Consider the following 288358-nt stretch of genomic DNA (forward strand, 5'->3'; position numbering starts at 1 on the left):
TGGCCTGGCATGGATATTTGGAGGGAGGAAGACCGAACAAGGACATGGCTTGATTAATGTTTTCCTTCAGCATCTCTACTTTGTACATTCAATGGTTCTCATCGCGCTTCTTGTGAGTGCCGGGTGCTTTTATGAACATGGTTGTTCTGTCCAGTCTTGGTGGTGGTTCCAGAGACAGCATTAACAGGTGACAAGACACAGAGCCTCAGTAGCTCCCTTGAGATCACACCCCTAGGAGGCTGGTAGAGCATTTCTTAGCCATACCTGGCCCTAGGTAGGGCCTGAGTACTCTTGAGTGCCCCTCCCCTTCATATGGGAAAGAGAGGCCGTAAATTATCTTTGAGTCAGTTCACCCAGCCGGCTTAACTTGCAAGCATCCTAGTTCATGTGTGGAAGGGTGACCTAGTGTGGGTGAGGATGCTGCTGAGATTAACCCAGTCTTCGTTGGCACACCTCAGCAGAAGGACTGAGAAGGCCTTGAAAGACTATCATTGGAGGTGAGTATCCTGGGGCAAGGAAATGGCTTGAAACTTAGAGCGTGAGCTTACCTTTGAAATTCTCAGGGGCGTTGAGAACCACTTTAATGTTAGCAAGACTGACCCGGGAGTATCTTGAGAGGCCCCTTTTGGTGTAGCCTCATGCCTTTTTCCTTCTTGAGTTGGGGTTCTTTAGTGATAGTGATGGGCTGGGGGATGGGTGAAGAGGCTGTGGATTTCTTCAGCTGTGCAGGTGTAGCTACGGAGAGTGCATTGCTTAAGACAGGAGACCTTCCTCAAGTTTATCGGAGTTGGTTAATTCTGGCAAGGGTTTTTAAAAATTAAGAATGTCTTTCTGGGCAAGAGAGCTTCGGTGTCAGCTCCAGCTGCGGGTCTTGGAGCGGGAGGCATAGACGGACAAACTACTCTCTCTTGCTCAGGCAGAGGCATTTTTCATGCTTGTTCTAAGCTCGTACTCTCCCAAGGCGCAAAATAATAGCCTGAAAAAAAGTTACTTGACACCTAAAAACGTGGTTTAACAAAAGCTAGAAAAGAAACTCCATGTCAGGGGTTCTCAACATGGGCACTTGGGGACCTTCAGCAGGTACCAAGGGGCAGATGAGATGGCTCAGTGGGCAAAGGCACTTGCTGCCAAGCCTGGTGACCTCAGCTCAATGCCTGGAAGCCACAGAGTGGAAAGGAGAGAATCAGCTCCTGAAAGTTGTCTCAATTCCCATCCATGCACTGCGGCGCCTGCCCACTCACCCTCAGTCAATCAATCTATCAATGTTACACTGCTAGAGATGGCAGGCCGTAGTAAGACCAGGTGCACAGCTGCAGATGAGAGCCGTAGGCCTGCCCCGTGGAAGCAGCAAAGGGCCAGCGGATCACTGACTTCTGCTATGGTCTTACTCTGGCAGAGAGAATTGGGTGGAGTTCAGCAGTCAGCAGCAATCAGGCCTGGCCACACCGGGCCACAGTCAGGCACGCATGCTTTTTCTCTATTTGGAATGGAAGTGCTGACTAAGACCGTAAAAAGTGATGAGTGTTACAACTTAAGATGAACCATTTTGCTAAACATGAACCGTGGTGACTCCTTCGGTGACTCCCGATGCTTGATTCCTTCTGAGAAAAGGGGATAGGATAATGGTATCTAAAGTCTTGTAGTGATTTTTGTTTGTGTCTTAACAAATAAAGCTTGCCTGGAGATCAGCGTGCAGAGCTAAGACACAAGAGTCCAGGTAGTGGTCGCACACATCTTTAACTTCAGGACTTGGGGCACACACGTTATCTCTGTTAGTTCAAGGCCACCCTGGGCTACTTGAAATTGATCCAGTCTAAAAGAAAAACAGCTCACACAAAGGTGATCCCAGCACTTCGGAGTCACACACTTTGAATCTCAGCACTAGGAAGGTGGAGACAGGAAAGGATATGGCTAGGCAGAGAGAGGAATATAAGGTGGGAAGAGACAGGAGCTCATTGCATTCAGTCTGAGGGCAGAATCACCCCTTTGTTCTGAGCATTGGTAGAGGTAGGAACTCTCTAGTGCGTGGGCCGCTCTGCTTCTCTGATCCTTCAGCTTTCACCCCGATAGCTGACTCCAGGTTTTTATTATTAAAACCAATTAGCATTCATGCTACATCTTGCCTTATGCTGTGGACTTCACAGAGAAACCAGGTGACCAAGGGGTGAAGCTGGGCTGGTGAACTGCTCATCTCTCTCAGCTGATGGTTTTTTAATCCGCCTGTGCACACCAGCCAATTAAGGGTACACTCTGACTCTCTCCTTACCAGGAAACAGCCTACAACCTCCTTTAGAGCTGACAAACTTTGAGATCGGTGAGAATGCTTCAAGGATGCTAAGCAGCAATAAGCAGCCTTAGAAACACAGTCATCCGGTTGCGCCGGTTTTCCTGTGGAGCCTGGACAAATGCCTGCCTTTACTTCAGACAGGGCACCAACAACAGACCAGCAAAATGATTCCACCCGTGTCTAACCTGATGAGCCAGGGAGCTGAATTAGCCGGGCCATTTGCAGATAGCGACATCCCAAGGACAGTCACTGCCAACGCCCAGCAACTACTACTTGTTCATACATCCCCAGGCAGAGGAGCGTGCTCAGCTAGCCCTCCCCACCTTCAGGAGAGAATGCCAAAGGGCCCAGTTGTGTGCAGGTTCCACAAAAAACCTGCAAACACCGTTTGTCTATGTGGTAAACTGGTAAATGTTTTGATTGCCTCGGATTGCTGAGGCCCCAACAAAATAAGCAGTCATTAATGAATTGGTGCTGTTCCAAGTGGGCAGCTTAGTCGACCCCGGAAATGCCGGTTCTGACATCCTCCACGTTCCGTTCTCTCTCCTGCCTTGCCGCCTTTGCGACGACCAGCGGCTTTCACCGACGGGAGACTTCCGGTGGGGATTCAGTGGCAAAGGGAAAGGGTAGAGAGGAGGCCCGGCCAGTTTTTGTTAGTGAGCCAAAGGACATATCATATGAAACAAAGTTTTAATTTTTATTTTACATATTTATACATAAAACTCCCAAGGAACCACGTGGATCCAACAGAATGTTAATAGCACGTCTAAGAATGAACCTCCGGTAGTCCAACATTCACGAAATGTTGAAAGCTGATTAAAATATACGTAGTATGGAGAGCTACGACTTCACTACGAGGCAGGCATGTATTCTGACTTGTATAGCACCATCATTTACAGTTCCGCTTCAAAACTACAGTGGAGAATGAAAGGAGTCAATGGTAAAATACTGCTCCAACTTAAAGTCTCTAAACAATAAAATCAAGTTAAACCGCTCTCTCCTCATCCACGGTTGGTGGTGGTATAAGTACTGTGCATTTCTGGTAACAACAGTTTATTAAAAGGCCTGATATTAAGTGGCACGAGTAAAAAAATTAAAATAAATTAAGAAGCGAAGGCCAGTCACGGGACAGTAAGCTCGGACGTTACCAATGACTAACACTGATGTCTGTTTTCGAGCCGCCTTTAGCAACAGCGTTTTTTTGTTTTTTTTTTGTTTTTTGTTTTTTCACAACCACAGAAGCAAAATAAATTCTAGCTCGTCCTCTGGCGGATGACCCCCTTTCACTTCGCGGGCATTTTCTCTGCCAGGTGCTTCTGCTGACTCTCGGCGTGTCTGCAAAATCAAGAATACAATTACTCAGCACGAAGAAGATCTGGACTGCTTTTCAACCAACAGTCACAATATACTCGCGTGAAACACTCATAAGCTCTGGCAGAGCACTCCCTCCAAGCTCAGTGACCGACGTGAATCCTGTTTCACCTTTACTAAAGGTCAGAAAGTTTGAACTTATTCTGGCTCTTTCGAAGTTGTTGACAGCAGGTGTGGCTGGCTACAAACAAGATATCCTGACCTAGGGTGTGGTTACTTGGGGTTTTGGATGTTAAGAAGGCCCACAGAGGTGGATCTGCTCCACCTTGAACAAACCAGAGAATTCAAGCATTCCTGCTCCTTCATTTTAAAACAGGAGGTTTGACAGAGGGAGTGGGCACCTATAGGATACTTGGTCTAAGATGTATTCATTGCATATCCTGCCCCAAACAACAGAAAGCTTCACTCAGGAAATAGTGGCTCGATGTCTCAAGTATTGAAGCAAATGACTGTTCTGGTTGTCTTTTGTGTCATGGTAAAGCGGTCTTTTGCCTTCTTCCCCCCCTTTGTACTGGGTGTAGAGGACATATATGGAAGAAACGCAGACGGATTCAGTATTCACTGAGTTGCCCTCCCGGTTCTATCCTATGTCTCTGTATTTCTTTCATTTCTCAGTTCCTCTGATCTAACATTTCTAACCCACACGCCCTACCCTGAAATGTATGAACCCGTTGTGGCTGGACTAAACCCCAATGTGTGGTTTATGATAACTGCCCTAGTTTTTATATCAGGCGATTATGGTCCCTTGGATTTGGGATGCATGGAACTAAAGTGAGGCTGACAGATATTAATACAGCGAAGAGAAAAATCTCTGTGTTTAAAAGATGTCAAGAGGCGAGCATCTGGGATCCTTGCCTCCGTGAATACTGAATCTGTGTTTCCTACACGCCAGGTATTGCACCCGGGGCTGAAGAAGGCTGTGGGGTCTTTGGAGGAAAATATTCCAGTGAAGAGTCAGGAAGGGAACCCATGGCAAAGGAAGAAAGATAGAGAGGAACCGAGCATTAAAGGTGGGCCCGCAGCGCGATAGGAACAGTAGGCTACTCCAGCAGGTTACTCCAGAAAAGAAAAGGGTAAAACAAGTCAAAACCAGGTGCTGCAATTGAGTGGCTGGATGTTAGCTGAGCAAGCACATAGACTTGAGGCGTTAACTGAGGCTGACAGGAACCTGGAGCTAGCTATCTAACTTGCTCTTATGAAAGCTTACGTCAAAATGTGCTGTAAAGCTCTCTGTGGATGTATTTCCCATGTTAGCATAAATTCCCCATCCCCAGTTAATCCAAAGAGCACAGTTACGACAATAAAACAGGGCCAAAGAGGGTGCAATGTGAAACTTGGCCAATCCAGAAGGTGGGCCACGCGGACCCGAGGGGAGGAACGGCCAGGTTCTTGGCAACCCCTGAACAGGCACAACCCAAAGAACTGTAGGATCTGCAGGCTGCAAAAGTAAAACGTTTTGAAGAAGGATTTTAAGAAATGACAAATACTATGAGAGACGAAGGCTGTGGTTTCTAGCTGTCATCAAGGTTTGGGGACAACATGTGTGCTGTCTGGATGTGGGGAGCCGGTGACACCATGCCTAAAGCCCTGGTTTCACGCAGAATGCCTCCTATCTGTGGTGTGGAGAAGACAAACCACACGCAGTTTCAAAACCTGGGGCAGTGACAACAGCATCCTTGCCACGTGCAGAAACTCAGGAACGAGCTGCAAGGCGCGTTGAGCAATCAAGGAGCCCAGGGAAAGGCTGTGCTTGGCTTTCCCTCCCCCTAACAAAGAATGCCATGGCCCTGTTGCTGGGTACGAAGAGCTATGGATCGTTTTCATAGTGCAGTCTGTGTGCATCTCGGGCAAATTCAATTCGAGAAACATTCTGGTGTTCTGGGATGGAAGAGTCACTCCAGCTAATTGGATCACAGTTCTGGTTTTAATGCCTATCTACGCGCTTGCGTACACAGGTGCACACCTCAGGAGACTTTCTGAAAAGGGAAGAAAAAGGGGCAGCAAACGGCTTCAGAAAATAATACGTGCGTTATGCTCTTTTGGGACATATACAGGAAGGATTTCATTAAAATTTTAGGAGGGAAAGGGCTTCAATAAACCCCTTCATTAATCATTTTTACACTGAAGTCCTTTACAAGATGTGCATCATCCGAGCCTTGCAAAAACGTCTTTTTTATAGGCAACCATTACGGAGGACCTACTACTTGCATGGTAGGCCCAGTACTAGGCTCTGGAGACACAACAAAGAAATCAAATGGTATCATCTCCGCTTTCAGGGCGGAGAATTTATTCTCATCTGGGGGAGAAACGGCAGACCACTATGACAGCGTGACGATACTCACAGGGAGGGTGGACAGTGGCCAGGACACAGAGGAGGGACACAGCTGGTCTTGGCATCCTGGCAGTTGGTGCCCCTCTCTAACACCCATCATGGGCTCGTGTGTGGAAAATGTAGCAGCATGGGGCCTGTCTCCGGGGATGGTCTTTTAGAATCAAGCACTCCAAGGGCACAACAGTTGACCAGAGATAGGTGATAGTATAGGGTCCTGACAGTCAGCACAAGGGAAAATAACTACCAAGAAGCAAGCTCTTGTGAAGGGGGCAGAGAGAACTTAAAGAGATGTAAGCGATTTTCAAATCACCTGGAAACTTTTAAGCCCAATTCCTAGTCTAGGCCAAGAATAATTAAATCAGAGCCTCTGGGGATGGGACCCAGGCATCTGTGCCTTAGAAACACCCCCAGGTACTTCCGGTGAGAGGAGATGACGGCAGAACAGGTAGAGGAAACCGGGCACGCAAACTTCCCAAATGTCTCTCTGATACTAACAACCCTTGGGAATGGCTAAGCACCCTTTGGTTGTTCCCTGACCGCATGCGCGGTCCCCTCACCCCAAGCGGGAACTGTAGGATGGCCCTCTCCCTCTATGTGGAGGGTTTAAAGGGAGCACCACGTCCCTGCCTATTAAAGAACTGCTCCGACAGAAAAGCTTCCTCCGTCGCCTCCAAGCTAGCTACTCCTCACCTCCTGACCCCAAGATCTGTCTCCCAAATCACCCCATCTGTACACACAGGCCCACTGAGAAACTGAGATGAAGCTTAACACCTTGAGAAATGGGGGGGGGTTCCCTCAGTGTCCCCCTCAGCAAGGAATGGCGGCACCACCTATAGCTGGGAGCCTATGGAAGCCGCGGGTTTCTTTGTAAGCTACAGGGCCTGGCTGTGTATTTCACTGCTGATTTTCTGTGCTTTCAACTTTCCATGACTCTTGAAATCTCGGGCAAGAGAACGGGCATCCCTACATGCGACGGCCCAACATGTCTCCAGGTGGCAACAGTATTTGAGTTTTCAGATGAGGGATACAATGACTTAGAGCACACAGAACGGGGGCCTGGGGAGTGGCTAGAACACTTGCCATTCAAGCGTGAGGCCTGGAGTCTGGATCCCACAGGGCACGTGCATGCTGGGTAGGTGTAATTGTAGTCTGGGTGTAATTGTAGTCTGTCTCGGAAGGCAGAGATGGGGGACCCCCAGAGCAAGCTGGTTAGCCAGACTAGCCATGGCGGGAGAGCAGAGATCAAGCACAATTCCTGACATCACCTTGGGGCTTTCCCATGCAAGTGCTGACCGTGGGTCTTAAAACTGAGCCTCAACAGCAGGCAGCTTTTGTTTATTACAAATACTGCTTCAATGACACGGCACGATTGGAAACACATTTTACCACGCATTCCTCATGGAGGTGAAGTCCCGTGGCAGGGCTGAGGGCGCTGGCACTGCTTGTGTTTTTGAGCTTCTGGGGCACATGCTTAATGCCTTATGCCATTGTGACAAACGAAGTGTTTTCCTGGGAGCCTCTCTCTTCTCTCTCAACACATGTCTGGGCTTCCCAGCAACTGCGATCTCCCTGTTTAAGAATGTCACGTGGACTATCTTGGGAAAGGAGCCACGGTCCACTTGAAACCACTGGGATACTTGCAGTGTGTGTGTACCTCATCTATAACACACACGTATGATACATACTGTGTATGTATGGTGGGCTGTCCTTTGAGAAGAGATGCTAAGAAGTGAAATTCCCTGAACAGCACTAGCCTGATTCATTACCTCTAACCTGCAAGGCGGCTGGAGCCACGTCCATCTTGACACTCAGATCTCAGCATTCCCCATCTCTCCTCCCCTGGTGAGAACAATCTGGTGACACCAGCAAGAGCTCGGCCACATAACAGCTGGCGTCCCTTTGTGGCACCAACCACGTAGCTACTCCTGTGCTAGGGACAATAGAATGGAGCGGATGAGGGTCGACTGCCTTGGGGGGCACGGTTTTGCAGGATGAAGTCCTTCTAAGCTAGAATTGTTGCCCCGGTTTAGAGGAACATGCAACGTCATGGTGGAGTGACAGCTGTCACCATTCCTAGCCTTGGAGAGGGCTCAGCGAGTAGAGGGTTCATTTCGAAAGTGTCGGGACTAGAGTTTCAAACCATGGGCCTTGTTACCTTTCACTGTTGACCTAACACAGCCTGGAGTTATCTGAGAAGAAAGCTTTGATGGAGGAACTGCCAAGATCAGATGGGTGGGAGTTGTCCCCATTGCTAATCAATGCAGGAAGGCCCAGTCTACTGTGGGTGGCGCTATTCCCTAGGCAAGTGGTCCAGGACCATACGAAGAAGCGAGCCCAGCATGAACATGAGAGAGCGGGACAGTGAACGAGCCAGCAAACAGCATTCCTCCATGGTTTCTGCCTTAGAGTTCTGGCCCTGACTTCCTGCAGTGATGGACTATACCCTGTAAGATGATATAAACTCTCTCCTCCGCTAAGTTGCACTGGTCACAGCAATTGTTGCAGCAACAGAAACAATAGAAACTAGAGTATCACAGAAAGCTGGACATGGTAGCATGTTGTGCAGCCCCAGGACTGTTCCCATGAGATGGGCGCTGGAGATGGGCTTCTGACAGAGAACAAGAGATCCTGTCTCCAGGAGACAAGGGCAGACACTCAAGGTTGTCCTTTGGCTTCCACATGCATGGCGGAGCATAAGCATTCCATGCCCCAAACATAGAGATTAAAGATAATGCGTTTCCTAAAGGGGACTTTGGGCCTCTTCCTCTCTTCTAAACGGCAAACGTCAACAGCTGCTTGGTGAGTTAGGTACAAAAGGAAATGAGCCCCATTAAGCTAATTCTTGCCCTCTGTGACAGACGTTTCAGTTCAACCTCAGTTTGCCTGGGCTGACCTGGTTAAGTCTTCTATGTCCACCAGCATGGCATCCTGTTCTGTGTGCAGCTCATCTCGGATGAGGAGCAGCTGGACCAGCTCTTCATTCAAACCTGGGTCAAAAGAGGGAACGTTAAAAACCAGATCAACAAAGATCTCAACATAAAGCCAGCCACACTGAACCTCATAGAAGAGCACGTGGGAGGTACATTTGGATGCATTGGCACAGGAGACCGCTTCCTAAATATAACCCCAGTAGCACAGACACTGAGAGAAACAATTAGTAAATGGGACCTCCTAGAACTGAGATGCTTCTGTAAAGCAAAGGACACGGTCTACAAAACAAAAAGGCAGCCTACGGATTGGGAAAAGATTTTCACCAACTCCACATCAGACAGAGGTCTGATCTCCAAAATATATAAAGAACTCAAGAACAAATATCAAATAAAAGAACAAATAATCCAAAAAAAAACAAAACCGGGGCACAGACCTAAACAGAGAACTCTCAACAGAGGAATCTAAAAGGGCTGAAAGACACTTAAGGAATTCTCAACATCCTTAGCCATCAGAGAAATGCAAATCAAAACAACTCTGAGATTCCATCTTATACCTGTAAGAATGGCCAAGATCAAAAACACTGATGACAACTTTTGCTGGAGAGGTTGTGGGGTAAAGGGAACGCTCCTGCATTGTTGGTGGGAGTGCAAAATGGTACAACCCCTTTGGATAACGGTATGGCAATTTCTCAGAAAATTAGGAAACAACCTTCCTCAAGACCCAGCAATACCACTTTTGGGTATATTTCCAAAGGACGCTCAATCGTGCCACAAGGACATGTGCTCAGCTATGTTCATAGCAGCATTGTTAGTCACAGCCAGAACCTAGAAACAACCTAGATGCTCCTTGACTGAAAAATGGATAAGGAAAATGTGGTACATACACACGATGGAGTACTACACAGCAGAATAAAATAACATCTTGAAATGTGCAGGCAAATGGATGGATCTAGAAAGCATCATATTAAGTGAGGTAACCCAGACCCAGAAAGACAATTATCACATGTACTCACTCATAAGTGGTTCTTAAACATAAAGCAAAGAAAACCAGTTCACAATTCACAATCCCAGAGAACCTAGACAACAATGAGGATTCTAAGAAAGAAATACATGGATCTAATCTACATGGGAAGTAGAAAAAGACAAGATCTCCTGAGTAAATTGGGAGCATGGGGACCATGGGAGAGGGTTGAAGGGGAGGGGAGAGGCAGGGAGGGGAGCAGAGAAAAATGTATTATCTCAATAAAATCAATAAAAAAAACAGATCAAGCCACACCTAAATCAGAACCCGCAATTATGTATGGCCCATTATGCATGTTCACAGACACAAAAATATATATACATATACAGCAGAATTAAACATCATAGGAAAGAATCTTTTTCCACTTTTTATGTGTGTGTGTGTGCATGTGTGATTTGCATGTTCATACATGTATGATTTTGCATGTATAGGTGTACAGTCATCCATGTGAAGGCCCAAAATTTATGTAGGGAAAGATTATCGATTGCTCTTCCACCTTGAAAATAAACCCTTGTAATCAAATCCACGGCTCACTCACACAGTTAGTCCTGCTAGCCAGTTCACTCTGGGAATCTGCCGTCTCTACCTTCTGAGGTGGGATTATGGGTGGCGTAGTACCCACCCAGCATCTACACAGGTTTCTGGGAATCTGAATTCCAGTGGTCTCTTATATTAGCTTCTTATATGTGCAGATGAAATACCCATTGGAGCAACACAACCTGTCTGTACAATTAAAGAGGTGCCAAAGAGGAGGAACAAACCACCGGTTGATTATCTCCTACCCAAAATGGTCAGGGCCAGAAATGTCTCTGCTCTCTACGTTTTTTTGAGTCTTAGAATATTTATACAATTGTTTATATTTAGATGATTATATAATATAAAAGATTTGGTCAATTAAATGCCCCTAGACCAAAATATCAAACTCTTTGGATATTTCACAACATTTTAGATTTAGAAATACCCAACCTGTGTTTTCAGTTCCTTCACAATACAGTTAGGAAAGAAACTGCTAGCCACTAGAAGAATAGCTTGTTAAGAAAAGCGGGGCTTTAGAGGCTGGAGAGATGGCCCAGTGATTAGGAACACTTGTTGCTTTTGCAGAGGGCCTGGGTTCTGTTCCCAGCATCGACCTGGAAGCTCACAACCACATGCAAACCCAGTGCCAGGGGACCCTATGCCCTATTCTGTTCTCTACAGGGTCTGCACGTATGCAGTGTACATATATACATGTGGGCAAAACAGTCATACAGATGCGTTAAAAACAAAATTTAACAACTATGTGCTAAATAGATGTCTTTCAAACAAAAATCAGGGCTTTGAGGAAGTGTGGAGAACAGATTTTAGGTGATATTAATTTATTCACCCTTCATCTTTAGGAGCTTCCCACTCTCTAGCGGCACTACATGTGACACCTAGCTGGGATAGGCGGGCACATCCAGGATGCCCAGAGTCTTCACAAGGCTCTAGGGAAGGGTGCTGCTCTGAGAACAATTGTCTGAAATACTGGAAAGTTAGATTTCTGGTAAAGCAGGATGTGTAAGACGTGAAGAAAGACATCCGGAAAACAGTGTAGTGAGAATATTCCTGAGCCCTGGAATAATCACGGCCAGAAACTAAGCGTATGAATATGGAAACATTTCTAGCCCCCCACCTGACATTAGTAGACTGGGTCAACGTGGTGCAGGGAAAAGCAAAGAGCTCATGCTTAGAGAAGCTGAGAGTTATAGCTGCTAGGACCACACACAGGGAAAACACCCACTGAAGAGAACGGTGAGCAAAGAGACAAAGGGAGGGGGTGGGTTTGTTGCGACGGGCCCCTTGGACGTGCTTTCAGAGATTCTGCCTTCAAATGAGCCCTCTGTGCCTTCAGTTCAGAAGAGATCAAATCTTGATGGAAAAAAAAAAATCACACATAGAGCTCTAAAAACCCCACATGCTCCTAAAAAGCATTAGACAGCAGACTTTACTGAAAAGTCTAGAGTTAGCTGTTTGGGTGGTGAGATCCTGCAAGTCCTCTCAGCCCTTAGATGAGTGGTCAAACAAAATTAAAGTTAATTTTCATCCTGTGAATCTAGGGCTTCAAAATTAAAACCCTAAAAAGCCAGGTGGTGCTAGCACACATCTTTAATCCTGGCAGAGGCAGAGGCAGAGGCAGGCAGATCTCTGAGTTCAAGGCCAGCCTGGTCTACAGAGCGAGTTCTACGACAGCCAGGGCTACACAGAGAAACCCTGTTCTGTAAAACAAACAACAGAACACATCAACAATGTTAAAATCCTAAATCCTTTCTCTGGACTGTAAAACAGTATTACCTAGATAATTTCAGTTTTTATTTGGATCTAGCATAACAATATTACCTAGATAATCTCAGTTTTTATTTGGATCTAGTGGGGAAAAAAAATTTTTCTTTCTCAGCTGCTCCTGGGTGGCCTTCTCCACCACCACCCAACACAGTGCCTGCACATTCGAACCCTTAGTGCATGGGAGATTTGCTTTTGCACCCATCTCAGATCCATATTAAGCTTCAAACTTTCTATTATAGAAAATTTCAAACTAACAGCAGGGAAATCTGTTTAATGAATCCTCACAGGCTCCATCAGGCGTCAACAAAGACCAGTTTGAATCACCTCTCCCCTGAGTCTCCAACGACCATTTACAGCAATTACAGAAACACACGGTCTTGTTTGTAAATGTGCGTCTCTAAAAGAAAGAGCTTTTAAGACTCACAAGATTCCCATGCCTTTAGCAAAACTATAATAATAACAATAGCAATAATATGTCTGATTGAATGAATTTGATGGTTATTTCTCTTCTATCCTGGATTTCCTTTCAATTTTGTAAATCCGTAGGATTATACAGTCATATTCTAGGGGCTGGAGGGATGGGGACATCATCTGGCTGACCATGCTGCTTCGTGGGGCCAACCACTGCCTGCTCTCTCCAGTGAGTGTCACCCCCTCCAACTCCCCACCCTCTCTGGATGCTTCTATGGAGGACCTTTATACTGAGGGGGAAATCTTATACTTCCCAATTTTTCCATATATGTAAATATGCATGCACTCACCACCTAAAATAGAAGTGTCATCTGATACGAGCGAAGGCCATGATCCCTCAAACAAACGGGCACACGAGTAAAGTAGAGGGGTAACTGTGTAAAATTACAGCTGTAGAAGTTTATTCCAGAAACAGAGGCATGTTAAATACATGCCCTGTGCTAGGAGCTAGTCATTTAAAAAGGCCCCGTAGCCACGGTGAACCTTGGACAAGTCTGAAAGCGCCTGACATTTTATAGCTAGAAAGGAGACACAGAAAGAGTCCTGTGGCTGTCTCAATTGTGCGCACGCACAGCCAGCCCAGTGAAGACACCCCCCAGAAGGACTGAACCCCTCAATGTTTTCCGTACTGGGCACATCGCCCCACTTACTTTCAATCTGGGAGTGGAGGTCATTGACGATGACTTGGAGCTGTCCAATAGTCATGTCTCTTAGGTCCGTGGGCTTCAGACTTCTCTTCATCAGACATTCGCTTATGTGAGGCATGTGTGGTAGCTGAAGACACAAAAGGGGCAGCGGGGGTCTGAGCAGAGCCGCAAAGACCCCGGGAAAGACCCTGTCTGCTCTTAGGAGACCTACCCTCATCCACCCGCCTCTCTCCACGTTTGGAGCCTAAACGCTTTCCCAGCCTCTGAGCTTCCCAGGGGTGGACCCGTATCCCACATCCATTTCTTACTATGATGCCCTGTGCCTCCCAAATGATACACTGTTGCATCACAGGCTTTCTGGTTGGTCTCTGACACACTCAAGGTTCGGGGAAGGTAAGTAACAAGAATGGCATGGGTAAAGTGAACAGAACCGGCTGCTATTTAATACTCGGCACCCTGCCACCATCCCTGTATGATATACTCTGAACGCTTTTCTGACTGTGGTTTCAACAATCACACCATCACCTAGGCGCTGCTGCCCATGCCACACACGAGAAAACACACACACTAGTCACATGTCAGACCCCTGCAGCAGGTCAGAGGCAGAGCCTATTGAGACTCTGATTTATTACATCACATCGCCTCCCTCAAAAGGCAGGTGCGAGACTTGATCGCGAGAGTGAGCTGTGGTATTAACACAGGAACACGGGCGATCTGAACCGAGGGCAGAGTTTGCTTCTGTGAAATGCTGCCCCGTGTGTTTTTCGTGTGACATTAGAAGGGAAATAGAAACAGACTTCGTTCTTTCTCAATTGCCAGTGCTTCTGACAAACTGCCTCAGAGAAACCCAAGTTTGCATAACTCTGGGAAAGAACCCATCTTCGGCCCCGAACGCTCGCTTGGCATGCCAGCCTGCGCTGCTTACAAGGTCAGCGACGGGAGACTTTTTCCTGTTCTGTTTTTCCACTTCTACTTGCATTTTGGCCATGGGTTTGGCCATGGCAAGGGCCATTTTGGCTTCGGCTTGTAGCTTCTTTTGCCGCGTGAGGAAGTCCATGTCGTCCAGGGATTCAGAATCCTCCTCGGTGGTGTCTCTGTCGGAATAGGACGAACTCTGCTTGCTCTGTGAGGGGAGAAAGAGCAGCTTCAAATTTCACTCCAGTTGCCCAGCACTCCGAGAAGGAAACTAGCAACTGGGTCCTCTCTCAGCATGGCTGGTGTGTGTGTGTGTGTGTGTGTGTGTGTGTGTGTATGTGTGTATGTATGTCTGTCTGTCCTGGAAACAATTCCACTACCCACTTGACCTCACTGTGGCCAGTCAGTCACACGACACCTTAAAAAAAAGGGGCCCAATTCAGAATGGTTCTGTCATGAGCACAGGCAGAAAGGGCGGCAGAAGTTATCATGTTTAATTACGGAACCCAGAGCCAGGGTCAGAGACGGTCTTCAGGGAGCAGGCGTCTGACGGCATCTGCGCCATGCTCAGGGGCCAACACACACTTGCTGGCCATTGGTACAAAGGAACAACACAGAGGGGGGAAACATCCTAGCTGATAGCATTTGTGATTATTCGTAACTTCTAGAACGTGTGAGAAAGGGCTGGGCTCCTAGTTCTAAATCCAGCAGGGAAGGATTCTTTCATACGTATATTAATGAGAAACAGAGTTTTCTGTTGAGCTCCGGTCAGCTTTGAACTCACTATGCAGCCTCGGCTGACTTTGAATTTGTGATCCTCCTGCCACAGCCTCTTTGGGCACACACCACCATGCTCACCCTCCTTTGATACTCTCTAAAAGCGTTAGGCGATTTCCTTCATAGTCAGTAACTTTAATAAACCTTATTTACCCCTACTGTGTCATGACTTTGGTTTTGCAGTCAGCCATGGTCAAATTCTCGAAGCACGTGATCCCAAAGATGCTTCCATTCCCGGGAACGGCTGCTCCCGGGTCCCAACTGAGTACAAGCCCAAGAGCCAGGAAAGGGAAGACGATGGCTTGGCCGGGGGCCGTGTGGACTTACCATGGGAGACAAGGGGGTGTCCAGGCTGGTTTCAGTCTTGCTGTCATCGGCATCGCTGTCCTTGTCACTGCCGCTGTCGTTGACAAAGCATATCTGGAGGTTCATCCCGCTCTGCAGCCTGGGCAGAAACAGACAGGACACGTGACCTGGCCGCAGAGACTCAAGCTGAGTTTTACTAACAGAAAAGAGCCGCATGTGTTCTTCATGTGGAGAAACAAGTGGCTCAAATCATCCTACATTTCCTTTTTGGTTGTAATTGTTGAGACAGGATTTTGCTACTGTAGGCAAGGCTGGCAATCCTGCCTCAGCCTACTCTCTCCTACAAACGGAAATCTTATTAGAGGACCTTCCAGGATTCCATTCTTCTGCCCACATCCGTTTGGGGTTAAAAGGGTATATGTTATAGTATCCTGTGAATAGAAAACACGTAGCTGGCACACATACACACAAGGGTGCTTTGTGTTTACAATTCTGTCAATCAAGATGACCAGACTTCAGCTAATAACGTTGTGTGATGTTACTTAGGATTCTGTTTAAAAGGACAACCCAAAGAAGCTCTCTGGAGCCTGTATGCCAGGACTCCAGCTCTCTGCAGAAAGTCTCCTTTCCCCTCCAGCAAGACCAGATCACGTGATGGAAGCCTCTAAATCTGGTGTCAAAAGCCAACAGAGAAAGCACACTTATGTCACACTAGGAAACATAAGGAAACCCCGACATGTTCAGTCTTAAACACATGTGCTTCTGCACAGCGCCTCCGACACCCAGCTTAAGGACATTCACCGCTCGAGAGCTCATCACACCAGGATTCTGGAAACTCCAGTAAGGATGCTCTTGGCAGCGGAATCAGAAAGGACAAGCACTGGCGATGGAAGTGGCCAGACTGCGGGTTCGGTTCTAAGTCCTGACCAGTTTTCGAAGGTGGACCACATTTCTGCACTATTTGATGAGTCTCAGCATCTCTAATATGCCAGTCTTGTGGAGAAGCAAGTCTCATAGAGGGGGAGACTCCTGTGGCAGAAGGGACCCCAGCGAGCCAGTCTAAGCCAGCTTTGGGGCAGGGGACATCAAATTTGCTCTGGTGTCATTACTGCCAAAGGGAACTAATATCTGATGTTTATGTATGCTTTTCTTTATCCTAAGTAGATGGAGATACTTTGCACGCATTGCTCATATGACTGATTTTAAAAATGTTTGAAAACATGGAAATCCATGTAACTGCGCCCCCCCCCAACCCGCCTGCACTGCAATTAAGGTGGGTATGTACTGCCACCTACTGTTAAATTCTGTAATTACCAAGCTCAAACTTATCTTTCCCTTCAGGAAAAGGCAGCCGCTCCCCCCAGTAAGTCCGCTATTATCCTCTCCCAATCCTCCCAGCACGGCCAAGGATCCCAGGACCAGGGCTGAGGGAACCAGGCCACAGGTTTTGAGATGCTTGGTTTATAGTGGGTCCCTAATCCTGAGTTAGTTCAGAGCTTGGCAAGGGGCAAGTGCAAGGGCCGGGAGGCTCTTGGGGCTTAATATGGCCTTCTAAAGGACCCTCCCGAGGCCCTTCTGCTAACACTGCTCACCTGTTCACAGCGATGCCTGATGCTGTCAGCCCTCTGAGAGACTGCTCAAGAAGCCCGTAACTAGAAAGTAGCTGGCCCTCCAGTTGTGCCTGGACATGCTTCCCTCAAACTATCTCCATCCAGTATGATCGGGTTTCCCTTTGATCCAGACAAATTAACAAATTTGTGGTCACTGCAGTTTGTCTAAAAAATAGGAATCAACCAATTTCTAACAATAAAATCAAGATCTATGGTTTGGAAGGTGACAGCAAAGACACAGAGAAGGGACAGATTTTAAAAGCCAATCTCACCTGAACCTAGGATTACATAGCATTTCCTAGATATGCATAAGGCCGCTGGAGATAAAGATTGTAAAACTATAAAACAACAACCAACGGAATCACAAAACCAAGTTAAAGACGCCCGAGGACAAATATCTTCATTCTGAAGAAAATGTGATTGCACCTCTGCAGCTCAGCCTCAAACCAGTCACCCACCCACAGGAGCGTCCATATGCATTTTAAGAGCGGGAGAGGTACAAGGAAAGACTTAGATGCTGTGGGAAGTGGAGGAACACCTCAGGTACAAATTCAAAAAAACCCAGAAGCACAGTAGCCCTGTGAGAAACTGAAAAGCACTTGGGTGTGTCACGAGTGCCTGGTAATTCCTTACAGTGGTAATCACCAAAGATATCACTCGCAGAAATGATGTGACATCATAGCCCATTCAGAGAGGGTTTTAGGAAAGCCATCTTAAATGGGTTCCCGTTTCAAGAGGGATTTGTTTGCTGTTAGCCTTGAATCGCGTTTTAGGAGGAAGACAGCTCCGGGTCAACTCAACCACACCCCCTAAGCAGAGGCCTGGCTGTGGGGTGATGGGGGCCACTAGGTCTTCTGAAAGCCTCTGTGCCACAGCGATAATCCCCATCCCAGCCTGGCAGCCTGGCAGCGAGATGTGCAGCTGTCTGAAAGGCTGACTTCTGAAAACTGCACCTCCTGGGGTCTCCAGCCTCAGGCTCCCTCACTTGGAAGAATTGGACAGTTCATTCCGGATCATCGCTTCCTCTATCTCTCGAGCACAGTGCTAAGTGAAAACATTTCAGCGTATCCCATTCAGGGTCATCTGATGTTTTATAGGGATTTATTGGTGTGTTTGTGTCTACATGAGTGTACGCACACACGGGTATGAGGGCCCCTGGACAGCAGAAGAGGGTGTCAGATGCCATAGAGATGGAGTTGCAGGCATCTGAGAGCCACCAGAAATGGGTGCTTGGATCTAACTCTGGTCTGAGCTGTCTCTCTAAAGTCCCGGAATTGATATTCTGAGTGATATTTGGCAGAATATGGCATAAAACATCACTGGCAGTCTGTCTTGCTGGCTGACCACTGGAGTGGGAGGGATATTGCATGGGGGAGACTCAGCAGCTGCGGCTTCCAGCAAGAAGATCGGCTCTCAGATGGACGAGGGCTGCACTGACTTCAAGTGCAGTTAGGAGGAAAGTTATTCAAACATACACGGGACTGAGATATCAGACGGAAAGTTTTCTGCTGTCATAGGAGATCTCAAAAACACACTCAGTGGTAGACAATTGGGTAAACAATAACAAAACTCAAAAAAAACCCAAAACAGCTCTTCAGGCACAGTGATACACCCCTGTAATCCTACCAGGGCAGCGGAAGCGGGATGGCTGCGAGCTGAGGTCATCCAGGCCTGCATGAGGAGTTCTGTCTCCAAAAGCAAAGGAACTGGCATGGGGCTCAGTGGGAGAACACTTGCCTAGGACATGCAAGGCCCTAGGTCTGATCGTTAGTGCTACGGGTGGGATGGTCTTTTAAAAACACAGAGATAAGACTGCTGCTCTCCAGAGAAACAACCTCATGGTTCTACACTTTCCTGGTGACTTCCAGGGGGGCAGAAAAGACCTTAAAGCAGGTTCTTGTCCTGGGTCTTAGGCCGGGGTGATTAAGGACTTGTCTGAGGGTGGCTCTGAAGCTCAGGACTCCTCCTTGTTTTCTGGTTCTAGAAATGAGAATCTGGCTTAGGTAGCAATACACGAAAATATAAGATTCTGTGTGTAAGCGAGAGAGAGAGGGGAGAGAGAGAGAGAGAGAGAGAGAGAGAGAGAGAGAGAGAGAGAGAGAGCGAGCACGCATGTGTGGAGTCAGAGGAGGTTTTCCTCTATCTCTATCCACTTTATGCTTTTGAGCCAGGGTCTTTCACTGCACATGAAGTTTTGACTAGGCTGGTCACTGAACTTCTGGGATCCACCTGACTACACCGCCAATACTGGAGTTAGAGTCACTGTTGTCAAGCCCAGCTTTCGTGTGGGTGCCGGGGATTTGAACTCGGGTTCTTACGCTTGCACAGCAACCATTCTCACCGAGCCATTGCCTTGACCCATTTTTATGATCCTCTGAAGATTTTCCAGTCTGTTCTTGTGCCTCAACTCTGCCATCACTCTCTGAATGGACTCTCCGGCTGGTGGACATGTGAATTCAACTCAGAGCTCAGAACCAAAGCACCAGGCACACATAAGAACTTCGGAGAGAGCGGTAAAGGGACCTTAGCGGCCTCGAACTGAATGAAGACGCTTAAGTCCATCTCAGATGGGCAGAAGTGCCCAGCTACTGGTGGGCTCCCGTGCAGAACTACACGCTTACCTTGCGTGCTCCTGAGGGCAGAGCATTTCATAATGTATCATCATTCGGCAATGGTATCATCACTGTGGCAACGGCGTCACTACTGTGGCCACGGGTAGATGTCTCAAGGCTGCAGAGCCTGAGATCACCTGCTGGACTTCTGGCTTTTGAATCCAGTGGCATTTCTCCCCATGCTGCTCTTAATCATGGGTTTTAATTTACTAGATCCTGCCTGCGTCTGGAAGCATAATTTTACAGGGCCCAGGCCTCCTATCGTTGCTCACAATTTCAAGGGAATTGTATGGCTTCACTCGGGAAACAGCAAGCAAGAACTTCCATGTGCCTATGGGTTTCAAGCTTGCAATGCTCATTAACTGTCTACAGCCAATGTGGCTTATGAGTCATAGGCATGCTGGGCCATTCATAACTCAACCTCTCCAACTAGTTTGTGGCCAAGCTGTTAGAATACATTATTTCCATTTATTTGAATGGATCTTTGATGCATTATTCAAAGGTTTTATACATAATGAATAATCATCCGTATTTTTCATGCCATTTTTCTGTTTCATATTGATTTCAAAGGGGATGGAGCATAAAATATGGATTATAACTACCCAAGGGGATGCATAAATGCATTTCATTTTTCTGGGACTACGTCACAATGAAAGCGAGAACAGCAGAATTGTGGGTGATCTTTGGCTACACTCTATGTGGGATGGCGGCAGATCAAGAGGTGGCACCACTGCTTCGTAGGGAGCTGTAAAATGCTTCTCCGTCCCACAAAGTCTGCCTCTTTCTCTCCCCATTTGCTGTGTCTTGCAGACATTTCCCTTGAGAACTAAGAAATGCCTATTGATGTCTTAAAAAACAGTGGAAAAGGAACGTGGTTTCTACTTTTCCATATTTGTTAGGAAAATACAATGCTATGTCTTATTTTATTCTAGTAGGACTATGTAAACTTCCTCTTGCTATGAAGTATAGTTGAGAAACAGGAAACACTCTATTGAGCTTTTAAAAATCATCCTGTCTACCTACCAGCTACAAACGTTGCTGGTTCAACACATGGCGTCATCACACAAAAGCGTCATAAATGATTTTCTTAAGCATGTATGTAGAGAAAAAGATTGCTTGATTATCCATGCACCCACCCACCTATCCATCCATCCATCCATCCACCCATCCACTCACCTACCTACCCACCCATCTATTGATCCATTTACTCATCCATCCATCCACCTACCCATTCATTCATCCACCCATCTGCTTACCCACCCATCCACCTGTCTTGTCTGTCCGTCCAACCACCCATCCATCCATCCACCCATCCACCCACCTGCCCGCCTGCCCGCCCATCTGTCCGTCCATCCACCCACCCACCCATCCATCCACCTCCCTGCCTGTCCGTCCGTCCGTCCGTCCATCCGTCCGTCCGTCCGTCCATCCGTCCATCCATCCATCCATCCACTCATCCACTTACCCACCCACCCACCCATCCACCCATCTGTCCGTCCATTCATCCATCCATTCACACATGTGTGGATCAGACAAGAGCTCCAGAAGCTCCGTAGCATCAGCATCCTGGTGCTGAGCACTGCTGTCCCCCTTTAGACAGGGCACACACTTTCTAATTTGCTACAGTCCTACTACACTCCATTGGTTTTTAGTTGGCTTACTTCACTCATTCCAATTTCTCGTTGGGCCCTCCAGGCATGTGATGGTCTCAACTATCAGTGGAGGCATGGCAGTTAAGTAAGGAATAAAAAGCAGGTCTTCCAACAGGCAGCAAGTGCTCATCAATCAATCATCATCAATCAGACTTAGTCAATCAGTCAAGGTGTGTGGAAACACACACATTGAAAGGGATCGCAGAGACACTAGGTGGATGCTGCCTGTTCCATACATGTGAAAGCAAATACTTTTGCTAACTGGACACTAATAAAATAAGGTGTTAGCCAGGAATGTTAGAGCAGAGAGCTTCAGGTGAAAGGAAGTAAGGCTGGCAGAGAGAGGAACCCAGGAGAGAGCCCGGAGGACCAGAGAAGCTAATGGGCATCTCTAATTATGTGCCAAAGAATGGGTATGTGCCATTTTATGTCTTGTCCTGACCTGGTATCTTAAAAGAAAAGGAAATAACTCTAAAGGCAGTGGATGTGTGACCGACCCTCACAGGGTCTTATACCCCCCGTCACACTTCCTCCTTTTCTGCTCCTACCTCTCAGTCTGGTTCCCAAGCCTTCTGTTTGTATAGCTAAGAGGCTGCTAAGACCTCACGGTCACAGAATCTTCTCAGTGGCTTAAGCAGCTAGACTAGGGGCCTCCATCCACCAGCTTTCCTTTGGAGGAGCATCGGCCTGTTCCCTAACCTGGGCTCCGGAGAGCTGTAAATACTTGCCTTCCTCGGGCAGCTGCTGGTTCTCACTCCCCATCAGTGTCAATTTCCTCTGCTAATGACCACTTCCGTGTAATTGAATTTGGAATTACAGGATTTTAATGTCAGGGAAATGTATTTTCAAGAGAAAGACTTGCCAGTATGAATGGAAGGCCAGAATGGGGCCTCTTAGGATCCTAGGCATAAAATAGCCGTCTCTCCCAGACGTCAAATGCGCTCTATATTCATCTTAATTGAGTTCAGATGATTTCTGAGCAGCCTATTTATGAAATAAAAAGTTGCCATTTGCGAACATCTATTATATGCCAGGCACTTTACCTGCCCCACTCAGAGGGGAAGCGTGGGGTGGGGGGGCCTCGCTTTACATATGAAAAACAAAGTCCCAGACAGGCAAAACCCGCACAAGGTCACAATGGTACATGTCCTCCCTCTTGAGGGGTTAGGGCACTTTAAGAAGGGTAAATTCATAAATGATTTAAAAAGGAAGCAAAATAAAACCAAACATGGAACAAAACGCTGGAAACTGAAAAGGCTAAGAATACAAGATGAAATATGAGGTATTGTTCAGCTACCAAATACACATGTACACACACACACACGCACACACACACAGACAGAGAGAGGGAGAGAGACAGAGAGGGAGAGAGGGAGAGAGGGGGGGTGGAGAGAGGGGAGAGGGGAGAGAGAGAGAGAGAGAGAGAGAGAGAGAGAGAGAGAGAGAGAGAATGTAATAGTTGTGAAAGTGGCTGAAACATCCTGATATCGTCTTAAGTGGGGGGGGGGGAAAGGGCCATAAACAGTAGCTACAGTGTGATTTCAATTTTATAAATAAGAATGCATAGGTAAAGGCCAATGCAGTAGCTCTTTGGCAAAAGTCACCTCCTGCTGAGTATGATGAGTTCAGTCCCCAGGACTCACCGTAATGGAAGGAACCGACTCACACAAGCTGTCATCTCCACACAAGTGCCACGGCACACCTGTGCTCCTCACCCCACAAACACACACAGACACAAAGTAGTATTTCCTTAAGCATATGCAAAATGGGAGGCGATCTACTTAAGTTCTTTTTGACGGAAGACATTAAGTTGACATTAGCTTGTCTCTTTTGAATGCCTCTGAGTTGTCATGTGTGGGCCGTTAACAAGGATTAAAAAAGGAAAAGGAGCGACCAGGAGAGTTGGCGGCAGAGCCTCTGTGTTGGAGGAAAGGTGAGTGGGGGCCCAACGTTTGACAGCTGCAGTCTGACTCAGACCACACTGAAGCAGGGGCTATGACTCACACATGAGTCAGCCCCGGCTCTAATTTGGGCAGCTGCTGTGGAGAGTGGGAGATGCTACGTGGGCAGCCGGGAACCCGCTTCCTTGTAAGTGAACATCTCTGTGGACAGACTCTTCCACTCGCCCAAGCTGCCCCTCCCAACCTCCTCTCCCTGTGCCTGCAGGAAACCATAGCCCCTAGGTAACTGGCAGCAACGGAAAGGTGTTTCTCTAAGACATCCATTGCCTGCTAGAGCAGCACAGGGTCAAGACGCAAGCTTTCCTTTGTCGGGTGTCTAAGTAGCTCCTGCAAAATACGGCAGAGAAGGGTCAGTGTCTGGTGACTTTTGACATTGACTGGACTAGTCGGATTTTTTGTTTGTTTTGGTGATGGGCTGGACCCAGAGCCTCACACACACCAAGCTCCAGCTCCACTCTACCTTGTAGGTGAAGGCTTTACGTTATCTTAAACTCTTCGAAGTGGAAACAACAGCTTTCTCCTCGCTAAGGATCATACTGAGACACATTTAGAGGTTGTTGCTTAGGCTTGACTCTGTAGTAAGCTTTACCTTAAAAAACACCCCTTTTCAAGATTGGGGGCTGAGGAGAGGGCTCAGCGGTTAAGGGCCCCTTTTCTTGCAGAGGTCCTCCGTTTTGTTCTCAACATCCACCCGGCGAGGGTGTCACCGTGGAGGCAAGCAAGGCCCTGGCGCCACACATGATGTAGGTTCACGGAGAGTTCAACTCTGATATGACCTTCATCAGATGCTAATGTGTCTGTCTAGGATAGGACCGCTGTGCTCAGAAGCTCGCAGCCTTGTTGCTTACACATGACCTGGATATGATCACGCAGGTCAGCATTTTAGCACGGAGGAGAGAGGGGTGTGTGTGAGTCCCTACCCCCAACTGAGAAGCTGACAGGCGATGAAGCTCCTGAGGGAGGGACAGTTGGTTTTTGTTACAGGTGTGGCCCCTGGGAGGTTGACCATGCTTCAGTGGATGCCCCCGAGCATATATGAACAACACATGCTGGACTCTGTGGATTATTAAACAACAACAACAAACATGAACACGAAGATGGGATGGGGCAAGAAGTGAGGGGCAGTTCTGGAAGGAGTTGGGAGTAGAAGCAGGGGATGAATATGATCAAAATCACCTGTATGAAACTCTTAAAGCATTGATAACAGAGCATAAAAAAGTGTATGTCCAAACAAGCCTAAAACGAGTCAGCAATTAAAATCAAAATTCTAAGTGCTGGCAGGGCATTTTAATTGGCTGTAAGTTTTTTTTTTTTTTTTAAATTTTCATTTGCTATAATCAGCAGTGTGTGGAAGCAAATAAAAATGCAACAGAAATAAGAGCAGCAAACCCCAAGACAGCAGAAACTGGGCGCTCTCCTGGGTACTGCGCTCGCCTCACAAGAGCCTGAGGAAGAAGGCGCGGTTATCGCCCCATTTTACAGACATGGAGGCTGAGGCACCAGTGAAGTCATCAGCAAGTGCTATCAAGTGTCTGCCAGGGTTCCACGTCAGGTCCTCTAGCCCTTAAGACCCTGCCAGGCTACTTGCTTCCTAGTACGGATCCAGACAGTGCTGTGGGGCGGTGGTGGTTGCAGGGGACTGCTGTGAACTCAGTGAGGAGACAGACCATTTCTCTGTCCTCTGAATGTCTTATGGGAGATGATGAATCTGGGAACAGTTGATGAGAGGCACCAGAGCCTGGAGGAATGGAAAGTCGGAATCTTTTCTTTTAATGGCATTTTTACTGATACTTTCTATTTAACTGAGGATCTGTTATACATCTGGAAAGATGTAACAAATTATGGCCACCAGATAGCCCATCCCATAATCTGTTTAAATAGCATCATGCAAGGGCTTGTGTTCTCAGTAAAAACATCTTCCATGGGTTTCATGCGTGCGTTAATCTGCAAGAGAACAATCTGAAGGGCACGGGGAAGTTTTATAAGATTGAATTGAAGGATGGCGTTGCCTGGGGATGTAGCTCACTTGACAAAAAAGCCCGAGACTCTGAGCTCAGTCACCAGCAGTGAAAGAGAAGACAAGGTGCTCTTAGACCCCTAGAGGGCCAGCTCACTGCTGCCGGTGGGCTTTATCTGTACACCCAAGGCCCAACGCATGCGCATGATCACTGTCTAAAGGGAGTGCAAATTTCACTGATGGTATCAGGAGAACCTGTCAAAGATTATGCAAAACGAAAGCTAACTCCTAGAAGCTCTTTTAATTAAACATTCAGCTGTCCACTGAAGCCAACTTTTAATATAACATGTAACCCTATGGCCACCCCAGCCCTTTTTGCAACAGCTCAGGCAACTGAATTCTCATTGTTGATAAAAAAAATTCATAAGACAGGGTACAGCTGGTTATGCCTTTAGCAAGATGTCAAATTCAGCCTGCACAAAATTAATTGCACCTAATTAATCTGGGGTCACAGGCATTATTGTAGAGCAAGGCTATTTATTAGACAAAGAAAACTTCACAAATACCAATTTGCTTTTCTTTCAGATTTGTGAAAGAGAAGAATTGCTTACATAATTAAATTTGTTTTTTAATCTTATTACTTCTCAAAAGGTCCACTTTAAATCCTGGCTCCCCTTTGGAGTTGTATAATATTTGAGAATACCAGCGGTCTCCTTGAAGCAAGGTGTTCAGAAAAGACAGGTTTGTGGTAGAGTGCCAGGTGACTGGCCAAAAAGAAATAAAAGCAGATGCCGCGCCACAGTGCGCTGTGACGCTGGTGCCACCAACGTCAAGATTTAAAAAAACAAAAACAACAACAACAACAAAAAACACTCAGAAAAACAAATGAACAGCATGCGCATGAAATTAACATGAAGCCTAAACGATACACCACACATGACAAATAAGTCCCTTTAGTATGCAGTTCCTAACTCATGGAAGATGCCGCCGAGTGAATCTCACCGCGTTTAGACAGGTCAGCCTTTCTCTCAATCTGGGCTGACACAAACCACTCCGCTTACTTCTAGGAAATTATGCAAAAATTATTACTGTTAGATTATATACTGTTATACCGTGATTCATTTTCTTGGCAAATGATGCTGGCTCAGTGCTACACACGCACGCACGCATGCACGCGCGCACGCACTCTCAAAGCCCCTGTGAATCTCTTTTCTTTAAAACCTTCTGGGTTCACTCTTACAGGTTTAGCCGAACTGGCCTTGCTTCCCGCCCTCCGGCCCAAACGCCGGAGGAGGAACCAGGTGTTTGCTATTGGCCTTGCTTCTGCCATCCACCAATAAACATTCACCGAGGAAGAAATGAATTTTGATTTGGGGGATGTTGGGATGGTCGAGATAAGTAAACAGTAATCATTATTCAAACTAGCTGCTCAAAGACACTCTGGGGAGTCTGTTTTTATCATACAGCCTGGAGGGAGGGATACAGCTCGCCTAGGCTACTCGATCCCTCTGCAAGAGCAATGAAGAAGACGGTTATTTAGGATGTCTTTATACTGGGGTATGTTCAAGAAAACCCACCTTGAGTTAAGGTAAGAAGAGAGTGAAAACCCAGACTTCTCCGTGGCTACTGTGAGGAAAGGAGAAGGGGGAGAAGGGGGAAGCTTTCTTTGCGATGTCAGGTTGGGTTGTAATGTTTGAAAATGATAGCTTTCTTAGATGCCTATTGGTTCCACCTTACGCCTTTAAAGCAGCCAGGCCTGTTCCCATCCCCTGAACACTAAGCTATGCAAGCTCAAAATGTAGACATAGAATAGTAACTCATCATTAATATGGCCAGTGGAAAAAAGTTCTACAGGGAAGCACTGTACTAGTAGTATAAGAAAAGCTGGAAAGCAAGGCGTGTCTATACCCTCGGCATGTAGGGGATTGCGGTAGGAGGATGGAGAGGTGAAGGCCAGCCTTGGCCTTATAGCAAGGCCTTTCCCTGTCCCCCAAGAATATGATGAAGCCTGCTATTTCTTGGAAATCTTATTTCAAAAAAAAAAATAGGTAATCCACTTTTCTTATTTCCTATTAAGCAGTTAAGACCCTTTTCAAAACGATACAAGATCAGACAGTCTCAGTTTAAGAAGGTGATTATCACTGGATTAGCAAATTTTGAAGGAAAATGTGACACTCCGTGTAAGCCACACTCAGTGCTAGTCAGGTCTAATGAGCTGCGCTACGCAGCAATATCCAACGTTCTCTGGCTATAATATTAGGCATAAAATGTCTTTATGGGATTATTGTAAGCCTAGCTTACATTTAACCGCTTGGCACTTTTTAAAAAACTGCATTAAGTGAGCTGACACGTCTAGAAAAATCCAGCACTGCTGAAACCTAGCGGACCATTGCAAATTTGAACTCGAAAGCACAGGGCTCATGCCGAGGCTTGACACATACAGATTTGCACACCCCTTCAGAATCTCTTGCATACTGAATATGATGAAGTTTTTGCAGGTAAATTGATATCCACCCTTTAAAAGGCATGAGCAGAAAGCAGATCGGTTTTCCAGAGATCTCATTTGTGTCTCTAGACCCCATCTTAAAAGCAAGTTTACAACTTTGGAGTCCGATACTTGGGGTGCTTTGGAGAGGGTCTCACTTGGTGGCCCCAGTTTACCTGATGCTTACTGTATCGGCCTCAAACTCACTCTAATCTTTCTGCCCCCCATCTTCCCTGTGCTGGGCCTGTGCTCCCGTGCCTGGCTCTGCCAAGTAACCTTAAATCCGGCATTCCATTTCATGCTGAGGACTGAGCTCTTCAGGGCAGCAGATTCACGACAGGTCTCCCTGATTCTGGTTGTTTAACTAGCCTAACGCATATGTTTTGGCACATTTGAGTACTGTCCTGCGGAGCTGACACCCTCAAATACTTATGCAAGAGGCAAGGTGTTTGCAGCCCAGTAAAAAAGCTTTTGGAATGACTGGTAGTGATTGGGGTAGGGTTTGGTGGGGGTGGGAAGGGAATAGAGAAGGTGTTGGGAGATAGTAACCAGAATGCATTATAAACATGTATGAAATTAACAAGGAACAAAAGTAATCAATAAAAACACTTAGAAAAAAATACATCCCAATAGCCTAAATGATCACATTATATAATAGCAACTGAGCTTTCCTGGAGTCTGCCCCCGATCCCCACATTATGGCTGATGAAGGTGATGATGGTCAACCAGAGCAGATTTTCTATTGACAAGATACAGGGATGTTTCTTAGAAACATTTAGGATGCTTATTAAATATCATCTTGAGGGGAAACTAGAAAAGTCATCATGTTCTCACAGTGGATGAGCTCATCTGAGAACAGAGATGAGCCCATCTGAAGGAACAGGCTATAAATAATCTCCCCAAGGCACGCCAACAAGTGCAGCTTGTTTTGCGCTACTGCGAAGCACATTTGTGTTTGCAGTGCTGTCTCCAGGGGGAAGGGGAGCCAATGCTTTTCCAATTTGGCTCTCAAGTGGCTCTGGGAATTTTAGAGCGGGGAGGGAGAGAGGCACCAAAGGGTGGGGAGAAGGGAAGAGGAAGGAACGGAGGCAGCATTCTCTGGACATCAGTATTCCAGGCACCCCAATTCCTGACGTTCCGTACTCCTCGATCAGAGAAGGAACATTTTTTTTTAAACTTATGGGGTTTCTTCATAGAATTTTATTTGAGAAGATATTTTTGCTGAAGTCGGGTCCCAGCACTAAGAGGCTGGGACCAGGATGCTCTTTGTGAGTTCAAGGCCAGCCAAAGGGACATAGTGAGGTCCTTTCATAAAAACAAACAAACAAACAAACAAACCAAAACAAGACAAATATTAAAAACCTCCATGAGACCTAACCATAGCATAGGGAATACCACTAACTACCCGTTCTTCTGAAACCCTATTAAACCAGTATCTGTCAAGGGAAGAAAGACTCAAAGAAAAGGAAGCACAGGAGTATGGAAACTATAAAAATAAATGGAACACACATAGAGAGCAATCTAAGTGCTACTTCTGCTGCCTTTAGACTGGCTGGCAGGGGAGGGACCACAAGAATGGCATGCTATGAATCGATCCCACGGAAGCCTGCAGTATCGGGAGCAGGGAAGAGCTCTGCACAGACTCAGGACCCAGGCCATTTAAACCAGCTCTCTGCCTGGCTAATCTCCAGCCTGGAAAAACCAGGAAGTTTCTTGTCAAATGAGAAGTGCTCCTTAGATACATGCTAAACTTCCAAACATTGCCCTCTTGGATCATCAGACACTGCGGAACAGGCTAACAACCCCTCACCAGACAGTTGGAAGCTTCTTTTCTACTGCAATTCACAGGATGAGAAAAAAGACCAAGAGATGCTTTCACTTTCAATCTGGTGGCATTCTGGGACAAGAGTGCCCCAGTTTGGCCAGTTTCATAGTGAGGATCCCCATTCATTTATTCAACAGCACCCAGAGAGTCTGCATTACTTCATGTGGTTGTCTTGGTAACAAATACAACAAAGACTTGTTTATCAGTAATTTATATCTGAGTGATGGCAGTGATACAGAACAGATTTAAATATATTATATAATGTCTTAATACGAGTAACAAGGAGAAAACCAAATCAAGGAAAGTGGATAAAGAGGATGAGAGAGAAAATGGTAAGAACTTGTTTGTTTATTCTTAATAAGGTGGCCAGGGAAGGTCTCTCTGAGGAGATGGTATATGTTAAAAAAAAATCCAACCCACAATGTAAGACAGTGAATTAGCCTTTATTATCCTATACTTAATTATTATCAGATGGAAAGAAAAATAAAGAAACTTAAGAAAAAATCATGGGCAATATAATGTTCAGTAACAACCATTTATGACAGTCAAACCAAAACTTTAAAAGTTTCAGTGAAATAAACCATGCTAGCAACTCTGAAAGTATGGAAAACAGTGTGAAGAAATACCTAGAAAAATACATCTCATTAGAAGTGACTCAAGAGGGCTGGAGAGATGACTCCAAGGCTAAGAGTACTGGCTGCTCTGCTGAAGGACCCAGGTTCAATTCCCAGCAAGCACATGGCAGCTCACAACCATCTATAATGAGATCTTGTGCCCTCTTCTGGTGTGCAGGCATACATGCAGGCAGAACACTGTCTACATAAATAAACAAACCTTAAAAAAAATACCAAGTACTCAGCAGGGCAACAACAGGATGTCCAAGAAGAGTCCCAGTGAGTGCAGTATTGGTAGGGTAGCAGAGACCAGGGGCCTCGAACCAAGCCAATAATTCTTTGCAATAGGCACCTGCTTGCAAAGATGTGTGGATAAAGGGTTTACTGCGTGACTCTCTGTGCCACACTGCAGCTTCCATGAGATTCCCTTTCTTCCTCCCCCCCCCCCCGTTTTCCCCCATTTTTATCTTAAATTTTATTTTGTTTTATTGAAGTCAGGGAGGTGGCAGAGGCAGAGGGCGGATGCAAGGGGACAGGAGACCCATGGGATCAGGATACATGATATGAAAGACACAAGGAGTAAATAAGAAAGAAAGGAAAGGATAGTAAAGAAAAGGAAAGGAAAGGAAAGGAAAGAGGAAGGAAGGGAGGGAGGGAGGGAGGGAGGGAGGGAGGGAGGAAGGGAGTGAGTGAGGGAGGGAGGGAGGGAGGGAGGGAGGAAGGGAGGGAGGGAGGAAAGAGTGAAAAGTAGATACAATCAAGTGCCTCTTAAGGAATGGAAGCAGTTGTTGACCAGACACATAAACACCAGACCAATGCAGGTGAGCTCTACTGACTTCACAGAAGCAGACCATTACAATTTTATGTAGACATTTTTGGGGACAATAGGAAAGAAACGTAAGTCCCAGCCCATTTTTAAGCCAGCATAATTCTAAACTCAGACAAAGTATTTTAAGAAAAGAATATGAAAGACCATGTCGACCATGAACATAAATGTTATAATCTTAAGCAAGATATTAAAAATAAAGAATATGAAAAAAACTAATCAGCTTAGGTTCATACTGGATATGCAAGGATGGTTCAATGTTCTGAAAATCTATGGTGTACTTCACTGATTCATTAACAGATCAGAATAAAATGACAAAGCTATTTCAGCAATGAAGAAAAGTCATGTGATAATATTAAATTATTAATAATAAACATGACTAATTATATAAAGAGAATAATGAGATGTGACATTTAATTAACGTCACTCTGAACAGGGAAACTGTAGAAATAGCCGTTTCAATACGAGGAAGGAGCTAATGATTCTGACCACTGTGGTCTCTAATCCTCACTGTATTCAAATGCCTGTCAAGCACAAAAGAAAAAGAGGAAGAAAACAGAGGCCAGAGACTGGAGTGAAATCAACTGAGCCACTGTACTTTGTAAAAGATGTTATTGTTTAAAAATCTCCCAAGAATCTTAGACAACTCTTAGAGACCATAGAAGGAATACCAGCAGTAGAGTAAAGCGGTGTAAGACCTACTGATGACGGAGCACAGTGGGGGAGTACTGTCTAGCACCCACAGGACTGGATTTGACCCTCTCCCCCACAGGAGAGGGGTTGAAGGGGAGCTGGCTAGCTTAAGAAGTTAACTGTATTTCTTTCTCTTCAGCAGCAAGCAACAAGAAAGCTTCATTACAAAGAATTTAAGGAGTCAGGACAGGAAGTCTCTAAGCCTCTAGAAATGAGTCTAGCAAAACAGGTGCAGCGTCTCTAAAGGGAAAACCACAAATCCTTGATTTTTAAAATGGCTTAATAAATGGAAAGACAGACCCTGTTCATGGATAAGAATATCTCACACTGTGAAAATGTAATTCTTCCTAAATTGGTCTGTACGAGGATTCAATGAGAATCTTAAGAAAATAAAAATCTGTGAAATTATTTTGCTGTGCTTCATAATGTGACAAATTTATATACAGGAATAAAAAAACTAGATCTATTTTCTCATTTTAATAAAAACATTAATTTTCTTTTTATCTGATTGAAAAGATTTAGGGAGACTTGACTGTCCAAACACTGGAATGTTTTTTGAAGCTATAGTAATAGTTTTGGAGCAAGAATAGAAACATGAAATGAACAAGTAAAATAAATATTCCCATGATTGTAAAGCATAGGAAGGAGCGATCTGCAAGGTCAGGGAGTAAAGGAGGAAATTAATTAATTAGCTAATTAATTTTATTATGTTTAATGTTCAATGCAGTAGTTTATATAGCCACTTTTGTAATGATGAGCTTTGGGATGTTCTAGAATGCTTGCTATTATCACATTGCTGCTCATAAACCCTCTTGCCCATGTCTTCTGCACAGGCTGGAGAATGTCTCTTTAATTTAAAAGTAATAAAATGGTTGCTATAAGGGGAAATAAGAAAGCAGTCTTCTCTCACATACCTTACAAAGAAATCAACTGACTGATTACAGACATCTAAAAACCAATATTTTCAACTTTTTGTAGGACTAGCAAATATCTATTAGCCCATGGTAGAGAAAATTTTATCTGTTTTTTGAGACAGGGTTTAATGTAACACAGGTTTGCCTTAAACTTGCTACCTAATCAGGTGGGCCTTGAGCAGTTGACCCTTCTGCCTATTCAGGTAAGCATTATCAGGCCCAGTTGAGGAAGACTCTTACACAAAATTACAGGCAACACTGACCAGGAAAAAAAATACTTGTATTAAATTCAGGTATTATTGTCACAAAACACATAAGGAAGTGAAGAAAAAGCTGAGAAAAAAATATTTGCAATATTTATTTAGGATTCACAATTCATAATATGGAATAATATTATGATGAACTAACCTTGACAAGGAAAAGCATGAGGAAGAGAAGGAGGAAGAGGAAAGAAAAGCAGAAATATGAAATACGACACAGACATTTCACAGAAGAGGAAATGCAACCAGTTAATAAACACAAAGATAAGTTGCCATAGCTCTGTTTAACTAACAAATCGGTTTTTAACGGCATGATGAAACGCTGGAAGTTCTCAGAGCCACAGGGTCCCCGAAAGACTGCTGCTAGGGGAGTATCCTGTGACGATCATGGTGGAAGATGGCTGTCATTGTCTCATGAGTGTGAACACACGTGTATTAACCTCACAAGTCCACCCTCATGTGCACACCAAAGAGAAACTCTCCAACCAGGCAGAAGACATGGGCAAGGGTTTATGAGCAGCAATGGAACAAAGGCAAGCGTTCCAAGAACATCCCAATGTCCATCATTACAGAAGTGGCTATATGAGCTACTGCATTTGCTTAGTAGAGCATACGGTGGAATCCAGAACCACACAAGCATGGGCAGAGGGTACAAACGAGTCAGTTCCTATTCATGTCAAACAGCAACACGTCTCAAATAACTGAAACATGCTATATGGGTCAGGCGGAATAAAGTCTGATCTCAAGAACACCAATTAGATTGTTAACTGATCCTAAATCATGCTGTAACTACATAGGGAGAATGAAGGGAAGAATGTGGGCATATTTATGGGCAGAGTAAAGATACATCCCAGTTTTCTTCCTTCCTTCTTTTTCTCTTAGACAGGACTTCTCTGTGTAGCCCAAGCTGTCCTGGAACTCACTCTGCACACCAGGATGGCCTCAAACTCGTAGAATAGAGAGCCACCTGCCTCTGCCTCCTGACAGCTGGGACTAAAGGAGTGTGCCTCCACCACCTGGTCTGATAAATCCCAATATTTTATAGTTGAAACTACAGATGGTTATTTGAAATAAAACCCAAGAACATACAAGCATTTTATTTAGAGATATGTATGTAAACACCTGAAGTAGCAGCGACCAAGGAGCTAGAGCGGACTGCTTCCAGAGTGGAGCAAGATGCAGGCACGTGCAGTATACACATTACAATATATAGTTTCGTGCATTATAATAGAGCAGGATGTGGGTGGGGGGGGGTCAAGGAATGATGAATATGGTCTCTGCCGCGTCCATGAATATATGCAAACACGTATTTGATTAATGTGCAAATACATTATACCAAAACACATGACATGTATCACAAATATATTAAATATATCGGATAAGAATGCACAGGTACAAACTGACAAAGACAAGTCTCCCCATCTGTACCAGACGGGTGAGATACAGCTAAGTAGACAGATGGGCTTCTAGAAAAGGCATTCTGGCCCCCTGGGGGTATAGCAGAGCAGTATCAAAATCTGTAAGGCCACGCACAATGCCAAATCTCCTCATTTCAGACTCAGAAAAATAAGGACTAGTAAAACAAAATGAGCTATTATCCTCATAAAGCAAAGTAGATTAAGACAAACCTGCAGGTCTCCAGGCCAGGAGGCCTTCTGCCACAGCCACTAGGAAGTGAAAGGCCAGAGGGCAGACTAATTTTCTGGCTCCTGAGGGCAATCCTGCCACAGGAGGCTGGTACCCAGCTAAGGAAGAGATGCCTTAACATTCCATGGGCAAACTAGAGCGAGCCTCATGATGCACCCACCTACCCGTACTGCTCGGAAAATAAGCACTTGTGTGAGCATGTGTCTGCTCTCCTGTCTCCGCTGGTTTACATGACTCTCTAAGGACCAGACAAGGCTTATTAAAATCAGACAGGGCAGGATTAGGTGGCTATTGAATTGCCTAATTCTGGGCCTTGCATGATGCAGAGATACAGCAGTAGTCCTCGGATTGAATGAGTGCATGGCGTTATCATTTGCTGCCAGCACCGAGATTAACGTTGTCAATATATGCAGTATTTACATAGGGTATGTTTGCGTTAGGCTCTAAAAACAGGGAAACAGACATGGTGGCGGTGGAGGGGATCAAGACGTGTTGGTGGGTCTTGATGCAAACAATGTTCTATATGCTTTCATCAATCACTTGGAATGCAATACTTTTGAAAATGACCTAGACTTGCACTAATCAAAGTAGCCCACCAAATGGTGGCATGGTTATCAACTAGGCGTGGCACAGAAATGCAGGGTTTCAAGCTCAATCGAGAAACACGATTTTGAATTTGAACCTTCATCTTAGTTCCCGGCGACACATACACATGTTAAAGGTTCAGAAGCCTTTTCTGCTTTCCTGGCAAAATCGGAACCTTATCGTATTTTATCTGGAAAGGAAAGCTCTGCAAATTACCAATAACACTTTGAAAGAAGTAATGATAAGTGAGTTATGATATCCTAAAATAAAGATCAAGAAAAATCACCTGGGAGGCAAGATAAGAACAGCAATAAACACTGAATGATCAAAGTGAGAATTGTATTTCTTACGTAATAGTATTCATTGCAATCACACATATTGTGGTGGGGGGATGCTGGGTAACTTGGGGCTGCTTAAGGGGAAATCTAGTGGTCTGCCCCAGGCATTAGGTATCAGTTGCTTAGGCCTGTTACCTGATCACACATCCCCCAACACTGTGCTATCCGTGTTCTCTTCAAAGAAAAATGAAATATAAAAATGTGACCTCATGTAACTGGGCCATAGCAAAATGAACCAACACATAGGTGGGAAAGGGTCTGCCTAAAAGCCTGCACTAACCATGCAGGGACATGGGCTGCTGTTTATTGGACATGCAGGCACCACATGGCACACACCAGAAAATCAACTCCCAAGTGCACTCACCTCGAGGAAAGGCTTGGCTTCCCACTCTTGCTGCAGCTGGTATAGATTCCCGGGCCATCGTCGAAGAAGCTCCCGAGTGCCAACTTCTGTCTGATAGACTCTCTCTCATTTTTTTGCGCCTAAAATTTCGAGAGAGAGAAAAAAAAGTGTTGATCAGTAGGCAGACACATCACACGCAAAGGCTGTCCACCTTGCGAAATTTCTTGGACTGTAACATTAGACAAGAAATAAATGGGCTGCAGTCCAGAGAGGTTGCGATTCTTAAAAGCTGAAATGAAACCAGTCTCTTCTGGCTCCAAGTCCAGTTCTTTGGTGCCTTTTGTGATAGGTGATCATTGTGGTGCCAATCCATCTCCCCAGGCTAGCTGGAGTTGGTTTGTAACCACCACCGTAGTTACTTTCTAGTCAGGGCTGACCAACAATTTCTCCTAAATTCAATCACCCTGATCCCAAATGAGATGGTCCCCAGCTCGTTCCTTCTCTGTCCCTTGTATGCCCCTTTAGCCCACACCCTCGATATCAAGAATAATAACTCATTCAGCCACGCACACTGGGTTCTGTGAACTGGCTGATGTCACAGCTTGGTCCGGCACAGAGCCTACAAACATGACCGATGCCACATCTGCCTGGCTTGGGCTTCCGGTTTTGCTGGATATAACTGTTTCTGTCTAGGAGTTTGCCTCCTGTTGCCAGAATGTGTATGAGCACGGATGTAATGCCTGTGATATCTGGAGAGCTGTAATTGGCCTCATCGGTCTCATCCTTTTGATTCGAAGCATGCCTAGTAAAAAGACTTGAGCAATCGCTACCGTGATCATTTGGGTATGTTTACAATACTCGGCTTCCTATTAACAGCCCCATAAAAACTCGCCATGCTGAACTTTTAAGCCCTTTAAACAATGGGGGAGAAGATTAGAAATAATTTCCTTAGTTAAAAAACAAACAGGGGACCTGGGCTGAGAAGATTTGGGGGTTTCTGTTTCGCGGGATGAAAAGGTTGAGTGGGACCATGAGTCAGGTGCCAAACACTGCTCCCACCCCTGCTGGCTCCAGGACTTGGGGTGCCAGTGCTCTTCCTAGAGACGGTTCTAGGGTCCCATCTGTGCACCCCTGTGTCAGAGAGCTGAGCTGGACCTCCAGCTGGAAGGATGGGCTGATGAGTGACTCACTTCACTCCCACGTGAGAGGCAGAAGGCAGTTAGGGTTGCTCTGTCTCATGGCACACGCAGGTCACGTGTGGCTGTCTGCATTTCAATCTAACAATTGGTTAATTAAAATTTAAATTCAGCTCCTTAGTCAATCTGGCCTCATTTCAGGAGCTCAAAAGCCATCGGGATGAGTATTGGATATCATATTGCACAGCACAATAAAATGTGACAGGGTAGTATTCTGTAGCGGTCCCCACATTCTGGCTTCAACAAGCTATGTTAGAATGAACTAGGGCTTTTAAAAGACACACCCTGGGGTGCTGGATCCAGACATTTAATTTCAGAAAGTTTGAAAATTTGTAATCCAAAGAGAGCTCACCTCTCCTCTCCTGTTCTTTAGCACTTTAAGTCTTGAACCCCAAAAGCATTCCTCTAACCAACACTCAGCAATGCCATCTATCTATGCATCAGCCCCGCCCCCCCCATTTTGGCACATACCAAGGATACTATGTAATATCAGGAGCGTGTGTATGCGTGTGTGTGTGCGCGCGTATGTGCACGCATACACACAACACAGCCACAAAGTGTTTCCATACAGGTATTTCTTTACAAGGGAGATGCTGATTTCATTCTGCTTGTTGCCCTGCTCCAACACCGAGTGCTAAGAAAGTCACCATTAGACTGTCAAGGGAAGCAGGAATGCCTTTTATTTGACTAGCCACTCACAACTGTAGTGCTGGCGCCCCCATGAAGGCCTACCGCCCTCTCAAATACAGACCAGCCTGTGACACACACCTCTGACCATCTGCATTTAGCAAAATTTAGCTCAAGTCAGTGAGCCTGTGTCTCAACCACAAGTCCTCAGCAGACAGGAAACTATTAAGTAGAGCTGAATATCGAAACAAAAACCAAAAGGCATTGTAAGTGTTCATGGCTGATGGTCAACACTTTGCTGGTCCAAAATCAGTCTGAATCTGGAACAGGTGTTGAGAAAGGGCAACACCTACCACCACTGTACTGTGTGGACACACCCTTGCTTTCTTGTCTGTTCTTTCTGGAATACACAATGCTACAGATATTGCCATTGGAGGGGGAGGGGGCACAAAAACATATTCCTCCTGTTTCCCTTTCTGGATCCCACTGAACAAAATAAGGCAAACAGAGGGAATACAAATGTTAACGATAATGCTGTTACTTAGAGAGATTATTGCTAACAGTTGGTGGTATATTTCCTCCTCGTCTTTAAAAATTTTTGTGCGTATACTGAAGACTTCCCATATAGCACTTCACGCTCTTTGAAAACACACTTTCAAATGATTGCTCACCATCCCCCCCTCTATGGAGTTTCCCTCTACAGTTAGCCACTTGGGGTTGTGTCAAATTAAAAATAACATCTTTCCATAGATCCCTGCCCACATGTCTGATGATTTCCCAGGGATAAGTTCCTGGAAGTGGGACTGCCAGATCAGCTGTGTGTGAACATTTGTTGAAGCTCCTGACACATCTCGTCACATTGCTCCAAGGAAAAGCTGCTCCAGTTCACGAGCCCACCAGCAATGCGGAGTGGGCTTCTGTTGCGTGCGGGCTAGCATGGAGCACTTGCCGTTGCTTTTAGTTTGATAGGCACTGGCATTCTGTTTGCTTCAATTCCTTCCATTCATCAGTGAGAATAAATGTTTAAGTGTTTGTGTGACTGTATTTTCTTTCCTCTGAATTACTTACTCCTAGATTTGTTTATTTTTCTACAGTGATCTGAGCGTTTAAAATCTGCTGTATTACGGAAATTTGTCCTTTTGACTTTTAGCTGTGATTTGCGGTTAAGTCAATTGTTTGCTTCCTCTGTCACATTGCTGGTGGCTTTTGTGCATGGAAGGTTCTCATTCAGACTGGAAAATAACCTCCATGGATGATGAAGAGTTAACTGAGAGAGTTCCCAGCAGCTGGCTGGTGGCAAAGTGGCCCCCGATACATGGTAACGTAATGATTAATCCTCCAATAGCTTTTGTTTAGAAGATGAGAAACTGAGGGTAACAAACGGTTGCCCTATTTGTTAGGGAGAAGATCTAGGGTTTGAATATACGCTTCCTGGTTCTAGATCTTTCATCTCTTCTACACGGGAAGAAAAGTGTGTGGGCTAATGGTAGTAGTGGGCACTGTGGTGAAGACACACAGTGAGACTAGAGTTAAATAGATTAATTTCTTCTCTGACCTGGATGTGATGCCTTCCCAGAAATGCACAGAAGACTGCATTGCAGGGCATCTATTACCACAAACCAACTGTAAACAGAGATGTTTACAAACACCTTCCCAGCCACTCTCCTCACCACCACAGGTAGGCTCTTTCTGGAACATCTGATTCCAAGTGTTTCAAGTACTCCGATACCACTTACTAGCAAAGCCAGAATCTTCTACCCTCTGAGGAATTCTATCCATAGCCCAGTTGTATCTCACGACTCCCAGAGACCGGAGATGCCCCAGGTTGAAGCCATCAGAGAACGAGAGAAGCTAACACAAAATGACACTGTCTGGATGCACTATGGCCAGCAGGGCCATGTCTGCTACCAAAAAGCCTTGGGAAACACCCTCATAAAAAACAACATCTAAATGTCTAAGATGGATCTTGTTAGCAAGAAGCCAAAGAGCAGCTGAGGAACAGTGGCTCATGACCACAAGATAGAAAAGCTGTTCAAAACCAAGGTGGAAGTGAAACCACCCTTAAATGTTAACCCTTCATCAGCCTCAGGCAGTTTTGTCCCCGGCTGTGACTTCATTCCTTACTGCCACACGCTGTGTGTCGTGCAAGCTACAGGGGTCTCACAGGGCACTTAGACTCCTTTCTTGGTGTGAAATAGATCTACTGCAATTCCCTAAGCGTGGGGGAAGAGCACTTCCTAAAGGAAATAATAGAACATTCTGCTAGAGTAGATGTTATCTACCCGAAACCCAGCTGTCTCCAGATCTTTCCTACGCTGTTTTCAAGGCACAGCGTGAACCCATCCCTTATAGTAACACAACTGTATCACTCCTGCATTCTCTCCTAGGTTCTTCCTTATATGTATTCTTTGTTATATACACACAACCTCTGCCTAAAAAATCCCAGGACCTAGTGGGCAGAAGCCGCACAGAAATGCCGTGGAATGATGTTGCCGGCGCTAGAGAATGACTCAGCGCTGAGTGCCGACGGCCCGTGAGCCTTGACTGCCCTTTCTCCATCTCCTATGCTGCTACAAATGGAAAGAATCTCTTGCAAAAGCAATGCCGTAAATTCGGCGGCTTTCCCTATCAACTCCTTCCACCATGTCTGAGATTCCGCAATCAAGGGTTTGGAGGGGGACACCTGTCTGGACGACCTGTATTGCACGAAGTATGACAAATAAAGAATATGAGACTTTAGGCAAACTCTGCATTACTTTATATTAGAGATGTGAACTTGAGAGTTTGCTCTCTGTGTGTGAGTGTGGGGGTATTAGAAGCAATGCCCTATGGATATTTATGACAAGGTCAGCAAGGACAATGGTGTTCACAGAGGAAGAACTTCCTAAGCAATAACAAAGGCTGCATCATCTCAGGAGCCACTGGTCTCTCTTGCCCTGTGGGAGTCAGGGTTCCAGGAGCTGCTGAGACATCAGTATGCTGAGTGGAGACGCCGCATGTGCACACACACACACACACACACACACACACACACACAAGCGCGCTCTCTCTGTAGGTGACACATTTCTCTGAGTCCGTAGTTCCCTAACTTGAATGTGCGTGGCAGTCACCCAGAGGGCTTGTGAAAGCACAGGCTACAGTTCTGCTTCAAGCCTGGCCTGGAGCTGAGACGGTGCACGCCTAACAAGCTTCCAGATGCTGCTGTTCTAGGCGCCATGCTGATTCCCTTTCCCCCATGCCCACATCTGTTCCATGCAACATGTCCAGCCTCTGTAGCTAGGGCCATGTGATCTTCAGCAGGCTGACCTCCTACAAGGCCCTGTGAAGATGCCTGTTTGAAGCCATTAAGGATCTTCCTTGCCTGAGTGCCATCTATCACCTTGTGGTACCTGGTTCATCACCATTAGCAGCATCCACCAGGGAACCTAACTGGGATTCCTTTAGGAAATGGTGGTCACTTGTTTCTCTCCTCTGCCTGGAAGACAGCTGGGCTGTAAGAACTGGAGGCGGCTCTCCAGGGTGGGCGAGGCTGAGGCTTTGAAAGATCAGGGAGCAGAAGTACAAGGCGTATTTGTTCAGTGGCAAACTTCAGTGATTTTCTTTTAAGTTAAACAGAAAAGAGGCATCTTGGGTATATGATAATTCTTAATTATTTTCTGGCTGAGATAAACCATGGATTTGTAACAAGATCCAAATAGGAAAGCAGCATTCTATAAGAAAAGAAATACTTTTGAATGGCAAAGTGCATAAATGCTCATAGAGTGGAGGCTATTTCAAATTCTTGCACTTTATTGGATTCCCTGGGAAGTGCTTTTAAATTATGAGTGGATACAGTGGTTAAATGGTATTGGATCTTTCCACCGTGTGGTCGCATGGATATTAAGCCTGGACACTTTCTGTTTCATTTAGTATTCCCGACATTTTCCGTCTCCCTCACTTACACTAAACATTTTACAAAAGGTCAGCATGAAATGTCAGCTACAGGGTTCCTGGCTTGCTTTTGAAATTTTAGGACCACTACTTGGGAAAGCTGGTCTTGAATATCTATTATCCAAAAGGGGCATCATGGGGGCAAGTTCATCTGTTTTGCCCGAGAATGGCTGACATCAAAAGTGCTGGGCTATTGGTTTATAGGACCAGATGTTTACATTAGTGTAACTGTGCCAGCAGTTTTGAACAATGTTGCTGACTGTCTGCCTTCTCAAGCTATGGGGAAGCAAGCACTGCGATACAAGGGCCCTGACACTGGGACATTCTGATGGTTAAGGACCAGAGCAAGGGTATTTTAACAAAGACCTACCATTGTTGGTTCAGTAGCTACTTACGAATGGAAACTTCAGTGATGTGCAACCATCAAATCTGACTGCTAGGGGTGTTTAAGCGAAACCCTAATGGGGTGCCGTTTGCTCCCCACCCTCTGAGCAGCGTCTTCCAAACAGAAGCTGTTGGGAACAGCCTGCACTCGTTTCTAGTTCCTAAACAGTGGCTTGCAGAGATGACTTCTACACACGGGACAGTGTTATCTGGCAACTCTATTTTTAATAGGTGCCATTTTAGAAGCCTGTAAGCCTATCGCAATCTTTAAGATCAGCCTCAGGAACACAACAGTCCCAAACACTGCCTGGTTATGAAACAGCCCTGGTCAATTGCCAGGAAGCTGGTGTCTTCATCCCATGGGCAGGATGGGCTTGGGATCGGGGAGAGTGGGGACAGGTTGATGACCTGCAAGAGGGTGGGACAGGAACTATGCCAGAGGATCCAGAGTAGAAACTGACACTACTTCAGGTTACAGAAACTCCTTGAGGCTCAGCCTCTTTTTCATTTTTTAAGGAGATAATATCTACTTCTCAGGTTGTTTAAACCACTAAAAGAAATCTGGGAAGTGCTCGACATGTCTGATGCACAGAGAAAATGGTAGCCTACAGTTTATTACGGTACCTGATACTGACATATAAAGGAAGCGTGGGCAAGATGGGGAGCACAGAAAAGGACCAAAAATTAAAATGCTAGAAATATGTGCAACAAGTAAATTCATACAGACAGAAGTGGTTGGCAAAGGCTAACTGGACAAAGGATGTGGGCTGGCTGCTAATGGCTCCAGGTTTCTTTGGAGGGAAACAAAATGTCCTTGAACTTGATAGTAGTTTGAACCAGTTTGTAAGTATACTAAAAATAAAGAAGTGCTTTATTTTGAGACAATGTCTCAATATGTAACCTTGGCTGGCCTTAAACTTGCACTCACAGAGATCTGCCTGCCTCTGTCTCCTAAGTGCTGACATTAAAGGCATGTGCTACATGTTTGTTTGTTTGTCTGAGACAGAGTTTCTCTGTGTAACAGTCCTGGCTGGCCTGGAACTCGCTCTGTAGACCAGGTAGGTCTCAAATTCACGGAGACCCACCTGCTTCTGTCACCTGGGTGCTGGGATTAAAGGTGTGGACAAACATTGCCCAGGTTTATATTTCAGTTTTAATAAAAATACTCTGTTGATCCCCAAAAGAAAAAAGCTAGAGGCCTAAAGAAATTCCTGAGAAGAGAAGCAGAGGAGAAAGAAGGAGGCCATGTCAAGAAAGGGCTGTGTATGGTTTGCTGGACAAGAAGAAGTCTTATGTGCATGATGTTTCACTGAACATTCTAGAAACAGTCCACTTCCTGACCATGATGGCTGACTGAGGTGTGGCAATCAGCTGACCCCAATCATGAGCTGAGGGCTTCATATTAAGAACACTGGATCCCTCGCTCTGAAGAAAAGGAGATCCTGGCCCCCAAAATTGGAAGAAATTTTTCCCCAGGTGGCCAAGGGTAAGACAGGAGGGCCCAGGCTTGGTTGAGTAACACGGTTCTTCAAGCACATTCATGCCTCTGAGACAGGGAGCTGCGAGGGTTAATGGAGGTCGCAGCGGCTGCTTTTCCTCAGTAATTGTGTGGGGAGGGCAGAGCTCGTCAGGAATGGCAGCTGGCATTCCTGTTCCTGTTTATTGCAGTTTATCTGAGGCAGTCATTTCCATTCACCTTTGAAAAAAACATGAGGCACAGCTGTGGCTTCACTTTAAATATTTTCCCTTCCAGCCTTTTCATTTTTTTTTTCCACGGGGTCCCTCCCTAATCTTTCACTGTAATTAGATGTAAGACACGAGGGACAACATCTCCGTAGGACAAAGCTGAGCCTGCCAGGTCTTGGGACGGCGCTGGTTATTGTGTGTACAGTGGCCTGGGAACAGAAGGCAAAACCCAGCTTCTCTGAGCTTCGACTGAGCCGGAGCCTGTCTTAGGCAGTGCTGAACCGTTCTCATGACTTCCTCTCGCCTGTCTGTTAATGTTCGTAGAGATATTCCCCACCTCGGCACAGCCTCGGGGAAAAATTTTGGAGCTCCTCATTGGCTGTTTACATTCTTTTAGGCAACACCTATTCATGTAGCATGATTTTCTACGCCTGCCCACCTGGATCCTAAGCTCCTAGGGGAAAGACTCAGCTCCCTTCCAAGACCCCAGTGCACTGTATAAACAATGACCAAGAATGTTGACGGATGGTGGGGGGGGGGGGGTGAATGAGGTTGGTGACCATATGCTGAAGGTCTCCTGGTCCCGACACAAGCTGTGTGGTTCTTCCTCTTTTTAAGAGTTATTAATATTTTTATGAGTATGCGTGTTTGCCAGTTCGCATGTGTGCCTGGTATCTGAGGAGGCCAGAAGTGTCAGATCCCTGGGGACTGGCCTTACGGGTCCTTGTAAGCTGCCACACGGGTGCTGGGAGCCACACCTGGGTCCTGTGTGAGGTGTACGCTGCTGAGCTGCTGCTCTAGCTTCTGTGGGATTCTTGGGCGACTTGGAAGTGGCTGCAGCGCAGTAGGAAGTGGTGGGCTAGTGGGCTAAGCACACGCCCTCCGCAGGGCTAAGATCTGCTCTCTATTGGGTGTGGCTTGACTCTCGTTATTGAATAAACCAGGTTCTTAATGAAGCCTCTTTCCTACAAGCAGGGCCTTCCCCAAGGAGAAGGGACAGATGCATACGCTTTTCCGCCCTCTGCCTTGGTGAATCTAATTTTAGTCATCGGAAAAGTGACCTTTCCCCCTGAAGGATCTGTGTCTGCTTTAAAACAGCCCTGTGAAACAAGCCCGATACGGCGTGTGGTATTTATTAATGTGATGCATTCAGGGAATTGTATGGCACCTGGCAGCCAGCATTGATTGTCTGCCTGTTTTGAAGATGGACTTCAATGATGGAAGAGGTCACGGAAAAGGAAAGAAGGTCTCATTTATAAGCATTTTATCCTCTCAATTAGCTATCTGTGTATGTTTCAGACATTTATATTTACAATGGTAAATTAATGTAATTTTGGAATAAAATAAATGTATACTTTAGGCACAGGCTCTGATACATTTAACTGATGGATGCAAGGTCAAAATACATGTTAGAGTACCTTTTTTAATGGGTATTTTTTTTTTTCATTAGTCAACCAAAGACCAAGAATATTAGAGGAAAAATAAGGCTTTGAAAAGGAACATTCCAGGTAAAGTGATTTTTATAACTGTTTTTTTTTTTTCTCATCTTTGCACTTTGAAAAAAGGCCTATGCCACTCTACTTCACTAGAATCTCTTAGTGAAGTTATGCTTTTCCCCAAGTGTAATGAAGCCTTCACAGTGACCATGAGCATAAATAACACTGCACAAATGTGAAGGCATTTGCCTAAGGGAGGAACTAAGAAGCCAACGTGGCGAGGAGCCAACTCATGTTTAGGGTCCCGAACACGGTACCTACCTCGGAACACGCCACATGTCTACAAGTTTCACTTGATAGGTTGTTTGTTTTGAACTAGCCTGCTAGGTACTATTTCTCCTGAAATCACACATGGCTTTCCTTGCCTCTGCTTCATGTTGGGTGATACTATATTTCATTGAAGGTGGCACCCCAGAGCTCCTTGGGCCCTACATGTCTGCCACTTTGGCCAGCCCTGTCTCAGGTTGCTAGTGTAGCACTTATTCTGGGTATCTGGTTCCCTGGCTGTTTCTGGGTAGGACCCAAGGACAGTGCTCAGGATTTTATTGTTAGCGAATTAGCAACAGTATACCTTTCATTTTCCCTTGGTGTGAACTTGACTTTTTTTTTAATCTGAAAAAAAAAAAAAAGAATTGACAAAGAAAACTGTGACCCGTTCTTTGGCACTGAAAACAGGACACAAGAGACAGACACCCTTGCTCTGCAGGGCTGGGTAAGCGATCTGACGGGTGGCAGAGAGTCCCAAGTGTCTTTTGTAGCCCAGCTTCCGCCAAGTGGGGGAAGGGTGGACAGCTGGGGTTTCAGGACACCAGCTCAACACACTTGAGCACTCAGCCCCTTGGTGGGGATCAGAAGGGCTGAAAAATCCACGAGGTAACATGGCACGGACAGAGACCTCCTGCATATATAAGTTTTACCCACTGGAAAAAGAGTACAATTATGAAATAATAAGAAAGAAAGTAAATCCCTTAAAGAGCCGCCATTCTCACACACAGTCTTGGGTTTAAGATGGAGATATCACAGCTGACTGTACTGAAGAATGAACACACTAGAACCTTCTTCCTAATTCTCACTCTGGGGGAAAACACGAATGACATCTTTGATGGATTTTTTTTTTTAAGATCAGCAAATTTTACTGTCCTTCCAGACTGTAGTCATCAAAATTTACTTCTGAAGGAAAATAAAATCTTTGTTTCCAGGTCCACAATGGAGGTTCCTATTCTTCATGCTGTCCAGCTATGAACTACACTTGACTTTTGTCAAATAATAACAGAAGGGCAGTGTGTGTTTGGGTTTCTGTGGACAGACAAGTATATATTTGCAGCTTGATTTCATGACCTCACCCATATAACTAAAGCTATTTTTACTTGGGCCTGTTATTACTAGACAATCACCACATAAAACATTCCCAAAATATATTTACTGACTTTCAAAAGAAAAGGCGAGCAGAAAATTCACCTTATATCAACTGTTTTAAGATCCCAAACTTCTCTGTAAACTTTCTGTTTTTTTCATTGTTAAGAACAACAAACTTAGATTAGTTAGCCCTACCAAGTAATGAACCTACCTTGTACCAAACTGTTAAAATATCAATAATTAAAAAGGAATTCCTTTGCACAAAATGCTGCCTAGCAATGAAGTAATAGTAGAATTTCTCTCAACTTCAGAACAGTAACATGTATGGCTTAGCTGTTGTTATAGTAAAGACTATAGGCTGGGAAAATGGGGAACTCTCAGAGCTTACTGTGGTTAATTCTGTGCATTTAGTTTTTTCTTTACCGTGTGTGGAATTTGGCAACTTTCCTCCCACTTAGAAAAATGGTCCAATTGTTTATAAACAAAAGAGCTCCCCCCCTTACCTTTTTATAATTCCCCTCCAAATCCAATGGGGATTCTTGGCTGATGATGTCATCCATTCCATCACTGTCCAAATTCATCCTTGAACTCTTTAGAATTTCACTTAAGAAATAGCGTCCCATGAATTCTGACGGGCTGAAGTGCCAACTGCCCAGCACCTTGGTTACCACTCATGCTGGCATGGAGAGCCAGCTAAGCGGCTGGCCTGTGCCTGGTGGTAGTGTCCTTGCCCCCTTCTGCCACAGACGCTGCCCCGCCCGCCCGGCTTGCCTGGCTTCTTTCTCCAGGGCGCTGGGCAGCTGCCTGCTCTCAGGCTCTCTCGGTCCCTGACAATCGGCTTGTTGAGAGTCCAGCCTTCCCACCATCTGCTGTCACCTTCCCTGAATGATCTGGCCCAGATTCTTCTCCACAGCACCTTTCCTGCTCCCATAAAGGGACAAGAGAGACACCGAGCTCCAGCCAGCCAGCTGACCCTAGTCCAGTTCAGGGCCCGGTGGGAGCTGGAACCTGGGAAGGCAAGGAACCTACCCTGCAGCCAGTAGATCGTGGGATAAAAATAGATGCAAAAACTTGCAGCCCGAGAGATCCCACTGTGAGCCAAGTCGGCTGCTCCACGCAGAATAAAAACTGTCATTTAAAGTGACCTGTGAGACAGATGTTCACCATTTTTCTTTTTCCCATAGCCACCAGGAACCACTTCATTTCTTTCTTTCTTTTTCCCCCCCAAATCGTTTCTTAAAGGGAGAGTAAAAGTTTCATCATCTGGAATGAGCACTAGCCCAAGACTTAAGTTGATTGCTATCCAGAGAAAACCTTCTTTGCCCCAGGAGCACGGCTTTGTTCTAGTAATATAGGCAAGAGAAAGGGATCCATCAACTTTTCTTTAAGATTCAGCCAGTGGCGGGCTTTTCCACAGAAGCTCGCTTTCTTTTCTATGGCTCCCTTTACCCTTTTCCCATGGCTTCTGGTTTTGTTTATGGGTTTCGCATGCAGTCAGGGAAAGGACCACAGCTGGAGGATGTTTGGCTCAAAGGAGCAGACAAACAGAAGTTCACAGGAACACGCTTGAGCATAAACACACACATCAAATTAATACTTCTATAAACTAAAATATATATACCATTACTTCAAAACAACAGTTTGCAGGAAAAGCCAGCCACAGAGGAGGGCAAAGGCCAAGCCTCCACTTAGCAACAGGCCTTACCTTCTGACATGCTCACACAGGAAACTGCAAATGTAACAGTCAGTCAATTCTCCAGTACGCCTTCCCTAGCAACTGCAACAATGTTAAGAACAGTTCTGAAGCAAAATGCCATCCGATACGACCTTGCTTGGCATCTTAACCTCTTCTGACAGGTTCACCTTTAGTTGTTTACCTATTTCTCTCCACAAGTATTTTTAAATTCAATTTGTGTTGGACTTGGGCTATAAACATGTCTCTGTGTGCTTTATGGTAGTACTGCTTCTATCAAGCGAATATTTTCCTCTTGCAGCCCAGATCCAAATCTAAATCCTTTTATTCCATCCTCCTCCCAGCCAGCCCTCTCCCCTCCCAAGGGGATGAATAGCCCTTTTGTCAAGTACCAGGGAGACAAGTTTCATCTTGTGGGCCACACTTGCACGGGCTTCCTCCTTTCCTGAGGTCTCCCTGTCTTAGGCAGGTCCAAACCCAAGGACCCTCATTCCGGATGGGATCCCCTATTTGCAGGCTGGAAGTATCCTGGATTGTGCGACAATGGTGATCCCTGAGTGCTGGCTAGGGCTGGCGGTCACAATGCAGAGCAGTCACAGAGATCAAAGCTATGGGATTAAAGTGATGCTCTGCTTTGAATGGTCCTCTGTCTCCTACGTCTGGACAGAGGAGGCGGGGTTGAAACGAAGGAAGCAGGAAGCATACATCTTCTTACACGACATGTGACCACATGACAATAGCTGTCATTTACTGGGGCCAGGTACCTTACCTGTGCCTGCTACATCTTTAATCATTTCATTAACCCCATGGAGTATGGATTATTGTGAGCTCCATTTTATAGCTGGGGGAGGGCACACAGCCATGTTAAATAACTCACAAGGCGTGGTGGCTAGGCAGTAGTCAGGCAGGAATTTGAACCTAGGTCTTCTGCTTTGGTTGCCTTGGTGGCCCCCATTGTAAATGGGTGTGCTATAGCCCCCTACTGGCCACCCCAGTAAGCAATAAACAGGCATGATGAAAGGGTATTTTTTAAAAAATTAGGACGCACTGAAGAGAAATCCAGCGGCCCTCCCCAGTAACCATGTCAGATGCTGAGTTGTTTTTGAAATCATACATCTGGAACCCTCAGCACGCTCTGCCACACACCTCCTCCTGCTGCTGCCTCAGGAAATAAAAGGAAAGCTGTTGCCCTCACGACCCGGCACACAGTCTGGTAAATCTTCCTCTCTGCTTCACCATGGCACGCTCAGAGTCACAGTGGCCCCTTTCTGGCAGCTTTTACCATTTTAGGCTTTTTTCCTGCGGGCAGGGATTTGTGCTTGCTCTTCTGATTCCTCCTACAGTGTCTAGGACATGCTAAGTGGTCAGCGCAGAGCTGACACATAGGTGAGCAGTGAGAAGCAGTCAAAGCTAACATTAGGGTTTTTCAACACATGTCATCTGTGGGACCCGCCGGTGGAAGGCGGCCACTTGCCTGGAGGATGTTTATCCCAGCCATTACCTCAGCCTGCAGGGTAGCTCGGTCAGGAAGACTGTACACACCCTACAAGGTAGAGCGGAGCCCAGAACTGGCTTCTTTATAGCAGAGACAATGTTACCACAGCTGGACTCACTTCTAGATCCCCTCCCCCATTAAAGGTTCAATTTTAGTCTCTTATTCGGGTTCCCATCCTGTCACTAAGCAACCTACAACCAATAACAAGCATGGCAAAAGCGATAAACATTTAGAGCTGAGAGGACATTAAGACACACCAAGTTCTAACAATACCTTTTTACCTTCATTTCAACTGGGTACACAGGTGAAATAAGGAGAACTAAGCTTTTATCATTAATTATACACACAAATTCTACAAATAATACATTTGTATTATTGCACGTATATAATACACAATGTATTACTAACAATGCGTTAACTGTATACAGGCATACAAACATATAAACACATATGTCAATAATGTTTTCTCTTTTAGAAACAGGACCTTTGAATCCACCCTGGAAAGTACTCAGACTGTACAATGATGATAAGGATGAGCGTTGGGAACGCACAAAGAACCTTCCTGGTCCACCACTGCTTTCTCACCGCATGTAAGTGCTGTACTTCGACAAGGAGCCCCATGCCACCGCCTGAAGCAGGGACACGGAAGTTTGCAGGAGTCTCCAGAAGCAGGGCCACTAACTACTCTACAATTCCCTAGATGAGTTCTCAGCACACGGGCTCACTGCCCAAACCCCTTCCGGGTGACCCGACAGTTAGTGTCCTGTCATGTGTGACAAAAGTGATCTTGGACACGTTCTAGAGTTTTCTTACTCTAGGTCACTCTTGGAGCAGGGCATCGGCAAAGCATAGAGGCCTCTAGAACACAAACTCTCAGGTCCCGCTGCTTCCAGCCTCCCACATCAGAGGCTGCACGTCTGAAGAGAAAGCCCTGTGATTTCTAAAAGCATCTTCCATTTCTGAAGTACTGCTGGAGAGCGTAGGGAAAAGAAACCATCACTGGCTGTCTTTCTTCTGCTTCAGACTGCACTTCCAAACAGGCTGGCAAGACTCTGCTTTTTGTTGCCTGAGATCAACACTGTAATAAATTTCTTTTGCAAAAAGTGGTCCTAATGCACACACAAGTGGACAAAACAAAACCAGCCACCACCTTGGCAGACAGGAGCTGAACATACGTGGGGGGCTTTGAAGTCGCTACGTAAGCTAAGGCCAACACTGCATGTCCTTCTTGCAGAGAACAGCCTAAAGTGAATTACCTGGGAAGAAGCGAGGCCCAGATATGAATGCTCTCTCTTAGAAAAAACGTGCTCACGGCTTCTCAGAATCTCGCCCTACCCTGAAATCCAAGACCGCCAAGCCATGCTCTGAACAGCAAGGCATATTTCTCACGTGATCTAATGCTTTTAAATAATCATTATCAGCCATTGGTGGAAATTATTGACTCTGAGAACCCTGAGTACATTACTGGGAAATCACTTACGGACTGTCAAAAGCCTCTCCTGTTCAAAGGTGGAAACTCCAGCTAATCGTCTTTAACCCTTCAGCCTTCCAAACCCACCCTTTAACATCCCATTTTACCTTCAGCGTTATAATCTCCTTCCAGATTAAAAATTTTTAATGTAAAGCTCATTTGAATTTGGTTAGATTTTCAACAAAGATACTCTTATGGCTAGAAAATCCACAAAAAATTGGGGCACTTTAAAAATGTATGTTAAAAACATTAAAATAATGATATTGGGAGGCGGGGGGGGGGAGGAGAGGCAGTACTGGAAGCAGCCAGTGTCAAATGTGTTTCCACATCCAAAGAGCGAGGACCACGTTCATAAATCTTCCAGCCAGGCTAAAATCCCGTGTACCAGAAACACCTCTGCACTCATTCTGCCAGCCCCACAGCCCAGCTTCCAGGTAGGACCACTAACGCCCCTCATTACGAGTCTCTCTGTGTCCCGCCCCATAATGGCTCTCCTCCACTGATTGCCACTAGGCTTCCCCAGGGCTGCTTTCTGTTGAATGCCAGCAGTTTTGTCAAATTACTTTCTATTTCGGGAGCCTTAGTGGCTTCTGATGCTGCCATACAGTGTGCATCAAAAGTTTCAAATTTTCCCCGGTAGAGAGAATATAAATATATAATGGAAAATGCCTCAGTTGGTATATAGCTCTATTAATGCTTCTCTCCGTGAGACTGTGAGTGCTCATCCAAGATTATATTCTTATATGTGCATCCATATATATATGTGCATATCTATATATCTATATCTGTATCTCTCTATATATACACATATATCTATATGTGTATATATATGAATGAATGTGGGGTTTCTACTCTCCAAAAAGCTCTGGTGCGGTGATACGTACCACAGAGACGTTCCATTTCTTCCTCCCCCCGCCCATCACCACCATCCCTTCCAAGAGAAAATAACTGATCTTTGGAGTAGAATGAGCTTTAAAACTTTACTTCTTTAGATGGTGACGTCTGACTCATGAAGACGGAGCCCCGACAAGAATGCCCTGTGCTACCTGTCTGTGTCTGATGAAGTCCACAGTGGGAGCCCAGCTGACCCTTTGCCATCTCCCCAGCACCTGTCACTTGCCAGTAGTTTTGTGAGGGAGCCCAGAATTAGACTTTTTCAGACATCTTGGCTCAAAACAAACATAGAGGTATTTACTGTTACCACCTTCTTAGAAAGGAAACTGTATCTCAACAGGCAGAAAGCATCTCTTCTCTAGCCAGGCAAAACTACGAAGATAAATCATCTCAGCTCTGTCTACCATGGAAACAAAAACTTTCCAGCTAGGGCAAAATCTACAGACTCATCAAGAAAATGACTTCACTGAACTTGTATTTAAAACCCTGCATCAAAATCGAGCATTAAAAAGCCCAAAGTGTTGTTTTCTTCCCCTGTGCAGATGAACCCAGGCTTATCCTGGGACCCTAGGGTGAACTTCATCTTGATACCCTGTTCTCTCATTCTCAGGAAGGAAGACGGAAAGGAGCTGGTGCCAGCGGGGGATAGATGGATTTCTCTGCTTCTGTCAACCATCACACAATCCACCGGAATCTGAGCATTCACGACTGTTTACTGCTTTCTCTACTGAGACTCTGAGGGTATCTTGATGAACTACTTACACGGATAGCCTCCTTAGGTTTAGCATCTGAGACCAAGATAGGGTATCTTTTGTTTTGTGAGCCGGGCATGCCACTTCCACAACATTTTGCTCCAGAAAACTAAGTGCTCAGGAGGCAGTGAAATTACCCCTCTGTATCATAAAGGGATACAGTAAAATGCCCGGGGGGGAGAGCTAGCTGAAAGGGCTCAGCAGGGAAAAGTGTTTGCTGTCGACCTGAGTTCGCAAAGTGTTGGGGAGAACCAACACCCCCGCAAATCGTGCACCATGCCCTCCACCTATCTCCCACAAGAAAACAGATAAGTACAAAAACGTAAAACTTGAGAAAATTTCATGTATTAGCAGAAGCAGCAGCTGGGCTTGATAGGGCGAGCCTATCATTTCAGCGACCTGGGAGGTGAAGGCACCAGGATCACTGGGCTGCAGTGTTTCAAAGTCAAAACTAAAAAAAGACTGGGGATAGATGATACAGCTTGGCGGAAGAGCAGTTGCCTTATACTCAGGAGGCCCAGGGTTTGGTCCTGAGCAGAGGAGCAGGGAGGGAGAGGGACTGAGGAGAAGATGGGGGAGGGGAAAAGGGTGTTTCTGAGTAAGTGTGGAAGTGCCTGCAGAGAGGCCATGAGCTTTGCCTTGGCAAAATCCTTGATGTGGGCTAGGAAAGCTAAGGGAGGGATGGGGAGGACGAAGAGCACTAGGGCAGGCAGTGAGCAGGTGTTAGGAAAGGGAATACAGAACTCATTGTTTTTCTCATTCTAATACTTGTGGGTTTGTTTGTTCGTTTGTTTGACTGGGAGGTGGATAGGTGCATAAAATAAATAAAACATATTCAACACTGAAAGTGTAAAATTTTCATGTGACGCTTCACCGTTTCTGTTTTGAATGTCAATCCTAATTGAATAGAAGTTCATTAAGTTTGTGTAGACTTTGGGCCTGGTTAATTTTGGTGCATGATATTTTTATTCATTTGCATAGGTTTTTACATAATAATAAACCTTATAGAAAAAGTACAAAAGTGCCTGAGAGTAGAGCATGGATTTCACCCTGGCAAAATCCTGGGGTGAAATCAGCAGGCATGCAGGTGCTTCATGCATTATCCCTTGGTGGGCTTGGATGTGTGTGCATCTCCTTTACTCACTGGCTGCGCACTGCCCTGTGTCTTGTTCTGGCATATAGGATGTCTAAAGCTTTAGTGATGAAAACTCAGAGGCCTGGTAGCTGCTCTGTGTAGTGCTGGGGTCAGCTTTGCTATGCATAGCTCTCCATTCATGGGGCTCCGAACATACCAGCGGCAGCAAACGCAGTTCAGTCCAGCAGGCATTTAACAGACACATGCTCTCTGTGTAAGGCAGAGCCTTCTAGAAATTGATACAGGGGGCTTGTCTCTAGTCGGAGAGACAGATCCATGGTTAAGCATTGTACAGAGGTCCTAATAGAAGGAAGAGTTCTGGGGAGAGACATTTTCATGGGGAGGAGGAAGCTTTCTGCGGGAGGTGGTGGTGGCATTTGAGCCTTGAAAGTTGCTGGCACAAGCAAGGTGTGGGCAGGTGGTGTGTGGGTGGAAGGCATCCTGGCTGGAGGCAGCGCAGCAGGGAGAAAATGTAGGGAGAACATCAGATCTGGAGGGAGGGAATGAGGGAGGAGTACTTTGTCCAGGGTTTGGATCTCTTCCAGGCTTGGAATGCCAGGCAAAGGGTCTGCAAACTCTCTGAAGGGAACAGAGAAACGCTAAGGATTCCTGCTCATACTGGAAAGAGGGACTCTATGCTGGGGAGGACGCAGAAGAGGGCTAGTCACAGGCCATTTTATCTTTTCTCCATTCCCACAGTAGCTCGGAATTCAAGGGTGTGATCTGGATCAGAGCCCGTCATTTAAGCGACAGTAAGGGAGGGATGAAAGCCTGCCCTTGTTTTCACATTTTTGTGCACTTACCCCCAAAACAAAACTGCAGGAGAAGAGAAAAAAAATATTTGGGAATTTTTAAGCTTAGTGGACCCCCTTGACCTAAATGTGTGCTTACAAGTTAACAATATTTCTAAGCTGTCTATCAAAAAGCATTTAGAAGAATTTGGGCCTTTTGAAGGCTTCCAGGCCTGAAGCAGCGGGCAAGATTCTTTCATGAAGAGATTGGCTTCCTCCCAAGACTGGAAAAATGGAAGTCGACAGCTCTTTCTTCCAACAGGGTGAAGACCGAAAATGTCAACACATGTCTCTGGGAGGGGCACAACAAAAGCAGGGGGACCCGAAACTATCATGAGAAATTCTGCAGCAGGATTCCTCTGCCCGCTCGCCCTTGGTTTCAGTTGCTTGGTGCACAGAAGATACTTGCTTTGGCAGAGGCACACAAACTTCTGGGCAGCACAATCATCAATAGAGGAGAATTGATTCTATCAGCCTGAACCAGTTGAGACCGAAGTGACACATGGCTTGACGAGGTTCCAAAACTACAGAAACACAGTTGCACAGGAAAGGTGGCTCTGAATTAATGAGGGATGACTGGTTTGTGCAGATGGGTGGCCTCTGGAAGGAGACCAGACAACTCTCATGTGGTGTCAACAAGCAAAAACGCCATTTCAGAGATGAGAAAATTAACATACGGGTTAAGAGGGAAACCTGCTTTTGTCTCAGAATAACAGCCGAGTCCATGGAGGGAAGGGGATGAGTGTGTACAACGCCTTTTCCACTTGGTCAGACACATCTGCCTTTGGTACCTGAGGACTTAGAAAGGAACCCATCTTCACACAGCAACGGAAACAGACCACGGACAAACAGTTAAGTCAAATCTGCACCGATCAATGGTGATAAATGCTCAGTAGAAAAACAAATTTGGGAACTGCAATCAAAATGTTGGAATAGAACTAGGAAAACTTGATGCTTGTGGAGTGAAGTGTACAGATGCCACCCAAAGATGTGACACTCCAGAAAAGTCCAGAAGAAAGAGAGCAAGGTGTTAGGGAGGGTTGCCTGGTGCCCCCCATGACCGCTCGGAGCATTGTGAATTTCAGACAAAGGGTGAACAATGTTTTAGCACAAGTGTGTACCCAATGCCAAATAGGACAACCCTACAGAAGGCGGAAAGGCACGTGTGTGTGTGTGTGTGTGTGTGTGTGTATGTGTGCACTCACGCGTGTATGTGCGTGTGTGCCAGGTAGACCAGAGGGGCTGACAGAGAAGGAGTAAAGGCAAGTAGGACAGGAGGAAATGGAGGGGGGTGTGCAGGAGACACTGGTGTAAGTCCAGGCTCTGTGAACAACTGGGTTCCTCTTCTAAGTGGGATGATAAACTTTAAAAAAAAAAAATTGGAGACGTGGTACATGCTCAGACTTAGATTTAAATAACTTCATCTGGATACCGTGCTGAAAACAAGCTGTGGATGATGGAAGAGTAAGTACTGAAGGGAGTATTGAAAAGGACTTTGTTGCCATATGAGGGTGACAGCAAGGGTAGTAGTCCAAATCTAACTCTCTCTCTCTCTCTCTCTCTCTCTCTCTCTCTCTCTCTCTCTCTCTCTCTCTCTCTCTCTCTCTCTGTGTGTGTGTGTGAAGTAAAATTCAGGAGTGTATATGTATATGAAGCAAAACATGCACGTAAAATTCAGGAGAGTGGGGTCTGACCACTACACTACACTAGAATGTTCTCTAGAAACCTCAGTTTTAGAAAGGACCGATGGGAGAAAGTAATCAATCCTCCAATGAAATTCTGTTAACTCATTAAAAATGCTAGCCTGCTGGGAGCAGTTTGCACAGGGGTAGGATGATCTCTATGAGTTCAAAGTCAGCCTTGTATACATAGTGAGTTTCATATTAGCCAGCGCTACATAGTGAGCTTCTGTTTAAAAAAACAAAACAACCCCCCCAACCCAAAACCCACTAACATAAGCAATATGCCACAACCACTCTGCATTATCATTTCTAACAAATAAATAGGCCCTAATTTTTAAAAAGGGAGGGGGGACGGGGAAGTTTCTGGAAAAAAAATCAGTTTGTTGATATCACCAGTTACTTAAGACCACATCAAGCTAAGACTGTAGAGAAATCACTTTTTCTAAACCCAGTCATACGGGATGCCAGATGGGCTCTAAAACTCAGGTTTCTAAGCAGGATTGAGACTTGGCTCCAAGGCTAACGCTCCTGTTTTTGTTAGTTATCTCTGAAGGAAAGCATTTCAAGAGTCTACACACAGGCCTCTTCTCCCCACCTCCATTGTTGATACTCTGTCTATTAGCTACCGTTATCAACCTATCACAGGTCATTTTACTGTGGAAATAAGCAATAGAGACCTCAAGACTATTAAATACACGGTGGCACTGTTAAATATTGAGTTCCTATCAAATCGTAGCTATCTGTCTTCCTTTGGAAGAAACATTTGGCTAACACAGCCCCTCCCTCTCCAGATGAAATCGCTGATGCTGACCAATTTTCACCTCCCCCAAAACAATGTCTTCATGTTCGACCTAATGAGAAAATATAAGGGGTGATCCTCTAGTAATCTGCCCTTCTACATAAATTACAGAGCTTCTCTGAAGAGATGAAAAACTATTTTAATTATGACAATAATTTAATCTCCTGCAGCCATATGGAGCCACCCACACACTAGACTCTCCATGGATGCCTGGCGTTCCCCACCCTAAATATGTGGCTCTTTTCTCGGCTCTCTGTCTCTCTCTCTGAAAGAATTCCTGTGAAGAACAAATCTTGATACTTAAGGATCCACGCATGTAACTATATGCCCCATAAGATGAAAACACTATAAAACAGGTCCCTGATTATAAAATTCCAATTATTAAACACACACACACACACACACACACACACACACACACACACACACACACACAAAAAAAAAAGCATACAAACATCTCTTCCGGGCATGCATCTCTTGGCTAGCAACAGCCTGGAGTCCTGTGAAATCTGACCCTCAGAGAAACACCTGTTCAAGGTAACCTGTCTCAAGTAGCCCTACTGCTCATGAGGAAGAGGCATTGTTAGGATTGCTGGTCTCTGAGAAACTCCATCAGGTGAGTAAGACCCCAAGACCAACCACCCAAGATGAGAGCCAGTCATGCCTGCCACGGCCCAGAGCGATTTCTCTGAGAAGGGCTCTTGCTGTTTACAGTGTTGTCTCCACAGCACAAGCGGGAGGGAGGAGTTATGAAACATTCTAGAAGGGAGCTTTGGAAATTGTCTGAAGTGTTTCATTCCTAGCTCCAGATAGCCAATTGGCACATTAAGAGATGAACATGTGTTATTAATTTTTTTCTATATGAAGTTCTTAATCCACACAGGCACTGTCATGCTTACCCATTAACCATTTAAAAGAGCATGCTGGTAAAAACAGGTTCATTAAAGGCATACGAGTACAACTTGAAATGCCAAAATGCCTGATGAGTGGTTTATGAAAAATTCTAAGATTATCAATTAGGACCTTTGACATACGTAATTTTCTCATAGACAGTCTTAAAAACTGGATGCTAACTAATTCACCTCTTATGCAATGAGCAATGGTCCTGTTTTTCAGTGTTGTGTCTATGAACCCTTTAAATTCAATTACAGCTCAGAGCAGTTTCTCATTTGCACACACCTATAGTGTGCATGCCTTACCTCCGTGCGCTCCTCAAACGCTTTAAAGGCCAAAGAAACAGTGTTTCTGCCCCATTACTCCCCAGAAAGCCTCATTAGAATTCAGCTACTGTATGCAATGAAGGCCGGGAGTGAAGCCCAGGATGGCAAAATCCCCTGAAAATCCAGCAAGAGGCAACCTGCTGCCCTAGAAGAGGAAGGCCTCTCCCATAGGTCGAGGGCCTCAAAAATCAGGCTTTTCCAACCTTACCTGGTACGAGCAGTTCTCCTGATGTACCATCTCAGAGCATCCTAGGGCGCGGACCCTAAAACTGAACTGCTGGGCGAGGCTGCGCAGGGGAAGCGCCGAGCATCCACAGGCGCGGGAGGGAGAACGCCCTGGTTAGGCAGGGGCTCCCCGCAGATTAAAATGGATGCTGTTCCGCTGAGCAACCTGCGCAGTGGCACTGCCTGAGCTGGGAAGCGCGCAGCCACCGAGCTTGCTTGTTCGGCAGCGTCTGAGCTGCTCTGCTCCTCCGGAACCCGGAGGCAGGCTGCTGAGCTGAGCTGGGACCTGCCTGGGGGAGGGGGCGGGCGCATCACCCGCACAATCAGCCAATTATATTATAGGCACAAAGAAAAGGATCTGTCTGGGGCTGGTGTGACCTTCTGGGTGCTTTATGAAGGCAGTTAAACTGATGTGGAAACATTCTAGTACTCAGTAAGAGAGAAAAAGGCCAGCGAGAGAGAGAGAGGAGATAGGAGTATAGAGATAGAGAGATATATCGAGATCGAGAGAGAGATGACAGAGAGAGCAAATCAAGGAGATGCAGTATGGACAGACACAATCAATGCTGGCAGTTGACATCCTAAAACCTGAGGCAGCATCCTTCCCTGCCCACTAATGCTGCTTGGTTGTGCTTACGGAAAGCCAAGCCAAGCCTTAAATGATCCGTTCAGAACTTCTATCTACCAGTGCTAAACGTATACTAACCATGCAAAGGTTGGGTATTCATCTTCAGAGACAGAGTTTTTTTACAGTGTCTTGTCAACTTTCTAACTAAAAAACAGGCTTTCTTTAAAGTAAGTATTGTTTTGTAGTTTAAAAAATGATATCTCATTTATTTTTCTTAACTGTTTTAAGACAAACAGAAATATAATGCAACCATTATTTCTACAATTTTGGGGTAAACACATTAAAATGTTAGAATCACCATAATGGAAGAATCGAGAAGTTCTCTTTATGAGGTTAAGTCTATCGCTTTTGGGATAGTTGCTATTAATTTCTCCCAAAAAATTAGCACAAGCTCTTTGCCATGGTTCATTGTCTTCCCATAACTTTTTTATTTCATCAGTAGTGAAAGACACTATAATTTCTGCTGGGTCTATACCTGCTAGTTGACGAAGTCTCAATTTACCTTTTATAATTAATTCAGAGATTTTCTCCACATAAGTTTTTAATTTTTTATTTGGTTTATGTTGTAAAAAAGATCCATTCTAAAATAATATCTTCCCTTTGCATGAAAACTGAACTCTAATTTGCAGGTCTTTTTTTTTTTTCTTTTAAAGTAGGGCCTTGCATGTGTCCATTACCCAGTACTATGACTTGAATAGACAGACACCCCAACATAGCATCGATAAACCCTGGGATAGATCATCAAATGAAATACCAGTTGGGTCATATATTACTGGGAGAAAACTGGGGCCAATCAGAATGGTATCAAGTTCCACTCTAGGACTCTGGGGTACCTAGGAGGCCTGTAAATTCTTCAACCTGGTTATATAAAATTAAGGGCAAAAACAATGAAATTTCCTTATTTATATTCCTTGGTTGCCCCCGAACAATTCATATTGTTGTCTCTTTATTTGTGTCTCCCTGTAGGATGGGTGTGCACATTCATGCCCTGGAGCGTGGGAGGTGTGTAGGTCAGTTTTCCCCCTCTACCATATGGGTTCCAAGGATAAAACCCAGGTCATCAGCCTTGGTGGACAAGCAGGTTAACTCAACGGACTATGTATCTTTCTGACCCTTGTTGACGTAACTGGTCCTCAGAACAGACATGACTAGCTTCAAACCATCATACCTTAAAGGAGAAAGTTCTCGAGGTTAACATTTTAGGCTACTTGTTTATTTAGCTTCACCCACATGTACACCCATTTCAGGTCTCTTATCTCACTAGTAGAATAAATAGCGATAGGAGAAGCCTAACCCATGTGTTCTCACAGGCTCTAAATTAGAGCAGTGGGGTACAGGAAAAGGCACTGTATCCTGTGTCCTGCAGAATCCCTTGCCTCCTTTCCCTCCAGTACAGAGAGGTGGCCATACTGGACAAGGAGTAGGCACTAGTAAAGCCAAAGTCTGGGGACAGTAACAAGTCTGCTCAAACACAAAGATGGAGGAAAGAGAAAGGCTACAGAAAAGCAAATCAAGTAACTCAGGCTGCCCAAGCTGTAGCCTTCACTGCTGTCCACAGAGAGCAGAGAGCCATACGGGGAGCGCAGGGAGTAGGTGTGTGGATTGCACTCCCTGCTGCCCAACACAGGGCAGCCCACTGCAAAGGCCATTGATCTCCTGACTCAGGTTCCTGGCAATGGCCTTGATCTCCTGACTCAGGTTCCCAAGCCTAAGACCCGGAAAGGACTCTGTGACATAGGAATAGACTTCCACACAGAGCTGGAAAAAAAAAAAAAATCACTTTCTGGACTCTGTTCTCTAAAAAACTGTGGGTTCTGGGATATATTATTACATAAGCTCCTGGAGACATTTATCAAGTGTTGTGTTTTTTTTTTTCCTTTTTAAAAGTGTAAACATGATCGTATTCTTCACAGTTGCTGTTCCAGAGACAGTGGAAGTGACTCAGAGGGCTTTGGAGAGAACAGATTTCTGACCCTCGCATCCCAAATGCTGTCAAATTACACCCCTCCCAAAAAGTATCAAGACAGAAAGGGGTGGATTTAACAGGCTCGCCTCAGTAACTATCCATTGGAAAGGACTTTATGTTATGATTTAAATTATAATTTGCCGGTATAGGAAAAAGGAAGCAAGAAAAAAAAAAAAAAGCTTTAAACAAAAACCAGATGCCCCAAGACCCAAGAACATTTAAGCTGAAACAAGCTAGCAAATGACATTAGTATTTGTTACTTTTGTCTAAAAAGACCAACAACCTTTCTGTTTCAAGTGCAGTCTATAGAACACTGATTCTTTGTTTCAAATCTTTTAGTTTCACTTCCCATTGAAACCACTGGAGCTGAAGGACAGCTAGGATGTCTCAGTGAGCGGATGCTCTTGCTGGGGAAGTCCATCCCACATAAAGGTAGAAAAGAACAGACTCCCCAAAGTTGCCAGCTGATCTACACGCGATATTTAAGTGTGGAGTTGAGTAGCAGACACTGCGCTGTGCTGTGCATCTGTGATTCCAGTATGGAAAAAGCTGAGGTATGAGGATTAAGTTTGAGGACAGTCTGGCCTACACAATGAAATCGAAAACCAAATAAAGGCCAAAAAAAACCCCCTAAATTATTGATATTTAGATGGGACCTCCAGAAACTATTTCATCCAAAATGGTTGCCCTGCAGATATGTAAACTGAGTTCGAAGGGTGTCACTAAAAAGAGTGTCCCAGGGAGGAAAAGCAAGAAAGGAATTCTGTTTTCCAGGTTCCTATCAATGGACTGGCCTCTATGCCCAACTGATGGAGGCGGGTCTTCTATCAATCTGTTGATTTCATTGGTTAATTAATAAAGAAAACTGCTTGGCCTAATAGGTTAGAAAATAAATGGGTGGAGTAGACAGAACAGGAAGAAGGAAGTGAGGTAGATGGCTCAGACAATTGCCCTGCCTCTACAACCAGATGCGATGGAGCCAGCTGCCAGTTCAGACATGCTGAATCTTTCCCGGTAAGACACCATTCGTGGTGTTACAAAGATTATTAGATATGGGTTAGGCAAGATGTGAGTAAGAGGCTGGAACTAATGGGCCCGGCAGTATTTAAATGAATACAGTTTGTGTGTTGTTATTTTGGGGCATAATCTAGCCAGGTGGCCGGGAGCAGGGCGGCAGGAATGCAGCTCACTGCTCCCCACTACACCCAACGAGTCTGCTTTCCTGAAAAACAGTTTATCTGCAATGTAAAGATATTAGGAGGAGCAGCCCCCATGAACGGGATCCGTGTCCTCTCAAAAGACGGTCATGGATTAGGGTTAGGTTAGCCTTGTACCTCTTACCACATTAGATCGCAGTGAGAACTGGCTGTCTGCAACAGCAAGCAGGGCCTCACTAGCACCAACCTTGCAGGGATTCGGTCAGGGATTACCAAGCTTCCAGAAGGACAAGAATAAATTTCTTTTGTTTAGGAGTTCCTGAATGTCCAGCATCTAGAAGCCTGGACAGAATAAGAGATACGTTCAGTAGGACGTAGCAGAAACAACTCACCTGGACTAGGCCAAAGCAGGTACAAACAAAAATCAGTGAGTGTCGTTTCATTTAAATTTGATTCAAGGTATGTGTGCAAGGAAAAAAAGTGTTTCTCAATTAACATTCATGTTGATGCCGCTGTAAAATAGTTGGGCTTGGCCGGGAGGTGGTGGCGCAGGCCTTTAATCCCAGCACTCTGGAGGCAGAGGCAGGCGGATCTCTGAGTTTGAGGCCAGCCTGGTCTACAAGAGCTAGTTCCAGGACAGGCTCTAGAAACTACAGGAAAACCCTGTCTTGAAAAACCAAAAAAATAAATAAATAAATAAATAAATAAATAATTAAAAAAAATAGTTGGGCTTTTAAATCTCAAAAAAAAAAAAAACAAAAAAAAAAAACAAAACCTGTGGTAAATAGTTTCTTTTGTGGTAAATAGAAGAAACACAATGCACAATGGTTTTAATTATTTTTCTCTTACATTTATGGTGTGGGAGTTCCTTCTGTCTATGCGTTGCTTTCACTGGTTAATGAATAAAGCTGTTCCGGCCAATGGCTTAACAGAATATAGCCAGGCAGGAAAAGATATAGAGAGAGAGTAGTCAGAGTCAGAGAGAAGCCATGTAGCTGCCACAGGAGACAGACACCTAAGCCAGGGCCTGCCAAAACTTTGCTGATAGGCCACAACATTGTGGTGATACACAGATTAATAGAGATAGGTTAGTTTCTGATATAAGAGCTAGCTAGAAATACGCTTAAACTATTGGCCAAACAGTATTGCAAATAATATACTTTCTGTGTGATTATTTTGGGTCTGAGCAATATCCACCAACATATTTGTTACTTATTTTACGTGTATAGGTGTTTACTTGTATGAGCCCATGGAGGCCAGGAGAGGGTCAAAGACCCCAGAAGTGGAGTTACAATTAGTTATGAACAGCCTGTGAGTGCTGGGACTGGAACCTGGGTCCTCTGGAAGAGCAGCAAGTGCTCTTAACTTCTGAGCCATCTTCCTAGCCCCAGAGAACTGTTTTGAATGGTAACTATAGGATTGAAAAGTCACATTCAGAGGTCATTTCAGCACCAGTTCAGAGGTGAACTTGTGCAGGGGCACGGGAGGCTTTCTGGTAGAGGCTACAAAAGCGAACTGTTTGCTTCCCTGAATATATGCATTTGTCAACCTTTATTGAGTAAAATATTTAAGATTTGTGCATTTTATTATATACAATACTTACCTAAAAGGATCAAAAAAATTAATTACTTTTTTTTTTTTACTCCAGTGAAGTATATACAGGCTAAAGTATTTACAGGGACACTTATTGATACATGAAACTCACACTGAGATGAATCAAATAAATAAATAGATGGATGAGTAGAGGGCCAATGGGAAGCTCTGACAAGGCGTGTTTAGCAAAACATCCATTTCAGACTCTTAGGTGGGATATAAACTGCCATTTGTAAAAGGGTGAAGAGTCCTGGGCTCTGAAAAGAAACTAATACATAAATTAGTACATGATGGAACTCTCTACTTCAAAATATTCCCAGTGAAATGTCAGGGGTTGGAAAGGAAGCAACAAGGCTGGGCAGGAAGGCAGTAACTGTCTTCTGCAACAATGGAAAGCCAACCACTGGGAGTCCTGCAGCTTTAAGGTAGGTGACTTTTTAGGATGATAAAGGAAGAGAGGTTAGGAATGAAATTAATCCTATGGCCATCAGAGTCCTTGAATGTCCAGTCTAAAGAAGGGGGGGAGTCTCTGTATTGTCACCAATCCTGGTGTCAATGCGTCACAAATCCTTTGAAGTTGCTTTGCAGTCCTGCAAGGACTTTTCCCAACGGCTCCCTTGAGTCTTACAACCTTCTATTAAAAATAAATTTCTAGTAGGTACAATTCAAAGTAGGGGGTCTGCCCTCAGGGTTTGGCAGGATTACAGTCCACAGTAACAGTAGTTACCAGGAGCAAACCAAAGGCTTCTGAAGAGATTTTGTGTGTGTGCTCACTAGAAATTGAGACGAGGGAGAGAACCCTCAGCAAGGGTGAACACGAGACTGCAAAAGCGCTGCTCACTTCTTGAATTTCCATTTTTCTCAGAGTGATTTAAATTTTCTTAGAGCTTCAATCTTAACAGACACAATGGTACATGCCTGTAATCCTGACATTGAAGAGCCTGGAATATCCAGCAAGTCCTTATCTCAGAAACTAGCAACAAATAAATAACACCCCTTAATACACACACATACACATCTCACACATACACGCGTGCACAACAAACACATGCACACACACACGCATGTGCTTATACATGTGCGCACACACACACGTGCACACACACTCACACGCTCACACACATACACACATACACACACAAAACAAAACCCAGGTTCTTTTTCTTTCTGTATGAGAAAGGTTGGCCTGGTGATGTCAGCTTTGAAGACAGAGGAAGACGCACAGGCAAAGGATGGTCAGCTGCAGCTGCTCAGAAGCAGGAGTTGAATTTTCTCCAGAACCTCCCAAAGGAGAACAGTTCAGTTAGCATCCTGACATTTCCCAAGTCAGAATCCCATTGGAGTTTTAAAGTCCATACCTGTAATACAATAAATTCACGTATTTGTATTGACTGAAGCTGACTTGGGGTGATTTACAATCGCATACACCTAAGGCTAGTCTTTGGGTGAAAGTCCACAGCTTCAGGGCAAGAGGCCATTGGGATGTGGTCAGCAAGGCGAGAGGAAGGTGAAGCACCAGGCAAGGGTACAGGAGAGAGAGGCAGGAACTGATAGACATCAGGACAGGAGGACAGAGTCAGCCAGAGCCCTGTGCTCTGACAAAGAGGAAGCTGTAGTTATTCCTCTGAAACTGAGCAGACTAGTGTTAGGGCAGAAAGCCCTGCAGCTGCGGTTAAGAAGTCTGAGTCAAGAGGGCAGTTTGTAAACCATCTTGTTGAATACTCAAGGAACATATTGCAGAACCTTGCTGGTGTTTAATGAGTGCAGGACCAGGGACTGGAGAGAAGGGTCAGTAGTTCAGAGCACTGGCTTCTCTTCTAGAGGACCTTGGTTAGGTTCCAGAACCTACATGGTGGTTAACAACCGTCTGTAACCTAGTGCCAGGGGATCTGACCTCCTCTCTTGGTCTCCACAGGCACCAAGCACACACAGACATGCAGGCAAAACACTTATACATACATAACATAAAAATAAAGGTTAAAAGAGAGTGGAGAGCCACATGGGAGGCGGGCAGCAGGGAAGGAAGCAACCAGAAGGGATAGTGTGATGATGCCGTAAAACAATCCCACACCAGTTCAGAATCAGGATAATGAAAGGGTTATTTATTTAAGGGGAAAACTTACAGATCACAGTCCTAAACAATAGTCCTCTGAGCTCAAACAGGAACAGTCAAGCAGCCTGAACGGGAGCCGGAAGCAAGAGAGAGCAGGCGCAAGGTCCCTGCTGCTTTTTAAAGTATAAGGGACCACGCCCCAGTGGGCTGGTATCTTAAAGGCTACTGGCTGAAGGAGCAGAAGGAGCTCCCACAGTGGTGAGAGGGCAATGGCTGGAAGTAGCTGAGGAGCCACATAGTAGAGGAGTTGATCAGGCATACCTGGTGTGCGTGCATTCCATTTTGGAAACAAACTCATGAATGCCAGGTTACAGAGGAATGCTCACTAGGGAGGATGTTCTGGTGGGTTTGGGATACAGATGACGGAACGGCCTTCACCGGCAGCTGGAAGCTAAGGCTAGCGGGAGATCAGAGAGGCAGGACGATTGTAGGGGAAACTTTCCCGAAGATTCCCTAGTGGTTCTGCTGAGTTCCTTGAGAGCTCTGGTCCAGAAGGACAACAAAAACAGACAGGATAGTTGAAATTCCTAAGACATGCGAGAAGCAAAGGTAATGAACGTGCAGGAGCCGACTAGGTGAAAGGCAGTCTACGTGTTAGAACTAGACAACGGTTAGGCAAGTAGACACAGTCAGATTTCACAGAATACATTCAGGATTAAACCAAGTGTGAGCGCTGAGCATAGAAAGGGACGGGGAAGGCTCAAGGACCACTTGCCATTCACACACTGACCAACCTGGTGCATTTGGGGCACCTGGTGATCACTAGACACAAGGACTGCCCACCCGTCACTCCTGTTCTTGCCCCGTTTGTCCTCTGGATGAGAGGTGAAGCAGAAATGTCGGTGGAAGCTGCCCCTCTCTCTTGATGAAGGAAGTATGTGTCACTGGTGGTCTGTTTAATTGAGAATCATCTTCGAAACCTCGACTCTTGGGGCCCAGTTTCATCTGACGGGGAGAGGTTGGGCACACAGACTGTAGATTCCCAGGTGTGGGCAGCGCAGCCCTTCCCAGCTCTTAAACTTCTTGGTGCATCACTGCCCCCAATCTCTTTATTGTCTTTGCTTTGTGTTTTTAACTAGCTTGTCAAATAAGCATCTTTACTGGGGTTGTGACTTCTCAGATGGGGACTCTCATAGTTCGCTTGTATGCTACTACAGTATCAAAGTCATTCTCCGTGTTACAGAGAAGGACAAAAGTCCCAAAATAAGACCCTGGCATCAGGATAGCTGTACACTCCCCCTGCTCCCAGCAACATTTGGAAGACCAGAATGGGAACTTAGTGGAAGGTAAAAATGAGATATATTTTTTTTATATTTGTAACTACAAACAAGAAACCCGAGACTCATAAATAACATAAAATAATGTGTTTGGATGTCTGACTATTCTGACTCCAGATTAACACTTATTATTTTAAGCTACAGTGAAAAAGTAGCTTCCTCCAAAAATCATTACTGTGAATCAGTGGTGCTGATAAAAATGATAATGTTTTTAGGAGGATAAAATTAACTTGAGCTCAAGCTTGCATTTCACTTGATGAAAACACGCAGCAGCTCTTCTTACACACTGACATCTGAAGGTGTAGCATTAAAGATGTCTATTACACGCTTATTCCAACCGGAGCCTGACATTCTTTTTTGCAGGCCGCTCTTCTGTGCCTCATCTAAAGAATCCCATTCCACAGAGGCAAGGACTGTAGTGGAACCAGGTCTCTGTAATGGTGTGTGCTACAGCCTCTGGCTAACTTCTCATGGAGCAGAGCATATGTAGAAGTGTGGAGGCAAAAAAAAGTAAGAATCGTACCTACAGGTGAGGCAAAAAAGTGAGACTGGTACCCACAGGTGATTTAGTGATGATGGATAGCAACTGCTCACATTTCTTATAAACATGACAATGCAACAAGACATCTATCTGTAACAGTACCTCCTTATTTAATGGGTTGGGCATTCCCTTGTTATTGTGCAAGCTGTATCAAGCAGACTCTGAGGGCTGTGGGACAATGGTCTTATACCCTGTAAAGATTTGTCACTTATATTGGCTTAATAAAATGCTGATTGGCCAGTAGCCAGGCAGGAAGTGTAGGCGGGGCAACCAGGGAGGAAGTATAAGCATGGGGTGACTAGAACAGGAGAATTCTGGGAAGAGGAAAGGCTCAGTTTGCAGTTGTCACCCAGATGCAAAAGACTCAAGACGAGAATGCCTCACTGATAAAAAGGTAACAAGCCACGTGGCTAACAGAGACAAGAATTATGGATTAATGTAAGATGTAAGAGTTAATTAATAAGAAGCCAAAGCTAATAGGCCAACCAGTTTATAATTAATGTAGGCCTCTATGTGTTTCTTTGAATGGCTGTGGGACCAGGCAGGACAAAACCTCAGTCAACAGACGAGCCTGACCTTAGCCTGGCACTGAACCAAGCCTGTCTTCTTGGGCAACTTAGATCACTCTTCCTGCCTAGAGGTTTGCAAGGATAGTTTTCAGAAAAGCTAGCATAGAGCTGGCACTTACACAGTCAAAAGCATATTGACTAGTTCAACCACCCGAGGTCCTGGCATGGAAAACTCATCCGCTGATGTCAAAGGTGGAGGTGGAAACAAACACGCTCCATAGTATAAACTGAAACATTATGTTCTTCTTACCGTAACTTCATTGACCACTTTTCTACCAAGTCCTACAGACAACCTCATTTTTATATGGATTATGCATTATTTTTATATTTTAGGACTCTAATTTTCAGTTGTATGTTTTGGGGACTTGAAGATGAGGTGTTTAGCAGATCATTATAATAGGTGCAAATTAGTCTCTAAAAATACCTGCTGCTGGCCTGGGTTTCTATAGACACCATTTGAAACTAGGTAGTGTGGCAGCAGCACCCTCCCTGCAGAATAATGAGCCCATTCTATTTCCATAGGAACTGCCAAGGTGCCTGTTTACTGCACAGTCTTAGGCTTCTCCCCAGTGTGTTTTCTGCCCAAGGCAAGATGAAATTTGCATGCTGCAGGAAATTAGCAGCTGATATACAGGTACATGGTGTGATGTCTAGTTTCTTCTTCAATTGTTTATATAATGATGGTCTTACCTCCACTCCAGGGGGTGCGGGGAAACTAATGAGGCTTTCTAAATTTCTAAATAAAATCGAACAGGTTTTCCAAGAGAAGGCCATAGAAGCACAGAGTAAGTGTGTGTGTGTGTGTGTCTGTGTGTGTGCATGAGCACATGGATACAAGGGGTGGATGGGAGAAAGGGCATGCTTCCCCTCTGCCCTCTGGGTCTTTGAGTAGCCCTGAATATTGTCTATCAGTATGGGTACATTTACCCAAAGGACTACATGGAATCGCTGACCCCCGCCCCCCAAAAAAAGAAAGAAAAGAAGAAAAATTAAAAAAATAAAAAAGAGAGAAAAGGCTAGAATTTACTCCTCTAAAGTGAAGGTAGTTGATTAAAACCAGCTTGAAAGGTGACCTCTAGTGGACAATTGTGTTTATTCCATTAGTTTCAACTACGACTATGGAAACAAAACAAAAAAACTCTCAAAGGTAAGATAGAAATCTAAGTGACATCTCAGTGATATCTTAAGAAACAACAATAAGAGGAGCACACAAGTCTTCAGTTGTGTTAGTAAAGAACTGGAAGGTTCACAACACTGTTGATATGCCCAAAGCTCCCATTCAGGGGACTCTAGACCTGCCACAGCTGATACAGCCTCGAACCAGGACTCAAAGAAGTATTTGGAGCTCATGGTCATTTTTGGCCACATGGTACTTAGGAAGCCTGGGCTCCATGAGACCCTGCCACAAAACAAAACAAGAACTGTTTCTAGGCTTGACTGCATTTCTCTTTCCTCGGTCAACTGTTTCATATCCAAGGCCCTCTATGTCCCAACGTATTAAACAGCTGAACTGCCCTCTCCCCTTTGGAGGCTGTGAGATGACTGTATTTTAAAGCCAGGTTGATTTTATATCCTGAGTTTTTAAATTAGCAATACAAAATTCCTATCACAATCTTTGTTTTCTGCATTGGATGAGTCAGAAAAAGAAACTAGACCTCAAGTGAAGGCAAATTCCATTCAGGTAAAAGCAGCTACTATATCTGTGTGTCAGTGAACTGTATGTGTGCATGCACTCATGTGTGTAACTGCAGGCACATCTGTCATGGCAGTCACGTGGAAGTCAGGGGACAACCTTGAGCCTTGCCTTCCACCTTGTTTGAAACAGGCTCTCTCCTTTCCTGTTCTCCTGGTGTTCACCAGGCTCCCGAGGTTCTCCAGCCTGCCCTTCTCATCCTGCTGTAGGAGCACCGAGATTACGCTCACAAGTTACCGAGACCAGCTTCTCCATGGGTCGCAGGAATCTGAACATAGACCCTCACATTTCCACGGCAAATGCTTTGCCCATGGAGCCATTCCAGCCTTCAGTTAGTATTCTATCACCAGTGTGGAACACTGTAATATATAATTAAACTGTTAATATAATCTGTAAGGAATTATTAAAACTCATCAATGGTCCTTAAATATACTTTTTTAAATGCAGGAATACTGTTGAAATGCTATTATTTACAATGGGATGGTGCCTAAGAGTTTCTTCAGGAACATTCTCTGTCAGCTTTTCTAGGACCCATTAGGCAACAACACGGACTGACTTGGAGGTCCTTCGCGGTCTCCTGGCCATGCCTGATTTTAGCTTAGAACACGCTCTAGTCTGAAAAGTTTCCTGATGTGTAGCAAAATTGCCTGAAACATATTTAATGATCTAATGAAGTTGCTTCACTTAGAGCAACCGAACAAAGATGATCCTCCCGACGTAGAGGCTTATCCTCGGGGAATGTGAAAGGGCCAGCTAGGGAATGGTGTGCTGGGAACAGATCTGGAAGGTGAGCTCAGAGGAGGGCTAACATCACTCGTGGACAGTTCGGAAGCATTCAAACAAATCGGAACATTAATTCCAACTTCTCTAAAACTCAATTTTAAATTAGTTATCCTTTGAGGGTGGCAAAGACAGACTCCTTCAGACACACAACCTGGGCCCTTAGCATGCTCACTTGTAGAAACTGTCCCGACTTCTTTATCTTTTACCGGCTCTGCCAAAGCAGAAAATTAGCAGCCATTTTGAAGTTGAGTGTTCTGTGGATAACCCTGCTTGATTCTCACACGTCTCCCCTCTCCTCATGAGCTGACACTAGAGGAGGCAGGGGTGTGTGTGTGTGTGTACCCGCCGTGTGTACCGGCATGTGCGGGACAGAGGTGACTATCTTCCTGATGGTTTTGAGGCAGGGTCTCTCACAGAGCCCTACTGTCACCAGACAGGCTGACCAGGGGGTAAACCTGTGGTCTTCCCGTCTTGTCTTCTGCAGCACTGGGTCTGCTGCACCCAGGTTTCCAACCCCTCCCCGTCTGCCGGGGGCATGCTGAGGATTGAACTCGGGCCCTCATGACTGCATGGCAAACACTTAGCCACCTGAGCCACATCGCCTCCTGTTTTCACTCTTGACGTCAATCAGTGAGAGGAGACACTAGAAGAAGAACCGCGAGCCACTGTGCCAACACCCCACCCTTCTCTTCCTCTTGTTGCTGCCACCGGTCGTGACCATACAAGATGAGCGGCTGAAGGCATCTGCTTTACAGACATCGGGGGAACCCGCTGATGAGAGTGTAATGTTACCCCAAGAGTCTCACAACCAGAAGCCTTTTCCGGAGCACAGAAGAGATTTCCTTCAGAGAGCTGTCACTACCAGTGTGGCAATCAGACCTTAGGCCTATTTTTGATGGCATAAATTTATATGTATATGTATATATACACACACACACACACACACACACACACACACACACACACACACACACACACATATATATATACACACATACACCATTTGGAAAGAAATTAAACCCCCTCCTCCTCGCCTTGTTCCCCCCAACTTGATAATTTCTTGCTTCTTTATTTAGTTCCCTGTGTTATAAAACATGAAGGGCTGGTAGCCTTACCCTTTCAAATTAAATACACTTCTCAAACCATACCAGATGATGGCACGTCTTGGTTTAAGCCCCCAGTCATTTCCCACAACACTTAGGATCGCCTCCTCAAACCTAGCACCGACACTGCGTTCACCTCCAGACTTCCTCTTTACGTCTCAAAATCGTGCTCACTCCTGTAGCTTAGATCTCAAACATCCTCCAAAACCTTAAAGGCTTGGGTACCAGTTTGCAGCTCTTTGGAACGGATGGACCCTTTAGCATCTAATGGAAGGAAATTAGGTCCTTGGCAGAGAGGCTTTGAAGCGGGTATTAGGACCCTGGTTCCTTCCTGGGTCTTTCTCTTTTGTATCCTGGGCACCGTGAGGCAAACAGGCCTCTTTTTCTTTGCTGCCACAGGGCCCAGCAACCATATGCTGAAAAGTTTGAAAATGGGAGGAAAAGCAAACCTTTCTATTCCCCTTATATGCTGATTTCCTCGGGCGCTTTCTCAGCGTGACATATAGTGAACGTACTCACTGAGCCGTAGGCCACTCGTGGCCTTCGGATGCCCAGGAAAAGCCAGGCTTGTGCCCTGCTCACAGTCCTCACACAAGTGGCTTCTCACGCAGGACACAAGCCCCCCACCACACAAGCTGCTTTTACTGCTTAAGGTAGAAGTCTTTCCCTAGCCCCTGTCTGAAATAAGGTGCTATTGGGTTTCTTCTCCAGACCTTAGGAGGACAGGTAACTAGTCAGTCGCTTTGGAGACTGCTCCATGAGACAGTCAGAGTCCTACTGCTCGTATCTATCTTCCTACACCCAGAGCTAGCAGTACCGGATGTACAGTAGGTATCAGTGAATATCTGAATGAGCTAATGAACGCAAATCCCAGGAAGTCTCTCACTTGAGGGAAGGGAAGTGCTCGGAGCCAGCTGTCAGTACTGCAATGGAGCCAAGCTGTCCAAGTGGCTACTTGTCTGTCTGAAGTCAGTCGAGGCTCACCTGGGAGCCAAGTGGCTGACGGCCAGCTTGGAACTAAGCCTGGGAGGTTGGCCACAATTCCCTCTTCACTTTGAGCCGTCATGATGGCAGGCTTTAGGGGGACTCCCTAACTTTATAGATCTACCTACCACAGGGCCAAGGCTGACTACATCTGTTGGACCAAGGGGCAACTAACTATTTACAGGACTTCAAGTAAGGTTAGCAATTACTAAACTGCTGTAGCTGACTGTTCCAATCCAATATCAAATTAGTAAGTGAAATGAGACGAGTTACAGAGTCTTCCCCCCTCCTCTCCCTGGTTTTCCGTCTTATGGGATGGACTTTGGTTCCAGGGAATAAAAGGTTTTTTTTTTTTTTAAAAAAAAAGCAGCCGTCTTACTATGGCCAACTTGCACACCCTCTCAAAGCATACTGATAAATAAAGTCGATTTTCACCTTGAAGAACGATAAAGTACCCTAAATGACTTTCTAATCAAGAGAATAGAATGCTAAGAGACCAGTCTGAAGACAACCTGGGTTTGTGAAAGATGGACTCTTTTATGCTTGCCTGCCATCTATGGGGGTTTAGGGAATATCAAAAAGGAGATGAAAATAATAGCGAGAACAAAAGAATTGTTGACACCAGGGTAAAACCTGTAGCTTAAGCTGTGGCTTTCCACAAAATATTCTAATGTGTTTTAGAGACAGTGAGCAGGACTTTGTGTGTGTGTGTGTGTGTGTGTGTGTGTGTGTGTGAGTGATGGAAATTCACGTCAAGTACCTTTCTTAATCACTCTCCACCGTAATCTTTGGGACAGTGGCTCCCACTGAACTTGAGGCTTGCTGATTCAGCTAGACTGGCTGGCCAGCAAGCCCCAGGGACCAGGCTGTCTCTACCTCCGTGGGGCATGAATTCTAAAGAGCACACTGGTGTGCATGGTTTTTTAAACCTGGGTTTTAGAGGGTCAGACCCAGGTGCTTATGCTTGTGTGGCCTGACCCTCTGAGCTGTCTCCTCACCCCCTACATTCCCTCTGTAGAAAATGGTTTGTGTCCTCACCACGGCACCACCAGAGAGGGATCACAGGGAACTACTGAGGGGGCCGCCTCCTCCTCCTCCAGGATGTGGGGACAAGTTAGAGATGTATCTGGGTTTGGTTCAGTGAATGCAGACCTGGCCAGGCTGCCTAAAGGCTTTGTGAACTCTTTCTGACCCTCAGTCTCCACGAACTCGGTGTGATGGCTACACCTGGGGAGGGACATGGGATTTTCCCGGATGGTTAAGTAGGTTAGAATCCCGTCTGTCTAAATGAGGGCAGTCTGGTATGCACCCCTGCACAACTCTGCCCCTGTTATCTTGTTGAGATAACACACTACAGGAAATCGATGTTGCTTGCACAAACAGGAGCGCTCCCGAATCCAGGCAGGAAAGGCTCAGGAGGAAGGGTCTGGTGCTCTGTGGTGACAGGTAGTTCAGTCAGGCTTCACTAAACAGGCTTCACTTTTAGTGAAGGATAACTTCCAGATTTTCAACTTACTAGTACATAGGAGGAATGATAACAAATCTTTCCGAAAGACACCCCAAGGATAACTTCCAGATTTTCAACTTACTAGTACATAGGAGGAATGATAACAAATCTTTCCGAAAGACACCCCAGTTCTTCATTATGAAAGAAACTGATTAAATAATGGAAGTCCATCATAAAATTTAATACGCACTCAATTATTTCCTTATTTACAAATGACACCGTGATGGTGTTTTTCGTTATTTTCAAAATACCCTTTTGTCTTAGCTATGTTTCTATTGCTGTGAAGAGACACCATAGCCAAGGCGGTTAACAAGCGAACGCATTTAATTTGGGGGTTCACAGTTCCACAGAGTAAGTCCATGATCGTCACGGAGGGGAGCATGGTGGCAGGCATGGTGTGCGGGAGCAGTACCTAAGAGCTTACATCTGAGACACAGGCCTGAGGCGCTGGGAACGGTGTCAGCTTTTGAAACCTCAAAGCCCACCCACAGTAACACACCTCCAACAAGACCACACCTCCAAATTCTTCCTAAACAGCTCTACCAACTGGGGACCAAGGAGTCAAATACATGAACCTAAGGGGGCCATTGTCATTCAAGCCACGGTACCTTACAACACTAAAATGTTGCCATACGAATGAAGGATCACTGGAATTATCTGAGTGTTCCATTATCATGGATTGTCACTCATGTGGGTCTTAAAATTTCACTTATTTATTTATTATTTGTGTGTGTGTGTGTGTGTGTGTGTGTGTGTGTGTGTGCGCGCGCGCGCGCACGCCTGTCTGTAAACCACATGTGTCCAGGCCCTCAGAGGCAAGAAGAGGGTGTTGGACTCTCTGAAACTGGAGTTACAGGTGATTGTGAGCTAGCATATGTGGGTGTTGGGAACTGAACCCAGGTCTTCTGTAAGTGCAGCAAGTGCTCTTAACTGTTGAGCCATCTCTCAGGTCCCAGGTCTACCTTTTTAGGCACTGAAATACTTCTTAGGGCCCTGAGCAAAAGGTAACTTTGGACTCGTCACTAAAAATTCAGTATGAATTTCAGGATGAGGTGGCAGTTTAGCTCAGGGGTAAATACTTGCGAGGCCTTGGGTTTGGACGCTAGGGAGAGGACAGGAAGGGAGTTTAGGATGACCACTGTTGAGCATTAAGCAAAGGACAGGGCTCCTGGAAAGCAGTAGAGGTCACCCACCCAAGATAGTCAAAGAGAAGGGAACCAACCCAAGGCAGTCATTTAGATTGTGTGGGGTATTAACTACCTCCCTCATTGGAGTGATAAAATACCCAACCAAAGTAGCTTAAGAAAGGAAGGGTACATTCTGACTCACATTCTACTATACTTAGCTACACTTAGCCATAATGGTGGCTGGAGCATGGCTGCTTAGATGTCAGAAAAGGAATGATGAGCATTGTTGCTCTGCCCCCTTTCTTCTCTGGACTCATCAGGGATGCTAGCCCATGGAATAGGGTTCTCACACTTAGGGTGGGTCTTTCTATCTCCGTTTAATTCATCTAGAAACTGCTATGTCCAGAGGTTTCCAGTCATTTCCAGGTGACTCTAGACCCTGTCAAATCAGCAGTCATTTGATTAAGCAACCACAGTTATTCAATCTTGAAAAGAAAACAAATCCTGATTCTCTGCCTGCAAATACCCATTCAAAGAAAGAACGTCCCTCAGAGCAAATGAAACTCAAAAGGGGGGGTTATGTTAGCGTGGAACCAGACTCTACCAAGCACCGCCCCCCTTGGCCAGCTGCTGAGTATCAAGCTGGCCTTGTGTTACCACCATGATTTTCCTTGCTCAAATATTGGCACATCTCCCCATTCTAGATTCCACCATCCGTCCCTGCAACCCCTCACTTCCGCTCACTTGACCCTCTCACTTCCTACTCACTGGATTAAATCCCACCAGGTACTCTGTGGGGAGCAATATTATACAGGCCACATATTCTACATTGTATGGCGGCCAGGCTCTCAAGCCATAGGTCGCACCTGAGGTTGTCATCAGCACTAAGAGACAGACTGTCGCCAGGGTCAGGATATGCTAATGTTGTTCTGCTCCCCTTTTTTTTTGTCATTATGGAGATCGCCAGGGAAGAGGTGTTAATCCAAGCTTCATAACAGAGCAGCTATAGTTGCAGATGTGACTTTAGTCCTGCTACCCTGGAAACAGAATGCTAATGAACATCCCCCTCAGTTTACCTTTGGATATAAAAGCTGTTTTGAGAATAAACGGGTGATCTTCAGGATTTGAATGTACCCTGAGACTCCCTTGCGATATTGCTGTGTGAACTGTGTCTCAATTGTTCCTGCGCCTTCACGCAGGTCCAGAGAGATAATTTATGTTGGGGTTGGACCCCAACAACTCTGTATCCACTAATCAGGCTGACAGCCGGCTAGAGGAAAATATGCAGCCACATTAACTACTCTTTCTTTCGATTCATGGCTGCTGCCTTCCAGGTCGCCCTTAGGTATATTTTCTGAGTCCATTCACTCTGTGATCTCCTAGACAACCAACCACAAAAGTCTCTGAAAGAGCAGAGTAGGCAACTCCTCTCTGCCCTTTATTTTCCTCTGAACGCAGCCTGATCAAGCAACTGCCACCACCTTCCGAAACCCTACAACAGCACGATCTTCCTTGGGTCGGACCCTCCAGCAGGCCTCAATTCAGTCAGCGTCTGAGACTTCTGGCTTCCTCTGGTTCTTTCCCGATTCAAAGGCCTCCTCTCTGTTGACCCCTCCTCATTTCTTTCCCTCTCAGTGCGAAAGAATTCCCTGTCCAATATGGCAGTCACCAGCTATGTGTGCCTATTTAAGTTAAATCAAGTTAACCATTGCGTTCTTTGGCTGCACACATGGTGTTTTAAGTGTTCCACAGCTATGTGGCTCTAGCGGCTTGGCACCTGGACAATATAAAGAACATTTCTGTTTATCACTGTGTGTTCTACAGGACATAGGTGTGTACTAGAATATCTGAGGTTTACTCACAGGATTAACTTGTATGTGAGTGTGTGTGCGCACGCGTGCGCGTGTTCTCTCTCTGAAGCACCTTTCATCCCTTCCCCAGGGACTTTCACACTCCTGTCTCTCTCCTGGACATTTCCCTGAACTTCAGAATCCTTTGCCCTACTGCCTACACCATTCCACTTGCAGTCTTGGGCCATGAAGCTTAAACCAAGCCTTTCCTGACCTCTGACCCCTGAAACTCCTGCCTCACAGTCTTTCCCTTTCTGTGGTAACTTTCTAGCGTGGTCTGAGAATCATCTTAGACTCTTCCTTGCCCCTCTTCCCACAATCTAGGAGCCAAACTTCTTCAACTGCGCCTTCAGAAGCACTTGGAATTATTTGACCCCACCATCTTTTCTTAGATTATTGCCTCAATTTTCCTCCCAGGCTCCCTGATTCTGCCCTCCTGGCCTTCCCCACCTTGGCCTAGTCTCAGCAAAATAACCAGAACATAACAAGACAATCTGATTCTATCACTTCTCTTCAAATTTTTCCCATAGCTACCATCTCTCAAGGTTCAGGAGGGACGAGCGTGTGTCTCCTGCCTCCTACCCATGAACTCTCATTTCCCCTCAACTCAGACTGCCCCAAAGCCTCTGCAACCATCCTCTGTACTATTGAGCGCCGCTCTGGGTCTGCAGGGTTGTCTTGGGGTTGCTCCTGTACGCTCCCACAAATGCTGCCTTACTAGAGCAGTCTCCTCTGACAACTCTGCATACAGTAGCCATCTTTCCTGGATATCCCTTCCTACCCCATCCTTCCCAGGTCTTATCTCTACATTGACTTCATGTGAAGCATAACATTGGTGCTTGGCTGTTTCTGGCTCAACTCCCAGCTTCCAGAGGCCTCAAGACGTCAGCAGACAATCCTTGCTCTCAGTTGTTTCAGGCTTCCAGACATTGCACAACACCGGGACATCGCTTCCTTATGGGGTCTCTGACCGAGCATGACGGGCAGAGATGCCCACATGCCTTTGCTATTCCTGCTCAGGTTTAGCTACTTAGTCCCTACAACCACGTCTCGTCCTCGTGTGTAAAGTTCATTTAATGTGAGACCGAATGAAAATTACAGATTTGAAATTTTTCTATAATCTACCGACTTGACTATGCATATAATTTTCCCTGAAGAAGAACTTATCATCTGTAATTATTATTTTTAGAGGTTTTAATCATACCTTCTCTCAGGAAGCTATAATTCCGAGTGCTTGGTCCTGGTGTCTGAATTCTCTTTGGAAGGAAGATCCTAGTACGTATTCTGATTAAGGTGGGTATTGTGGCTGGTTCTGCGACTTTACAGGTAACTTTGGGCTGTCCCTGAGGACTACAGAAGCCCATCTGGAGTCTGGTGCAGAGCTGGGAATGGCCAACAACAGTAGCATTCTCCAGGTTGTCATGTGCACAGCACTGTCACTAGGAATGCCTTATTAAAACCTGTGTGGTGGCCTCCCGGAAGACCTGACCAAGCCCAACCAAGACCACATGAGTCAGGGAGAGATGACAGCCACCCAGAAGCTGATTCCCAGCGGAGCAGAACTCCAGAACCCGGGAGGCAGAGGCAGGCAGATCTCTGTGAGTGCAAGGGCAGCCTGGCCTACAGAGCTAGTTCCAGGACATCCAGGGTTACACAGAGCAACTCTGTCCTGAAAAATCAAAAGAAGAAGGAGGAGAGAGAGAGAGGAGGAAAAAGAAGCAGAAGTAGAAGCAGAAGGAGGAGGAAAAAGAAGGGAAGAAGGAAGAAGGAGAAGGAAGGAGGAAAAAGAGGAGGAGGAGGAGGAGGAGGAGGAGGAGGAGGAGGAGGAGGAGGAGGAGGAGGAGGAGGAGGAGGAGGAAGAGGAAGAAGAAGAAGAAGAAGAAGAAGAAGAAGAAGAAGAAGAAGAAGAAGAAGAAGAAGAAGAAGGAAGAAGAAGAAGAGAGGGAGAAGAAAGAAAGAAAAAAAAAAGAAAGAAAGAAAGAAAGAAAGAAAGAAAGAAAGAAAGAAAGAAAGAAAGAAAGAAAGAAAGAAAGAAAGAAAAAAAGAAAGAAAGACTAATTCCCTGGGCCTCCACCTACCTGCATTGAGGAAGGGAAAACCAGGGCACAACCCCCTCTCCCCCTCACCTGGACCAGCTCTAGGAAAAATACACCTAGTAGTTTCTGGTGGAGTTTTGCTGGCACTGGCTCCATCGCTTGCTGGTTCCCTTAGGCCACTGGCAAGGAGGAGAGTTGAAATCAGTTTCAAGAGGTACTCCCTGGTCCTTCAGGACTCCTTCAAGATGAGCCGTGATTACCTCTACACTACCCAAGTCCCTCTAGATTCCTCTGAAGGGTATGAATTTCCCTGCCTGGCAAACATTTCCATTAGGAAGCAGAACAGGGGTGGGGGAAGCGCCTTCCCAATTGGAGCAGCTGGTGGGCAGTGGCGGCAGAGCAAAGAACACTGGGATTTAATTCCAGGGACTGGTGCTGCTGCTCGCTGCTTTGTTTGTTTGCCACAGAAAAAGTACGCAAAGGACCAGGGAGGGCAGAGGAACTTTTAAAATACACCCATAAACCCCTTGATGCCTTTTCATGAAGAAGTGGGATCGAATTCTCTCCCTCTTGAGTCTGGGCTGGACTTAAAGACTGTTTGATAGAACAGACACCCCAAGCAGAACACACCAGCTGCTTTAGGGATGAGATTAAAAGAGACACAACAGATGGCTCTTCAGAGGGAACTCGCACCACGTCATAGGAACAAACAACCTGTGGAGAAGGCCATGGAGGAGGAATGGAAGCTTCTAGCCACCAGCCTTCAGACACGTGTCTCTCCTTCCCCCAGCCAAGCCTTCAGACAACTGCGACCTCAGTCACCCTGGGCTCTGGGTCAGATTCCCAGCTGTCAGGACCTGGGAGATAAGAGTCTGTGAGGCTTGGCTAAGGCAAACTTTTAAAGCAACAGGTAACTAGGCCATAGGATAGGGATCACACAGTTAAGCCTTTTCATTTCCGATAACCTGGAACACAGAACTCTGCGAGAACAAAGAGGATACTGCGTGGCTGTGCGCTGGAGGAGGGGCCTCCGCGTGGATCCCAGGTGACCCCCATCTGCAGCAGGGCCTGCTCAGGGTGAGGTACAGAGGTTTCACAAGACTAGGAATGCCAAGCCCTTGTCAGAGGTCCCCTCAGCGATGAACTGTGATATACCTGGAGGCATAAAATGAAATAGACCCTTTCCTCCTGCGGTACCTATGTGATTGGCCCCATTATCTCATAGGGAGTGGCACTATTAGAAATAGTGGCTTTGTTGGAGTGGGTATGGTCTTGTTGAGGAAAGTGTGTCACTGTGGGGATGGGCTTCGAGGTTTCCTATGCTCAGAATACCGCCCAGTGTGACAGTCAACTTCCTGTTGCCCGCAGGATGTAGGACTCTGAGCTTCTCCTCCAGCGCCACGTTTGCCTGCGTGCTGCCGGGATGATAGTGGACTGAACCTCTAAAGCTGTAATCTCGTATCCCCATTTAAATGTTTTCTTCTTAAGAGTCGCCATGGTCATGGTGACTTTTCACAGCAATAGAAACCTTGAGCAAGGCATCTGCCAAGCTGCTTTGGGTCAAAGTATTTTATCACTGCAATAGAGAAGCGAACTAGGCTGCTACCTTGCAAAGCAGCACCATCAGCTTAGGAATGAGCATTAAAACACACGAGGCTGTGAGAAACATCTACATCAGTGTTTTTTACTTGGCAGCATATACCCATGTGGGCCAGCTAAGGCTTTCTGGAATGTTCTCCACTGAGAACATTTTCCTTTGTCTTTCAAAGTCCCCTATTATTGGCCTTTTATTCTCTGGCCTCTATAAAACATCAATCCCTATATCCATGAAAGGAATTCTGGCTCTAGCCCTTTTAACTTAGAAATGGGTCTTCAGGTGTGGGAAGCAGAATCTCAGGGAAGAAGTACGCTGAAGAATGTCCTATATAAATCAACAACTGAGAAGGAATGAAGACGTAAGACAGAGCAGAGGTCTGGACTCTGGGGCATCTGTAAACAAGAGGCTCACTGAAGCAGCGAGGGGGGCGGGCAGGGCTAGGCTGGCCCTTCTAAGTTGTTCCAACCCTGGAGAAAGAGGGCAGACTTTTGTTTGCTAGTATCAACGAGTCACTAGATATGGCCTTATCTGGAGAAGGAGGCAAAACAGTCCCATTCAGCCCCAAAGAGGGTCTCAACTGAGAGCTGTCAGCTGCCAACAATTCCTGGCAGCTGAAGGCGGGCTGCCCTCCTGAAAGGGGAGGGCAGGGTGTCATGGATACAGGCCATCTCCCCGGTCCCATTGTCCACATTGTTCAGGTGGAGCTTTCCCCTTCATTACTCGGTCTGCCTCCCATGAAACAGAACTTAGGGGCTGTGTGTGGGGCTCTCTCATATTGTCTCTAGCTTCAGTGTGTCTTGTGGAATTTGATCTCTCTATTGCGACTTCTTCAGAGTCTCCAGAAGTTTTATACTTATATCCTAGCAGGGTTTACAGAGATTACTAATAATCATTATCTGTGTTGGATAGTTTAATGTTAACATGACACAACCTACAGCAATCCGAAAGGAGGGAACTTCAATTGAGAAAATGCCTTCATAAGATCCAGCTATTAGGCATTTTCTTAATTAGTGATTGATGGGGGAGAGCCCAGGCCATTGATGGTGGGGTCACCCCTGGGCTGCTGGACCTTGGTTCTATAAGAAAGCAGGCTGAGCCATCCATGAGGAATAAGCCAGCAAGGAGAACCTTTCACAGTCTTTGCCACCAGTTCTTACTTGGTTTGACATCTAGCCTTGGTTTCCCTGCTGGGCTGCAATCCAGGATGTGTAAGCCCATTAAACCCTTCACTCCCCAAATTCCTTTTGGTCATGGCATTTCATCAAAGCAATAGTGACTCTAAGACAAAATGCATCCAGAGGCAAGAGCAATGGTCTGGAAACTAAACAGCCTCTTACAGATGTACCAAACTGCATACGCCACTTAATTCTGTGAATCTCACCTCACCATTTAGAGAATAATTAAAAACAAATCTTATTTGATATAAGCTCCAGGATGGCTGTGAAGACCCTGAGGTGGTGTAGAACTTAGTTCTTTGTCAACTCGACACAAGCTGGAGTCATCTGGATTGGAGGAACCTCAACTGAGAAAAGGCCTCCATCAGACTGGTGCGTAGGCAAGACGGTGGGGCATTTTCTCGATTAATGATGAACGTGGGATGCCCCAGCCCACTGAGGTGCCACTTCTGAGCAAGCGGCCCTGGTGTTTAAAAGGTAGGCTCAGGAAGCCTTGGAGAGAGAGAGAGAGAGAGCCGTTGGCAATGTTTCTCCAAGGCCTCTGCTTTGCTCCTGGCTCCAGGTGTCTCCTGTCTTGACTCTTTCCTAACAGGCTGGGAGCGGTAGGATGAAATACACGCTCTCCTCCCACCTGGCTTTAGTCATGGAGCTTATCACAGGAATGAAAGTAAGCTGCAGGAGATGGTAAGTTCGAAGTGCTTCTGAAAAGAAAAATGCTAAAACTCGTGTTTCACAAGGCTAGGAAATAAGTACACAGCCATGCAAGGGGGAAATGCTGGGCTGAGGGGCGAGAAATTGATATTTCTAAATACTTACTTTTATAAATATTTCTCAAGAAGTAGGGTAGAAGAGTCAACATTATTAAGACATAAATTCTCCTCAAGTATCTATGAACCCAACAAAAATTTTAAAATTCCAAGTGTTTTGAACAGAAATCGATGAACTGATTCTAAAAAAAAAAAACAAATGAAACATGAACAATGAAAAAAAAAGTCAAAATGAACTTCGAAGACAGAAAGGAGAAAACCTATATACTTCTCATTTTAAAATTTCCCATTAAGCTACCGTAATTCAGATACCGCGGTGCCGGCGTGGAGTGGGCATATGGATCTGTGCGGCAGAACTGCGATTCTAGAAAGCAAGCCTTTGCTGTCAGAGTCCACTGAGTTGAGGCGAAAGTACCATGGCAACAGGACAGAGAAAGGGTGGTCTTCCTAGCACACGGGACATGGACTAGTGGAATGCAAAAAGCTGGGCTCCAGGGATAAACTTTCAGGGGAGGAATGGAAGCCTGCACGATAAATTTGTTAAATGTACTTTAAGAAATTGCCAGACTATTTTAAAATGAGCGCAAAATAAATCAGAACATAAAATTGGCTTTCAAAAATGAAGAAGAAAACATAGAAGATATTTACAACCTTGGATTAGGCAAAATTAAAAATAGCCTTCAAATACATCAGGAAGAAAATGAAAAGACAGCCACAACCTGAATATATATATATGCACATGTGTGTGTATATCTCTCTCTCTCTCTCTGTGTATATATACACATGCACACACATACACACGTACACGGTATTCCATCCTAGGAAAGATTTATATTCATAATCTTCAAGATTTCTTACTGGTTTAATAATAAATCAATTAAGAATGAGCAACAATGGCATCAATATTCACCAAAGAAGAAACTGGAATGGCTAAAAGGTGCTAATAATCATTAGCCATAAAAGAAATCGAAGTGAGACCCACTTCATGCTCAAAAGAGTAGGGTCAAAAGCAAGTAGCTGTGGGTAAGGGTATGGAAGACTGGGGCCTCTTATCCCTTGTGGGACTGTAAGAAGAACAGCAGTTTGGGAACACTTTTTCAGTTTCTTTAAAAAAAAAATAATCAAATTTACTAACTGGGAAACTTATACGTATCTACCCAAGAGATCTACACACATACATACACACACACACACACACACACGCTGTGCAACTATCTTACTTTGGTTTCTGTTGCTTTGATAAATACTATGACCAAAAGTAATGTGGGCACGAAAAGTTTTTTCCTCTGACAACTGTCAGGTACCAGTCCCGGCCTAAGGGAACTCAGGGCAGGAACTCAAGGCGGGAACAGAAGCGCAGACCACAGATGAACGCTGCTTGCTGACTTGTTCCCAGGCTCACGTTTAGTTGCTTTCCTTAAGTCACTCAAGATGACCTGCCAAGGAGTGGTACTGCCCACATGGCAATCGAGAAATGCCCACTGCCATGTGATTGTAACTCCTCCACGGGGGTCCCTCTTCCCAGCTGGGTCAGGTTGGCAGCCAAGATTAGTCCTTGCAGTGCCGTTATCCATAATGTCTAGAAAGTGAAGATAACATGAACACTTACCAATGAACAGCCTAACTGTGCTGCAGACATACAATGACGTATTATTTAAGGATTAGGAAGGAAACGGATGCATGCTACATGCTACATGCTACAACACAGGTGACTACAGGAAACAGAAATCGGGTAGGTGACAGCAGCAACAGGCATCTGTCCCAGTATAGGTGACACACTATATAAATCTATTTAAACGAAACACCCAGAAAACACAAATCCACAGAGCCAGAAGGCACATAAGTGGTTGCCTGGACTGGCAGTGGAATAGAGTGACAGCCAATGGGTAGAAGTGATACTTTAGGATGACAGAAATGCTAAGTTTGGGTTCTGTGGTATCTGAATAACCCTATGCATTTACTGAAATCGGTCATTTCCTAAACAGGTCAACGGTGTGGCATTATCGTATCTCAGTAAAACTGTTAAAAATTAAGAGAGCTTGTTTTGCTCTCAGTGAGGGCAGGCTAGTCTGGGCTGGTATGATGGTGTTTGATCGTCACTAGGGATGCTTTCTATCTGTGCCTCAGACACCTGTCCTCTGTGCTCTTGCCTTCATAGTTACACACCAAATTCCTTTCCAGCTACAAAGGAGAAGAAACTAGACAGCAAGGAAGACACTGGTCACTGCTTCTTAGCCTTCTGGATGAGACCGACTGTGCTATCTGTTTTCACCAGCCGACTTCCTCGTGTATCATGACACTTATTTAAGATGATTTTGAGGGCATGGTGGGAGACTTCACACATAATTCTGGTATTGCAGTACCTTGAGAAATAGTACCCACCCCTAGTAGAACTAAGACAAACAAACCAAAAAAGATACCGGCCAGCTAAGCCAGCTGCTTTAATAGGTATCTCGGAGAAACTCCAATCATTAGCCAGAACACGTCATATGATCATTTTAAAAGAATTTTATTTATTTACTTGAAACTGGGTCTCTCTCACTATATAGTGCTAGGTAGCCTGGAACACACTACATAGACCAGGCTAGCCTCAACCTTATCAAGATCTTCCTGCCTCTGCCTTCTGAGTGCTGAAATTAAGGCATGTGCCATCACACCCTGTGGTTCTCTCTCTCTCTCTCTCTCTCTCTCTCTCTCTCTCTCTCTCTCTCTCTCTCTCTCTCTCTCTCTCTCTGTGTGTGTGTGTGTGTGTGACTTGCAGGTGCCCAAAGATGCCAGAAGATGGCATCTGGAGCTAGAATTACAGGTAGTTGTGAGCCATCCAACATGGCAGTGCTCTAAACCACTGAGCTAGCTCTCTAGTCCATTGGTTCTCAACCCTTTCCGGTTGCATCTCAGATATCCTGCAGATCAGATATTTACATTATGATTCATAACAGTAGCAAAATTACAGTTATGAAGTAACAACAAAATAATGTTATGGGTGGGGGTCACCATAACATTGGGAACTGTATCAAAGGAAGGTTGAGAACCACTGTGCTAGCCCCACATACGAGCGTTCTTTTCGTTGCTGTTTTTTGTTTTTGGAGACAGGGTTTCTCTGTCTATCCCTGGCTATCCTGGAACTCACTCCGTAGGGCAGGCTGGCCTTGAACTAAGAGATCCACCCTGTCTCTTCAGCCTCTGAGAATTGGGTCGCCACCACTGCCCAGCAACCATTCTTAACTGCAGGAGAAGCTCGACATTGCTGCTGGCAGTCACCTAAGGTTCCCTTAGCAAGAAAGAATGGAAGAACAGCGCGCAGTCTCAGTGCTGAGAAACAGTCCTTGCTGCCACTCTCCACACAAACTGGGCCAGCACTGTCACACGGTAGTGGTGTCTGGTCATCAGGCCATGAACCAGGAAGTGCTTATTATTCATGGCTGTTAATTAAAACGAAAGCTAAACAAATCCTTAGCAAAAACAGAAGGTCTCTAAAGAAGCCGTCTGCTGATTGAACAAATGTTCACTGTTCTTCATATTTTTAGCTCCAAGACAAAAACCCGAAGGCTGGGACATTTGGTACGGTAGAAAAACAGGATTCTCAAGTTAGCAAGGCCTGCGTTTTGAAACTTGGGGGTGTCTCTAAATAACTATGCCTTGGGTCAATGTCAGCGTAGCTCGGCCTCAGTTTCTTCCTCGGTCCAAAGGGACTGTGGCCGTTGCCTCGCGGGCGTGTGGAGGAATTCACAGACGGAGTCAAGCCCTTGCCTTGGTACTTAGCGGCCTCCCTGCGGGCTCACACAGCAGAGCCGCAGGTCTGCCTCCCGCAGCCAGGAAGGGTGAGGACTCACCACTTTTCCTGCCAAAATTAAACAGCTTTCCAGCCACACTTTCTCTCCATTTCCCAGGCTGATTATGCTTCTCAAGGGAATTCCTAATTAGAGATCAGCCATTCAATGTAGACACAAACACACACTAATTTGGAGAAGGGGAGGGGAAAAAAACCCTCAACGTTAAAAAAAAAGAAAACAAAATAAAACAAAAACCCAGAAAAACAACAATAACGATAAAAGCTACAAAGAACAAAATTCTAAAAATAATTAAAAAACAAAAAACAAAAGTGTTCTAGTCTTCCTAACGGTCGATTCTCTCACACAATCATAGACAGCACTTGGAAGAACACTGAGATCTGTCTGTGCACTGGGCACGTGACAGAAGGCAGAAGGTAGATGCTGGGTAGGGTGCTCGTGAAAGTGGACAGGCAGGTCATCAGACCCAAGCTCAGGTCATCCATAAAAGGCGGAGAGGGATGGAAGGAGGGAGCGGGAAAGACAGCGTGCGTGCGTGTGTGTGTGTGTGTGTGTGTGTGTGTGTGTGTGTGTGTGTGAGAGAGAGAGAGAGAGAGAGAGATCTAGTCAGGGCTGGTAAGACAGTTCAGCAGGTAACAGCCTTTGCTGCCAAAACTAAAGACCTGAGTTTGATTCTCAAGATCCACTTGTGGAAAAAGAGAACTGAATTCCAAAGGCTTGACTTCCACATGTGTTCGTTCTCATTCTCTTTCTCCTCTCTCTCTCTCTCTCTCTCTCTCTCTCTCTCTCTCTCTCTCTCTCTCTCTCTCACACACACACACACACACACAGGAGGTAAATGTAAAAGAACAAAAAATTAAAAGACCCTATTCAAACTGACAAGATAAGCCTACAACTTGCAAGAGGTGTGCAACCGTAGTAGCTTCTCCCAGCCCTCAGTGAACACTTACTGAATAGAGCCTCAGCTCCCATTTCTGCAAGAAATGCTGTGCGTCACAAAGGTAAACTCCAAAGATATCAATGGAAAGATAGAACCAATATTTAATACGTCTACTTACTGTCTACAAAGTATCAAAGATGTCACCGTGGTAAACCCGCTTGGTGGGCCTAATAATCTAGTGACAAGCACAAACCACACGCCGAGGCCAGCTTGGCTTTTCCAGTCACTGAACCAGTGGCTTGGCTTCTTCCCACGGCCTAGTGACCACCGCTCGCCAGCGATGCTCTCCTCCCCTGTGGGAGGAAGCAGCAAGGGTGGGGCAGGGCCACCTCAGAAGTAGCTGAACAACCCCCCCGCCCCCGACAGCGAGCAGTGCAACCCTTGGTCAGCAGCAGTAGCTCTGCTTGCTAAAGCCAACAGCCGTCAAACACCTGCCCCTGTTTCCCAGAACTTCCCTCAGACCCCAGATCAAGAAATCCTACCTGTCCTTCAGTGCCCACCGCAGCTAATAGCAGCTAATTTCCAATCCTCGCCTTGTGCAACACTCCTCCTAGCTGGAGAGCTGCCTCATTTTACACCTGAGTTAGAAGTCAGTTACATGCGAAACAAATCAAAGACACATTCTCTCTTTTACTTGGGCACCATCGTCTTGTATAATTACCAGGTCTCCACCTTTCCTTTTTTCCTACAGCCCAAACCAGGAGAAGCAGTTAAAATCTTATACCTCCAAGTGCACAGCCCGGGAGAAGGCAGTGTGTAACACATCTTCACCTACGGCTCAGGTTCATCCTCCTGCAGCAGTACAAGCTGATTCAGTGGAATAAAAGCCTTACACAGAGAATGCTGGTGCAGCTGGCCACACTTGGAGCCAGCCCACAGTACAGAACAGCTGCTCAGGGGTGCCTACTGGGTTGCTGGAACGCTTTGTATAACATAGCTTACAGACACAATTGACTGCTGACTTTGTTACTTTGTGCGCATTTAGGCCAATAGGACCTGCCATTAATGGGCAACGCCATAGCTGAATAACACCTGCACTCTTGTTGGTTGGTTGGTTTGTTATTTTTATCTTTATTTAAAGTAACTCTACATAGTCCTGACTGGTGGGGAACTTGCTCTTATGTGACCTAGGCTGGATTCCTACTTGAGACCCTCCTGCCTCTGCATCTTCGATGCTGGGAAAATAGTAGGGGAGGAGGCTTCATCTTTCCAGGCAACCTGCACTAAGAGTGGAGGTGCTCACCTTCAAAAGCGTACCCTTCATCCGGGGACGAGACCCACTTACAGTTATGACTGACAGGAGTGACCAGGATTGCAGAAAATTCTCTGATGAGGAGGAGGAAGGCCCCTAAGTGTATACTCAGCCTTTTGTTTTTGAGATAGCGATCTCACTCTGTACACCAGGCTGGCCTGGAACTTACAGAAATCCTGCCTTTGCCAGCTAAATGCTGAGATTAAGAGTCACTACCCTGCACTCCATCTGCTGATTCCTTAAAGGGTCTTGGAGGGCTCCTCTTTAAATTCACGGCTGGTTGAAGCTCTGCAGGTTTTATTTCGCTCACAACATCCTCTTATGGGAATGGGGCGAAGCTCTGAGGCTTCTGTGAGGGTGTGGTGGGAGGTAGGGCTCTAGACTTCAGATCCAATGCTTTACTGAAGACACTAGGGGTCAGCAGATTCCCAAGAGTGGTGAGCAAGGTTGGGCGCCCCAGTGTCGAGGGCGTTGCTGGAGAGATGCCCACGACAGGAAGCATCCACCCGGCACCGTAGCTGCTTTCTAACCTCACTTAGCAGTAGTTTTAACCTTTCCTTGGGCACACTGAAGTCCTCCTGCAAACCCTGGATGCTCGGAGACGCTGATCTGGTGGTAGGGTTTGTGGCACAGCCCAAGCTAATTGATTTGCATCATACCCTCCCACAGCTCCAGCCGTGCCTGCCAGTACCAAGAAATATGACCTTATTTGGGCAATGAGTTCCAAGAGACTGCTTCTGGGACTTTTGTTTAAGATCAAATAGGGATGGAGGTGGGAATGAGGGTAGGGGCGGGGCCAGAAGAGGTGGCTCAGCAGTTAAACTAAAGGCCAGCGCTGTTCTGGTCAAGGAGGGGTGTTCAGTTCCCAGCACTCACTCACTAGCACCCCCCCCCCATTAGGCTCCAGTTGTCTGTAAAGATCCAAGGATCTAACACTTTCTTCTGGACCCCACAGGCACCTGCACTCACACATTTGTGTACAGGAACACACAATTAAATAATTGAAATTAATGAAAAGATTAAATGGGGAAGTAGAGGAGAAATTTGCTAAGGACACCTGGCTCTTCAGGCAGTTCCTGGAAGCCTCTCCCCCTACCCCTCTCTTCTTCTAATTGGGATAAGAAACCCAAAAACCCTGGAGACATATGATTAACAGTCAGGCAACAACAGGGTGTGACAACGAGGGACACTTAGGAAATGAAGCTGACTGCAAGAAACACAGCAGAGGCGTTAATAAAACCAAGCAAGTTCCAGGTAAAATCCTACAGAGTGAAAGAAGGAAACATTCTAAATCATCGGTGTGTGTGTGTGTGTGTGTGTGTGTGTGTGTGTGTATGTGTGTATGTATATGTGTATGTATATGTGTATGTATGTGTATATGGGTGTGTATGTGTGTATGTATGTGTTTGTGTGTATGTGTGTGTGTGTGTGTGTATGTGTGTGTATATATGTGTCCCGCCTGTGCTGGAAATAGAACCCAGAGCTTTGTATAGGGGCGGCCTTCCCTTCAGCTTCAGCCATGTTTCCAGAGTGCTTTCACAAGAACTTTCTAGCTGCTTAAAAGCCAAATCTCATCACTGTAAAGCGAAGTTTATTTTTTTGCATATTTTTTTGCATATTTTTTTGCATATTTGCATTTAGTGGTGTCTTATATAACACAATGAGGGGACAAAACATTTTAAACCCGGAAATTTGAGAGCAAGTGACATGCACATTCAAACTTTCTGAGTCTCATGCCAGCCCTACCCATGCTGTGACACCAAAGCTCCACACAGTGACAAAGAAAGAGGCCATGGTCCCAGAGCCCGTGACCGGGGAAGAGAGCGTAATGTGCTCAAGGCCTCGCTTCTTTCTTCCCAGCGGCTGTGAAGTCCATTTTCACTACTGGTTCCTTTTCCTTCCACAGTGTTTAGCAGTAGAAGAAACTTTTTTGGAGATGTACCGATCAGAATTATATCCTCTTCTCTGACAAGAACGGGAGGCTTGTTGAGCAGTGGGGGCACAGGCCTTTAATCCCAGCACTCGGGAGGCAGAGGCAGGCGGATCTCTGTGAGTTCGAGGCCAGCCTGGTCTAAAGAGCTAGCTCCAGGACAGGCTCCAAAGCTACAGAGAAACCCTGTCTCAAAAACAAAACAAAACAAAACAAAACCAAACAAACCAATGGGAGACTGCTGCCAGGCCACTGAAAAGCAGAGTGGAGAGGGAACGGGCCTCCACTCCAGCTGTCTGCAGATGGATGTTCATCCCCTGCTCAGCCCTAAGTGGTTTCTGTGTCCTCAGAGTTCAAAAGCCTGGGCATTTCCTTCATGTCTGAAAATGGTTTTATTTGGTACTCATTTGAGAAGCAGTAAGGGAACGAAGGGACACCGAAGTCAGCTCTGCGGATCAATGGCAGATGAATGTTTCTAAGAGGACTGGAGAGTAGGTTCAGTGGCTGAGAGCACTGGCTCTTCTTCCGGGGACCAGGGTGTGGTTCCCAGAACCTATTCGGTGATTTACAACTAGCCTTAACACCAGCCAGTCCCAGCACCCTTTTCTGACCTTCTCCAGCCTCCTCTGGCCCCTGGCAATGGGGTGCACATGCATAATGAAATCAAAACATTCATACACATAAATACATCTTAAAAACAAACAAAAACTACTTATGTCTGTTGAGATAATTCATGGACTACAGCAGGTGCTTGCTGCCAATCCACTTCATCAATAGAGAAAACTCCTTCCTACAACTGTCTCTGACCTCCACACATGGGTTGTGGCACAGACACAAAGACAGAAATAAAGGCAATAACTTTGACGTTGTGTCTGTGCTGACCATGGACAGACTTCAATCTTGTGATTATTCTCTAAAGAGCACGGTATAAAGATTCTTTGCAGCATGTTTGCTGTGTGTTTGTTATTTATAAGCAACCGACCAAGGACTCGGCATTTGGGAGGCCGTATATAATGGGCTGCGTATAAACAATTTGTGGGAAATGAGCACCTGTGCATCTTGGTAACCATGGGGAGTCTTGGAATAGTCCCCAAAGGACACCGAGGGATGAGATAGGACTCCAGAGAACAGGCAAGACTGACTTCCCCTCTCGACTTCCCCTAGTTTATTGCATACCGTGAAACATGGCAAAGGTCCTATGCTTTCGTGTGCTTTTGAGGAGGGAAAGTTACATCTATAAAGGGTATAGACGCCAGAGTTCATCACCTTAGTTCAAATCTTGGCAACTCCCTTGGAACTGGGTGACTTCATCTCCATCAGTAAATGGGTGATGGATGAAGCCCGTCATCCCTTCAGGTCACCCTCAGGTTTACACATCACAACACAGGCGACGATTTTAGCATTAAAAAAAAAAAACCCATAGTCGCCAGGAGTCTAATCTCCATATTCCTTAGGAAGAAGGCATACTGCGACCTACAAAGTCAGAGAAGCAGCCAGCTCTCAGCTCTCGATGCATTCCCACTGTCTGTGTTTATTTCCACCTGTGACAGATTCCCCAGGCATGCACTGATGAAAGTCAGCTGCAAGAACTTCAAAATGCAGCGCCCTCACACGGGGCCTACCTCTCTGACGGCAATCTTAAGATAAGGCGCAGGATTCTGAGAGCAATCACAGGGTTAACGCTGTGATCAGAACATGTCAACCTTTTCATCCCCAAGCTGCTTTTGGTCTTGGTGTTCCACCGCAGCGGCAGAAAACCCTAACTCAGCCGAAGGACAACATGTGTTTGTTTGTTCTTTTGGTTTTTAATCAAGTGAGAGACTACTATAAATTTGGAGAATCACATTTTTATGCGTGAGTTTTATAATCATGGTACCCTAATCACCGAAGATTCGGTTTCTTCAATCAGAGTTGTGACAACAGCTATGATATGATTAATTGTAATCATAAAAATTGTTAACATGTTGTGTGATTATCAGATATTAGGCGCTGCGCCAAGTCTTTTATTTTCATTATTGCATAAAAATCTGTTTTTTTTTCCCTCTCCTTCTTCTAGAGATGTTTTGAGGAATGGGAATAAAAATGAAGAAATGTACAGACACTGTTTATAAAAAAAATTTGAAGTCAGACATGGTAGGTGGTGGTGCATGCCTTTAATCTCTGCACTTGGGAGGCGGAAGCTGGTGGGTATCTGAGTTTGAGGCCAGCCTGCTCTCCACAGTGAGTGTTCTAAGCCAGTCAAGACTACACATTGATGATAAGATACACACAAATATGGAATTATTACTGATTTAATAGCTAACTTCTTTTAGGGGAAAGATACCCCAAAAGATTTAAACTAAAGGGGGGGTCTGTTTTCTTTAAAGACTTCAGACAACATACTAACAAAAAAATGTGTGAAATTGCTTATTATAGAAAAGATGTTAAAATGCTTATGAAGAACATATTGGATGCCCTTTCTCTTCATTTTGAATAATCCTCATCATCTGATCCAGAAAAAACTAAGTATCAGACAATCCTTAAGAAAAATATGGTACTGGACAGATGAACCCATGGTTGAGAACACTCCTGTTCTTCCAGAGGACCTCTTCCCAGCACACTTATTGCCTGAAACACCAGCTTCAGGGGACCCAAGACCCTCTTCTGGTCTTCATAGACAACTGCTGTCACATACACATTCATATACAAACACAATACATACACATAATTTAGAGCAAACAATAAAATATGACTGACATGTGCTGTATATAAATACGTTTTTTCAATTTTACTTATGAATAATTGCATATGTTCCAGAAGAATGTTTAAGTTGACTGAAATTCTAAAATTTCTCCCCTTAGAGAAAGAACATTCATAACACCATCTTACTTAACTGCTATCACTCCCAGCTGAAAGTTCCCCCATATATGTGTGTGTACTTAACTGTCCCATAAATGCAAGAGGAAAAAAAATAAGAGAATTGTCATTCATCTTTGCTGCATACAAAGGGAACTACAAGCTCTAGGGTTGGAAAATGAAGGGGAAGAAAATGCCCAGCTTCTAAAATGGGAATTTTTTTGGTAAAAAGCACGCACTTGGCATTTTTAGCACAGCCAGAACACTGAGCATGAACGCTGCCCTCCATGGAGAGCAACTTCCTTTTCCAACATCTGCTTGGTCTGTATTGAAGGGGTATGAATCCGTGCCTATGAGCAGAAGGCCTCTGAGCTGGCAGGTCCTTCTTCCCTGTGAGCTCTGAGCGGGCAGGTCCCTCTTCCCTGGGACAACACTGAAGGAGCTGCAACTGTGGGTCAAGGGCCAGCGGAAACCGAAGAAAGGATCTGCCGCGGCTTAGCTCCGTCTGTCACCAAGACCCTCCCAGCCAAGCGCTAGGCAAACAAGTACAAGTGCTACTGATGTCAGTGCTTCTTAAACCAGAGGTCTGCCAGACGATGCCATCTGTGTTACAGGAACTGATAATGACTTCCTGTCCTCATAGCGGGCTACAGTTGGGACCCCTGTGAGAAACAGGGGATGCCCCAAGTGAGTGAAGCCCTGAGGGAATGTGTATTGTTTATGCGGGTGCGAGACGGCGTCAAGGACCAATATCTCAGCCCCATAGGAGTGGCTCAGAGGGAGAGCAGAGCCTTTCTCTGGTCTGACTGTGTGCAGAAAATGCCCACCACAGCTTTTCCCCCAGGTTTTTGTTATATCTCCCCAGATGTTTACAGCTTGCAGACAGCTTACTGAGACTGCTAATCCCGCATCCTTGCTCATCTCTGTGTTGTTTATCTGTGTGTAATAACCCCGTCTCCCTGTTCCACTGTGTAATGGACAGGCCGAACTTCTGGGATGCTGTGGCTCCTTCATTGATGGAGGACTCTCATTGGTTAATAAAGAAACTGCCTTGGCTTATTGATAGGGCAGGATTTAGGTGGGTGGAATAGACAGAACAGGATGCTGGGAGTGAGGCAGATGCCTCAGGCAATTGTCATGCCTCTCCTCTCTGGGAAGTCGCCATGATTCTCTGACCTGAGTCAGTCGTGATGGAGCCAGCCGCCAGGTCAGACATGCTGAATCTTTCCTGGTAAGACACCACTTGTTGTGTTACACAGATTATTAGATATGGGTTAGTCAAGATGTGAGTAAGAGGCTGAAACTAATGGGCCAGGCAATGTTTAAATGAATACAGTTTGTGTGTTGTTATTTCGGGGCATAAGCTAGCCAGGCGGCCGGGAGCTGGGCGGCAGGAACGCAGCCCGCAGCTCTCACTACACTTCATCAGAGATCCCAGTCCATCCGGTCCCAGCTTTTCTGTGTATCCATCCATGTTAGTCTTTCCTTCGTTCCCTTGACACCCCAGGAGGCCAATCCTTGAAGCTGTGACTGACACAGCAAATGCTCCTTCAAGCGCTTTGAGTCAGTTCCTGTCCTGCATCCGTTGGTAGGAAAGGGCAAATTCAAGGGAGGCTCAGAACCGATCAAAGTCTCTAGATCCTGGGACTCAGTGGGCTCTGCAGGGCTCTGGGGAGGTGACATACTGGCTTACCTACGCCTGACTTCTTATTTTATGGTGGAGACTTTGGAGATGGATTATCAGCATAGTCACAACAACACTGCAATACGTCATTATCTTGTGACTGTAGCTCCTCTGAGGTGGCGACATTGTTTTGCAGGTGAGTGTGTGGCCGTCCGGCAGATGTTCCAGTCACACGTGGAGGAGAAGTGAGTGAGTAAAAGCAGAGCTTTCCTCTTCCCCCTCAGAAGACTTCGACTCAGACATTCTAGCGCAAGTGGACTTCGCTGCAGCTTCCCCACCCAACCCAATCTCTGCCCTGAGTTGTTGTTCCAGACTCCAAACCGACTGCTTCGCTTTTCTGAAAATGCCTCAAGAAACCTTCATTGTTCCTGAGGCGGTCAAGAAGAACCTGGCCTTAACAGGTCCCTCCAACCCGAGGCAGACTTCCTGACCAATTTCTCAATGCCCAGCCCTTTCCATCTTCCCAGAAGCTGTGTGGCGAACTCCTAGCTCAGCCATGGAGTCTCAGTGACGCCTTCCACATTTGGCACCTTTTATCCCCTCCCATTGCCCCTGCAGTGTTTTTTACAAACCCTGCTGGACTGTCTGTCAGGTTGTCCAGTTAACTCTACCCTGCTTTTCTGTGACCTTGGTCGTGTGTCCCAGGCCTTTGCCCACAGGAAGCAACTTGGCAACTCTTACTGGATAAACATATTTGATTTTGTGCCAGTTTCAACCCCACTCTGTGACTTCACAGAAGAGAAAGCGAGGCTTTGAAAGGTTAAGCCATTTGTACAGGGCTAAGATTCCTAGGGCCGAAACTTGGCTTTCTTTCCATCACTTGGCAGCATTTCGCCTTTCTTTACCTGGGGGGGTAGCAAAAACTGCATACCTGAGCCCCACTGCCCTGCACAGTGCTGGTCCCCTTTACCTCAGAAAGAAGGAATGCCTGGGGAGAAGGAATTTGCTGCTGGTGGTTCAAATAAGAGCAAAGCCTCCAGAACAGCAGCGCGAAGGAATGTAGGTCAAATAACTGCCCTGCCCAGTCTCTCTAGTGGTTGGCTAACTTTCGTCATTTGCATATGTGAGGTCAGAATCTAAAAATCATCAGATGGAAAATTCCAGCTTAGTAACTGTCATTAAAAGCAAGAGTTTTCAAGTCCTCGGTTTTAGTTCATGCTCATTCTCATTTAAAATTTCACAGTCATCGACTTGTGAATGACCTACCAGTTCCAGAAACAATGGCAAGGGTCTGCAAAAACCAGTCTTGTTTGGCAACTGTAAGTGTGGAATGAGGCTAAGATACAGCTCAGTGGTTCAGGGCTTGATTGACAGACAAGGGTCCTTGGCATGGGAGATGAGGAACAGATGATTATAAAGACAAGGAAAACTGGCTAACATTAGTTATGGACCAGGTACATACTCCTATCAACCCCGCTATTAATAGCCCTACCCCACAGATGTGGAAATCAGGGCAAAGAGAGTTAGAGGAACTTTGTTCAAAACTGGACAGCTAAAGGGATTAGAGGGGACTTGGGAAGAGAGCTTGTCAGTAAAGTGTCTGCCTTGCAAGAGTGAGGACCTAAGTCTTGATCTCCAGCACCCACACAAAAAGGTGGGCATGGCAGTGCACCCTTGTAGTCCCAGCTCTGGAGGGACAGAGACAAGAGGATCCTGGGGGTTCCTGGCTAGGAAGTGAGCTCCAGGTTGAGGGAGAGATCTTAAAAACATAAGGTGGAAGGCAATTAAGGAAGAACTTGATGTCAGTCTTGAGCTTCTACATGCACCCCAGACAAACACATACAAACATATAAACACACATGCATGCACATACAGAGAGAGACACCCAGACAAACACACACACACGCGCGCACACACACACACACACACACACACACACACACACAGTACAACTCTGTCTGTCTGGTTCCAAGCCTGTTTTTTGTTTTTGTTTTTTCCAAGCCTGCTCCCCCACTCCTTCAACTTTCTAGTTTGTATAATGGCAATAATGAGTAGTGATACAAATAAATCATTTTAGGTTTATATTTTCCCAAAAGAACCAATTTAAAATTTAACTATGTCTGACAACATTTCAATAAAAATCTGTATCTTATCAACATGCTGTTTTCAGGAAGAAACTTCACAATGTTGATATTCTGCTTGATCCTTTCAAAGTAAAAATGGAAAAGATGAAAGAAAAATGCCTTGTTAGAAGAATCTGAGGACAAGATCTAGGAAAGTATAAATGACTGTAGAAATCCCACATTTGAAACCCAGACTTCTAATGAAATCAAGTTTTATAGTAATCTGCAGGATAGTATTATTAACATACAAAGAGTTCCTATTCAGGTTCAAGGGCATGTGATGAACTATCAATAAGCCACGGGAATGAGTGGTGCCACTGCCCCCACAATCAGAAAGGAGGTTGTGGGCGCTGGAGAGATGGCTCAGAGGTTAAGAGCATTGCCTGCTCTTCCAAAGGTCCTGAGTTCAATTCCCAGCAACCACATGGTGGCTCACAACCATCTGTAATGGAGTCTGGTGCCCTCTTCAGGCCTGCAGACATACACACAGACAGAGTATTGTATACATAATAAATAAATAAATATTTAAAAAAAAAAGAAAGGAGGTTGTGTGCCAGTTTCTTCCGAGATTAAAACCTTCCATCTTGGAAGGAGGCTCATAAAGACACATTATATTAAACCGAAGTTCAAACAAAAGGAGAGTCTAAAGGAAAAGTGTGTTAAAATACAGGATGTTCTAAGGAGAGGTGAAACATTCCATCCTGCAAGGAAGTTTGCTAGGTTCAGAAAGTAAACAACTCAGAATGGCTTCAGGAAGTCCCTGAAACTGACCAGATTCACTGGGCTCTTATGTCCCCAAGTGATATAAGCTGTCAGAACTCCTGAGAGACTCTACCACAAGCTGAGCTGCTTCAAAGAGGCTCAGACCAACTCATCTACCTGGGAAGGATGGACACTCTCCAACCTGTTGAGCTGCATGGAGTCCATGCAGTGGGCTCCAGGTATCCAGCTTTGGTGAGCTGTCACCCATGTTGAGGTGGGTTTGGCGATACAGAGCTGTCTTTGAGCCATTTCTGCTCCTGGTAAATAACCTTTTACTCCTATTTCTGCAAGTAACCCCAGTGAAACGCATTGGCTCATCAAGCTGGATTAATCTGTCATGTGTTCCCCAACTGGGGCGAGTGGACATTTATTCACTCCTTCCCGTGAACAGAACCACACAACAGAAGAATTGCTAAGAACATCTTTGAGGGTTTGAGGCTGAAGAAGTATACGCCATTCTCTTTGGCAACAAGGGTCCAAAAAAAAGTCGGTTGGTTAGTCACAGAAACACAGACTAATTCAGTGGCTGGTCCTTAGAGTCCTTGTTCTAACGCCATGACATCATCTGGAGAAAGACACTGCGGAGTTTGTCCAGAAACTTCCATTCTCCCCCCCACCCCGGCCTACGGAATGGATGGCTTTAATCTTTGTCTCCATCTGTGGTTGTCGGCCCTAGTGCTCCCTTCAGTTACCACTTTGTTTCTCCACCGTCAATGGAGAGCGTGTCACCAAAGTATTGGGAATGCTGGACTTTGTTTTAGCAGGATGTGGCCCCATTGCAACTTAGGTCCCAAACCAAAACTCTGAGTCTTTTTTCCTCTGTGTCGCATCACCTAACAAGTACTGGATGGTAAGGGCCTTGTTTGCCCCCGTTATCCGCAGCTGTGCTTGCTGGAGTCACAATGTGTTTACATCTTGCTTTTCTCTAGGGAATCCGGGAAGCAGTAAGTCTCCCTTGCAAGAAGGAATAAACACTACATATTCCAGCCTTTGGGTCTGTCTTAGTTAGGGTTTCTATTGCTGTGAAGGAACACCATAACCAAAAAGCAAGCTGGGTAGGAAAGGGTTTATTTGGCTTAGACTTCAGCATTGCTGTTCATCACTAAAGGAAGTCAGGACAGGAACTCGAGCAGGGCAGGATCCCTGAGGCAGGAGCTGATGCAGAGGCCATGAAGGGGGAGCTGCTTAGTAGCTTGCTTCCCACGGCTTGCTCAGCCTGCTTTCTTAGAGAACCTAGGACCACCAGTCCAGGGATGGCAGCACCCATTACGGCTGGGCCCCCCTCATTGATCACCAATTGAGAAAAGGCCTTACAGCTGGCCTTTCATCGCCTGAGGCTCCTCCTAATGGCTCTGATGACTCTAGATTCTGTCAGGTTGGCACACAAAACCAGCCAGTGCGGTGTCAATTACTCTCCCAAACCCAGACTTCTGTCTGGTTCCTTGGTGTCCCCCAAGACTGTCTTCATGCACAGGTCATCTGTCACCAAGCTATGATGGTCCTATCTGTGTTATATGGACTGTTTCTCTGCCCTCCAGTCTACCGCTACTGCTTCTCCTAGTTCCGGAGTCTTCGCTGAGGACTGTGGTCTCCCTGCTGGAACAGACTCACCGCTCCACAAGTCCCTCTCACGGGTCTCCCACACTTGTGGTGTGGGGGATTTCTGAAAACCCAATCTGACCTGCTAGGGCTCCGTGTTTCCATGACAAGGTCCTAGGTGGTCTAGCTCTTGCTTAAACCCCTGTCTGTTCATCACACGTCAGTCTTCCGACAGTCAAGTGTTTTGCTTATTTAAAATGCAGATTTCAGGGCTGGAGGGGTGACTGAGGTTACGAACAGTTACTACTGTTCATTCGGAGGAGCAGAGTTCAGTTCCCAGCACTTATACCAGAAAGCTCCCAACATGACATGACTTCAGCTCTAAGGCATCCAAATACCTTCTTCTGTCCTCTTTGGGAACCCCTCACCTAGCCACATGCATGCACGCGTGTGCATACGCACGCGCGCGCGCACACATGCACATACACACAATTTTAAAATCTTTTTTTAAAAATTAAAAACTAAAGTGTCTAGTCCCAGGTTCTAACCTCAGTTAGATTTCTGATCCATTATGTCTGGGGAAAGGCTCAGAATCTATGTCTAATTACAGAGACAGGACTCTCCCTATCCTGCCCATACTCATAATTTAACATATGCTGGTCCCTCTGCCTGGAATATCTTCCACACATTCCTGTCACCAGTGAGGAAACCAAGGCAGAGATTAAGTAACTCCAAAGATCACATGCTTAGTAAGTATAAACTGAGATTCCAAGCCTAAACTCCTTAAGACGCATCTCCCCAGTTAGAGAACCAGCTAAAGGAGCAGGCGCTAGTGAATTGTAGGATCTAAGTTTGGTTCTCTCCTACCCAAATGTCAGAGTCTTCACCACACAGTCTGGTAGAAGAAGTGGGGGAAGAACCAGGATGGGCAGAATGGGCAGAACTTGTACTGCGCATGTGTGTGCACACAGAAAACATTTACGACTCCTTATTGAGTCCTTGAGCTCTCTCTGATGAGCTTTCTTAGGTTTTTCCATTGTTTTACTTATAAAAATCCAAACTCAACATCATTACTTCCGTGACAGATGCCTAAGCCCTATCCTAATTAAATTAAATAGCTAAGAGTAGGTTCCAGGAACCACGAGTTTTTAAAGGGGCAACACTCCCTTCTTCCCATAATTCCAATAAGTAGCTTGAGTCAGAAGTCACCGTTGAAGCCTCTTCCCCTTGGGACCCGCTTCCTGTATTTCCAGGTCATCCTTTCGCTACGTCCTACCATTTTATTAAAAGCCCATCTGTTGGCCTCTCATGGAAGTTTTTAATTGCTTTTATGCCACAAAGGCTCTCTTTTCAGGAGGTCCTTTTTATGTGTAAATATTAAAAAAAAAAAAACAAAGAACAATAACAACAAAACCCAAAACAAATCCTAAAAAAGCAAAAGCAGGTTTACAAAGGAGAGCCAGTTGCACTGAGCTATTGACCACCAGTAGCCACTGCTCTGCTCCTGACCTTGAAAGCCTGCCTGTCCATTCATTGCTTTTTCTGTCTAGGAGGCCACCACACAGTTGGTATGTTGCAAGAGTAAGTTCAATAACGAGCTGCACCCACTTCAGGTTGAGAACCTTAGGTCTGGTAGTTGAGAAGCACCCCAGGGGAAAAATCAGCAGGGCGCCAGAGCTCCTGAGATTCAAATGTTACATATCCATTTCTAGAACGAATTCTTAAGACATCGGAACGTTTTAAAACTGGTAGCCTTTTAGAAAAATCAATAAAATTAAAATTCTGAACGCGGTGTTATCACTTCTAGTCTTCGCAGGGGGTTCCTTCCTGTCTTGCCGTCAGATGCTGGAGGGAAAGGAAGCGGGGACGTGGGTCTGACTCAGAGGTTCTCTATACAGGAGAGAACTGTTGGGGGGCATGTGATTGCCTTCCTGCTTAGCTAAGCAGAGTATTGCTCGCCCCAGCATGTCTAAGTCTAAATCCTCAGACCCCATGATTATGTCTTCACAGATATGGGTAAATTAACTCTTAAGATTAGCCTGGATAATCTGGATGGTCCTGACATAATTACAAGTGTCTCTACAACAGGGATGCAGGAGAGGCGGGAGGGGGGTAACGGCTAAAGCTGATATGAGAGTTATGTAGAGGGATACTCCAATGCATGCAGTAATGCAGGGGGATACTCCAATGCATGTAGTAATGCAGGGGGTACTCCAATGCATGTAGCAATGGAGGGGAATACTCCAATGCATGTAGACACTGTCTAAAAGCTGGAAAGAGCCAGAGAATCTCGAGATCCTGCAGAAAGATTGCCTTTGACCCTGTACGACCATTTCAGACTTCTGATTTCAGAACTGTAAGATAATAAATATGCACAGTTTGTTTGTGGCGATTTGTTACAGCAGTCATTAAAAAAAAACAAAAAAACAAATGCATCTGCCCTTCCATAAACAACAAAATGGCAACACACACAAACAATGAGCAAGAGCCAAGCACATAATTTCATCTTTTGTTTATATGCTATGCCAGTATTTTTGACCCTGAGTGCTTGTTAGAACCATCTGAGAAGCTGCAATAGACAGATATAGGCATAGAGAGGAGCAGATTCTGACAGATAGTTCACACCACAGATATACTAATGATGGGGTCCCAAATGAAGCAGAATCTATGGTGGGGTGCCTGATACTTTGGACAAGAACATGTTAAAGGAACAGCTAAGAACCGGCCTCATACTGTCAAAGCTAGGATGGGTTATAGCCTGTATAGCCACGGTAAATTTATCTAATATTCACTTTGAAAAATGTGCACATGCGTGTGCAACGGCCCAAGGAAACTAGATGCGTATCTCTATTGCCCTCAGTCAAAAGGTCACTATTTCAGTTAGGCTAGCTGGCTGGCTGGGAAGTTCCTGGGATTGCCTGTCTCCGTCTCCCAGCGCTGGGGTTACAGGCACATTTGTAAACAGTTTCATTAATTAGCGAATTAAGAAGGTGACTGACATACACTGAAAACAGAGAGGAGAAATGGTTTATCTAAGGTTATAAAAAGCTTCTGTGTGATTATAACCAGAATCTTGCTTAACTTTCAAGTCAGTACTGCAGTCAGTGACAGACGGTGCCCACCCAACCACACATCACATCTCTATTCTGATGAGCAAACCCTCAGCCTCTAAGTCAGTACCAAACCCCAGGCCAAAGCAAATGGTCGAAGCAAATAGCCTCGGCTCCTTTCTACAGGTGAACAAAACTAAGCTACCAATTCAAAACAAACCTTCCCATCAATGGAAATGGTAAAAACGATAAACAGCTAAAATGTTGGTTGTGGGGTTAAAAGGCAAAAGTCCTAGCAATTGAAAAATCTACTAGATTGAATAGTGAGTAAAATATCTGGGCCAAAACTGTGACTGGTTATCGAAATTATAACACATTACCACTGGTGGAACATCGTTGTGGGATAGCTGTACACCGTGTGGAGATGCTTTGCTGTGGTTAGTGTAATGAAGAGCTGAACGGACAATAGCTAAGCAGAAAGAGGACAGACAGGATTTCCACGGGAGAACTCTGGGAAGAAGAGGGGTAGGGGGGAGACACCAGTGAGACTCTGAAGAAGTGTGACAACACAGTACAGGGGAGAGGTAACCGAGTCACGAGGCAGAACACAGATTAATAAAAGTTTAATTTGAGTAAGAAGAGCTAGTTGGGGACAAGCCTGAGCTAAAGGCCAAACTTTGATAATTAGTAAGTTTCTAGGTTGTGATTTGTGGGCCAGTGGTCCCAACAGCAACAACAACAACAAAATACTACTACAGAGCATTACTGTGGCCCACACTGATGGTGGCTCCATCACAATCCATGCCTTAGCAACCCTGTGTACTAATGTTTGCCCTCACAGCATATAGGGCACAAAGGTTAAGGATTATATATGGGCCACTGCCGGAACTCAAGGCCTAAGCCATGCTCCCACCTGGTCCCTTTGGCTCCTTGTCTCTGAGGTACAGCCTAGCGTTTGACAGACCTAAACAAAGGCTTACTGAGAAGACTCGGATATGAGACAGGAGAGCACCAGCAGTGCCAACTTCATCGTCTCTAGAACTAAAGAAGGGAACTGCAGTAAAGACATAAAAACAGTGTGTGATATCTGTCACAAAAAGCTTCGGGGGGCTGGGGAGGTGGCTTGGTCGGTCTACTTGCCGTGCAAGTGTGGGGCTAGAATTCTGATTCCAGCACCTGTGTAAAAGCTGGGTATGGCGACCTGAGGCTGTAAATCTGAGCACTGGAGGTGGAGACGGGACGATCCTCAGAGCTTGCTGGCTAGCCAGTTTAGACACTCACCAGCTGCAGGTTAGCGGAAGACCAAACTGAGGAACCGAGGAGAATGGCTAAGGATGACTGGAGGGTGACAGCTAACACTGCCCTCTGGCCTCCACATGCATCCATGTGCACACGCATGCACATGAACACGCACAAACACACGTTGCTGTAAAAAGTAGCATCTTACTGACGCACCAGAAGCATTCCTCATCTCAGCCCTCTGAACTCCACTGCTGAGTGGAGTTTTCAGAGCAGAGAGGAACACCCACTTCACAGCGGTAAAACATGAGGTGTCTACTCTCTGAGCGCAGAGAGTGTCTTCCTCCCCCCATTAGTGGGTGTGGCTGTGACATACTCTCAAATCCTGACTGTTCCTGGGCTCTGACCCCCTAACTCCTCAGCCTTCTTCAGGGCTGCCTCTACTACAGACTGGCTCTGCACCCACATGCTGGTGGGATTATTTTGTCTTTGTTTAGGTGTGGATAGGAAACGTCCTCACAGTTAGCACTGGATGCTTGATCTTCAGACACTGGTGTTGTTTCGGGAGGCTTGGAGACTTCAGGAGGTGGGACCTAAACTGGAGGATGTAGGTCACTGAAGGTCACACCTCCTAACTCTGCTTCCTGTCCAGCATGGGGCTCCTACACATGCCCCTGCCTCTATGACGTCACCATGGTCTCACAATCATCAGGGCCAGGGGCCCTGGACTGACATCTCTGCCACTGCTTGCAGTTGTTTCTACCAGGCATTTGGTGGCAGTGGCGGCTACATTTCTTACTGCAGACCAGCAACTTGGCGTAGATATTTTATGCATTAGTGGTGTAATCTTGATTTACCTGGGCCCATCTCTGAGAGAAAGAAACCTAACTTTCCTCCCATCAGGAAGTCAGTTTCGGAGCCGTGAAGCTAAAGTGCAGAAGACCCTGGATTGAAGAGAGATCACCGGCAGGTTCCCAAAGTGCGGTCCCCAGGCGAGCAGTATCAGCCTCACCCGGGGCCTCGTTAGAACCACAAGTTCCTGGACCTGTCTTCCACCGTGTTTTAACAAGAGTTCCAGGGGATGCTTAATGTGTGCTCAAGTTGAAGAGTCGTTAAATAAAATGGTGTCGTTATTAGGAGGCAGGTGTGGGGGCTGTTGGAGGGGGAAGGTCAGGAGTGATGAGTAACTTGATGTGCCAACTTTACCCGGCTAAAGTGTCACCGCTGTTTGGTCCAACGTTAGGCAAGGTGTCTTTGTGAAGGTGTCTTTAGATGGGAACAACATTTAAACTAACTGAGTGGAAGTACAGAAGCTGCTTTCCATCCAGTAGCCGGCCTCACCCATTCAACTGAAAAGGAGACAACACAGGTCGCAGAAGAAGAGACTCCCTCTCAGCTTTGGACTCTACCATACAACATCAACTCTTGCTGCTGGCCTGAACAGTCCCATCAACCAACTCCTTAAAATCCATCTCTCCTGTTCTTTCCTCCCTTACACACACACACACACACACACACACACACACACACACACACACTTTGGTTCTGTTTCTTTGGTGGACCATGATTGATACAGGGCTGGAGGGGAGTGCCACGGATTTAAAGTAACCTACGTTAAGAGTAAGAATTCTCTTATTCTTTTTTTCCCGGTACTGTATGTTCAACAATTAGTAAACTCCCATATATTTTTGGTAAACTCACCGAGAAAGGACAATAGATAATTTGGCCCTGAGAGGAGCCTCCTGGAAAAGAGCCAACCCTGAAGACCCCTCCACTCAATTTCCGTGGGCAATAACCTTCTCCTCAGGACTCTTCTAGACTGTACTGTGAGCCAACAGTTAGTCACATCCAGGGGCATGTTGAGTGTGCCCGTGTTTAATTTCTCACGAGGGGAGGAGCACTTGGCACCCAGCAGGCCCTTCTTAAGCTTTGTTTGCAGCCTCCAGCCCTGCTGTTTTAAGTGCCCTGGTGTAGTGGCTGAATCTCCTCACTTCCACCAGGTTTAATATCCCGGAAAAGCACTTAGGTTAGATTCGTACCAGTGCGCTGCTCTTCCAGAAGAGCGACAGTGAAAATCCAGCCTTCAAGTGTTGTGTATTTTATCGCCTTCCACAAGACGCCATGTAAAGGATGTAGTTTCCTGCCAAGAGAACTGAATTCACGACTTCCACATTGCATGTTTCTGGGGAGCCAGGGGCTATAAAAACAAACAAAAAAACCCAGGGCTGTCCAGGCTTTGAAGACTGTTTTCAACAGACGGAAAGTCATCTTGATGAAGTTATTACGCACCTCCAGGATGGTAATTTTATCTATCATATATGATTAGAAAGGAGTAAACACATACCTTGGTTCATTTCCTTCATTCCTCCTACTTAAGCCTAAATCAAGTTTCTCTGAAGCCATGCCAGGTTCTTGGTGCTGGCTGATCATGTTCAGACCCAGCTCAGAAGACCTAGGCCCAGCGTGGTGGGCAGATGAAGGCAGCTGGCCTGAGGGAGCATTTGAGACTACACCTATGCCACCAAAACACCACTAGTCCTTGGGCTGAATCTTTGAGAACCTTGTTCAAGCTCAAATGTGTTCCCTTGGTGGGGAGGGGAGGGGGGTTTTAAAACCACTATGAATTATTTTGTTGAATCTGTTTTTCAGTCCCACATTAAAAAAAATACTATGAAAATGAGAAAAGCATTCCTTACTATGCTACACATCCATTCAATTCACCTAGTGTTACATAGCTGTCCCAAGACTCTTAAGCAGCTGAGGCCTGGCTAAGGATCACTTCAAAGAAAGAACACAAAGGCCTGAGTCGATACTGAGTACCTGGAGATGAAGAGAAGGTAGCTCAGCAGCTTTTAGCATTTACAGAGACCAAATGCAGGCCATACAAACAGGTTGGAGACTAGGCAGATGCAAAGACTCTCCAGTCATCATGTGGGATGCCCTTCTGTATGTGGGTTGCTTTTATTGGTTGATGAATAAAGCTGTTTCGGCCAGTGGCTAAGCAGAGTAAAGCCAGGTGGGAAATCCAGAGATAGAGAGAGAAAGAATAGGTGGAGTCGAGGAGACGCCATATAGCCATTGAAGGAGAAAGATGCCAGAATATTACCGGTAAGCCACATCCTTGTGGCGATATATAGATTAATAGAAATGGGTTAATCTAAGATGTAAGAGCTAGTAGGATTGTACATAAGTCATTGGCCAAACAGTGTTGTGATTAATATAGTTTCTGTGTGACTATTCCTGTCTGGGTGATCAGGACCCAATGCATGGTCTCTGTTTACAAGTCAACTCATGCAGGGACCGCTTTAAAATAAACTTAAAGACAAATCACTCAGATTTGGCATTGTCACCTAAGTACCTGCTATCTTTGTGGAAGCTACTGCATCTCCATTGGTCTTTTCTCTACATCATTTTACTGAAAACGTACACACAATCAGATCCAAAGGCAGACCTTCTCACGTACATTAGTACCAAGGTTGACCGACCATGCTCCTATGCTCGCTCCAGCTCCCTTGCCATACTGTCTCTCTGGGAGTTCTCCGTGGTCTTCAAACTATCCCCACGAGCTTTCTTCCATCATAGCATGTCTATTAGTGGCACCCTTCGTTCACATCAAGAACGACAAGCAACTAAGGAATTCTGAAAGTGGGAAAATAGCCTTCCACAGGGAAGAGTACTCCAAATGGTTATCCAGTACCAAGTGGTTGGCCCTGAAAACACACACCCTAGTAACATCATACAGACTGAGCAGGTTGTGTTTGTTATTTAGGAATACACACACACACACACACACACACACACACACACACACACCTATTAAAGAAAAAGAGGCCATGAATTTGAAAGCGATCAAGGGATGGACATAGGCGGGGCTAGAGGGAGAAAAGGAAGGGGATGGTGTAATTATACTCTCAAAAACTAAAATATGAAAAAAGTTGTTAATGCCAATATTAATCTATTTTTCATAAAACCTTATGTTTTCCTAAAGGACAAAGGGGTCATTGCAAAAAGAAGGGTTGCATATGTGGCTGGCCTCGCTGTGAGACCTTGTGCCTGTAAACTTCTCGGTCCCACAGCACACACACTGGCTGGTTTCCGTGGGACTCGTTTCTGTGCTTCTGAATGAGGGCAAACCATACCACACTTACGGCTGCTCCGCTCCCCTCCTGCCACTTTCATTCTCACTAAGTACATGCCTCAGTAAATTTCAAAGGAGCATGGAATCATCAATATTTAAGTAAAATAAATTTTTGAATACGCATGTGGCTCCTCTAAGGTACACTGTTTTTTAAGCCCCTCAACTATGTACAAGTCCATCTTGGCTAAATATGTTGGGGAGTATTATTTTAAAGTGTGTGGCCTTTGTTCATGCTGCATTTATTTAACTCCGTGACGCTGTGATTCTTTGTCTAAAATACCTGATGGTCTTAAAAGAGCTCAATGGCCAATAGTGAGGCAGGAACAAGGATAGGCGGGGCTGGCAGACAGAGGAGAAATAGGAGAAATCTGGGAAGAGAGGAAGGAGGACAACCACCTAGCTACACAGCAAGCCACAGAGAAAGAAGTAAATTAACGTACACAGAAATAGAGAATGATAGAAGCCCAGAGGCAAAAGGTAGATGGTATAATTTAAGATAAGACAAGCTGGCCAGAAACAAGCCAAGTTAAGGCCAGGCATATGTAACTAAGGATAAGCCTCCATGTGTGATTTATCTGTGAGCTGGGTGATAGGGTCCTCAAAAAGTTAAAAGAGTAAAACATCACATAATATAAATAGAATCATTTGAGAGACACAATTAAAAAAAAAATCGTGGTTCTGGGAATCAGCCCCAAGACCTGGTTGGTATACACCAGGCAACATCTCTATCGCTGAGCTGCCGAGCAACATCTTGAGTCTTTGATTTTTAGAGACAAGGTCTTCCTGTGTAGTTCACGGTGGCTTCATACTATTGGTCCTCCGGCCTCTGCATCCCAGGTGCTGTTTTTACAGTTGTGAATACCTCGCCGAGCTGAGTAATACAGTGTTTCCATCAAGCTTTTGTTAAGTTCAGGAGACCCTGAAGACGGTGATGCTGATGTTCAGACAACTGTCACCACACAGGTGGGCCAGGCAGCTCCGACGAAAGCTTGCTGGAATAGCTCGCAGACATTTAGATGACTGTACTTACTAAGGAGACTTGTGTTTAAATCGTTCTAAGGAGCCAACAATTTCACAACATGCAGGGACCACTGTGGAGTTATTCTTCTTGGTGCTTATTGCAAGACTGACGAGACGGCTTGGTCTGGAAACTGCTGGCTGTGCAAGCAGGAAGAATGGATGTCCATCTCTAGAGCCCACGGGAAAAGGATCTTGGAGCTTGTTAATCAGATAGCAAGTAGACTTGGCCAGTCTTATCTCAAAAACAAAAAACAAAAAACAAAAAACAAAAACAAAAACAAAAAAACAAGAAAAACAAAAACCAAACAAACAAAAAACTGAAAAAATCTTGCTTGGTTACACTCTGTTAAGCTATAACAAGTTACCTGAGTACAAATGTAGGTAGGTTCTAGGGATAACTTGTTTTTCACCTATAATATATAAAATGTTTTATCATGATAAAAAAGTAAGAAATTTAAAGAAGCAACAACTACCTTATTTTCCTTTAGAAACGAAGGTAAACATCTCATTGTCCCCATAAAGGGGGAAAAACAATTCCATGACTTAAATGGCCAATCTATGTACAACAGTAACAAGAAAGTACACAGACAACAAACATGAAGTAGAAAGATATATTGAAACTTCCCAATTAAATATTCATGGCCCAGAAGAAAATCTGATGATTTCAATCAGTTTGTTTCATATTAACCAAACATCGGAGTCTTTGAAAGTAAGAGCATTCCCCGTGATGGAGAGCTCTTTTGTTCCCACAAACGGGCATTCAGTGGGCACCCTGGATGTTCGGTTAAACCTCACCAACATCCTCTTTATTATTCAAATTGATTAGGAAAATACATTTTCTCTTGACAGAACTGGGTTGCTTTCTAAGGAATTACTTGTTTCAAATTACACCCTTCTATTGGAGCAGTTGAATCTGACACCTCATGCATAACTTAGGGCTTGCCCACTTCCCAGGAAAAAGGCTGGGCCCTGCGGGGATGGCTCTGTGTTTACACTCTGCCTCACACATCGGCATTTACCAGGGTGAGGCTGCTGGCTGTCAAATGCTGGCTCTTAGTCAATATTTAATCTCGTGCGGTTATGCAGGGAAAGGGAAGCCTTCCATGCCCCAATAATGTGGCTTTAATATGAAAAAAAAGAAAGAAGCTCTCATTTGTCTATAGAAGCATGGCTCTGCTTTTTGGCGAAGTGATCAAACTGAGGGTCTGTAGCGTGCCCCGTTGCTGCCGCGTTTGAAGCAGTAACTGGTACATGTGTACGATGAGTCATACTTAAGGTGGTTTGGTTTCCTTTTAAAGTATTATAGTGTGGGGTTCTCTCTAAAGCTTTTCATTTTTTAAATTTTATGGGTGGAAACCCCCCCCCCCCATCCTCACTTAGCTCTGAGCACTCAGCCAGGCCCAGTCATGAGGTTACAGAGCAGGCACCCATTATCAAGGTCAAAGGCCAAGTTGTTTCTCACCTTTACTTGAAGTTAAAGTCCATTGCTCTTCTTATTCTCCTCTCTCTCTCTCTCTCTCTCTCTCTCTCTCTCTCTCTCTCTCTCTCTCTCTCTCTCTCTCTCTGTGTGTGTGTGTGTGTGTGTGTGTGTTGCGTGTGCCCATTGTCTTCTTTGACCTTTCACATCCTGAGGCAAGGTCTCTCACTGAATCTTGGAGCCCATCATTTTGGCTGGTCTGGCCAGCTCTCTACTTCCCAGCACACCAGAGTGTAGGCAGGCCACCACACCCTCCCAACCTCTTCTCTGGGTTCTAGGGACTGGAACCTGGATCCTAATGTCTACACAGCAAGCACTTGTGAAGCCATCTTCTCGGCCTGAAGTTTTGCTCTTGACTGATCCGCAAACCATTTTTCTCCAGCCAAGCACAACGCTATGAAGCCATTCACTAGCCCGTTCCTTCGGCAAGCTAAGGAAACAAGCGTGAGCCACTGGTTAAAGAAACATGGCAAAGGAAATAAATGGGAGATGCCCACCATCCAAGGAGTTCTTTGCCTCTGTCCAACCAAACTTTCCTGTCTCCAGTGTAGCCGGCAGCTCCTCTGATAAGAGGTCAGCTGAAGCAGGAGAGGCTCTGCCGTGTCAAGGAGATATCACAGGCTCCGTGGGGAGCGTGTCTGCATCACTTGGAGCAGAGATGAGAGGCGCACCACGGAGACAGAAAGCTGGCCAGGGAACCTAATGACATGCTAAACAATGCCTTGACCCCAAGGCATAGTTTCTCTCGCTCATTCTTCTCACCAACCAATGACTGAGTGAACAGGTGTGACCTTGTTCCACTAGCTGATGCAAGGAAGGAAACATTTTCACTTCCGTGTTGCAAACCAGATTTGACATTCCACAGCAGGGGAAGGGGAGAGGGAGGCTTCTCCTTCTGTCCGATTGCTACAATTCACTCACTGGTCATGCTCTGACAGAGTAAGTGCCCTTCCCTCCAAACCCAGGCTCCAGAATCTAATCACTGCAAACCCAGTGGGTTGGGTTGGGGAAGGAAGGGCCTCTCCTGCTTCTCCTGCAGCACACTGTGGGTTCCAGAAGGAATCGGTGGGAAGAGCTCACATAGCGAATGTCCCAACCTGTGGTCAACTGTTAACATCTCTACCCCATGACTTATTGGTCCAACTGTCAAATGAATCTGCAATAACACACAAGGAAAAAGGCCTGGACTTCCCATCTCACAGCGTCCAGGAGACCTGCAGAACCCCCCCCCCCCAAATATGCCCATCTCCTTAAATCAGAACACTCAAGAAGCTCATGAGGGCTGAAAATTAAACATGAAGTCACAACTAAATTCAAACGGTTACTTCCCACTTAGTTCCCCAAGGCGCCATTCCTCACCACACCTAACTAAGCACAAAGAAATGACACTTCAAGATACGTGATTATTAAAGAGAACCGGGGGGGGGGGGAGGGTGTGGGTGTGGGTTGTTTTGTCAGGAGACAGGATCTCATGAAGACCAGGCTAGCCTCAGACTTGCTGTGTAACCAAAGATGACCTTAGATTCCTGACCTTCCTGCACCTACCTTCCCAGTGTGGGAAATACAGGAATGTGCCAGTAAGCTCAGTTTTGGTGGTACTGGGGTAGAGCCCACGGTTTCTCGTCTGCCTCTTGTATGCAGGTGTGCATTCTCCCACTTTGTGTCATCTAAGCATCATTGCGGTTTCTTCACGCCGCTCCGCAGGGTGAGATTGTAACACCTAAGGACATATGGTTTTACTGGAAATAAGCAAAGAGGTAGAGATTACAAGACCTTTAAAGAAAAGCATACATATACCCGTGCTTAAATAAAATTCTAGCTAATTAGGTTTCCACGTACAAAAAATTCTTACTAGAAGAAAAGTAGGCCTAAGAAAGTTTCAATAGATTACGAAATTTCAGATGTAACCATGCTGCAGGGCAAAGAAAAACACACTACCTAAGTGGCACCTGCCTTATGTCTCAGCATCTGGGAGGCTGAGGCAGGAGGATCTTGGGATCAAGACTATCTGGAGCAACACAGTGGAGCCCTGTCTCAAAAAGAAGGAAGAAGGCAGGAGATGAGTTACCGTGTGATGAGGGTCTGAGTGGCTGGCTTCCAAATATCTGCTGGAGCAGACGTACCTGGAAGAGAAGTCTACGTAGCCTTTGCAGACAAAGGGATGGGTACCGGGTGTCTCTGCAGCTCTATAGCTGCTTGTCTAGGAAAAAGACATCAACACTACCCACCCGCCCCAGTGTGAGCCTTAGCCACAACAAACTCAAAGCTGCTGGATGAGTCCCTGGTCATAAAGGTCACTCACTAAACCATGCTTCTGTTGTAGTTTGCTTCCTGTGGCTGCCATAAATACTATGACCAAAAGCGACTTGGCAAGGGCAGGATTTATTTCACCTCACAGGTGGCAAGCCAGCATCAAAAGAAGCCAAGGTAAGAACGCAGGGCAGGAACTCAAACCAGAAACCAACAGAGGAACACTGCTTGCTGGCCTGCTCCCAGGCTCAACTTCGGCTACCTTTCCTACACAGCCCAGCCCCACCTGCCTTGATGTAAGAGGGCCCAGGCCAGGTGGTGCTGCCCACAGTAGGCTGGGCCCTCTGACATCAATTAGTAAACAGGAAAAGCTTTCACAGGCCAATCAGATGGAAACAATTCTTCAATCTATGTTCCCTCTTTCCAAGATTTCAAGTTGACAATCAAGCTTGGCCAACACAGCTACTGCAGTTACAATTAGACACCACACAGCGGAGACACGCTTGCTCTTTTATAATTTCTGCCAGTGTTTTCAGTTTCTAGAAGGAAGAGTGTCACCGGGGCTGTGGTGGCGCACACCTTTAATCCCAGCACCCAGTAGGCAGAGACGGGGCTGGGGGTGGATCTCTGAGTTTGAGGTCAGTCTGGGCTACAGAGTGAGTTCCAGGACATCTAGGGGTACACAGAGAAACCCTGCCTCAACCCCCACCCCCGCAACAAAAACAGAACAAAACAAAAAAGGAAAGAAAGGAAGTGTGTCAGAGAGTAGACAGGCCTGTGAGAAGCACATGTGTGCGTGTGCACGCCCACGCACGCACGCACGCACGCGCGCACGCACGCACACATACACACACACACACACACACCTGTCTCAGGAAAGAACAAAAATGGCTTTTCAGTGAGATTTAGTTACTGTCTCCTACTTCTCACGACATCGGTCCCCTCACCCTCTAGCAATCTGTGCTATGGACTAGAAGCTCTGAGACGAATCAGTCCCAAGTCAACTTCTGTTCCCCTCTGTCCTCCACACCTAACACAGCACATGGATTTCCAGATTGAATGCGGTCATGAAGAAAACGTACCGGCATCTAGGAAGGAAATGCTTGACAGCCGTCACTTCGTCAGCTACCTTCCTGCACGCTTTCCTGCTTCCCGGAAACAACTTCAAATCATCACCCTCAATTCAAAACAAACTGAGCACATTAATCCCTTCAGATCTCGGAGGCTTGAGTCATAAGACACATGCAAAAACAGTCCGCAAAACAAGGAAGGGCTGGAAAGCGGTTTTTAACTAAGATTTAAAACGAGATCTAGCCTGTGCTATTACCTGGTGTCACCCCCAATGAGCATGAGGAGGCTGCTGACTGGCTCCAAGGCAGACTAATAACCCTTTCCTTATGGGAAGACCATCTGCATCAAGGGCCTGCCTGGGCTGAAATCACAGAGGACACGTGCTCCCACAATGAGCAAACTCTGCTCTGCCCCGTCTGAATGATGCTACTAACACTACTAACACAGCAGGCCGAATCTCCATGTGCCAATCACTCCCAGCAAGTCACTGCTGTCACCTCATAAATGTCATGATGGCGCACAGAAGAGAAAGGCGAGGGTGTGTGGGCAGATGCCCCGGGGTAGTTGAGTCCTGTGGTCTGTGTAGGCATTCATGGATCGTGTCTAGTTTATGACAGCCTCAGTATTTCCTGCGCTTTGTATGGTTACTTCCCGCCTGCAGCATGAAGGGCACTGGGCCACGAGTGCTTGGAGGCCGATCAAAGATTCAAAGTTCCATGTTTTGTTAACGTCATCTATTAAAGTGATAGAAGGCCTACAGTTGTCACAATCTGAGTTTGATGTCGAAAGACTATCTGCTGCCTGGCAGTGGTGGCATACACTTTTAATCCCAGAACTCAAGAGGTAGAGACAGGTGGATCTCTGTGAGTGCGAGGCCAGCCTGGTCTACAGAGCAAGTTCCAGAACAGGCTCTAAAACTACACAGAGAAATTCTGTCTTGAAAACCAACCCTCCCAACAACGAAAGGAAGGAAGGAAGGAAGGAAGGAAGGAAGGAAGGAAGGAAGGAAGGAAGGAAGGAAGGGAAAAGGAAGGAAGGAAGGAAGGAAGGAAGGAAGAAAGAAAGAAAGAAAGAAAGAAAGAAAGAAAGAAAGAAAGAAGAAAGAAAGAAAAGAAAGAAAAGAAAGAGACAATCTGCTGTTATCAGTAGGGTTCCTATCTTGTAAATAAGGCCAGTTGCGCTGATATTAAAGTCCAGAATGGACAGGAGGTGGGTGCAGAGCAGCACCTTGGACACAAGCAAGAGTTGAGGAAAGGGAAGGGCTCCCTGGGGAGAAGCCACAGCCACATTTCCTTCAGGATGCAGGCCAGTCCCATGACAGACAGACAGCTCAGGGGACTGACTCACAGCCAGAACTCTGAACCTATGGTCCAAGGAGCTCTCCCGCTGGTCCGTGGTAGAGCTGGAGGAGGAACAGCCGAGGTGGGAGCTCCCAGAGCTTGAGTCAGCTACTTGTAATGCCAGAAGCACACACCACACAAAGGAAAGAGGTCATCCCCCACCCCCCAAAGGAAACCGTAGAGCTTTGGGAAGGGAACTCCCGCTGGCCTTCACAGTCAGCATCCTCTCCAGGAGGGTGAGCTGAAGATTAGGTCTTAGGCGCCAACGCTTTCCGCTCCAGGACAGTTGCTAATGAATTGAAAAAGGCACAGAAACTGAAGCAGTCATTCAAAACAGTTTGGTTGGGGAAACAGTTCTGCTGAAATAAATGTTGGGTTTGTGATATCATAATCTACAATACATCAAACATAATTAGGCAAAGAATTTTAGCAAGCCCTAGGGAAGAATTCAATGATCCTGTCAGCCAAAGACAAAGACTGAGTAAACAGGAAACCCATTTTTATGAGACTACACTGAGTCACCGGGACAATCTTCTATTGGTGACACACTACCTAGCACCCATTCAGGGTTTAACTTTAAAAACTCTGATCATCGGGTCAGTCAACAAGTGTTGAACATCCCAATTTGCCAATTTCTCCTTCTCTTTCCATGTCTGCAGGGGTCCCAACATTCTCTCTATGCCATCTACAGTCTGTGAAATCTCCCAGACATGGGCCTTATCACTAATTCAGACCTCTGAGCCAAGGTCACTTCTGCCCATCTGTTAAAACTGTCACTCACCCCCTGTCACTCTTTACCCCGTTCTGACTTAGTTTTGAAGACTACACTCGCACATGGTTCTCTGGTTGCAGAGCCAAAGAACAGCGAGAGCTTGTGGCTGGCTGTCCACAGCCCGTCTAGAAAGCACACTGTGGGCAGGCATGAGAGGTGCCTCCCTAGGACTCTTCCTGACACCCCTCACTCTGCACCAGGCGAGAGGGGCTCACCACCTGTCCCGCTCATGGGTTTCTCTGTCTTTCTTTCTAGCTGTTTGGTTTGGTTTTTTTAGACAAGTCCTCCAGAGTTGCCTAGGTTTTTCTCAATGCTTTGGGGTCAAACTATCCTTCCATCTCCGCCTCCAAGCTCACATCTGATGCATGGCTTGGTCTTTCTTTCTGCCGGTCTCTCACACTGGCCTTCTCCACAGCGGCAGCTGCAGGGCTCCCTGCCAGAGGAGCTTAGGGAAAACAGCTGGCTGGAAGAAAGACCAGAAGCCCCATCTTCCAGATGCGGTTACAAAGCAAATGCTATCCAGTAGTGTTAGCTTGTACTTACATAAAGACTTCGGGTATTACATAAGCTGTTGTTCATTAATTTTGCCATACAGTTTTAATATAACTTCAAAATGTTTAAAGTCACTACAAATCCAAATAAAATCTGTAATTTAGGCCATGGTATCTACCATTGCTCACTTCTTGGTTGTGACAGATGTCCTACGGTTACTTAAGAGGTAACATTAGAAGGAGCAAGCAAGCAATACTCAAAACTTTCTGAACAAGCCTTGCTACTTTTCTATAACTTCACAATCATTCCAGAATGAGTTTTGAAAGAAATTTGGTATTCGTGTTTCCTATTTTTTTTGAAAGCAGTAAAAGAAGAACTCAAACCTGTCTACTTTGTTGACTGTATTGACTCTAATTAGAGCCGGAAGTGCTGAGGAGAAAAGATCCAAACGGTTGTGTTTTCAATAAATCCTTCTCCACATTAAGAAGGAAAACTGCATTAAATAAAATCTCAATACCATTCAGCAACGTTGACGTTTCACTAGACGGTGGAATGGATTTTAGTAAGTTTTGTGGTTAAAGACTATAATTTTGTCAAAGCCAATAAATAAGCAGTAGAAGGTTAGGGATGGTAAAGTACTTGTCCAGCTAGAACAAAGCCCTGAGTTCAATCCCCAGCACCATACAAACTAGGGATGGCCACCCTTGGCTTCCCACACAGCAAGTTCAAAAAAGAAAGAAGGGGAAGGAAGGAGGAGGAAAGAGGGGAAAGCTTGAAGCAGGAGACTTCCAAATTCAAGGCCTTCCTGGACTACTGAGTTCAAGGGCTGTCGGAACGACTTACTGAGACCCTGTGCCAAAATAAATAGTGAGGGCTGATGGAGGAGAGTTATCTGTCTATGTTACTTTCATTGGTTAATTAATAAAGAAAACTGCCTTGGCCCTTTAAGAGACAGAAAATTAGGTAGGCGGAGTAGACAGAACAGAATGCTGGGGTAGCAGGAGTGGGGAGAAGCTTCAGGCAGTCGCCATAGTGAGTCACCATGATTCTCCTCTCTGAGATAGATGCAGGTTAAGATCTCTCCTGGTAAGCCACACTTTGTGGTGCTACACGGATTACTAAATATAGGTTAAAGGAAGATGTGAGAACTAACCAATAAGAGGCTACAAATAATGGGCCAGGCAGTGTTTAAGAGAATACAGTTTCCGTGTAATTATTTCGGGTGTAAAGCTAGCCGGCGGCTGGGTGGCCCGCTGCTTCCTTCTACAGAGGGCTAGGGAGAGAACTCAGTGGCAGAGCAGCAGGCTGGCACGTGTGAGGAGGTCCTAGGCTCAACCTCCGATAGCCCCCTCCAAAATAAAAGAGACTTTTTTTTTCAGTGTTCACCACCGCCGATCCTTGGAGTGAAATGGCCTCAAATGACCTTCCAACAGATATAAGAACGGGACTACAATCGCCCAGTCCACGATGCGTTCTTTTACCTCTCGTCTTTTTGTTATCCATAATAATGAAAGATTGAACACTGACGCATCTTCCTGATCTAAACAGCAAATCACTGTGGGAACTGCTCTGAAGAGGAAAGAAACTAGATGCCCTGACACCCAGAGGACACAGAGTGAGATGGGTCGTACTTCCTGTTGCTATCATCATTTCTAACTCTTGTCACCCCTGAAAAGAGAGAAGGAAACCAAAACATCTTTCATTAAATCAGAACAGCTTCGCGCATGGGTTCTCTTTGAAATCTCCACGCCTAGAAGCTCGAAGAGGAGACTTCTCCATAAAATGCCCCTCTTGCCCCAACTCACCCCACTTGAGGTACAGCATGTCACCTGCTTGGGCCTCAGTTTTCTCAGCTGTAACCTCAGGCATCTGACGTGTGGGGGGAGAAACAGGCAGTCTGAAGTCATAGTCTGACCTGCAGTCAGTAGTTAAGATGCACAGACAGATGTGTATTTATGGTTCCTTTCTAGTATTTCATAGTCAAGGTGTTTATTTTATTAATTACATGGGGGGGGGCACATGTCTGGCAGAGCATGTGTGGAAGTCAAGAGACAACTTGTTTTGTTTCCTCTTACCACATGGGTTCTGGAAACCCAAGCCAGGCTTGGCTACGGGCTCTTTTATCCTTGGATTTGTTTCATTGGTAGTTAAGATATTTCTTATAAGAATCTGGGTTTGGCTTCTCCTGATGTGTCAGAATGCCAAGACTACATGATGATGTGTAATTAAGTAGCCAGCAAGGAAGAACAGCCTCCCCTTCTTCTTAGGAACACATCCTGCAGTGTACCATGGTCTGCTAACATGGAAGATAGCATCCATGGGGTACTTTACTTGTCTGGAAGCCTTTGAATGGACCACTCTTGCATGGGATACTTGTCTGGAAGCGTTCGAATGGACTACTCTTGCTCTGGGTGTGATTGCTTCCAAAAGACATGACTCAATGCAGTTTCAAGCACAGTGGAACTTCTGGAGAGGTTTTATTCATGTCCTAGCACAAACAGTACCGTACATCTGTCTTCTTAAGGATTTCTGTATGCCACACCGAAAAAGGGAATCTAAAAATTAAATCGCTATATTCCATAGTAAATCAGGATTTTTTTTCCCCCTTACCGTGTCTTTCTTACTCATTCCTTCCAGAACAAGGTCTTATTTTAAGGGCTATTTGGGTCAGACTATGGAGCCTCTGCAGGCTGGATAAAAACACAGATCACCGGTTACATAATCTAAGTGTTCAAAAATAAAATCCCGAGGGTCTGCTCCTTTGCTCCTATGGAACCAATTGAGGAGCTGAAACAGAGTGGACATGAGCACATAAAATGAAGCTACCCATAATAAGTGGGCAGACCAGGTCAGAATAAGCCAAAAATTGGTAAGATTGCATAAGGGCAAAAAAAATCTGCAATTTTCATAAGTGGGATAATACTTAGCTACTGGGGCCACAAGAAAAAACACAGAGAGCTAAATTGATCTTGAAGCTATTTATGAACCTGTTATTTCTAGCAAAGGGAAGGTTAGCCTTAAGGTCTAAGGCACGGTGGCAGGCTCCCAGAGGTTCAGACCCTTACTCTGGATATAACTGAACATTGCACTCTCTTTGGGTGAGAGAGGGGAGCAAGAGATATTGCAGTACTGAGCTTGACATTAAAATCGCCAACATTCCATAACACAGCTGCTTTCCTGACATTGTTTTTAATTTTGTTGCTGTTTTTTTTTTTTGTTTTTTGTTTTTTTGTTTTTTTTTTTTTTTAAATAACCTAACTTCAAATCTAAATTTATACCGCTGCCAGGGATTTTAGGAATTGTCAATAAATTACCTCATTCCTTTTCAACTTTTTTTTAGAAAACTAAGCTCTTTCCACTTGTGGCAAAAGAAGAAGGAAACAGAATCAAGTCACCCCGGGTTGGGTTCTGTAATAACTTAATATTTTGCTGTTGTTGTTCCCTGTAACCTAACTTGTTAGCTGGCAGATCCTGGTCGTAAGTGCTGGCCAGGGAGAAGGGCTGCCTTTCTTCCCATCCCTGTAGCAGAACATGAGGAGACCCCGCAAAGGCCCCTAGCCACCATGGGTGCCCCACAGTAGGCAAATCATTTCCTCAGGGACTTTGGAATGGTTCTCAGCACAGAGAGGTAACTTGCCAAGGGGTGGAAGGGACAAACAGGAAGGCGGAAGACCACAGTGTAAGGAGGCTTGTGGAGGAAGAATGGACACTCTTGCTGTGTGCCTGGGAAGACACTGCCGGGCAGGCCACTGTACAGAGAGAGGCCTGGCTGCTAGGCCATAGCAATAGATGACACCAAGTTTCTGTCCTTTGCCACGTATCTCAAAAACCAGCATCATCCACCTATGTTGCATCCTTTGCCTATGTGCCAAAAAATCCTGGCCTACACACTTTATTTTTTCTTTTATATTCACATGTATGGTTGTTTTGTCTGCATCTGTGCACCACATACATGCAGTGCCCAAGGCAGAGAGAAGAGAGCATGGGATCCCCTGGAACTAGAGTACAGACTGTTGTTAGCCTCTCTCTCGATGCTGGGAATCAAACCCAGGTCCTCTGGGAGAGCAAACAGTACTCTTAACCACTAAGCCACCACTCATCCCAACACATGCCTTCTTGATAAAAAAAAAAAAAAAAAAAAAAAAAAAAAAACAAACTTTTTTGTAATATTTTGTGAAACAACAAAACAAAACAAGAATAAAAAAAAACAATCACACAAAGAGTTAAGACATTTCTATACACTGGCGCTTTGAGGGCTCAAACACCTCTCTTCTGACACAAGAAATCAAGGCCTTTGAACTGGTAATTTTGCAGAAGTCAGCTGCTAACTAATGCCATTGAAGACACAAAGAAACAGAAGAAAATACTAGAAAACAAAAAGACCTTCCATGCTCACTGATTGGCAGAATGGGCATTATGAAAATGGCTGTCATGCTGAAAACAGCGTGCAGATACAACCCGATCTCCACCAAAACCCCAGTGACATTCCTCACCGAATTAGAGAAGACAGTTCTAAAGTTCATGTGGAAACACAAAAGACCCCAATAGCAAAAGCCGTCCTAAGCAAACAGAACAATGCTGGACATATCACATATGTTTGCTGCTGTACTGGTCACAGTAGCTGAGAAGTGGAAATTGTCTAGGTGTCCATCGATACATGATAGATCAAGTGCTGTACAAACCACACGATGGAATCTCATTCAGCTATAAAGCACATGGGAACCACGACATTCTCAGAGAAATGGATGGAAGTGTGATGAGTCATATAAGGAAGTCAGAGGGACAAATGCCAAGACCTCTCAGAGTTAGTGTGTGTGTGTGTGTGTGTGTGTGTGTGTGTGTGTGTATAGGAAGCTAAGCCATGAAGCCCTCTCAGAGTTAGTGTGTGTGTGTACATGTGTGAGTGTGTGTAGGAAGCTAAGCCGTAAAGTCCTTTCATATTGAGTGTGTGTGTGTGTGTGTGTGTGTGTGTGTGTGTGTAGGAGGTTAAGCCATGAAGTTTTCTCATAGTGTGTGTGCACACGTGTGCAGACATGCCTGTGTAGGAAGCTAAGCCATGAAAGTAGAAAGGAAGACCTTAAACAGAGGAGAAAAGATGGAGTCCCTGTGATAGGGAGGCAGAAAGGGAGCAGTGGGGAGAGGCAAGGACTGAGCAGCAGGAGCAGGGAGGTGGGAAAGGAGGGTCGAGGAGGACAAAGCTGTATGAAGACTTCATAACGGAACACATAACTTTAGATGCTAACTTTTAAACTAATGAAAAGCAAAACCACATAAAAATGAAACAAAACAAGTCAAGGATATGAAGGATGAGAAGATTAAAGTTACGCTTAAACCCTGAAAGTATGACTGTTTTATAGTTGAAATATGTTTGAGAAATCTTTGTAGTGGTACAAAGAAAACTAATTAAAAGTCAAAATAATCCATTGGAAAATGCAGAAACATCATACAGGAAACAGAAACCTCACACATGCCTCCCTCTCCTTATGCCCGCTTTTCTATTCCTTGCTCTCACCCATATTCCAAGCCAAGTGTTCCGATTTAGACGATTCCATGGACCTCACAAATCACAAACACTTTTTGTTAATGCATGAGCAAATTTTACTTCTAAATGATTACCAGTAGACCATAGACCAATTGACATATGACAAGCTCTCGAGTCCCGTCATCTAGTAATTTGGATTGCGATACACTAAAGGCAGCCTGAGCAAGTGTGTAAGCATTCACTAACCAGAACAGACCTGCACGGCTGGCTGATGCTTCACAGAGTTATAAAACATGGCTCACTACTTATTCATAGATAAAGCCTTTGAGAACAATTCTATCCTTTTCTTTCTTCAAATAACTGCCTAGTTACCTTTAGACCAAAAACCAAAGTCAACATGGATGCGTGTTGTCTTTGAGAACATGAAAAACAGACAACAAATACTGATTGCATTTCTAAGACACAGGGTAAAGAGGACCTTTCAGTGGTAAGTCTGTATAAAGGGCTCATTACTACTCTTATGTCAGTTTTGTTAAATTAATTAATTTATTTAGTTTACGTGCACTGGTGTCTTGCCTTCATGTATGTCTGTGGAAGGCTGTTGGATGCCCTGGAACTAGAGTTACAGACAGTTGTGAGCTACCACGTGGGCTCCAGGAATTGAACCTGGGACATCTGGAAGAGAAGCCAGCACTCTTAACTTCTGAGCCATCTCTCCAGCCCCTTACAGCGACATACCTACTACAACACAGAACCATAATTTAATGCCTTTCAGAAGAACAGAACTCAAGGTTTGGGGTGGCTCCCTGGTTCGCACTGCTGTCTCCACTGCCAATCCATTTCTAATCGTTCATGTCGTAGCTTTCCTGGATTTCTGGCCTGATGTCACCCAAAGGCTAGAAAGTTATCCAGGCCGCGACGTCTGCCCTGTAGGAAGGGCCTCTGACCTTGGGTCTCTCAGTGCTGTAGCCTCCTTGGCCCCTCCTTTTTGCAGGGGTGCTGTTTAAGGGCAGCCCTTCTGGCCTGTTTCAATTCAGGGCCTTTTGCTGCAGGTCCCCAGCACTCCCCAAGTTCCCTCAGTTCTCAGCCAGCCTGCAGCCTCTGCTGAATCCCTTTCAAAGGGACTTGGGACTTGCCTTGACTTTAGGGACGCCCAGGTGGGCTGACCTCAAACTTGAGTGATCTATATGCCTCAAACTCCCAACTGGTGGGATTTCAGGTTGCAAGCCACACTAGGCTTCCAAATACTTTTTTTTTTCTATTAGAAAACCTTTTGTTTGTGTACTTTTGTTTTGTGTTTTTTGTTCATAACAAAATATCCACTTAAAACATCTAAATCATATGACATTGAGTACCATTCTTTTGAGGTCTGTGAAGAATTGTACTGGGATTTTGATGGGCATTGCATTGAATCTGTAGATTGCTTTTGGCAAAATTGCCATTTTTACTATGTTAATTCTATCTACCCAAGAGCATGGGAGATCTTTCCACTTTCTGGTTTCTTCTTCAATTTCTTTCTTCAAAGAGTTAAAGTTCTTGCCATACAAGTCTTCCACTTGTTTGGTTAGAGTTACTCCAAGATATTTTATGCTATTCGTGGCTATTATGAAGGGTATTGTTTCTCTGATTTCTTTCTCAGACCATTTATCATCTGTGTAAAGGAGGGCTGATTTTTTTTTTTTTTGAGTTAATCTTGTATCCTGCTACATTACTGAAAGTGTTTATGAGTTGTAGAAGTTCTCTGGTAGAATTTTTGGGGTCACTTATGTAAACTATCATACCAGCAAATAGTGAAAGTTTGACGTCTTTTCCGATTTATATCCCCTTGATCTCCTTTTGTTGTCTTATTGCTCTAGCTAGGACTTCAAGAATCAATACAGAGAGAGTGGACAACCTTGTCTTGTTCCTGATTTCAGTGGGATTTCTGTGAGTATCTCTCCATTTAGTTTGCTGTTGGCTTGTTGTATATTGCCTTTATTATGTTTAGGTATGTTCCTTATATCCCTGCTCTCTCCAAGACCTTTATCATAAAGGGATGTTGTATTTTGGCAAAGCCTTTTTCAGCACCTGATGAGATGATCATGTGGTTTTTACTTTTCAGTTTTTATATATGGTGGATTACATTGATAGATTTTCATATGTTGAACCATCTCTGGAATGAAGCCAACTTGATCATGGTGGATGATGTTTCTGATGTGTTCTTGGATTCAATTTGCCAGCATGTTATTGAGTATTTTTGCATCAGTATTCATGAGTGAGACTGATCTGTAATTCTCTTTCTTAATAATGTCTTTATGTGGTTTGGGTATCAAGGTTAAGTGTAGCCTCATAAAAAGAGTTTGGCAATGTTCCTTCTGTTTCTATTGTGTGGAACAATTTGAGCCAGGACAGCGAAAACAGTCCTGTACAATAAAGGAACTTCTGGAGGCATTACAATCCCTGACTTCAAACTCTACTACAGAGCTACAGTACTGAAAACAGCCTGGTATTGGCATAAAAACAGGCAGGAGGAACAATGGAACCAAATCAAAGACCCAGATATTAATCCACACACCTATGAACACCTGATTTTTGACAAAGAAGCAAAAAATATAAAATGGAAAAAAGAAAGCATATTTAACAAGTGGTTCTGGCATAAATGGATATCAACATGTAAAAGAATGAAAACAGATCCATATCTATCGTCATGCACAAAACTCAAGTCCAAATGGATCAAAGACCTCAATATAAATCCAACCACACTGAACCTCATAGAAGAGAAAGTGGGAAGTACACTTGAACGCATTGGCACAGGAGATCACTTCCTACATAGAACCCCAGTAGCACAGACACTAATAGAAACAATTAATAAATGGGACCTTCTAAAACTAAAAAGCTTCTGTAAAGCAAAGGACATGGTCAACAAGAGCTACAACCTACAGAATGGGAAAATATCTTCACCAACCTCACTTCAGACAGATCTCCAAAATATACAAGGAACTTAAGAAACTGGTCATCAAAAGAACAAATAATCCAACTTAAAAAAAAAAATGGAGTACAGGGGCTGGAGAGATGGCTCAGGAGTTAAGAGCACTGATTGCTCTTCCAGAGGTCCTGAGTTCAATTCCCAGCAACCATATGGTGGCTCACAACCACTTATAATGAGATCTGATACCCTCTTCTGGCCTACAGGCAGGATACTGTATAAATAAATAAATCTTTTAAAAAAAGAATGGAGTACAGACCTAAACAGAGAACGCTCAAATAGGAATGTAAAATGGCTGAAAGACACTTAAGGGAATGCTCAACATCCTTAGCCATCAGAGAAATGCAAATCAAAACAACACTGAGATTCCATCTCACACCTGTAAGAATGTCCAAGATCAAAAAAACCACCAATGACAACTTATACTGGAGAGGATGTGGCTTAAAGGGAACACTTCTGCACTGCTGGTGGGAGTGCAAATTGGTACAGTCCCTTCAGATATCAGTATGGCAATTTCTCAGGAAATTAGGAAACAACCTTCCTCAAGACCCAGCAATACCACTCTTGGGTACATACCCAAAGGATGCTCAATAGTACCACAAGGACATGTACTCAGCTATGTTCATAGTAGCATTGTTTGTCATAGTCAGAACCTGGAAACAACCTAAATGCCCCTTGACCAAAGAATGTATGAGGAAAATGTGGTACATTTACACCATGGAGTACTACACAGCAGAAAAAAATAATGGCATCTTGAAATTTGCAGGAAATTGATGGATCTTGAAAATATCATATTGAGTGAGGTAACCCAGACCCAGAAAGACAAACATCATATGTACTCACTCATAAGTGGCTTTTAGACATAAAGCAAAGAAAAACCAGCCTACAAATCACAATCCCAGAGAACCTAGTCAACAATGAGGACCCTAAGAGAGACATACATGGATCTAATCTACATGGGAAGTAGAAAAAGACAAGATCTCCTGAGTAAACTGGGAGAGTGGGGATCATGGGAGAGGGTGGAAGGGGTAGGAGAGGAAGGGAGGAGAACAGAGAAAAATGTATAGCTCAATAAAAGCAATAAAAAAATTAAAAAACACTAAATCAGTGGATCTCAACCCCTTTGGAAGGGGGTTGCATATCAGATATCCTGCATATCAGATATTTTTATTACAGTCCATAACAGTAGCAAAGTTACAGTTAGAACGTAGCAATGAAATAATTTTATGGTTGAGGTTACCACAATATGGGGACCTGTATTAAAGGGTTGTAGCATTAGGAAGATTGAGAACCTCTGATCTAGTTGGAACAAACCGGCTCCATTTACAGAATGAGCCACAGAGATCACTCCCTTAGGGTTCTCAGCCTAGGCATGGCTTTATCCACTTGAATGGGATGGGGTGTCTGGAGGATTGTCAGGCCTGGACTAGGCAGTGGTGAAAACAGTCCATTTCCAACTTCAGAGAGGGAGGGGGTTGCTGAGGGGGCCTCTCAGGCTCTCCCTCGAAAATCTTACTTTCCTATTGAGAAGGCTCAAATTTACAACTGGCCCTTGAATCATCCCAGAAGTCAGATCTCCAACAGACTCATAGTAGCCAAGAGTCAAGAATGTCCCAGTCCTAGGGGCTCCAGAATCACAGTCCTGAGGCCCAGCAGCTGCCGAAGCATCTCTTAATTTACCCAGGACTGAATTTCATAATTCAGCAAGTGAAATCACACAAGTCCCCAGGGCCCATGGCCCGGGAGTGCAAACTTCTATTTTAATATGCAAATGCAATAGCACACAATTTTAGCAAAGTTTTAGGGAATAATAATAATGGAATTATGGCTATTAGCACTAATAAGAGAGTTCATGATATCTTTCAGCTTTGAGAAAATTAAAGAAGCGAGACACAAGTATGGTACCAAATACACTAATTGACGAACTAGCTAGCCAGGGAGCACCAGACATCTGCTCTCCAAAGAATTCTGAGACCTCCCCCCCCCCCCCCGTGTGTTTACAAGAGTGGAAGAGCGGGGTGGGGTGGACTAGAACACCTGTGTAGGTAAGAGACACACCTGTAGGAAGGTAACAGTCAACCACAACCACAGATAGAAGACAACAGTGGCTAGGTTGTCACTGAAAGCTGGGGACCAGAGGCAGAGCCCAAGGAGGTCTGATCTGAGCGTGGTCAGTCACAAGGCTTCTGCCAAGTTCCGGGACCTGACTGGAACCTAAGTTGGCCTCTAAGTTTAAAGATGGCCTTTTGCTCTGGCCCTCCCTTTTCCCTCTTAAAGTGGGAACCCTGAATTTGTCCAATTTGGGGATCTGGCATGGAATCAAATATGAAAATGAAAACCTGGAAGCCCGTTATGGCTCGGTAGTGGTGAATGGTACCTATGTGGCATACAAGTCCAGGGGGAGAGGGGCTGCTCAGAGCTCAGCTGACCAGGCAGAGGTGGGTCGGATTTCAAAGCGCCCTGTTGGAGGCTGGTGTGAACCCGTGGACTTGCCATTGAGTAAACAAACGCCTCCAGGACTGAGGCTTCCCATGCATGTCCAGTAAGGAACCCCAGGGAAGATCTGCAGTTAGAAGAGTTACGGAGGGCGGAGCCAGGCAGGGACGGTGATGGTCTGCCAGCGGTGAGCTGTTAAGAGCTCAATCAGATGGCTATGATAGCATACATCTGCATCCGGATTTCGGATAAACATTTTCCTTTGGAGGTTTTAAAGACTGTTACACACGAACCTATTAATCCAGTTACAACAGTTCAAAGGGCCCTTCTGCAACATACACACACACACATGCACGGACACACACACACACTGTACACACACTGAGAGAGTTGATATATTTATATTTTTTTTAATAATTGTTCACCTATTATATTAATAGCATGCACTGTGGTTAATATAGAAACTCCCAACTGGACAAAGAGCATAGTGTCATGGAGAGTGTGCAGCCACACGTGGGACACCTGTATTCCACCCCCTCCAAAGGCTCAGGGATCACAGAGAAAGAGAGGCCAGAAAGATGGTAAAAGTCAGAGGCTGGGAAGGGCCAGAGAGAGATGGTGTTCTTTGGAAGGGACTAGTGTGCTACACTCGTGAGCTCGCAGCAGCTCTGTTGGCCGCCACAGGACCACAGTACACAGAATGAAGCCAGTCAGAATTCTAGCAGGGAACTCAGGAGCCACACACTTAACTGAGGACTCTGGGCAGGTAAGGGCTTCTAAGGAAGGGAGGATCAGTTTTCTTTAAGGATGAGAGCCACTCTAGAAGGTGGACCATGGGCCAGTGGATGCCGCAAATTAGACTCAATGGTTATATATAAATAAATGAATGAATGAAAATAAATAAATAAATCACAAAACGAGGGTGCATGTGAATACGATCAAAATACATTGTATGAAATTCTCAAAGAACTAATAAAATTATTTTATTAAAAAAGTTACTCACTTTGGGTATTCCTTAAATCTATTTCTTTACTTCACTGTTAGGTATCGAACCCAGAGCCTCGAGCAGGGCCCTACAACAGAGCTGAGCTTCAGTTCTGGCAAGCTGGTATGTTTAAAGCCAAAACATTTTTCTTCTAAGTCTTAAAAAAACATTTTTTTCAAGCTGTGTGTGGCACCACGCACCTTTGATGCTAGTACTCTGGAGGCAGAGGCAGGAGCATCTCCAAGTTTGAGGTCAGCTTGGTCTAAATAGTGAGTTCTAGGACAACCAGGGCTGTATAACAGAGTATATATGTACATACAGTTTATACATACATACATATTTTCTTTTTGTTACCATTGTTATGTGTGTGTACGTGTGTATATGATGTGTATGTTGTATGTGTTGTGTGGGTCCATGGGTTCTCTCCTTCCAGGAGATCAAATTCAGGTCATCAGGCTTGGCGGCAAGCGCCCTTTTCACTGGGCCACCAGCTCCTTTGAAATATTAGTTTATGCTGACACAGAGATCAGCCTCTGCGCTCTTAAGAATTAGCAAACGTTAGCAAAGCAGGCAAAGAAAGTTTGACTGTGGTACTAGATATTTCAGGGTAAATCATTTAGCCATAGAATACAATTAGCCCTCATAATTTCTGATACCAGAATGAAAAAACAATCCAACCTTTACCACCATTGTTACATAGTGTGTTCTCTGATAGAAACAATACTTGTAAGTTTCCAATGTTATTAAGCTTCAGACTGCATAATCAGCTGACTTTACATCTAAACCTTCCTATATTTTGTAGGACTAATAAGGGATTTTAATTCAGCCTACAAAACAGGAATTCATGCAGTTTAACCATAGCCCAAGTAACCAAGAGAAAAACTACTCAGCCATTCAGCGACTTCTGTAGCACTGTGCAGAATAACTAGGTTGTAATTCTTACAGAACAATATGTTGACTATAACTGGTAATTAGCACTATTCTAGGGAGAGATGTAGGTAATTTAAAGTTTGCTACTAGCTAATAGTATAAACAAATAAAAAGACAAATTATTTCTAAGTACTTTAGAAGTAACCTCATCAGAGAGTTCACTTTCAATTAATGTGACAATTAACATAATTCTTAACTTCTCATTAAAGGAGGAAAATACACCTGATGAGGGCACTAAAATATAATAAAACTGCACTTTGAAAGGATGGGTCACCAGTCATGGTGGCTGGCGTCTTCACTCCAAGAACTCTGGCAGGCAGGTCTCTGCGAGTTCAAGGCCAGCCTGGTCTACAGGGTGGAGTTACAGGACAGCCAGGGATACTCAGAGAAACCCTGTCTCGAGAAACAAATAAACAAAAAACAAAACAAACAAACAAAAGGTGAGGTCTCGACTGGCTCTAATTTAAAACTGACACCTCTCTTCTTTGGAACAACAATGGAGTTGGTTAGATGTAATGGATGATGTCTTTGCTATCAGTAACCTGAACAGAGACGTCCTGGAAAATCCAAGAATTGGAATGACATAGACTCGCTGCTAGGAAGGGGAGCCAAAGCTCTAGCCAGTGGTCTAAGAGTCATAACAGTGGCTCGAGGAGACGGCTCTGTAGGTAAGAGCACTTGCCACCAAGCCTGATGACCTGAGTTCAACCTCTGGTACCATACGGTGGTACATACACACTCAGACATGTGCATGTGTACGCAGAAAGAAAGAGGGAGACAGAGGGGGGGGAAAGAGGGAGAGAGAATAAATAAACAAATCAATAGATAACTAAAATGCAAAATATTTTAGAGTCAAGGCAGTTGCCTTCTAAAAGGGTACTGCCTTGGAAGGCAGCTTCTCAAAAAGTTGAACACAGGCCTACCGTATGATCCAGTCTTACTCTCGCATTTGTATCCAGAAGAAATGGAACGCAGGTTCACATAAAGATGTATGGGCAACTGGCCATAGAAAATTTACATACAACAGCTAAAACCTAGAACCAATCCAAGTGCCCATCACTGGATGACTAAAGGAGCAGGCATATCTGAAAATGTATGTCAATTTATAGTACAAAAATCAAGCCAAGGATTACCAAGGGAGAAGACTGGGATAATGCAAAGGGACACAAAGCAACTCTTGGGGGTGTTCAACCCAATGCCTTCATTCTGATGGTGGTTTCACAGCCGGGTCAAAAGTCATGCAAGTACCATAGAGAACATCACATTACATTGTAAATACATGTAATTGATTTTATCCACGGGTCAGGCTGCTATGTGTATGGGGCAAGTGTGATGGGTGTGCAAATGAGTATGGGCACACGTGATTGTGTGGAGGAAGCAGCCAAAGGATAACCTCTGTGTCGGTCTTCACTTCCAGCCTTGTTTGAGACCGCCTCTCTCTTGTTCGCTGCTCTGTGTTCCATGCTAGTTGGCCTACGTTGGCTTACACGCTTCCCGCCGTTCTCCTGGCTCTGCCTCCTATCCCACTGTGGGAATGCCGAGATTACGTGCAGGGACTACCGATCTGGTTTTACTGAGCCAAATGCCCAGCTTAATATATCTGTTTTTAGAGAATATACAAGATGATGGTGGGGGTGGGGGTGAGGAGGGGCAGCAAAGCTTCTAGAGACTAGGCTATACATGAAAGATCGCATACACCAAAGGATGAATAGCTTCATGACAAAACTCTGAAGAAAGCAAATGAAAGTATTTTCCATTTGGAGAGAAGACATTGAGGCAGTGGGTCCTTTCAATCTCACTTAGTAAAGGGTCTAGGGAGTTCCCTGAAAAAGGAAATCAGTGGGCGGTACTAAACTCCAGAGACAGATGCAAAAGGAGAGAGATGCATGCCCACTGCATGGAGAAGGCTGCCAGGAGAGGAAAGGTGAAGTTTCTGCTTCCCTCAGGACTGTCTGCAACAGTTCTCCAGAAGAAAAACAGGCAGGGGGATAAAAATTTAAGATGAACACCAACTTCCAGAATCAAGGCTCAACCACCAATGTCCAGAACTATCGTTAGCCTGCATCTGGCCTTCCGGTCAAGCTCATCAAGAACTAGTTCATCCTTGAGGGAAGACAGGTCCTCCAGCAGGTCCAGCGCAGCTAGGGACAGCGCTGTCACGGTAGGTGTGATTGCGAGGTGGGCCTCCTGGGGTTCCTCACATATGACAAGCCCAAGGTGAGCCACTGGAGGAGGTATGGCTGCAGGATACTTGACACTTCCTGCTGGGGTTGGACCACCAGGACGATGGAGAACTGTGAAGGAGTCTCCATCTAAGAAGGCAGTAGGAGTCAATCATCAACTGGCTTCCATCAGAGTGACTCGGGGCTTCTCCAGGTAGGACCCCAGAGGCTCTATGGCAGCCTGGCTCACAGCCCTCCATCAGCATCAAGGGGGGGGGGGGGCGGATGTCCTGGACTTTACAAATAAAGGTCAGATTTGGGTCTTACATTCCAGACGAACATGTTTTGTATTAAACCTGGCCCTAACTCTTCCTAGTGTCAGGGAACTCTAAAATTAAAATTCAAGCCTCTTCTGCGACCTCAGTCTTCCTTTGGTGCTGAAGGAAGCAGAAGAAACACGAGACCGGGAGAGGGAACCTGTGGATTCCATTACTATGTAGTTTGGCAAAGAGCCCAACAGTGTGTCAGAAAACCAAACCAAACCCCGCCTGTGAGAGGAGACTTCAAAGTAGAGGGCTTGGTTAGTCTCAGCGCATTTCTGTTACTGCTGAGGAAATACAAGCGAGGTCTCGTCACTAAGAACTCCTTTAAGCTATTTCAGGGAGGGGAGACACTCCATCCTTCCAATTTCAAAGTATTTTAAGTAAGGGGGGGGGAGTGTTGCTCCTGTGTGGGAAGGAAAGATTAAAAAAAGAAAAGAAAAGAAAAATCCTTCCACAGGTTTCTCATTGGAACCTCAGGCACTAAGGGCCTCAACTGTAAGGTGAAGGCTTTGGTTAAAATCTGGGATTTATGGTTGCTATAAATACTTTTTTTCATGGGCTGGAGAGATGGCTCAGCAGTTAAGAGCATTGCCTGCTCTTCCAAAGGTCCTGAGTTCAATTCCCAGCAACCACATGGTGGCTCACAACCATCTGTAATGAGGTCTGGTGCCCTCTTCTGGCCTTCAGGCATACATGCAGAGAGAATATTGTATACATAATAAATAAATAAATATTTAAAAAAGAATACTTTAAAAAATACTTTTTTTCAGGGCTGGGCAGTGGTGGCGCATGCCTTTAATCCCAGCACTCGGGAGGCAGAGGCAGGTGGATCTCTATGAGTTCAAGGCCAGCCTGGTCTACAAGAGCTAGTTCCAGGACAGGCTTCAAAGCTACAGAGAAACCCTGTCTTGAAAAACCAAAATAAATACTTTTTTCACTGGCTAGATGAGAACCTCTGACATCCCAGACACCGCGGCACAGCAGATACACACCAGACTCAAGAGCAACATGAGATAAGGCCAGTTTCTGCTACTCAAGGAGCCTTGTGCAGCAAGCCTGGGCTACCTAACAGCCTAACTCAAAAATCCAGAGGACCTGGGTTCAGTTCCCAGCACTCACACGATGACTGTGGTCATTTGAATGAGATGCCCCCCCCCATAAGTCTTGGACATTTGAATAGTTGCTTCCCAGATGGTACCTGTTTAGAGAGAATCAGGAGGTGTAGCCTTGGCCAAAGTAAGTATGTCACTAGAAAAGACTTCAAAAGACTCATGCATTTCATGAGTCTCTCTGAAATGCATTTCATGAGTCTCTCTGCCTCCTGCTTAGAGATATGTCATTAGATCGTCTCCTTCAAGGTAGGCCTTCTACACCAATTACTTGCTGTTCTTAGGTTCCTACAGTCATGGTTGCTTATTCCAGGCACTACTAAACAGGCTGTAAGTGGTGTTTTAAAAACTCTTATAACGGGGACCCACAGTAACAAACTTTAGCTCATCACACAGTGCACACACAACTCACAGAAACCACCAAGCTTTCTGCGGTTGTGTATATCTGCATACAACGCTTCTAAGCATTAAGGTGATTTCTTGGATAACTTAGTTTGAAAGTGCCATTCTAAGCAAACATGCAGTAATAACTTTATTCAACCATAACCAAATCCAGACTGTGAGATGGCTCGGCGGGGTTAAGGCATCACCAAGCCTTATGTCCACCGCTTAATCCTCAGGGTCCACATGGAGAGAGGACAGACTCCCAAAGGTTTTTCTCTGACCTTTGCATGTGAACTGTGGCACACATTTATGTATGGATATGTGGGGATATGTTATATAAAATATAGGTAATGGATAATACATAAAATATATGGGGGAAACTTCTTTAAAAATAAAAACAAAAATGAGTTAACTTCTAAAATTACCAAGAGCCTACATTTTTAGGAGAGCCGGGGGCCTGGGCACCTGAGAAATTAGGAGAAAGAAACTGCAAACTGTTGATGAAGTGAGAGGAGAGCTTAGGTCCTAAAGACGGCCCAATAACAAAGCCACAGTAACAAGAGAATGTGTGAGCCCTGGGATGAGAACCTGTCAGGAAAGCCTCCAAACGTCAGGCTCCTAGAGGGCAGGCTGTCTTCTGTGTCTCCCCTCCCAGAATCTCAGCCCAGTTAGAGCTGTGTAACTGCTTATCTGCACTCCCTGAGAGTGTAATGGGGAAAGGATGTTTCCCATTGCCAGGACAAGTAACAGCACTGTCTGTAATGGAAAGATTCCACGTCTGTTACTGAGACGTGGTAAACGTATAAAGAGCCGCGATTATTAATTTAATAGGTAATCTCTCGAGGGACGCTAACCGATGGGCTCTGTCAACCAAGGGCTCTGACTGACAGAAACTGTGCCAATTGCTCTGTGAAACCCCTGTTACCACCCTCACCCCTGAAGTCAAAAGTGCATGCACCCAATTTCCAGAAGCCCCGGAGACTCCGAGTAGCCAAATTACACCTGCGAGGCAAGCATTTGCCTGCACTGCCACACAGCTGTCACGCGCAGAAAGCAGCTCATTTAAACTGTGCCCTTCAACCCTATTTAGGGATATCACTAATGATTTCAAATTACAACTGTTGCTTTATCTCAAACAGTGATAAAAGGGGGAGCTACATTCGTGATGTTCTCCTTTTGAGTCATTTATCTGCTCTCCTCTCAGGGGCAAAGGGAAAAAAAATGATGTGGAGACAAGTACAAACCTGCCTGAGCTTATTATAGATGCAGCCCTCCTTCTCTCCCTCCTTCCCCTCCACACCAGCACCCCTCCCTGTCTGGCTTTTCCAGAATTGAGGCAGTAGCCTCCGGTAAGGAACTATAAGTGGTTCTTTTATCAAAACAAGAAGGGATTCGCCGACAGGGAGTGAGTCAGGCAACAGAGGCAACGACCCCCTCCCTCATTCTGGCAGTTCAATTCACCCGGTTCCTCCAGGTCAGCAATCGCTCAGGTTTCATGGAAGAAAGTCAGGAGGGCCTATAATCCATCCGAATCCAGGAGTCGGGATGGAACACACCCGGTTGCCAGATCTGAGGTGTGGGCAGGCGAGTGCGTGCATGTGCACGGGCGTGCACAGGCATAGCCTGGCTAAGGGCGAGACGTGAGTGGCAACGCAGGAAGACCCACCAGAATGGACAAAGCCACAACTATTATAGTGTGAAATAGCACCCGCAGGGACTTTTCTTCGGCGAGGAAATCTCCCTAGATTTATTTTCAGGCAAGTGACTCACAACCTAGTCTCCATAAGTAGTTCCATCAAAAACGAGTCGCGGGTTCCTCTAGCCCGACTTTCCGCTGCCCTCTGGCTGCCCCTCCCTTTTCTCCGCCCATCCTGTAAACCCAGACAGCTCACAGACAGCAAGCGTACCCCAGGGGAACAGGAGGCAGGCTCTCCGGCCCAGCCCCCACCCTTGGGAAAGGATGAATGGGGCCACCACCGGCGGGAGCGCGGAGAAGGGGCGTGTGGGCTGCGCGCGAGGTGTATACGCGGGTGTGCGCGCGTGGGCACGCACCCGGGCCAACTTACAGAGGTGGAGTTGGTCCTCGCCTGACCCTGGTTTCGCACCTCCTGCTCCCGGAACTGCAGCCCGGCCAGATGCTTCTCCAACGCCTCCCAGTCCATCGGGGGCACCGGGGGCTCTTCTGGGACGCACGTCCCGCCGTCCGGAGGCTGAACGCAGAGCCCCCCAGTGACCCGGCCTCGGCCTCCGCGCCGGCTCCCAGGAGGCTGGGTCTTCTGGATGGCTCGGCGGGGAGCTCGGGAGACGCTCGGCCGGCCGGCCACAACCACGTTGCCATTGTGCCTGAGGTCTTGGGGGTCGTGCGGGTGGAGGTTGCCGTTAGGCATCGGGGAAGGCATGGTGGTGGTGGCGCTCTTGCTCCCGCCTCCGCTGCTGCAGATCCTGGCGCTCACGTCCCCGGGCTCCCGGGCCGGACACCGGTCATCCCGATACCCTCGATCGTCCTCCTCTTCCTCCTCCTCCTCCCCGTCCTCCTCCGGAGCCCACTCATCAATCACCTTCTTCTGGTAGACCGGGAAGGGCTCTTCATAGTCCTCCAGAGCAGACACCAAGTCCAGGCTGCCCCCCGGCGACGATGAGGATTTGCACTCGGAGCAAGGGGTCACTTTGGTGGAGTTGGACTGTGAGCTGGCGCGGCTGCTGCTGCTGCTGCCGGCGTCACTGCCTAGATCCATCCCATCCTCTCGGTAATCCTGGGGGGAAGAGGCAGAGAGAGTATGAGTGGCCCGGACGAGCCTGCTCCGGCCGCCCGCTGCCCGCCCTGACCTCCCCGCGCGCGGCTCTCGCCTGCCGTGAGGTGCGAGCGCCCTAAGAGGCCTGGGCGGGAGCCAGCAGAAGCCTGAGCTGCCCGCACCCCTCCCCACACAAGTTGACTTCCTCCGGGTAACTAACCCGCAAATTAGCAAAGGGGTGCGTAGCCACGGGCGCGCACTTTTCACCCTCAAAGCCCAGGGGCGCGCGCGGACTTGGTGTTAACCATTTTGCGCCAGGAGCACCCTAGAATTCCGCCCCAAGGATTCTCCCAGACACTTTCCCACTGAATTCTGATTCCCTGGGGGCGGGACCCGAGAAGAGGGAGGAAGAAACTGATTTCGCACCTCGCCGGGGCACTGGGACCACCCCCACCTGGCCCCGCCCCGCCCCGCCCCCTCCCGACACCGGCTGGAAGCCCCGCGCCGGGCGAGCTCAGCTTTACTTTCTAAGGCACCGCAGTAGTCGCAGGGAGCATCCCGCCTGCGCGCCTCCTCGGCCGGTCCCTCTCGGGAAGGATGGGCACGGGGGGCGCTCTCGGCCCAGCCCGGTGGGATGGCACCCCTCAGCTACCGCCAAAGGTGTGCAGGGGCCGGGGTGCAGCGATAATCGCTGCTGGCGCCGCCGCCCTGGGGGAGGGAGGACGCGCCCTCCCAGCGGCGGCGGCTGAGCCGGTCCCGCCACGGAGCATGCCCAGAGGCGGCGGGGTGCGGCGCAGTCCGCTTGCCCGGTTTTCCCCGCCGGAGGCTGGAGCTAGAGGCCCGCTAGGAGAGCTCAGAAAGGCCGGAGGGCGGCGGACGGGGACTACCGGGCGCTAGGCTTGCAGACCTCGCCGAGTGTGAGGGCCGCGCCTTGGGGAGGGTGCTGTGCGCCTGAACGCACCTCAAGGCCTCTTCGCTGTGTCCTTTACCCAGCCGAAACCTCCTGGAGGGCTGCGCGGGTCCGATGCCTCCCAGTCCACGCGGAAGTCCCCAAGTGACCCTGGAAAGGCCCTCCTGTCACCCTCACAAGCAAAAACACAAACCGTTTGGGAGCTCAAGTGACCGGTGCCCAGCGATGAAGCCCATCATTTCCTTTCCACCTTCCTCCCCCTTGCTGCTTCCTCTCCCTTCACCGCCCCTGGTATCCACTTCCAAGTTCAGGCAGTGGGTGGAACCTGTTGCTTTCGCTCACGTTTCCTTCCCCTTCCCAGCGACTCTAAGGATGACCTCAGCGAGGTGTGTGTAAGGCTACAGCGGCGGGGTGGGGGGCGGGAGGGGGGACTGTTATCTGCCCTGGGGGTAGGGAAGTGGGGTGATCTGTCCTGAAGGTGGGGGCCAAACATCCCTTCCGACCTAAGGGATCCAGAGGACCGGAAAGGAGAAGGAAGGGAGGTCTTGGGTGGTGGTGCCCCCGGCACATTGGCTGGCTTTGCTTCCTTGATTTTTTTTCCCCTTCAAGAAATTGAATCAAAGAAAATCTATAGGGATTTTTTTCAGAACCACACACGGGATACCTGAATTTGCCAACCCTTCTCTTTAGGAAGAGGGTTGATGTGAAAATATTTGCTTGGAAAACGTAGGTGGACTGCAGAATACCTTTTAAGGATTAAAAATTTCCTCTGAACAGCCTTGCCCTGTAAGAAGTAAATTAGGAAATGCCCTCCTCAGCAGAGAGGCGGGAAGAATGCTTAACTCTACAATGGAATGGAGAAGACCAGTTTCCCTGAACTTCCAGATTTAGGCCTGTAACTAATTTATTCCATCAGGGCTAGTCTCGACCAAACCCCCACCCTTGCTTGGCACCTTCCAAATGGAGGAGCAGAAGCATGCTTGAAATTCTTTGGTTGGGAGTGGCTGCCACCCTGGCTGCCAAGGCTCTTGTGGGGACTTGGTGCTAAGACCCTTTTGTCTCAGTGATTTCCTCTCTGCAGGTAAGCAGTGATCCTGTGAATAACAGGAAAAGAGGCCTTCTCATCTGGCCAGTCAAGAGGGACTGGCTATGACTTAAAATACAGTTCACGCTGGGCAGTGGTGGCGCTGGCCTTTAATCCCAGCACTGGGGAGGCAGAGGCAGGCGGATCTCTGTGAGTTCGAGGCTAGCCTGGTCTACAAGAACTAGTTCCAGGACAGGCTCCAAAGCTACAGAGAAACCCTGTCTCGAAAAACAAAAACAAACCAACAAAAAAAAAAAAAAATACAATTCACATTAACATCTTTAAACAGCCTACTTGGTGCTCCAAATATGGTTTACTGTGAGGTCGCAGTGGAGTGCTGGCTGCCACTGGGGAGTATGGAGGAGGTTCCGTGTTCTGTGACGTGCACGGGCACGTGGGGAGATCACGTGACATGACAGAGCTGAGGTCAGAAAAGCTACCTAGGGGGCCGGAGAAATGGCTCAGTGAGAAAGTGCTTTCTGTAAAAGCCAGGATCTGGGTACTGTCTGTAACCCCAGCATTCTGGGTTTGGCTGGGGAGTGGAGACATGCAGATCCCTGATATGGAGAACCAGGCTACCCCAAACTGCAAGCCCTAGGCTCAGAGAGAGACCCTGTCTCAAAATAACCAACTAACTAAATAAATAAACAAATAGGGTGAAGTAACTGAGGAAGTCATCCTGATGTCAACCTCTGGCCTCACACATTCCTACACAGGCAGGTACGCCTGCGTGTACATGTGTACACACATGCAGACACCACATACGTACACATTATCCGTGGCAGATGCAAGCGGACAAATATTGATCACTTGGGGTGACAGGCGCATTAGAGTGACAGTCCAGTGTTTAAACAGTAGGGCCTCAGGAGCTACCCACCCACCCACACAGCTGGCGCACTTACTCCCTGACTGCTCAGATGGTCTGCAATCAGGAAATGTAAAATAAAACCTAAATGAAACATTTGGCAAGGTAACTGCACTGCCAAGAATGCATGGCATGTCAAAGCCAACTGTAAACATCTGGGAATTATCTGTACTTTCATATTATTTTCAGACCAGATAATCTGGATCAGATGGGAAGTACCCAGTTTCCTTTTCCTCTAGTCGACATGGAAGGTGCTTGGCCAACCCACTTACCATTCTGTTTCCAGCCTGCCGCCTCCTGCCAAGAACCCTCCCGCTTTGGAACAGGAAGGCCTGCCAACTTCAAGGCTGCAGTAGTTAGCAGTTAGGTCCAGCAGGATGGAGAAATGATTTGCAAGGTGGTTGAAAAGTCTTGTCTTCCTCTTTAGGGAGCTCTTCCCAGACATCAGAGATGTAGGACAAGAGAGAGAGAGCCCTACTTCCAGAACCTTCCCCACCAATGGGATGCTGTCAGGTCTGCAAATGAAGAGTCAGTCCCTCTTCACACCCATGGCCCTCACCCCAAGGATGCAGCCGAGAGTAGCCTTCCTAGCTGGGCACTGGTGGCGTATGCCTTTAATCCCAGTACTTGGGAGGCAGAGGCAGGCGGATCTCTGTGAGTTCAAGGCCAGCCTGGTCTACAGAGTGAGTTTCAGGACTAGCTCCCAAGCTACACAGAGGAACCTGGTCTTGAAAAGCAAAAGAAGAGTAACCTTTCTAAGATCCCTCTCTGACTATCAAAACTCCACAGCAGTTACCTCTAGCGAATCTGCTTAATCACCACTTCCAACTTATTTGGACAGTTTTTATTCATGGTGAGTCTAAGCCAGCATGTCACTTCCTGGATGGTTTGACTGATTCTTCCTGTTCACCTGGGTCAGACGACATTCTCCTTAGCCCAGGGCGTTCACTGCAGGGTGACACGCATGGTCAATGTTGCTGTTTAATCACTTCGCTTCTCTAGCCTCTCAGTAAGAATCACATACGATGTTAAAACTCAGGTCACACATCTGTATAAAAACAAGTGTAAGTTTCATGAACTCCTACTTGGTGAAAATCTTATTCGAGGATGTTAGAGGTATAGCTCAGTGGTTAGAAGGCTGATCTAGCATCCCAGACACCCTGAGTTCGATTCCCAAGAACATCTGAAATGGGGTGTTGGAGACAGACTGGGGCTCAGGTGGAAGCTGGAGTTTCAGGTCTTTAGGATCATCCCTGGCCTCAACCACTCGGGTTCCAAATATTAGTCTTGCTTTAGTTATATCTTTGTACCATGGTATACTGACTTTAAGATCCTTAAGTGGGAGGAGGTCCCAGTGTGGCCAAGAAAATACTCTGAAGCCCGTGGACAGGCTGTGAAAAGAATAAGAGCTTAATAGATATTTGTTGTTGGAGTTATTGTTAACACTTTCTAATTCATTTGCTCCTCAAAATTTCCATGAGGAAACTATTTTCCTACTCACTTGCACATGAAGAGATCAAGGACAGTGATTTGCTCTTTATTTTTTATTTTGGTTTTCTGAATCAGGGTTTTTCTGTAGCTTTTGGAGCCTGTCCTAGAACTAGCTCTTGTAGACCAGGCTAGCCTCGAACTCACAGAGATCCACCTGCCTCTGCCCCCCAAGTGCTGAGATTAAAGGCGTGCACCTCCACCCCCCAGCTAAGGGCAGTAGTTTGTAATTTGCCCGATGTCACAGACTGGTAAGGTGGGTGGCTGAGTCAGAACTTGACACTGGGTAGTTTGGGTTTAGAATTCTTATTCCCTAATCTACAAACTCAGTAGCTCTTGGTCCCATGTGGATCAATATACTGGGGCGGGGGGGGGGGGCGGGTGGGATCTCAGAAAGAGTTGCCTTGTCAGTCTAGTTCTTGGTCTCCTACTTGGAAAGGCTCCGAGGGCAGTGTTTGTGTCTGTGTCTAAGGCAGTTGGCAGGCGCAATTCTTGGCCTCCGCTAAACTCAGCCATATTCAGCAAATTAGGAGATTGAGTTGTAAAAGGAGGAGTGTAGGGGCTGGAGGGATGGCTCAGGGGTTAAGAGTATTTTCTGCTCTTGCAGAAACCCTGGATTCCCTTTCCAGCATCCGCATGATTGCTCACAGTCTCTTTAACTCCAGACACCCACTCTGGCCTCCAAGAGCGTGGCATACATAGCATGTAGGCAAAACACTCATACAAATAAATAAAAAAAAATGTTTTAAAGAAAGAGTGTAGACACTTTAGAAAAGGAAATACCATGTTGCTGTTGGCTATGTGTGCGAAATTCCTCCCTTCTCCTAAACAAATCCTTTAAGGAGGAAGCCACCCAAGGTCAGTTTGGGGTACTCATTTGTCAGGGACGAGAAACTGGACTCGTTACCCCATCAGTGGAACTGGAATGGTCACGCCCCTCAGAGTCAGTCCTGTTTCCAGGATTTTATTTATTTGTATGATTGACGTGAGTCGTGAGGAGCACGAGTAAGGGGGAAAAGAACCGTTTGTAAAACCTCCATGCTGGTTCTGAAATGATGAGCCCCGACACGGAAGCTTCTTTACGTGGTGGCGTGTATAGCAACGATGAGGCGGCTTGCCAAGGGTCTGTGTTTCATCTTTACTGCGTGAATTCCGTGCGAGTCACACACAGGACGCAGATGTTCCTCTGTTTCATCACCTGTGTGTCGCTGTGGGGACAGTAAACAGCCCTGTAGGGCGAAGTGTCCAAGATGTAGAACATCTGGGCCTTGCTTCCAGCCCAGTCTCTCAACAACTTTATGACCGCGGTTTGCAGATGAAAGAGGGTGGCCATGCATCTGACAGATAGCAGGGATTGGTTGGCTGGAAGTAAATGCCCTTCTTCCAGTCTAAAAAAAGGCCCTATGGATTTCACCTAGAAAAGATGGGAGATGGCACGCAAAAATGTCTCTCCATCTTTTTTTATCACCTTCCTTATCAAAGAATGCCACGTTCGTTCCCTGCACTAATCTAAAACCGAAGTATATGTCTGCTCAGCAGGCAGAGCCCCTTGGGTGCGCGGGACCTCCACAGGGAGTCAGTTTTCATTTACTATCCTATCTGTGTATACATTTTGGAGATGGGGCCTCAGTATATCTAAGATTATATTCCCCACCCCGTTGACGGTGCTATACTTTAATAGAAAAAAATCATTTAAAACTCACCTCTGGGGCCAGCAAGAGATAGCTCAGCAGATAGAGAAACTGGCTAGGGAAACCTGACAACGTGCGTTTGCTCCGGAAACACATGTAGCGGTGGAAGGAGAGAGAAGCTATTCCCTAAAGCTGTCCTCTGCCTTCCACAAGTACATCACCGCACATACCTCCGACACACCACACACAAATTATAATAAATAAAATGAGCTAAAAAATACACCTTTTAAAGGTTTTGGTTTTCCATTAAATGATGCAATTGTACATTCTACATTCTTCAGTGACTACAGCCAGACCAAATAGTATTCGCGAAATAGAATCCAGTGTCTTTATCAGAGAAAAGTCACATAAAGATGTCCATCAGACCCTCACCTGCACAACAGGTCCCTATCAGTGGAACTTTTTGGCACCGCTCACATGGATGTCGATGTGATCGGCACCCCCGGGTAATGTGCATTGTGCCATATGCACAACAGTATCGAGGGGCCCTGCTGGGATTCCATTAGTAGGAAGTTTGAGGAGAACAGGAGCCTGGAGCTTGCTCTACTTCTAATAAAGGAAAGAACAAGTCACTGCTTAAACTTTATTTTTACAGAAGTTTTCTGCCATCATCTCCCACAGTCTTAAGCCTTCAGCAGTTGAAAAGCTAAGTCTGGAAGCATCCCTGAACTAATTTTTGGAGCTTCCCTGGGAGGTGTGATTTAGGACCAACTGAGGAAAGTTGTAGGTGCGCTTCCTCCAAGGGCTCACGGTAGCATCCCCTGTAATAGGCGCTGGGATAAGCTGCCCCAGAGGCCTTGTGCCTTGGGTTTCTCTGTCTTATGCTCACCAAAGAGCATCTCGGCAGGAGACCCAGAGAGGTGAGAACACCCGCCATTCTTGCCACTTCAGGAAAGACTTGGCTGCTGACATTGCGGACACCATAGACAGTGGATGCAGCTTGGAGAGCAGGAAGGAACTTCGCCAAGAGCATTAGCACTGGCTCTGTACAGCCCTGCACTTATAGAAAAGGCAGACCCTGCAGCTCTCTGGCCCAATGGCACCCTGTGAAACTGTCTAAGCCTAGAAGCTACTGGAGCTTCTCTGGCAGTGACTCAGATGCCTGCAAGAACCAGGCAAATGCATGAAGTGAGCACTAGGGCAACAGGGAGGGCCGGGGCAGAGTCATGATGTCAGCGAGGCACACGGCTACCTGTATCTGGGTTTGTTCCCTACTACAAAAAGAAAAAAAGGGAGTCAGCCAAGGGTGATGGAGCTCATCTGTTTTCCACAGGAAGCAGACTAAGTGAGAAAGGTCAAAAGAGCAATAATTTAAAAGCTTATGTGCTTTTAATGGGAAATTGATTCTATGCAAATTTGTCAAGGAGTTGGCATTTTAACTTTCTGGGCTAAATCCTAAAGGAAAAGGTAAAGAAAAAAATTTAAGAGAAAGTCTTTTACGCTTTCTTCTATAATGTTTAAGTTTGGGGGGTCATGAGAGGAAATACTACACCTTTGTATAACCTTTGCATAATGTTCTGAGCTCAGTGGTTCATGGTGCATACATGGAAGCCACTGTCTTCATCCGTTCCAGTCACACCACCATGGAGTTTGAGCTGCTTTTGTTCCAAGTAGTCCCGGATGGCTACTCCCCAGCTGCTGCACTTGGCCACGGGACTCCCAGCTCTCCCCCAGGATGGAATTTATTCTGGGCCTCCATCAGGCCGAGAGTGGACTTTTTGATTATACATCCTTACTGTTTCTCAGCAAACCACCTGTGCCCAAATCCTTGAGAGCCTGACCCTGAGACACTAAGACAAAGGCTTGGCATGGTGATGGAGCATGCCTTTAATCCCAGCACTGGGAAGGCAGAGGCAGGCTGTCCTGGAACTTGCTCTGTAGACCAGGCTGTCCCTGAACTCACAGAGATCCGCCTGCCTCTGCCTCCCGAGTGCTGGGATTAAAGGCGTGCATCACCACCGCCCGGCTGACTTAGATATTCTTATAAATTTATTTTTCTATGTCTAACTTTTAAAATTTAGTATATGATGCTGATGGCTTTTAAAACTATCAGGAAATATTCCTTATAAAGTTATTCCATGAGAGAATCCATGAAGATGAAGGACTTAAAGGAGACAGTGTTGACCTGTCGTGACTATTTAGAGCTATTTCTAGTACCATTAGTACCAAGGAGCAAGAACGGCTGCAGACACATTATCAGCTTTGTTAATTGTTACTGATTATATAGTAAAATCACACTAATGGCCCATGGCCTCTGTGTGATTTCCTAGGACCTTCCGATTTTATCCTAATGTAACCGGCTCACTGAGCTCAGCACTGTGTGACTACTCGCTGACTCCAGAGAGTGTCTTCATTAGGATATGGGGCTGTGTTCCACGTCTCTCTCAGTTACACCCACATCAGAACCTTCACGGTGAACAAAGTTCACGAAAGCTGGCTATGTGCATGTGGTAGAGCCTGGATTCCTTGTGACCTACTGCATTGGGGCTAGTGACTCATAGTAACCTTTAGGAACAGTGCAGGTTAAAAGAAGGGATTTTGTTTAGCTCTTGGGGAAATGCTGCCCCTGTGCGCAGCAGTTGGAGGCCGGGCTGAAGACAGGATAGGGGCACGGAGGCTGAGAAGCTCAAAGCCGTGTACCAGTGAGGGAGTCCTAACAGAAACTGCAGTTTCCCTAAACACCACTAAAGCCATTCTTTCTTATTCCAGAAACAGGAATTCATCCATGTCTTGCACTTTCCCAGTGAAATATGTTTTGATAGAAGTTCCTCATAATCTCAATGGCAAATCTATTATCGAAAAGGGGAGTAGACCCATGATTTGATTTTATAATCCCCAGAGATTATAATGTTTTGTTGGCCAATTTTCTTTCATAAATGATTTTTTTTTATTTCTTTATTTTTGTTTTTCGAGACAGAGTTTCTCTGTGGCTTTGGAGCCAATAATTAATTTTTAAAAACCAGCAACATGTCCCCTTCATTGTTAGAGAATGGATTCAAAACAAAGCAAATCTCTGAGTGTGCTTTTACATAAGAAGAAGCAAGTCTGGATTGCTTGAGATAGTCCTTTCTTCGTGTCGCTGTGTTCCTCTAGGATGTAGACCCAAGCCCTTCTCTCATGCCCCATGGAGCATTCAGTGCTCTGCCGCAGATGAAGCAAAAAAGGAGTTAGGCCAAGACCTGGGTACCACTTCTGGGGTCCTGCCGTATCCAAGTCCATACTAAATTTTTCTTTAAATTGGCTCGTTTTAAAATTAAACTCGCTCAAAGGGAAAACATGGCATCACTGATATCAGTAGAGTTCAGCGCCATCCCTTTGCTAAAGTAGCAGCCATGTGTGTATTCTGTATCCTGCCAATTGGAAGTCACACTTTAGAAAATAGGAGGCCTCTGGCCATGAGCGGCATCTCTCAGTTGTGGTTATTGCGGTGCTAGAATCAGATCTGCTGCTGAGCCACACCCCTTGCTGTTATGATTGATAAATAAATAACAGAAATGTGTGGATCAGTGCATAAACCTTTGGCCTTATGCACACTAGGCAAGTTTTCTACCCTTAGAGCACACCCTCAGACCGTTTCTGTTCTTTTTTAAAACCCTGTGTGATTGTGGGGTGGAGGATGGGGTGGGTAGTGTGTGTGAGTGCCGGAGCTCACAGGGGTGGCAGGTTGATGGCATTGGATCCCCCGAGGCTGGAATTACAGGCAGTCCTGAGCTGCTCAAAGGGGTGCTGGGATCTGAGCTGAGGTCCTTGGAAAGAGCAGGGCATGTTCTTTACCACCAAGCCACCTCTCCAGTCCCATTCCTGTTGTTAGCAGCCCCTAAAATGATGATGTGTTTTTATATATTAGGAACACATCAGACTTGATAAAATATAGTGAATTTTATATAAGGGGCATTATTAGACTTTTATAAACAGAAACGCAAACACTTGAGAACACAATAAATTAAAGAGATGGATCAACACCGGCTATCCTGCTGGATTATTACTGACCAAGATAAGAATTCACATCAGTGACACCATCTGCCAGCTTTTAGTTTAACCCGTGCTAACTCTGAGTTTGTGTGAGGATGTGGGTAGACAGCTCAAAAGGTTTGCTAGCCATTTCATCTCTTGTAATTTGATTTGCATGTAGAGCTGGATATAGTAGTACAAGCCTGAGGTCCCAGGCATTGAGAGATGGAAGCAGGGAGATGAGTTCAAGGCCTGGCTCGGCTACATAGTGAGTTCAAGGTAACCTGGACTATACGAGATGCTGTCTCAAGAGAAAAAAAGCGTATGTGTTTATACTTTGTAGTTTCAGAAAGTGACATTTCAATGTGTCTGTGATCCTGCTGTCAGCTTCTAACACGCATGGCCAAGAGTTAAGTTATAGAGGGCTTGAGACATCTATGATTACACTTGAGCATTTTGTGCCTGATTTATGAGGCTGGATAAGGTTGATTAACACAGCACTACCTACGCTGACGTTATCCTAAACAGCATTCTCTGTGAAATCACAGGCTTGATGACTAATTCCTCTTCCCAGTGTAGGAATGTAAATAGAAGACTGTCAAAACACATGTATCTGAGTAGCATCAAAAAATAAGCGTATGTCACACTGTAGAACAAGCTCATCTGGCTGGCACAACAAATGGGAAGGGTTTAGCAGAGACAGGGACAACTGGTTGATAGCTGGGTCATCATGAGGCTGCAGAGGCATGCTAAAAGGCAGGGGATGGTGAGGCTGCAGAAAGTCCCTGCATATGGATGGAGCTGCTGTGTCAAGGAGACAACGCAGCATACATTCTTGCATTCTTCCTGTTTATTTGGTTATTTATTCAGATACCTAGGTGCCAGGCACTGGGTTCTGGAGAAAGAATTTAAAAAGACCAAAGAGCGGATGGTGGTAGCACATGCCTTTAATCCCAGCACTCGGAGGCAGTGGCAGGTGGATCTCTGTGAGTTCAAGGCCAGCTTGATCTACACGAGCTAGTTCTAGGACAGGCTCCAAAGCTACACAGAGAAATCCTGTCTCAAAAAAACAAAACAAGAAATAAAGAAAAGAAAAGAGCTTAGGAACTGGGAAGGAAAAAGAAAGCCAGAAATTGCAACTAGGGTTCTAATTCTCAGAGGATGCATTATCGAAGAGTGTTATGTAAAAGATGCCAATGAGAGATTAAACTCTCTTATCTCTGTGAGTTCGAGACCAGCCTGGTCTACAAGAGCTAGTTCCAGGACAGGCTCCAAAGCCACAGAGAAACCCTGTCTCGAAAAATCAAAAAAAAAAAAAAAAAAAAAAAAAAGAGAGATGCTTGAAACAAACAAAAAAGTTGTTGAAGTCCTCCAGAGTATCAGTGACCAGGTTGAGGAGGGCAGAGGACGTCCCTGTGGGTAAAGTCTGATTTCAGCCTGTTTATTTCCTTTTCTGCTCCTTAAAAACAATCCCACAGGGGCTGGAGAGATGGCTCAGAGGTTAAGAGCACTGCCTGCTCTTCCGAAGGTCCTGAGTTCAGTTCCCAGCAACCACATGGTGGCTCACAACCATCTGTAATGGGGTCTGGTGGCCTCTTCTGGCTTGCAGGCATACACACAGACAGAATATTGTATACATAATAAATAAATATCTAAAAAAAAACAACAAAAAACAATCCCACACTGGATGTGATGGCCCACGCCTTTAGTCCCAGCACTCAAGAGGCAGAGGCAGGCAGATCTCTGAGTTCCAGGCCAGCCTGGTCTACAGAGCAAGTTCCAGGACAGCCAGGGCTACACAGAGAAACCCTCCCTCAACCTCCCAACCCCAAAGTAAAAAACAAACCAAAACAAAATTCCTTTTAAAACCCCTCTTTGAATATGGAAACACTTGTAGCGCTTGAATAATTGAAGAGCAGGATGAGTTTCATGCAGCGCTCCTGACTACAGCAATGCTATGGGACAGTGGTCTTTTATCCTGTCACTTGTATTATTTTAATAAAACACTGATTGTCCAGTAAACAGGCAGGAAGTACAGGTGGGGCAATCAGGCTGGAAGTAGAGATGAGGGTGACAAGAACAGGAGAATTCTGGGAAGAGGAAAGAGTCGTCTGTAGTCGACACAGAGGAAGCCAGACGCAGAGCAAGCAAGATGTGAAGGCCTCCCTGATAAAAGGTACCAAGCCACGTGGCTAACGCAGACAAGAATTATGGGCTAATATAAATTATAAGAGTTAATAAGAAGCCTGAGCTCCTAGGCCATCCAGTTTATGATTAATGTAGACCTCTGTGTGTTTCTTTGGGACTGAATGACTGTGGGACCGGGCAACTCCCACACAGTCTCACTCCTCAGAGCCTCTCACCTTCCTCACCCCACTGAGTTATTTGGAAGTGAGTTCCAGATAACCAATTTTCCATCTCCTCAGCCCGAACTTTCACAATCGAAGCCGCACAAATCTTACTTCGTAAGTCATTAACTGAAAATTAACAAACACTGAGGCCAATTCTACTCTCTAATAGAATTCAAATATAAGAGAATATTGATATGACTAGGAGTCATTTCTGGCAAGGGATAAAGCAGAATAATTCATAAATAATGTTAATCTAACAAATTCCTATCACAGGAATTAAACTAATTAACTATATGGGGAAAAAACCAAAGGAATTTCAATTTTCTAATGCACAAACTACCCTATCAAAGAAATAATCACTGAAATAACTATTAAACTAGGGGAAAAAACTAAGAACGGAAAGAGTCCAGAGCTGGGGGATGGGGAGTGGGAAGCGCATTAAATGCCAGCTGGAACGTGCCAGCCACTTAGGAGCCGTCGTAATAGATTCCTCCCATTGGTAGTACTTGCTGTGTGCCACCTGTGCGCCAGGCCCACTTGGCTCTCCAGCAGGGGTGGGAGTGGGAATGCTTTGGCAAACCATCTTAGCTCCTTAAAGAGGTGAGCAGCTGCCTCTACCTGACTCTGCCTGAACCTCACCCAGATTCTGTATTAGACACCTGAGGATGGAAGCCACTGGAAGGGGTTCAAAGAAATGGAACAGAAGATAATTAGAAGAGATTGATTTTAGCAGAAAGATCAGAGAAACCAAATGCAGGGAGCTTGGCTAAGCCCAGACTAGGGGAAAAAAGAGCTATCTGAGGCATTCGAAGACTGACACACAAGGAAATATTGAGCTGGCACACGGAGAATAAGGCTCAGTGTGACCACAGAGCGACACCAGGCAGGGCAGCCAAGGGCACAGTGCTTGCTGGTGCCAGCTGGTACCATAGTCACATCCTACATGCTTGGATGTTCTCCAGGCTTCCGCCCAAGGGCTGCCTTGTACCAGAGGACCAGCTTCTAGGGAGGGGAGGTGGTCCTTGGACCTTCCTCCCTGGGAGAGAGTGTGTGTTGAGTCTCTCTAGCAAGCAGGGGGATCAAGGAGAGTAGTGTCCTTAAATACGATTATGCTCTCCACTCCCACAACATATCTTCAGTCATCATGTGATACGTGCGTGTGAGAGACAGAGACAGACACATGATGGTAATCCTGGCATCTGGGAGGATCAGCATTTCAAGGCTAGCCTTAGCTACATAATGAGTTTCAGACCAACATGGGCTACGTGAGACCTTGTCTCAAACAAACAACAAACAAAAAAACCACTCACATGGTTGAAGATATACCTCATGGCAGAGTACTTGTCCCTGGGTTAAATCTCCCATACCAAACATACATACTCACTGAAAAAGAATATGTCCAAAATGATCCAGAATAAGGTTTATCATTGCCATTTGTCTTACTCAGGGTTCCTATTGCTGTGGTGAAACACCATGACCAATGCAAGCTGAGGAGGACAGGGTTTATCTGGCTTACACTTCCACACTGTAGGCCATCACTGAAGAAAGCCGGGACAGGAACTCAAGCACGGTAGGAACCTAGAGTCAGGAGCTGATGTGGAGGCCATGGAGCGGTACTGTTTACTGACTTGCTCCCCCTGACTTGCTAGGTCTGCTTTCTTAGAGAACCCAGGACCTCCAGCCCAGGGATGGCCTGACTCACAATGGCCTGAGCCTCCCTCATCAATCACTGGTTAAGAAAATGCCCTACAGCCAGATCTCATGGAGGCATCTTCTCAATTGAGGTTCCCTCATTTCAGGGAACTCCAGCCAGTGTCGAGTCGACACAGATTCAGCCAACACACCATCCAACCTCCATCTGGATCACGGTTCACTTCCAGCATAGAACTTGTAAGTGTCCAAAGAACTTCCCTCTTACAAATTGAGCAGGAAAATAAAAATAACTGAGTTTGAAACCTTTGCCACCCACGTTGCCAATAGGACTTAGAAGATGGATGGATGGGTCCTCCACAGCACACCAAGATGATGAGGTTGTAGATGCCACTCTTCTGCCTCAAGTTCAACAACATGTTCCAGGAAATATCCATGCGGTGTCCCAAGGGAGTACCGCTGGAGATGCCACACTCTAAAGGGCCGTGCTCCTGCTGTAATCCTGGGGTAGCATCCCCCAGCATAGGGCCTTTCTGTGCAACAGTGGCACGAATGGCTGCATTGGACCCTTTCCTGCAGCCCGACACTCTGGTGCAAGGCATCTCTGCTCTAAGACACCGAGTTCAGTCACGGGTGCTATTTCAGACTTAAGTCCAAGCTGCTAGAACCCATCCAGATGTGGGTTTGCCCCCTTGTTCCTGGCTCCCACACCAGCCATGCCTTACCATTTTAGGCAACTTCAGTGAGCAGGCCAGGCACTTGAACTGCATTCTTTAGTAATTCTAATGGTTGAGTCTTGGTAGTTCTGTATTTCAATGAATGAAAGGCTCCAAGCTTATGCAAATAGGCAGGACATTTTATACTCTCTAATTTAGAATTTGGTTTTGTTTATTCCAACTAGGAAGAGCTCAGAGAGGCATAAAGTTAAGTAAGCAATCCGGAAATTTTTATTAGTTAGCTTATACTATATATATATACATACATACACACATGTATGTATGTATGTATGTATGTATAAAAAATGTTCCATGAAGGCTAGGTAAGGCTACTATTTCTTTTTATTTTTGTTTTTTTTTTTTTAATTTTTGTTTTTTGAGACAGGGTTTCTCTGTGTAACTTTGGAATCTGTCCGGGACCTCACTCTGTAGACCAGGCTAGCCTTGAACTCACAGAGATCTGCCTGCCCCTACCTCCTGCGTGCTGGGATTAAAGGCGTGTGCCATCACCACCTGGCAAGGCTACTATTTCTAACATCTCTGTGAAATGTGTACCTCGAGACATTGGGTATTAAAACTGTGGTATCTGAGAAATTACTATTATCATATCAAAATCCCTTTTCTCTTGCTTGCTTCCTCATTCTCAGGAGTTCAGATGGGAGGAATACATGATTTTAAGAAAAAAAAAACACCACCCCCACCACCACCAATAAAAAACGCTCTTGTAGCTTTGCATTGGTTGGGCGTATTCTCTAGATTCACATTCTCCCCTTCCCTTCACTCAACAGCAAACATTCACAGAACATTGACTCAGTTTCAGGGACACAGCGAAACGTTGGGAATTCAAACCAACAACAAGAGCCTATGGATTAGCTCTCTTCCAGACCCTTGAGTATTGGTAGAGGAAGAGAGGCACCAGGAAAGAGGAAGCCTGGTCATGCTAGGGAGTGGCAAGGGAAGTGTAGCTCTTTTGGTTTGGTTTGATCTGGTATTCAAGAAGCCTCAGGGAGCCTGAGAGGGTGCCTACACCAGCCTCACGCATCTCAACCTTGAAAGAGCCCTCCCTCCCTGAGCGTCTGGTTTCTGATAACTAAGGTGACCTTACCCAAATTTTGTGTGATTAACTACAAGGCAAGCCTCTCTCTCCCTCCCTCTTTTTATCAGCACTGTGGGTTCAGCCAGGGGACAGGGATGAAGAGAAATAGGCCCTCTGAAGGTGAATCAACAGGTTCCCAGTTCCTGCCGATCTCTGCATGCAGAGATAAGATAGTCTGGGGGAAGTCTGGAGGCCATTTGCTTAGGGATGCAGAAGATACAGCTCTGATGAGAGGCAGTAGGGGATCCTCTAAAGCTCTGGAAGCTGAACCGCCTGGGTTGGAAGCCGGAGTTTATGCACCTGGAAGCTATTTGCAAGGCTTTAAAACTGTAGTGAAATTAGCACTAAAATGCCTGCAATCTTGTCAAGACATTTTGATGTTGCCCTTTCAGCGGAATAGTGCAAACCTGGTACCTGATATTCATGGGCCTAGACACAGGTTTTGTAAAATGAAGCAAGAAGGCTCATTCCTGTGGACCCTTCGTGGCGGGAAATTACATATTGTTGTTCAAGGGGCATGTGTGACGTCACCTCTCCCTATAGGCTAGAAGCAACTTGCTTCTCTCTCAGAGGAAAGGACATCTTGAAACACAGGTGGATGGCAGGGGATCTGGCTTACACCGGAAAGATAAGTTCTAGAATTTGGTACCACAAATACTCTTTTTTTTTTTTTTTTTTTTTTTTTTTTGGTTTTTTTCGAGACAGGGTTTCCCTTTAGTTTCTAGAGCCTGTCCTGGAACTAGCTCTTGTAGACCAGGCTGGCCTCGAACTCAGAGATCCTCCTGCCTCTGCCTCCCTTAATGTATAGAGGAAACCAACTAATTTTAAAATGGAAAAGTCTCTCAGAAAAAGAGGTAACTTCAGGGTGTCATGAGAAACAGTTTATATTTACCCAGTAGACTTCCTTTGTTTGAGAAAGGGTCTCACTCTATAGCCCCGCTGGCCTGGAATTTACAGAGATCCACCTGCCTCTGCTTCAACAGTGCTGGGATTATAGACCTTGACCCTGGGCCTGACAACAGCCTTCCTTTTGAAGGCAGGCTCTTCTGAAACCCTTCCCACCACGAGCCTCATCCAGGTCACTATCCTCTCTGTAGTGGCCTGGGGGAATGACTTCCCATTGAATCATGCTCTGATTTCTGTGCTCTTCCAGTTCTCCTTTCACTTCCCAGCCAAAATCCCATATTTATTCATTAACCATATTCATTCATTGGCCATATTCACTCATTTCAGACAGGGGTCTCACACTGTGGCCTTGGCTTTCCTAGTAAAGTAGTTTGTAGCCCAGAGCTGGCTGAAAACCCAAAATAGGCTTCCTCCTCTCTCAGCCTCCTGAGTACTAGGATCACAGGTAAGAGCTTCCAAGCTAATACTATGTAACCCTGGTTGTCCTGGAACCTATTATGTAGACAAGGCTAGCCTCAAGCTCACAGAGATCTGCCTACCTCCTGACTGCAGGGATTAGAGGTATGAGCCACCAGGTCTGACTCAACATATATACATATATTGGTTTTTCGAGACAGGGTTTCTCTGTGTATCCCTGGCTGTCCTGGAACCCATGCTGCAGACCAGGCTGGCCCTGAATTTGAAGATCTGCTTTCCTCTGCCTCCAGAGTGCTGGGATTAAAGGCCTGCGCCTCCACCGTTCGGCTCAAACAGATCTTTTCTTTTTTCTTTTTTTCTTTTTGGTTTTTTTGAGACAGGGTTTCTCAAACTAGCTCTTGTAGACCAGGCTGGCCTTGAACTCACAGATCCGCCTGCCTCTGCCTCTTGAGTGCTGGGATTAAAGGCGCATGACTACAGCCTGGCCCTAGATGAGTTTTAAAGCTCACAGTACTTCAATAGCCTCCCACTGAACTAAGACACAGTTCTTAATTGAGCTGCCCTTAGGGTTCTAGAGGATTTTTCAATAGAGACCATTTCTGCAGCGTAGCCTGAGCAGGATAAACCTGAGCGGGAGATAAACCTGAGCACATCTAAGCAACACAATGAACGAGATTCAGCATCAGACTCTGCCTCCTAAACGCTGATAGTTTAATGTAGCCCACGCTGGCCTCAGACTCACGACCCTCTTTCCTCAGGATCTTGAGTGATGAAGTCAGTTATAAGGGTGACCAGCCTGGTTATGTAGAGACACTGTTTCAAAAGGAAAGAAAAAGGAACAAAGGAAAGGAGGGAGGGAGAGAACACAGGAGGGCACAGCCTCCCCCCTCTATGAGCAGGTATTACATACAATGTCTTCATTCCTTCTTTCTTTTTTGTTATTTTTCTTCTCTAGAAGGTAAATTCTGTGAGAATAATCTGTTTTCTTTCTGCTGTATCTTTAGTTTCTAGGAATACATTTTATAAACAACTTTTTAAAAGATCGATTTTGTGTACCCACATGTATACCTTATGCCAGAAGAAGGCATCAGACCCCACTATAGATGGTTGCGAGCCACCATGTGGTTGCTGGGAATTGAACTCAAGACCTCAGTCAGTGCTCTTAACCATGAGCTATCACGCCAGCATCCTATGAATACATTTTAATAAATGGTCTTGAGTGAACATAATGGAAGCCATTAAGTTATATCATTTTATTATTCGTATCAACTGTTAAGATGAGCTAGCCATGGTGGTTCACACCTGTAATCCCAGTACTCAGGAGGCCGAGGCAGGACCGTTACCGTGAGTTCAAGTCCATTGTCGGTTACATGAGAGATCCAGGCCAGGGTGGGCTACAGAGGGGGAGACATTCTCAATCAATCAATCAATCAATCAATCAACCAACCAATAAATAAACCCAACCAACCAGACTGATAAATGTTAAGATGAAGTAAAATGGCATTATCAAGTTCATTTTTGTATAAACACTGAGAAGAAAATGTCCCACACTGTCTGTGAATGATGGGGGGAGGGACTAAATGGAGCACATCATTACCTCCTTATTAAATCATATTGCATTGCTTCACTACAAGGCCACCAGCTGTGTCATAGTGGAAGGCTTTTGCATGCAAGGCTATACTTAACGTGTTTCTCTTGTCCCCATCACTTAACAGCAGAATGTCTACACGAGTGACTACTGCCTATAAATCAGTTGCATCTTGCTTTTCTTTACCGTTTATTATCTCAAAAAAAAAAATGGACTCTTCCATCTGGATAGAGAGGGAGAGGCAAGTTGTGTTGTTCTTTGTGGGGCGGTCATCAAACTATAAAGAAAAGAGCTTTGGTTTCCTACTTGGGTCTGAGTTGTAGCAGAAGTGAGCCACAACATGACAACTTCGAATGTGGAAGAGCACACAGCTGGGCTCTGTTCCTGAGCCTTCACAGGTGTGGCTTGCCAGTCTAGAGCTCCCAACAGCCACCGGGCCCACCCGTGACTCCGAACCCAGCACCTAGGACTCTCCTACCAAGAATATGGAGTTGACAAGTTAACTTTCTAGTCCAAGACAAGTCGAAAGGGAAAACCTTCTGGGCACGTCTGATTGGAGGATGGACTCGCCCTCTTGCTACTAGTGAGAGCTTGCCTATTTAATCTCTTCCAACTTGCTTTAGGATACCAAGCACATTGGGCTGTTGGAAGAATTTCAGATTATCCAGGTAAGACACAATGCTTGTATGATTAGAGTTCAATTACACAATGCTAAGTATTTGGTGAGGGTGTGAGAAAGGGACTCTGATTTCCTGAGCTTTCCCCTTTATCTTTTTGCCCATTAACTGATGTGGTCAGATTGTGAAGTTGAGCTCCTGCCAATGGGATGAGATGCTGTCACCTGACCTATATAGATTAAAGGTGATTAAAGGTGGAAATCATCCTACCGCTGATACTATCTAGACTGGTTTGGGTTTTTACAAAAGGAATTGCCTTTCCGAGCCACTCAATTTGTTCTGGGTTCCTTACCAAGATTATTCTTTGTTTTCAACAAGGAGATGGCTGTATTTTACACACACACACACACACACACACACACACACACACACACACACACCAGAATACCAGAATAGAAGAGGCACAGGGCCTGGGAGGGACCGGAGCTGAAATTTACTGTGGGGTTATAGGACCTGTTCCCAAAGTGGGGCTCCCAGACGGTCAGCAACGACAGGAAATTGCAGATATTCTGGTCCCAGGCCAGATCTGCTTATAGTAACGCAAGGGATGTAGCCACCACCTGACCTTAAGTTTTACACTCTTTATAGTTTGGGAGTTATTGCAACAGAGAGAAAGAAGTCAGAGTAGGCAAGGGAGAATGCCATGAAATGGGAAGAAGATTGTCTGCTCCCCTCCCCCACCCAGTGATAGTTAATAGAGAGAAAGCCAGGAAGTCCTGCCAAGCACACATCTCTGGCAAGATCCATGTGCTTCCCTCTAGTGACAGTTTCCCACTGGCAGATATCCGCTTGCCACAAGCAGAAAGCACAGACCCAGAGCATAACAAGTGTGTGCTCAATTGACAAGACTGGGTAGGGAGAAAGCAACTCAAAGGCAGCCCCAAGGCAGGTAGGCAACAGGCATCAATTGTCCCTTTCCCTGCGGGAGGGTGCCATTATTCTTGACTGCTCCAAGCTCAGCTTTAGCTGAAGGCGAGACGTGAGTCAAGACAGTTCCCCAGGTTTCCCCATCATGGCTGCTTCAGGAATGAATGAAGTCATCGGCAGATGTCAAAACAAATAGTTGAAGATGTTTTAGGAGATTCAGATCAGCTTCACCCAAGTCTCCAGTTCACCTGCCTAGTGTAAGGCCAGTTCCTGTTCTTCATTTCAAGGCTTTCTACTTGTAGCCTTGGGGTTAAGGCATTAAAGAGCACAGTCTAAAACCCCATGAGATCCAGCAGTGAAGCCACATTCACAGATCTACCTCCATCCCCACGACCTTTTCAGTCCTACTTAAGCACACACTTACATTATTTATTATTATTATTATTATTATTATTATTATTATTATTATTATTATTATTATTAAAAATAAGCCTATGGGGGCTGGAGAGATGTCTCCATTATTCCGAGCACTTGTTGCTCTTGCAGAGGACCTAAGGTTTGATTCTCAGGACCCCCGTGGTTGTCCGCAACCATCTGTAACTCCTGTTTCTGGAGATCCGACATTCTCTCCTGATCTCCACAGGCACCAGGCCTGCATGCAGTGCACATACATACATGCAGGCAAAACATTCATACACGTAAAATGAAATTTTAAAAAAAATTCAAATTTCATTTATGTATTCTTAGAAATATACCTATACTTGTAAATAGTTTGAAGGGTCAGAAGATCCAGGGCTAGTCATAGCCTTAAAACTTCATTTTCATGCATACATACGGTGTGTGTGTGTGTGTGTGTGTGTGTGGTGTATGAGCATGTATGTTTTCAGGTGTGTGCATGCAGAATTCAGAGGAAGACATTGGGTGTCTGGCTCGATTGCTTTCCACCTTATTCCTTGATAACAGGATCTCCCACTGAGCCAGAAGGGGGCCAGCTGCATCCTGGGATCCGCCTGTCTCTGCCTTTCAGTATCAACACTGGGAAGACAGATTTGTCTGTGAGCGTTGGGTGTTGCACTCAGGTTCTTTTGACTTCACAGCAAGTGCATTCTTGCCAGCCAAGCCCCCAGAACCACTGTTTTATGAATGAGCTACAGTAATTCTGTTAGGAACTGTTAGGCACTGGAATGCGACAGACGGGGCCACCTCCATTGGCTGTGTTTTCGACTCTCTCCAGCTGTGTGCTCAGGTACCGTTATCATTCTTTATGCACATGAGCTGAGACTCAGACGCACAAAGGAAGAAGCCCGGAGTATCACATCTAATTTAAACTCTCAATCCGGTCTCTTGATGGAAGAGGAGGTTGGCTGGTGGTGGTGGTGGTGGTGGTGGTGGTGGTGGTGGTGGTGTGTGTGTGTGTGTGTGTGTGGTCATTCTGCTTTCCCAGCTGGTGAGTGTGCTGTGCTGTGTACTTGGAGCATTTCTGATGCTGAAATGTCTCTCTACCTCCCAAAGATGGCAGAGAGATTGCTTTCTGTACAGAAGCATGTCGTGCCATACACATCTCTATTATAGTAAAAACGCTCCCGCCTTCCGTATAGAAGCGTGTCGTGTCATACACATCCCTGTTACAGTACAACACTCCTGCTCTCAAAGCGGCCTGAACAACGGAGACCATGTGGGAACAAGGGGCGCATTCTTTAGAATGGTGGTGAATGTGCTACGAGATTGTATAGAATGGCAGCAATTGCTGTTATTGAAGCATGTGTGTGCTGTATACTAACAAAGAAGTTCCCTCAAGATGCTTTTTATCAGGGTGAACTACTTCTATAGAGATGCTAAGATGGTTTATGGTTGCTTGACAAGTAGATGGTTTTATACTAAAGGGAAATGTCATCTATCCTTTGTCTCTGATCGCAAAAAGAAGTGCAAGTGAGTTTGCTTTAAGAGCACCCCCAATAGCACCCCCAATAAGCCTGGTTAATGGCTAGGGATGGATTTCCCAGGGAGGTGGGTGTCCTTGTTTAAAGGGGGCTAGGAGGTGGAAAATGAACACAATATGGTTCAGAACTTGTGCTAGAGAGCTGGTTTCTTTCCACTTCCAAGCCTCGTCTCCTCCTTCAGGGATGATGTATTTCTCCAGGTCGCAGGGGGAGAAAAAAAAATGAGTTACTCATTAACTTTGCAAACAAGGACCCTGAGGTGCACACTAGTTAGGGGACGAGTCCGCCGTCACAGAATGGGGGAAAGGCCTGGACATGAATCCCAGACCTGCTTGGTTCTAATCGGTCTTCCTGAGTCGTTGGAAAGTCCCTTCCAATCCACGTGTTTGTAGTGAGAAAACTGAAGCGTGCTTCAAATAAATGGCCTTGTGAAGTCACACAGCTGGTATGTGACTGAAGGTCACTGTGTGAGATGGTTAAGAAGCCGTGCTTTTTAAATGCTTTGATTTAGTTTACAAAAGATCACAGTGTCTACCCCGTAGAGACTGCCCAGCTCTGGCGGATGGGATTTTGCTTTGCTTGGCTGCATGCATATTGGAAGCAGCATACACACATGTACCTATGCGTGTGTGTGTGTGTGTGTGTGTGTGTGTGTGTGTGTGCCTGTGTGTGCAGATTTATACCATGGTGCCTGTGAAAGTCACCTGACAACCCTCAGCAATCACTTCTCTCCTGCCACCTTGTGAGACCCAGGGATTGAATTCAAATCATCAGGCCTCAGTGCATCTGACACATCCTTCTGGAGCAGCGTGAAACAGAATGAAGCAGATCTGGGCCCATAAGCTCAGATCTCGCCTATGTTGTAACTGTGAACTTTCCTGCTTGGATACTAGTATTCAGAAAGAGGGTCCTTTATGAATTCAGAGCTCAGTGTAGCGAGCCAGGGTCAGACCTTGCTCACCCGTCAGAAGTCAGGCAAGAGGAGAAGCCCTTGTATGGAGGAGGCGCTGTTGATAAAAACAGAATCTTCTCCAAGGAGTCTCTAGGACGCACTGACGAGTGCACGGGGCACTCATTACTTAATAAAGGATTCTTCAGTGACTACTCAGATATATGAATATTTTTACAAGACGTGGAATATGTAAGGAATTTTAATCCAATTTTAAACCTTCCTACCACCAAGCTCTGCACAGAAACCGGCCTCGGAGTGATGAATAGTCCCTGCCTGAGCAAGGAGGAGAGGCGACCCCACGCCCTGCAACACACCATCTCTCTTTTTAAATTCCTAGGTGGACTTCTTTTCCAGCAGTAGCTGACGAATGGGCTTGCTTAAAAGGTCTGGGACAGGAGATGAAATGACCATCAAGGATTTCCCACCTCTGACACACCCACTTCTCCTTAGGCTATCAATAAAATCCCAGTCCCAGATGAATGAATGCACCTTAGCTTTTCCTAGACACACACTCGGCTAGCAAGTATTTAGGTCTTCAAAAGTTCTGTTAGTTGACTTCGGGTTGGTAACCGAAGAGGCTATAGACCGTGGGAAGAAACATCTGGAAGCCGAATTAGTAAATGATGGAGGTGTAATCAGCTTAAGTGCAGCTAAGCCTTCCAGCCTTGTGCTGGCCGAGGACAGGATTCCTGAGTGCTTTCTTTCACGGGGCACTCGGGAGGCAACAGGGACACTTTCTCACAACCCGAGTCTTCTCACAGGAAACCCTCTCCAATCCCACCTTGAGTCTGTGACAGCCAAGCCTCACTGCTCTCCAGACAAAGGGTTAAGTCTGCAGCCTTTCTTGCCCTCACTGCTGCAAACAGCAGCCTGGACTTCCTTCTCTGCAGTCAGTCCTGGTCTCCAGCTTCTACAAAGCCATCAGCACTGGCAAACGCCTTGTTTCCCCGCTTCTGTTTCCCTGCCGTCCCCGGTGGCTTTAAACTTGCAGCTCACCAGATTCTGTAGCTCAAGAGTCTGAATTTACCCCTCATGGCGTTGCCGTTGCCTAGAATCTGCTCTCACTTTTCCTGTGTGAAGGTCTCCATGCCTCCGGCCTCTGGAACCTGACTGTTCCCTAGCTGGTGAAGTTAGCTGCATTCTAGCTGGCTGCATTACTGCACGTTTCTCTAGTAACCTTGCTATTTCCTTCAACTCAAACTTCTGCAAGCAGCCCCCCTCTACTGTGGACCCTCAAGTTCTCTGGCCTTCCATAAGAGCATTTTCAACCCACCTTGGGGACAATTCTGGGAGGGGGCTACAGATGGGGAGAGAAGGTTTGGGACTCACCTGCACAGCAGCAAGGATCACACACTGGATGGGGCTGCCCGCAAACTTCCCAGGGACTGTCTGCAGCCAAGTGTCTTGGCCTTAAAGGGGCAGAGCGCTTTTCACCATATAAGGAAGACAGTTTTGCCTGTCAGCCGCTGGGGCAAAGCAGCTGGTCTCTCTGTGTTGAGGAGGTTTAAGCCTTCTGGGAGCATCTGGAGCCTGTCAGTTCCTGGGGCAGGTTAATTGAGCCTTGATAAGACCCAAGAATAATGCTTTGGTGGGCATTTTAAAGGACAGAAAGCCCTTTCTAGGGACTTATCTTCTTATAAAGGGAGTTTCTGGCAACTTGGAAGTTTCCCTGAAATGCCATGAAAGGGTTTCTGCTTCTAGTTCATCTTTGGCTTTCTGGAAATGAGTGGCCCTGCTCTCCTCAACCAGGCAAGGCAGCCTGCACCCCCTTCCTCCTGACACGGAGGTGTAGAGCACTGGAGGTGGGTGAGGCTTGTGGTGTGATTTAAGACACCTCTGTACTGGAGGCAGAAAAAGGAGACTGAGTGAGGTCTGAGCAAAATTAGTGTCAGCGTATGAGAGGCACCAGTGGCTGAGAGAAAGGCTGGTAGCCCCAGGCTCTGGCCTACAGGTAACAAAATAAAGCTTGGACAGAAAACAAAGCAAAAACCAAGTAGAATGAAAATAACCTGTGAAGAGGGCAGAAGCCCTTTTGTGGCATTCAGGAAAGCTTCCATGGTTCTGGACCTGGAGCTATTGAGCCTTGGACCCTTTTCCATTTCTAGCTCTTCTACTGTCAGAAGCGTTTTTCTCCGTTAACGAATCCACCATCCACAGGTCTGTGTCTAATTTCTTGTTCTGGGATGTAGGAACCTAGAAATCCCGCCGGGTGCCTGTCAACCACTATATCTTCCGTAACACACCCTGAAAACAAGTGGTGTTTATTTTGCTTCTTCCTGAACAGATAGATGCACACTGTCCTCTCCCAGAACCCCCGCTTTTGCTTCGGGGGCCACCACTCCTGAGTGCCCTTCTCAGACTTAGCCTCCAGCTGAAGCAGGCATCTGTCTTCTTCCAACAGTGCCAGGGGAATATGTTTCAGCCAGAGAAAGCGTTACCTGCTGCTGGTATTTAAACGCAAAGCTGTCCTGTTCATTTGGGGGTGGGTTAAAGGCAATTATAAAAGGCTAGATGCTAAGAAAAAAAAGTGAAGTTTAATTTAGTCATCACTTGGGTGGTAACAGGCTTCTTCCTTTGCAGCCAACTGGCTTTGCTCCTTTGAAAACGCTTTTAAGTCTGCCAGGTAGCGCTAGCTAGCGCCCACTCTACACTTAGCTAATTTGCCTGCTCTGTGGATCTGGGATTCTTTAAGAATGGAATTTGGCTCCTGCTTAGAGTCATGCATTACCTTCTTACACAGATTTGTGAGTGTGTGTTTAAGGACAAAGAGCACTCGGTTTTCTTCTGTACTCCGGTTACATCCAGCATGGAACAGGCCTAGGGCAGACCAGGAAACAACCGAGGAGAACCTGGGGTTGCTGTTTGGTGTCCACTGTTTTGTGAAGAAAGTGAATTTTTGCTAAATTATTGTGGTTGTTGTCAAATAGGCATGGGTCTCTCTGCCTCATTGTTCCTTTGTAGCTCAGTTAGTGTTTCTTTTCCACACCATTAAGTTTTCCTCAAGGGCAGAGAGCAAAGGCAATTCTTTTAAAAGTTTTCCTTCTGTGTGGAGGCCCAAAAATGTGAGCCTATTTCCACCTTGTCTGAAGGTCAGAGAGTTAGAGGAGCTCAGTCTTGCTAACAACAATCAGACTACACATCCTGAACCAGTACACATTTGGTTACTTGGTTCTTTTGACACTTAGATGGCACAGACAGGTAGAGCCACTCCACCCTGACAGATGGTCAGGATATGCAAGTGTACGTCTGCTTCTTCTTTTTTAACAGGAGGTTTAACCTGGGGAAGGGCTGCTTTCAGGACACTTGGTCTAGGGTGGCTTCACTGCCTAAACAACAGAATGCCAATGACTGGATGTCTCAAAGTGTTGAGTTGTCCTTTGTATCATGTTAAAGAAGTCTTTTGTTGCCTTCTTCCCCCTTTGTATTAGGGTATAAAGTGTATGGAAAATTATACGCAGGTGATTTCAGTATTCACTGGAACTCGCTCCTGGTACTATTCTATGGTTTCTGTTTCATTATTTTTGCATTTTTATACTCTTATATTTCTGATCCCCACACCCTTACCCTGGCAAGAGTTATTTTTGTTGAGGGTGGTCCCTGATGCTTCTAGTGTCTCTTTGATCCAATAATCTGATTTTGAGGAACTAACCAATCAGAAACAACACGTTATGCGAAGGGGTTCCTTATTTTGTTATTTGTAATGAAGGAAATAGGAAGTGACTTAGGCTCCAAGGTCACTGAGTGCAGCAGTAATAACAGCTCTTGCTTGATGATTGCTCCTTAAGTGCCAAACACTATTGTAAGACCTGCCCAGAGACAGCTCAGTGCTCAGGACGCGCCTCAAATGGGATGGCCATCATACTTCTTCCTTAAAATGGAGGCATGGAGATTAAACGACTGTTATTTGAATTGAGGTATTTTTATTCTGCATTGAGCATCATGATAGGCACTAGGGATAAACAGAATGATAATGCAGAGAGTGAAATTAGCTGGCGCGAGTGAGAAGAAAACACGGAACACGCAACAAACCTGCTTAGGAATTTATTAGAGGGAGTGTGTACAGACCTAAGGAAGTCAATGTGAAGATATCTATATCTATCTATCTATCTATCTATCTATCTATCTATCTATCTATCTATCTATCATCTATCTATCTATCTATCTATCTATCTATCTATCTATCTATCATCTATCTATCATCTATCTATCTATCTATCTATCATCTATCTATCTATCTATCATCTATCTATCTATCTATCTATCTATCTATCTATCTATCTATCATCTATCTATCTATCCATCTATCATCTATCTATCTATCTATCATCTATCTATCTATCTATCTATCTATCTATCTATCTATCAATCATCTATCTATCTATCTATCTATCTATCATCTATCTATCTATCTATCTATCTATCTATCGATCGATCGATCGATCTATCTATCTATCTATCTATATATCTATCTGAGAGAGAGAAAGAGAGGCCATCTGGCGCATCCAGCTTTTAAAAGCTGCATAGTACACGCACACAGGGTTGATGTGGCTACGTCATACATAGATAATGGGGCTCACGCATGCACGCAATGGCTTAGCTGAGTCATACATGGGTGATGTAATCCATTCCACATGTGGGTCACGCACAGCCCTTTAACATCCCTGGGGGCCATTAGGCACTTCTGCCTGAGGGCTTGTCTGCACATACATGGCCCCTAGAACCTGGAAGTATTAGCTTTAGTGTGGCTGAAATCATTACAGAGAGGACTCTGCTTTCTGTGTAATGGTTAGGAGTAGAAACTATACTAGGCATGTTGATTATAATCCCAGCATGCCAAAGATTGAGACAGAAAGACTGAGTGAATTTGAGGCCAGCCTCTGCTTCATGGTGAGGCCGTTCCAAGAAAATACAACACAAGGAAACAGGAGAATAGCTATGCAGGGTGAGGGGATAATGAAGATGGGAAAGAGCTTACCAAGCAAGCATGAATCCCCAAGTTTAACCCCTCAGAATCCATAGAAAAAGCTGGCCCTGGGGCCGGGGAGATGAATAGTGATAAAGAACACTTACTGCTCTTGCAGAGGACCCAGGATTGATTCCCAGCACCCAGCTAGTGGCTCACAACTACCTGTGACTCCAGTTCCAGGGGATCCAACACCTTCTTCCAGTCTGCAAGGGCACCAGGTACACATTTGGTACACATACATACATACATACATGCAGGCTAAACACGCTTCACACGCTAGCATGGTAGCCTGACAGCAATCTTAGCACCGGGGAAGTGATAATTTCCCCCAAATTAAAATACAGTCTCTTTTGTTTGTTTGTATTTGAGACAAAGCCTCTCTATGTAGCCCTGGCTACACAGAAAGTTGAAACTTGCTATGCAAACTAGGCTGGCCTTGAACTCACAAGATCTCTGCCTCCCAAGTGCTGGGATTAAAGGCACAAACCAATAAACCTGGTTTAAAGAAGATTTCTAAAGGGAATTTTCTTTTTTTATATATTTTTTATTATAAAATTTACTCTTTGTTTGACATACCAACCCCAGTTCCCCCTTCTTCCTCTCCTCCTGCCCCCCTTCCCCCGTCCCCCTTCTTATCCCCTATCCACTCCTCAGAAGGGGTAAGGCCTGAGGGCAAAAAGTTCTGGCATAACAACTTGAGGCAGGACCAAGCTCCTTCCCCCACATCAAGGCTGAGCAAGGTATTCCACCATAGAAAATGGGCTCCAAAAAACCCCTGGGATAGATCCTGGTGCCACTGCCAGGGTCCCACCTAATAGATCAAGCCACATAACTGTCACCCAGGTTCAGACGGTCTAGTTCAGTCCCATGCTGGTTCCCCAGTGGTCAGTCCATAGCCCATGAGTTCCCACTAGCTCAGGTCAGCTGTTTCTATGGTTTTCTCCATCATTGTCGTGAACCCTGTGTTCATATGATCCCTCCTTAAAAGGAATTTCCATTGAAAGATTACAAAACTTGGACTAGCCTTCTTACTGCTTCCAGTTCATGGCCTCGTTCCAGCACCCAAAGTGTCGTGCCAGGGCTAGATTCCAGAGTAATAGGAGTGCCTCTTCATGTTGCCTGTTATGGTTAGATGTGAAATGTTCCCTACAGGTTCCCGTGTTTGAACACTTGGTCCCTAGCTGGTGGCATTATCTGGGGTATTTGTGGAACCTTTAAGTGGTTCCTAGCTAGAGGACATGATTCTTGGGCCTTTAGGGTTATACCCTGACTCTGTTTTGGTCCCAGCTGTCTATTTCCTGGTCCATAGCAGGCAGGATAGGAAGACAGAAAACATTAAGGTCAAGTTGGAAGGAAAAGGAGTTTCTCACTCTGGAGTCTAATTGAAGTTTCTCTCAAGCAAAAGCCAATAATTCAAACCAAGCATAAATACAACCAGAAGAAAGACAATACCAATAGATATGCTAAACAGGAAGGGGGTAATCCCACAAGGCTCCACCTCTAGTCAAGTAACTATAGGCAACCAGGGAATGCTGAGAACAAAAAATTGGTCTTCCCCAAGGATGAGCCTCCTAATTGGCTTCCAGTACCAACCCATTAACCCTGAAATCATATACATACAAACAATATCAAATGGACTCAGCAGGTGTATTTTTGTATTAATACAATCATATATATCTATGTTTATATACATATTATATATACTATGTAATATATAAACACATACATACTGTGTATGCATGAGTGTGTGTAACAATAACAAAGAAAAATAGGACATGGATTTGAAAGGGAGTGAGGAACAGGCAGAGGGGAAATAATGTAATTATATTTTAGTAAAAAAATTCCAGGCAAATTAACATTTACCTCAAAAGTTGCCTTCACAGAGATAATATCCTTTTTACATAGAGATATTTTCAAATAAGAATGTTACAAGGCCTCAGAACATACAGCATTAGAATATGGCCTTACTATTTTACCAAATGTTAGCCAAATTTGATCTTTTGGGAATTTTAGTGGTATTTCATTCATATTTTAATAAGTAAAGCTTGCCTAAAGATCAGAGAGTAAAACAGCCCTACTGATCAGCCTTACAGACCAGGCAGTGGTAACACACACCTTTAATCCCAGTAACCATACTAGTTGCCATAGAAACTTGGTGGTGTATATCTTTAATCCTAATGGTGCACAGCGTTAATCCCAGTACTAGAGTGGAATATAAAATGGAAGGAGAAATTATTTATACTATATTATATCCTAGAAACAATCTTTCTTTTGGGAATCTCACAAATAGAAGGCCCCAGTCTTCTGGGTTATGCAGAAAACACTGAAACAATGAATGTAGAGCAAAAAGAGACAACCCATTATCATTGGCAAACTCCTTGAGCCTCTTGCAGACTCCCAGGTTGAAAATGGCCCAGTCATTCCCAGTCACTCTGGAGGACACGCCTCCCCAGGAAAATTAGAAAATCCAATGTCTGTTATAAAAAAGCATACTGCTCTGAATAATAGAATAATCATGGAGGATGCATCAAAAATACCAACAGAAAATAGAAAATGTATATTTTGGTAGACTTCTATAAATAATCAAAGACCAAAGCTAAGAGTTTGAATAAATAACATTATAATGGAAGGATTATTAGACACAGGTACAAATGTGACTATTATTACTGCAGAATCATGACATCTGAATTGGCCTCTTCAGGAGTTAGATGTTTGATTCTTAGGATTGGAACCCTATCCCAGGCAAAACAAAGTGCAAGATGGGTTGAATGAAAGAGCCAGAAGGAAATAGAGGAAGCCTGAGGCCATATGTGGCTAGTATAACAGTGAATCTATGGGGTCTCGATCTGTTAGTAATGGAATACCCAGATTAACATTCCCACAGTCTCACAAACAGACCATAAACCAACTCAATAAAGAAAATTGTGACTTCATCAATTAGCAGAAATAGATACAGCAAAAATTATAGTACCTTTTACTAATGAAGAAATTAACAAATTATGGACAGACAGTAAATCCTGGCAAAGAATTTGTACTAATATTTTGGAAGAGATTAATAAGAACTATCCCAAAATTGAGAGAATTTGACTTATAAAGAGAGCTAATTTGATCCTTCCTCACATTATATGGGACCCACCAATAATTGGAGCCCCTACATTCTATAGTGATACAAACAAATCAGGAAGAATAGGTTAAAAATCAGAAGATTTAAGTAAAGTGGAACAAAGTTCTTATGATTCTTTCCAAAAGTTAAAATTATATGCTATTCTCATGGTACTAAGGGATTTTAAAGAACCTCTCGACATAATTACCAATTCCCAATATGCAGAAAGTTGTTTTGCATATTGAAACTGATGAATTTATACAAGATGACACAGAACTAACTTTATTATTTATTCAGGTTCAAGATATAATCAGGAATAGGCTTAATCCCATATACAGAACACACATCATATCTCATACAGATCTGTCAGGTTCTCTAGAATTGCCTAATGCAGAAATCGATCAATTATTTATTGGAAATGTGATGAAGACCTCAGAATTTCACAAAAAAACGTCATGTCAATTGCAAATGTTTAAAAAAGGACTTTTCCATTATATGATAATAAGCCAAAGAAATTATAAGGAGATGTCCCCACTTGTTATTTATTTAACTAAACACCACTACCTGCAGGAAATAATCCAAAGGATACTCAAAGGAATGAAATATGGCAGATGAATATGTTTCATTTTATAGAATTTGGAAAAGTAAAATATGTACCTCACACCATTCATACCTATTCCTGTTTCAGTGGGAAACTGCTATGAGTTCAGAAAACGCTGATTCAGTAATCACACATTTACTATAAGTTATGGCCATCATGGGTATATCTGCACAAATAAAGACAGACAATGCTCCAGCATATGTCCCTAAGAACATGAAACAGTTTTCTGCTTATTATAATATAAAACATTACAGGTATGCCACATAATCCTTGGTGTTTGCCCTGCTGGATTATGGCCTTGTTTTGGTCAACTTTTCCTTGCCATGCCCCATTTATCTTGTATCTTCCTTGGAATGGGACTGTTTAGTTCTGTGCCATGGCAGACCGGAAATATGTGATTTCTTTTTTTTTAATTTTTATTTTATAGGTGCTCATAGTTAAAAGGTTGCCTTGAGTTGAACTGTGAGCCTATTGGGCCTTCAAAGTTGAACTAAATATGCTTGAAAGTATGAGATGGCCATAATCTTATATGAGGACCAGGAGTGAGACATTATAGTTTGAGTATCAAATGTCTCCCACAGGCTCATGTGTTTGAATGCTTAGTCCCTAGCTGCTGGTGGTGTTTTGGGAGGCTGTGGAAGCTTTAGATGGTAAGGCCTAGCTTGAATCCATGGGTCATGTTAGAGGGTGTCTATCCCAGCCTCACCTCTGTCCTGAGAGCTCTCTCTCTTTCTAATTCCCGATCTGAGGAGATTGGAGGGAGCCACATCACATGTTCTCACCATCATGAAAACATCACGCCTTCCCCACGGCAATAGAAAGTACCCTCTGAGCTACAATGAGCCCTTCCTCGTGTAAGTTGCTTCTGTTAGGCAGCTTGTCACAGTAATGGGAAAAGTAATCAATACAGTCATGGTATAGGGACGTTATATATATTGGAAAATAAAAGAGCAAGTATAATAAAGAATGAGCTAAGCATCAATGTGAGTCACGTGTTTATTAGTCCTTTGATGGACACATTTTTTGGCTTTTACGGTGAGAGGTATTCCTAACAGGTATTTTATGTGTTTTCTTATTTGCATTTTATTTTTTCAAGACAGGACCTTACTATGTAGCTCTTACTATTCTGGAACTTGCTCTGTAGGTCACACTGGCCTCAAACTCAGAGATCTGCCTGCCTCTGTTTCCTGAGTGCTAGGATTGAAGGTGCAATTTATGTTATTTTTTTTAAGTTTGTGCTTTATATTATCCTTAAGGATATCATAATTGTTTAGCTTCACTACGCTTATTTTTTGTTTGAAAAGTATTTTTGGAAGACAATTTGCTGTTTTTTTCTTTGAGGCTTTTAGTTTCTGTGGTTCAGAGTCTGATTTCTTTTTTATGGCCAGGTCAGGTGGAGCTATCGGTGCGGCTTTAACCTAAGCGTCTCTCCTGCTTCTGGAATCTTGTCAGCTGACACTGACTCCAGAAACAAAGCAGAAATGCGAAAACAGTGATCTCAAATTCCAGCCAAGAAACACCTGCTAAGTAGTTGCCAATATCCTTTGACTATTTTCTTCTCAAGCAATTTTGGAAGTTCCGGTTGTATTTCTGTAAAGGTTTGCACCTGGGCAACGGCACAGGCTTTTATGAGGAATGCTATTACCAGGGCTCTCAGCGAAGCTGAGCGGGGAAAGGCTACAGGGAGCCCTGTTTTATAGTACAGTAAGGTTAGCCATTTACTGTTCCCATAAGCTAGTTCACTTGCAATAAAGGTCAATGGACCTTTTTAGGGAGGGGAGCTGGACCCCTGTCTCAAACTGCCGTCTGCAGAAGTCAAAATGACAGGCTTTTCTGGAAAGGGTGGAGATGGGTTGTTTATTTAGCTCGGAGAGGGTTCAGTCTGGCCAGCTGATGGCCCAGGCTATAAGAAAATTCAGTGATGTCGGTGCAGCATTCCGAAGTCTTACAGAAGCATGGCCTTGAGCACAAAGCTATGATGTAGCAGACTATGGCTCTGGTTGTTATCTTGATAGGTGATCCAGGAGAGGTACCATTTCTATACCTGGAACTATCTATTCCTAGATTCCCAGGAAGCTGATATTCCAAACACCTGTGCTTTGAAGACAATGGGGAGGCAAAGTCCGCCATAGTAGGGTGGGTCCGCTAACAGTTACTTTATCTTTTTGCCAGAGTTATAGGATTCCACCATGACTCCCAGTTTACTTAGCACAGAGAACTGAACCCAGGACTTCAGGATGCTGGGTAGGCACTCTGAGAGTTGAACTCTATTTCCAGTCTGTTAGTTTTTTTTTTTTAAAGAGTTTTATTTTATTTTTAATTGTGTGTATGTGTGGTTATGTGCACATGTGTGCGGGTGCCAGAGTAATTACAGGCAGCTGTGAACCATCTGACACGGGTTCTTGGGACGGAGCTTAGGTCTTCTCTAAGAGTAGTGTGTGCTCTTAGCTGCTGAGCCATCTCTTCAGCCTGCTCCCCACATTTAGATAGTTAATAATGAGATAACACTGAATGAGGACTTGCACAGATGCAGTGGTGTTCACTATTTCCTAAAGATAATTTGGAGATTTAATTGTGTGTGTGTGTGTGTGTGCGTGTGCATGTGTGCAAGTGTGTCTATATGAGTGTATGTCATATGTGTGCAGGTGCCCAGGGAGTCCAGAAGAGGCCATCAGATCTCCTGGATCTGGAGTTTAGGTGATTGTGAACTGCCGGATGTATGTTCTGGGAGCCAAGCTCAGGACGACAGTGTTCCTAGCCACCGAACCATCTCTCCATTTCATTCAAGAAATTTTGGAAACTTACATGGTCTTCCAAGTCTACAATGTAATCTAAAAAAATGATCAGAAACCTAAAGGATATAATATGACCTATGATATGTTGTAAATATTGCATTTTAATAAGAGTAATGATATTCAAATAGGTGTAATATATCTTGTGGAGTGTAATATTTGTAATAGTAAATGAAAATTATAATAACAACATTCACCATTATAAACTAGGTAAGAGTTAGGAACTTTTCATAAACATTTTATTCCCTTTGAATTTGTATTTCCATTAATTTAAAGAATTATTAATTTTATCCCAGCACTCGGGAGGCAGAGGCAGGCGGATCTCTGTGAGTTCGAGACCAGCCTGGTCTACAAGAGCTAGCTCCAGGATAGGCTCTAAAAAAAGCTGCAGAGAAACCCTGTCTCGAAAAACCAAAAAAAAAAAAAAAAAGAATTATTAATTTTATCCCCCCACAAAATGTACTTTTATGTTCAAGAATATTTATTTACCTTAGCATAATAAAAATACAATGAAACTAATGTGAAAGTTGACATCTTTCCCTTTCTTGTGGCCATAGGTTCTGCTCAACGACAGCTCCTCAGGGCTGTGTTGGATCTCAGTGGTTAGTAACATAGCAGAGAAAAGGCTTCTCACTCACATTCTACTCTCTACCTGGACTCTGGAAGTCTTTGCATCTGGTCAGGACTAAGAACTATTTCCCGTCCTAACAATAAAAGCTGGGTTGGGTTTCTTTTGCTCTCTCTCCCTCCTCCCAAACCCATTTCTCTCTCCTCTCTCTCTTCTTTCTTCTTTCTCCTCTCTCTCTCTCTCTCTCTCTCTCTCTCTCTCTCTCTCTCTCTCTCTCTCTCTCTCTCTCTCTCTCTCTCTCTCTCTCTCGTTGGTTGAACTTTGAGACAAAAGAGATAAAATGCAGGCAGGACTAGTTGGAGCCTTTGGAGGCTCCACATCAGGCCAAGAAACGACTGAGCAATAAACGTTCACTGAAAGAGCAGTTAAACTTTTCAGTTTGTATGTAGAGTTTTAGGGTGAAAGTTCCATCTCCAGCAGTCTTAACAAACTAGGCTAAGGTAACCATCCAAAGCTCTGATGAAAGGCATAAGTAGTAGTGAAAAAAACTAGAGGATAAAGATTTCATCAACACTTTGGAAAGAGGAAGCAATGAAAGGGCTCTGAAGAACCTGAGTCTGTCCTTGGGGTTCTAAGTGGAGCATTAGTTCTCCATAGAGGAAGGCTTGGGCCAGGGGGCCAGGGGAAGGGGAGTGCATAATTAAGGAGTCCCTGCTCAAGCTGTGATCACGCCCATCATTTTCTTTCTTCTAGTCCTTTAAGGTGGGACCAATCCTGTTCCTTTAAGGCATTTCAGGGTATAGCCCTCACCTAGGATAATTGCTCTCCTCTGGATGGATCTATACCCACTTGCTTTGTTCTTGGAATCTAAGGTGACTGGAGGTTGAAGATAGTGGCCTATCTCATCTTCATGCTTTCGGCTTTGTGGGTCAGTGGTGTGCAGTACATGCAGTTTCTAGCAGGGTATGGTGGCGTGTGCCTACAATCCTAAGATCTGGAGAAGTGAAGGCAGGAAGCTGAGGAGTTCAAGGTCATCCTTGGCTCTGTAGTCAGTTGGAGTTTCAGCCTGGGCTACATGAAACAGAGTCTCAAAATATCAACAGAGTATTACTACTATTAATAAATTAAAAATAGAACAAAAGCAGGAAATACATAGGAATAATTAGATAAATAAATAAAAATGGAATGGAATCCCTTCTATGGTGTGTTTGCAATTGTAAGGATGTTGGCTATCAGCCTGAGGATGGTACCCATCACAATTTTTACCCAAGCAGTCTGGGCACATTATAACTTCTGATAAGTATAGTAGGAATAAATAACTTAAAAATTTAAAAGTGCATTCAATGAAAACAGAAATCTTGTTCATGGAAATAGAAATAAAGGCAGTTCTGGTTACGTCACCCAGCTTGCACAGAGTTACATGTATGCAGTGATCTACAATAACATTTTAAAACAATCTATCAGCTGCCAACTGAACTGAATCCCATTTCAATTTTATTGAAGGAAAAGATTTAGCAACCACTTGACTTGTGCAGGAATTTGTTACCCAGACATTAAAGTCATTCATTTTCTTAACACGCTTACCAACCTTATAAATTAATATTTCAGATTTTATTTATTTATTTATTTATTATTTCTGGCTTGGGTCTCAGTGTACGTTGAGCACCAATATGGATCCCCATCACAAGATGCTGTAGGTGTGCTGCCGGAAAAGGGTTTTAAAGATAGTGTGTATTACATGATATCTGGACTTTAATTCACTTAGAACTATGTGTGTCTACATATCTTTGAAAGTCTCTATGGATGAATGGATGCCCAGAATAATTATACCCCCAATAGGGACACTGGTCTAGGGAAGAGGGGTCAAGAGTCAGGAGGTGGAGCCATCTTCTTTGGATTGTAGACTTTTCCTGAAATACTTGGCCTTAGATCCTTCAGGAATCCTTGGTCAATCTTTTCCTGTCCTTACCTCTGACTCTCATTAGCTCACAGAAAACAGGCTCGTGATCAAGATCAAAATTTGCAATATATAAGAAGTCCTTTTAAGTCAATGAGAAAACTATGACAACTCTACCAGAAAGAGCTGGCTCAATGATATAAACAAGCAGTTACCCAAAGAAGAGCTTCAATAGGCCAATCCCATAGATAATGTGAACAATTACCCTGGGATCATGGAGGTATCTTTTAAGACAACAAATAACATTTGGAAAGTCAAACTAGAAAAATTCACATTAAGAGGTGGTTGCATGGAGAGCGAATGGTTCAGTGAACACAGGGGGCAATTAGACAATGCACATCAAAACCTCAGGAAATGCAGACTGGAACGGGCAACCCCAAGCCTCATAATTCTTCTCAAGAAGTAAACACAAGTGTGCAAGATTCAGAATCGGATCTTACGACAGTGTGAATTCTAGTGAGGTTTCCTTTGGTGCAAGGATGTTTGAAATGCCTCCTCTCTTGCAGTTTCCTGGCTCTCTTGGCTATGATTCTTAATCAGTTTAAACTAACGACTTATGTGCCAGTAGACTGCTTGCTGTTGTTTATCTGAGAAGAGAAATGATATCTGATGGGGATGCTACACCTTTCAGGGTGCACATGTGGAAGGAACTAGGGTTAATTTTTTTTTCTGCAAAAGAGAGGAAGTGAGATAGGCTAGCCTATCTACAGCGGTCAAGAATGGAACTGATTTAAAAGTCTGGACTGGGTGGTGCATGTCTTTAATCCTAGGATTTGGGAGGCAGAAGCAGGTGGGTCTCCAAATTCAAGACCAGCTTTGTCTACAGAGGAGCCTCTGGCTCCTGATTGCGGGGATTAAAGGTGTGTGACATAATGCCAGGCCTAAACATGTGCTTCTGGAAGACTAAGGACGCGGAAGTAAACCTGGGCTGAGGAGAGAGAAAGAGAACAGAAAATTGACTTCCACATTCTTAATGTGCTCTCAAAGAAAGAAATTTCATATAGGAAATGCTAGTGATACAGGTATCTAGGTGAAGGGATAAATGCTTATTTTAAACTTCTAGCCCTTATGAAATGGATTCTTCCTAAATTAATTACAAGTAACGATTGAAAGCATTTCACACACACACAAAATTATGAGTTGTTTGACTTTAAAAGGACTGGAAACAAAGTAGAGCCCAATTCTTGGTGGAGAGATGCTGGCCAGGGACTCAAGCAAGAGGCTGCAAACACTTGCCACTGTTCCTGAGCAGAGAGCACATGGCAGGCTTGACCACGTGCTATGAGCAGGAAGACACAGCCACCCAGCTTCTCTTTATGCTCGGCACTTTTCTCTGACAACTTTCGAGCCCTTCGGCTATACTTAATGAATGCTGTGTGAAGCTGTGCGGAGTAGGGAAAAGAGTATGGGATCCAGTCACAGAGGACCCAAATCAGGCTCACTAGTGTCTTAATGAAGCCATAAGCTTCTTCGAGCTAGAGTAAGATGGAGATAATTTGCTTCCTTTTATGGTTGTACAAATTGCAAACATATACACTGTATGTATCTCCCCCATCTATCTATCCATCTATTTATCCATCTAACTTAGCTAGTTACAAAATACATATATTACAAATGTCACAAGTACACACACACACACACACACACACACACACACACACACACACACCAGTTACATCATTAAAACTAGAAGCCTAAGCCTAAACCCTTGATTTGGCCTTGGCTTAATTTCAATGATGTTGTAGATCGCTGGACTTCTTGGGATTCTGAAGACGTCTGGAAGACCTAACAGCTTTGAGAAGTGTTCATTATGAGTCATCTCCAAGGTAAGAAAGAAAAGGTTACAGAATATGTATTTCTGATGAAAACAGGAGCCCCATAAACAAGAAATGTTGCCGAGAGACAAGCCATGGAAACAAAGGTCTTATTCAAATTCAAACATTTGCCGACAGCGTTTTAGAATATAATAAATTGTAGCTCTTTTCTTTTAATATTCATGGAGACATCTTTAAGGTATTCAAATTTTAGCGATAAATGTGGGCATTAACCACAGAATCTGAGATTACCACAAAACTCATAAAATACATTATGCAGCAAATGGTATTTGTTTTCTTGCGGATAAGAAGTTGTGTCTGCTTCTCTGCATTCTGGAGGGTCAACCCACCTTGTGGTTGTTGACCCACCCAGTAGACTCAAACCTCCTCCACACGTACTGCAAAGCGTCTCTTTTTGCTCCAATTGTTTTGCTTTTACACTTCTTTAGCTGGAATCCCGAAACAAAGGATGCTTCTAAAAGACCTGGTTTCAAACCCTAGGAAGTCCAATTGAGTTCTTTCACATCTAGGGGGATGGCAATGGGCATTGAGAGGGAAAGGCACCCCCCACCCCCACTGTTTTACTTCTACCAATGGCATTTCACCTAGCACTCCTGCCTTTGAAATACAGAATGCAGCGGGAAGTGCTTAGATCCCTAAGTGGCACTCTGTGGAGGTGTTCACACAAGGCTGGGGGTCTGGCTCGAGGCATTCTCGCTTCTTGCCCTGAAGCACACTCTGCCAGTGATGGTTGCCTTCCTCAACTTCCACGTTTTTTGCTGACCCAGAAATTATCCTTCAGGTGGATTTGTACTGCTGGTGCTATGATTTGAATATACCCACTCCGAAACTTATATTAAAACTTAATCCCCATTATGAGAAATTACGAGAGGATCAGAAGGAGCCCTGAAGGAACGAGAATGTCCGTACTCTTAGCTGATTAATGGATTAATAGGTCAATGAGCTGTTTCCAAAGTGAGTCTTATATAAACATTAGTTAGCCTAGGTCTCATGAAGGCCCTCCACACCCTCCCAGGACTCTGACAACAAGAAAGGCATCACCAGATGTGGCCCCTTGACCTTGGAACAGAACTATGAACCAAAATAATCTTTTTGTGTGTGTTTGTGTGTAGGCTACCTAATCATTAACACAGTGTTATCAGGAACAGAAATGGACTAAGAGAGCCAGCATTAAAGATTTCAAATGAGCTTTGCGTAATAAAAAGGTTCACTGTCCTTTCTACATTCTGCCCACCACCATGCTTCCGGGTACTGGGCATTTAAAGTTGTTGGTTCTGAGGTAGACACGCAGATCTCATTTACGTTTACTTTTGGTTCGTTAGTCATATGCACTGAAGTGAAATTTATCAGGCGGTGCTTTCTGTGTCTTGCCACACCTAGTGGCAAGTCCTTGGGTTGTCATGGACGCACTGGCATTTTTATAGCCACATTCTTGCCGCCAGCTTTGTGGGGTCAAGGGGTGGGGTCAGGGGGTGGGGCTGGGGGGCAGTGGCATCTTTTAGCTGTTGCTAAAAGATCGCTATTGTGGGTGTGACAGGCGGGGCACAGCTCTGGGGTCAACAGAGTCTGCAGCAGCACTTCCTAATCCTCCAGGTTCCTTCTGAGCTGCCCCGGGTTGAGGTCTTTCTGATTTCCCATCAGCCTGAAGGGAGGCATGGCTCTGAGCATCCCTGGCTGGTTCCTCCTTGCTCTTCTGGCAGCAGGGTCTCAGTTCATTTTAAGCGCCTCATTTCCTGCGCTGAAGTGCTTTGCCCTTTGTGCTTAAAATAGAGTGAGTCCTGTCATCTGTAACAGAGCCATAATCCACAGGAGACAGATGAGAGCTGGTAACATCTGGTGCCTGTTTTGGTTGTGAAGATAGTGGCTGGGGAGGAGCGGGGGACTCTTGGGTGGCAGAGTCTCCCCTGTACCTTACTGTGCTTCCAAAATAGAGGCTATTTGTCAGCTGCCACTTTGCTTATTGTGTTTTAAGAGTTTATTTCGACAGACATTTGATTTCTCTTAATTATTTTGCCTTCATGCCCTACAGTGATTTGAGTTCTCACTGGTTCTTATCCAAGCTTGGTTGAAAATAACGTTTATTTTACTTTTTATTTCCAGGGTTGGAGAGGCAACTCAAGAGTTGAGAATACTTACTGCTTTTCTAGAAGAGTTCAGTGCTGTGGAACAATCCTCTTGTACACTGTAAAGATTTGTCACTTGAACTGGTTTAATAAAACACTGATTTGACCAGTAGCCAGGCAGGAAGTATAGGTGGGGTGACCAAGCTAAGGATGATGGGAAGAAGAAGGGAAGAAGAAGGGTCAACAGCCAGACACAGAGGGAGCAGGAGATGAATGTACCAAGCTAATAATTTTGGATGTACCACCACCCAAAAGAGTATAAATAAGGAATATGGGTTAACTTAATATACAAGAGCTAGTTAGTAATAAGCCTGAGCTATCGACCAACCATTTATAATTCATATAAGCTTCTCTGTGTTTATTTGGGACCAGGCAGTTTGAACAAAAAAATTCCACTACAGTACAGTTCCCAGCATCCACTTCAGGCAGCTGGTAATTCCCTGCAACTCCAGCTCTACGGATTTTCTGAAGCTTCTGACCTCCACAGGTACCCACACTCATGTGCACACACATAGTCACATGCACACACACACACACACACACACACACACCACACTTACAAAGTAAACTACAGTCAGGTGGTGGTGGTGCATGCCTTTAATCCCAGCACTTGGGAGGCAGAGACAGGCAGATCTCTTTGAGTTTGAGGCCAACCTGGTTTAAATAGTGAGCTCCTGGACGCTACAAAGTTACAAAGAAACCCTGTCTCAAAAACACAAAAAGCAAACAACAAATAAGCAACAATAACAACAACAAATAATAAAATACATCTTAAAAACTATTTTTGACTTCTTGAAAAAAGTGATTCTTCCATTTTTGAGCATTCTCCCAACTCGCCCCAACTGAAAGCCAGAAAGCTGTACACCTGCATGGCATTGGTTAACTCTCTGCTAAGTCTACCAAAATACAAACTTAGGTTTGCTAGTGGTGGTGGTGTCGTTGAGCACAGTGCAATGCCGCTTCCACGAGGACATGCAGGGAGCTCATTTCACGTCAAGTTTTGTCTCAGATGTTCAACCCTTGATGCTGTGCTGTTGGAGAGGACAGACCAGAGGCTGCAGTCGCGGGCTTCACACCTGTTAAAGATGTCAACCTCCCTCTGAACTTCCTCTTGGTACTTTCTACCCTGCCATCACCTCCCTTAGATCAACTCACAGTTTTAGGAAATTTTATTGCACTTTTAAAACAGTTTTCAGTTTTTTCTTCTTTTTCTTTTTTAACTTTATTTTTCATTTCAGTGTGCATTTGTGTTTTGTCTGCATCTGTCCGTGCAAGGGCATGAGATTCCTGGAAGAGAGTCACAGATAGCTGGGATCTGCCGTGTGGGTGCTGAGAATTGAACCCAGGTCCTCTGGAAGAGCAACCAGTGCTCTTAACTGCTGAGCCATTTCTCCAGCCCAGAACTTTCTGTTGTTGTTATTGTTTAGTTTTATAGTAATACATTTTCACACATAAGTCTTTAATTGATCTTGAGTTATTTTTTAAAAATGTAAAATTAAGTTCTATTTTATTTCTGACATAGGACCTCATGGAGCTCAGGTTGGCATCAAACTCTCTATGTAGACAAGGATGACCTTGAACTCCTGACCCTTCTGCCTCCACCTCCCAAGTAATGCCATTCCAGATATGCATGGTCCATTCTAAGCTTACGCAGTACTAGGAATCAAACAAAGGGATTCGTGTATTCATGTGTGTTAGAAAAGTCATCTGTTATTGAACTGTCTCTAGTCCATCTTGTCTGCCTCCAGTGCTCCCTTCCTCTCTTCCTTCCTTCTTTCCTTCCCTCTGTCCCTCTGTCCCTCTGTCCCTCCCTCCCTCCCTTCTTTATTTTTAGTTTTTTAAGACAGGGGTTCTTTTCATAGCCCTGGCTGTCCTGGAACTCACTCTGTAGACTAAGTAGGCTTCGAACTCATAAAGATACACCTAACTCCACCCCTCGAGGGAGGGCTGGGATTAATGGTGGGCACTACCGCTGCTCAGCTCTTTTTATTTTTAATTAACAAAATGATTATTGCACATGTGTATGGGGGATAATATAAAGTTCCAATACACAAATTATAGGATAAGAAAATTAGGCTAATTAACATACCTATCACTTCTTCCTTTGTGGTAAGAATATTTAAAGTCTATTCTTATAGCAATTTTTGAAATAAACAATTTATTATTTTTAACTACAGTCTCCTTGTTCTACAGTATGTCACCAGACCTTGTTCTTCCTGCTTGACACATTGTAACTGTTAGGGCAGAAGCATCACCCCAGCTCCTGGCATCCATGTACCCAAAGAGCCTGGAATGTTCAAGTGGAGGTTCCACCTCAAGCCCCCTTCCCTGGAACTGCCTCAGTCCAGTCTCTGCACCTGAGAAAGCCCACCAAATGATAACCCCTCTTCAGAGATGCTCAAGACCATTCCCACAGGGCATTTAAACTGCCCCCCCCCATAACAAACACGTGGTTTTCCAGTCTTTCTTTCCTGTATCCTCTCTGGGGCCTGGAAAACCACCTGGGAGCAATTGTATCCATTAAACATGGACTTTTTCTAATTGTGTTTGATTTGGTCTGATTTGGACTATTGTGTCAGTGGAGAGGTTTATCGGGGTGCAGAAACTTTACAGTAACTTTTGACCAATGCATATCTTTTCTCTGCTAAAGTTCTCTTCTCCCATTTTGGTGACAAATTTTCTACTCTCTATATTTTTGTAGCCTCAAATGTATAGATTCTATATTTGCCTTTCTGAAAGGACCTATTTTACTTAGTGAAATACCCTCTGCATTAAATTATGGTGGGGGCAAATCACAGGGTTTTACTTTTTTTCAGTAGTTGGATACTGCTCCAATGTGTGTATATTCCATTTTTTTTTTAAAATCCTCTCACCTGTTGATGGGCACTTAGGTCAGTTTCATGCTTCAGTGATTGCGAATAATTCTGCAATGAGCATGGGGGGGGTGCACACATCCCTTCAGCAGACAGACTTTCTGCTCCCTGGATAGAAACCAAGAAGTGGGAAGGCTTGATTGTAGGGTAGTTCTATTTTTAATTTTCCTGTGGAACCTCCACCTTGTTTCCCCAAATGGTTATACTAATTTATATTCTTAGCACCAGTGTGAAAGGGTTCCCTTTTCTTTATATCTTGGCCAATTCTAGTTTCCCCTACACCCTTTCCTTTGTGTTTGAGAAGCCTTTCTAACAGGTGTGAGCTGATTATTGGACTGCATGCCTGCCCCATCCACAACTGATCTTGTAAGAAGATGGATAGTGGGATCGTATTAAAATCAACTGCCCCCACATACCCTGCAGTATTCTGTGATCATGTCAGAAGCACCTATGTCCTCATTGTCTCTGCCTCCTTGGCCTCAGGCAGGGTTTTCCTCCTATGACTCAGAAGACCAGTGTAGTTCCTGGCTGTGCTTGAAATTTTTCAGTCCAACAATATTCTAAAGATGGGAGTTTTATACCCATGAAAAGGCTAACAATATGGTCACCTACCCGTACAATGACAACACCTGTTAATTTTTAATATGGCTATGGGAATTCTCACAAGGCCTTACCTCCACATAAAAGCTACAGGCGACTGGCTGCCAAGAGAGAAAGCCAGTATTCTCTGAGAAAGAGGTCCTAAGAGGTTATTTAATCCCAAATGGTCCCTAAACACATGTACATATAAGCAACACTTAAATGGACTCAGCAAGATATACTCTCCCATTTATATGTATATGTAACAATAAAAATCAGAGTATTGTGGAATATTTGTTTACACTATGTGAAGATGTGTCATTGTGACTGAATGGTTTAATAAAGAGCTGAATGGCCAATAGCTAGGCAGGAGAGATTAGGCGGGACTTCCAGGCAGAGAGAGGAACTTGGAATGGATCTAGGCATGTGAGAGATACTAAGGACACACACTGAGGAAGCTGGACAGATGGAGAGGTAAATGAGCCATGTGGCAGAATGTAGATGATTAAGGAGGTTAATTTTAGTTATAAGAGCTATTTGGGGAAAAGTCTAGGCTAAGGCCAAACTTTGGTAATCAATAGTAAGTCTTTGTGTTGTTATTTATGAGCTGCTGGCCCAAAGGAAAGTCTGACTACAGAAAAGGGCATAAAGTTGTGGAGTGTCAGGGATAGGGAGAAGTTGGGGAGGGGTGCAGGGTGGAATATAAATACAGCATTCATGTACAAAATTGTTAAAAAAAGTATAATAAAATAAATGTTAAAAAAAGATGTGGTAAAGTTGAAGTGTGTGAGCCATTCAGGGAAACTAATTTGTTCCATGATTAGTGTTGAATAAAGATCCTGGAAGCTACAGATTTCTGTCTGAATAAATGGAAACCACTGTGTTCTGAGGAGCAAAACAGCTCTCAGGAGAAACATCCAGCCTATGCTCTTTGCTAACTGCTTTTCCTTTTTAAACATTTTATTTTGATGCAATTCACACAGTTTGAAGAATAATATGAGGGATCTTGTATGATTTGCCCAAGGTAGTACATGTAAAAACAGTATTTAAGTGCTGTAGCACGTGTTAGTGATCCCTCATTGTAACAAAACGTGTGATGGAAGCAACTCGGGAGGAAGAGTTGGTTGTAGTTCCTGGTTTAGTTAGGTATCTAAGCCATTATGACGTCAGGAGATGATGCAGCTCCTCACATTGCACCATAGTCAGGGTGGCCGAGAGCAGACAGGAAGAAGAGCCAGGCTGTAAAACCTCAAGGTCCATCTCCAGTGACATACTTCCTCCAGCAAATTCTGTCCCCTAACGATTCCACAACCTCCCAAATATCACCACAGGCTGGGGACCGAGTACTCAAACATTTGGGCCAATGGGGGACACTGCACAGCTACACCCCAGATCCGGTGTGTCACGATTACTATGATCAAGATAATGAATATTTCTAACCTTGATTCCTTTACTGTCCCTTCTTTCTTTGAGGCAATGTAACCATATAAAAGAAAGTTGGGAAAGGGAAACCACAAAGATGAATTTTTAAAGATTCCATCTTTTTAGAGTTGTACGGTTGGTAAGTCTTGTGTGTGCCTGTGCTATCGATTCTTTTAGCCTGTGAACAGGATCTAAATAATCCGGATAGACCTTTTTCCTGTTGAAAACATTATTTTCTTTTAAGGGAATTCTGACTTTAATTGCTGGTAGAATTGCCTAATACCAAGTAATAGTTTTTCATTCAAAAAATCATCCACTAATTGAAATATTTATGAAATTACTCATAGGTGCCAGAAGACTTGCTCTTCTACTTTCTTTATTAAAAAAGCATGTACCTGGGAACCACAGAAATCAATGTGCCGTTTAGTTCCTCCTAATAAGCTAACTTTCTAGCACAATTTTGGGTGAAAAAATTCACTCATGTATCCACTGAGCATGTTTTCTTAGTCTCAGCTCAACTTTCGGCACACAGCTGGGAAGGCACAGAGCATGAACGTGGGCAGATAACATAGTAAATACTCTCATCACACTTAGGTTATTTGATACAAAGGAGGCCACCGGGAGGGAACTCAGAAAAGGCTTCCCAGAGCAGGTAAGGTTTGGGCTTTACCTGCTGAAATGAGTGAGAATTTGCCAAGTGAAGAAATGCAGGGCAGAGACCCCAGAGACTGCAACATGCAGAGGCAAGAGAATAAAGAAGATTATATTTGGAGACCAGCAAACTGCATGGAGTGTAGCCATGTTGAAAGACCTTTGCTTAAATGTAGTTCAACACAGGAGAGAACTCAGGTTCTCTGAAAGTACTGTTCCTTCTCTCCCCTGCTGATAGAAGCTTGGCTGGGTAAGTGGATGTCACCCAGTGCTTGCCGTGTGGTGGAACTGAATAACGCCAGGAGGCAGCCGAGTTTCAGAAATGTGTCAGGGTACGAGAAAGAAGAGGTGCAATAGGGGTAGGCTCCACTATCGAGATGGTTTGGGGGCCCACTTTTGCTAATGTCTTGTGATATGTTCTGCTAAAGGAACCTCTGTTTCAGCTCTACAGCATATGTGCAACACAATTTACCCTAATTTCTATGGCGGGTTTGCTACAAATCTGGAGTGAAATCCATTTCAGGCTATTTTGGTACATTTTCTCCCTGGCAAGCATCAACTCAACTTTTCCTCTATCACGTGTGCTTAGGTTGGTTCCCATATAGTCCAGGCTGGCCTGAAACTTGTTCTATAGACAAAGATGACCTTAAACTTCTGCTCCTTCTACCCTAACTCTTGAGGGCTACAATTACAGGTGCCCTACCGTACCCAGGTTACATGGAGTTGGGAATAGAAAGCAGGGCATTGTGCGTGCTAAGCAAGTCATTTAATAACTGAGCTACATTTCTGGCCCCCGGTGAAGCAGGCTTTTTATTCATTCAACCAAATTCCCTGGAGCCGTGTTTTGCATTGCAAGTCAAGTTCTCAAATCTTTTGCTTTTGTGTTTGATCCTTCTTTTCTACTTCAGTCCAAGCAGAAAAGTATCACATTGTGTGATATTTTGTTTGTGTTTTGACAAATAAAGCTTGCCTGGCGATCAGAGGGTGGAGTTAGTCATGAATTAACCTTAGAAACCGGGCAGTGGTGGCACATGCCTTTAATTCCAGCCCTCCAGAGGTGGAGACAGGAAGTGATAAGGTGGGGTGGAGACAGGATCTCATCTTTCTTTGACGCAGGAACAAGACAGGTAGGAAGCAACCGGTGGCTGCTCTCGGTTCTCTGACCTTCCAGGTTTTTACCCCGATATCTGACTCCTGGCTTTTATTGTTTAAGATTAAATGAATTAATGCTGCAGTAGCTCACTGGATTCTAGTCACTGGGTTAAACTCAAATCAAAATCACGCATCAGCAAAGGTTTCAACCATAGTCCCCACTGTTACCACCTCCGTTAGGGAGAGGACGAGACACACAGAACGAATGCGTAGACACTGGCAGTTACAGTTATTTGAGGAGGTTTTGCCATGTCTAGGAACGGAAGTGAAGATGGCAGGGTTGCTTTGTGCTTTTTAATGGACAAATCTACTGGCTTCAAAAGTTAACATCCCTGGCTCTTGCCGTGCCTTGGTTTTGAAAATAACCCTTACACTGAACTGAAAAATAATATATATTTTAAAGTTCTTAAATGTACAAACCATGTGATCCTTGGTGCAGCTGAAGCCGGGAAAATGAAGTTCATGAATGCGATTCCACTTTCGGTTTTAAATGAGTTCTCGACTAACATCGGCTTTGAAATTCACCTGCTCCAGGGAATACGGGCAATGTTTTCAGAGTGCCTTTTATTTTTTTTACCTTTCAGCTTCTTCCTCTTGCAGGCTGATGTTTTTAGATACAGAGAGTTCTGCACCAGGCACCTGAAGTCAGGATGTGATGCTATGGGCAATGACGTCACAGATGCTTCCTGGTGAACGCAATTCTTCTTCTTTCCATGTACATTCAGAGGCTATTTGCCGAGAGAAAAGTATAAATGTGTAGTTTGCCATTGTGAACCAATATTAACCCGGGAAGAGCATTTTGAATGAGTAACCCGGTCTGACTCACTGTGGACCGTTTTGTAGGCTCAAAAGTAAGGGGTCTCAAGGTTGTTTCTTGTCTAGGATTTCCTGTTGTGTAGGCTGCGTTGGTTTCTCTGCTGATTAAAGTAAGTTTTGCTTAGCAGGCATGAACCTATTCCCAGGCCTTTATAACATAAAATGGATGGTTCTATATCTGTAATCCCAGCATTCAGGAGGTGGAGGCAGGAGGATCAGAAATTCAAGACTAGCCTGAACTACATAAGACCCTGTTAAAAACTCATTTTTTTTTTTTAAATCATGCACTTACATATCTGAAAGGACCGTGATACAGCCCACAGGGCTGAAGAACTGGCTCAGGAGTTACGAGCACCTGATGCTCTTGCAGAAGACCAGTTTGGGTTCAGTTCCCTGCAGAAGCTGACATGGTAGGTCACAGCCATCAGTCGCTGTAGTTCTAGATAATCCAACACCAGGCATGCACAGAGTGCACATACATACACAAAAGCAAAACAATCACACACATAAAAAAATAAACCTTAACAATGTAAGGGCAGCTAGAGAGAAGGTTCAGCGCATCAGAGGACTTGTTGCTCTTGTAGAGGACCTGGGCTGGATTCTCAGCGCACAAATGGTGCCTCACAGCCGAGGGTTAACTCCATTCCAGGGGATCTGACACCCTCTTCTGACTTCTGTGGGTACATGGCATGCACACGGCACACACATGTACATACCGTCAAGACATTCACAGATATAAAATCAATCTCAACAATAAGACACAGCCAGGAAGTGCTATATAGGTGAACACTGCTTATTCGGAAAACCAGCTTGTGTGTGATTGGTATGGAATGGGGGCAACCAGGAAGAAAACCCAAGGAGTGAGACGGGCAGGCTGGTGCAGACTCAGGGACAGAGACCAGAACTTTCTCGTTATCACTGATTGCAGGAATGTGGGTACATAAGGCTATACTTCTACATTTATAGATTCTTTCAGAGAACCCCCAAACTCATAAAAGTATGAAAAATAAATAAGAATATATTATTTAAATTAAAATATTATTAATATTAAAATATTAATTTGTGGGCTGTTTGTGAGCTACCTATTTTCAGTATAAGCTCACATGTTTTGTTCTTAGGGTTCCTTTTAGTTTGGCTCAGGCCTTGCCAGTTTTTTTTCCCTTGGGCTCACAGGCCACACAGGACAGCCAAATTAGAGAGTTCCAGGTTCAATGTCTAAAAGCAAAAGGTGGAGAAGAAGACACTTAGCACTGATCATTGGCCTCCACCTGTGTATTTTCAGGTACTCATATAGAACACACACCTACATATATAACACACATGTATCCCCACACCTATGTAGATTATATAGGCAACAAATAAACAAGGATTGTAAAGCATACAGATTACATAATCTATAATGAGTTGACATTGTAGTATACACATGAAATGAAGATATTTTTTTCTTTTGCAGTGCTGAGGAACAAACCGGACCCGGTTGCGTGCTAGACAGGTACTTTGCCACTGGGCTACCAGCCCCAAATAGAAATTCTTCAAAGATGAAATTTGTAAACATACACCTTTCTGATGGGTTTGCCACTGAACATTATATTCATGGCAAAAGGATCCATTTCTTTGGATAGTTAAAGATGCCACTTACATAATTCAGTTTCAAGAGGGTACACCGTTGCTGATGTGGGGTTGACGCATGTGGCTGGGGCGTGTGGGAACTCTGCACTGTTGCCTTAGCGTGGCTGTGCAGATGAAACTGTTCCGCAAATAAAATCTCGAGAAGAAGATGATAGGTATGCGTAGGCTCTCACTCTGTGTCTGTCTTTTTTTTTTTTTTTTTTTTTTTTTTTAGATTTTGTTTTCCCTTGAGTCTGGAAAGGTGCTGGTTGAAGGTGCACAACGGAGAACACTCCCGTTACTGATGGTTTTAGACCTGAATGATGGCAGCAGGCTATGTAGAAGAGAGTGGGTAAAATCCTCCCACGGTTGCCTTTCTGGAGAGGGGCGATCCGTTTAGGAAGCTGTGTAGGCATTCCCGCAGGATACGCTGAATGTTTACACTGCCAGGCCTTGTGCTTAACATTTAATTTCATAGCAGGAGATGTAAATAATAATTATCTTCGTTTGTAGATGAGGAAAAGTCTCAAGCTAATTTACCCTTGATCTAATAGTAGGATGTGGCCTTTACATTCAAATCTAGGTTTTCCGATTACAGTACCATGTTGAATCATACTGTGGTCTGTAATTTGTGCCCTTGCTCAGTATTAACTTAGGTCTCAGTAACACCTTTTCCAACGCATGAAGAGTATTTCTACCTCTGCAAATAATGAGGCGATGAACACCCCCATGCACAGCTACACTGTCTTGTCCAGAAATATGTTTAGGAGAAATATCAAAATGTACACTATCCCCTGGACGGTTTTAAACTCAGAAACACATGACTGGTCAAAGCACAGAGACTAAAGGCTGTGGGAGAATGCTCTTGTAGACTGTAAAGATTTGTCACTCACATTGGTTTAAAAAAAACTCTGATTGGTCAGTAGCCAGGCAGGAAGTCTAAGTGGGGCAGCCAGATTAAGAGAATTCTGGGAAGAGGAAAGGCAGAGAGTCAGTCACCAGTAAGACACAGGACCCTGTCAAGAAATCAGATATAAAAGAACATTGCAGTCAAGAAATCAGACTCTGCAAACAGGTAGACCTGGGGTCAAAACCCAGCCAAGGTACTGTCCAGCTGTTAAATAAATATCAGTTTTGTTTCTTTTTGCTTTTTGTTTCTCAAGACAGGGTTTCTCTGTGTAGTCCTGGCTGTCCTTGAACTAGCTCTGTAGACCAGGCCAGCCTGGAAACTCAGAGACTGCCTGCTTCTGCCTCCTGAGTGCTGGGGTTAAAGTATGCCTCACTACTATCTGGCTTAGTTTCATCCTTCGTAACACTGTTAATATTCACTACATAGGCTTCTTGTGAAGATGAGACAGAGTAAATGCCTATGCAGATGCTTGGATCATGGCAAATGCTCGGAGAATGGGAGCACTATCATTAGCTAGGCCATCTTAGATCATAAAGACTGATGTTATGTCTCTAGGCCTTTAACTCCACTGGGCATGGAGGCATAGTGTTATAAACTGTTGGCATTTAATGGAGAGCAACTATAATAAAATAATGATGTAAAGTCAAATTTAATAAAACTGAGAGAGTTTAACACAATAAAATGTTCCTGGGGTTAGAATTGTAAAATTACAGAGCGAGAAGGGAGTTTAGAAGGAGACAACTTAATCTCTCAACTTAGAGTCAAGACAAGGGAGGCCCAGACAAGCTGCCAGATCACTCGTCAATTCTTTCTCCCGGCCACAGTCCCTTGCTACATGAATCTGATGCCCTCCAGAGTCACCTAAGATTGTGACTTGAGGCTTACTGTCAGTCTCACATGGGTGATGGGATTATATACAAAAACTGAAAGAAAACGCCAATTAATGCCTTCTAATAGGTGGAAAGAATAAATAATAATTTAATTGGGGGGTGGGATTAGGGAAATGACTCATTAGGTAAGGCTTCTTAAACAAACTCAAGGACATGAGTTCAATGTAAGAAGCCAGGTATGGCTGAATATGCCTATACCCCTCGCTCCGTGGGAAGCGAGATTGAAAGATTGTTGGCATTTTGATGGCCAGCATAGCTCCAGGTCTAGTGAGGGAGACTAACTCAGGAAAATAGGCTGGGAATGACAGACGAGGACAGCTGACATTATCATCTGGCCTCCATACTTTGGGTACAAGCCTCCCTCCCAAATGCTCATATACATACAACATACTACACACATACATGCACACACATGCACCCAACCACACTCACACACACCCCCTCAGAACCAGGAGGAGGGAAAAGAGACATGCTTAAAAACTCGGGACATACCTGTTCATGGAATGCTGAAGCCAATATCTGTTACTATTGTGGCAGACATTGGTCCCAGAGAATGGATTCATAATTTCAGTAAAAGAACAAAAAAATACAATGGGTTCCCTTTGAAAATAATTGCAAAATTACCATAATAATACACAGAGGAGTTTTGTTGTCTTGCCACGTTTAAACTCCGTGAGGGGAACTGTGGAGGATGGCGAGCAAGCCTCCATGACAGACCTTTGATGAAGGCAAGCTTGGGTAGAGGCGCCAAGCTTAGGGCTTAATGGTTGCTAGATTTTTCGTTTCTTTTTATCCCTTTACTCTCTTTGTCTCTAGCTAATTATTATACACAGACAAATACGATTATCAAATTTTAATTGTGCCGTCACAGACTCTGTACAAATGATCATAATAAAGTAGCGTTTGCAATCTGCTTTGGTAATGTTGGGCTGTAGCTGTTCCTTAATTTGTACAAGTGAAATGCATTTTATTTGTCTTCAAAGAAGTTATTATTCCACCCAACTTCCCCCCCCCCTCGTTTAGATTTTTTCATTCCAGTAGTGCTTTCCTAGAAGTTTTGTGGATTCATAAAGATACAAGAACACATTCTGTTTCTCGGTATCTTATACTCAAAATGCTTTATAATTTAAGCCGATGGTTTGCCACATTTCATTATTTCAACAAAATTCCCAAAGAATCGACTGTATTCTAGACACAATAGTAGAACCCGAGTATTGGAGACACAGAGGCGAATAACTCCCGTCCTTACCTCAGTAGACCTAGAGTCTAATGAGATCTTTTTATCTTCTTGGCGCTAATTGCAATCTATTTAATAACAGTCAACAACTTCCCAGGCTTACTTCTCTCTCTTTTTTCAACTTCTAGATCCATGCATATTCAAAACCATATTAGACAACTCTCCTGTTTTAAAGGCTTTTCACATGAGCACGTCCTGACCTGAGTCTGTCATCTTTGTTACATAGTGGGTCTTCATCCATTGTCACATAGTGGGTCTTCATTCGAACACTCCAGTTATAAAAATAGTGCTTACGACTAAGAATCTAGACAGTTGGATTGGAGTTCTCTGTCACTGCCTATTCTCAAGTGCTTTTTCCCCCCACAAGTCAGTAAAATTCTTGTGAGCAGTAAAGTCCCACAGTTCTTCAGTTCTCCAGGTGTCAAACGATCCAGCCCACTACCATCCTGCGCTTGGTTCTAGGTGGGTCCCAATTGCTTTCTTTTTCTCTCAAGGACAACCACAGGGACCTCTCAGAAAAGGAAAGTCTCACCATGTCACCCTCATCCTAAAAACCACAGAAGCCTTCCCATTGTATAAGCGCTTAAGATCTAATTTCCTTAGCCAAATCTTCTGCAGAATCCACCACTCAACATCCCTACCTCTCCGTCCTACTAATGTCTTGCCAATTTCCCACTTTCCTCCGTTTGCAATGAGCGTCTGTCACCCACGAGATGGATCTCTACCAGTGTACCCTCGTATCTAGGCCCTTCATGGGATACTTTTCTTTCCTGAAATGCCCTTGGCGCTCACCTAAAGGATGGCTCCCCTCCTTTGGGAACGGGAAGCCTTCTCTGACCCTCAGAGTTGCATTAAGCACCCCCCAAACTCACGAAGACTTTCATTTTGCCTCTTGTAATCCTGAAGCCTTTGAAGATAGGACATTGGAATGTCCTAAGAATATTATAGAGGGAGAGGACTGCACAGCAGTGACCGTTTTAAAGCCATTTTAAGGGACTGGCCTGGCGTGAGTAGGAACTTCCTGTGTTACTATTCTTTGTGCTGTGTGCACCTGATTCCCATTGGATTTGCTTAGTTACAGGGTCAGCATAGGGCCTCCAAAGCTCCCTCCTTGACATGGCAGCATTCTACAAATGTTGGATATGCTAATCAACTCCAAAGTTGCAAAGAGCAATTTTATTTGGAAGGAAAACTTGCCATAGAAACAGGAGAACAGGCCGTTGGGATGGAGCTTGTCGTTCACGGTAGGGACCAGCTTTCTAAGCAAGCCACCCTGCTAATTGTACTACATAGCAATCAGCCCAGCACCAGGACCTGGTATGACGGACACATTGAGCTTGTTCAACCAATTTATCAAGAATCAGAAAGCAATTGAGAAGCTCAGTTGGAAGGGATTGAAGGCTGCCGAGTGAGCCCCACAGACCAGGTTTCAAGGCAAATTGAGCTGAAATATCCATTTATCCTATCAGGACAGTTTCTGGAATTAACTGTGGGCCAAGGGGGAACTTTTGTATCTTGAACCAATGGCAGGATTTGTTGTAAGGCTAGGGGGTTCAGGTAATTTTTACTGTGTGATCATTTGTTCTTTTTTTTTTTTTTAATAACCAGTTGTTCATAATTTTGACCCCAAAATATTGTGTTACTCTGCATGGGATTTGACAGTTCTGGAAAAGGCCCCATGTGTTCTAAGATTCAGTAGATCCTGACATGATGAAAGGAGACCTCTGCTCTCCAGAAGGCCTTGTCCACAGTGGAGTGTGTGTGAGCTCACCTGTGTGTATTCACCAGGGACTGGGATTACTGGCCCAGGCTGAGTAAGGCCCAAAGTGAAAATTGAAGCAGACCGTGGCCGCTGCTTTGGAAATCTAACATGAATCACCATATATCTGCCCTCAGCTGTCACGTTCTGTAAATGACTTAGTAATGGGTGGATTTACTTCCAAAACAGTATCTAAAACCTATTAACTGAAACCGTATGAAAGAGAAAGACTCTGTAGTCCTATTTCTGTGATGTTCATTTCTAGGTGAACCTTAAATTCCCACAGCAACAGGAGGATTTTCACTGTTGCTTGCTTGGGGTGCAGATGTAAAAAATAAATGCTGGTTCTACAGGACTGATGTGGACTCCGCCTATGGGCGTATCTGGACCGCTCCCACGGAATCCTGAGTGTTTCCACTTATTCCTAGTGCTCTCTCCAGTTTGTCTTTGTGGCATTTCAACGCTAGCTGGAAAGGTCCTGTACATCCCTCTGGAACAGGAAGAACCAGGTACCCACGCTACAGCTCAATTACGTGAAGGTTGAGATTCAATTAACCATTTCTGATAATTGTATCTACTTGGTCTATATCCAGTACTGCTGGCAGAAAAATGCTCTCTCAGTTTCCTTCCAAATGTAAAGTTGGAAGGTTTCCCCAGCCCTCTCTTTATGTGTGGCTTTTACATTTGAAGGAAAAAGAGGTCTTAAAATTTGCATTATTCTGTAGCAAAATTTCTCCTCCGAAGAAACGCAGAGGACTTTTTAGATTACCAGAAACTGCAGTATTTCAGTTGACAGTTTTTTTTTTTTTTCAGTTGACGATTAGAGCTATTTTTGTGTTGTCAATTTAGGGCATCAAGTTTTCAAAAGATGTATTTATTTTACTTAATGTGCATGTGTAGTTTGTCTGTATGCATGCATGTGTACTATATGTATCTTTGACGCTCTTAGATGTCAGATGAGGGTATAAGAGTCCCTGGAGCTGGACTTATGGATGATTGTGAGACACCATGTAGTGTTGGAAACCAAACCTGGGTCCTCTACCAGAGCACTAGTTCCCTAAACCACTGAACTATCTCTCCATCTCTCTGGCATGAATTCTTATTAAGGATAGCATCTCGCCATTGGTACTCAGGGTTGAAATAAAAAGCCCTGTGATGTTAAGGGTAACATTCTCAATTCTGCTGCTTGAGTTGAAGACACAAGAGGATTATACAAATGAAACCTTGGTTCGAAACTTGGTAGTTAAAGTTTTTTTGGTAATACATTGGCAGAAGTAACCATAGTTGCTGGACCTAGACCAAGAGGGTCAGGAAAAGATGCCAATCCTTTCTTAGCATCCTAATGGGGCTGATTCCAGACATGCTTATGGTAATGTTCTCAAAGGGTTTCTAGGTAAAAGAACATAGTTTCCCTCTGCATAGATTTAATCCTAAAAAGTCACAACCCCCAAAGGTGAACCCGTGAAAGATGAGAACCCTTGGAGATGTTCATAAAAAAATCTCAATTCTGGATAATTAAAACCCTAAATGTTGAAACCCTGACACTAAGATTCTTTCAAGAGTTTTGTAGTTTTGACTGTAGTTCTCACTGTGGGAAAATGTTATATGAGGGAGATATAAAAGCTAATTGTGGGTAGGGTTAATGCATTTTTTTTGGCTGTATACAGGGTAGTTGTCACTATGGTTATTCAGCTGTCATAATTCTGCCCCTTCATTCCTTCATACATAGAGTCCTGTTTGCCTTGAGATGAAACAGCAAAAAGCTACATTTTATCAGAAAAAAATCAAATTAATTAAAAAACACATTCTTCACATTGGCTAATGATGGCATTCTCATCCATTTAAAAATACTGTATTTTATTTTTAAAAGTTGTACAAAGTGTCTGCCTGCGTCTGGGTTTGTGTGTACAAGTGTCAATAATGCTTTTTTGTCATTTTTATGATATTTCAAAAATAAACGTAAACAAAAGTGGGGCTGGAGAGAAGGCTTGGTCCCTATGGTGCTCGTGGTGTAAGTTTGAGGACCTGAATTTGGATCCCTAAGGCCACATGAAAAGCTGGGTGCAGAGGTCTGTGCCTGCAATGAGAAGGAAGAAGAAGCAGGCAGATTCCTGTGGTCTGGGCAACCAGTCTTGCTAAATTAGAGAACTCTGGGCTCAGGGAGAGACCATGCTCAAAAAATAAGATGGAGAGCAATTGAGGAAGATTCCAGCTGTCTACCTCTGTCCCCCCACACCTGCATGCCTCTGTGCACACATGTACAAACATGTACGCATACCATACACGTAAACAGTACTACATACACACACAACAGAAGAAGAAAAAAAATGAAGTTTTTTTTTCTATTATTGTATTTTTGGGATTTTGATCCTTTTGGGTTTTAACATTTAGGATTATGGTGTTTGGGATCCTTTCATTCAGAATTATGACCCAAACTCCATTTTCTTCTAAGATTCTGAGTTTTCAAAGATTTAGCACCAGCACTAAGTATTCTCTTCTTTGAATTTATTATCCACCATTTAAACTTACAGTTCTTAACTTCGTGGCGGCCTCACAGGAAGTGACTTAATGTAAGCAATGCAGCTCACAGGAAGTGACGTAATGCAAGCACCGCAGCCCACCTGGAGGAGCAGTGCCAGTCAATTTCCCTGTTCCAAGGCCCCGCCTCCCACAGGAGCCGCCCATCCTCTGGCTTTACTAGGAGCTGTTACTGAACCCAGGACGGTATCTTCTTTAGACACTTGCTATTCACTTACCATAGGAAAGGAGAGAAAGGAAGAAACCAGTACTTCTTGAGTCCTTTCCATGGGCTAGACCTTTGAATCATGCTTTAAATGTAGTTATATTTTTAAACTTTATTTTATAGACCTTTACTTTTAGCTGAACCTAGTTTAAAAAATTACATTTAATTTATTTAGAGACAGGGTCTGGCCTCACATATCTCAAGCTAACTTAGGACTTTAACTTCATCTCTTCTATCTTGTCTGTGTAGTGCTGGGGATCAAACTCAGGGCTTTATGCTAGTCAATCACTACTAGGAACTGAGCTACATCCAAAACCCAGAGCTTGTTAATGCCATCTGAGGAAGGAGCCTCAGAACACAAGAATAGGATAAGCACGCTAACTGGGCTTCCCTCTGACCTGTCCACTATCCCTATACAGTTCACCTGCTACAGCTACTGTGGAAAGGCTTGAGGAATGGGGCTGGAGAGATGGCTCAGAGGTAGAGAGCACTGTCTGCTCTTCCAGATGACCTGGATTCAGTTCCCAGTGTCCATGTGGTGGATCATACCTGCCTGTAACTCCAGTTTCAGGGTTTCTGACACCCTCACATGGCTGTACATGTAGGCAAAACACCAATGAACATAAAATAAAAATAAATTATTAATAAATGAGACCTCATGAAACTGAAAAACCTAGGCATGACAAAGGACACCGTTGTTAGGACAAAGTGGTATCCTATAGAATGGGAAAATATTTTGCCAACCACACATCTGATCAAGGGTTAATAAACAAAATATATAAAGACTTAAAAAAACTAGACATCATGAAAACAAATAACATTATTAAAAATGGTTTTGGATGTAGCTCAGTTCCTAGTAGTGATTGACTAGCATAAAGCCCTGAGTTTGATCCCCAGCACTACACAGACAAGATAGAAGAGATGAAGTTAAAGTCCTAGGTTAGCTTGAGATATGTGAGGCCAGACCCTGTCTCTAAATAAATTAAATGTAAAAATTATTATTATTAAAAACAAATAAACATTATTAAAGATTTAAACAGAATTCTCAAAAGAAGAAACTCAAATGGCTGAGAAACACTTAAAAGAAATTTTCAACATTTTTAGTCAACTACTTTGAGATTTCATCTGTACCACTCAGTATGGCAAATACTAACAAAACAAAGGACAGCTCATTCTGTGGAGGATGAGGGGAACACTCATCCATTGCTGGTGAGACAGCAAACTTGTAAGTCAATATGCAAATCAGTGTGGCAGTTGCTCAGGAAGCTGGGAATTAAGATTCATCTATTTTCCTCTTGGCCATAAACCCAAAAGATGTTCCATCCTACCACAGAGTCACTTGCTCAAGCATGTTCTTTAGTGTTCTAGTCATAATATCCAAAAGCTGGAAACAACCTAGATGTCCCTCAACAGACAAATGTGGTACATTTAGACATTGCAATTATACTCAGATGCTAAAAAGAATTAAATCATGAAATGGTAAATGGATGGAACTAGAAAAAAAATTCCAAATAAGTTAGCCCAGATCCAGAAAGACAAATACAATATGAATCAACTTATATGTGGATATTAGCTGCTAAGTCAACAATAAGCAGGCTACCATCCTTAGAGCCACAGAAGTCTGGTATAGAGTAAAGATTTTGGGGGGGGGGCAGATAAATATCCCTAGGAAAGGGAAATTGAAAAGATAGTTATTGATAGTAGGGAATGGAAGGATCAAGTATGGAGGGGAGAGAAGAGGAGGATGAGGGAGAGAATATGGGGAATGACAGATAAAATAAAGGGGCATTTGAGAAGTAGTATGGGATCCTAATAGAGTAGAAGTTTTAAGTATATATTGCCAACTAAATAAAATTATCAGATAATGAGGGAGAGAGATCCCCAACTGTACATCTCTTGTCATTAAATGAAGCTTCCAGTACTGGGAATGGATTATATCTAATTGGTGAGTTGTTGGCCTAAGTAGGTCCATGGGAACTCCAAACAACCCAGGCTGTTGCCAAATCTATAGGTTGTTCTCCATAAACGGATGGAAGGCTCTATTTCTGAAGACAACACTTACACAACTCTTTGAACATGGAGAAGTCAAGCTGGTGCCTACCTAGAGCCTTTACCCCTACAGGCTAGTGTTTTTGATACCAGAAGGTATTCTGCACACTACCAAAGGAGAAATGCAAATGCCAACCCAGCTGCAAACTCTTCAATCTACAAGGGTGTCTTGTCTGCAAGATATGCTAGTGTAATAGTGGCACAAAGCTTGTGGGAGTAACCAACCAATATCTGATTTGACTTAAGGCTCAGTCCATGAGATGGAACCCACACCCAATGGTGCTTGGTGACAAAGCCCTTGAGACTAGATAGCTCAGGGACCCAGGGCAAAACCAAACACTATTGTTCTACTAAAGGAATGTAGCAATAAATTGACTCCTAGTGCTATTTTGCTGCTATACTCATAGATCATTGACTTTCCCAGCCATCGTCAGAGAACCTTCCTCCTGCAGTAGATGGGAACAAGTACAGAGACTGAGAGCCAGACAATATGTAGAGTGTGAGAGACTTTGGAAACCTTAGTCCTAAACCGTATGTCTACATCATATCCTTCCACTCAGGGCTCAGGGAACGCTTCAAAAGAGGAGGCAGAGGGAATGTAAGAGCCAGAGAGGACAGAGGCCTTCTAAACACAACAGGGCCATTGCATAGGTCTGAACTAGAAAGGGTCCTAGATCTGAAAGAAGTGGACACATGCCCCCATCCCTAACCCAGAAAATATCTCCAATTGGTTACCACTTTCAAACAATTAGTTTTATCCAAGGGATTCTTACTGGGGGAAATAAACTACCTTTAAGTTTAGACTGCTTGCCCAGCAGCAGATAGCCAACAGAAAACAAAGGCATTTTTCTTAGAGGATCCTTGTGTCATAATGTCATGTCAGGGTTTTTTCTTTTCTTCTTTAAATTTTTTATCTATTTGTTTGTCTGTCTTTCCATCTCTATCTATCTATCTATCTATCTATCTATCTATCTATCATCATCTCTCCATTCATTCATCCACCCACCCACTCATCTACCCTTCCATCTATCATTTATTTCTTACCCCACAAGTCCTTTGAGTCAAGAGTTCTAGACCAACTTCAGCTATATAGCAAGTTCAAAGCCAGCCTGGGCCGCTTGAGAGTCCATCTTAAAAAATTAAATTTATGTGTGTTGAGTGTGTGTGTGTTTGCACACGTGTGTATGGAGAGAGATAAAGATAGATGATAGCCAGGTAGATAGATAGATAGACAGACAGACAGATAGGTAGATGATAGGTAGAAAGATAGAATGAGGGTGAACTCTTTGTCTCCTCACTCCCAACTACCTAGTTATAGGCAAACTGCTCTGTTACTGAGGACAAATAAGGCCAACTGTGAAGTCACAACATTTGCATCTTGTCTGTCTTCCCGTCAAAGCCAGGGAAAGCCCACCCTGGTACCTGCCACCATCTTCAGATCTGGATGGCTCTCCCTGTTGTGTAGGGAGGCTGAAATCAACTATCTTCTTCCATCCGCTTAAGACTTTGCAAAAGTATTGGCTGTATCAGAAACCCTCCTGGGAATCCCTCCCCTCTTCATAACACATATTTGCCAATAAATGCTTGTAGTGGGGAGCTGTGGGCTGGATTCCCGCCACCCTGCTCCTGCCATGTTTAGCTTTACACGTGAAATAACATCACACAAATTGTATTCTTTTAAATACTGCCTGGCCCATTACTTCCAGCCTCTTACTCACATCTTGACTAACCCATATCTAATAATCTGTATAGCACCACAAAGTGGTGCCTTACCAGGTAGATTCTAGCGTACGTCCATCTTGGGCTGGAGCTTCATCACGTCTGGCTTCTCTCTGAGGAGAGGCACAGCGGTCTGTCTAACTTAGGAGAGGCGTAGCATCTGACTGAGCCATCTACCTCACTTCCTTCTTCCTGTTCTGTCTACTCCGCCCACCTAAGGGCTGGCCAATCAAATGGGCCAGACAGTTTCTTTATTAGCCAATGAAATCAACTCAAACAGAAGACTCTCCCACATCATTTCCCCTTTTTCTGTTTAAACAATAAAAGAAAGGCTTTAACTTTAACATAGTAAAATTACATATAACAAAATAGTTATCAAGTAAGAATTAGTTACAATATTATATCCATTTTATCTTTTATCATAACAAAGGAAAACTTTAACTATCTATCCATTCTTCAACTCCATCAAAGACTCCAGAAGGATATAATATTACCTAAGTAAATAAGAAGTAAGCAACTTACAAAACTCTAGAAATGACAGAGACATCTCGCTGCCTGGACAGTCACCCAAAGTTCCTCTGTACCGTTGGGGCATCCATCTTCGGCCTTCAGGCCCATAGTTTCCAGCAGACATTTCCATAAAGCAAGAAATTTCAAAGACAGTTCAGTCACTTTCTGCTGTGTCCTGCAGAATGTCTTGCAGACTCTTTCATGAATCAGGAATCCCGAAAGTTCATCTCACTTTTAGGCAAGTTCAGCAGTCCTCTCTCTGTGGGTTCTTTGTGTCCAGTTTCTGCAACAGTCCAGGCAAGAGCAGTTTCTTGCCCAAATGGCTATCAAACTCAATAAGGAGCCTCTTCGATGCCCATCTTCCTCTTGAAGTAGATTGGTGCTGCCAGGAGCAGACATGTCTCATTGTCATGAAAAACCCTAAGTTATTAAGACATTTAAAATGCAATATTCTGTAGTCTTTGGAAGATATGAAGTATGCCTATCTAACTGAAATATATCTCTATATATCTAGAAAATCTAACTAACATGACTACAAGCTTAACTATTATCAATGATTATTCATTAGCAACCTATATTTCCTAATTATACATTACATTTTTAAATGAACTACACAATCACAATACCTTAATCGTTATTAGAAATACATATACATATAACAAAATAGACCTTAAATTTCTACCAATAAGGCAAAATTTATACCAATGTAAATTATTCATATCTATATCATCTCCCCCTTTAAATGTAAAAGAACATTTATAAACAATATTTGGGAATATGGACGTAGTTATTTCTCTCCAAACTGCTTCCTGCTGAATGGGGACGCTGTTAATCAAATCTTTCATGGTGTAACCTGTGTGCCAGGTTCATCTCAGTCATCAGTTGGGTGAAGTAATTTTCTGAAGGTGTTCACAGCAACCTTTCAGGAGGGCGTGGTCTATCATACCATATTGGGATGATAGCAATCCAATGGTTCTCATTTTCTGTAAAAATAAAAGAAAAACCTCTTTTCCAAAGTATCATATCCTTAGATCCAAATTCTGAAGTCAAGGTATTTTCAAGATATCTTTCTTGGATTAGTTCAGCAGCATTTTTAAACAAATATCTTTTAGCAGCTGTTGCTCCTTCCTCAGCATTCAAACAATTCAAAGAGAGCATAATAGCATACAGTATCAAGATTTTCTGTGTATTTTCCATCTTTGTGCAGCTTTATTTTAACCTCTATTTCACTTATTTTTACTTTTAATTTTTGAGACAGGTTCTCTTTATATCTTTGTCCTGGAATAACTCTTTAGACCAGGCTGTCCTTGAACTCACAGAGATTCACTGCCTTTGCTTCCCAAGTGCTGGGATTAAAGGTGTGTGCTACCACACCGTGAACTCAAGGAGATCTGTCTGTCTCTGCCTCCCAGGCATTCGGATTAAAGGCGTGTGTTACCACACCTTGAAGTCACAGAGGTCAATCCACTTCTGCCCCTTGAAATCACAGAGGTCAATCTACCTTTGCCTCTCAAGTTTTGGGATTAAAGGTGTGTACTACCACACCCAACTGCTTCCTTTTTTTTAAAGAACTTTAACTTTTAGCCTGCATATATTTCCAACACATTGTAAACCATTTTGACGTTTTCTTCGACTTTGAATCTTTCTTTTACTGTATATCTCTCTTTTTCTGACTATATGAGTCTTTAATTTACCAAACAATATCAGTAGGACTAAAGCCGTGACTTTGGCGGCTGGATCCAGCCCATTCCTTAGCTTTCCAGCCTAATGGCAGAGGTACTTGCTAGAGCCATTCTTATTACCACAACTCTGTGGAGTTTCAAGGTCCCTGCCAGCAAGCAAGCTGCAACATTCTTCTCAAAGACCACATTCAAATGCTCTGTACGTAGTCGGACCGCCTGCCTGAAAGAGTCAGAGTTTGCCCTGGCAGTACAGACCAGAACGCCAGCATTTTAAAACAGCACAACTTTTTTCCTGCTATGGCTGAAAACAAGCAAGCATGCAGTCAGCTTTGATCAACGTCATTTAAGTGTTTTGTAGCAGAACCTTTTAAAAGAGCTGCAATGTTTTGCAGCTGAAGCTGAGTCAGGAAGCCTCTCTTAGATGAGAGCGTTTGCTTGCCAGACCCAAAAAATAGAGCTTTACTCTATTCTTTCCCAAGCTTTCTCAAGCTTTCTGTGGATTCAGTTATCCACGTTGGGCACCATTCTGTAGTGGGGAGCTGTGGGCTGGATTCCCGCCACCCTGCTCCTGCCATGTTTAGCTTTACACGTGAAATAACATCACACAAATTGTATTCTTTTAAATACTGCCTGGCCCATTACTTCCAGCCTCTTACTCACATCTTGACTAACCCATATCTAATAATCTGTATAGCACCACAAAGTGGTGCCTTACCAGGTAGATTCTAGCGTACGTCCATCTTGGGCTGGAGCTTCATCACGTCTGGCTTCTCTCTGAGGAGAGGCACAGCGGTCTGTCTAACTTAGGAGAGGCGTAGCATCTGACTGAGCCATCTACCTCACTTCCTTCTTCCTGTTCTGTCTACTCCGCCCACCTAAGGGCTGGCCAATCAAATGGGCCAGACAGTTTCTTTATTAGCCAATGAAATCAACTCAAACAGAAGACTCTCCCACATCAAATGCTCTCAAGTTTAAAAGTAATTCTCTAGGGATAAAATCACCTTCCCACAGGCTTGAAGAATGGAGAGGGTTGTAATGTAAATCTAATTACTACTTCCTACACTGGTACTCTGAGAATGAGCTGGGGGATTAGAGGAAACAGCTCACCAAAAGCATCTTCTGGGCAGCACTGACTACCGTGCAAGTGTCTCCTGCATTTTGTCAGCTCATATCTCTGGCTTAATAAGATAGCCAGTTAAAGTTTATAATTAGCTTGCATTCTTTTATTGGGACATTTTTCCATGTTGGTCTTAAATGTGAATAAATTGTAGCTATATTTTTTCTCAATATCAAATATTTTTACCCATCTTGCTCCCAATATATATATGCATAATAGCTACCTTCAGAATTACTTTATTTAATCAAAGTTTTTGGAGACAGTCTCATTATATATTCTAGGCTGTCCTTGAACTTGTGACCCCCACCCTTGGCCTCCCAAGTGTTAGAACTGCAAGTATGAGCCACCACGCCTGGCCAATCAGAACTCTACAAAATAGTCAGTTGTACTTGAAATGAAGAAGGTGATTGATTGCCAATCATCCATACTTTAGTGTGAATCGGATCCGTAGATTGCTTTTCTTTCATCTGGAAGACATGATTTTCAGTGTGGAAATGGGACTTTGTAGCAGGGTTGTGTATCAAGGGGGAGATGAGGACAGGTTAAGAGAGTTCAGGTGTGGGAGCGGATGCTGTTGTGAAGTCAAATCACTGGGTGCTCAGGAAACCGCATATGTAAGCCATGTGCTCAAAAAGATGAGCTGTACTTTAAAGGCTGATAAGATTCTTCCAAATGTCCCCACCCCTATTCCTAGAGCTCTCAAGGTTTTGTGAAATAGCTAGAGGAAGAAATAGGTGTCTGGAAAAGTCCCCTGAAAGCCGAGGTTTTTTTACGGAGAGACACATGAGGCAGTAAGAACTCTGCTCAGAAGAGGTGGCTGGAGGCATGTCCACAGCACAGCGGAGCAGGCTCCTGGTGTGGAGAGTCCCCTGGCTACTCCATTTCTCTAACACTGGGGAGCTCCAGGTCAGGTGAAGCCTGCAGAAGCATTTAGAAGTTGTCAATTAGGCCATCTATTGATGGTTGATGTATACACTCTTGGGGCATGGAGGCAGGAGGTTCAAGAGTTCTAGATCATCCTTAGCTACATAGTGAATTTGGAGCTAGCCTGGGATACTAAAACTATTTATCCTAAGCAATATATTCTAATGCATATAAGTACCTGGGAGATGAGGCTCAGATTTAGAATTCTAACACTCCTTGGATTTCCCCCAGAGCATGGTGCAGCCGGGAGGAAGATCTAGCTCCATTCATATTGTAGACTGCTCTTTCTCTCCTCATTTCTGCACCCCAGGATTGTGTGAGCATACATGTAGACACCCTCAGTCCCCTACTATATGTGCAGATTCTGTCTAGATTACTCCCTTAGGCTTCTGAGTGTGCATACTGGTGTCAGACTCTGACTTTGGGGAAAACTGGTGGGGCTCACAAAGGGGCCTTTGTGAGCTAGGAAATTAGGCTGAGGTCACTGAGTAGAGAGAATCCTAGGGTGTCTCCCTCCTCACCTACCCCTAGGCAGACACTTAATCCTAGACACACCCAGAGCTTTGTCTTTTATGTGTTTCTAAATCCAATCAAGTTGGCAATAATGGGGAAGTCTACCTGCTAAAGGGATACTCATCTGAAGACTCGGCATTTCAGAGAAACTTTACTGTTTGGTCACGAGATCAGTAGAAAACAAAAAGTTTCTCTGTTTGTGCCAGGGTGGTAATATCATATGTTGAGAAATAACCCTACAATGGGGAATTGCTTAAACAACCATTCTAACAATGACGCAGGCATTCTGAAGTGCGTGATGAATGTGCTAAATAATAATTAGCTATGACTTGAAGAGGAGATATTTAAAGGTATGAGCAGAACAGGCCTGTTTATAGGCAGAATAATTTAGTAATGAGTAATCGAGTGTTCTTGACTACTGATGCAGACGGACGGAGCTTAGGAAGAACATTCTTGTTAGGAAAAAAATGTTTTTAAGGAGAAAAACTGTAGAGGATCAATCCTTCTAGAACCTTGCACAGCAAAGAAAAACTTTCATTCCATCATAAACATCAGCACACTGTTCTTTGCCTAGCCACAGCTACAAGCTTTCTGACATGGGTAAAGGCAGGCAGCCTCCACAGCTCTGCAGACAGGGTTTTATTGCCACGTAGGAAGGACTTTTCTTCCGGCTGTTCCAGGGAGAACATTTGTGCCGGCAACTACTGACTGCTACCTAAAGTCAGGGCTCTTTTGAGTGGTCCTCACCAGAGCTGAGAAAACATCTCATCTTGACCCAGATTATGGCTTCCAAACCCGTTCACGCAGGCCCAGAGAGCAGATCTCTGGTTTTGGGTAGTGCAGTCCCGGAGGATTGTGTGGTGACGCACACTGTGTGTCTCCTGTGCACAATAACTGTTCTTAGAGTGTGAGAAGCAGAGAGCATAATTTGACTCGCTCTTGAGCTAATCGTCTCATTGTCTCCTTTGGGGATGGCATGCTGGCAGCGTCACGAGTGTTTCGGGACGTATTGGCACGTGTGCACAGCTGGGCTTTTGTTCCTCCGCGGAGAGCATTATTTATGTATGCCTTTGTCCTCTTCTTATTGTTAGCCACGGCAAACATGGGATTTTGCAGAACAGAAAGAAGCTTGCCCTGCAGTCTTCAGTCTTCCCGTCTTTGTCGGGAAAGGCACAAGTGTGTCGGAGCCGAAGGTCTTGTCTGCCCTGGTTTCTCTACAGATACAACAGCTGCCTTTCTAGACCTTCATCACCTCGGTCTGAAGCCCTGCTACTCACCCTCTGAGCACAAGTTCATGCTCTGTGTCCTGCACTCTGTTCTTGGGCCATCTGGTCTGATGCAGGATGACCACCGATAGCATTCTCTTCTCTCTTCCAGATGTTGAAACAGAAGCGTGCCCAGCTTGAGCTCTGCAGGCCCTGCTGCCTTGGTAGGGTTCTTTGCTGTCTTCCTCTCTTATGCCCGCTATTTCTTCATGAATCATTACTGGTTAGAGCTAGGGCCATATGTTCAAGGTTTGTCCCTTGGACCCAGGTACGCTAACATAAGCGTGTCTGACTTACAGACACCTGAAAATTACATTTTGTGTATATAGAAAGCAAATGGAAGGGGCGAAGAGAGTGAATTTGCCACACGAATAGAGCATACGTGTTAGCTGGCAGAAGGTTTGCTGATGGTTTAGAGTTGGAACTGACTTTGATGGACTAAGAAAACATCCTTGCCAGACAGAAAGGTTGTCCTCAGACTCACAGATACCCTCTTGCCTCTGCTTCCCAAGTGCTGGGATTAAAGGTATGCACCAGGGGCTGGAGAGATGGCTCAGCCGTTAAGAGCATTGCCTGCTCTTCCAAAGGTCCTGAGTTCAATTCCCAGTAACCTCATGGTGGCTCGCAACCATCTGTAATGAGGTCTGGTGCCCTCTTCTGGCCTGCAGGCATACACACAGACAGAATATTGTATACATAATAAATAAATAAATAAATATTTAAAAAAATAAAATAAAGGTATGCACTACCACACCCAACATTTATTTCTCTTTTACTGAATGAAACCTCCGCATGGAGTCCTTTATATGAAGCCTCTTCTTGGTGGGAATAGCACATGCAAACGTAAGCCATCTTCCTTGTCTTCCCTCTGGTAAGCGGCAAGTAGACCTACGCATTTCTAAAGATATGTCTTGTTTCCCTTAGGGAGGAAGGATTTCACTTTTCTTCCAGAGGAAGTTTCCATCTCCCGGGTCTGTTCAAGTGCCCCCACAATCACTTGTTAAGTCAGCCTTGGTTCCACCTTTTGATAAGTACAATCAAATACAAAGTAATTCTGATGTCTGCACATCTGAGGAGTTGTTAGAACAGGGTTGGGAGGTCGGAAGCATGGGGAGTAACTTGCTCTTGTTTTTGGGGTGCTGGCAGAGTGACGGGGGTGGAATCATGCAGAGTGCTCTTGTGTGGTAGCACGGTCCTCCACCTGATGAGCTGCCTGTACTTTCTTGTGCTTAAACACACAAGCTCAAACTTTTCCTGTTTCCTGTGAAGGTATTACCTTAATTAAGGCAGGAAGATGGTGTATCAGTTGCCGAGCAGCTAAAAGAGCAGAATTTGTTTTCAAAGCATGTGCTGGACACTAGAGAAGGGTAGAAAGGGTAAGAGGGAAGCCCTTGGAGTCCACTTCTTTTCTGCATGACAAAAATTCTCCATGGCCTGTGAGTGTTTCCCTTCCCTGCTTGTGACTGGGGCCTGTGGCTTCACCATTTGCCACCCCTGTGTCAGCACCTGGCTCTGTGGCAAGGAATCTGTCACCTGCTTCCCATTTATACTTACTTCTGTCCGTAAGAGCCTCACAAGGCTGGGGCTGCACATTTTCTTGGTAGACAATGAAGGAGCTGAGTCCCAGAAAAGGTCCAAGACTCCACCCTATTTCCCGGAGTGACGACGTGAGGCTGAGGGGAGGAACTCTGCATTATGGGATGGCCTCTGTGTTCTGGGTGCTAGTAGAGCCATATTGATTGTAACAAAGAAAAATGCTTCTGGACCTTGCCAAATATTCCTGGTTTGGGGGTGGGAGGTGACACCGCCACTAGTTAAGAATCGCGCTCACAGAACAAATGTCTGAGTCAGACTGCAGGCTGAGCCTGCTTCCTTCCCAGCCAGCCCCCATCCACTGAGGAGTAAAGTGACGTAAGAACGGTAGTAGTCAGCCGGGCGGTGGTGGCGCACGCCTTTAATCCCAGCACTCGGGAGGCAGAGGCAGGTGGATCTCTGTGAGTTCGAGGCCAGCCTGGTCTACAAGAGCTAGTTCCAGGACAGGCTCTAAAAAAGCTGCAGAGAAACCCTGACTCGAAAAACAAAAACAAAAAAAAAAAAAAAAAAAAGAACGGTAGTAGTCATGTGAACACATGGCCTCGCATAGCAGCGGAGTGATCTGCTCTACTCCAGTTGTCCCGGCAATGGATGTCACTTCAGATCAAAGGAGACAATAACAATTGCTAATATTATTGAGTGCTTACCCTGTCTCAACGACTGTGCCTTGCTCTTGACACACACTTATCAGCTGTAAAGCCTTGTGGGAAATGGCATGCCGGCAGCCTTGCCGCACAGTAAAGCCAACTGTGAAGAGATGACGCTGGTGGGCATCTATAATGACCTTCAGAGTTCAGTTCTGTAGTCTCGTGTGTAACCGGGGTTTGGTGATACCTGAGGATCTAATTAGTCACAACTATAGGGTATATCTGGCCAAGCTCGAGCTGCCAAAGGGATATTGTTTTGAATAATTGTTACCTAGCCAACCAATTAGTTGATGTGGTCATACAATCCCTTTTGGCACGAAGTGCTCTATGGCTGTGTAATTGGTTGCCTGGAAAGAACGTGTGTGGGCCTTCTGGGAAAATGGGACCAGCATAAAACTGGCCTTTGCTTTTCTGACTCTTGGCTCTCCAACACTGTCTATTCCAGGAGGCCATTGGTTTTCAAATTGTTTTATTTATTAAACATTATTATTCATTTTGTGTATATGAGTGCTTTGTCTGCATGTATGTATGTGTGTTACATGCATGTTTGGGGTTTAAGGAGGCCAGAAGAGGGTGCTGGGTCCCTTGGGTTCCAGAAAAGACATGTGACTGATACCTCATTGGGCTAAGCCAATAACTGGGGTGATCATTTCGAGGAGCAACAGTTAAAGTCAAGTTAGTAGAAGACATTGGACATGGACACCATGCTCCATATAAAGGGAAATCTGCTCAGACATTAGTCTAATAACTTGAGAATGAACGGAATTACATTACCGTTGACTTCAGGTCAGTATTACACTGAAAACCTTTTCCTGATAATCCTGTTGGGGTTGGCTTATGAACCACAGTGATCTGAATAAGGAATGGGAAGAAAGAAGAACCCAAGAGAGGCATGAATGCTACATGTAAAGAACAGAAGATACCCAAATCGTAACAAGCGGGGACCCAAGAGACCAGAAATGAATCCACAAGAGAGAGCAGTCTAAATGGCTAGGGCTTAGAAGGAAGCTATAGTTTTCCATACTCAGACAGAAGGGATCCTGAGCTGTCACCACATCCTCCAGCACTCATCCATCCTTCTACCAGACCGAATGGCTAACTGAGCAGATGCAGTATTAACAGACTGAGCAAGAACGGCGGGATGTAGCTGGAGATGCCAGTGGAGAGAGCCTGGTTTGTCTGTAGGCAAGGGATTTCTGCGAACACGAGCCTGGTATGGTGTTCAAGGCTCAACACACTAAACTCTTTCGGCACATACACGTGACTGTGAGCATATGTCCCACGTGTATGGAATGCCAAGCTGCTAGAACATTGGAATTACTAATGGTTATTGAACAAGGGAAACTGGCTGATTGTTTTCCCCACTGTCTTTGAAGCTCTTCCTTAATGCACCTTTGCCATGTGCCAGTTGTCATTGCCATCACTTCTGGACCCCAGGGAGGAAGAGTTTCGCCAAGACGAGGCTCAGCAGCAGCACAAGTGCTGTGTGCGGGCATCGCAAGGAAGTCCTTAGTAGTACATACTAACACACTCAATCCCTTTAATCTTAACATCTCATGGAATATGACATTGCACAGGCTTAGAGGAAAATTCTTTTTATAGAAAAATAAACATACTTGTTCATATAAATTATCCAACCTACACAGACTTAAGGAAATATGACACTGTGTAACAAAAGCAGAAGGGTGTCATTCATAGCCTTGGAATTCTGAATAGCAAAGGAAGGCATTCATCTTGCCCTGACTAACTTCTCTTAAGTGTTGAGAATTTTCTGGATTGTTTGAATCCAGCTAGACACTGGGAAAAGATGACAGTAACGGAGGAGCTCTTCTCCTGGGATTGGTTGAAAGACAATGAACTGAAAGTCACAAGATGTTTGTACCAGCTCTGGCGTCTAGCTGACAGCTGCGAGTGTGGCTTATTTGGCAGAGTGTTTGCCTACCGGGCACAAAGCCCTGTTTTCCATCCCCAGTACCATGTAAACCAGGTATGATGCCTCACACCTGTAATCCCACAGTCTGGAGGTAGAGGGCAGAGGATCAGGAGTTGAGTTGTTTTATTCTGCTTATCTTTAGTCAGTCTTGTCTTAATAGAACAAATAGGCTAATAGCAGAATTTATATCATCAAGATTTGACTTTGAAGAAAAACAAAGTTGGCTCATAGCAGCTCATTTTTTGAGTTTTGGTTGACATCTTCCCTCAAAGTGAGTGTTTCTTATCTGTGCAGGATTCACAGACTGATGCAGCTCTCTTCCCAAAGAGCTCCTCACCATGGAGTTAACAGGCCAGTGGAGACACTGAGTCACAGCTCCTGCCCTGGCTGCAGGAGCATCTCCCCCAGGTATCCCTTACCACCGGACTTACAGAGCATTAACACACTTTTTGGGCTTGCAGATGGAGCCCAGCACCTTTGAAAAGTGCCTCTGTTTGTTTTTTACTCCAGCCATCAAGAAACCTCTAAAGTTTAACCCGGGCCTCAAATTTAGAGTTGCAGGATTGTCCGATCCTACAGGCAAGGCATTGACAAGCATCCCTTCGTGCATAAGACAGAGCGACGTGAGAGCTTGGGAAGTCTTTGGAGGGGATTCAAACATGTCCATGACCTCAGGGTTGGAGGGGGGTGTCTCTGTGCACATGATCAACAGTGGTGAAGCCAGTTGTCCAGCCCCTCTTCTTTTAAACTCTCATCTCACATTGAGATGTGGGTGCTACCCCTTCAAAGGCATCTTGTCCATCCTGGGAACTTTCCTAGCTTGTAGCCCCTGGGCCAAATATTTTTTATGAACTGAGGTGAGCAGAAGTGAGATTCAACGCATACACATTGAATCATGATGATGATAGTTACTATTCATTTCCTATCCCACTGTCAATCAACCTTTGACAATGGAAATGAGAATGCCAAGTGTGTCGGTGATCCTTTCCAGTACTTCTACATGCTGAAAGCCAAGCTCCTTCCTGTTTTACACACATTACTCCTGACCTTTAGAACACTTCTGCAAGGTGTTTATTATTATTCCAGTCTTCCTGAAGAAGTGGAAGGTCAGAACATAAAACAGCTTGCCCCAGGGGTGGGACTGGAGGTCAGGAACAGTCGGTTCCCCCATGTCAAACTACGGTCCGCACCTAGAGTGTGAAACCAGGTCCTTCAGGAGCACCGAGGCAAAGGGCCCGGGGGGGAGGGGCGGGGAGATCCCTAGCCGAGTTCTCTGGAAAGGGCATTGCCGCTCCTAGGTAGAGCTACTCTTAATTTTTTTCCTTTGAGTTCAGCGTCAGAATTCTGGAATAGGTGAAGTGCTCAGTTGCTAGCAAAGGTGCTGTGACATTTTAATTTCAAAAGTCTGATGGTACCAAGTGAGGAGAAGAAAAGAACCAGTTCTATACTACAGGACAAGAGAGAGAGAGAAGGAGCTGACTGAGTGGACTGAACAGCACCTCAAAAATATCTATGTAATAGCCCAAGCTATTTTCAGGAAGCACTCTTGCCTTTCCTGTTGATGTCAACCCAGACACTAACTGCCTTGGAAGAATTCCCTGGGCGAAGCCTTGGGCTCTAGCGCTATGGAGTGTGTAACCTTCAGCTCTCTCCTGTAAAGGCTTTTGTTGTAAGGTCAGGTTAGGTGTAGCATGTCTAATAAAAACCCAGAGACAGTTACTGGGTTTCAACCTGAGGGTCAGAAAAGCAAAGCAGCCAGCCACTGGCTCTTACCTCTACCTCAGTCTGAAATGGTGATCCTGCCTCCAGGAATCCTCAGAATGAGACTGTGATTGAGAACTGTCTCCTCCCATCTTAGATTTCTCTCTATTGCTGGGATTAAAGGCGTGCACCACTACCGTCTGGTTTCTAAGGCAAACTAGTGTGGTTATTGGACCTAAAGATGTGTGTCACCACTGCCTGGTCAGTAAGGCTGTTTTACTCTCTGATCTTCAGGCAAGCTTCATTTATTAAAACACAAATGAAATAGCACTACAGTAAGGATACAAGTTCTGGTTCGACGATTAAGTCAGGCCACCGGAGGCCTGAGAATTTGAGTCAACTAGTTCCCCTTCAAAATGAGCCGAGTTAAGGCCGTTCGCTTTGCTAAAATAACTTTCTCGAGGGCCTCATCTGCAATGGCATAAAGAGCTTCACAAAAACCCAGAGTAGGGGGCCACTGATACAGTCTGCTTCTCTCCATAAAGTCACGTTATTGAAACCAAAACACAGCAGTAGTCAACCAAAGAACTAGGAGGGTTCTATCACCAGAGTGCAGCATCCCCGGTGAGGTGAGAGGCAACTTGAGATACTTCCACTGTGTTGTGGTTGTTGTTGTACGTGTGTCTACATGTGTGCACTTTTGTTCATGTGCATCTAGATATATATGCTCACATGTATGTGTGCCTAGGTGTGCATACATGTGTGCATGTGCACACACATACAAGCACACATGCATGTATGCATTCATGTATGTATTCCTATGTATTCATGTGTGTGTGCCACATGTGCATGTCCACATGTTTGTATGCAAGTACTTGTGTGTGTGCACATGTGCACATTTGTGCACATGCATCTATCATCTATCTATCTATCTATCTATCTATCTATCTATCTATCTATCTATCTCTATCTAGTCTACATGTATGTCTATGCACATATGTATGCTTAGGTGTGCATATATGTGCACACACATACAAGTACACATGCATGCATGTATGTATTACCATGTGTTCACGTGTGTGCCACATATACAGATCCACATGCTTGTATGCAAGTGCTTGTGTGTGTGTGTGTGTGTGTGTGTGTGATGTAAATTCCATGGCTTGCTGGGAGCCATGATTGGAGAAGCTGAAAATCCCACTGAGGTCCTTCTGCCCCTGTGGCCTTAGCTCTTCTGTGTTTCTAGTGAGACCCCACTAGACTCTTCTCCTTGTGAGTCTTTCTGGCTCTGGACCCCGCATCTTACACTATCTTCCTCCTAGAGACCTACTGACTTTCTGTTGCTGTGTGCACACTATCACCACCCACGTCAGCCTGACCACCTTCTTCCTACTAGACAGCACAGACCTAGGTCTCAGCCCTGGGGCTGCGGTCTGGTGGGATCACTGAGTGCCCTAGTCATTCACGTAGGTCTGACTCAGGAAACATAACACTTTTTATAGTCTGTCAATTCTATTCATAGAAACCCATATATAACTGTCAACTCTCATACATTTGTACAATCAAGAAAATAAATGGGGATCTGTTATTTTATAAAGATAATTCTAAAAAAATATTTTGTTTCATTTCTAGTGATGTGTGGGTCTGCTTGTGTGTTTGTGCATGTTCATGTAGGTGCCTTGGAAGTCTGAAGAGGGAGGCAGAAATCCTGAAGCTGCAGCTATAAGCATGTCACAACTGCCTGCCAGGGATGCTGGGAACTGAACCTGGATTCTTTGTATGAGCAACATGTGCCCTTAAATGCTGAGCTATCTCTCCAACCCTTCGGAAGACATTTCTTGAACAGAGACAATATGAATTTTAATGAAGAATTGAAAAAGAAAAAAAAAGACTTGATATTATCATTTTAGAAAATGCTGTAGAGCAGAGTCTTCAGCAGCTGTGTATGGCACTATGCTTTCTATTTGGTGTGGTGGAGTCTCAAAGACAGTGAGCAGGACTGCCACATACGAGCATGTGAATTACATGCTGTGCTTCTTCAAGGGGTGACATTCACTTTGTCACCTGTGGGCTAACTCAGTGTGCCATCTGCTGTGAAGCAGCTCAATGGCTTCCCTGGGCTCCTCGCCACTTTCTGCTTTCTGTCTGTTAGCTGACTGGAGCTGGAGCGCTTTGAAGGAGTTGTGGCTGTGGCACAGGGAGTTACGCCATGGTTCCCGTCTCTCTCTGTAGACAGCGTTGATTCCCTGTGTTCTCCCACAGAGTCCCAGAAAGTGTTGGTGAGGAGGATGCATCCCCCACTTTCTTTGCAGAATTGCAAGGAGGCTGAGCAGTGACAGTTGGAGCGGAACTGGGGAGCCAAGGAGAAGCTAATCTGAGCAGGCGGCTCGTCACCCCAGAACCCCTCCTGAGTGAAAGACCTGCCCCTTCAGAGTCTGTTTTATTCTGAGAATGAATATGACATTAGTTAGTGGGGAGAGGATTAGTGGGGAGAGGGGTGGCTACTTGTTTTTCCTCTCTCTGGTTTTAAACTCAGGAGAAAATGCAAATATTTCATTTGGTTTCATAGCTGTCCACTCACTACCCCCATGCTCAAAAAACTGCTTTAACTGTTCAAATTTCATACTTTGGAAGGACTTTTCCACCTGGATAATTGATGACTTAATCTGTGTGAACAGAAATTGACCTCATGCTACTTAGAAAAGAAGAATTTTCTGATATCAACAGTCACGGAGCAGTTACCAAGTTCAGGGATCCTTGGGATTGGCTGTTAGAAGACGGTGTTAGTTACAGACCAACGTTTTCAGGCTGAAACTAGAAAGAAGTTCTTCTCCATGTAAAACACTCTCTCTCTCTCTCTCTCTCTCTCTCTCTCTCTCTCTCTCTCTCTCTCTCTCTCTCTCTCTCTCTCTGTGATCAGTGTGTTGCATTGTTACAAACCCATTGTCTATGCAAGAAGCTTTCAAAAATGGCTCCACATTAAAGTGACCTACCTGGTGGGCTTTCAGAAAACATGAACGTGTGTGTCTCACTCACCAACTTAGTCGGTTTGGGTGTTTCTCAGCTGCCAGTACTTACAGTTGAAGTTAGTTGCTTAGCTGGGCTAACCGGTTAAGCTTTTATAGTACATTTGGGCATGCTCTTCACAGCTGGTTCTTAGCACACTAGAACCAAAGCATCCGAATCACTGGGTGCTCTTGCAAAACACTGCAGAGCTCACCCCAGAGCCTTATTCACTAGATCAGGGATGGAATGGAGGATTTAGGTTGCTCATACGTTCCTGGTCTCTGCTCTGGTTCCAAGCCGTATCTCAGGGGTCATTTGTACACCCAGATAGCACCCATCAAGATTCAGGTTCTCCCTAGTCTCAGCTCTCGCCTGTCACCTTTTCAACCTTTCTCTTCTTCCCACCCGAGAGTCTCAGTGTGCTTGCTCCGCCCTGCAGGTGGGCCTCTGAACACACCTTTCCCTACAGCGCCATTTCAAGTGGTCAAGGCAACAAACGCTACCCTCTAAAGACTCCAGAATGCCATTTCCCCCCGTCTAATTGGCACTAGGTTTCCTCCAATCACCATAAATTAGGGAAATTGTATTGAATTTGTTGATGTTAATATACATACTTTTGCAACACGCTGTTTTTCATTAAACAAGGTTTTCATTCCCACATGGAAGTGCATCCAAAATGAGCTATGATTGTCCTCTTGTGAAAAAGCACCAGAGGAGTTTTTAATACATTTCACGTCACTCCGAGCCTTTTCAGACCATCATTTGTAAGGAATCAATGGGAGAGTCGAATTGTTGTATAATTAATAGTAGAAACACAAATGTGATATTGGGTGAGTATAGACACACTAGGTCCAGGGTCTCTGTCCTCCACCTACACTGGCCACAACCCCTTCTCTTTTGTGGTGATGATGATATTGCCCCAGGAGAAGGGCACACTGGGTTGAGTGGGAGGAAAGAATGGAGCATCCTTCTCTCCTGCAGGTTGCTGGGCAAGGCTCCCTTGCTTCCATCAAATTCCAGCGAAAGGACCAAACCAAAAAAATCAACCAAACAAACAAGCAAGGAAACAAATTCAGATGAATCCAAATGATGGAATCAGTGATATTGTCCACTTTAACTTTCACTTCTTCACTATGAGTTGTTGATTTTAGAAGTAGGGAGAATGTGTCAGGTCTGCCAAACTGAGGTCTGAAGGAATTCTATTTTACATGTTACGTATCACTCTACATTGTCGAAATGGATAACTTTGATTTTTTTTTGTGAGAAATTATGATTAAAGCATTTATCATCTATATCATCCATTATATTTTTAGCTATGGTATCTATATGTTATAGATAAATACATAAACATACATATATACCATAGAGAAACACACATACACACATAAATAAAAGCTTATATATTATAAATAAATGTATAATATCACATATTAATAGGAAGAAAATATATGTGTTCATATATATCTATCTCTACTAGAGGAAACATCTAAACAAGGAAAATAGCTACTATATAGCAGCTATTAGCAACCTAGTCTTTGTTCTAGGTGACAGGTGTGTATGTGTGTGTATATGTGTGTATGTGTGCGTTGTGATACATACACACATATACACACACATACAGACACATACATACATCACTTGATTTACACTTCCTGTGAGGAGGATACTTATTATCTTTATGCCACACAAAAAATTGAAACACCTGGAGTTAGATGATGCCCTTGAGGCCTGGCAGCTTGTTAAGGGATTTGTCACGTGAATTCAGCAGAAATTATTTTTAAAAGGTTTATTCTTATTTTTTATTTTTAAGGTGTGTGTTTATATGTCAATGTATGCATATATGTGCGCAGGTGCCTACGAGACCATGTGACATGTGAATGTGTGCACACAGGTGTGCAGGTGCCTACATAGGCCATGTGACATGTGAATGTGTGCACACATGTGTGTAGGTGCCTACATAGGCCATGTGACATGTGAATGTATGCACACAGTTATGCAGGTGTCTACAGAGGCCATGCTACTATGTGAATGTGTGCACACATGTGTGTAGGTGTCTACAGAGGCCAGAGGAGGGCTTTGGAATGTCTGGATCTTGAGTTACAGGTGGCCACGAATTGCCTGATGTGGGTGGTAGGATCTGAACTCTGTTTCTCATGGTGGAATAGCAACTGCTCTTAACCACTGAGCCATCTCTCCAGTTCTGGTCTTCTTTTCTATTTTAAAATTAATTTTCTTGAAAATTTTGTATGTATTACAATGTACTATCTACATAACATAAATACATCTTGTAGATCTGGTAGAAATTTGATTTTGCATATATTTACTGTGACAACCCATGTACAGTTAATTAGTTAATTAATTTGTTGTGACAGAATCTCACTGTGCAGCTCCGACTGTCCCCACATTTGTAGTCTTCCTGCCTAAGCATTCCATGTGGTGGGGTTACAGCTGTGCACACCACATCTGGTTTAAGTTCTACTTTTCTCTGATATGCTATAGTTTTGCTTTCAAAAGCAGCTTAAGGGGAAAAGGCCAAAAGGGATCACACTGAAGGGAAGAGGTGGCCCTATGGGTTTACACCACTGACCAGTTCATAGCTGTCATTGCCTGGGGCATCCTTTCTGATCCAGCTCCCCCACTCTCTGGTGAGGTTGCTGGCACGGTGGAGATAAGCAGAGAATGTATTAAACCCAAAACCCTCACTGCTGTTTCCTCTTTCCTTTCTTCCTGGGAATCATTCCTTCAGGATTTGGAGACTTGGGCTCAAAAAATATACTCGAACTTACCGGCCATCAAATAGATAGTCTTAACTCTCTCCAACAGCTGCCAGAGTGAGAAAGAACTCAATGTGGCATCAAGAGATTTCAGTATCATCCCCTTGAACTGACTTGATGGTGGCTGTTGCTTGAACTTGTATTAACCCTCAACTGCAAGGAGATCACAGGACGTGTAATACATAAGCCCATCTTTCTGCCTGTTCCCCGCCCCCGTTTTCACAGTTTAACCTTTTACATGAAGGAAAAACCACTGATGTCTTGTGTGAATTATTCATGTCACTTTCTGTTCTGCCAATTCTAGCTCAGCACACATGTGCAATCATTAATATGTCATGACTTTGGTTCCTCTGGTTGACTCACACTATTTTTTTTTTCAAAACAATACAGCAGCACAAAAGGCATTATGACTCATTAGTATAGGTATTATTTTTAGATTTTTAGTATATTCTTCTCAACATTACTAACACAAGTTTAGGAGTGCGGAATGCTTGAGGGAGCAGATACTAAAGACTCTCCACCTTCAGTAGGCTGTTGTGAATGGGGTTAGCAGACTCAGGGTAGCAGCTGGCGATGAAGGTGTGCAATTTGACAGCCCGTGGAGCAGTGGCGTGAAGGTGAGTGGCTCACCCTGCTTGTTTGTAAACATAAGTAATATAACAGCAAAGGCACATCATTTTGATAGACTGGGCACCATCCTGGGGACACTCGAAATGACTTCAGACCAGGCTGGCACCAACAGGGTGGCAGGCATGTTTGGTCTGTCCTCATGCTTTTATCTCAAGAACTGGATCACTGTAGCATTTGGGATCTTTACACCAAGTCCACGAATGCACCAGTGCAGGACAGCCATGAAGGTGGCTTCTTGGGAACTTATTGATAAAGCCTGCCTGGGCTTGGGGAGATGACTCAGTAACAAAAGTGCTTGCCAGTCAAGCTTACAGACCGACTGTCTTCTCCAGTATCCACGTAAAGAGCTAGGGACCGTTCTGCATGTCTGAAACCCCAGCACTGGGGGATCCCTGGAGAGACAGGCAGATCTCTGGAGCTCACTTATCAGTCAGTGAGATCCAGGTTCCCTGAAGGATCTTGTCTAAAAACTAATGTGGAGGTCTATGAAAGAAAACACCCAATTCCAACCTCTGGCTTCCACATACAGGTGCATACATCATTACACATGCTCACAAGCACACGTATATACACTAATGCACACACATACATATACACAGAATAAATAAAAAAGAAAATCAAAAATTAGTATGTCTGAAGTCTGATCAAACAAAACTCACATTCCAACTCCAGTTAAAACTTACTTTGTACATGGTATAGGCCAGGTACCACACGCCTTTCACAAGTATAATCGAATGTCTTCTATACTACAAGACAGGATCGCATTTGCTACCTATTGAGTTAGAGGGCATAGACCTAAGGGTGCAGACTGTTGGGCTGTTCAATGTATTTGTTCTTGGATTAGATGTGGCGCACTTGAGTGAGCGAAACCCCAATGTCGGGGCTGTGGAGGTGCAATGGGCCTGGTCAGAGAGAAGGCCAGGTCTTACAACAGGCCAGGTGAACACCCCGGTAGAAGCTGGGCAGTCTGGAGTTGGGCGGGAAGTTGCTCTCAAGGCCTCTGTTTGGAGGTGGGTGGAGTTAAAGCTGAGAGGCTGGACTAGGTCTCCCAAGGAAGGAGTAAGGTGAGAACAGCTGGGAACAGAGCTAGGGACAGCTCAGCTTCTAAGAGGCTGGAAGATGAGGAGTAAGAGCAGAGGATTGTGGGAGCATGGAGCAGAGCATTCATCCTTTCCTCTCTGCCATCTCAGACTTAAATACACCCGAGTCTCTCTCTCTCTCTGTCTCTCTCTCTCTCTCTCTCTCTCTCTCTCTCTCTGTCTCTGTCTGTCTGTCTCTCTCTCTGTCTCTGTCTCTCTGTCTCTCTCTCTGTCTGTCTCTGTCTGTCTCTGTCTCTCTGTCTCTGTCTGTCTCTCTCTCTGTCTCTCTGTCTCTGTCTCTCTCTGTTTCTGTCTCTCTCTCTGTCTGTCTCTGTCTCTGTCTCTCTCTCTGTCTCTCTGTCTCTGTCTCTCTCTCTGTCTCTCTGTCTCTGTCTCTCTCTCTGTCTCTCTGTCTCTGTCTCTCTCTGTTTCTGTCTCTCTCTCTCTCTGTCTGTCTCTGTCTCTGTCTCTGTCTCTCTGTCTCTGTCTCTCTCTGTTTCTGTCTCTCTCTGTCTCTGTCTCTCTCTCTGTCTCTCTGTCTCTGTCTCTCTCTCTCTGTCTGTCTCTGTCTCTGTCTCTGTCTCTCTCTCTGTCTCTCTGTCTCTCTCTCTCTCTCCACACCCACCCATGTGTGGAATGCCAGCCAGTATATATATATATATATATATATATATATATATATATATATATATACATATATATATGTGTGTGTGTGTGTGTGTGTGTGTGTGTGTGTGTGTGAGAGAGAGAGAGAGAGAGAGAGAGACAGAGACAGAGAGACAGAGGCAAAGACAGAGACAGAGATTGATTTGGAAATGACTCCACAGCTTGGGCTCTTGTCTATTACGGTCACAGAAGGGCTGGGTGATGGAGCTGAATTCTCCCATTAGTTCTGTGTCTTAGGAGGAACTGGATCTGCAGCTCCCTTTCTGACATCAGGGCTCCTGCTCACCTCCTGCTCGCATTGGCAGGCAACTCACAGCCATGTCTAGTGAGCCAGACTCTGCTGTTGGAATGTTATCCAAACAAACTTCATGGCATTAGCCCACAAGTCTCTGGCTCTGCCAGAACAATGCTGGACCCCCAAACAACCTTTGGTGTGACCTCAGAAGCTTCATGGCTGTAAGTCAAGGCAAAGGGCTTTACGCAGACAATGGCATCCTTAGTTCCAAGCATCCTGTGTTCCAGCTCCTGTCTCCTGGAGAACAAACCTATCACCATAGCAACCACATTCATGTAATGCACAACTGAGTGCCCCTCAGATCCTTCCAGTCGCTTCTTCCCCATGGATGGCACTTATTAATTCAACATCAGATCTAACAATTAGCTTGTCTTCAGGATGCTAATATCGCTCTTGATTCCCACTGTTGCACCTAAGCCCAGGAGCTTCTGGGTATCACTGCTCCCCGGAGAGTTAAATGACATTCCGGCAGCAGGAAACTTCTGCCAATAAAATCAAAATTTAAACTGGGTGCCTTTTATTATCACTTAAATTATTCTCTCCACTTGACATGGATTTATTGGTCAGTTTAGACCGTGGGACAGATTTGGTTGTAGTCACATGGAGCGTGACTAACAGCCTTAACTACAAGCCTGTAAACGGAGCGTGATGTGCCCCGACATTATCACCACCTAATAATATCTGTAGGCTAATTATGCAAAGGCTAGAGGAATTGGGCACACCAGCGGCTGCAGCATGGGTCCAGAAGAGTTTGCAGATGTGCTCTGGTGTTTGACCTGGACTTCCAGATGAAGCTGGGCCACTGGCCTGTGTCTGTTGGAAGAGAGTCACTTTCATCTATTTCCTAGTGATTCAATGTTGTTTTGAAGCTTATTTCATCCAAAATAATGGACACAATGTTTTTAGCTCTTTATGTGTATAGGCTTCTAATGAGAGTGTGATATGCAGGGCAAACCCATGACATTTCTATGTATTTCTCTGCTGTGTGTTTTGAGAGGAAGTGCCCTCAAGAGATGACTTTTACCCAGTTATCATGACTGTTTCAGGGTAGTGATACAATCAGGGGTCCTTAAGGGCCCCAAGATGTCACTCGAAAAAAGGAGGCTGGTTTGTGGACGTGGAAGAGGTGGTGCGGGAGGGAGGAAGCTCTGAGGACCGGGATTGGGGTCCCGTCTCTCACTGTGCAGCTCTGTTGTCGGGTGGTTTATGTAGCCTTCTGAGCTGGTTTCTTATCTGGAAACTGCACACGGGATTTTAGCCATGCAGTGTTAAGGAGCAAGAAAGGTAACAGTGACTTCACGATGAGCAAATGAGTGTGGCAAGACTTTGAGCACACGCACTGTGGAAGGATATTTCCTATGAGATTTGATTTTCCTCAGGGAGACCATTTAAGGTGGGCATCATGTAATCCAGGCGAGAAAACCAAGACACTGAGGGAGCTGAGTGACTTTCCCAAGGTCACCAACCCAAAGTGCTTTGTAGCCTCCGAATACCCTGCTATTGTGTGAACTTTTGAAGGCATTAGTATAGGGTGACATGATGATGAAGCTATTAATTTTCACCTGGAAAGTGCAGGAGCCTGGGAAGAGCAAGGTGAGCCTGAAGGGCCTTCTCTCCCTCAGTACCTCTCTGGGGTCCAGGGGGAAGCTGTGTGTAGCAGTGTTCAGGAGTCAGAAACACCAGTGGTCTGATGGCTGTGCTGATGGGCTATGTGGTCCAGGCCACTGGGGCTCTGTTGGATCCAATTTGTACTGTACACGAGAGATCACGACAAACCTCATGGATATTCAGAGTTCAGTGAGGTCACCTGTGACACGCTCCTTTCCCGTTGCTTAGTCTACAAACTCATCACACCAAATCTGTGCCCTGCCTCCATTGTTGGCTGCACAGTTAGACCTCTGACTCATCCCCAGACAGTCAGACTACTCCTGGCATCTGCTTCACACCCACTGACCACTGTGCTGGGAACACACTTCCTCTCCTGCCTTTCTCTTATTCACCCTTCAGGACCCAGACCACCGTGCCCTGGCTATGACAGCCACTCCATCCCTCACAGTGTCTCTTTGGACCTTCTCTCCCTGGGTGGCATTTCTACCTCTTGCTGCTGCAGAGGATGAAGTGCAAAGAGAGACTCGGGACTTAGACGTTGTTCTGTGTGAGAGGGAACGAGTTGGCTGTGGGTAAGTGCTTGGAGTCCCTTTAACACTGTTGCTGCTCCTATCTCAGTCACCTGCTTCAGGATCCTCTGTTCTGAGAAGATTGACATCTGAAAGTCATTCACAGCCTTTACCCCTCACTTAGAGATGCAAATGAAGCTAATTTACACCAAGGTCTAGTCACCTCCCCAGCAGCCAATCCCACTAATGAAGCAGTTACTGCGTGCTAGATGCTTCATTTTCCATTTCATAAAAGAGGCCCGGAGGGTTCAAGAGACTGGCTTATGTTCACAGAAAAAAACCGAGGATTTGGTCAGGATGGACACATAAATTGCATGCCCTTGACGGCTTCATTGTACTTTCCCCAGAGAATCTGTAGATGACCAGAAGCACAGGCAAGGGAAGGTAACATCAAGAGCCTGGGAAGTAGCCAGTCCTAGTGCTGTTGGTCAGCACGGCTTCAAATGCACTCAGATTGCCTTTGCGTGATTTGGTTACTTAAAGTCATAGCCTGCATTGGGAAGGCGCTTCATTTCTCAAGGAGCTAGAAACTGACATTGGATGGCTCTCAACTCCATCCTGTCCACACTGAGACTCCACCTGGATCTTTATTCCTCAGCACACACACACACACACACACACACACACACACACACACACACGCGCACGCACACGCACACGCACACATGCACACATACGCATGCACACACACCACAAAGAGGCAAACACACGCATGCTGCCCATGACTCCATTTCCTGGGTCTCCACATAATAGGCACTTAGGATGCACATGGATGGGTTATACTTTAGATATAATTTCCTCTGAAGTTTCTCCCTGACAGTGGTCCTAGGCATCTGCCATGGCCCTGTGGCCTTCACTTCCCTTTATGTTGCCTCTGGCACATCCTTTGAGACTCTCATGCTGACTGTGACAGGTGTAATCAATGCATTTGCTCTCTGGATCCTGGGCTACTATTTGGTAAGAGCAAGTCCTAGCCGGGAGCAGACCACATGGGGGTTCACCTGCCAGCTCAGGGAAGGCTCCTCAGTGTTAGCAGGGACTTGTAGCTTTTATCCCTCTTTATGTCTGGTCTGTATCAGGGGCCATGGCTGTTGCACTAACTACATCAGTGAAGATAATAAATGCAGCAAATACATATTAGTAAAATAATGAAAGCAACCTCTCCTGATAGTAACAGTATCCTGGGGCTGTAACGGGTCCTAACAAAGGCAGGAGGCTGGACGATGAAGAAACTGCCTGTAGCCAGCCAGTGTGGTCCACGTGCTCAAAGGCACAGCCCGAGTGTGCTGTGCTCTCCTTTGTACATCCCATGTAACTCAAACAACTTAGCTGTCTCCACGCTGCACTGAAAAGTGTGACAATACACTGTTTTGTATGGACTCTATGCCTTTTTTTTCTTTAGTAAAAAGAAAGTTTACTGAGCTAAAAGTAATAGAAAAATGACAAGAAAAATTGGTTGAATGCTTTCGCAATTATTATATGATTTTCCCTTTTATTTTGCCACTTCTCTGCAGAGGTGCTAATGGAAATTGTCAGATCTTTAGAGCACTTATGGAAACAAAAGAGCATTTTAACATAGTTGAGGCAATCACCAAAGGAGCACCGCATAAGCAGCTGTGGCAGCGGCAGCTTAAATGGACTCCATCTTTGCTCCAAGTGCCGCCGGGAGTTTGGGTGTCTTCCCTGTTCACTTAATGGAGATTCAAGCTAGCATTTCTTTCCAGGTTGACCTACTAGCCTACAAAAACACATCTCTTCCTATTATTCCTTTAATGTTTTCGGTTATCAAAAGTATAAAAGTGACACACCCTGACACAATAGTTCAAAATATCTCTGTGAAATTTGTAGTCTTTGTTTTCTGATTTGACCTGTAATGACTTTGGTTATAAGTTCTGTTTCTTTTTTGCTTGCAAGCATAAATGTCAAGTATAATAATAATAATAATAATAATAATAATAATAACAATGGCAAATAATTCGTAAGTAGTGTTTAGGGCATATCTAGCATTTTCTAAATAACTAGAGAGATACTGTATTATATTATTCACATGACCCTATGAAAGAAGTATTTATTTATTCATTTTATTTTGTAGATTAGGAAGCTGAGACACAGAAAGGTCAATTAATTTGTCAAATGTCACACAACTCCTGAATAGCAGACAACATTCAGGTGCAGGTAGTCCTAATTGCTAAGTTCTGTGGTCTCTCATGTTCAATGTTTCTGGCTCATTTACAGGAGAGAACTGTCCATCATCTGCCTTAGGATCTTGTCGCACACCTGGCAGTATCACCGCTCTCTTTCTGGTGTGATAGAGACTGGTCGAGAAAATCCCGTGAAAGGCTACTCCGCCTCCACTGTGTGATGAGCATAGAGATCGTTTCAACACTGCGCTGTACAGGAAACCTATGCACTGGCATTTTTAGTTTTACTCAGAACTGGGCTTTTGGGACAGGGGGAGTCAAAGAATATGAACATTTTTAGATCCCAATTAATGTTGCCATTGGCTCCCCCAGATGTAGGAATTTGCATTTGTGCCAGGAGGGGACAGAGGTACCTGTTCGCTCTACTCACCCCCAGTCTCTTGCTGTCGAGTCTTTGGAGTAAAGGTATTTTATGGGGGCAGCAGGATGGTTCAGCAGGTACAGGTGCTTGCTACCAAGCCCGATGACCTGGGTTTCTACCAAGAGCCACGTGGTAAAAGGAAGGGACTGACCCTGTGGGTTTTGCTCTGACTTCCACACATGTCCTGTGGCATGTGCTTGCTCACTCATGCATCTGCGCACACTCAGGTGTGCACCCATGTCTGTGTGTACACACAGACAAATGAATGAATTAATAAAAAAATTGGAAGTACTTTTGTGAACATACCATTTTATAATGGTTGACATTTTATAAATTTTTCTATTTTATTTTATTTCCAAAACAATGTTTGTGGACCCATCATAAAATGCTTAAGTACATGGAAACAAAAATAATCAAATGATGACATTAATTTGGAATTTGCTGGGTGTGGTGGTGAAAGCCTTTAATCTCAGCACTCTGGAGACCAGAGTTCAAGGCCAGGCTGGTCTACAGAGTGAGTTCTAGAACAGTCACTGCTACACAGAGAAACTCTATCTTGGAAAAAAAAAAAAACATAAAACAAATCAAAATAACAACAACAAAAGTTGGAATTCTCCCAGTTTTGAGATTTGTTTGTCTCTGGCAACTGTATTCATTTTTTGCTATTCATGCTTGTCCACCTCTCTCATGCTACAGGGGACCAGGAAGGGACAGACCACCATCTGTCCCAGGCAGGTTTGTGCCAGATGATTTTCCAAGTCGATGCCAGCTCAACAATTCTTGGGAATATGAATTTAAAAGAAGTCAAGCTACAAACTTCAGGATGCTGGCATGTAATTTTATAGGGAATGTGGAGGTCTCTTTAAAAAAAAAAAAAGACCCAGCTAATCTATTAAAACAAGCACTGTGTCCCCAGGTCTTGGGAAATAGAATCTCTACAAACAGCAGCAGTGGGAACCGTCTGGAGGGGGTCCAGCTGGGTTGCCGCAGTGGGCACAGCGTGCCTGAGTCCTTCTGCACTGATGCTACCATTTCAACTCAAAAGACACATTAAACAGGCATATTAAATGAGACATTGATGGATATCCATTGAGAAACAGTGATAGACGTCATTAAGTGGATATAAATCCTTCGATCTGTTTTTCATAGCTTTGGAATTTGTTCTATCCAATGTGAACTTCATGGCATTCTGCTTTTTACATGTTTCCACGTTTCTTTCACCTTTTGAATGGACACGTGTGTGAAGCATGGCCTGGTCACGCATGGATACACACATCCACTCTGCAGTGACCACATTGTTCCCTACACAGTTGGCGTTTCTTTGTGTTGAGAGTTCCCAGTGCCTCTCTCTAGTTCTCTACGAATGTGCAGCTGACATTGTCACCTGTGGTCTTCCTACTGTGCCTCAGAGAATCTGCTTTCACCCCAACTGTCCACTGGTATTTTTGTAACTAATCTTACTCACTCTTATCTCTTGCTCTGAGTCTTTAGTGGACAATATTTTACAGTCTACCTTAACAAATTTTATTTATTATGAGTGTGTTTATGTATTTATGTGTGTGTGTATGATATGTATGTGGATGTACATATAGCATAGCATTCATGTGGAGGTCAGAGGATACCTAGAGTTCACCCTTTTCTTCCACCTTTACATGGGTTCTGGGAATCCAACTCAGGTCTTCAAGTTTTTGGAGCCACTGCTTTTACCCATTGAGTCATCCTGTCTGAGTTTTATTTTTATTTATTTATTTTTTTGAGTCACGGCTTCCAATTTTTTCACTACGTACCCTTGGGTGGACTTGGATTCCTAATCCTGCTGCCTCCATTTCTCAACTGCTGCAAGATGCCCTACCATGCTCAGCCTCTATTGTTATCTTCTACAAAAGCGACTTTGTAAGAGTTCAAAAATGAGAACACGCAGTATCTCTTTTGAATGTTTGGCTCATTTCTTGCACAATGATGTATTTTCCTGTACAATGATTTTCATTTGTTCCCCCACTGTGGTTGTCTGAAAAAGAATGCCCCCCTCCCATAGGTCCATATATTTAAATACTTAGTTACCAGGGACTGGAACTGTTTAAAAGGGTTAGGAGGTGTGGCCTTGTTGGAGTAGGTGTGGCCTTGTTGGAGGAAGTGTGCCACTGAGGATGGGCTTTGGGGTCTCAACAGCCCAGGCCCAGCCTCTTTCTCTCTGTCTCTGACTCTCTGTCTCTGTCTCTCTCTCTGACTGTGGATCATGATATAAGTATCAGCTACTTCTCCAGCACCACGCCTGCCTTTCACCACATTCCCTCCCAAGATGATAATGGACTAAGCTTCTGAAACTGTGTGCAAACCCCAGATTAGATGCTTTCTTTTCTAAGAGTTGCCATGCTCATGGTGTCTCTTCTCAGCATTAGAACAGTGACTTAGACACCCACCCACCAGTTTTGGGGATAAAACCTAGGCCTTGACTCAAGCTAGATATATGCTCTACCACTGATTTATATCTCCGGCTCGGGGTCTAATTACTGTCCATTCAAATCTTATAGATTTAGCCCGTCAGCTATCTACCTAAATTATACTAATTCTAACTGCTATTTTTTATGGTTGTTGTTTCTCCATTCAATTTTAAACTCTACTTTTGCAAGTCTGAGTTTTCTCACAGTGTGTGTGTGTGTGTGTGCGTGTGTGTGTGCGTGTGCGTGTGTGTGCGTGTGTGTGTGCATGTGTATGTGTATGTGTGTGCGTGTGAGTGAGTGAGTGATTGTTTTCCATTCTAATTTCATGGTGTCCCTCTTTAGCCATTGTCAATTTTAACATTGATTTTTTTTTTTCAGTAATCAGCATTCACTGTTATGAATTTGAACTGAGTTTTCATCCATTGCCCGGGTCATCCATGATAACACTGTGCTCAAGCAAGCAATAGAGAGAGGAGCTCAAGTGAGGCAGAGGCTAAGGAGCTACTACTGACACCGAGGAAGGCTTTTGTGAGATCGCAACCATTTGCGGGTATTGAGCAATGAAGGCAAATGCCTGGGAGCTGAGATGGCAGAAACCAAGCCTCCTATCTCATTCTGCTAAAGTAAGTGCTGATGTCTAAATCGCCCTTTTCTCTCCAGCAAGAGAGCACAGAACACGCTTGGTTCCTGAACACGGACAGATAGAACAAAAGGCAACTTTGGGAGGAGTTATTGCATAGCCCTAACTATGGGTAGCAAGGCCTTGTGATGGAGCCTGAACATTTGGAGTGTCTGTGGAGGGAATTCCACCGTAGTCATTCTCTGTGATGTACGTGATTATAAGCTTCCCTGATATGATGGTGGTCCCGTGTGTCTTGTTGTGAGCAATGAGATGTGTAAACAAAGCTAAGCAACAGGAAGTGGAGCGTTTGTGGTGGGATGTTCACGGATGGCAACATTCCTCTATGTAGTATAGCGCGGCGTGCCTGCTTGAACAAGTGGGGTTCACTGTGCGAGTCTGGAGATGCCTGGAGAATGATTTAAAGCTTATAGTAAATTCGGTAGTCCCTGAGAATAACATAAAAGAGATGAGAGTATTATAAACTGCTGCAGAGTTTGCTTGACCACGGCTATGTTTAATAAGAAATATATCCAGGGCTGCGATGACTACCCAGAGGGTAAAGGAAAAATTAAAATGGAAAAAGTAGACCTGGATGTCATCCTTTATGTTGGCCTCTGGTTCATGGGTAAATGGGATAAAAAGAAGGATGATATAGTTGTGCTGGCTTGTCATATCTTATGACAGGGGGCGGCACATTTAGATCAATGAGTCTATGTATGCTAAAAGGTCCTTCCAGGGATCCAAACAACTTGAAACCCACAGGTAGAATTAGCAAGTGGGGAAGAGGTCAAGATAGAAGTAACAGAAGATATCCATCAGGTCTCTCTTTTAATAGAGGAGAAGGACAACCCATCATTCAACACACAGACCTGGCTGTAACAGTTGTCTGGTACAAGAAACTGTGATAACCAAAGACTACTCAACACCCGAACTCCTGGAACTGGGAAAGACTTTCTAGCCAACAGTGAAAGTTCACTTGTGAATCTGTAGGACAGACGAGATTCGGGTGAGTGTTTGGAGGCAGAAGAACTATGTAGTGTATCTACCCATCCCTACTTAAGACCAAGAAAGACTGGATAACTTGAGGAAATGTAAGAGAAATTTGTCCGTCATGGATTGGCTTATATCAATCAGCAAGTATGTTTACCACAAGCTGAGGTCCCCATGAACATCATGGAATGAAATACAACAGAGGATGTATTCCTGAGGGACGGGGAAGAGGCAGCATTTGCGGCCTAAGATCAGATAGGACTGTGCTCCCAGGAGAGTTAAGAAAGAACTTAATTCAGCAGGGCCTGCGAGGCGAGGCTGGTGTGGGGCTTGCGCTGCTCTGCTGAGTCCTATGTGGTATGTAATCTTGATGCGGTAGGAGGGGCTTTCAAAGCCTATGTGATCTAGGCGATCATGGAAATTTAATTCGTGTGGTGATGTCTTGGTTAGTTTTCTATTGGTCCGGCACAAGCTGGAGTCAGCTGGGAAGAGGGACTCTCAATTGAGAAAGTGCCTCCACAAGATTGGCCTGTGGGCAAGTCTGTCAGGCGTTTTCTCGATTAATGACTGATGGGGGCTGTGCCAATAAGAATGTTTGACCTGTGAGTTGTAGGATGAAATAAACCTTTCCCTCCCCAAGTTCCTTTGGGTCATGGTGTTTATCACAGCCATAGAAATCTTAACTGAGTCAGGTGTTAGAACACGCAGGAGATGACAGAGGAAACAGACAGTGGGTTCTGTCAAAATCACGTGAAAATGGAGGTGTTAAAATTTGTATTGTGGTGAACTCCTAGGGAAAAATGATATAGGCTTAACTGCTGTGCCTGTGAGTGTCTGGAAGGCTTTATAGTTTGGCCAGCAGCTACCAAAGGGTTGAAAAGGAGTGGAAGACAGGGATGTAGGGTGTCCCCACTCACCCTTTGTTATGGCAGAAGGAGGTGTCCTGAGGTGGGAAGCACCTAAGCCACTCCTCTGATGGGTGATGAAGATTCCTTCAAGTCAGGGCCATACATGTCGACCTCATTGGTTCACTATTAATGTGCAGAACACTTGGACTCTGGTGAGTACTGAAGCTGAGTGTACTGTAATTCATTGCAGCACCCACAACCAATATATATACAGGTGCATATATAGCATATATATAGGATACATATGATGGGTATGGGACTAAAACAGCACAGGAAAAAGGACCAAGCTTGTCCTAGCTATGGACAACTCTCCTTCCCAAGTGGATATGTGTGTATTTCTCCACTTCAGGAGAACGTTCTGGGGGCACATGTATTGCTGGGGCACACCCTGCAAACCACCTTTCTAGAGCTTCGCCTAAGGGTGCCCACTGTGAAGGACATTATGTGTGATTGGATGGCATGGGAACCTATAATGTTGTCTACCCGGAGTAGGGCGGTGAATACCAACCAGTACAGACTGCCTGGGGATTACAATGAATTTACAGAAATCATCAAGGAATTAAAAGAGGTGGAGATGATTTGCTCAGCCTAAGACTCTTTGGACAACCCAGAATGCCTGTGAAGAAGACATATGGGTCCTGGAAAATGACGGAGGATTACGGAGAGCTAAATAAGTCAGTCGCCTCGCCTCCATACTTTCTGTGGTGCCCCACACCGCTTTTTTTAACTCGACAGCTGATACAAGCGATGGGGTCTTCCTGTGCTGCGTTAGACTTCGCCGATGGATTTTTTAGTATTCCCTTAGCTTCTGGTCCTGAAGAACAGCTTGCATTTGCTTGGAAGGCTTACCACTAGGGGACCTTTGGAGCACCCCATCAAGTTTACATTTACAGTCTTGCTGATCATCCTGGGATGGTGGTCTGGGATCTTGCATTGTTCTCCTGCTCAGACTATGTAAAAAACATTGTCATTATACAGGTCACATAATAAAAAACCACGAAGAGCTTTTACAGATTTAGAAAAGCACCCAAAATAGACAAAGGTGCACCTAAAAGAATGAGGATGGAGCTAGCTATACAACATGGAAGGTCCATGCACAGCTGTAAGATTTGTGTAAGTAGGATGATGGTCTGGGACCATGCATATTAAGTTTCACAAAGTTTATACAAAAGTTTTTATAACAACCTGTGTCTGCAAATGTAAATGATCTATAGTAATTTTGTGGTTCCTGGAACACTGATGGATTTTACCCTAACTCACCCTAACTCACCCCAGGTGCTCATCCTCCATATAACTTGATAAGGAGGGATATCATATGGGATTGAGATTAAACAAAAGCTTAAAATGCTTTTGTTCAGACTAAGATCTTTGTGGGGCTAAACAGAAGTGTGCCCCCATTATCCCAGTGTTCCTTTGTATTAGAATTACCAGAAGCTCAGAGACTGTTGGTGAGGTCTATAGCAAAAAGCAACCTAAGCGAAAGGTCTAATAGGATTTTGGCTTTAATCGTGGAAAAGGGCGGGAGCTCATTGTACAGGGCTAGAACAGCAATTACTGTCTGTGTACGAAGCACTACAATAGTTGGGATCCATCTATGGCCTCACCTCAGTAACAGCGAAATAAACCAAAACAACACTCCCGAAAGTATTTGATTAAGAATTAGATGGAAGGCCCTTTAGGGGCATCTCCTTCTGGGGTGACAGAATCAAACTCTACAAGGTGATTTTTGTATCTACAGAATTGTGGTGTGATACCTGTATGCCCTCTTGTCAATGACACACAGAGTGTCCTGGGACCAGACCACTTTAAACCACTGAGCCACCGCTCCAATAGTCAAGCCAATAGCTGAGCTAGATAAAGTGATAGACAGATACTACCTGTCCCTGGAGATTCTTGGTGCATGGATGGTATGAACAGGAGCAGCAAGCAGCAATGAACAGATGTATATGTATAAATGAACACGGACATCATGTGGCTGAAGAAAGAAGGAAAAGTAGCCATTGAGCAGAGTAAAGAGCATTCTTGGTGACAAGAGCTCTTGAGACTTGGCCTGTGACAATCTGTATTGATTGTCGGGCTGTATCCAGAGGCCACATTTTATGGATAGCCCAGTGGGAAAAGGAGAATTGACTGGTGTTGGATTGGCTATCGCAGGGACAGCAGATGCGGAAGGACATACATAATGGAGTTCACCAGGAATCAGGGCCAGGGTAGTGTTCTCCGTAGCAGCCTGTAGCCCAGTGAGTCCTCTAAAATCAGGAAGCGGATGGCTGTTGGCCGTCTGCTCTCAGGTGCCACTAGAGGCTGTTTACTGGGTGCCTGTAAATCTGGTCACAGAGTAGCCAGCGCAGGCTGGAAAGAGCGAAAGTGGTTGCCATTGCTGTAAAATATTTTGCTAACCGGTATGTCATCAGTCACCTGAGTCCTTTGTGGGTGAAGGCTGTGATGGAGCATGGTTATCTGTATGAAGGTCACGGTCATGGTTATCTGTATGAAGGTCACGGTCATGGTTATCGATATGAAGGTCACGGTCACTGCTGAGAATTCTCACCAGCACACAGCATCCTCCTAATCCCAAAGACCTTGAAAGAGACCTACAGTCTCTTCCCCAGAGTTCTGTCCCTCTCCTTTAATTCAGTGACAAAATTCTTCAAGGAGCATTGGTGACTTCTGGTCTTGCTGCATTTTCTGCTCGACCCTCATCTCTTTCCAGTCTCTAGCACACACTGCACTCCTGTGTTCCAAACCCATGCACAGTGGCTTCCTTGCTGTATGCAGCTCATGATGTTCACACTCTGCTTAGACTCCCTCAGGCTCCTTTCTAGAATTTCTGCATGGCACAGTCGTCCTCTGTACTCCAGGGCCTACAATCATGGTTGCTTCCCAGAGGGCTGTCTTTTGCCTGAATGCATTGAAAGTTGCAACCTCTTGGGCGCTCGTGTGTCCTCCATTTCCCCTCCTGTCCCATTATTACAGTGACCATTGGGTAGAGATTGTGAAAGACTTCTTCCTTGCAAGGTGTAGCATACCAAGGCTTCAGGAGGTCGAGTCCAAGGTAGGAGTTAGAGGCTCTCGGAATATTCCATAACTGGGCACAATAGACCTGAGGTTAAAGGGGAGGAAGAAAGTAGACAGAGAAAATTCGTAGAGCCAGAGGCCGTTCTGACTCCTGTGAAGAGGAAGGAAGAAGGAGGACAGAACAGAATGAGTCTCAGACAGAGCCTGTCTGACTCTGAGAATGTTCCAGCAAGTCTAATGTGGGGTTCCAAGGTAGAGATTGCTTGTAGAGAAGACGCAAAATGAGTCATGTGACCTTATATGTGTACGGAAGTTAGATAGAGGCTACCTGGGAGGTGTATGCTCTCAGCTAGAAGTTGGTGCTGAGAGCTTCAGGAGCTAACAGTTCTCAGCTTAACACACCTCTAGAAGAATCTCCAGGAGAGAGACCTGAAATGCTCACTTTTGTGGTTCTACAAGTGTAAGCAGTATTGCATTTCTTTGCCCATCAGAGTTCTCCAGGGCCCAGGCTAACACTTATACTCTGGAATATTTGCCTGAGATCACATCCTTGTCTGATCTCAGCCCCCCCTCCTCATCCAGCTTCCCCACACCCTTACTGATCTCCACTGTTTCTTAGTCAGCTGCAGGTGAATTCAGATAACCTAATCGAAAGCAGACATATCTATCAGGTTATTTTCTTCAGAAACTTTCTAACTGCATGAAAACTGAACACAATCATATTAATCATATTTTGTGGGAAGTAGATGGAGTCCCGAGTGAATCTTTATGGTTGACAAGGACACAGCCATATAAAGGATGCAAGTGCCCCAGACCCACGGGAATGGCAAGGCTGTCCTCAGTCAGACCCAGGTGAATGGCAAAACCTTCCTCTGGTCCAAGGATGTTTAGGAAAGGTTGACATTTAGCTGAAATCAATAAGCATAGAAAGTATGGCCTGCAGCTTCCTGTTCCTGGATAATACAACCTGAGACTGTTTCCCTATAGACACTCCTATTGGGATCAGTTCCCTTGTTCTTCCTCGTTCTTCTGTATATAATAATATACAATATAATGTAATAAATGGCTGAATTCTAGGATTGCTGTTGGTACATTGCCACCAGAGTACAAGGCTCACTGGATCTCTGCTTTTCTGTGTGAGTATCTGGCATTTCTTTATACCCTGATGCCACAGGTGAATCCCTGAAGCCCCGTAGGCCACATCGATCTTTTTATTTAGAGTTTTCACTGTTCACAGCAAGCCGAACCTCCATTCACCCAGTTACTCAAGCCTAACATCGGCACTCATCCTTCATTTCTGCCTATCTCTACTCTACACACCTAGTTATGATAAATACTGGTTTATTATATTTTCTCAGACCTAGCTGGGTATGCTGGTCATGCCTGTAATCTCACCCATTCAGGAGCTCAGCCTGGGCTACCTAGAGAGACTGTTGCCAGTGTTTCTTTTTAAGTTTCTCGGGCAGTTCTCCTGTCATGATTAGTTTTAACTGTCAACTTGACGAATCGACTGTCAAGAGAACCTCAAACGAGAAGACATGTCTGCTGTGGATGTGTAGGAAGACCCAGCTTCTTGTCGGCAGCATCATTTCGCGGGCTAGATTCTCCTGATCTGTGTTAAGGGTGACGAAGCTGGGTATAAGCAACTGAGAAAACAAACAGGTGCAGATCCATGCATCCATTTTCTCTCTGCTCTTCACCTGGATATGATGGAACCAGCTGCTTGAATTTCTCCCTCGACTTGTGCCCACTGCTGGACTATAACCAGGGCAAAGAAACAGTTTCTCTCTGAGTTGCTTCTATCATAACAGAAATGGAACAAAAACGCCTGAAGGGGAACACAAGTAAAGTCATCCCGCACTAGCTCTGACTGGGTAATAACAAGGGGTTCTTTATTTAAGGGTGGGGGGGCGCTCACAGATCACAGTCCTCTGTATGAATGAGAAACAGAAATGGAATTTAGCATTCAGCTGTGAGAGAGGAGAGAGCGAGCGAGCAAGTGTGCATGTACCCTTTTGGTACCCAAGGCCACACCCAACCTGGTCCAGCCCCTCAAAGGCCATTGGTTCCCCATCAAACACCTTCCCGTTCCGTAGATTCTTCCTGGCCATTTTTGTGCTAGTGACCCCTCTTGGGACTCCTTACCCACCACAGTCCAAGTGAGCTAAGCACGCAGTTGGTGCCTGGAGAAGGCTGAACCCATAAATCACTGCGAGACTAATGTGCTCATTGTGGAGGTGGCAAGCCAGCTTTCTGTACCTGAGTGTGAAATGGGATTTGCTTTTAGAGTAATCCACTACTTTGTTCTGGGAAGAACTTTTCCAGTTGTCTCTTGGTTGGAGAGGTCTAAGGAGGAGCCAGCCCACTGCTTCTGCAGAAACTAATGTGATGGGTATTCTTTGGCTAACAGAAGTCCTAGGACTCGGATATGATTGTAGGTAGCATCCCTTGCTTTAGGCAAAGGTGAAGGCCACTCAAAAGTCAGGGAGATGCAGTTAAACTTACAAGGCAATTTCATAGGCTTGGTTTATTTAAAGCTCAGTATGAAATTAGCAGTGCACCACAGCTACCGAGGAAATTCCTTCTGCCTTTGGCTTGAGCTTAGGAGGCATTGTCAAAAGAACACTGAGAAAAGAGGGCAGTCAGATTGCAGTTTTATGGAGATCCTTAAATGATCCCTGGGATGACTTTGACCATCCCTCACCAGGATTGAGCCCTAAACTGCATGTATGCTAGGCAAGGGCTCTACCATTAAGCTATGTGTCTTCATGGCGCAGGTAAAACTAAAAATATGTACACACTGACAACTGCTAGATGATTTTACATTTAGTTGGGAAAGGAAAGATTGTGTCTAAATGTACTGTAACCACTCTGAGGAAATAGTAATGACGGTGACAGGGCCCTCTGCCCTGTCCATCAACTTCTGCCTTTGACATTTATTTGGGAAATAAGATTAACTCCTAGAGTCAAAACGTAAGATTCAGAATATACTGTGTGATGAGAGAGATTCTATGCTAGGTTAAATATTCACTAAATGAATATGGAACACAGGGGAAAAAAGAGCCATAGAGACAATTATCCATCATCCCAGGCATGGAGGAAAATATCTGAAGCTATGGAGTTTTGCAGATGGACAAAGATATTCCTGTTCTGATACCTCAGTGCCATTAGGTGCCCAAAACGTCTCTCTTTTCTGATCCCATAACTCTATGTTTACTAAACAATTTTGTTGTAAGCTTGCTTCCCTTGTGGGCTTGCTTACATGGAGAGAATGGGTTGGTTGAACCATCTGAGGTTTCTGGGATCTGTAATAGTAACACCTCCCATCATAACTGAGCCTCTTGGCTCTGTACCCTTGAGCTTGGCCAATACGAACCTTCCCTGAAGGGTCAGTTGTTCATTTGCTGTGCTCACAGAGCCCAGCTTTAGAAGTCAAAAAGCTGGAGGCTGGGAATATACCTTAGTAGGATTTATAACTTAGCTTACTATTGTCAACTGAGCGAGCAGGAGGGCCTGAACTCAAACCCTCAAAACCCACATAAAAAGCTGGATGTGGCTGTGTGGGAGACAAAGACAGGAAGGTGGCTTGGTGCTGAGAGCCATCACCCTAGCTCCAGGCTCAGTAAGAGACCTTGTCTCAAGGGAATGTGGCCCAGTGTGATGGAGAAGGATGGTGGTGTTCTCCCGGGTTTCTGTGTGCATGTCTACGCAGACAGGTTTCTGGAGAGGTGGGTTTCTATACAGCAACAAGATTGGTCTCTGTTGTATCCTATAGAGCAGGGCAGGGAATTTTGGGGTCAGCATCACGGCCAGCGCTATTAGTTGGGGTTGACTCCCTGTAGTCAACTCAGGACTATTTCTGTTTTATCTTCTTTAACACCCCCCCCCCACCCTAGTAAACAGTGAGGCTCTTTTTTATTGTACTTAGCCATTCTACAAACAGGGAAGTGAAAGCACCACAAAGTCAAACACTGACCACAGAGTCAATAAGTGGCAGAAGTAAGATTCAAAGCCAATGCCTCCCTCCTCATTCCCCCATAGCTGCTCTTCAGACACAGTAAATTTGCAAAAATGAGCTGTATGGTGATCCAGCTCAAATTGAGATCAAAGTGATAAAAGTCATCTCACGCAAAAGTGTAAGGAAATAATTTTCTTCTTCTGCCTTAACGCAGATTTCCTTGGCGTTTCACTAAAATGTCCACAAAGAATTTAGCACTGATATCTTATTCTTTAGAGTCTGGCATTTGTTTCCATTCCTGGCAGGGTACCCAACATCAAGAGTGGACCTATGGGCTTCCGAGTGCACTGCAAAGGGTACACGTGCTACCCCCTTGGGTGAATCACACTCATGGAAGAGCCACGACAAATGTCAGGTGCCCGCTTGGCAGTGATCCACACTTGCAGTTCTTATGGGTTTCCTGTGGAATACTATTTCATTCTAGTGTCTTTCCTCAGCCAGTTCTAGGATGTGGTCGCAGTTCTCAAACGCAGATTTGAGAATAAAAAGCCCTATTCATATCCAGTCACAAAAGCCCATTTCAAAACCACCTCCTTGAAATCGGTGTTCAATTTTTAAGGGCACAACTGTGCTAACTCTTACACAAATGAGAAAACAGGGAAGAATATGGTTCTATGCAAATACGAGCAAAGGTTGAAATAATTAAAATCTGCACAGAGGCAAATCTTTGGAACATAACCTTGATACGATAAAAATCATTAATGCTGCATAGTTGGTTGGCCAGAGGTTCACAAACCCAAGTCGATGGCAAATGCTTTTCAAAGAGAACTTAACTTTTCTATCAAATTCCAGGCTGGAGAGATAAGACACAAACAGGAATAGAAACAGCACTGATACTTTTTGTCAGTACTGAATGCAAGTCCATGGACACCCAGCAAAGGCTGCTAGGTGCCTTTCTCTCCGCAAGGGGCTTTCTCTCGATTGCTCTTCAATCAGTTCTCCACCAAATTATCACCAAATGATAAGATGTGACTCATCATCTCGACAATTTTATATATAAGAAACCCAAAGCTCCTATTTTAGAACTTTCCCCCCAAGCTCACGTAAATGGTAAAGGAAAAAGGAATTCTAACCCAGGCCATCGGATTCTCAGTCAAAAGTGTCTATCCACGGTGACAGGCCACCTTCCAAATAGTTTATGCAAATTTAATCATTGTCTTCCAACCTTGACAACCCCTGCTTCAGAGCTGATTAACCTTCTGTGTATCTCTTCACATGGCGGGGGGGGGGGGGGGGGGGGGGGGCGGGGGGTGACTAGCTGGAGAAGCCAATCTTTTCACTGCGTCTGTCAGTCCCAGGGGCACCTCGTGTGGGACTTCCTGGCCATCTCACAGGATGGGATATTGAGATCTGGCATGGCGTCCTGTCTGTATTTCTGACTACGGGCCTGGACCTTCTCTTGGTGCGAAATCTGTGGACAAATCCATCTTCTTGTTTGAAAGCTTACAGTAGTAATTCTGGCCTTTGCTCCTAATAAGTTCAGGCAGAGACTCTGCACTTAGTTGACGATTTCAGCTGTCCTTTTGTGTCTAGACACACCTCATACAGAATCGCATCTTACCACATGTGGCTAGAAAAGCCGACGTTCCCTGCTTCCCTCCTAGGAATAAGATAAGGTTTATCCCTAAAGATGGAGGCCAGAGGATTACCCAAATCACCAAATGAAGAGGATTAGAGCTGACCCCCCCCCCCCCAGACGTGGAGACCTGCATTGTGGGGCTGACCCTGAGAAAGGATTTGCGGATCTATCTCACACAGTTGCTGGTAGAATCGGGATTAGAGCACCGCAATTTTTCATTTGTACTTCAGCTCCCAGATAACGTCACACCCCGGGAATTGATGCTCCGTATCCTGGAAGAACAGGTAGGACTGCACTCGTGGGTTTTGTACTTATTGTTATATGCCTGTCAGACTGTTTTATCTTCCATCTCCAACACGCAAGAAGCGCCAGAGCATCTGTTACTTCTATGGAGCTCAATAAAACTATCAAAGGGCAGAGATTATGTATATTAGTCAATGGAAAATATTGAACATTAACTCCAGCTAAGGTGGCTGTATGCTACCGAGCAGGGTGAAAATAGCAAGCATAGCTATCATTTTATAAGTGTGTCTGCTCCTCTTTGTTGACAGTGTCCGAACAGCTTTGTAAACATCAGGTCTTCACAGCAAGGTTAAAAGGAAGATGGTGTCCTATTGTGCAGAAGAACCGAACTTGGCAGGTGTGTCAATGCTCAAGGTTAATTATGTCATCATTGTTTCTAATAAGTTGAAGATAAGATTAGAACTCTGCTTTAAGACCTTTTAAATGACCTGTGCAATGTAAATCTGATGGCCTTCGAGCTTATAAAGAGCGATGGGCATGTATGAGGAGAATCTATGAGGAGGTAAAATAGGTTTAAAAACTTCGTTCCTATGGTTTCCTTAATGCATGAATTATTTATATAGTGTGGTAAGTATGCTGTCAGTTCTTCTTGGTTTTCAGTGACAACTCTAGGACACAGTGTGTCCAGCAGACTCAGGAGGGGACGTTTGCTCTGTAACCTCAAACAAAATGAAATCAGACATCTTTTGTCTGGGTCTGATTTGGAAATTATCAGAAGTTGTTAATGGCACAATCCAGTGAACGAGTTCTATTGTCAAGCTGGGAAATAGAGTTAAAAACTAATAAACGAAAGAAAATAAAGTGTGATAACGAAATAATAAGATGCAATTATATGCTCATTGTGTGTGTGTGTGTGTGTGTGTGTGTAGCTACCCAGTCAGCTTTACTATCTTGTTGTAATACTTCATATGCATGGGAGAGAGCATCCCAGTAAGAAGGAAACTACATTTATACCCATTGAATAGCTGGGAAGCAGAGGCAAGAAGATCTGGGTTCCAGGTCACCCTTAGCTACACAGTGACTTGAGGACCATCCTCGGCTCCCTGAAATCCTATGTCTAAGAGTAAATAAATGAATAAATAAAAATATAAAAAAAATCACTTGAGTGGTAGAAAAATGAGCTAAAAGCAAGTGTTTTAATTTTCAGACTTATTTCTTGGCAATTTAACACACACACACACACACACACAGACTCACACACACGTGCACACACATTCACACACACACTCACACACGTGCATACACACTCATACACATACTTACACACACACTCACACACACACGTGTGCACACACACACACTCACACACTCACTCATGTACTCATACACATTATATTTTATCACTATCTTTCTTCATGTACTTTTATTGCCATTGAGCTACGCACCCCTCTGTTTTTTTTTTAGAAAGTTTAATTATGATCACTTGTGTAAGCATGGTGGAGGATTATGAAGTTGAGCTCTGAAGGCTCAGATGGGTGAAGAGGCTTACTGAGAATTACTGAGCCCCCCCTATGTGTGGTAAACTCGACCTTCGGTTGTTTGCCTTTTGAAAAAAGACAAAACTGACCACTTTTGATAAAAGTATAAAAAGCACAACATTTAAAACATGAAAACTCAACTTCTGAGATTGTAAATGAGTACTTACAAAGGGTTAATCAATGAATGATGTAAGTGTCTGGGCCATTCAGAAGACGAACTTCAATCAAACATCTCACAGGAGTGCAAGACTGTCCCTAAGAATTCAGAAGATGCTGCAGCTTCCATTTCTACTCATTTCCTAACTTCTCATGCTTTTAAGGTCACTGTTATGGTTCATATTACATAATCTACACAATTTATCAGTTAGTTATTAAATAGACATTTTATATATGTATATGCATAATACATAAATGTATGGATGAAAGTGTATATGTAAATATTAACATACTCATAGTTGAGAAGGTGAGCAATCACAATTCTTTGGGGAAATGCTCTAGACCCACGCAGGAGAGACTAAGTGGAAGAAGCTCGCATCTAATTCCCATCCAAGCCTGACTCAGTTTAGCTCTCCAGATCAGGCACAATCAGGGTGAGATGGCTCTAGAGAAGGGGTAATCTCAATGTGACCAACTTAATTCTATCAACAGCAGAGTCTTAGTGATTGATTGTTTTCTATAATATACCATAAAGGGGTCTAAAGATGACTTTTTAGTGGCTTGAATATTTTTACTTTGGAGTCATTCATATTCTCTTATCTCAGTAGTACCCAAGCCTGTGCAGGGAAGACAAGATGGAGCAGCTTAGAGTGATATTCAGGTAGCCAGACTTACAGTCTTTGTGAGGTATGAGGTGCACTTTGTAGGCCCATATTTTAAAAGGTCTTATAGCCGTCAATGGATGCAGTTGATAGAGAGAAGCTAGAAAGCTCTCGACTGAAGCTGCCTAAATTTGGCCACTGCCTCAGGTTCAGGTTCAGAGGCAAGCAAGAGGGTTTGAGGGTGATTTGTGACTCATTAGAATACTAAAACATACCCTTGTGTTGAGATTTAAGATATCAATGAGACATATGACATATGAAGTTGTATACAGAAGTACATGTTACATGATGTGTCCAAGAGAGCTTTCACTGAACCCAAAGCCAATACTGTGGAAGTTATCCAGAAAGACCATGCAGTGTGACAAAGCCCCAATGCTGTGCTTAACATTGTCATTGAGCAACTGAACTACCTCTTTTTGCTTTGGCCTGCTTCCTCCTTTGGAAGTGTATCTTAATAAATTGTCTTTGCTTCTCCTGAAACTGGTGACTTTGTTCAGTTCTCTGTTGTAGTACATAAAAACTTGGAATCCTGTGGAGGTTTCTGGAAACTCTGCTGTCATGAGCAACATTAGAGCATCACCTGCTCCATCTTCATATTTAGTTAGCCAACCAAGATACCTGGTATTAGAGTATCTCATTAATGTAGGATTGAAGATGGTCTAGCATTTTCCGAGCCAGCCTAAAATCTTAGGCTTAAACAGAGGACATGGTACTTTAGAGCCTGAAAAACATTCTATTTTATAAGCGACACAACAATAGTAATGGGCATTAAGGGAAAACTATGTCTTTTAGTTAAGAAGATGCAATCTTTGGCCTGGATGGAACTTTCCAAGAAACCCCAAACACAAAAGAGTTAATCCAGTTTAGTCTATCAATTATCTGGCCAAGGGACCATCCTTCAGAAAGGTAGACCATACATCCCTAACAAGCCAGGCTTGCCTTAAGTCATGATAAAGTGACAGGCAGAATAATTATCCCTTTATGTACTTTACTGCACTTTTCTTTCCAAGAACCGCACATCCCCACCCTATCCCCACCCCACACCCACACCCCCGTGCTGTGCTTGAGCGGCTATGAGACTTTGCTGGGTCGAAAAGGCAAAACTTTTTTTTTCTTCTTCTTTTTTGTCTTTCTTTCCAGTACCGGCCAGAGAGAGCCTAAGTATGCCTTTTTAGGGACTCTGGACTTCTCACGCTTTCCCCGAAGGGCTCTTCTCTGTTGTGTGGCTGCTAGTTTCTGTGCGGCTGCCCTCCATGATGACTTAATTCAACTGACATGTCTTTTCCCCCTTCTCTCCTCTGTTCTCCTCCTCTGGGCGGCTGTTGACATTTACAGTTTGCCTGTCCCGGAGGTTTTCCTCAAAACTCTAATAAAACTGTCCACTTTGAATAAACTTGGGGTTTGTTTGATTTTCAAACCTTTCCTGCCTTTTAACTCTTTAGTCAAAACTGTTCTTGTATCCCAAGGCAGTGTCAGAAGGAATGTAAACTCCACGTGACGTGTTAGCTTTTCTTTCCCCTTTTGTATGGAAAACTGTGTGTGTGTATGTGTGTGTGTGTGTGTGTGTGATGTGTGTGTCTGTGTCTGTGTGTGTGTCGAGTGGCAGAGAGAGAGAGAGAGAATTAGAAAGAGAATTAGAGAGAGAATTGAAGAGGCATGTTCTGACTGGGTAGATTTTCCAAGCTGACTCAGATTAGAGTCATTTGGTAAGGAGAAACCTCAATTGAGAAAACTCTCCATTAGACTGGCCTGTGGGCAAGGCTCTGGGGGCATTTTCTCCATTAATGATGATTGTGGATAAACCCATCCCTTAGGGGGCAGTATCACTACTGATTGGGTGGTCCTAGATGCTCTAAGAAAGTAGGATCAGCGAACCATCTGGAACAAGCTAGTAAGCGCATTCCCCCATGGTTTCTGCTCCAGTCTGGCTTCCCTGTTCCTGCCCGGACTTCCCTCAGTGAGGGAGTATGACCTGAGAATTGTGGGATGAACTAGGCCCTTTCCTCTCCAAGTTGACTGTGGTCATGACGATTCATCACAGCAATAAAAACCCTAATTCAGGCGAGTGTGTATTGTGTTGCATGGATGAACAATATGTAACTTCTAAAAATATCTAAATTCAACACATCTTGGCCTTAATTCTACAGGCATAAGCCATTTAATACTTTACTTGTTCTCTCAGGGACAGACCATTTTAAATATGATAGAAATATCTCATAATGGCCTATGCTGGTGCTCTTCCAAGTGTTTTTATAGCTGGTACTTGGAAAGTTTCCCCCCCTTTTTTTTCTTTTTGGAAACCAACTGAGAACATAATGCAATGGTAACTCTCAAAAGAAAAATATTAATTATTCTGCTCTCTGTGACTTTTACAAAGACATCTTTCAGCCTTTGTACATTCCACTCATTTAATCATGAAGTTTCCTTAAAGGAATTTTAGGCAGACTTCATACTCCTGAAATTCCAATTCCACATGCATTTAGTGAGTTGCCACGCTTCTTGACTTGAATGCACTTCTTATCTGGATAAGGCCTCAGTTTTCTGAAACCTAGTAGACATTTGCTCAGATCTCCTTATTCCTCTTACTTTTACTTCATATGCTCAGGAGAGAGAGAACTTATTTTCTTATTTTTCTTGGGGTTTGTGTGTGTGTTTGTTGCTCTTATAGAGTTCCTTAGGTTTTGTTGTAGGCACTTGTATCTTTGTCTGATCTCTAAGTTTTGAACTCCAGAAGAACAATGATTGCATCTCCTCTATTTCTACAATTTCAGTTTCCAGAAGTACTCTACCCCCTGAAACACACTATTAATGAAAAGTGAGATGCAAAAATCTTGTTAAAAAACAGTTAAAATGATTCCAAAGTCTAATGTAGGCTAGTCATAGTAATTGACTATTTATTTCAGGTCACCAGCTGCTCTTGCTTCCAAGAAACCTTTCAACTATAGTAACTGAACACCCTGTGTTTGATTCCTGGTCGTAGGGGGCGACCAATAATTTAATTCTGTCACAGCCCCAGAATGAACCAGAGAATTCCAGGTAGTTATCATTTGAGAGCATGAATAGCTCAAGCTATAACAGACAAAGTATTAGAAAAGGAAGATAATTTGGCCTTAGTCCCTTCTTTGATGATTGTTTATTTTAGCCTTTCTATCATTTTGCATTATTAGCCACAGTTCAAAAGGAATTATTGCTTTAATATAGTAGGATTCTCTTCTGGTCCCAGGAAGCCATGCAACACATGCTTTAAAACTAGTCCCTTGATAAATTTATTTCACGCCAATTTTCCTCTGGATAAATATATAAACGTTTTAACCCGTGAAGCTGCACTTCAGGTCCTGCTGGATTGGCATATTATACATGCCGATTGCTTCCTCGCCTAAATCAAGGGAGGGAAACAGCTGTAAATTTTATGACCTAGATAAAAATCATATTCCTTTACAGTCTTTTACCCTTGGAGCTTGATAACTTAGGTACTGAGAATTGATTTCAAAAACAATCTAATTTCCTGCTTGCTATTTATGGATTTCTCTCCTTTTCTGTTCTTCAATTAGCTTCGGCAGGGGAAGCAGAGTGGCCAGGGTGATGCTTATAGATTGAGCATCTTGTGTTAATTCAGACCTGAGATACTGCAAAATGAGAGAACACGGGCTGATGGTTAATCTTCATTGGTACCTTAATTGGATTAGAATCACCATGGAAACAAGTCTCTGGGTGTGTCTACGAGGGCAGTCACCCAGACAGTTAACTAAGAATGGAAGACCCATCCTAATGCACCAGCCCTGGGGACTGGGGTTCCAGGCAAGCACCAGCATTCACTTTTGCTTCCTGGCTGCAAATGCAGTGTGTCCTTAGGCCCTGGCCGCCGCATGGGAAGCCACAGACTGTATGCCCCAACTGTAACAAAGCTGGGATAGATCCTTGCTTCCTTAAGTTGATTTTGTTAAGTATTTTGTCATAACCACAAGAAAAATGACGACTAGAGCCACCATTGAAATCTTTATCTTCTTCAAGCAACAACATTTGGGTATGAATCCTTTCTTCCAGACTCTTCACATTGGACTCTAAAGCTATCAAATAAACCATATTGTCATATTTTCCCCAAATATCCATTATCAATGATAGCTATTTTCTGAATGAAAGACAGTTGAATTTCTGCCTCTTTATTTCTGAGTCTCTTGGTTCCCCTCAAAAAACAGTATTTGTGCTTCTAAAATCCTTTCCCACTCGAAAGCCTGGCAAGGTTCAAACCAGACCAAGTTGAACTGCTGAGTTGAAAGGCAGTTGACATGGTGAGGTTTGTCACTAAGGAAGTGGGACTGGGAAGCGGGAAAGGTTGTCATCTATTTATGTGGGCTTGCACTCACCCAGAAGTGGTGTGTCCTACAGAGGAACTTCATTCCGAGTCTCTCAGGAAGTAACATACAAGACCCGATGGAAGAAGAGGCCGCATTACAATGTAACTATGCTGTAGACCGAGCAGACCCCCACAGACAAGTACCCACTAATAGGGTACTGCCAGCTATTCCCACACTTAGATGCACTTCAAGTCTCCAAAATCACTCCTTTCACCCCTCCCTTTCTGGCTGGAGAACCCTTCTTCCTTTTCCCATAATCTTGCAAATGAAAACCAGGACACATGCCTGGCCAGGAGCACCAACGTTAGGCAGCTGTCTGGATGGCCATTTCCTGGGGAATTCTGGTAAGGAACTGTTTGATTGAATGCACTCAGAAAAATGCTACAAAGGGGACAGATTCACCGGGAAGCACACTGGGTGGAAGGGCCGTGAAGTCTGAGCTGTATACCACACAGTGGCTCCATTTGGGAGCTCACGTTTGCAGCGTCTTCAGAAATTTCCGTCTTTCCTTATTAAGTACAAAAGCCTAAGATGTATGCAGGGCTTCTAGGGATCAGGTGGAGCTGTGGAAACTCTGGAGTGGAAGTTTAGCTCCTTTGTTTGTCACCCATAATTTCCAGCTTGTGTTGTCAAATTTGCATTTGAAGGCGCTATTAAACCACAGCATCCAAAAAAACGATAACAGTTGCTGCAAAACCCCAGAAATCACAAGGAACAGGGGAGAACTCTCTGAGAAGAATGGCTCCAAATGCGGAAATTATGCAGAGCGGTGACGAACCTCATTCACACATAATGTCTACTTTGGCTGAAGGAGGAAGTGCTGTACAAACAAATCTGAGAGGAACCTACAATTCCCATCAGCCGAGCACTGTGCTGGCGCTCCTGTGGCCAGACAAGAAAGCATCAATTTGCAGTGGAGCACAGGCACCCTGGGAAATCTGTCAAAATCGGTTTGGAAGTCATAACAAAAGGAAGATACATTTAGTTTGTTTGTCTTTGTTAAAACAGCTACCAAACTGAAAGAGGTGAAGAGGCGGATGTCTAGCTGTGTAGATTATTTTGGTTGTAAATCTGTGATTCCATTGTGTGTGTGTGTGTGTGTGTGTGTGTGTGTGTGTGTAGGCTGGAGGACAATCTTGGGTGTCAGCTTCAGGCGTTCCACCCACACATCATTGGCTTGGAGTTCCCCCTAGGCTAGACCTTCCAGCCCGAGCCCCAGAGATCCTACTGTCTTCGCTTCTCTGGTACTGGGATTCCAAATGTGTGTTTCCTGGTATTGAACTCAGGTCACTGTGCTTGAAGACAAGCGTTTTACTGACTGGGCCATCTGCCCAGCCCCTAACTTGTACAGAGTAAGAAATTTACATCACTTCACCTTTATTCTCTTATTTATAGTGCACCAAATACCCTCTAGTGGTAATTCACATCTGCCTCCCAGAGGCCACTCACCTGCCCTTCTCTGTGGGATGTGCTCTCTGCACGATTCTAGCTAGCATGTTGATGTTGCTATTGTTTCTTTACCAGTTTTAGAAGCTGTATCTTTCCTTCCTTTTATTAAGCTCTCCAACTTACCTCCCAAGACTCTTAAAAACATTCCTAAATTCCTCCCCAGTGAATGCTCTTCGCATGTCACAACACTCGGTTAAATTAAATAATCTTTGATTTTTTTCAATAAATAATAATGTACCAGTGAATCAATAACTTATTCTAAGATCACAGATTTCCCCCAGTAGCTAATTGCTCTCTTCCTTTTGTGTGTGGGTGCACATTTCCATTACGGAACTCCCCATTCCACTTTCAGATGCCTACAGACCAACACTTTCCAGATGTGCAGTAACATCAGGCAATCTGATTGCTGTGCTCTTCTAAATGGATACCATTCATTGCCTAGCCCTTTGCTTTGCCACTTCAAACAGGCTCTTTCCTGCAGGCTCACTGCTGTATGTTGATATCCAAGACTCCCTCCTGACTTGAATTTCTCTCTATTTTACCATCTCTACTGGATAGTTTTATGTTAAACTGGCACGAGTGAGAGCCATCTGAGAGGCAGGAATCTCAATTAAGAAGATACCTCCGTAAGATCAGGTTGCAGGCAGGCTGTAAGACATTCTGTTAATTAGTGATTGATGGTGGGAGGTCCCTGTTCATTGTGTGCTCTGCTACACCTGGATTGGTGGTCCTGGGTTCTATAAGAAAGCAGACTGAGCAAACCATGAGGAGCAAGCTAGCAAGCAGCACCCCTCCATGACCTCTGCATCAGTTCCTGCCTCCAGGTTCCTGCCCTGTTAGAATTCCTGACCTCCCTTCCTCTGATGATGAACAGATATGGAAGTGTAAGCCAAATTCCTCCGCAACTTGTTTTTTGTCATGGTGTTTCATCACAGCAATAGAAACCCTAAGACACCCTCCCAGGTGTCTCTGTTTCTGCTTATTTCTAACAGAGGTCCTGGCAGCAGCTGGCCAAAGGACAGTTAATGGGATGAGGTAACCAGTTCCTTTCCTTTCTCTAAACTGAAGCAAGAAAAAGCTTGGTGCCAAGTGTTGGCCCCTGCACAGGAAACATGCACCCCACACCCTCAAAGGAGATGGGGACTCAGGAAAACCCAGCAGGTGCTGGCATCCTTCCTTCTCCTCCATGAAGGCTTCTGTGCTGGCTCTTTCCTTCTCTGTAGAGTTGGCCAGCAGCTGGTGGCTACTCTCCACAGAGGATCATCTCTTCTCTTTGATGTTGGAGGCTCTGGACTTCCTGACTTGTGCAGGACTGGAGGCTGGGACAGAGCTAAATCTCTGAGGATAATCAACCGATTCTGGGCTAGAGAGGTTTCCTAAGCAACACTTTAGTTTTGAAGAGATTGCTGTGCTTTTGATTCAACTTGAAATTCTCATTAAAATATAAGCAGTGAGAATGAAGCTTTATAAATATTGTAGAATTTCTACATCACTGACATGACTTTTTACCTTGATTGTGCTAATGCACATTTCTCTGACATATCTTTAGAAAAAGTTGTTCTGATTAGGTATTGGTTAATACTGTTGCTCTCTCTCTCTTTCTCTCTCTCTCTCTCTCTCTCTCTTTCTCTCTCTCTCTCTCTCTCTCTCACACACACACACACACACACACACACACACACACACAGAGAGAGAGAGAGAGAGAGAGAGAGAGAGAGAGAGAGAGAGAAAGCCATTAATAGCTGCAGGTATTTTCCTATTTCTTTTTTTATTTCTAGAAAGCATACATGGACATAAACTTGATCACTGTAACCATCTTTAAGTGTAAAGTTCAGTGGCATCTACACTGGTGTGTCCCCACTACTACTGCCCGCTTGCAGACGTTTTAATAATCTTACAGAGGGGTTCTCTAACCCCCATGCAGTACCTCTATTCTCCAGCTCCCCTAGCCCCCGATGACCTTGACTTTGCTCTCTGTGAATCAGACTCTTCTGCAGAGCTCAGAGAAGCAAATTTAGATAACGCTTGGCTTTTCCTCCAGCATAATGTTTTCAAAGTTTATCTATATGGAAACACATATCAGTATTTAATTCCTCTATCAAAATTATATTCCACTGTATATATTTTCTGTGTTTCATTTATCCAGTCACCTGTTGCTAGATCTATTTGTCCGTCCATCCATCCATCCATCCATCCATGCGTCCCTCTATCCATCTCTCTCTCTCTGTCTATCTATCTATCTATCTATCTCTATCACCATTTTGCTATAGTGAGTCATGTTGCTGTATATTCTGCTCTTCAAGCATCTAAGTTTCTGTTTTACATTCTTTGAGGCTATCTGCAGTTATTGAGTATTATGGTAATTCCGTTTTGCTTTTGAGAAAACAGTATTTTCCTGAGCTTCTCCATTCTCTATTCCACTCAACAGTGCTAGTGGGTTCCAGTTTCTCCCTATTCTTGCCGACACTCGCTAATATCTTTTACTTTTAAGAAGTAGTTGTCCTAATGACAATGAAGTGTTGCTTCATTGTGCATTTGTTTGCATTTTCATAATAAGATTCAGAAACTTCTTATATGCTTATTGGTCATTTTTATGTTGTTTAAAAGTATGTATCTATTTAAGTCTTTTGTCCATTTTGGATTGAGCTATTATTTGCTATTTTTCCACTTCTGATTTTTTTATAGTTCTATGGCTAAGATAATATTAATATTAATATTAAGATAATATTAATATGGCTAAGATAATAATAATGTTCTGTGTAATCATTGAGATTACTTACATGTACATTTGTTTCTCTCAATTTGATTGAGTCAGTGGATACCAGTGACAAAGATCACTATCTTTGTTGGTGCCTCTATTGCTCTAATGAGTGAAAGCAAGCTGGGGAGGAAAGGGTTTATTTCACTTACACTTCCATATAACAGTTCATTTTTGAAAGTTGCTGGGGCAGGAATGCAAACAGGGCAAGAACGTGAAGGCAGGAGCCGAGGCAGAGGCTGCAGAAGAATGCTGCTCTTGGCTTGCTTCTCATGGTTTGCTCAACCTGCTTCCTTACAGCACCTAGGACCACCAGCCTAGGTGGAGACACCCACAGTGGGCTTGGCACTCCTACATCAATCACTAATAAAAACGAAAGGCTCCATAGGCTAGCTTATAGTCCAATCTTACGGAGGCATTATTTCAACTCTGGCCCCCTCCACTCTTGTGACTCATTCGTGTCAAGTTAGCACAATCACCTCTGCCCCATTTTCACATTCCCAATGTCCAGCTCATGTTCTAATGAGAGGGAAACTAAAGCATGACAATTTTATAAATATCAATTGTCTTTCACGCTTCCAGGTCTTTGCATATCCTGCTGTCCGTCATTGTCTTTACTGTTCCTCTACTCTGCGGGATTTCCTGCTTATGCTTCAGACCCCAGAGTTTCAGACGTTTCATGCTTTAAGTAAAATTTTGTTAGTTTACACAGTAATGGATTTCATCATAACTTTTTCATATTCACGTGTCATTGTAGTTTGCTCTAATTCAGTCCCTTTTCCATTGGCCTTCCTTTCCTGATTTATACTATTTTTATCTAAAGATCGTGTGTGCTAATGCATGGGCACAGGAGACCGCTTCCTAAAATATAACCCCAGTAGCACAGACACCGAGAGCAACAATAAAAAAAAAAAGAGAGATCTCCTGAAACTGAGAAGCTTCTGTAAAGCGAAGGACACTGTCACTAAGACAAAAAGGCAGCTTACTGAATGGAAAAAGATCTTCACCAACCCCACATCAGACAAAGGACTGATCTCCAAAATATATAAAGAACTCAAGATATTAGACATCAGAATTCCAAATAATCCAATTAAAAATGGGGTACAGAACTAAACATAATTCTCAACAGAAGAATCTCAAATGGCCAAAAGATAATTAAGGAAATGTTCAACATCCTTAGCCATCAGGAAAATGCAAATCAAAACAACTATGAGATACCATCTTACAACAGCCAGAATGGCTAAGATCAAAAACACCAATGATAGCTTATGATGGAGAGGATATGGAGTAAGGGGAACACTCCTCCATTACTGGTGAGAATGCAAACTTGTATAACCACTCTGGAAATCAGTATGGTGATGTCTAAGAAAACTGGGAACCAACCTACGTCAGGACCCAGCAATACCGCTCTTGGGTATGTACCCAAAAGATGCTCAGTCACACTACAAGGACATTTGTTCAAGTGTGTTCATAGCAGCATTATTTGTAATAGCCAGAACTTGGAAGCAACATAGATGCCCCTCAATCGAAGAATGGATAAAGAAAATGTGGCACATTTACACACTGGAGCACTACTCAGCGGTAAAAAACAATGACATCTTGAAATTTGCATGCAAATGAATGGAACCAGATAAAATTGTCCTGAGTGAGGTAACCCAGACCCAGAAAGATGAACATGGTATGTATTTGCTCATAAATGGATACTAGCTGTAAAGCAAAGGATAATGAGCCTGTAAGTCATGACTCTAGAGAAGCTTATAACAAGGTGAACTCTAAGAAAAACATATATAGATGCACCTGTAAAGGGGAAATAGACAAGATTGCCTGACCAAATTGGGAGAATGTGGGTGGGGGGGGGGAAGGGAGGGTAAAAGGGGAAGAGGAGGAGAGAAGGGGAGGGGGAGACGAACTTGAGGGAATGGGATAGTTGAGATGGATAATTGAGGAAGGACAGAGGTGAGAGCAAGGAAAGAGACATCTTGATTGAGGGAGCCATTATGGGGCTAGCAAGAATCCTGGCACAAGAGACATTCCCAGGAATCTACAAGGATGACCTCAGCTAAAACCCTAAGCAATAGAGGGAAGGGTGCCCGAACTGGCCTTGTCCTGTAGTCAGATTGATTACTACCTTAAATATCACCATAGCACCTTCATCCAGCAACTGATGGAAACAGAGGCAGAGACCCGCAGTGGAGCACTGGACTGAGCTCCCAAAGTCCAGCTGAAGAGTGGGAGGAGTGAGAATATGAGCAAAGAGGTCAAGGCCATGATGGGGACACACACTGAAACAGTCTACCTGAACTAATGGGAGCTCACCAATTCCAGCGGGACAGGGAAGGAACCAGCATAGGACCAAACTAGACCCACTGAATGTGGGTGACAGTTGTATGCCTGGGGTAGACTGCTGGGCCACTGGCAGTGGCAATAGGATTTACTCCTACTGCTTGTACTGGCTTTTTGGAACACATTCTCTATGGAGGGGTACTTTGCTCAGCCTGGATATAGTAGGGAGGGCCTTGGTCCTTCCTCAAAGCAATGTGCCTTACCCTCTGAGGAGTGGATGAGGGTGGGGTGGGGAGGAAGGTTTAGGGAATGGGAGGAGGGGAGAGAGTGGGAACTGTGATTGGTATGTAGAATGAAAAAAAAAATAGTTTGTTTTCTTTTTTTGAAAAAATAAAATAAATTAAAAATAAAAAGAAGGGGGAAAAACAGCCAATACAGCATATATATATATATATATATATATATACATATACATATACAATATATATACAATATATATATTGTGTGTGTGTGTGTGTGTGTGTGTGAGTCTGCCTGTGTGCGTTTGTGTCTATGCACATGTGTGCAGAATGTCTTCCTTTATTGTTCTCTGCTTTTCCTTTGAGTCATGGTCTCTCCCTGGACTGAGAGCTCTTTTCTCCTAAGATGGAAGCCAGAGAACCACAGAGGTCATTCAGACTGCGGCTGCCTTGCAGCCAAGGTTACATACAGGTGGGAGCGGGGAACCTGGCTTCTTAAGCAGCTGCCTGGAGGGACCTGGACTTCCACCCTCTTCCTTCTACAGCAAGTGACCTTAACTGCTGAACCATCTCTTCAGTCCCCACCCGCTTCCTCAATTTTAGAGCCCAGCTGGTAACTCCCTAAGCCTTCCATCGCTTCTCAGGCTATTTTACAACCGTTATTCACTCTTGGTTATTTTACAAACACAAATTGCTTCCGTTCTGAGCTATGCTGTTCTTGAGTGCTGAGTGCATGTTGTATTGATGTTTAAAATGTGTTGGATGTTCGTGAACTAAAGGTGGGAAATTGCTTAAGTAATAGCCGACCTGACGTCCCAGTAACCCCTTTACAAGACAGGGCACAGGGAACAAAAACAGCAATAAATAGCAGCAAGCAACTACTTTGTGATCTACATGGGCTTTCGGATATTTTGTCTTGTTTTGTCTTTTCCGTGGCCGTAGGAAAGGAACTAGCAAGTCCTTAAGGGATAGGTGCCTAGCATCAGGGAAGGGTGTGGATAGTCTAAGGCTGTAACTATCAGTATTGTCGGCAATAAAGCATTTTCATTCTGGAAATCACAGTTGGCTGCTGGTCTGTAGACATCAGATCTGCTAAGAGGCATTCTTTCTCATTTAGGGAAGTGCCCAAACCTAGTACAAATAAGACTTGGGGACTTCCTGGAGCTTTCTGCTCCACTTGACTTGTTTCCAAGCTTCTCCACTATGACAGATTCTTATCTCTCTAGACTCACAAACCAGATATTCAAAGGTAAGAAATGTCCAATAGACACTGATACAGGAACAGTGAAGGACTTTAAAATACCTGGTTCTCATCTTTTAGAACATACTGCTAAACTGATTAGTTTTGTTGTTTGATATCTTGATACATAAATACATATATACATATACATATATATATATAATATTCTGATTATTCATCCCTCCTGCCTTCTCTTATCTCCCTCCCATCCCTATCAACTCTTCCACATCCCTGCCATTACCTGTGCCAGGTTCATGACTTTAGGGTTTGTTCTGTAATTCATTTAGTTTATCTAGGGCCATCTGTATGACCCTTGGATTGGATCCCATGGGAGCCCAGTGGGATCAGTGATGGGTACACAAATACAGGCCAGTATATTCTAGCTTCCTGAATCTCACAGTAGCAAATAGTTCAGCAGTGAAGAGTAAGGACCCCTGAGTTCTCACTTAATCCATGCCTTATTATACATAGGCCCATTCTTTTGCAGTGAGGGAGGCATCCATAGATGCTGTGAACTCATGATTGCAATGGCTGTGTCTTGTACAGACAATATTTTCAAACCTTCTCACTATATTCTAGTTCTTACATTCTTTCTACCCCCTTTTCTGCAATGTTCCTCCAGCCTTAGAGGGGATGGTATAGATGTCTTATTTAGAGATGCATCGCTCTTATTGATGGAGAGACATTCCAAATAAAAACTGACAAAGAAATATTAGAGATAAACTATGCCACACAACAATTGGACTTAGAAGATATCAACAGAATGTGCCCTCCAACAGATAAGTAATTTGTATTTTTCTCATTGGCCTGGGGACTATTCTCTAAAATCAATCATGTTATAGATGCAAAATAAGCCACAGCAAACATAAAAACAAATTAAGCAAAACCCTGAAAAATAACTCCTTGTTTCTTTTCCGATCACAATGGAATAAACTAGACACCAACAGCAAGAGAACCCATATGAGATACACAAATACCTGTGGATTGAACAAATGAAATGAAAATTCTATCACAGCTTATCAGAATTTCCGGAACAAAGCTAAAGCTAAGACTACATAACTGGAAATGTATAGTAATAAGTGCTTATAATTGAAAATCCAGAAAAATCTCAAATAAATAACCCAATGATTCACCCCACGGTTATAGAAAAACAAGGAGCCAAACTCAAGTGCAGCAGCAGACTGCAGGAAGTGATGCAGATTGGAGCAGAAATCCACGAAATGTACACGAAAAGGATGCCTTGGTTAGGATTTCTATTGCTGTGAAGACATACCATGACCACGGCAACTCTTATAAAGGATAACTTTTAATTGGGGATGACTTACAGTTTCAGAGGTTTGTCCCTTATTGTCAAAGTGAGAAGCACGGCAGCATGCAGGCGCAGATGGGTCCGGAGAAGGAGCTGAGTTCTATACCTTGAGCTATAGGCAGCAGAAGGACACTGAGCCCTAGGCGAGGCTTGAGCATATATGAGACCTCAAAACCTGTCTCCACAATGATCCGCTTCCTCCAGCCGGGTCACACTCACTCCAGCAAGGCTTCCTTTCCTAATAGTGCCACTCCCCATGGGCTAAGCATTCAAACACATGAATCTATGGGGCCATACACATTCAAACCACTGTGAAGAATAATAAATAGAAGCAAGAAAGCAACAAATTGGTTCTTTGTAAAGACAAACAAGACTGACAAAGCCTTAGCCAAACTAAAAGAAAGAGAAAACCCCAAATTAACAAAATTACAGGCAAAAAAGAAGTTTTACAAGAGTCCAACTTTAAAAATTTATATTTTAAGAAACTGGAAATGAATAAATCTCTAAACACATATGAACTATCAGATTTAATCAAGAAGAATTAACTTTGACAGGTCTATAATAAACAATGAGATTTCCTCATAAAGGAAAGATGTATTTGCTGCTAAATCTCACCAAACTTTCAAGACCTATCGCTGGTGTTCCTTAAATGCTTCTACAAAGTAGGAAAGGAAAGAACAATGCCAAACTCATTACCCTTATATCAAAGCAGGGTAAGGACACAATAATGACAAATTACAGATCAATTTATGAATGAACGCTGAATTCTCAACAAAATACTTGCAAGCTGAATTCAAGAACATATCAAGATGATTATATAATAGGGCTGAGTTGATTTCATCCCAGAGATGCAAGCTTGGTTCAATACATATAATTCAATAAATGTAAGATAAAAATAAATGTAAAGATAGAAGTCACATGATAATTTCAATAGAAGCAGAAAAACATTTGATAAAATGTAACGTAATCTACATAGTAAAAGTCCTGAAGAGCCAGGCGGTGGTGGCGCATGCTTTTAATCTTAATCCAACACCCGGGAGGCAGAGACAGGTTGATCTTTGTGAGTTCGAGGCCAGCCTGGTCTACAAGAGTTAGTTCCAGGACAAGCTCCAAAGTTACAGAGAAACCCTGGCTCGAGAAACAAACAAACAAACAAAAGGACAAATGCTGCATGTGACAGATTTGCAGTCACCATCACACAGTGTGGGGGAACTGAGTCTCTTCCAAAGGCCTGAAGGAGACACTGTGCTCACCCCCTCTTCTCACTCACACTCAGCTGAGCTTGAAATCTTATCTGGAACACCCAGATAAGAGAAAGAAAGAAAAAGGATACAAAAAATTTATGAAAAACTCAAACTGTTTCTATTTGCTGATGACATGATCCTAAATACTTAAAAGGAACCCGAATAACCTGAATACTCTACCAGAGTGTTAAATCTGATAAATACGTTTGGCAAATTGGAAGGGTATAAAGTCAATATACAAAACTGAGTAGCTGGCCACTCCTGCCCAAACCACTGAAGAAGAAGCATGTAATCTGCCAAGCTGAAAAAGGTACTGAGCCACATGGCTAACATAGATAAAAATAATGGGTTAATATAAGTGATAAGAGCTAATAAGAAGCCTGAGCTAATGGGCCAATCGGTTTATAATCTTAAAAAAAACTGAGTAGCTTCCCCATATCCTAATAAAAAAATCTTGTCAAGAAAATAGGAAAATATTTCTCTTATCAGAGCTTAGAAATAGCTAGGAGTAAACGTACCCAAGGAGGTGGAAGGAACCTACACTAAACACCTTAAGATACGGAAGAAATTCGGGTGTGGTGGTGAAGAGGTAGGCACGTCTCTGGGGTTAAAGCCATCCTGAGGCTACACTGAAAACCCTGTCTCAAAACACAATACAAAACAAAAAGACTCCGGATAAAAAAAAAACTTAAGAAATCTAAGAGAAAACTAGAAAATGAAAAGACTTTCGTGTTCATGAATCATCGGAATTAATATTGCGAAAATGGCTATATTATCAACAATAGGCTATGGATTCAACATAGTAGCCATCAAAATTCCCATGATAGTCTTCACAGATGAGAAAAAAAATGATTTAAAACATAAAACTCCAAATAACCAAAGCAATAATAAACAGAAAAGAATGGACTGAAGGTACCACAGAACCTAGCTTCAAATTATATACCATAGTAATAAGAACAGTATGGTACTAGCACAAAAACAGACATGTAGGTCAGGGAACTCAGCTCTGTCACAAACCTCCCCAAGGTTCAGGGAACATTGCAGAAGAGGTGGCGGAAAGAATGCTGGGTAGGAGTATTGTGGAGTGGTGGCTTGGACATGATAGGGCCATAGCAGTCAAGAACTCACTGCACTAAGTTGGACCCATCACCACTGCATCAGGTATGGGTCAGGGATCACGAGGTTCCACCCCTTACTGAGGGACAATGGGCAGTTATTGGATGCTGGTGGAGAGGATGCCAGCTTCTTCAGTGGCGCACCCACTGATCAGCCACCCATGTTTAAGTAAATAATATCCCCATTCGTGATTGTGCAAGCAACCACAGGTTAAACTCAATGGGGAAAAAAGACATCAAAGCATGAGGAGACTAGGCTGGATGGGTTTCTGTAGGAGGATGGGGAGGGATGAGGGAGAGTAACAGGGCTAGAGAAACAGTATACACATGTATGAATGTATCAAATAACAAAAAGAAAAAAAAACATAGAATACAGGACTCAGTAATAAATCCCCTGTAATGTGTGACAAACATGTCAAAAGTGTATACCAGACCAAAGAGTTTTTCAGTAAACGGTGCCAGAAAATCCTGGTATCCACATGTAGAAGAATGAGATTAGATACACATTTCTCACCTTACACAAAAATCAATTCAACATGGATCAAAGACCTTAATGTAAAGCCCCAAATGCTGTTCGAGGAGAAGCCCTTGAAGATTCAGGCCTAGGCCAGAACTTTCTGAAAAGCACAGCAAAGAGCCCAAGGGTTTAAAACAGGGTTGCATGAAATTAAAAAGCTCCACGCAGCAAAGCCATCTATTATGAGAAGGAACAGACTAGACTATGAAATGGAGAGAAACCTTGCCAGGGGTTTAATACTTAGAACATATAAAGACGTGCAAAAATTAAGCACCCTAAAAGCAAATCTAATCAATAAACGAGTCAATGATCCAAACAGAGCTCTCCAGAGAAAAAGAGAACTCAAATAGAAACTGAATGTTTTAAGTGTTCGACATCCTTAGACATCAGCAGAAGTATTAAAACTGCTCTGGGATCATCACACCTGTCAGGACGATGAACATCAAGAAGACAATTGGCATAAGAAGCTGGCGAGGATGTGGGAAAGAGGAATCCTTGTTCATTGCTGGTGCAAGTGCAAACTGGTCCAACCGCTACGGAAATCAATATGGAGGCTTTTCCCAGAACTAAAAATAGGGCTGGGGCTGTAGCTCAGAGGCAGAGTGCTTGCCTAGCAATCGCCTGGGTTCAATTTCCAGCATCACTAAACATACCAACTGTAGCTCACAATGCCATGAGTTCTCTGAGCTCACGGAGGAACCGGCTGGACAAGCGGAATGTTATAGAAACCCCCGCGTCCCGTTTCAGACTCAAGCGTATGTCATGAGATGTGCTTCAAGGCCCCTTATATCTGAGGTGGTACTGCCTCCCCTAACTCTGTGACAGGGAGGGGAGATAATAAAGCAAGGGTGAAAACATCATGTCTTTGAAAATAGCGAGATAGTAAAGCATTTCCAAAAGAGGTCAAAGCATTGCCCACAGAGAATAAAGTATTGTCTGTCTCATGATAGAAAGCACCTCCAGGGGGAAGAAGCCGAGAGTCAGCCACGTTCCATAGGGAACCCTAGCTGACTTCTCCTGCTTCCCCAGTTGGTTTCTATGGCATGTGGAGTGTGCCCAATCAGATGCTGTTGTTTCAGTCTGTTCTTATTTTTTTCCTTCACTTGGCACCCTCACCTGAGGGGACACTCTGCTCTGCCTGGGACCCTGAATGGAAAATTCCACCTGACTGGTTTCGTGGGCCTTTCTCAGCTAATTTCTGTTGGATGTTCCAAGTGCATGACCTGACGATGCTGTGTTATCTACCTATTGACTTATCCACCACGTGATGTTCATTCTTTCATTTTTGCTTGCTATAGATTTAATAAACGCACTAATCCAAAACCAAAAGCATGACTGTTGTAAGTCATGCTCTGGATTGTACAGAAAACAAACAAAAAAAATAAAAACACCACATGGCTCAATCTTCCCGGTGGGTACACACAGGGTTTTCAGTCCTGCCCCAGAGACTCTTCCACATCCCTGTCTATTGACGCACCATATCAATAGCCAAGAAGTAGAACCAGTCTAATTTCTATAATCAAATGAAAGGATTAAAAAATGTGATATATACATACCATGGAATTTTATTTAGTTATAAAGGAAACTGAAATTATGACATTTGCCAAAAAAGGGCATGGAACTGGAAATGATTATATTAAGCAAGGCAACTCAGAACAACAATGAGTTCAAGTTCTCTCTCCTATGCAGATGATAGATTTCAATTTTTACATACGTGTGCATATGTCTGTGTGGATTGGAGGTTGCATGAGTCTGAAGCTAGAAAGAGGGCTGTGAGGGGCTGGAAAGACGTCTGGGTGGGGAAGAGGGAAAATAAAGCCGTGGACTCCATGTGACATGCAGGAAGAGGGGGAGCAGTTGGAGGAGGAAGGGGATGAACAGGAAGAAGCAGGGCTGGGGTGGGGGGTAGTGAGGTGAAGGATGAACAAAACGAATACATGTATAAAAACGCCATAATGAAACCCATTATTAATATGCTGATTTAAAATACCTAATGAAAATGGAACATAATAGTCAAGAAAAGTCTACTACAATTTTAGTATATATTTCTAATTTTTAAAGATTATTCAGTTGGAAGAGTTAACTATGATTCAATTTTTTTAAATGGGGAATATAGGTCATTGACAATTTTATAGATAATACTATAATAAACATCTTTGAATGTGTGTGTGTGTGTGCACAAATAGCATATCACGTGTATCTACACACACAGATAGCCCTGCGCATATATTGCTACCATTTGAGTTAGTTCCTTGCAAAATACATTTCTGGATTATGGATGGGAAAGGTGGGAAAACACATATATAACTAATATTTTGGGGGGCTTCAGTTGTGAAAACTACTGCGATTGTAATGGTCTTTCAGATTTAGGGGTAAATCAAACTTTAATTCTACTGTAAGCCTGACATCTTACTCTATGACACGAAACTACAATCAGCTTCCACAAAACACCTCAGAAACACGCACCACTGCCTTTGGACTGAGTCTCTCTAATGCATATGAACACTGTTTATATAACTGTGTTTGATTGAAACTGGCAGAGTCCTCTCACCTGAGTGGGACTGTCCTGAGGTGACAACATCTCAGGCCAATATGGAACATACAATGGCATCTGGGATAAATTTGAATAGTTATAAAATTAGCAAAGCATTGCCACACTTTTTAATAGTTGCTTTCATGTAAACTATTATGCAGCAAAATTAAATGACCCCCCCCCCCCCACCGCGCTGTAGGCAGGGAAAGTAGTCATGGAGAGCAGGGAACCTGCCGCTGTGACAGGGCCACTCGTTTACCCACTTCTTGCTGATTTGTGATGTCTCAGTGTGTGATCTCAGAACAGGATGGTCACTGACCTGTGTCAACACAACCATCCATAAAATGGGACAAACACATCTTCCATTTACCCAGACACAGAGTGGTTATGAAGATAAATTTACTCTTATTAACGTTTTTACTGCCTGACAAAGAACAGCTTTGTACATCACCGGCTTCGTGGATTCAGCTCCCCCTTTCTTAAGATTTGATTTTGACGATGATAAAGCAAACACCAAAGGCTCGGGACCTTGTCTGTATAATGCCACACAAAGCACGGCCATTTGTTTGCTTTCTCCAGGCCAAATAAAGCTAGGGAGCAGAGGCTAGCGGCTCACCCATGCCGCAAACTTCTGGATGGCTGCCTAGATTAAAAACAACAATGACGACAAACAAGAAGGGCCCAGCTTCCCTCGCTGTAGAAATTTGGTTTATGGGCTCCAATAAATTCTTGGCAAGTAAAAAGGGCAGAGCGAGCTGCAGCCTTTGCTTGGCTACAGCCAAAGGGTATCCATTTATGAGGACAAGAGGTAGTTTTCCTTGAAAGAGGGGTACGAAGGCTTGGAGGAACTTTGCCTGTGGGAGGGCAATGCTTAGGAGCCAGTGCTGCTGGCAGCTTCTGTTGGCTTCTGTCTCAGGCTCTGTTAATCCCCCTCTATTCAGAGCAGGGCGAGCAACCAATGGCAAAGCCTCAAATTGCTCCAGAGGTGAAAGTGGACAGCCATGCAAGTCAGCATCTCCAAGTGCAGGGGCCCAGTGAGGCAATGGTGGTCGCATGGAGGGCCGTTTCTTTCTTTCCAGACATGCTGAGACATTGATAAATTAGGTTATTGAGGGTTCTTCAGCCAGGTGCTCTTTTTGGGTTGTCAGTTCCTGTTGAAAAAGATGTTTCTGTGCTTTTAATCAAGAGATAAATGCTTGCTCTATCTTCTTTTTTCTTCCTCTTTAATTGAAGTGATTTCCATGGTTGACCTGAAGTCAGTTTATGGCCGGCCTACCACCCCTGAAGTAGAGATCCGTGCAGATTTACTGAAAGGCACCTTTAAAACTGCTGAAATGGCACTGTTTGCTTGGCTAAGGAATTCTGAGAAAGGAAAGAAAGCAGGAGGGTGGAGAGGAGATGGGTGTGATTTATAGGACCGATCAAAGGATGGACAGGCTCCCCAGGTAGCTCCTGGGATGTGTCAATAGACCTCTCGCAGCAATGCCCAGGACCTTCAAGCCAAGCAAGACTCAGGAAATGGGAGTTCTGTTTATCAACCCTCATCTTACCACCTTGAGGCAGGGTCTGTCACCTGGAATGAGCCCGCCAGCCAGAAAACCTGAGTGCACCTCATGTCTCCATAACTCCATACAGGGCTGGATTGCTGGTATATGCACCTACACCTGGCTTTTACAAGGGTGCTGAAGATTTGAACACATGTCCTTATGCCTGAGCAGTAAGTGACCTCATTCTCCTCTCTGAGCCATCTCTTTAGGTCTTATAATTGTTGTTTTTACGAAGTTAATTCTGAACTCACAACTTACGATATGCTGGAACAAAATGCTAAGTTGTTTTTTGGTTTTTAAAATCATATCTATCCAATACCTTCCTCAAATTACCCTAATACTCTTCACAATCTCCCTCCCAACTTCATATAGATGGTGTAACAGGCCACCAGACATTAGCACATCTCATGCCATGGTGGAAGTACCATTCTGCCCTTGGAATCCAGCAGTAGGCAGCAGAACCTGCCAAAGCAAGAACAAAGACCTAATCCATCAAAGTCCATAGATTGGGAAAGTCCTTAAATGTGCTAGCCCTGCTTTTTAGCTTCTGGCTAAGTGTTTCTGCTAACTGAGGGGTGTCAGGATGTGTAGTTTTTGTGTTTAAAAGCCCACCCCGAGAAAGGCTTGGAACTGCACTCGGGTCCCAAATGCGCAGTACAGTTGCCAGCTGGCTAATTGAGACTTTCTATTGGCCTGAACCTGTGTCTGAATGGTCTTCTCTGGTGGATCCCTCACAACAGTTGTGGCTTCTCGATCAGCCTGAGCCCAGGAGTGGGGATAACGTTGTAGTGGAGACAGTATCCAGTCATCATGCCGGAGACATGCAGCATGAAGGAGAAACAAGGCCATGCCCTTCCAAGCCTCTGAGGTTTAGTTTCTTCTCACAGTATAGCCTGTCCTGCTCTGTTAGGACAGCTATGGGAAGAGATTGCTGTTCCCACTGTTGTCTTCAAAACTTAATAACTAACACTTCTGGACCAACCAGCTCCTCATATGAAACCATGTCTAGTCCTGGAGTTCCCCAAAGAAAGCACCCCCTCCCCAGCCCTCTTACAGCTGCTGGTCTCCTTGCTCCCCCCTGATGCGGTAAACCTACTTTTCTAGAGGCCAAATGGGACTCTACTGACTGGAAGAAGAGAAAATGCTAGAAATGCTGCACATTCTAGCGCGGTGGGACAATGGTGTTTCATCCTGTCACTTGTATTATTTTTAATAAAATGCTGATTGGTCAGTAGCCAGGCAGGAAGTATAGGTGTTGCGAGAAGAACAGGAGAATTCTGGGAAGAGGAAAGATTCAGTCTGGAGTCATCACTCAGACACAGAGCAAGCAAGATGTGATCGCCTCGCCGAAAAAGGTACCAAGCCACGTGGCTAACACAGACAAGAATTATGGGATAATGTACGTTATAAGATAGTTAAAAAGAGGCCTGAACTAATAGGCCAATCAGTTTGTAATTAATGTAGACCTCTGTGTGTTTCTTTGGGACTGAACGACTGCGGGACCGGGTGGGACAGAAACCTCTGTCAACAGAAACCTCGGTCAACCTTCTTGGAATTTAGATCCTCAGGCCTGGCTTGTCGTGCTCTAGGTCAGCTCTTGGTCCAGGGGTACTGTGACTGTACCTGCCCACGAGGGCTTGTGCTCTGTGTGCTCTATACCCACCTCTATTCCCAACGCCAAGGCTTGGAGCAGAGAAGCAGGACAGATGAGGTTGGAGGGACCCAAGTCCCGACAGTGACCCGAACTAAGGGGCAGCTGTACGACACATAGTGGAGATTTCTGAGTAACTGTGCCCTGACCATCAGGATGCCTCACCAAGCAGAGAGCTGTGTCTTGTTTTAGGTATGTGCTCACGAGAATTCCTTTCAATGTGAATCTAGGTTCTTTCAAATCTATTTTATCACATTTTCTTCTTGGGAAACCACATATTCACCCTGAGTCAAAACTGGGGGTCATCTTCAATTTCACTTCTCACTGTTTACATCCGTCCACGTCTACCATGTCCATCCCGTCCTGCTCATCTGAGCATCACCTACGTTCATGCTGTTACGCTGTGCACAAAAGCACCTTGCTGAGAATGAGGACGGTCAATTGCTTCCAAGTCCACGGGGATCCACAGCCTGGGGGGGGGGTGCTTTTCCTCCATTGAATAAAGATGTCAGAGAGGTCAACCCCCTCACTTTAATTTACCCACTCAAATGCAACAGCCTCCTTTTCCTCCTGTCCAACCTTGAGCCACAGAGAGCATCTGCCTGTGCAAATCTGATAGAGACTCTATTCCCTTAGTTACAGCCCTAACCAGCCCTCACCTGTCCTCCCTCCTCACACAACATCTGATCAGGCAGGTTCTTTCACTGACCCCTGAGCTCACTGATTCATCTAGACTAGCTCAAGAGTGCCTCAAACTTCTCTCTGCCCTATAAGCACCCAGTTACAAATGTATATGGCCATGCCAAGTGTTTACTTGGACCCAAACTCAGACCCTCAAGTCTGTAAGACATCTAGTTTCTTTTCAAGTTGTGATAAAATACTCAGACGAAATCAGTTGCAGCTGGAGGGAGCTGCCTTCCCCACCAAATAGAAGGATCATGCCTCAGAGTCTCAATCAGTTATTGCACAAATGGAATTTAAATGTTTTGTATGCAATTAAGGACGAAAGGGTTTCTTCCAGCTCACAGTTTTAGGGTATAGTCCATCACATGGGGAAGACAAGGCATCAGGGGCTTGAAGAAGCTTCCCCTCCACCTTCAATGAAGCACAATAATCTCAACTACACAATTAGCCTTGGCGAACTTGCTGTTTTCAAAGTCTCGTCTGAACTCTGAATGTCTGGCCTGGGAGGCGCTGAGGTGAAGGAAACACACTTGAAGAAAACTTGGTGTTTTTATATTGCTTCTCTTACCTGATTTCCCCAAAATACAAGTGGGAAACCACAAAACTGTTGATTATGTTAAAGAGATAAAGCAGCTGTGACCCCAAAATGACAAAACCCAGATAAGGACATTCACCCAGAATTCTTAGGGGACACTCCACTCTGAATACCAATTTAATTGGTTACGAGAGAAAAACTTACTAAAGAGAAAATGAAATCCCTCATTGGAAAGGGCGTTTGTAATCTGGTCAAAGAAATCACAGAGGAAAGTTACAGGTTGGAGGGGGGGGAGCTGCCTTCCACACCAAACAGATGGATCCTGCCTCAGATTCCCAAGCAGTTATTGTGCAAAGGGAAGGTAAATGTTTCGTATACAATCCTCTTTCTCTAAGGACTCACGAGAGTCTGAGAACGCCCAGCTTCACAGACTCCGGCTACTCACTGCCTTGATGGAAACCCCAGGTCTAGTACGTCATACCTGTGTAAACTCTGGCAAGTTATATGATCTCTCCGAGGGTATGATTCCTCATCCGTGAAATGGAGATAATAACAGCATCTTTCCCACAGGGATTCAGCCGAGATTTAGTCTCAGTGCACTTAGAATGGTGAGCAGTGCAGGGTCAGTTGGCACCATCGCCTCTTCCAACGCCACCATTGCCACCAGCAGCCCCATCGTCTTCACCATCCCCTAAAGACCACAGTGGGTACAATGTGCAGAACAGCGTTGTCTCCGTGACCTCTGAGCCATTACTCTTTAATAATTTTGCATGAAATCCAATTTTTTGTTTAATGTTTATTTTTATATATTACAGTTTGAAAAAAATAAGCACAATGGTTATGTTTTCTTATTCTTTTAAAATTACATGCTATTAAATTATATCTGTACATATTTATGGGGTAAAGGTGATACCATCATTTCAAAAATATAATATGTGAAGGACAAATCATCAACTTTCTTATTTTCCTTCTTTTTTTCTTTTTTACTTCATTTTTAGTGAGTTATAATTCTTCCAGTCTGAGAACAGGAAGACTGGCCAGCAGTCACAGACCAAGGCTGGTTCTCCCGGTAACGGTTTTGGTGGGCTGCTGTATTCTGACTGTTGCTGCAGGACCAGTAATATACGTGTTTTGTGGCAGATATTCAAGGGGTACTTGGAGATCAAGTCAATCCCCTTAACAAAAACCATGGGTGTTCATGTATATGACTCAAAGCAGGAATAAAACAGTGTTTAATGCTTTAAGTAAAATCATATATCTATGATTTTCTATATATACATATGAAAGAAGTATATATAAGATACATAGTATATATATATATTATAGTCATACATATGTTGAAGTTAGAGAAAAACACACAAAGCACAAAATAAATTCATAAACCTATTGATTATTTAGTCGCTCAATTTTTATGATCATCCAGTTAATAACTGTTTTCAAACTGCCTTCATGTGTTTTGGACATTTGTAATTGCTCTGAGTGAATTGGGTAGTCAACATGAAGTATAATGTAAAGGTTTTTGTTCTAGTTAGTAGCATAAAAAACATCCAGTTTCTAGGTCTTTACCATATCCTCCTCTATTCAGATAGACTCCCCCAGCAGTATCTTCAGGTCCTTACCATATCCTCTATGCAGATAGACTCCCCCAGCAGTATCTTCAGGTCCTTACCATATCCTCTATGCAGATAGACTCCCCCAGCAGTATCTTCCACCCTGTCTTACAGAATCTCAGAAATGAAAAATGGTGATGCTGGCTCCAGCTCATAAAGTAAATACACTATTTTGTTATTTATCAAAGCACCAGAACATTTTCATAGCTTTAGGAATGTTGTTTCTGTGGTTAATTGTTGCTGTCTTCAAGCCTGTCTAAAAGGAATTTTTGTTTTTGATATATTTAAAATCATACTGACTTGGAATTTGGTTTTTGAATAGTTAGGATATTCAGTATTCACCTGCTAATGAGCCAAACAAACACAAGTTAAACAATGTGATGCATGTGTCTGAATGAGATGAGAACTTAGGTCCAGAGAAAAGACTTCCCTGGCAGAGAAAGCCGTTCATAGTCATCTGCTATTCAATATCTCTGGGAAAGACTTTTTAGTATTTACTGTCTTGACCTCAATGTTCTGGTTCCGAGTACATTTTTAGTGTAATCATTGCAGTCAGGATCACACCACCATGAAGTGATCTGGCTCCTGAACGTGCTTTCTGGTTGACGGTCTTTAGGCCAACTCAACTTCCTGATTAATTTCCAATGGAGTGTGTTTAATGATTTGTAATTTCTTTCCATTTTCTTTTCGATTCTACTAAAATTATTTTCACCAAGATCAATTTCTTCTCACTTAAATCTTATGTCAGTATTCATTTTTGTCACTTATAAGTTATTTTAAAAATCATTATAGCTTTGGACACAATAAATTTTTTCTTATAGTCATTATTTCTGCAAAATGAAGTTTCCTTGGACCAGTTTTTTTCCTAACTAAATGTCTCAAGAATAGTTTATATTTTCAGCCGGGCAGTGGTGGCGCACGCCTTTAATTCCAGCACTCGGGAGGCAGAGGCAGGCGGATCTCTGTGAGTTCGAGACCAGCCTGGTCTACAAGAGCTAGTTCCAGGACAGGCTCCAAAGCTACAGAGAAACCCTGTCTCGAAAAACAAAACAAAACAAAAAAAACAAACAAAAAAAAAACCAAGAATAGTTTATATTTTCACTAATTTTTAGATAGTAAATCTTAGCAGTATATTTTTAGTGCTTGTAGAATTTTCAGTCTAATAGTAATGCTAATCATTTCTGTCAAGAATAATTCATAAGGAATTTTAAAAGTATTACAAATGAGTATATAATAACTGTATATATTTTGGAGATGAGTACAATGTGATGATTTGATTTTTATAGACACAGTACAGTGCTCAAATCAGAGCATTCATATCTGTCCCTTCAAATATTATTTGAGAAAGAATCCTTAAGATACTTTCTTTTTAAGAATATCAATCACTCTCCAGGGCAAGTTCATGTTCAGGAGTAGCTGACCAACACAAAATGGACTTCACGGTTTTGGGGAGATTTTTGTTTTGTTGTTTTTGGCTTATTATTTGTTTGTTTTGATATTCACTTTCTCTTTGAGAGAGAGAAAGAAAGAGAAGGAAAAACATGAGGTTGCATGGGTAGGAGGTGGGGAAGATGTGGAGGAGTTGGGGGAGGGAACATAATATGACCAAAATAAATCGTATGAATTTTTTTATATAAAGCACACACAAAAGATCATTTTTCTGGCTTTTTAAAAACTTACATAAGTGACTGTTATTAGCTATAGCCATTCTATTGTACAATACAAGATTGTATCACTTATTTTAGCATATGGTATCCACTGATTAACTTTTGTTCAATTTATAATGAATTTTTCACGATTTACAATTTGTGGCTACTTCTTAGTTAATTCATGAAAAAAGTGTTTTCTTTTTAGAAGTTTTATTTTTAGAGAGAGTGAAGGAGAGACAGTGAGAGAGAAAGAAAGAGAGAGAGAGAGGAGGGGAGTGGGGTAGAGGAAGGAAGGGAGAGAAGGGAAAAGTATTCAAATATATACAAGGAGTTCATGGAGCCAACGATAAAGGCAGTGGAATGGAGAGCTTTAGTGGTACAGTGGAGCAGAAGCAGGGGCCCTGCTGGTATACTGATGGACGTCTTTGGTATATTGCTAGAATCAAATATTTGTGTGAGAAATATTTAGAGAATGATACTCTTTGGCGGAGTACTGATAGTTTTCACCTGTGTGTTTTACTGGGACTGAATGGCTGAGGGACAGGACAGGATAGAAACTTCTGTCTACACCAGTGATTCCACATTATGGCCAACAAAAGTTAAAACAGTTGAGTGTCAGGCTTGTCCATTGCTGTGGGTAAATTACTATAGCAACAATATGAAAAAAGTTGAAAGGAAGGATAATTGGGGGATTCATAGAGTTAATTAGAACACCTCACATCATCTCTTTATTAGATGAAGTATTTAAGCTGTCTATTTTAGGGTGAATATGTTGAGGCACAGAAGGGCAAGGAACTTATTCATGGTCATCTATTCTTCAGGGCCCAACAGACTCTTGCCGAGGTCTCTAGACTTCTTCTACAGAACCATTTCCTTTGTTTCTTATTGCTTTGAGAAGAATCTCATGCGATTTCAAACACTGGTATATTCAAACACTGATGCCAAGGTTAGACATTTATTTAAAAGCATTTAAAATCTTGGGTAAGTTAGCAAGACTATTAAACTTAGTCCCAGTGTGATGCTACTGGTGGGTGAGAATGTGAACAAAATGAGCAGTGTTTTGAGTTTGGGAAGATGGCACCTGTCTGGTTCAAACACTACAGTAGTCTCATAGGAACTATGCTTTCCTTGTTTATTCTTGACTATTCCTACTCATAACTTTAGGGCTCATTTTTGACAAACATACATGTTAAGTATTTAATTTATAAATGCTAGTATCAATGTTGGAGACAGGGTAGAAATCTCCATCCCTGGATTTAGACTTCAATTCCATCTGGGTAGCAAGTTGAATCACTTGGTACATGGTGCCCTCCAGCAGGTGCGTCTCTAAGCTTTCTGGAACGTCTTTCTTAGTGGCTCCAATGTCCAGTACAGCCACTCATTGTGTCTTACTGAGATGTAAACTTGACATTTGGAGTCATTTCAGTGGCTTCTCCAGGATCCCTCTGACCTGAGGGCTTCTGTCCTCTTATTGCCTTATGGATCTTAGTGCCTGCTCCTCAGGAGTCTCAGTTCTGTGCAGATCTCTGCTTTCTTAACTGCTACCTAACCCTGCGTCACACTACCCCACAAATGGAACTCAACCCCTCCCCTCGTCCTTCTGCTTGAGACATGGATGTGTGCATGCCACTTTGTTAAACTTCAGTTCTAGAGGAGGCATCCTGGTACAAACTGCAGCATCACTCAACAGCAGACACCGCTTGTTGCGGGAGCTCCTTCCGCCCCTTCAGCCAATAGCCGCTGAGATACCAGCCCATTGGGGCGTGGTCTCTCTCTTTAAAAAAATGCGGCCACTTCCCTCGAACTCGTGATCCTCCTGCCTCTGCCTCCTTCAGTAAATCCTACGATTAGGGTGGCAACAGCTTCCTGCGAGACTGCTCTGGTTGCCTGAGCTCCTGTGATCTCCTTCATTCTGCTCACACTTCTCCAAGTGGTTTTCCATTAAAGCCCCTTACCCTGTCTTACTTGGACTCTACTTCCTTCTAAGTCAATTAGACATTTTGGATAAATGTTAGTGGTGGTTTGGGTATCTACTATTTGATGGAGTAAGATCTTGGTTTCCAAATCCTGCCTGAGGACCATTTGTAGACAAACGTGGCAAAGCTTTCACCGGTCCAGTGTGAATTTTAGGAAGAAGGGGCATGGAGCATTCTGAACTGGCTTAACCTAGAGTACTGCATTTTGTCACTACGTTTCTGTGCTACTTGCTAGGAAGGTAAAAAGTATTCCTCTTGTGCCATATGTGAGTGCTTTTTTTTTTTTTTTTTTTTTTTTGTCTTCACTTGGCAAAGGAGAATGGAACAGTTAGTGTCCTGAAGTCTTTTGCAAGTGAATGCGCTAATCTGAAAATGGGAAGTTGATGCCTCACATAGACCTCTGGGAGAAGATGTTTGAGAATCAGTTCTCGCAGAAAGACACAGGGACCGGAAACTGCAGCGTTTCATGAACAGACTCACTGGTGAGACTCAGCAGAGCAGAAGGCCGGGACCACCGGGCAGGGCATTCCAGAACAGAGCCCAGCAGGCCAGGTCTGCATGTCCTGCACACTCAGCATAGGAACTTGGGGCAACACTGCTTTTGGTCTGTCTCTTGGGAGAGTAGCCACTAAGGTGTCACAGGGAAGTGGATGGCATTTGTAGCTACAACCTAAACTCAAGGTGACTTCCTTGCGTGATGAGAATTTCAATCAAGCAGTCCTAACCAGAGTCTCCACTTGAAGATAAAACGTGGCAGCTTAACTAGCCGGGCCATGAAATAGTGAGTTATCACCATGTGGAGACTCTGGTTATAAGACTGGTTATTGCCAAGTCCCCAACTCCCACCCCCCTGCAAACTCACTGTCCTCATTCAGAGGATCATGTGGTCAGAAAGATCTCCAAAAGTCTATGTCCATGCTAGACCTAAGTCACACGTACAGAGTCCAAACCAATTTCAAACCTACAAATTAATTTCTGGGAAATTTAAATTTATCTTATTGCGTGCGCGCGTGCGTGCATGCGTGTGTGTGTGTGTGTGTGTGTGTGTGTGTGTGTGTGTGTGTGTGATGGTGCATGTGTAAAGACAGCTTTCAGAATCAGTTCTCTTCTTCTACCATGTGGGTCATTGGGGCTGCCCTCAGGTCATCAAGCTTGGTAGCGAGAGTCTTTACCTACTGAGCGACTACACTGGCCCATTAATTTTGCCAGCTCTTTAATGACTGGTCATGTATTGCTCTGACATTAAATTTGGCAGAATAGAAACACACCTGAGTAAAAAGCATGATGCTCCTTGGAGTCGTGAACCCAGCGCTCATAGTCTTCTGATCCTTGGCCCCTTTAAACCTTATCACTGGTGTTGGAACTGAAGGTCTCAGCTTCATGGGAAGTCTGGTTCTACTGACTGGGAAAGGCAGCACCAGCATGCTGGAGCATCTCGGAAGAGCTGTACTCGTTCTGTTCACCCCTGATGAGCTTCTCCAGCAGAAGAGATTCTTTTCCCTTTTGCCCGATCTGGAACATTGCATTTTGCAGCTGCCTGTGTTCTGTTCCACATATTTATAAACAATGCCTGCACAGAGTCTCCTCTCATTACTAGCTTCTGTCTCTAAGGTATTCCTGTTGGAAAGTTCAAGAGAAACTATCATGTGAGAATGTAAGATAAACCACAAAATGCGCTAGAGTTCTAAAACAGATGCTATCTCCTTCCCCAGACTTCTCCTTTGGAAAGTCACCCTTTCCAGTCTCGGCTGCCGTTGTGGCCATTGTCCTTCCTCCAGTCTAAATCCCAAGAATTAAATCAGGTTGCTCAGCCTGTTGAAGTTGAAAAGCCTTGGACAGGGCTCTGAAGTCACTCACTGAGCTGCCATCTGCTCAGTCTACAGCCCTCACCGCGATCAGAGAGCATCCCCTGCCCCGGTTCCCTGCCTTGACAGCTCTTGCCTCCCCTTCATCATTCAGAAGACAGTTGGCACACCGGGAGGTCAGTGGGCACGCGGACCACTCTGTGCCTGCCAGCAGCTGCACCCTTGGTCGTCAGGAAAGGGCCTCCCCTCTCTGAACTGGCATAGCGGATGCTTGTGCATGCACTCAGCTCTCTCTACTAGCGGATCTTGCTGCAGCCAGCGGACTAATTGAATCTCATTTGCCTTGCCACTGGGTGGTTGTAGAACCTTCCCTGGAATTTATGACAGAGGCTGGGCCAAAGGGCCCTTTAGAAATGGGTAGATTTGGAGGAATTTTAAGAGAACGAGGCCCGGGAGCGTATTTTAGGAGAATTAGTCTGTGGGTGGACACTGTATTTGAGATCCTGCATCGTCTCTATTTTCATCTGTATGGCTCTCACTACACAACAGCCAATTAAGCAAACAGCCAGGCTTCACGGTTTATCAGGCAGTGTTTCCATCATCGAAGGACTTAGCGGACTGAACAATTTGTGTATTTGGGGTAAACATATTTCAGAAATGAATGCACTCAGCCATCTGAGTTTATACTCAGACATGAAATTATGGTTAAATATAGAAACAATTGACTCCCCTCTATGCTGAAGACATTGGCAATGAGTTTTCCAGAGATTAGCTGCATAGATTTCTGAGCTTCGGCGATGGCTGGGATTTGTGCTTTATAGACTCCCGCACCATTTGTGACGGACACGGAACCTCAGATGACTGATCTGGTTTATTGGAAGCCAAGCTCTCGGAAGCATTATATATGGGCATATAAAAGTCACTTTGGCTATAATTTCAAATGCTGTCTGCTACTCGGAATGGCCCGAGTCCAGTGTTTTCATTACTAACTTCCTTCAATTAACTTGGCTTTATCTTAGCAGGTGAACATGTCTGATTGTCACCCAGGGTCAGAAGGCAATTAACCCACTGACATAACACGAGAAAAAACATGTTCAAAGACAAAGCAAACATGCTCAGGAAAAATTACTTGGTAATTTTTTTTCTTCTTAATTAATTTCCCAGCCATCAAAGTGTGCCTTCTGCTTTTGCCCAACCATTTCTCTTTTGCTGCAAATTGCCAGTTTAACTGTTCTCTAAATGAAGGGTGCTGGTATGTCCACATAACCCAGAAAGGATGTGGCAGCTGCGTGCTGGGGCCTCAGTCTTCTGGTAATATCCCAGGTCCTTCCCACATAAGAGACAGCCAGGGTCAGTAGAGATCAATGGCTAGAGTGTTCCCAGTGTGACTCACTGAACTGTGATTAGTTTTACAAGTAGAAAGAGTTTTCTGGGAAAGAGACTTTAAACACCCCCCCCCACACACACACACACACGACCCAGGGTAAAAGGGTAATAGGAGGGATTTTCTGGATTTACATGTCGTACACTGGGGTCACAGGACAAGTGGAGTGGCCTAGGACCTGACTTGTCAGTGTGGCAAGGCTGGGCCAATGTCTAAGACATGTCAGTCTGTGGATATTGGCCTTAAACGTATTCTTAGTCTTGGGATCTAGTCATACATCTGTCCACTTGCTTCTACGTTGGTCCACGCTGGCTTAGTAGAGTATAGGGTCTCCCCTTCTGAGGTTGCCAGAACCAGCAAATAAAAATTAGGATTACCTCATCTTGAATTTCAGATTAAATAAATTTGGACAAACATTCAAAATTATTTGTTTAACCAAAATTCAAGCTTAAAATCCTGTTGTTGTTTTAATCTGGAAATGCTATTCTTTAGCTCACTTAGCTGCTTTTGTTCCTAGACTCCTGAGTTCCCATCTGAAGGCTTCTGCCTCTGTTGCTGACGTTTTGCCTAGCATCAGCCTAACAATATTTACCCTGCAGTGAGCTAGACATCGGCTAGAAAACAAACTCCCCAACCATCTTTAGAGCAGAGTGGCTCTGACTGAAGTTCTTGGCAGGTCTATGTGTTCTCACTTTAGTGTACAATTTGCCCACATCTTGTTAGAACGTATCCTTTTGTCTAATAGAAAGGTTACCACACATGTGTAAAGTTTATCTAAAGAAACGGACATCTAATTAAATTGTGTGTGCACGCTTGTCTCATACGGAGTTGCTCAGGATAATGTTCTCTAAATGTCAACAGTGATTATCTCTGGTTAATATTTGGTACAATTGTTTCTTATTAATACTTTTTCTAGACTTTTTAAAAGTTAACATGAGAATGTAATGTTTCACCATAAATAATAAACATTTCTTTTTTTAAATGTCTTTTAATACTATCAGAAGAAAGTCTTTGAAATCTTTGAAATTAAACATCATTCACATCTTTGAAAGTTTTCTTAAGTTTTGTTATATAACTGAATGACTGGGAAGACCATGTAACTGAATGAGCCCCTAGAAATTGCACATCACTTCTCCGGTCTCCTCTCTCACTGGTGAATAAGAATTTAGGATTGGGGGCCCAGAAATCAGTGTTTTTGGAAAGTCTCCCAAGTGGTTCTGTTGGAGCCAAAGGAGAGAGGGAGAAAAAGGGAGAGAGAGAGAGAGAGAGAGAGGGAGAGAGAGAGAGAGAGAGAGAGAGAGAGAGAGAGAGAGAGAATGTGTTTTGTGTATGTTCATGTGTGTATACATATGTCCATGTAGATTTATGTGCTTGTGTGCATGCATGCAGAGGCTGGAGATTGCATTGGGCGTTTGCCCTTGGACTGCCCTTTAGGAGGTAGGGACCAGAAACAAACAGCTTAGACTCCCTCCGTGTGAAAGAAGCCCTCCTCCTTCTGCTGACAGGGGTGTGACAGTCCTAACGAGGATGAATAGCCACCTGTCCAGTGCTACCTGCTGCCAAGTAAATTTCCTAAGCGTGCTGCTGGAACCTTCCTTTGAGCTATTCTGCTTATTTAGACTAGCAGTCTTACAAAAGGAGAGAGGGAGAAAAAGGGCAGAGAGAGAGAGAGAGAATGTAAGTGTTTTGTGTATGTTCATGTGTGTATACATATGTCCATGTAGATTTATGTGCTTGTGTGCATGCATGCAGAGGCTGGAGATTGTATTGGGCGTCTTCCTTAATCATTCTTCATATTCTTTTTTGAAGCAGGGTTTCACACTGAACCTGGAACTCACCGATTTGGTTCCACTGGCTGGCTGGCCAGCCAGCTCCAGGGAATCCTCCTGTCTTCTACCTCTAGAGTGATTGGATTATAGATGTACACAGACACGTTTGGGGATCCAAACTCAGGTCCCACACATCTACTGCAAGCACTTTAACAACTAACTGTGCTGTCTCCCCATCCCTCGGAGTCGTTTCCAGCACGTATTTGGAATTTGAAATGGGAGGACCCCAAGCTTTCCCATAGATGATCTTTGGAGGACGGTTGTGGCCTGTCCTTGGGCCCAGCATGAAAATGGGAACATTCCTGTTCCAGCCAACCCAGGATCAAGGCAGGAGAAAGCCAGTGTGCTGTTATCATCCCAGGACAGGGGAGGGCAAGCTTCAGAGCACCTCGAGGGCTGCTGTCCATTCATAAGGATGCATGCCTCAGTTTCAACACTGATTTTCTCACTATAGCATTTAATAGATTGAAAGAAGAACAGAGGGAGATAGTTAGCCTTAAAGCAATCTGTGTCCATTTAACACTTTCCATTCATGCCATAGATTTCTAAATTAGTTTTTATCTTTGAGTCCTGATTATTTATGGAAATTAGAGTCCAGTCACTGAGGCTAAAGGGATTCATTCTTTCAGACTTCCACATAGGGGAAAGGGCACTGGACCACAAGTTTATGCTTCTCCTGCAATTACTGCTCCTTATCTTTCTGGTGAAAGGGAGGGGGCAGTTAGAGGGAGAGACATTCCTGTGACCCCAAAGTAAGGCGAGACAAACATCCTTATCACTGAGTTGCTTTATCTGATCTTCAACACTGTTTTTCAATTACAAAACCCCAGGTTTATCTGACAGATTTAATTTGAGAAGAAAAACAAAACAAAATGAAGCTTTCTAATTTGTTTCTGGGAGTTTCAAGGAATTTGCTAGTTATCTTAGAGCTAAATAGAATAATCAGCATGAAACTCATAGCCATCCATCCATCCATCCATCCATCCATCCATCCATCCACCATCCAACCGTGCATTTGTCCATGCATCCATCCATCCATGCATGCATCCAGTAACATGATGCTGAACAAGAAGCAGGTATGGAGAATAAGAAAAGGTACCCTCTTTAGGATTTTTTCCAATCTAGAGGGGGAAGATGCAGCCCCTCAGACTGTGTATTTTAAATGTTAACAAGGATAATCCTGTAGGAATGATTGATATTGTGTAGGGAGATGGCTCAGCAGGTTGGAGAGATTGCTGTGCAAGCATTGGGACCTGAATCTGCATCTCCAGCATCCATGTAAAAAGGTTGGCACCACTCCGTGTGTCTACACTGAAGTGCCAGTGGGAGAAGATAGGAGGATAACTCAGGTTTGCTGGAGGCTGGCCTGGGGTTGGGGTGGTCGAGTTCAGTGAAAAGATCCCGTGTCCTAGTTAGGTTTCTGCTCTTATGATACACATCACGACCAAAAGAGATTTGCTTGTAGCCCCCCACTCACAGTCCACCATTAAAGCAAAGTCAGGGCAGGAGATCAAGGCAGGAACCTGGAGGCAGGAACCTGGAGGCAGGAACCCAAGCAGAGACTGTGGAAGAAAGCTGCAGGCCCCGAGGGAGCAAGATGCCATGAGAGATCACTGCAAAAAGCTGCGAAAATGATGTCTGCAGAGCCCTGGAGACCCCAAGAGGTTTGACATGCCAGAGCCATGAGATACATGCCAATGAACGCTGCATACAAGGAGTGGAACCAGGCAAGAGAGGAGGGTGTTGCAATTGGCAAAAATGGAAGGGCAGAGCCGTCTAAGCCCTTTGGCATCGGACATGGAACTATAGCATTTAGAGTTTTCCCTGATGGGTTCTGGGTTTCTATCTTGCTGTAGTCCTGTATTTCTTCACTGCGCCCTGATTCCTCCATTTTGGAATGATAATGGATGTTCTGTGCCATTGTATGTTGGATGTATGTAATTTGCTTTTTGGTTTTGTTGGGGTTTAAATCTTGGAAGAGTCTTGCACTTTGTACATCGAAGCACCATTGAGACTGTAAAAGGCAATGGGGACTTTTGAAGTTGGACTAAATGCATTTTGCATTATGATTTGGCCATGAGCTTATGAGCCTATAATTTGGCCAGGGAGTGGAACCTGGTAGTTTGAATGAGAATGGCCTCCAGACAGTGATATGTTTGAATACTTGGTCCCCACTTGCTGGAACTGTTTGGAAAGGATTAACAAGTGTGACCTTTTTGAAGGAGGTGTAATGGGTTTCAAGTTTTAAAACTTGTGCCATTCCCAAAGCTCTGCTTCCTGCTTCTACCTGTCTGCCTGCCTGACAACGTGCTCTCTTCCATGATGGTGATGGACTTATATGCCACTAGAACTGTAAGCTCCAAATAAACCTTTCCTTCTGTTAATGTCCTTGGTCACGGTGTTGAATCACAGTGATAGGAATGTAACCTATCCACCAAGCAAGCCAGGAGGGCAAGCCAGGAAGAAGCTTTCCTTTATGGCTTCTGCCTCAAGCCCCTATCTTGGCATTCCTCCACGATGAACTTGGAAGATGAAATAACCCTTTCCTCCCTGCATTGATTTTAATCAGCGTTTTATCACAGCAACAGACGCTCAATTTCAGCCACCTGGTCTTGCTTTATTCCCTTCATTCAGAGCACTTGGCTCTGCCATGTTTCGAAGAGGGAAGATGAAGGACATGGCGTGTCACACGCTGCCCCTCTTCAGCGGGATGGCACTGGTGTCTTGAGGAAAAAGAGGCAACGAATCCCTAGACATCTGAATAATACAAGATTTGCTCAACATCCAGAGGTGTCCTGGCAAGAGCTTGCTGCGAAGAGTGAGTGTGAGGAATGCTAAGTGGGAACCAGGGGAACGCAAGGGCAGGAATCAGATAACTTAATCACTGCAACATGAGGTCCGCAGCGTGTGCAACCTACTGTGTATTTACTCGCCTTTGCAAATTAGATTGGAGTTTGATCTATAGGCTGAGCATGGACAATTATGCATTACCCAGACGCTTCAGAGGAGAGGTGCTCAGCCAGAGAATGGAGAGGCAACTGGCATGCCAAGAATGCAAAGAACGAGGACACAAGCGTGTGCAATGAGCAGAGGACAACCTGGCAATGATCGAAACCATGCTCAGACTAATGGAATCATTTCCCTATGATACATACTGTTTGTTCCAGTGAGAAGCTGAGCTAGGCAGTGTTTTCAGTGAATCGGATTTCTGCACCTAACTGATTAATGCCAAGCCTTGTGGGGGATTTAAAATTATAAGACAGCGTCTCATATTTTGAAGCAATTACTGAGTCATTTTCACATGCAAGTCTCTCTTCGGTTTTCTGTGATGTTTTGCTCTGGGTTTGTACCTAGCTCCCCTTTGCAGTTGATGGTAAGGTGTCTGTCTGTCCACTACCTGTTTCAGCAAAGCCCACATCTTAGTGAAGTACCGTCTATAAAGCTTAACGAGTGCAGGGCTCCCCCAAAGGAACAGTGGCAGGTGACTGTCATTGCGTCGCCTTAAAGACACCGCCGAAGGAATGGCCTTCAACGTGCTGGGCTACTTTATGGGTCTAAAAACTCATAGCTCGCAAGTAAGTTTGGTGATGTGGACAAGCCACCAGACTCAGAGCTCTGTCACTTTGGTTCGAGCCTTTGCTGTCCTTATTGTAGGTGCTCTCAGGAGAGTCACTTTTCATCTCAGCAATAATCTTTCCAGCGATTCCATCTGAGAGGCTGTGGAGAGATTAAATACGGCATTTAATGTAAATATGTTTTCACATTCTGAAGTACTGTGCCAAGGTTTAGTACCTGTGTGAAAAGCATTTGAAGAGCAAACGTTTCTATTTTTTTTTTCAGAAGTATTGCTGGAAGGCATGAAAACGTTTAAATAAATGGAATGTTTGGATGTCGGCAAAACAGTGTATCAACAGTGAGGCGTGAATTAAACACCTGGGAGATGATAGCAAATCACAGTGAGTCAAACCGAATATCCGTGTCCGGAAATCACTGCCAGCTATATTAATTAACATGAATTTGCATTTAACAAACGTCTTTCAGTTAAAATTAGTTATCATAAGTGAAGAATAATGACTTTACTGGGCATGGAAGGAGGCAGGGGCATGTGTGTCTCAGTGAGTTCAAGGCCAGACTGGCCTATGTAGTAGTGAGTTCCAAGACAGCCAGAGCTGCATAGTAAGAGCCGGTCTCAAAAGAAAAGGAAAGGCAGGGTAGAGAGAACAGAAAAGAGACAGAGAAGGAAAGACAAATGGCTATACATTTTGAGAGTATATTTGTTAATTTTGTTTGTAAGTTGATTAGATCTGAGATCAACTCAAACACACACACAGCCCCTAGGCTGACCTCCTATTGCTCTCCTCTGAAATGGGCGGCACCTTCCTGTAGTGGCTCAGATATAAGCGGGAAAAGCAGGGCTGTTTCTCTTGGCTGCCTCTGCTCCTGATGTTGAATGCATCTACTGTCACTGCTACTGCTGTTGTCCTTTTCCTGAGTTGGAACCCACATTCTACTGCCTTCCCATGTGCACAGAAGATTTGAGGCTCTCTAGAAATCCTCATGACTGCCATGGGGATCCAGACTGGGCAGCTGGGTCCTCTGCTTCTCCATCATGTTGGCAGCCATTGTAGGACTATCCCAGCCCTACAGTGTGAGATAACCTAATGAATTCTTTCTGTTTTGTATGTCCATTTTATCAGGTCTATTGCTGTAGAGAACCTTAGCAAAGATGGGATCCTTAAAACAGCATTTGCCGTATGAATGGCATGCATACATATATTTTAAAAGATAGCCCTGACAATCTTAATGTTATTTGTTGACACCACAAGCAATTGAGTTTTAAGGATTGCCAGAAAACACATGGTTATATTTCAGAGTACAACTGTAAATAGAGCTCACATGTCTGAATTTTCAAATTGTTACTTTGTCGTGTTATAAATTACGCAAACTGTCTAAAATAGTTTTCACAGACAGATCTTGAATTTGCATCTGGAAGTTTGATTTATAGCCATACTCAAAATATTTTTATATGTGGGTTGAGGAAATGGCTCAGCAGCTGTGCAAGACACCCCGAATTTGGATTCTCAAATATAAGTAAAAGCCAGACTTAATAGTGCAAGCATCTCTAATCCCAGGGTACCCCTAACTGGAGATGGAAGGAGACAGGAGAATTTCTAGAAGCTCATTGACCAGCCAGCCATGGGTAGGCAGCAGTGACCAAGAGAGACGCCATCTCTTCAAGGTGGAAAGCGAGGACTGAAACCTGAGGTTGCCTGCTAGCCATCAAAGACACACACACACACACACACACACACACACACACACACGCACACACACACACGCACACATGCACATGCGCACACATGTACACATACAACACCCTCTCCAAATAAATATTTCAAAATGTAATGTTAAGTAATAGATAAACGTGTTCCTTTAATTTATAGAGTAAAACAATAATTTCTCCAACTTGTGAAAGCTGTTTAGAAAGAAACATAACTTCCATGTTTCCTGTTAAACATGAATTCACAGAAAAGAAATAATAGTAAATGAGCCTGATTTAAACATGTTGGGTATAGCAGAATACTTTTGAAATTTAGGCCTTTTATTTGAGAAAAATGAAGATCTATATTTCTCGGTCTACATGTCTCCCTCAGTCAGCTTCATGCCATCTCGACTACTTAGATAAACCCTATCTTTCTGTAAAAACTGCTTTAGATATTTGAGTTCTTTTCCCTTCCCATATGAATTTTAGAATTATCTTCCAGGTAACACTGGGAGTCTAGGCTCTTGATACAGTGGTGTCTGATGTCAAGGGTGGTACACTGAGGTCTGAGGTCACAGGTGGGGTACACTGATGTCTGAGGTCACAGGTGGGGTACACTGATGTGTGATGTGACAGGTGAGGTACACTGAGGTCTGATGTGACAGGTGGGGTACACTGAGGTCTGAGGTCACAGGTGGGGTACATTGAGGTCTGAGGTCACAGGTGGGTTACACTGAGCTCTGATGTCACAGGTGGGGTACACTGATGTGTGATGTGACAGGTGAGGTACACTGAGGTCTGATGTCACAGGTTGGGTACACTGAGGTCTGAGGTCACAGGTGGGGTACACTGATGTGTGATGTGACAGGTGAGGTACACTGAGGTCTGATGTCACAGGTGGGGTACACTGAGGTCTGAGGTCACAGGTGGGGTACACTGAGGTCTGAGGTCACAGGTGGGGTACAATGAGGTCTGAGGTCACAGGTGGGAGGCACATTGATGTTTTAGATCACATGAAGGGCACACAGCTGTCTGATGCCACTGTGGTGGTGGTGGTGATGATGGCCCACTGGTTATTATTGATAAGAATGGACATTCTGGTTCCTTACTTGGTTTCCTGCAACACTCTAATGTGGAGGTCTGGACTCATATGGCTTGTGCTAGCGTGATTAGGCCTGCACAAGTTTCTCTGCAGCAATGTGACTATTGTCTAAAGTTCTCTGTCTTACACGTGTCCCACTGGTCAGAGAAAACCCACATCTGTTGAGATTTCTTTTAACTGCACCCACTGGTGTTTCTGGGTTCTCATTTTCTTTTTTTCTTAAGTCTGGGATACATGGGGCAAAAGGAAAGCCTTTCTGTGGATGTAGAGGTCCCAGTCACCCCGTCTTCTTTGCTCCCTTCATGTGGATGCAGAGGTCAGTCACCCCGTCTTCTTTGCTTCCTGGGCAATAGCCAGGATTTTATATACACACACAGCACGTCTATCCAGAAACCGAAGTTCTCCCCACAAGTTGTGATATTTGTCCATAAAAATGCTACAGGCATCTTGTGCTCAGTGTGCGCTGTAACTCGTGAACAAGGTAATGGGAGAGGATGCGGCACCAAACGCCAGGCTTTTCAGATCGAAGCACAGTTTTTCAGACTGACGTGACCCCTCTCTGTGACATGTGGCAGTAATGTTATACTTGCCACATTCTCCAGAAGTCCCCAGGATTACAGGAAGTGCTGGGTCCTATCTTAGACTCTGCCACTAGTTGTGATCCTGAAGAGGCAAGTCCTCCCACTGGGAGAGCCACTGACTTCCGGTCCTGGCGTGAGCCATGTGGCTTCCACAGGGTCTTTACACTTCTCTCAGTTCCTTGAAAAGGTAGCCCAACCCGATTTCTCCCAGAAAATTATACAAAGATAATTCATATCCTATCGTATCGCCGAAGCTACGTCTTAAACAAGCTGAATACCCACAGGAGTGAGTCCCTTCACTTTAACCTTATTTTTGTTGTAAAAACACTCGATACCATTTGAGGGACATTCTCTACTTTATCCAATAAATATTTCATGAAACGTTCCAGTAGCTTTGTGAGTAGAGACGCGCTTTTCTATTCTTGATTGTTGACGAGCGCCAATTTTCTCGCTCAGCCTTTACCACATGGCTCAACGCACGGATCGCTCTTGCTCATTCCCCCCTCCGGTTGGGACAAATTGCTGTCCAGTCATCTGCGAGCTCCAAATACAAGGCAGAGTGTAAGGAAGGCCGGCTGCAGGCTCTGGGAATGCCTGTTCTTAGAGATGCTTAATTAATAATCGTGACATGATTTTCCAGGCTGCTTCCCACGGATTCCTCCGATCGGAATCCTGGTAAAAACCCTCAGGAAAGAGTTGTTTAATAGATGGAAGGATGAATGCACGGATAAGAGGTGGATGTGCCTATGTATAATTTATGAATATGTAAATGGAACGCAATGGTAGTATATTTAGACCGTAGCAGAATCTTACATGTTTTGAAATGTATAATAAATTAGACCATGTGCCTCCTATATTCCTGAAAATTGGCCAGTTTCTGTTACTTTGACAAGCTCTCAGATCTAAGTTTTGTTCTGTAGACAGGAAGTGTGGAGGCTGCAATAATTTCTATGCCTTCCTTTCGTCCCCTTTGCCCTCATTTTCTGCGTCCTTCGCATCCTCCATTGATCTAACCTCCAAGGTTAATGCTTAAGAAAAGGAAAAAAAAGAGGAAAATTCAATAAGCTCAGGCCTGGCATTTTAATTTGTGGCTCTAAAACGAAATCGAAGCCAGACAATGCAGTTGTTAGATTTGGCGCTTAAGATTCATTTCCAGTCTTCAAGACCAGGCTCACACCTTTGCTGTGGCTTGAATGTAAAATGTTCCCTCCCCCCAACTCTCATGCATTTGAATATGTTGTTCCCCTGCTAATGGCACTATTTGGGAAGGTTGTGGAACTATTAGGAACTGGAGCCTTGTTAGAGGAAGCAGCTCTCTGGGGGTGAGCCTCGAGGCTTTAAAGCCCTATCCTAACTCCTGCTTATATCCTGTTCCCTGAGTGTGGATGCAATGTGACCAGCCAGCCTCCTGCTCCTGCTACTAGGCTTTCCCTGTCGGCTGCTATGTCTCCCCTACCATGGTTGGCTGTATCCCTTTGGGACTATAAACCAAAATAAGCTCTCTCTCCTTGAAGCTGCTCGTAACAGGGTAATATAATCATCACCACAATCTGAAGGTAACTTAGGTACTTTCCTTCTTCCAAGGAATGATCTCAGTCTTGGGTCATTTTGGTGGAAGAGGACCTTTACAGACAGTCACCCCTTTCCAACTTGTGGTCCTAAATGTGTTTTTTACTTCCTGCCTGGCATGCCTGCCACTGGTGTTTGTATCTTATTTCTCCACTAGGCTGTGAGTTCTTCCAGTCCAGACTGGTTCCAGTCTTCTCACAAAGTCTCGGGCATAGGAATTCCCCCCCCCCCCCCATATTTGTTTAATACATTTATAAATACTTTAAAAAGCAAAGGCTCCCAAAGGATACCCAGCCCTGTAGCTATATTATGCTGTAGTTGGACTGTACTCTTCTGTCCAAATTTTATCCCTCATTTTACCACTAACTACTGTTTATCAAGAAATGGAGGGAACTGACGGAGAGTCATAAAACATGCCTTGAACTATAGCCCAGGATTCTGTATTTTTCTTTTCTTTTTCCCTTTTACGGTGTGCATGTGAAGGTCAGAGAACAATATGCACGAAACAGTTCTCCTCTGTTCTGTAGGTCCCTGGATTAAAGTCAGGTGGGAAAGAAAGCATTGTATGGATGCAATGTGACCTTTGCACACTGACTGAGCCATCTCACCAGTCCCAGGATTCTTGACCACTTGTGATTCTCCAAGTCACAGGGTCTTTGGTACTCTATTGAATCTATGTAAAAATCAGACTTAGGGCTTTTGGAAACATAGCTTAATGATAGAAAGGCTCCCTAGCGGTTATTAAGCCCTGAGTTCAGATCCCACCACTCACAAACCCCAAACTCAGACAAAACAAACACTAAAAATGACTTGGGTTTTTGGATACAGTAATTGGCATTGTGATATTGAAATAATCAACTCCTGAGCTTATTATTCCGGAACCCACTTATGCAGTGATGGAGTCGTGAGGGCACGAGGAAACACGGGTACCCAGAACAGATGAGCATGGTAAGAGGCACGAGGACTGCCCAGTTAGCCACGCCCTGATCTCACACGCCCTATTGTCAGTGTAGTTAACGGGCTTGAGATGGGCACATCAGGCTGGGTTAGCTGGAGGAGCAAGATACAACTGTAAAGTTCCTTGTAAGGAGGGAGATGGGGCCGGGGAGAAGGAGATACCACAACAGAGACAGAAGTAGAGGGGAAGAGGAAGGGATCTGAAGACTCTGTGCTGTTAGCTATGTCACTGAAGATTGAGACGCAAAGACCACAGAACAGGTAACACAGGTGACCTGCAGAAGCTACAAAAAAAGTCTCCCTTCGATTTCTTCTGACTCCTAGTACTGTTAGAGGGTGAACCTATGCAGTTTGAAGCCATTTAATTTATAGTCATTTGTCACAGAATTCTTGCCTAACTATACACTATAAATCATATATAAACAAACATTTTCTACCAGTCATATTAAACCATAATAGCAGGTTAAATTAATTTAAATCATGTATCTCAATTAATTCAATATGTTCAATTATATTCTCTTAATATTTAATCATAGTTTTATTTTGACATAACATTTTCTTATAGTTTTGAGAATTTTAGACAAGTGGGTAACATATTTTGATCATATTCACCTTCTCATTCATCTTGATATTTTTAAATGAACATCTAATTTAATATACTTTTTTCTTATCAGCTCTTAAAAATTCAGTGTACATTTGACACAGCACAATTCCATTTTTTTCCCCCAGCCAGTTCAAATGTTTCTTTGCTGTCCCTGGCTGGTGGCTATAGCATGGGAAAGCCCAGACGGAGGCCTTTCCATCACAGTCCATTTGATCCCACTAATTGCCACTCAGTGAGGCTCACTGTCAGCATCAGCATCTCTTAAGTAGCGTCTCTTAAGTGATTGACAGCACCGCATCTCCCGAGTGATCTCTGTGCCTATTGAATGTTTCCAGTTTCCACCATCCCTATAGAAGCTCCTTGAATCTTTTGTTTCAAATGTCTCACTCCCAAACCATTAGCCTTTCTGGTGATTTCTTTGCAGAATTTTAACCACTGTAGAGAAAGTTTGGAGTTTTCCTTAGAGATTAGTTATGCTGCATGTTTGGTTCTTTATAATGAAATATTCCTAGTGCAGGGTTTTGGTGTTTTGTCCAGTTTCCCCCATGATAATGGACACGAGTATATTCAAAAAGCTAACCACTCACTGAGGAGACTCTCCATCAAGCCTGGGAACATGTCTGAAAGCAGCTGTTTTCAACAATGGCACAAATAGTCCATGCAAAATGTCTAACAGCTGCAATATGCTTATCCCATGATAGGGCAAGATAATGCAGAGGTTCCTCCATATTGTAGTCTTCCTGAGGCCATTTCAGGTTTAGCTAGAATTCCTTGATACAGAATTGGTGGGAAATCACCCAACTCTGTTTTAGGAACCCGAGGTCACGATGCCCCAGCTAATTTATCTTATATCCTGCTAAACTGTCTGCTTTAGCGAACCTCCCCCTCCAGCTAAATGCTTATCTTAGCTTCTGTTAAACTACTTGCTTGTACAAACCTTTTCCCTGATGCTGTTGAGCAAGATACCAGGATGTGGGTTTTGCCTTTAAAACTCCTTACTTACTGCATTGCTGGTGGGAATGCAAACTTAAAGAGCCACTTTGGAAATCAGTGTGATGGTTTCTCAGAAAATTGGGAATCAATCTACCTCAAGACCCAGCAATACCACTCTTGGGTATTTACCCAAAGGATGCACACTCATACCATAAGGACATCTGCTCAACTACATTCATAGCAGCATTATTTGTAATAGCCAGAACCTGGAAACAACCTAGATGCCCCTCTCTCGCTTCCAGCTCTCACTCTGGCTGGCTAGATTTGGTTCCTGTTCCCCATTTGTGCAGAGGACTGTGACCTAGGACTGCGATCTGCGAGTCTCCCCTAAATAAATTATCCTTTATTATACATAATTCTGAACTAGTGTGGGATTATTTTGTAACTTCCATCATCACAGCACGTTTTCTTTATCCATCCTTTGGTTGAGGGGCAACTAGGTTGTTTGTTATGACTTTCCCACTTTGAGATGGAAGCCTGTCAATAAACTTAACAGTAAACATGAAATCCTCAGCTAGCAGTAGAGAAAAGCAAGTTCTATAGCATTTTATTGTGCAAATAGTGTACAAGAGGAACGTGTTTGAAAACTATGACGGAACAGAATAGAGTTCTGGGACTGATGAGAGGGCTAAGTGGGTACAAGGGCTTTTTGCCAAGCCTGACAACCTGAGATCCACGCAAGGAACCCATACAGTGGGAGAACCAACAAGTTATCTTCTTATCTCCATGCATATTCTGGTAAATGGCAGAATTCACTTTACCAGACATCCATGAGTAGGGCCAGAAGGGAGAAAAGAGGCAAAGTCTTGGCTCCATCTTTGTTAAGAGATGAAACAGACACCCTTTGTAAAGCTGGAACCACAGTATAAGAAATACCAAATATCAGCCCTCTATTGGATGCAGTTGGTGAAAATCTCCTCTCGTTCTGTAGGCTGTTATTCTTTTATTGACAGCGTCCTTTACCTTTAATAAGTTTTTAGTTTCATGAGGCTCCATTTATTAATTGCTGACCTTAGTGCCTGTGCTATTGGTGGTTTGTTTAGGAAGTTGTCTTGAGTGTCAATCCTGAAGACAAGGCTATTTCCCACTTTGTCTTCTATCAGGTTCAGTGCATCTGGTCTTATGTTGAGGTCTTTGATCCACTTAGTTTTGTGTAGGGGAATGCATTGGAATTTATTTACACTCTTCTACATGCTGACATCTAGTTAGACTAGGATCATTTGTTGAAAATAGTTTATTTTGTCCAGTGATTTCTGGCTTCTTTATCAAAAAATCAGGTGTACAAAGGAGGTATATTTATATCTGGGTCTTCAATTCAATTTCATTGGTCAATGTGTCCATTTTTTACTGCTATTACCATGCAGTTTTTATTACTATAGCTTTGTAGTAGAGGTTGAAATCAGAGGTGGTGATATCTTTGGAAATTCTTTAATTGTATGGGATGGTTTTAGTTATCCTGGGTTTTATGTTTTTCCATATGAAATTGAGTGCTTTCCTTTTGAGGTCTGTAAATAATTATATTGGAGTTTTCCTGAGGATTATGCTGAACCCATAGATTGCTTTTGTTAATTCTCCCAACCCATGAGCATGGGAGATTTTTTTTTTCTAGCTTCTGGTATCTTCTTTAATTTCTTCCTTCAAAGACTTGAAGTTTTGTCATGCAAGTCTTTCACTTGCTTGGTTATGGTGACCCCAAGATATTTTTTATTGTTTGTGGCCATTATAAAGCATATTGCTTCCATGATTTCTTCCTCAGTCCATTTGTCATTAGTTTATAGGAGGGTTACTGAATTTTTTTGAGCTAATCTCATATCCAGCCATCTTACTGAAGGTTTTTACCAGCTATTGGAGTTCCCTGGTGGAATTTTTGAGGTCATTTATGTATACTATCACATCATCTGCAAATAGGGATACTTGGACTTCTTCCTTTCCAAATTGTATTCCCTTGAACTCCTTCCTTTTTGTCTTATTGCTTTTGCTAAAATTTCAAGTATTATATTGAATAGATAATTTTGGTGGAATTGTTTTGAGTTTCTCTCCATTTAATTTTGATGTTGGCTATAGACTTGTTGAAAATTGTCTTTATATTATTTAGGTATGTCTCTTGTATCCCTAATCTCTCTATGCCTTTTTCATGAAGGGATGTTAGATTTTGTCGAAGGATTTTTTGGCTTCTAATGAGATGATCATGTGGTGTTTTGCTTTGCTTGTTTTTCTTTCAGTTTGCTTATATGGTGGATTACACTGACTGATTTTCATATGTTGATCTATACCTGCATCTCTGGGATGAAGTCTATTTGATTATGGTATATGAACTTTTTGATATGTTCTTTTGTCCAGTTTGTGAGTATTTTATTGAGTACTTTTGCATCAATATCCATGAGGGAAACTGGTTTGTAATTCTTTTTCTTCGTTGAATCTTTGTGTGGTTTGGGGTGACTGTGACATCATAAGATGTGTTTGTCAGTGTTCTATCTCCATTTTATGGAATAATTTAAAAAGTATTAATTCTTTTTTTTTGAAAATTTGGTACAATTCTGTGTTAAAACCATCTGACCCTGAGCTTTTTTTTTTTTTTTTTTTTTTTTTTTTTTTTTTTTTTTTTTTTTTTTTTTTTAAATTGGGAGACTTTTAATGACTGCTTCTGTTTCCTTAAGGGATACAGGTTTATTTAAATTGATTATCTGATATTGATTTATCTAAAATCTATAAAAGTTTGAGAAAGCAGACACCAATAAATCAAATAATCCAAGTAAAATGGGGGTACCTATCTAAACAGAGAATTCTCAGTAGAGTAATCTCAAGTTAATGAGAAACACTAAAGAAATGTTCAACATCCTTAGCCATCAGAGAAATGCAAATCAAAATGACTCCGAGATTCCATCTTATACCTGTCAAAGTGGCTAAAATAAATAATACAAGTGACAATTCATGCTGGTGAGAATGTGAAGCAAGGGGAACACTCCTCCATTGCTGGTGGAGTGCAAACTTGTATAGTCATTATGGAAATCAGCATGGTGGCTCATCAGGAAACTGGGACTCCATCAACCCCAAGATCCAGTTATACTGCTCTTGAGCTTATACCCCATGATGTTCCATCCTACTACAATGACACTTGCTCAACTGCATTCACAGTGGGTTTTTTTTTTTTAAATCATAACAGCCAGAACCTGAAAACCACCTAGATGCCCCTCAACTGAAGAATGGGTAAAAAAAAAAAAAAAAAAAAAAAAAAAAGGTGGTGAATTTACACAAAGGAGTATCTGAATAATCTCAGCTGTTAAAAAACTACATCATATAATTTGCAGGCAAATGGATAGAACTAGAAAAAAATATCACCCTGAGTGATGTAAACTAGACCCAAAAAGACAAACATGATATGTACTTACTTAAAATGGAAATTAGTTGTAAAGTATGAAGGGCCAGCTGGCTCTATTTTTTCTTCCTTTTCCTGTTTAACATATTAGCCTCTAACCTTGCCCCAGGCTGAAGGTCAACTTGTTTTCTATAACTTTGTGGTTTACACATCCTAAATTGTTTCCATTGCTTCATGATATGTTCTAAGAATTGACTGACCATAAAACGTTTCATGGTATGTTCTGATAACTATCTGACCATAAACCCATAACATGTACCTTTTCCATGATCATAAAAAGAACTGCATAATTTCACTTTTGTAATCACCAGCTTGCCTACTATGAAGAGGTAACTCTGCTTTAGTCTTTGCTGCTTCACTCTCCGACCGTGGGAGACTGAAAGTTTGACCTGGCAACATTTTGTGTTAGGTCCTGGGTTTCAACACCATAGCATAAGGATGGTCATGCTACAATCCACAGACCCAGAGAAGGAGGGCTCAAAGTGGAGATGCATGGACCTCCATAGGAAGGAAAATAGAATAGATTTTACAGGCATACTGGGCATGAGTGGAGATGGTAACAGGAGGGTGGAGGGAGAGAGTACTGGGAATTACTAGAATTACTGCAATTGGGGGGTATTTCAGGACTGAGGAAGAAACTTAGTGCAATGGAAACTCCCTGGAGTCTACAAAGGTGACCCTAGCAACGACTCCTAGTAACAGGGATACAGAGCCCCAAAAGGCTATCTATGTTCCATACCAGCCAAGGCTTCCAGTGGAGAGACTGGAACATCAGCCCAGCCACAAAAACCTTCAACCTATAATTTGCCCTGCCTGCAAGATGTGCAGGGGGTATAGTTGGCAAAGAACTTCTGTGAGTGGCCAACCAATGACTGGCCCAGCTTGAGAGCCATGGCATGAGTGAGAGTCCACACCTGTCCTAATGATATTCTGCTCTACTTGTAGACCAGAGTCTAGCATAATTGTCATTAGCGAGGCTTCATCCAGCAGCTGATAGGAACAAGTGCACAGACCCACAGCCAAACGTTAGGCAGAGCTCAGGGAATCCCTCGGATGAGAAGGAGGAAGGATTGTAGGAGACAGAGCGGTCAAGGACACCAGAAGAACATGACCTGTAGGGTCAATTAAGCTGGGTTCCTGGGAATTTACAGAGCTTGAAGCAGCAATGGAGCCTGCATGGATCTGTGCTAGGTCCTCTGCATACATGCTATGGTTGTTTTAGTTTGGCTTTTAAATTTTTTTTGTGGGACTACTAACAGAGGGAATGGGAGTGTCTCCAACAATTTTGCCTGCTCATGGTACCCTTTTCTTTCTCCTGG

General features: G+C 44.4%; 1 protein-coding gene across 3 annotated transcripts; it reads right to left on the reverse strand.

The window, feature by feature from the left end:
* Window positions 1-2965: 2965 nt before the first annotated feature.
* On the reverse strand, window positions 2966-137306 carry Schip1 (schwannomin interacting protein 1). 3 transcript variants are annotated; one of them, XM_038347751.1, is made up of 8 exons: window positions 137235-137306; window positions 135466-136152; window positions 35702-35820; window positions 15380-15497; window positions 14286-14483; window positions 13364-13487; window positions 8884-8977; window positions 2966-3622 (listed from the first exon to the last, which is right to left on the reverse strand). In XM_038347751.1, the coding sequence occupies exons 2-8, from the start codon at window positions 136132-136134 to the stop codon at window positions 3571-3573; spliced, it is 1374 nt and encodes a 457-aa protein (XP_038203679.1). In that variant the 5' UTR covers window positions 136135-136152; window positions 137235-137306; the 3' UTR covers window positions 2966-3570. The 3 variants fall into 3 exon arrangements, with proteins under 3 accessions (XP_038203679.1, XP_038203678.1, XP_038203677.1); XM_038347750.1 differs by lacking the exon at window positions 137235-137306 and adding an exon at window positions 137093-137184; XM_038347749.1 differs by lacking the exon at window positions 137235-137306 and adding an exon at window positions 136352-136485.
* Window positions 137307-288358: the final 151052 nt, after the last annotated feature.

Source organism: Arvicola amphibius, chromosome 11, assembly GCF_903992535.2.
Source record: "Arvicola amphibius chromosome 11, mArvAmp1.2, whole genome shotgun sequence".
Lineage (NCBI taxonomy): Eukaryota > Metazoa > Chordata > Mammalia > Rodentia > Cricetidae > Arvicola > Arvicola amphibius.

Excerpts from the sequence above, each read along its gene's own strand:
- Schip1 (XM_038347751.1), bottom strand. The coding sequence starts at position 136,134 with ATGGATCTAGGCAGTGACGCCGGCAGCAGCAGCAGCAGCCGCGCCAGC. Across the intron at positions 15,498-35,701 it reads AAGCCAAGCCTTTCCTCGAG|GCTGCAGAGCGGGATGAACC; the intron begins GTGAGTGCACTT and ends GTTTCTGCCCAG. Across the intron at positions 14,484-15,379 it reads ACACCCCCTTGTCTCCCATG|AGCAAGCAGAGTTCGTCCTA; the intron begins GTAAGTCCACAC and ends CTCCCCTCACAG.